General features: G+C 41.6%; 22 protein-coding genes across 36 annotated transcripts; 15 read left to right on the top strand and 7 right to left on the bottom strand.

Annotated features, from left to right (window-relative positions):
- Positions 1–15345: 15345 nt before the first annotated feature.
- Positions 15346–17835, top strand: LOC125893222 (transmembrane protein 158). The gene has a single exon (XM_049583783.1). It carries the CDS (start codon positions 15858–15860, stop codon positions 16557–16559), a length of 702 nt encoding a protein of 233 aa, XP_049439740.1. The 5' UTR covers positions 15346–15857; the 3' UTR covers positions 16560–17835.
- Positions 17836–19883: 2048 nt separating this feature from the next.
- LOC125893198 (CUB domain-containing protein 1-like) lies at positions 19884–31070 on the top strand. The gene is made up of 9 exons (XM_049583750.1): positions 19884–20140; positions 20996–21205; positions 21297–21659; positions 21747–22115; positions 25094–25285; positions 26225–26593; positions 26688–27050; positions 28938–29025; positions 29290–31070. Exons 1-9 carry the CDS (start codon positions 20083–20085, stop codon positions 29723–29725), a joined length of 2448 nt encoding a protein of 815 aa, XP_049439707.1. The 5' UTR covers positions 19884–20082; the 3' UTR covers positions 29726–31070.
- A 1127-nt stretch (positions 31071–32197) lies between these two features.
- Positions 32198–33878, bottom strand: clec3ba (C-type lectin domain family 3, member Ba). Its single transcript, XM_049583756.1, has 3 exons — positions 33501–33878; positions 33288–33386; positions 32198–33071 (listed from the first exon to the last, which is right to left on the bottom strand). The coding sequence occupies exons 1-3, from the start codon at positions 33598–33600 to the stop codon at positions 32671–32673; spliced, it is 600 nt and encodes a 199-aa protein (XP_049439713.1). The 5' UTR covers positions 33601–33878; the 3' UTR covers positions 32198–32670.
- Positions 33879–34655: 777 nt separating this feature from the next.
- LOC125893200 (nuclear factor 7, brain-like) lies at positions 34656–40980 on the bottom strand. 2 transcript variants are annotated; one of them, XM_049583754.1, is made up of 2 exons: positions 38724–40980; positions 34656–35645 (listed from the first exon to the last, which is right to left on the bottom strand). In XM_049583754.1, the coding sequence occupies exon 1, from the start codon at positions 40827–40829 to the stop codon at positions 39405–39407; it is 1425 nt and encodes a 474-aa protein (XP_049439711.1). In that variant the 5' UTR covers positions 40830–40980; the 3' UTR covers positions 34656–35645; positions 38724–39404. The 2 variants fall into 2 exon arrangements, with proteins under 2 accessions (XP_049439711.1, XP_049439710.1); XM_049583753.1 differs by having other exon boundaries at positions 34656–36234; positions 39320–40980.
- Positions 36226–37891, bottom strand: LOC125893199 (zinc-binding protein A33-like). Its single transcript, XM_049583752.1, has one exon. It carries the CDS (start codon positions 37742–37744, stop codon positions 36320–36322), a length of 1425 nt encoding a protein of 474 aa, XP_049439709.1. The 5' UTR covers positions 37745–37891; the 3' UTR covers positions 36226–36319.
- A 1389-nt stretch (positions 40981–42369) lies between the features above and the next one.
- LOC125893201 (zinc-binding protein A33-like) lies at positions 42370–43981 on the bottom strand. Its single transcript, XM_049583755.1, has one exon. It carries the CDS (start codon positions 43979–43981, stop codon positions 42566–42568), a length of 1416 nt encoding a protein of 471 aa, XP_049439712.1. The 3' UTR covers positions 42370–42565.
- A 1991-nt stretch (positions 43982–45972) lies between these two features.
- fez2a (fasciculation and elongation protein zeta 2a) lies at positions 45973–56943 on the bottom strand. 2 transcript variants are annotated; one of them, XM_049584786.1, is made up of 9 exons: positions 56161–56943; positions 53214–53322; positions 52933–53049; positions 52611–52743; positions 50178–50443; positions 49902–49982; positions 49669–49744; positions 49517–49582; positions 45973–47061 (listed from the first exon to the last, which is right to left on the bottom strand). In XM_049584786.1, exons 1-9 carry the CDS (start codon positions 56496–56498, stop codon positions 47045–47047), a joined length of 1203 nt encoding a protein of 400 aa, XP_049440743.1. In that variant the 5' UTR covers positions 56499–56943; the 3' UTR covers positions 45973–47044. The 2 variants fall into 2 exon arrangements, with proteins under 2 accessions (XP_049440743.1, XP_049440744.1); XM_049584787.1 differs by lacking the exon at positions 49902–49982.
- Positions 56944–57767: 824 nt separating this feature from the next.
- Positions 57768–64770, top strand: ubxn11 (UBX domain protein 11). Of its 2 annotated transcripts, none has more exons than XM_049583908.1 (14): positions 57768–57910; positions 57993–58033; positions 59570–59686; positions 59815–59915; positions 60000–60051; positions 60143–60222; positions 60307–60403; positions 60518–60735; positions 60819–60896; positions 60969–61092; positions 61188–61291; positions 61475–61548; positions 63328–63477; positions 63564–64770. In XM_049583908.1, exons 1-14 carry the CDS (start codon positions 57840–57842, stop codon positions 63730–63732), a joined length of 1476 nt encoding a protein of 491 aa, XP_049439865.1. In that variant the 5' UTR covers positions 57768–57839; the 3' UTR covers positions 63733–64770. The 2 variants fall into 2 exon arrangements, with proteins under 2 accessions (XP_049439865.1, XP_049439866.1); XM_049583909.1 differs by having other exon boundaries at positions 57785–57896.
- A 145-nt stretch (positions 64771–64915) lies between these two features.
- cep85 (centrosomal protein 85) lies at positions 64916–77805 on the bottom strand. Of its 2 annotated transcripts, XM_049583906.1 has the most exons (14): positions 77640–77805; positions 76586–76645; positions 76363–76494; positions 72440–73230; positions 70929–71059; positions 70570–70687; positions 70253–70438; positions 69633–69785; positions 69374–69528; positions 69148–69265; positions 67944–67994; positions 67741–67848; positions 67371–67614; positions 64916–66851 (listed from the first exon to the last, which is right to left on the bottom strand). In XM_049583906.1, the coding sequence occupies exons 2-14, from the start codon at positions 76623–76625 to the stop codon at positions 66688–66690; spliced, it is 2391 nt and encodes a 796-aa protein (XP_049439863.1). In that variant the 5' UTR covers positions 76626–76645; positions 77640–77805; the 3' UTR covers positions 64916–66687. The 2 variants fall into 2 exon arrangements, with proteins under 2 accessions (XP_049439863.1, XP_049439864.1); XM_049583907.1 differs by lacking the exons at positions 76363–76494; positions 76586–76645; positions 77640–77805 and adding an exon at positions 73895–74168.
- A 2482-nt stretch (positions 77806–80287) lies between these two features.
- Positions 80288–91109, top strand: wdtc1 (WD and tetratricopeptide repeats 1). 5 transcript variants are annotated; one of them, XM_049584051.1, is made up of 16 exons: positions 80288–80343; positions 80987–81126; positions 81313–81396; positions 81544–81590; positions 82787–82898; positions 83739–83926; positions 85113–85295; positions 85451–85545; positions 85696–85811; positions 85902–85977; positions 86091–86187; positions 86906–87076; positions 87170–87405; positions 87741–87909; positions 88188–88380; positions 89527–91109. In XM_049584051.1, the coding sequence occupies exons 2-16, from the start codon at positions 81061–81063 to the stop codon at positions 89722–89724; spliced, it is 2031 nt and encodes a 676-aa protein (XP_049440008.1). In that variant the 5' UTR covers positions 80288–80343; positions 80987–81060; the 3' UTR covers positions 89725–91109. The 5 variants fall into 5 exon arrangements, with proteins under 5 accessions (XP_049440008.1, XP_049440006.1, XP_049440009.1 ...); XM_049584049.1 differs by having other exon boundaries at positions 80300–80533; XM_049584050.1 differs by having other exon boundaries at positions 80306–80445.
- A 1237-nt stretch (positions 91110–92346) lies between these two features.
- Positions 92347–98213, top strand: LOC125893561 (transmembrane protein 222-like). Its single transcript, XM_049584295.1, has 6 exons — positions 92347–92503; positions 92733–92817; positions 93078–93109; positions 93205–93301; positions 93395–93525; positions 95721–98213. The coding sequence occupies exons 1-6, from the start codon at positions 92367–92369 to the stop codon at positions 95806–95808; spliced, it is 570 nt and encodes a 189-aa protein (XP_049440252.1). The 5' UTR covers positions 92347–92366; the 3' UTR covers positions 95809–98213.
- A 15-nt stretch (positions 98214–98228) lies between these two features.
- On the top strand, positions 98229–99868 carry LOC125893560 (trophoblast glycoprotein-like). The gene is made up of 2 exons (XM_049584294.1): positions 98229–98490; positions 98718–99868. The coding sequence occupies exons 1-2, from the start codon at positions 98231–98233 to the stop codon at positions 99685–99687; spliced, it is 1230 nt and encodes a 409-aa protein (XP_049440251.1). The 5' UTR covers positions 98229–98230; the 3' UTR covers positions 99688–99868.
- Positions 99869–101434: 1566 nt separating this feature from the next.
- kdf1a (keratinocyte differentiation factor 1a) lies at positions 101435–105664 on the top strand. The gene is made up of 4 exons (XM_049584575.1): positions 101435–101758; positions 102099–103159; positions 103542–103616; positions 105461–105664. Exons 2-4 carry the CDS (start codon positions 102118–102120, stop codon positions 105547–105549), a joined length of 1206 nt encoding a protein of 401 aa, XP_049440532.1. The 5' UTR covers positions 101435–101758; positions 102099–102117; the 3' UTR covers positions 105550–105664.
- Positions 105665–109393: 3729 nt separating this feature from the next.
- nr0b2a (nuclear receptor subfamily 0, group B, member 2a) lies at positions 109394–110725 on the bottom strand. The gene is made up of 2 exons (XM_049584826.1): positions 110134–110725; positions 109394–110000 (listed from the first exon to the last, which is right to left on the bottom strand). The coding sequence occupies exons 1-2, from the start codon at positions 110723–110725 to the stop codon at positions 109759–109761; spliced, it is 834 nt and encodes a 277-aa protein (XP_049440783.1). The 3' UTR covers positions 109394–109758.
- Positions 110726–117929: 7204 nt separating this feature from the next.
- gpatch3 (G patch domain containing 3) lies at positions 117930–120951 on the top strand. The gene is made up of 7 exons (XM_049583733.1): positions 117930–118367; positions 119038–119492; positions 119621–119795; positions 120113–120172; positions 120277–120398; positions 120482–120609; positions 120697–120951. The coding sequence occupies exons 1-7, from the start codon at positions 117953–117955 to the stop codon at positions 120878–120880; spliced, it is 1539 nt and encodes a 512-aa protein (XP_049439690.1). The 5' UTR covers positions 117930–117952; the 3' UTR covers positions 120881–120951.
- A 258-nt stretch (positions 120952–121209) lies between these two features.
- On the top strand, positions 121210–126562 carry gpn2 (GPN-loop GTPase 2). Its single transcript, XM_049584547.1, has 6 exons — positions 121210–121274; positions 121677–122212; positions 122367–122523; positions 122719–122879; positions 125690–125820; positions 126000–126562. The coding sequence occupies exons 2-6, from the start codon at positions 121793–121795 to the stop codon at positions 126070–126072; spliced, it is 942 nt and encodes a 313-aa protein (XP_049440504.1). The 5' UTR covers positions 121210–121274; positions 121677–121792; the 3' UTR covers positions 126073–126562.
- Positions 126563–129135: 2573 nt separating this feature from the next.
- On the top strand, positions 129136–146590 carry arid1aa (AT rich interactive domain 1Aa (SWI-like)). Of its 3 annotated transcripts, none has more exons than XM_049583362.1 (20): positions 129136–130365; positions 132876–133094; positions 133182–133808; positions 133933–134028; positions 134803–135043; positions 136379–136468; positions 136571–136738; positions 137345–137678; positions 138279–138424; positions 138518–138603; positions 138732–138941; positions 139042–139246; positions 139399–139552; positions 139706–139869; positions 139981–140170; positions 140936–141061; positions 141902–141998; positions 142200–143043; positions 143168–143298; positions 143400–146590. In XM_049583362.1, exons 1-20 carry the CDS (start codon positions 129445–129447, stop codon positions 145293–145295), a joined length of 6945 nt encoding a protein of 2314 aa, XP_049439319.1. In that variant the 5' UTR covers positions 129136–129444; the 3' UTR covers positions 145296–146590. The 3 variants fall into 3 exon arrangements, with proteins under 3 accessions (XP_049439319.1, XP_049439320.1, XP_049439318.1); XM_049583361.1 differs by having other exon boundaries at positions 129137–130365; positions 139700–139869; positions 143400–146589; XM_049583363.1 differs by lacking the exon at positions 133933–134028 and having other exon boundaries at positions 139700–139869.
- A 1277-nt stretch (positions 146591–147867) lies between these two features.
- pigv (phosphatidylinositol glycan anchor biosynthesis, class V) lies at positions 147868–150834 on the top strand. Its single transcript, XM_049584783.1, has 3 exons — positions 147868–148233; positions 148524–149690; positions 149781–150834. Exons 1-3 carry the CDS (start codon positions 148165–148167, stop codon positions 150066–150068), a joined length of 1524 nt encoding a protein of 507 aa, XP_049440740.1. The 5' UTR covers positions 147868–148164; the 3' UTR covers positions 150069–150834.
- Positions 150835–153348: 2514 nt separating this feature from the next.
- Positions 153349–163629, top strand: zdhhc18a (zinc finger DHHC-type palmitoyltransferase 18a). 2 transcript variants are annotated; one of them, XM_049583869.1, is made up of 10 exons: positions 153349–153974; positions 154183–154343; positions 154613–154762; positions 156888–157025; positions 157139–157190; positions 159250–159352; positions 159441–159553; positions 159655–159760; positions 160998–161068; positions 161768–161909. In XM_049583869.1, the coding sequence occupies exons 1-9, from the start codon at positions 153739–153741 to the stop codon at positions 161037–161039; spliced, it is 1101 nt and encodes a 366-aa protein (XP_049439826.1). In that variant the 5' UTR covers positions 153349–153738; the 3' UTR covers positions 161040–161068; positions 161768–161909. The 2 variants fall into 2 exon arrangements, with proteins under 2 accessions (XP_049439826.1, XP_049439825.1); XM_049583868.1 differs by lacking the exon at positions 160998–161068 and having other exon boundaries at positions 161768–163629.
- Positions 163630–183447: 19818 nt separating this feature from the next.
- Positions 183448–188525, top strand: tent5ba (terminal nucleotidyltransferase 5ba). The gene is made up of 2 exons (XM_049584850.1): positions 183448–183842; positions 186971–188525. The coding sequence occupies exons 1-2, from the start codon at positions 183687–183689 to the stop codon at positions 187997–187999; spliced, it is 1185 nt and encodes a 394-aa protein (XP_049440807.1). The 5' UTR covers positions 183448–183686; the 3' UTR covers positions 188000–188525.
- A 24467-nt stretch (positions 188526–212992) lies between these two features.
- On the top strand, positions 212993–225047 carry tcea3 (transcription elongation factor A (SII), 3). Of its 4 annotated transcripts, XM_049584844.1 has the most exons (21): positions 212993–213378; positions 214155–214217; positions 214356–214461; positions 214577–214658; positions 217442–217972; positions 218054–218167; positions 218430–218525; positions 218617–218682; positions 218790–218894; positions 219032–219097; positions 220123–220182; positions 220355–220426; positions 220547–220615; positions 220725–220787; positions 220867–220941; positions 223040–223200; positions 223381–223442; positions 223558–223707; positions 223832–223978; positions 224493–224564; positions 224654–225047. In XM_049584844.1, exons 1-21 carry the CDS (start codon positions 213310–213312, stop codon positions 224660–224662), a joined length of 2238 nt encoding a protein of 745 aa, XP_049440801.1. In that variant the 5' UTR covers positions 212993–213309; the 3' UTR covers positions 224663–225047. The 4 variants fall into 4 exon arrangements, with proteins under 4 accessions (XP_049440801.1, XP_049440802.1, XP_049440805.1 ...); XM_049584845.1 differs by lacking the exons at positions 217442–217972; positions 218054–218167 and having other exon boundaries at positions 212997–213378; XM_049584846.1 differs by lacking the exons at positions 217442–217972; positions 218054–218167; positions 218430–218525; ... (1 more) ...; positions 218790–218894; positions 219032–219097 and having other exon boundaries at positions 213005–213378.
- A 29265-nt stretch (positions 225048–254312) lies between these two features.
- Positions 254313–262054, top strand: oprd1b (opioid receptor, delta 1b). Its single transcript, XM_049584851.1, has 3 exons — positions 254313–254636; positions 256635–256990; positions 257167–262054. Exons 1-3 carry the CDS (start codon positions 254401–254403, stop codon positions 257694–257696), a joined length of 1122 nt encoding a protein of 373 aa, XP_049440808.1. The 5' UTR covers positions 254313–254400; the 3' UTR covers positions 257697–262054.
- Positions 262055–275389: the final 13335 nt, after the last annotated feature.

Genomic DNA, 275389 nt, shown 5'->3' with positions numbered 1-275389 from the left:
TAAAACCACTTAGAGCAACCAAAGACCATTGAAAACATGTACGTCTTAAGATTTGTCTTTAAAATGTCAGTGGAGGGGGAGCATGATTGACATTGCATGTCACTTTGCAAGCCATGTAACACTATTGTGTCTGTTTTGTGTGTTTGTGTGAATGTCAGTCTACCAGCGCCTCATTGTTGAGTGATTTCAGTGAGTGATGGCTCTGCTTGTTACCTCACCACCTCCTAATCCCCTTCTGTTGTTTTTATGTTTGTTTTTTTAATTCAAAACCATTCAATCTAATTTTTATGCCAGTAAAAGTACTCCCACCAGATACAGAAAATTGTTTTTTACAGCTGAAATAACCTGTATATGTAAATTTGACGGAACATATTATGTTTACTGTCAAGGGTCTCTTTGTGTGTTTCTGTTTAATGGTGCGTCTTTAAAGAGCCATTTCAAAAGGCTGATAAGTTTTAACTATTGCCTTTATTAAAGATAGATTTTTATGCTATCTTTCTCAAAGCCAGAAAGCAGAGATGTAGGGGCCTGTGTCTACATAGCGTTTTTTTTTCTTAGCGCCAGCACCTCCTTTCAATTGTTCTTATGAAGTAGAGCCTAGAGAAAAAGCTCCACGCCCAGCGTCTTTTTTCAGAGCACTCTGCCTTTTTGTGCATCTGCTCTGAGCGCTTTAAATTCAAAATCTCTGAACTTTTCAGAAAGGCGCCATTGACGTCACTGCTGCTTCTTTAGGTAGACTACTGCCCCGTTCAAAACAAACACAGAAAAGCCAATTTTTTGGGAGCAGATCGGCCGGCAGACACTGAATGTTGCTGGTGAGTGTTCTGCTTTTATCACTGTTCGCTTTGTAAGCTTGATGTTGACTGTGTTTTCAGCCCTCTGTTCATGTAGCATCATGTTAGCTACCTGGCTAATGTCAGTGTCAAGATATTGCTGACATAGAAATAAAACCCACGCACAGCATGTAATTGAAAAAAGCACCACTAGGACTTCTTAACTGAAGCGCTGAGATGAAGTGTTACCCAGCACCCTGCTATCCCTTTTCCGCTGAAAATAAAAAAGATGTGAACTAACGCCCTTAGTCTCAAACTTGTGACGTCATAGGGTACAAAGTCTGGCGCTGCTCCACAGACAGTGACTGTAAGACAGACTTTTTGGACCCACAGAATGTTTTTTATTCCCAGATGAGTTTTATTCTGTTGTAGTGTTCTCGGTCCTGAAACAGAAAATGTACCCATATACTCAGAGCATTCCCCTTGGTGCTCTCCTTGTCATCTAGAACATCTGTCACCTTTCTTTATTTGTGGAGCAGCTCCAGACTTTATGCCCTGTGACATCATATGTTTGAGTTTTAGCACTCTAGTTTTTGGATCTGGGAGAGAGTTGTTCATGTTTACTAATAGTTTTGTATTGTCTTAGACCATAGGAACAATATATATGAATTTTAACATTGGGTGTAGTTCCCCTTTAATAGCGTTTGGGTTGCCAGGTTGTGAAGAATCTATTAGATGGAGTCTATCAGGTGTGAGACATGTTTGTAATACATTTATAGATGCTTGTAGGCCTTTTGCTTTCTAATGAGTCATCAAGACTGCAATTATGAACATCATTAAGATGTTAATAAAGGCATATTTGTCCTGAAGCTCTTTTGCAGATGTGGTAAAATAGTTAGTTTGAAGGGCCTAGGTGTAGATTTTCTCAATATTTACAACATATACATTTGTCCTCTCCCCCAAAACATGAATGTAGCAGTATTTGGCTTTGACTTTTGACAAAATTAATCACATTGACACCATTAAATTGATGCAGAAAACACAAATCAGTGCATAAAAATTCACCAAAATGAAGAAATTACGGGGTTTTCTTGATGTACTACGGATCTTTAGCTAGAAATACAGTGTCATTTGTGAGAAGAGATTTTTTTTCACAATCTGAGAGCCAAAATGTTGTTCTTATTTGTGACTTATTTATTACCTTTGAAGCATAATAAATGATTTATTAACCATACATAAAGTGATTTGTTTACACTAATAGCCCACTCATATAGTATGCCCTATATCTTTCATCAATGGCCACAGTGAGAATAGATTTAAACAGTTTTGTACATGTAACTTTTGTTGGTTTGTTGGCTTAAAGTTTCTTTTCATCTCCTGGGGTCAAGTGTACATCTTTTATTTTTGTATTTACGAAAGTAAATCAATTCAAATTATCATCCCACATAAAAAAATTACCATAAAACATGACTGAAATAATTCCATGATACAAATTCACTGCCAGCAGCACTGCAGGGACTTTTATTAGGCTATACGTGATTTCTGAGAGGAGCACTTTTTCTTTGATGCCAACTTTCAGTGTAAAGTGATTGCTGACTGAGAGAGCACCTCATCTTCATAAGATAGCAGAGAGGCTCTGAGGAGGAAGATGAGGAGGAGGAGGAGGAGGAGGAGGAGGAGGAAGTGTCTCATCAGAGCCTCTTTTCCACGAGCTCTCCCTGTGGTTCTCACCTTTGATCTGACGTGCAGACAGAAGTAGTGGAGGAGAGAAGAAGCCCGGGCTGTTGAGGGAGGAGAAAAAGGAGGGCGGGGTATCATTAGCAGGAGATAGAGTTCCTCAGCCTGACGTCAGAGAGCTAAACCTGGGGCTCTGCTCCAGCCCGCTGTCGTATATCAGAGTTAAGTGGGCGCCTCTGCTGAGGGCACAACAGGATATAGCTGAAGAGGAGGAATGAGAGAGGGAAATGGGTTTTTGACACAGTTGAGACTCTAACTCTCCCCATACAACCACAGATACAGAGGGAGGCTCCCTGATGAATGAATCTGATACTCACTCCCTCATCATTACAGTATTTCACAGAAGACTGCTGGTGCTCTGCTCAATGGGCTTTTATCATTTGTTCAGAACTGAAATTCCTGCTGAAATCCTGCACAGACTTGAGAAATATGCTCCTCCACCTCTGCTTTGTTTTGATGCTCCATTCTACAAAATTCCTCTGGTACAGTGTCCACATGCTGGATGAAAAAGGTGAACTACAGATGACAGAAGGTTTGCTTGAAGGTCACTTTTTCTAGTTAGACTTGATTGAGGTACTTTCATGTTTAGAGTCAATAACTGTTTGATCTCACGCAGTGAATATGACAGATGATACCTTTACTTCCTGGGTCTTCAACAGGGGGTCTGGCCAATTATTGTTTGATAATTAAATTAAAGGGTTTTTTTCTTTTTAAATATTAAAATGCTTTATAATGAATCCATGGACATAAGAAAACCTTTATTTTAGCCTGCAATACACAACATTAATGGAAGGCTAACTGTTACCCATTAATCCTTGTGCAATGCTGTGAGCAAGCTAATGCTAAATCCTGCAGCACCTGTTCATAACGTAACACCAGTTAGAGTTAAATTTCTCCTTGAGGTGTCCTGTTCTACATATCTACCAAGTTTAGTAGAAATCGATATGGCAGTTAAGCCTAGATAAGGAATTAGCTCTCTAGCGCCCCTATTCTGTTTGATCGGGTTAATAATGGAGGGGTCTCCTCAGATTATATGTGGTCATATTCATTCACATTCATTGCTTTATAGAAGCTCAGTTTTAGTAAGTTTTCCAACTTTTGCCAAGAGGTAACTTTAGATATTGCTCCATAGATTATGTTCACCGAGTTTCATGCAGATCGGTCAAACTTCCTAGGAAGAGATCGATTTTAAGTGTTTTTCAAAAAATTCAAAATGGCGGAAAATCTATATAACTGGAAGTGATGAGTTCTTGAGGCAAATGTGTTCCTCGTGAGGAGAGGCATCTCTGTGCAAAGTTTCATGTCTCTACGACATACGAAGCATGAGATATGCCTATTCAAAGTTTGCAATTTAAATTGGTTGCTATAGCGCCCCCCTTTGGCCAATTGATGTAATATTGCTTCATTCCCATGACCCTCTACCACTGTGCCCAATTTTACATGGATTGACCAAGTCAGTGAGGAGAAAAACGTGGAACAAAGACACACAGACAGAGTTTTCGCCATTATATAGTAAAATTGTTCATCTTTATTCATCAGTCAACACAAGGCAATTCTACATCTGGCTGTTAACATTCATCGCTTTGCATATCTCCACTTTTACACACACCACAAACATGCATTATTTTGTTATATGTTAATAAAGGTCTTTATTGGAAGGATCTCCATCTGCGGTTGTTGTTTCTCCACCACAGTGTTGAGCAGGGCATGTCCTCTGCGCCTCCCTGAAATCTTTACCTATGTGTGACCCAGCAGAAGCCATCGCTTGACTGCCATAGGCCGGTACAACCAGTGTCAAAAACTGTACTGTCTCTCTATTGTAATACTTTTAAATGTATTAAAATGTGGAAAAATAGAGTGTCATATGAGCGTTATGTCGGTTGTATTACTGTCAGTTGTATGACGTAATAGTGTTAGTATGACGTAAAAAAGTCATTGTGTGCACTCTTCCTGTGTGGCCCTCAATTATATGATGACTCCCAATAATGGCACTCAGTCATGAAAATGTTTAGAATCTAAGATGTTTGTTTAAAAATCTCTAAAATGGTCAGCTTTTGAAAAATTCTCCCAGATCCCCTTAGACTGTCGGGTCGCAGAAGGTTCCCACTAACATGTTTCTACCATTACACTAGTGACAACACCCCTGATATCACCTGTTTCCGTATAAGCCTAAGGAGGAAAAAAACAGAAAAATAACCACAACAGTTTAGCAGAGCGAGGTTTAGCAGGTTTATTTAAGACCCATCACTGCACAAAGAAGCTGATGATAATCAACATAAACATTAAGAAGTTCTCACCTCATCAGGTGCTGTGAGGTCTGAACTCTGAAATTTGGGTCAGGTCAATATTCTCTTCAAAATAATGGTCCTCTAACAACATGACATTTAAGGAAAAATGATAGGCATCATATAACTGGAGCAGATGGAGGCTCGATGTCCTCAGGGAGCGTCTGAGTGGGCAAAGCCAATTTATTGCTGGAAATCTGTGCAGAAAGAACACACTGAAATAAAACATGGAATCAGTTCTGTGAAAGTCTCGTCCTCTTTCCAGTTGCCAGCTTTGTCTCAGCGTTCCACCTCTTTTATATTTCACTTTAATTAACAGTAAACAAAACCTGCATGGCATCGCTCCTCAGTTTAATGGTTTTAAGTCTTTTAATCATTTATTTTTGGTCGCATTAAAGTTGTGCATTTTTGGACCGCTACCTTGCCTCTCAGGTACAAGCAGCCTCTGTTGTTTTTCAAACAAATCACTTTTGAAAGCAACCAATCATCCTCCTTCTCCACCGGCATCCGCCTCGCCGTTCCCACCATGACAAACAACCCATGGTAATCACCCCCTCTCTCCCTGTTTCAGAGGACGATTGCATTTCACTAGCAGAGAACCAGATGACAAACGACCATAGAGAGCGACCGCAGCAGCAATGCGTTAGGTAGAAAGCAGATGAGGAGTGGGGGGGGGGGGGGGGCTTACTTGTCTTCACCTGTCCAAGATGACCTTTCGTGGATGGGTGTGTGATTCACAATCCACATCCGCTTCAATGAGAAGTAGTCCGGTGGTGCCACAGAGAAGCAATCTCACACCATCGGAGCTCCCTGAGACCGACGAGGAGCTGATGGGTCTGTGCACGCCTCTGGCTGTGGTTCAGAGAGCTTGAGATGTGTGATGTTATTTCCAGGGCCTGTTTCACATTGGGAGCCCCTTGTGTCCTTCACTTATCTGTTCTCATGGAGGACAAAAGGCCTCAGACAGAAACATGTTGGTACAGAGGAGATGAGGAGGTTTGGATCTGGAACAAGATCTTAAAGAATCCGTTAATAAGTGTCTAGCAGCATCACTCTCTGTCCCGATGTGTCCTGTTCTCATTTTCTTTCACTGCTGCACGACTTTCTCTCACTGAACATGAAAAATGCAGATTCTTCAACAGACAAGCTGTTGTACAAAACATTTGTTATGTCTTCTGTTTCACTCCCACTCCACTTTGCCTGATTTCAGAGCTGCTCTCTGGCAATTAATGGAGCTAATTAGTTTACAACTCCTCAGATCCCTCTGCACTCTCCTGGATGCACTCAAATCGGCTGTAATGGAGGCTCGGGTGGCAGTCTTAGTGAGATACGAACACACTGAGTTTTAAACGAATTTCTGTATGTCTTCAGAAGCATTTTAAATCCCCTCACTACAGGTTAACAGTGAGACAGAGAGGCTGACTTGTAAGTATAGGAGTAGGATATGTTGAATTATATTGGGACAAAACAGTGTATAGTTTAAGCAGAAGGCGTGATTGAAAATTACATAACTTGAGTAGAGCACACAATTTTTAGGTACTGGAGTATTTCCAGTTTGTTCTTAATTTTATATTTCTTCTCTGTTAGAGAAAGCCAGTACTACACTTTCTTTAAATATTATTTTTTTATTAAAGTGCAGCTGAAGAGTGACAGGAAAGGTAAGAGAGAGGGACAACATGCAGGACGGGGTGGAACTGAACCCAGGCTGCTGCATAGGACTCAGCCTGTGTAGGGCGCATACTCTACAGGTGAGCTAGAGGTCACCCCAACACTATACATTTCAATCCACTACTTTTATTGACAGCTAGTTCAATTTCATACAATTTACTTTATTCACAAGAATAATCCACACAGTATTAGCACTACTTTTTACAACTTATAAAATCAAGGAACATTGTGCTGATAATACTTCTGTGTTTTCTGTGTTGTCAAGTATGGTGGTGGATAGCAGTGTTAAGCCCAGTTTCCACCACAAACATCTCTCTTTCATGTGGGTGGGGTTGTTGTCACTCACTGCTATGTCCAGCACTCACTGTATTTCCTCATTACCGCTGACACAGATGGAAATTTGAACCGTGCTTATCGTCCACAGAGCAGGGCTGCACACAGACATTTTCAGAACAAAATAAAACAGGCTGCAGTGAGGGACTTTCTAGATGGGATATTTAAAGATAACAGGTATAGCATGTATGTATGTATGTATGTATGTATGTATGTATGTATGTATAAACACTTGAATATCCACTCATTACTTAAAGTGTATGTCAAATCAAAACTAATGGAATGGTCAAAGTTATCATATGAAGTATTTAAGGTGTGCTGGTGGATTCACGTCGTCAGCTCATACATTGAGTGACATTATGAGTTAATATTACACCTTAAAAGTTGCCAGCAGTCACCCACTGAATTATTCTTTTCTCAGACTACAGCTGCTGCAAGAGGCAGCAAAACATCTTGATATTTCATAGTTACCATCTACTAATAATACTCCTCATAGTATGAACAGTGGTTACATGAGCTTAAAAACCAGCCACACCTCAGTCCTGAGCAGAGTGACCGTTCGCTACTGACCAATCAATGGACTGCAGCATTCACAGCTCCACCTTTTAGTGCCAGATCTGTGTGCTAGGTACACCAACAGAGTGGGGACCAAAATGGGTACGGTACGTAACGGTTCCATTGGTACCATCCACAACTTTTCACAGTGGAAATGGAAAAAAAGCATACCGAACTGAACTATACACATCCATTAACATGCATGCACAGCCAAACCAGCTACCAAAACAAAGACGGACACCATTACAACACTATGTTTTTACATTGCAAACGGTCGTTTGCTCCCATAACATTCCTAATGTCATATATAGAACCTTTAAATGGGTACGACGGGGATTTAGCACTGCACTTCCACAAAAGTGTGACTTAAAAGAGACATCAGCATTGCAGCAGCAGGGGCCAATCCTGCCTTTCTCCACAGTACGGGTCAAGCTGCAAAAATGTTGGATCCTACAATTCCCATAATGCAACTCAGTAGCACCTTTTGTTAGACCTTGCCTGGTACATGACTGTGTGGATAGAAAATTCTTTCTTAGGCCAGGTGCATTAGATCTTTACTCACACTAGTGCCTTTTCCATTAGAGACACTGCAGTCAACTCAGGAGTTCAAAGTGAAATAGGTTCAAAGTGAGCCTTCAGACGTTACACACATAAAAAAAAGGGAGCTGATCCAGGGAGCAGAATGAAGTGTTTCAATATAACATTCACTTTTATGCTATTCACATACCCCACCCGTTGTGGGCCGTTGCTGGCAGAGCCCTTCTGTCTTTCCACCCTCTGATCACTACTCCCTAATTCTGCCACCATTGATTCTTGAACTAAGAACACACTCTGTGTATCACCCTGTCCCTGACACCAGTGTTCTTCATCCTCTGAGAATGATGACACTACCAGATGCAAATACACCAACTTGAGTACCTGCTACAAAGGCATACACCATTCACCATCAGATATACTCTGTTAAGTAAGAAATGAGTTTCCCACAACAGCATATTTCAGACTCCATGTGCTAAGTCCGTAACACAGGCTCTCTGTTAAAGTAGTGAAGTAGTAATCCTCCTGATGAGTAACTACACTTCATGTGTAAAACAGGTGAGATAAAGGATGTATACTTCATCCATCAGTGTTTGTAAGTGATTTGATTTGATTGGCAGGTGTTGATGAGGCCATTTTGAAAATGCTTTATACACTGGCCTCAAGGCTTGAATTTAATCACGTCCGCTTCTGTGTATTATGATCACTGTGCGCTACAGTGCTGCCCAGTCTTAACAGTTTGTCTCCAGCTGTTTTCCAGCTGAACAGGTCATACTCTGACTTATATTGTTTCTTCAGGAGAGAAACCTCCCTGCTGTAGCTGTGTGATACACTCTGAGAGACAGAGAGGTAGCCCTTTGTTTTTTGTGTTTTTGACAGACAGGACCTGAACACAGTGTTGTTATGAATATTTGTGCCTGCAATATTCTCAGCACTGACTCCGAACATGACAATAACAGCGATGGTGATGTTATTAGTTTTATGATTGTTATCAGCTAAACAGAATATTTCCTCGACACCCCACTGCTCCTCCGCTTCTAGGGAAACCGCCTGTTTTGTTGCCGTGGTGATGAGTCCTGGCAGTGATTGGTGGTATGACAGGGCGACTGGAGACAGACAGGAGATCCACCAGGCTCAGATGTAAAAAGAGGAGCTTGAACACTGTGTCTATAAGGATGCACGTATCCGAATCCTCAACTTCTAATTAAGTGAGTTGTCCGTGTGAGCCGGTGGGTCAGACTAATGGTGTCTGATCCGGCACAGAGTCAGCCAGGAGCCACTAACAGGTCCTCCTTTTAGTTTCCTGAATAAAGAGCCACATTTTGAGAAAATGAATCTTTCATAAATTCTCCTTTGGCACAAGAGACTTTTATCTTAGTCCCATTTGCATTTTTGTCACCAAAGTGATTTACATTTTTATAGCATAATTAATAGACAAGAAAGTCATTTACATTTTCATGCTCTGTTCGCCAGCACATTGTCTAGAGCATATCTGATGCGGAGGGACCGGCATTTGGGAATGTGTGGGAGTGTTTGTGAGCACCAGAGAGACGTCTGAGTGTGCAGAAAGACAACCAAACAACATGATTGTTTTAGAGCAAAAAATGTGGAGTAGAAAACACATTGCCGTAATCAAAGGGAGACCAGGGGACGAGGGCTTTCAGGTGCAAATCGACACCAAAGCGTCTTTCACTTCAGCTGGCCCTCACATCAAATACACGGAGGCAGGCCTCTGGAGCAAATTACACCATTTAAACAGCACAGAAGAAAACAATTCAGACAAGTGGCATTCATGTTTCCCAGCCTGAAAAGATGAAAGAGAATAATTCATCACGATTTTGCCTCTGGTCAATGACCCAATTCTGTTAATAGCTTATTATCTTTCCTGATGCATTATGTATACATTGTTAGGAAGCGTATACTGGTAAAAGGCATAACTGTTTCCTCATTAAAAGCTCAACCTTTAAAAAGTGGTTACCAGAGGCAAGATGCATGGTCAGTTAAGTGATTGACATCTCTGACACTATGAGAGAAATGCACATAACATACAAAATGCGTATCATAGACTTAATGTTGTTTAATAAATTCAGAGAACTGTTGATTTGGCATACCTAATATTTTGCATATGGTCATGAGGACATTTTGTACAAACATTTCAAACATTTGTACGCATGAAAAAGGCAATAAAAAGTGAAATATCAGCTCTGACACTGCAGAACAAACAACCACACACTCATTACAGCAAATATATAACACATATTACAAATTGTATGTTATGTAACGCAGTGGTTCCCAACTGGTCCAGCCATGGGTGCCACATTTCTCCATTAGTTCAAGGTCTACGCAGTTTAATCTATTCAGCATCCTTGCGTTTGGCCATGTCGTTGAGCTAGTTTGCTGTCTCTGTTAAGGAGCTGTCCAATAGTCAGTCACTCAGCAGGAAACAGCACTTCAGAACAAACGCTCTGTTCAGGAAATTCCCTGTATCCCAAAATAAGGTGTGTTTTTTGTAAAATTTCGGTCACATTCAGGAGTCACTAGCCCTTTTTAAACAGGAATTGTGCAAATTTGCAGGAAAGCCCAATCAGTCTTCTTTCAGCATTTGCAGTATAAAAGCAAAATCGGGGAGTGCGGCAAAATGCCGCCTACCTACTTTTGTTCATTCAGAATGCGCCTTTTTCGGGGCATGGGGGGCATGAGCAAGTAACAAAACATGTAGCTCAGTGTGTGACGTAAACAGTGACGTGGGAGGGAAGCCACGGCTAGTCCTTCACCTCATTTTTACAGTGTCTGTCAGGTTTGCGTTTCCCTCTTGCTACTAGCTGCTCACTAATTCCTGCTATCAGCTGTTTCCTGTTTATCCACCGCCAGTGGGTCGCACGTGCGGCGTCATCAACAGCTCCTCCCACAAGTCATCAACAGCCCCTCCCGTGGCAGAAGGGCGCCTTGTTCTTTTTAAACCAAAGAGGTTCCGCCAATATGACTACCCTGCGAGGCGGAAAATTGGGCACCTTGGATCAACTCGCCAATCCGGCTCTGTGTGTCTAAATGCTCGCAGCGTGCCGGCAAATCAGCCCAACATTCGCAGAAAATCTGGCAGTGTAAAAGGGGCTACTGGCTGTCCATTCAGATTGGACCCACAACCCACTTTTTAAACTGCAACCCACCAGTTTGGAACCACGGATTTAAAGATTGAATCTTATCATAAAATTGACACTGCGTACAGTCCTGTCAGGGTTAGGTCTGTCCTGGCAGCTGAGTCATTTCTCTTTCATTTGGGGCCCAAAACCTTGCCACGCCTTCTTCGGCAAAATGTCATTCAAATTATCAAATCCTTCAGAGACACAACACGACTACATAGAAACATAAAAGTGCTGGGAAAAAAAAGACACAAATTACTTTAAAGAGACACACAATGACCAAAATAAGACATAAAACAACAGCTAGATATGTAATGACTTCAAAGAGATGAGAAAAACAACAACAAAAAGTGGCTTAACAGTTATAAAGTCTGTGTGTCTTCTCCTACGTAAGTGAGGTGGTGTGGCCTTTTGCATATCTGTGCCCAGGAGCGACTTGTCTCATAGTGCACCCATGATCATCAGGTTCGGTCTAGTTAAACTCCAAGTTGCATAAAAGTAGATTTTTGGGAGCCATGTTTGACTCTGAGCTCAGTGTGACTCCGGCCAAAGCTGGCTCATATAGTGACCGCAGCTTGAGACCCTCCTCGCCAGAATGGACCAGGTGTTCAACCACTAGTCCTAATATTTAAACTTTTATTACAACTCCACAAAATTGAGATTAACTGCAGCTGTGTCCCCAGCTGTATATGTAATCAGATTTGCTGTTTGTGATGAAGTGTTGGATCCAAAACACAAAGAGCGTAAGGGACGGGAGGGGTGGTGGTGGCGGTGGCGGTGAGTGTGTCCTCCTCTTCAGCATCAGATGCAGCAGCCAGGTGATACACACTGTGTACAAAACCCCTGCTGCGACACCACAGTGGAGGCACATGTTTATTGATGTGTCTGGCTGCCCCTGAGTGCACAATATGGCTGAGAGAAACAAACACCAACGTACAGAAAGCTCTCAGAGCAGAGAACAGATGAACAAACAAGCAGACGGATTACTGACTGTTGGTTTTATCTCTCAGAGATGTTTTCATATACACCAGCTACAAACATACATACATACATACATACATAACACAAGGGTTTTTTTTGTATTATTGTTGATATTTGTGTTTTATTTATTGCATTATATATACAAGTGATATAATAGCAATAATGATAAGCAATAGTACTGATGGGTAAAACCCAATAATTGGTATTGGGTAAAGTATTGCACTGATGTTAAATTGACCCATGCTGGTTTAGTATAGAGAAAAGAAAACAATGCTGTGAGTTGTCAGTCATGAATATAACATTTTGAATCCATCACAAAAGCAGCAAGACTTTTTGTTCTGGACCTTGAGTGTATTGAATTGCATGCTCTGACATCGAATGATGCTATAAAATAAAAGTTAAAGAACAAATCTAAAACAGTCTGTTTATCTCCAGTGCATCAGCAGGTAACCATAGTAACTCACAGTGTGCGCATGCAGGGAAAAGATGATTTCATGACTGAATAAAAAATGTGATCGACCTTTTTTTTTTCTTATTTTAAATAAGAAAGGAAATAATTTGTATGAAATATTTCCTTGTATTCTCAACCCAATCACCAACAGTTACGTTGGCCCTGAACATTTCTGAAAACCACTGCTATGTTACATTTGTTATATTCTAGCAGATATGTTAAAACGTTGTGTTTCTCAGCAACTCAATGATGAAGGTGTGGTTGGGTTTAGGCTCATAAAAACACTTGGTTATGGTTAGAAAAAGATCATGTTTTGGCTTATGACACCCACGTTTGGTGGCACAAAAGCTGCTGGAAATGCAGGGATGGGTTGGTGAAAAACACCCAGGTTTGGTGGCTCAAATGCAGCTTGGAAACACTGTGACGTGCCACAAACACTGGTGGAAACACCATGAAGGGTTGCCTCAAGACAACTGCTAGTTTTGAACCATGGTCTGCACATACATCACTTAGAAATGTTGATATGAGACATATGTAACATGCAAATGTAACATATTTGGGCTGATATTCTCGCAATATTGCAGTTTTATCACTGAATGGAGGGATATACATGCTTGCAGTGTGTTATACAGAGTATAGATTAGTACGACAAATCTTGATGGTAAAATGAGCTCATCACCGCTGCTGACGTGCTCTTGAGCAAGGCAGTTAAGGTCCTGCTGGTCCGGTGGGGCTGCTTCCTCATGCTGTGCTCAGTGACTGTGGCACTCTGGTGCTTACATAAAGGTTTTAAAGTTAATCTTTCCTGCCCGTAGATTAACGTCTGATCTTTCAGCACAGTCACAACAGTGAAAGTCACTGATGTGACCTTTGTCACTTGAAATCCCGTCATGTTTCTCAGCTTATCGTGGCCTAGGTGTATCAAAGCCTAATTACATTCTAAAAAAATTACAGAAATACAAAAACAAGTTAAGCTTTGCTTTCAGCATGAGAATACTTTCTTTCCTCATGGCTCACATCCAGGGCTGTAAAGCACCCACTGCGGACACTGAGCTCACGTCCTCTGCAGAACATTGGGAATTTCAACAACCTGGAGGTGTTTTGCGGATAAGAAAGTACACATAGTGAGCATTTAATTGGGTGATTCCAAAATTTTTTGCGTTACATATTCAAATTTGACTCAAGGTAACAAAATGAATACGCAGATAAAGGATTCACTGCTTAATCACCAGACTTCTGAGACATTTAGCCTAGGGCTGTCAAAGTTAACGTGTCAATAACAAGTCAACGCAAATTCCTTTTAATGCCACTCACTTTTTTTATTTACGATTAATGCACCTATGTTCTGTAATTATGACCTGTAGTTTAGGAAATCAGGAAGCAATGCAGCAGTAACATTGTGGAGAGCACAGTCTCACTCTGAAGTCGTCAAAATGCAGTGACTTGTCAGAAACCAATGAAAAAAGGTGTCCATTATAGTTTAATGGCACCCGGTGGCATCAGGAGGAAATGCAGGGGGACAAGGACGAAAGATAAGCCAGCGAAAGTCCAAGTGGGGCGGGCAGAAGGGGTACTGGATGGGTCCAACAAACACCAACTTTCAGATTCTAAAGCCAGACTCTGTTCTTTTTTTCCGAAACCTAACTAAGTGCTTTTGTTGCCTAAACCTAACCATGAGTGGTAGTTGTTGAAGGGAAAAAAATGTCAATTTGTGGTGGTACGTTTACTTTAAAAGAGACTGTATGTAAATGTTAAATTTCCTGTGAAAATGGAAGTGTATTTTGAAAGATGACAATGCATGTAACAGGCAGAACTTGACACAGTGTTCCAGAACATCAACAACCAACACACCCAGGGTGCCTTGCACGTCCATGACACAAACGTCAATATGTGACGAGGTCGGAGTGAGAATGTGTTGTCGTAGATGGCAAGAAGAAACAAACCTCAGTGAGCAGAAATGGATAAAGAATGACAAGTTCAGCCTCAGAGCTCTGCTGATGGTTCTCTCGACAAGACCAAAGTTATTTGCGTTTACTGCTGAATTGAAATGAGTTACCACCAGAGTACAAGCTGCTTATAAAACAGGGGATGTTTAGTTAACATTTACAAGTGTAAAGTTGGGCACTACATGATGTGAGCAATGTTACATTCAGGTCATTATGTCCATGTGTTGTTGCTTATTGGGCTTGAGTTTGCCATGATATGCGCAGAACCTTTGAGATTATTCTGGAGAAAATTCTGGACAGTCTTTGTCATTTTTTTGGATTGTTGTAATAATAATTAACAAACATTTGCATAAAGCAAGAAATGTGTCCACTCCCATGTTGATAAGAATATTAAAAACTACTGGCTTGCAGGAAGTTCACTGTATTCCAAAGTGTGCTTTTTACAAACTTAACACGTTCACTTGGTGTACCCACCAACTGGGAACCACTGATTTAAAGATTGTATCTCGTCATAAATTTGACACTGCCTGCAGTCCTGTCAGGGTCCTGCACAGGACTCACCCAAATTAACATGTGCTAAACAGGAAGAGACTCACAAGGACCACGGAGTATAAAACGATAGTGATTTGAAATCACTGATATTGAGAAATATCCCTTTGAGGTACATTTACAACAGATAAAAAATATGTGATTAATTTGCGATTAATCGTGAGTTAACTGTGGACAATCATGCCATTAATCGCGATTAAATAATTTAATCGACTTACAGCCCTAATTTAGACCTTTACAAAGATAGAATTTATTTACAGCAAATAAAGCAGATCAGTTAAATAGGCTACATAAATATGACAAATTCAAATGAACATTATCACAAACGTGACCAGGCTGGTGCCACAGATACAGTGCACCACTTATCTTTATTTACGTATTATCCAAAGTATTTTCTCAACAGGTCGACAACCGTTTTTAAGTCATTTCATTGAGAAAGTTGTATTGAGCATGTGTGTGTGAGGACTGCTGATTGGAAGATGTGTGTTGAACTTGGCGCTTCTGTCCCTGCGCACTGGAGGCTCTCCCCTCACCGCTCCTCTGTGTTTTCGAGCTGAGCGCTCACACCTGAAGTGACAGGGAGGGAGTGAGGCACGGAGAGGCTCCGAGCTGTGATGACGGCAGCCCACGGAGCTGCCCAGCCTGCTTCTACTGTAAAGCGACTGCAGGGCACATTTGGAGAACTAGTCAGCAGGGAAATATCCAAAGGGAGGGGGACGCGCGCATGTGACAGGCTTTGGACGTTTCCATTTATACCAGTCGGGCAGGGAATTGAATCTCTCCATCGGGAGGTGCGTTATTATTAAAATCACTGGCGACTGGTATTTTTCAAACATTGCACGCCTGCGTCCGTCGCCTGCGGATCGTCACAGCACCATGCGAGCAGGAGAGACGCGCCCTGTGCCATGCTGAACGACTCTCCGACTCTCCTGCTGGCTCTCACAGCGGTGGCCGGACTTCTCCAGCGATGCCAAGGCTGGAGCGACGAAGACCTCCTCCTGCCGCCCATCAACTCCTCCAACAGGTTCCTGGCCAACCTGGAGGTGGACGTGCGCTTCTCCAAGAGGTCCGTGGAGGAGAGCGAAGCCTCGCCCGACGCCTCCTCCCTGCAGACTCTGTCCCAGTGCAACGTGAGCGTCCAGAGACTCCAGCCCACCTCGCTGGTGGCCCGCTGGGACAGCAGCTTCGGCTTCCAGTGTGATGTGCTCATCTACACCACCAACAACCACGGAAGGGCTTTTTTCTCCGCGTCTTTCAACAGGGCGATCTCGCCTGTCGTCATCGAGCATCTCGGGGTCACCGGGGGTCAGCAGGAGTTGAGGCTGTGCGTGGGCTGCGGGATGTCCCGGTACCGGAGGTTTGGGCAGGGCAGGTCGAGGGGCCAGCAGACCGGGGATCAGATCACTTTCTGCTGCGTGGATTTCAGCCTCGACGAGCTGAAGGGGGACAAAAGTTGGAGGCTGAACAGAAAGCCCATCGAGTCGACACTTGTGGCTTGTTTCATGACTTTGGTCATCATTGTGTGGAGTGTTGCTGCTCTCATATGGCCAGTCCCGATCATTGCAGGATTTCTGCCTAATGGGATGGAGCAGAGGAGACCGAGATAATTAAAATAATCTTTATTATAATTAGCCTGTGCTGCCTATACTATAACTGTAGCCATTCAACTGTTCACCTGAATGAATGATTCAGCCGAATGCTGAGCTTTGGAGAACTTTTTGATGAGATGCTTTAGTTTTGGGGGTCTTCTTTAACAGTTATTAAAGCTCCTGCTCATTAGGACAACCAAGGTAAAGTATGATGGATTATACTAGCCAATAGTAATCTATACTGGGACCAATGTGTTTTGTATACCCTTGTAGGCCTTCCTATAGATTATGTCAGCGTAAACTGTGCAAACTTTTCTCTTTAAACAGTGTTTGTATAGTTTTTAATCTTTCTAGAAAGTTTTTGCCTTATCCCATGTGTAGGACTTTTGCACTGAAAACTGAACTTTGAGGTGTGCCGTCACATATATATAACCTATAGTCATGTTCAAAGTAAGTGTAATAGTTTTTTCCAATGCGTTCTGAGAAATAGATGTTGTTTATGATTGACATAGAGAGGGTTTCAATAATTATATTGTTAGATTTATAATGTCAAGTTCAATATGCGTGCTTATTTGTATTCATGTTCCAACGGTTTCAATGAAAATAAAATTGATTATAGGCTATATCTCAGATTCTCTCTGACCTGCTCTCTGTAGCCTAAATCAGTTTACTTCAGGCTTATGTCAAGTGGACACAGCATGTGATCAGAAGATGAAAGCCAACACTGTCAAAGCCTGTGGAAAATATGCACTCAGGTGCCAGTTTATTAGGTACACTAAGCTAAAACTAGTCTAACTTCATGAGGTTATATTATTCAGTTTCATTTTCATAGAGAGGTGTTGATTCAGCAGTGTGATCATTTTTGAGGATGTAGTTAGTGTTACTGAGTAGATTCTGTTATGTACACTACCCTCATTGATGTAAAAGGGACGGACAAAGTCATAGAAACACCCAGCACAATACAATTCAACAGCACCACAAACTGCTCCTCCAAAATGATAATTAAGTTATTTTAACATGGATGAGGTGCACAAATGCACAGATGGACACTGATTTTTTTATCATCTCATACACTGTATGAATGCCTGGCTGTATGACCTAATGCAGCTTTAGTTATACATTTAGCTCACTTCAGATTTTTTGATCTAAGGTGTAGATGTGGAATTATTATGTAGTCTACTTCAGTGTCAAAGTCAAAGTACTCTCTTTGACAATGGCCTATTTCAGAGTGTTAAATTATTGATGCAAAATGAGCATCAGTAGCTGGTTCATCTTAATTTCCAGCAGTTCTCAAAGGGCTCATGATCACACTGCAAACTGTGTAAAATCTGTATTAGTATAATCTGTCAGGGTGCGGTCAGCTCCGTGCTTCCTCTCTTTTTCATGGTTAGTGTATAAATATTCGGAGAGTTGCTCATCATCTGTTAAAAAGGGTTGTGTTAGTGGTGTTATGTTAATATTTCCAAACATGTGGGTTGCTTTGCTTCTCAGAACTAAAAGTTTCACCACATACAACCTGCCTTTTTTTAAAAAAAATTCATAGGAGGAGTGTAGATGTGCTGCTGTCATGAGACTTTATCATCAACAAAACTGTGTGTGACTTGCTGAGCTGCCCGACCAGTTTATAATGATGACAAATTCGGAGTGGATGTTTATCAGTAAGAATTAGCTTTGAACAGAAAGCACATAGATCATTTAATTTCCCATGACAAATACACTCAGCTGGCAGGTTATTAGGTAGGCCTACATCTAATAAGTAATGTCGTCTAAAACAACAGCCCTTCAATAAATCCCACCTTTCATTAGAGCTGTAAGTGGGGTGGACAAAATAACAGGAACACCTCTCAGTGTATTTCAATGCAGTTCAACAGATGAATGAACTGTAAAACATGGTATATTTTGTCGGCTACATCTGTTTTTATTTAGGACACCTTAGTGGACCTTTGTGTCCTCAATAGAATCATTGTCATTATTATTATTATTGTTATTTTTTAAACTGTGTTTACTGGGTTTTTCGAAAGACCATAGTTAAAGAAAGGAGCATATTGTACAGATGCACATACATGTATAGTCTGTCAGTTATAGTTGTTGTACAATAAAAATTTGAAAAGGTGAAGAGTCAACAATTTAACTGAAATACCTCAACAACAGGAGAAAAAAACAAACAAAACCACACACACACACACACACACACACACACACAAACACACAAACAAAAAACCCCAAAACATCAGTCAGTGGAAAAAAAGTACATGTCAGGACCCGCAGTACCAAACCCACCTGACACTGGTTACACAACCCTCACTGTCAAATATGTAGGTCACTCTGAGAGAACTTAATCCTTTTAACATATTGAAAAAGGGGACCCCAAGTATTGTTAAATTTATTGTATAAACCAAAAGCTGAGTGCCACATCTTTTCCAGTCTGATAAAATATAGGATGTCCCTTATCCAGCGAGTATGAGAGAGAGGTGTAGTTGATTTCCAGGTGATCAGTATTTGCCATCTGACCAATAGGGTTGTAAAGGCTATAACATCCTTTTGGGGCTTGTGAAGGAAAGATGGTGTTATCATTATTATTATTATTATTATTATTAATATTATTAGTATAATTAATAACAATAATAACAATAAATAATAATAATAATAATAATATGGTACCTCTGGGTTATTTGTAGTCTGTATTTATAGACTGGCTAATTAAAATAATAGTATATAGGCTTTTCTGTGTGGACTTTTCAAACTTTAATAATATTTTTAATTGTAATCAAGTAGCTGTCAATTTGTAGAAATCAATTAACTATAGAGATAATAGTTTATTTTTATTTTATTTTATTTTATTTTATATCACGGATATTATTAATAAAAATAATAATAATAAATCAGTTTCAGCAATGCATTTGAAGGAATTATTGCAGGACTGTTGTATTTTTATTTTTTTATTTTTTGAATATGTGAACCTCATAATCTGGCAGGTAAAGAAACATAACATTACTTAAAAAAATCTGTAATGGGTATCTATTCGAGTTTATGTTGAGTTTGAGGCACTATAATTTCTCATATGGTACCTCTGGGTTATTTGTAGTCTGTATTTACAGATTGGCTAATTAAAAAATTAGTATACTGTATAGGCTTTTTTGTGTGGACTTTTCAAATTGTAATAATATTCTTAATTGTAATCAAGTAGCTGTGAATTTGAAGAAATCACTTAACTATGGAGATAACAGTTTATTTTTTATTTTATTTTATATCATATCACGGATATTATAAAGCGCATGAACTCTGTACCTGCCAAAATGGCGGACCCGGCCACGCCTTTACATTACCTGGAGCGTGAACGCTCCCTTGGCCGCTGACACAGTCACACTTACAGGAAGTGGTGGAGTCATGTCTCATCAACTCCAAGCTGAGCTTCACGCAAACCAGAAGAAAATGTGGCGCATGAAGGTTACAGCTGTGGACGAGAAGAAATGAAATACACGCAGATCTGCACTGATTTCCCTCCGGATCAAATAAGAGTATCGTTACACTGTGGGACAGCATGTCAAGAGTCACGCGTCTGATTTTCCTTCTTAGGCTCATCGCCTTCACTGTATCAGGTACGTTTTAACTTAATCATTAACCAGCAGAGTCGACTGACTCTGAAATGCTGATGAGGTCTGCTGTTTAAATATGGACACTGATTATTCCTCAAATTACAGGACAATGATTGCAGGAACTAACATGGAGGTCTCATCAGACATCATTAGGCTGTGAAGTATTTCTAAGCTGTTGTTATTGTGCTGATTACTGCTAAATATGGCTGTTGATGAATTGCAGGGATCTGGATGGCTGTAATGAGCACATTGATTAGTTATGGCAGAGTAAATGATGTTCAAGCTCAGGATCAGGACAAAACTGAAACAAGGGCCCTGTGGTGTCAGTGTGGAGCTTTTGTTGTTGACTGGCCTGAGCGGTTTTCTGTTGTTTGCTCAACTCAAACCTCATCACCCAAAAGGCTGGCAGAGCTAATGTGATGTGTCATGTGTCAGATGATAGGTTAGGTGTCTGTTTTGTCCACTTTGGATATACGCATATATATATATAGAAAGAGAAATAATACAGTGTAAACCAGGATATGTGAGACAATAGAGTTGACTCCAGCAGCTCATCAGGTGCTGGTGTGTGTGTGTGTGTGTGTGTGTGTGTGTGTGTGTGTGTGTGTGTGTGTGAACATAGCTCTGTTTGCTCAGTACAGGCTTGGTTAGTCATAGAGGGAGTGAAGCCAAGCTGTCTGCCTGAACACATTAGTCACTCTGACTTTTGTTAACAGTGAATAAAAGCATGTATTTAATATTCAACTTCTTCATACTCTGATTTTCAAGTGGTGATTTCATGGTGTTATTCAGCACTGGCCATCTGGTGTTTTTCTTACCAATGTTTCTCTCTTTTCTCTTAATCACTTTCCATTTCAGGGGTCCAAAAGCTGAACGTCACCCCTGAGAGAGGCACCACCTTCAACATCAGCAGTAGTCAGGTCAAAGGTTGCAAAGTGTGCACCGTAGCAGAAAGCTCACGACAATGTCACCCATCCCTTCTGCTAGAAGACAACACTCCTGTCTCACTGGAGTTTGAATGCTCCAAACCTCAAGATGTATTCAGCGTGGAAATTGTGCGAAATATAGGTAAATATATAATCACTGAAGGGAAATCTAATCAACTTGCTGAATTACTGCAGTATTGGTGGATTTATTTGTCTCTAATATCTCTTTGCAGATTGTAACACAAAGTCTTGCAACGGCCGCATCGTCCAGGCTGACTCTGGCTCACTTCCCTTCCTGGATTTTAACCGCAAGTTCACCTGGAACCTGAAGGCCTTTGCACAGGAAGCATTCAAAATAGACTTCGGTAACACTGGTCTAAGACAGATTAAGCCATCTGAGAGATGTCCAGACAAACACAGCTACACCCTCCAGGCCTTCCAGGCAACAGGGAACGTGACCGTAGGGAAATACTGCAGAACGGGGCCTGTCAGTAGCGCTCAGATACTGAATACAGGCAGCTTTTCTCTGGATGTCCCAGCAGGGCAGAAGCTGCAAAATGGCCAGTTTGATGTGTCTGTCGGGGAGGAGATCAAATGTGAGTTTAAAATGTCTGAATAATCTCTCATGTCTCGTATGTTAGACATCATTTTCTGACTGTTGTGTGTCTTCTTTTCGCTCACAGCCCTTGCCAAAATTACGCTGACGTTACCAAAAGGGACCTCGACGTCAGAGCTGCTTTCTCCGAACTACCCAGAAAGTTTTCCCGATGATGATGTGATGGAGTGGTACTTTCAGGTTCCGGACAAACACAGGATATCCGTTCAGTTCCCAAATCTCGAACAGCCGCATTGTCTGAAGAAGCAGATAGCGGTGGAGTACCACAGCAAAGTGAGAGGGGCGTCGGTGTTGAGACTAATGGACCCCCAGCCAGTCCAGGAGCACGGAGACTTTGCCCTGAAACTGAGGAACTGCGAGATGGACAGAGGACATAGTGGCTCTCCTGTACTGTCGCTAAGCCTCAAGGTGTCGTCCACATTTACAGGATTGCCAGGTTTGTGCATCAGTTTTAACTTTTTATGTCTGCCAAGGTAGTTATGTATCCATCCCTGTTAAAATCATATGTTATACATCTCAAATATTTAAGCAGTAGATGGAGCCAGGGAAAAGATATGATTTTCTGAATGCTCCACATAAACCTGAACTAACTGAGATGTAGGCTTATTTCTAAGGATTATTTAAAGTGTCAAATGTTTATTCAACTGAAATTTAAAGCTGCTATAATCAATATTCTTATTTCAACAATGGATCAAATGACTGTGTAAGGTGAAAGATATTGCTTGCAGTGATAAACCCACCGAGAATTACCACCTGACGCCTCATCTCATCTCATCTAGTGAGCATTTTAGCATCTGTTAGCTTATTTTGGTTTTTCTTGTCAAGCCTATCTGTACTGTGTTGGTTCACTCTCACTGCTCTCATAGCATTGTTTTTGGTTGCAGCAGGCAGCTGTTGTCAGCACACAGGTTAGGTTGTCACAAGTTAGTGACAAGCTGGTGAACATAGTGGAGCATTTAGCGGCTAAAGAGCCAGATATCTCACTCAGGAGTTGGTAGAGACCGAAAAAAAATTAGATAGAAGAGTGTGTATATTGACTAGAATCCTGTTTACATTTGGTCTTAAAATGCGGCTTGGTAAGCTGAATGCAAGTGGACATCCGAGACATGTCACCGTTCACACCTGGGTCGATCATGTGTGTCCAGCTTACCATCTGTGTTCAGATTGTGTTACTGCCTAGTCACTTACGCTAGAAGATCAAAGGTCCCCACACAGTTAATATGTCAACTGTCTCATTCAAAGGGCAAAACGATGGACTTTCATGGGACACTTTGTCCAACTTGTTGTAAAATGAACACGTTATAAAGTGTTAGCGTGATGTCACAAAAACAACCACCACATCCTGCATTGTGACTAACTTTTTGTTACATCCTTGTCAAGGACGCAAGGGCGTAGGCTTCATTTCAATACTGGGGGGACACATATGAAACGAGTGGTTCGGGGTGCCTCTGCCAGAAAAATTTGAGTATCAAACAATTAATTTCCTGCATTCCGGTATATTTGTATGCACCAGTTTGTGGCTTTTGTGCATCCGTTTATGGGGGAAATGTTTTTAATTGTCAAAATCAAAGTCCTCTGCTACTTTCATGTTTGTATTGGGGTGGACAAATGCACACATTCTAACTATTGAGGGGAATGTGTCCCCTCAACACATTCTCACTCCAGCTTTGTCATATATCGATGTTTGGTCATGGACTTTCCACGTCCAGATACAATGTGCAAGGTACCCCGGGTGCGTTGGTTGTTGATGTTCTGGGATGTTGTGTCCAGTTTTGCCTGTTACATGCGTTGTCTTCTTTCAAAATACACTTCTGTTTTCACAGGAAACTTACCGTTTACATACAGTCTCTTTCAAAATAAATGCATATGTCGGTACAACATTGCAAATTGACACTGTTTTTTTTTCCTAAAACTACTCACACACCTGGTTGGGTTTAGGAAAAAATAATAGGGTTTGGCTTTATAATCTTACAGGACGTGAACACTGCTCTCCTGAGTGAAGGTTTGTGGTTGATGGACCCATCCACCACCCCTCCCACCCTAGCCCGACTTTTGCTGCCTTAATTCTCGTTCTTGTCCCGTCACATTTCCCCGACACCGTTGAGCGTCGTTAAACTACAACGGCAGTCAGCCACCTATCATGCCAACATAAAAGACAGCTTTTTTTGTTGGTGTCTGATGCCACAAATCACTGCCCAAATGCCAGATTTCAGCAACTACAGTGTGAGACTGGGTTCGTCTCCTGCGTTCACCCTCAGAATCTACACAGATGTGTCCTGTCACAGCATCAGGACGCATTAGTGTTTACACTACAGAAGATACGTGGTCAAATGTGTCCTTGGCAAGTGGTTTGAGTGATGGGATCACAGTATGTCCTCTGGTTGTTTACACTTGTGTTTAGCGCTGTCTGCTTGTGATATGATCACCTTTTTAAAACCAAGTGCAAACAGGTCTTACACTCCCCAGGTGGACAGAAACTCGACTCCAAATGGATACTAATATTGCTTTGTGTCTCTTGGGTGTATGTTTGCTAACATGTTCGCCACGTCAGTTTTTACAGCTTGCTCTGCTGTCGCCAAGTGGTCAAAAAATTTTAATATTGCTGCTTCAAATTAATACTTGAAATAATTATTAGTTAACAACAAATCCGTTTCCGAAACAGTTAAGTCTATTAGTCCATTTGTGCCAAATTCTTTATTTGACAAAGATATTAAATGGTTTTAGGAGAGTTCAAAAGGCTGTTGTCCCTACATATTAAAGAAGGCTAATCTTATCATTTTTAAAGCTGCAAATGTCCAGCAAATGTATCAGGTTTCAAAGTATAACAGAAAAATATCTGTGCCCAGTTTTATCCTGTTTATAAATGAAAGTAGTTTTTGGGCACAGGGGTAACATAAAGAATGGTTCAGTGCTGGTGAAGGCTTTGCTGCTCATAAAATAGTTAAGAGGATAATGGATGTCTCCTCTGCATGTTGTAGCAGGCATGTGCTTACTGAATATAAATAATCTTCATTTTATGTTATTGTGTCATGCTACAACGAGGGTGCAGTTTTATTCGTCAGGTGTTTGATAGAATTTCCCACTTTTCTGAGACAACTTTAGTGTGAGTGAGTAATAGACCAGTGACGTGGGACTCGCAGCGTTTATCTGAGCCCTCCGGTCTCAGGTAAGGGGAGCTCTGAGATTGCCTCACCACTGAGTCATGAATGACAGCAGCAGCACACTATTAGGAAACACTTCCTGTAACCATCGGGAAATCTCATTCATCTCTATCATTCAAATCAAATTCAAATTCCTGTTCGACATGGTTGTGATTTGAAACGCACGTGCCCACACATTTGCATGTGTGTGCTTGTGTGTGAGAGAAGAGCAAACAGAAGAAATGCTGATGTCTTATTGTGCTGTATTCTGTAGTGACTTGTACAGTGGATCTGAGGAAAATAAAGGGCCTCTCTCTGCACATCGAGAAGTTGAGACCGAAATCTGACTGCAGGATGAAAATGAACTCGACGCTGAAGGAGACAATCACGGTCACATCGAAGAGTGTGCTGACTTTCCAGAACTGCTTTCCTGAAGATGTAAAAGTCACCGCCACGAGAGTCATAGGTAAATTCAGATTTAACTATTTAGTGGAGGCCTGGAAAATAAGCCTTGAATCATTTTCATTTCACTCTCCATACTTGGGTTAATATATCATATATCCTAACAAATATGACTGAAAACATCTGTGGCTGAATAACATCGCATCTTACTCCAGACATTTTTTGTTGTTAGACAAAATAAGACCTTGAAAGTCATTGAAAAGTCTTTGGAGCTGACATCCAAGTGAAATTCGGAACCCTGACTTACACTATGTAGCCTAAAATAGTTAACCTCATACTGCTGGATGCCAGTTTTGTCACTCCACAAGTTTTATTGTATGTTTCCATGGATTTCTGCATCACCTAATCAACATCACATTCCCTCTTTGTATTTTGTATTGTGGCTTAAAGGGTCAGTTCATCCAAATCACAATTAAAAATATATATTTTTTCTCCCTTAGATTGAATGCTATTCAAATAGTTTGATTTATTTTTGTCATGGTTTTGAGATCTGTCCCTGACATTTCTGCTTCCACCCCAAAACAGTGGAATGAATGGAATTATGCTGTCACCATTTCTTTAAAGAAACGGTGTCCCTGTTTATCCGGATAGTTCAGTGTAAACAGTTCTCATGGAGACAGTTTTTAAGACAGGGCCTGACCTAGCTCATTCAGCACCCTAGGCAGCCTTTCCTGCCCCTAACATCTTTATTATTATCATTGTTTTTATTATTATTATTATTTAAGTGCCCCCTCTGGGTGGCCCCCTGCCTATGTCAACTATAAGAAGATCTGCCACTGCTCTAGGCCGAATTTAGTTTCAGTTCAGTTTCTATTACTAGAAGTGCAAAAGTGGTTTTTTTGTAGTTTTGGGAAGCAGACCCTGTCATTGCTGTAGCCCTATAAGCAGAAATTCAGTTTGATTTCCAAACCTCTCTTGATTTAATCCTGTACTTTCATGTCAGAGTGTCGTCAACTCAAAGATTGCTCCAAGACTCCGACCCGTCTGTCGGTGCCTGCCCTGCCGACCTGCCTTCCCGTCCCTCTAAGCAATGTGACCTGGACTCTCCGTCCTAGTCAGCACGGGACCGTGGAGCTGACCTCTCCCACTGGGCCCCTCAAGCAGTGCCTACCTGGGAACCGATGCAACGACAGCATCATTATCAAAGTGGCCGAAGATGACGGCACTACTGTGGGACACTTCTGCCCGCAGGGAGCCATACAGAAGATCCAACTCCACACCAATGTATCTGTCACTCTTTCCGGCACGAGGGGTAAAGCACTAACAACAAGCAAGTATGTGCTGAACGCCATTTTGAAAGAGGAGATTTCAGGTAATGAGAAACTTCATTTGAATTAAGAAAGTATAAAAATAAATGCATGCATTTCAGTGATATTTAATAATCTTCTGTTTCTAATCATCTGCAGAAAGATACATATTCACTATATCTCCAAAGAGGGACACTCCTGTCCTCTTGGCTTCTCCTGGTTGGCCAGTAGGAATGAAGTCTTACTCCACCGTCTCCTGGATCATCTCCGTTCCCCCGAAGATGGAGGCTCACCTGATGTTTGCAAACCTCAGCCAGCCCAAGTGCAGCAACCGCCACACCAACATCAGGGTGCAGAGAGTCGGCTCCCCGGAGGAGGAATACAGCCGCAGGGAGGACGAGGAGGCCGAGAGTGAGATCACAGTCTCCGACAACTTCTACCTCAACATGTCCAACTGTATGCCCGAGAGTGGAGGGGGACACTTCAGCGTCATCATACAGATCACCCTGCAGAAGAGCATAAGTAAGAGGACATTCTGCAGTGTTTCCTCAGTCTACATTATAGCTTTGTGTTAACTGGAAGAACAGATGTGGGAACAGACTTGATGCTTTAATGAATCACACTGGCATCTCCAAGACTATTGTATGTGGTATGTAGAGCCATGCTAACAGCTGAGCTTGGTAGTCAGCAGTGTCGGCCATTTTGGCCCACACAGAAATATCTGAACTATTAGATTAATTGCCGTAAATTTTGTGCAGATATCATAGTCCCAATATGCTAAAATTTCAAAGCCTCCAAGACTTTAGTTGATGACCAAATTGAGTCCAAAATCCAGGAAATGAGTTAACATTTAAGCGCTTCCATTTCCCTCATTTCAATGTAAATGGGTTTGCCATATGCGTTTTTGGTTAGATGCCTGAGATAAGGTCTGTGGTTAACACGAGCTTAAGAGACTTTAATGTTTTATTCTATGATATAGAATACGTCTGTAAATACCGCATTTCTGAATCCTGAAGCTTTTACGTGTCTTAAAAAAGGAAGATGCTCTGTACTCCAAACATGGCTTTTTTTTTCTTTTTTTTTACTGTCTCATTGTGGTGGTGATGCAGTTATACAACTGTGGTGTTTACAGGCTCGTTTATAGCCCGCAAAGTCTAAGGGCTGCTGTGAAACTTAGGGCAACAAAAAAAAAAAAGTTTATCTTGGGTGCATCTGTGCAATGGACTTCTAAGACAGGACAGCAGGGGAGATACCCGCACGCTAATGCAACTGGGCTGGACAGCCACAAAAAAAGGTTCACAGGCTGAAATTAATGCAAAAAAAAAAGTCAGTTTGCTACTGAGTAGCACTGATGATCGTTCAGAACTGATGGATATCCTAATTTAAATTGACTTTTTTTTTTTTTTTTTTTTTTGCATTGATCTTAGCCTGGGAACATCAACAGCTTTCCAGGATTAAGCAGAGGAAATCTCTGCTCGTAGCTAGGCTAATTTATACAATGTAAAATGCCATAGGCTGGCGCTAATAACGTTAGCATGTTGTATTTGTTTGGAAAACGTGTTTAGTGTGATGGTTGTGGTGAATGGTGTGAGTTGTAATGGAGCCAAATTATGTGCTGTTACTGTTGTTACATGTTGCTGTCGCCCCTGACTTTATATAAGACAAAGGAATTATCGCTAGACGCTAGGCTAATTTATACAATGTAAAACGCGATAGACTTGTGCTAATAATGTTAGCATGTTTTATTGGTGGGGGAAATGTGTCCAGATAAAGACACGTGTTTGTCTGTCAATGCTGCGATTTATAGTGAAGCTGATTTGTGTTCTTGTGTTTGAATTTGTCTCTATTAAGCCATATTTAATGTGTGTTTTGAATCAACTAAACTTTACAGCACTTAACACAGTCCTCCACCGCCAACTAGCATTTTGGATGTGTAACTGCAGAGTGACACAGACACACCACCGTAAAAATAATGTGCAGATTGTTCCCCCCTCCTCCCCCCCATGACTAATCGATTAGTTGTAGATTATATACGACTTTAGGTGACCAAGATTTTCCTGGGTTGATTACAGCCCTAGTGATTCCCAACAGGTCCGGCCACAGGGTCCAGATTTTTCCTTCGTCATTAGTTTAAGTCCCACTCCGTTTAATATATTCAGTGTCATACTTGTGGTTTGCCATGTCCTCAAATAGCTGTGCATGAGTCACTCACTCTACATCTTTTTTTTTGTTGTTGTTTTTTTTTTCTTTTTTCTTTTTTTTTTTTTACAAATTTTACATGCAGATCACTTGCGGCCCATTCAGAATGAACTCGGGGCCCACTTTTGGACCATGACCCCCCAGTTGGGAATGACTGTGATAGAGATTGTTAATTAAAGGTTGTATCTATTGGTGTTTTCTCTCATTCAGACCTTCTGCTGACTATTATCCTGAGTGTGGTGGCCGCTCTGCTGGTCATTTTTGTCATCGTGCTGGTAGCGGTCTGTGTGGTGATTAGGTGAGTGCATCTGCGTTATGTTTTACTCTTTAGATTTTATGTGTGTACTTTATGGGCAGGTATTTTTGTCTTTTCAAATAGAGCATTTGTGGGGGAAAAAACAAGTTATTCAGTAAGTAAAGAAGTAGTCTCTCAAAAAATGTCATGTCTGCCTCAATCTGCTAGAGATTTCCTCCTTCATTTAAATTTTTTGTAGTTATAATGTAAAAGTTTGATGCTGTATTTAACTCGAGCTGTCATCGTCATGTCTCTCCTGCCAAACAGGAAGAAGAAGAAAAAGCTAAATCATGAAGTGTCCATCTACAATCCAAATGGCATCAGCTTCCTGCCAGGACAAAACGGCTTCCCAAAAACAGATGAGGATGAGTACCATGTGTATGAGTCCATTGAGGACACGCTGGTCTACACAGACCTGCTGAGAAAGGGGGCAGAGATGGGCATCTACAGGGAGTTTGACAGATGCCAACCCGTCTCAGGGCACAAAGACTCACAAAAACCACTGATCTCTAAAAACACAGACGAAGACGACATGCCAGTCGGGTCTTACCAGCAGTTTCAGGGTCCTCCGCTTCCCGTCAGGCCCCCGAGCCACGTCCAGTCCCTGGTGGACAATGTGATTTACCAGACTGGGGACCAAAGTGAGGAAGAGGAAGAATCTCCGAATCTGGGGCCCCGGCTGGAGCCAGAGGGAGGAAACTGAGGAGAAGATTGGATTCAGCTTTTTGCTTTTCTCTCGACCTACTTGAACTTTGAGATATTCATTCCCTGGCATCTTTGTGATTACCTGCCTTGCAAGAAAGCGTTTTTCTCTTGAGTGTAGTTTTGCACCAAAGCCAGGAACACAAAACAACCCTGCTAAAACCTGCCTGCAGCTGTTACCTTGTTTTATCTCAGATGAAGGCAGTACATAACCATCGTCTTTATGCCGGTTTTGCCACAATGAAAAGATTTTGTGTTACATTAAGGCAGAGAATATTCTTCATTTGGAGAGATTTTATACATATCGTGGTTGTTTTAATAGGAGCAAACGTGTGTGCTGTTTACGTGTTGAGGTTTTCTCTTTTTTTAACATAAACTGGAGAAAAGAGAGGACTCCATTGCTGTTGAAAAACACTGCGCTTTTATAGCATCATCAAAACATGATGGTCTGATGATGGTCTGTATTGCAGCAGATTGCAGCAGCAGTGTATGTGCGGGGAGAAATATGTTTCTATTGTTTATCACCTGATATGGAGACTTCAAGATACAGTGCCATTACACCATAAACATGCCATACAGAGAGGACAATACACTCCTGTTAATACATTTTAGGATCTTTGAGTTGTTGCTTTTATTCCTTTTTGGACCCACACTTTTGGGAATCTTAAGACTGATCTGCTGCTAGCTGAATGATGTGTTTCTCTGGTCATTCAGGGGCTTTTTAGTTTTTTTCATTATCATGTTTTCATTAGAAATGAGAATCAGGAGTGAAAGCCCATATTTTAGGATGATTTTTTTTTTTTTTTTTTTGAAGACCACAGACCCTTTCTGACCTGAAGCTACAATCCTTGTACACACTTAATTTCTGTCAGTCAGCAGAAAGTTACTCGCAAAGCAATGTCAGTATCATTGTTGGTTAAATGAATTGTGTTATTAATAGCAGATAGCTTTTAAAAGAGAGACTGTGTGAGTCATATAATTTAATGTAAGTGTGATGAGTGCTCGTGTGTTGAAAGGTCACGATACAAACCAAGTCTTAACTAAGTTACAGTCAAGTACAGGTGATGTGTTCTGTTTTACATTAACTGGAATAGAAAACAATAACAGTTTATTAGAATCGTTATGTAGGTTATTGATTTCAATATTAGGTTGAACAAGAAAGTCACAGAATATTAACTTATCTCATCTGAGTAAAACTGGGATTTAAGTTTTATAATCAAATGTGTGAAAAGACTGAATAAATCCTGTTGTTTATCTTATAAAGCCATGTCGCCTCCTGCAGTTCAGAAAATGAACGGCAGAGGGAAGCAAAGTCAAAGGAAATAAAGTGCGTCCTGTAAAACAATGCCAGAACTCTCTGAATGTGAAGTTACTTTTGTTTACAGCCATGTAAACTATGAGCATGAATACTTCACAGTGACTGACACTGAGTGTTAGAGAGACTGAGATGAGGACATAATCTCTATAAATGCCCTGCTGCTGACATCAGTGGATGTCCATGGAGACGTCCAAACATGTTGATCTGATGTAACCCTTATTTGAGTGAGTAAACTATTAAGAGTGCCAACACAGAAACTGGATTTTCTTGATGGAAAACGTGTGGGTAGGGTGGAGACACAACAAGTTATTTGACTCATGAAACAGGGACTCTCCCACACAGATGTTTTTAGAAAAGTAGGACCAGGAAGCCTCGGGAAGGTTCGATCGTACGTTCCTTGGAAATTCAAAAATGTTTTGTGTTTTTAGTGAAAGAATTGTTCACCCTTGCCATTTCATCCTTTGCATGCCCCTTACTGCCTGTGATGTATATTTCATGACTTAGTCTGTGGAGTATGTAAAGTAGTGACGCTTGAGAAAGGAAAAAATGCCATTCTCATTGTACAGGCTATCATAGTCCTGGCCTTTCTGTTTTAAGTTTACCATTTCCTTGGTCCAGTATTATTGAGTCTTATTTTGAAAGGAAAATTTTGGCACCTTGTGAACTTTTACCCCACACTGTCTCTGTGAAAAGAACTAGGAAAAAACAGCAACCTAACACCAGGGAAGTCTGTTTTGTGACTATTATCATGGGTGTAGATTTTGATGGGGATGAAGGGGACACATCCCCCTTAGTATTTAGAACATGTGCATTTGTTAAAGTAGCAGAGGACTTTTATTTTGATAGAATTAAAGACATTTACACCGTGAAATGATGCAAAAAAAAAAAACACCATTGCATAAAAATTCACCAGAATGGAGGAAAATAGATGTTTGATGCTCAGAATTTTCTGGCAGAGGATTCCCAAACCCACTGTTTCATACATATCCCCCCTCCCATGTTGGAACAAAATCTACACCTTTGATTATTATTATTATTAGCTGCAGCAGCCTAGTTCTTTTTTTATGACTTGTTATATAAGGATTTCTTTCATCTAATGAGCACAAGACTTCCATCACATCTACTGAATCTGTGAGCAAGACGACAATAACAAGATTACAGCTGAGGAGACATATGTTTATTAACATTATATAATGTAATACAAGCAGCATAACTTGACATCAGAAGTAAAGAAAGTGCCTCAGAAAAGGCGCTTGTGATTTATGCTCTTCAGTAAAAAAAAAATGTTTTATTGCATTGATAAGCAGATGACATAAAATGCATATAACAAAGACAAGCCATCCAGTGGTGTTTACCTTCATGTAATATGCTATAAGATATGCTGAAATGTTTGAGATCACAAGTTAATTGGACAAAAGTTTAGCTTATACAATGACATACTGTATCCCAGACCACTGCGTGAAGTCAATGCACCGCATCTGAATGGCTTGGTCAAGAAAATGAGAGCTGAAGAGAAAATGCAGCACGTTATTTTCCAATGCATTGCATAAATGTACCTGATACTCTACATGTTTCATGCCCAAGTTCACAAGCATTCATCTGCGCAGAGTGATGTGAATGTCAGACACTCACACGATGTTGAACTCGCACACAGAAGCCTTTTCAGCTCGACAGCTCTCGTCAAACCACTTCCCGTTGGCTGTGGTGGAGAGGATGGCACAGTTCTGGCTGCGCCCTCCGTCTGGCTGCAGGGTGATCTCTGTCTCCCAGTTCTTGAAGCGCACGTTGGAGCCCGATTGGTCCACCCACTGGCCGTCGGTCACCATGTCATTGATGCCCAGCCAGATGTGCTCCTCCGGGCCGATGCTCTGACGTACGTAGCTGTAGAGCTGGTCATTCTCGTCGCCTGTCAGAGGAGTGCTCAGACTGCCCCCCTTGGCGATGCAGTCATCACTGGCTGCGTGGAAGGTCTTTTTCACAGGGTCAGCCAGGAAACACTTACCGAGGATCTTGGTGCCTCGTAGACAAACTGAGGGGGGAATTAGGAGGAAGTCAGTGTGGTTCAGGTGTCAGTGTTTGGGCTCTCCATCACTGGAAAGCTGTTAAAGCCTATTTGAAATATACTTCAGTGGATTATAGGCTGTGGGACATTTCCTTTATGTGATCCATAAACTGAGCTACACATTCTTTTTCAAAAAAAGTAATTGAGTAGTATTTATGACACACATTTTTGCAGGACAAATACCTGTCTGCAAAGCTTGCTGCTCCTTCAGCAAATTCAGTTCTTGAACAATGTCAGCAATCTGTTTCTTCAGCTCCTCAATTGCAGCACTGTTTGCAGAGTCTGTTGAAGGAGCAAAAAAAAAACCAAGCAAGAATATATTCTGAACTCTCACATGGTACTTCAGTGTTGTTATTCTGTAAAAGCTATTTATAGAGTGTCAAGTTAGTCTCCTACCTTTCTTGCCATTTCTTTTCTTTGAGGAGGCGGTCTGCTGGAACGTGCAGCGTGCCAGCAGGAGAAAGCAAAACATCAACCAGACCCCTCGAGCATCCATGATACTTGGAAAAATACTTCAAATCCACTGCAAAGAAACTGTTTTGGTGCAGCAGCACAAAAAAGTTCCTCGCTGTTCTGAGCGCTGGCCGGACACAGGCTGTTGTGTTTTACACGCCCGGGGTGGCGGCACAGAGTTGAATGAGGAAATCTTATCTGAGAGGGAACAAATGTTTTACAGATGTTTAACAGACGTTTGTGTTGCTTTTGAAATGCTGAGGGGAGATGGATGGTGAGCAGGAATATGCAGAGTTGAACAGCATTCAGACAAGCGTGACTCAGGCTCCATATGTTTGTGGGTTACCTATAAATTACAGCAGAGCCTTGTCTGCCTGTGTGTTTGTGTGTGGTGTCACGTCTATTACATAAACAGAATTTGAATCATTCATGTCTTTATCAGTTATCTGCATCTGTCTGTGCCTTAATAAGAGCAACACGCTGTAAGCTACAAACAGTTTTTATAGTTGCTATAACTGAACTGTGGGTCTGTTGTGTTTTTTTTTCTTCTGAGGGCTCCTGTTTTGGGGGTTCTTTCGTAGCACTACATCTGGATCTCCTCAGCGAGCTGGACGAGGTGCAGCTGACACGTGGCAGAGACTTACATAATAAAGAAATACTGTTATGAATTTAATCTTTGTTTATGTTTCAGATCTTTTCAGTAAGACTTGTCCTCACTGGAGAGTTTCAGTGATCTCTGCCTGCAATGAGAGAGCTGCCCGCCTATGTCTCCAGATGTTCAGTGATCCCACATTTCACTTTCTGAATGCACAAACACCTCACAGCCAAATAATACATTAAAGTGCCACTTCCAAACATGAGCAAATAAACTCAGCATAGCTTAACTGTTGTTTGCAGATCATTGATATAAAAACTGGATAATAATATGTGTCTCACCTTATTGTATTCACAGACAAACAGCTTGATTTTGTCTGAGAATTCTCCTCAGTATTTATTACTGAATACGTCTGAATTGAAATTTAGTTGGTGCCTCCTACTGTTAGCATATAACATGATAAAATATTTGGAATCCTTTCTTTCTTTTGTTTATTTATTTACACTGAATAGAAATGTGTTCCCATGTTTCACAGGTTTAAGTTCAAGATCTAAGACTTTTTTAATCTCACAAAATACTTAATTCTGTCAAATTTTGGTTGCAAATTTGTTAAAAAATCCATGTTAGTGAGCACTTCTCCTTTTCCAAGATAATACATCCACCAGACAGGTTTGGCATATCAACATGGTGATTAAACAGCATCATTACTGCACAGCTGTGCCTTGGGATGGTCACAATAAAAGTGCAATTTGATCACACAGCACAGTGCCACAGATGTCACAAGTTTTTAGGGAGTGTCTCACTGGCATGCTGACTGCAGGAATGTCAACAGGCCTGCTGCCCATGAATTAAATGCTCATTACACTTTCATAAACCATCTATGGTATCATTTATATGAATTTGGCACTGCATCCAACCAGCAACACAACCGCTGACCACATTTTACCACACGAGCCCAGGACCTCCACATCCAGCTTCTTCAACTGCAAGATTGCTTTAGACCAGTCATCAGAGCAGCTGATGCAACAATTAGTTTGCACAACCAAAGTGTTTCTGCACGAACAATCAGAAACTGTCTCAGGGAAGCTCATCTGCACGCTCATCATCCTCACCAGGGTTTTAACTGACAGCAGTTTGTTGTTCCATGTGACATAATGTGTGTTAACGAGTCTTTGATAGCAAACTTTGCACATTCAAACTAAAGACAACTTTCTGCCTTTTGAAAGTATTTCCTATTGTTCTAAAGAATTTGCTGTTTTAAATATAAAAAAAGATGGAGATTTACCCAGCAATGGATTGTTTAGTATATTCTTTGTGATTTACACAAATTGACAGATGTACATAAAGAAACCAGACACAACCTCACACAAACAATTCTGAGAAAAACAAACTACTGCCGATTTAGTTTCACACTAACAGGTACACTGGTCATTGATACTACTATACAATGTGTTTTTACTGAACACTAGATGCTGATAACCAGGATAATTCACCTGATAATGTGATTCAGTTTCAGCATTTTGTCTTCACAAAACAATGTGAGCAAATATTCAGTTGATCCATTAACAAGTCAGCAGAATATCAAAAGTAGGAGTTACCATCTTTATATGTGTTGGCTCAACAAAATATAACTAAATATTTAATGGGTCGTGATCTTTCAAAGGATTTTCAGCTCTAAACAATGACTTGGGTGCAAACATTTTTGCAGCAAGTTTCCATGAAAACAATCAAACAAGATAAAACACGCTTTGCATAATTAATTACAGACAGTAATTATCAAGTGTGCTAAAGAACAAAATCACAAACGATCAATCAGAGCCACTGAACCACTGAGACTTCAGGTGTAAAGTGTAAAACACTGAAATTAAAACATTAACAAAACTGATAAAACTCATTAAAAGATCCAGAAATCTTACAAACTAAAATTAATGTTTGACAACGATAAAAGTTACAGAATTACACAACTGCAAACAAAGAATCAGGTCTAGGTGTTATATTGTGGTCTGATTACAACAAGATAACCAGGCTAATAAGCTATCATTTGAAATTTAATTGATTTGTACCTGTATGAAAGTTTATAACCTGATGATGTAATGCAGACTGAGTACTGAGTACATTATTACACACAGTGAAGTCACAGTAAAGTCTACACTAACATTCCTGAACATCACAGAGAAACATCACTATGAGAGATTTTAACAGTAGCAGTTTTGGCATCACCAGCATTTCCAACACTGAAAAATGGGAGGAGTTTCTCAGTGAAAGTGTCTCTGTGAGTGTAGATGAGAGCGTTGTCTTCAGGGTTGAAGAAGGACACCTCCCCCCTGTCATAGTCCAGCTGGACTCTGATCCTTGGGAGACTCTTCTTCACTGTGACAGTCTTACTAATACCATTATAGTACTTTCCATCACGATGCATAATACACCAGATTCCATAATCTGGTGCCACACATATCTCTCCCTTCTTGTCAACTGATTCTTTGGCCACACCCAAACACCAGTTAGGATGGTCTCCCACCTCCACCTCCCAGCTGTGTTTCCCTGAGCTGAAGCCCTCAGAGCCCAGAACCATGTTATATCTAGTGTGTCTCTCTGGATTGTCAGGAAGCTGCTGCTTTGTGTCATTTCTCACACTGGTCAGATCATCAGACAGATGGAGCCAGGGGGCAGCAGTGTTTGGGTCCAGAATGACGGGACTGAAGTGGACCTCCTCCTTCATCTTCTCCCAGACACTGAAGGACAGGTTGCCCAGATGTTTGGCCACATCTACCAGTGCTCCTGAGACCAGCTGTGGATCTGACAGTGAGCTCTGGACTCTGGCTCTGCTCTGAGTGGCTTTATAACTGCTGAGGAATGACATGTTGTGTTTCTGCAGCTCTTCTTCAACAGCAGAGATGCAGTCTGACAGAGAGGAGATCTGCTGCTGAATCCTCTTCATCTCTCTGCTGATAGGCTTTGCCTTCTGCTCCTCTTCCTCCCTCAGAGCAGCCAGTCTGGACTCCTCTTCCTCTCTCAGGAACTGGTGGAGCTTGTTGAACTCTGCTGTGATCTGCCTCTCTGTGGACAACACCTGTTTCTTGGAGTGTTGAATCACCTCATCATATGTATTCTTCACTTTCTCATGTTTGTCCCTCTTGTCCTGTAGAGACTTTAAGTCAGATCTCAGCTGGTCCTTCAGGTCACTGACTGCTTGTTCAATAGGAACCACCTTGTGACTGTGGTGGAGAGAAAACTCACAGACAGTACACACAACTCTATCTTCATCCTTACAGAACAATTTAGGCTCTTCTTGATGTTTACTACACACCACCTCTACCTTCCTGTCTCCTTTCTCTGTCTCACATGATCCAGCTTTCTGTCTCCCAGCAAAGGAGTCAGCCAGTTCCTTCAGTGCAAAGTCCACTGTCAGGTTATCTCTTGAGGATTTTCTCTTACAGATGGGACAGTTTTTGTTTTTAGCTTGTTCCCAGAATTTTTGCAGGCAGCTTGAACAGAATCTGTGGTTGCAGCTCAGAGACACGGGATCTCTGAAAGTCTCTGAACACACGTGGCAGTTCAGGAAACTTTCTAAGAGTGTGATTTTCTCAGCCATTTGTCTTGGTATCTGAATTGTCTTTTAAAAGCAAGACTCACCAAGTTATACTGTCCTTCCTTTGACTCCTTCAATACTCCAAATGTGTGTTTTCCAGCAGAGATTTCACACCCTGTAATGGTGCCACAGCTCTGTTACACAGTGTCAAATTCTACTTTCATTTTCACTTACTTCTATCACTAGGTGGATTATCAACAGCAGGAAATGCTGCCATGTCATTTTCTGTCCAGCAGATGGAGGTGTGACAGAGTTATTCAGTACGACTCCAGTGATGTCATCACACTATTGCTGGTGTCTGTCATGATGATGTCACTGACTTGCATTACAACCTAACAGTGAGATGTTTGTGGTATAAAGTGTTTGGTGTCAGGACAGATAAACTGCACTAACACAGATACTTATGTTGCCCTGTAGGTACTTGTGTTATGTATTTTACTGAGCAGTTGTTTTTCTCCAACACCAGCAGAGAAGGAAAGAGTAGGAATGAAAGTTGCACACAATGAAACCTGTTTAAGTCTTCTTCAACAATGTTGCCTTCTTAGAAATGCTGATTAAATCATTTCAGACACCCATAACTACAACCCTCAGCGGCCCTTAATGAGGCTGTCTAGTCATCTAGTCATGCTCTGACCAGTCATCAGAGCAGCTGATGCAACAATTAGTTTGCACAACCAAAGAATTTCTGCACGAACAATCAGAAACTGTCTCAGGGAAGCTCATCTGCACGCTCCTCATCCTCACCAGGGTTTTAACTGACAGCAGTTTGTTGTTCAGTGTGATATAATGTGAGTTAACAAGTCTTTGATAGCAAACTTTGCACATTCAAACTAAACACAACTTTCTGCCTTTTGCATTCAAAAAGTAAACAAAGTATTTTCTATTCTTTTCAGGAATTTGTTGTTTTAGAATTTATATTCTTTGTCTTTTGCATAAATTGTAAAGTCACATGGCCAGGATAATTCACAATTTTATTCTTCACCTGATAATGTGATTCAGTTTCAGCATTTGGTCTTCACAAAACAATGTGAGCAAATATTCAGTTGATCCATTAACAAGTCAGCAGAATATCAAAAGTAGGAGTTACCATCTTTATATGTGTTGGCTCAACAAAATATAACTAAATATTTAATGGGTTGTGACCTTTCAAAGGATTTTCAGCTCTAAACAATGACTTGGGTGCAAACATTTTTGCAGCAAGTTTCCATGAAAACAATAAAACAAGATAAAAAACACTTTGCATAATTAGTTTCAGACAGTTCTTGACAACAAATTGCTTTCTGAAGAACAAAATCACAAACGATCAATCAGAGCCACTGAACCACTGAGACTTCAGGTATAAAATGTAAAACACTGAAATTAAAACATTAACAAAACTGATAAAACTCATTAACAGATCCAGAAATCTTACAAACTAAAATTAATGTTTGACAATGATAAAAGTTACAGAATTACACAACTGCAAACAAAGAATCAGGTCTAGGTGTTATATTGTGGTCTGATTACAACAAGATAACCAGGCTAATAAGCTATCATTTAACATTTAAATTGATTTGTACCTGTATGAAAGTTTATAACCTGATGATGTAATGCAGACTGAGTACTGAGTACATTATTACACAAAGTGAAGTCACAGTAAAGTCTACACTAACATTCCTGAACATCACAGAGAAACATCACTTTGACAGATTTTAACAGTAGCAGTTTTGGCATCACCAGTTCTTCCAATACTGAAAAATGGGAGGAGTTTCTCAGTGAAAGTGTCTCTGTGAGTGTAGATGAGAGCGTTGTCTTCAGGGTTGAAGAAGCACACCTTCCCCCTGTCATAGTCCAGCTGGACTCTGATCCTTGGGAGACTCTTCTTCACTGTGACAGTCTGACCGAGACCATTATAGTACTTTCCATCATTATGCATAATACACCAGATTCCATGTTTTGGTGACACATGTAACTCTCCCTTCCTGTCAACTGACTCTTTGGCCACACCCAAACACCAACTAGGATGGTCTCCCACCTCCACCTCCCAGCTGTGTTTCCCTGAGCTGAAGCCCTCAGAGCCCAGAACCATGTTATATCTAGTGTTCCTCTCTGGATTGTCAGGAAGCTGCTGCTTTGTGTCATTTCTCACACTGGTCAGATCATCAGACAGATGGAGACAGCGGTATGCAGTGTTTGGGTCCAGAATGACAGGACTGAAGTGGACCTCCTCCTTCATCTTCTCCCAGACACTGAAGGACAGGTTGCCCAGATGTTTGGCCACATCTACCAGCGCTCCTGAGACCAGCTGTGGATCTGACAGTGAGCTCTGGACTCTGGCTCTGCTCTGAGTGGCTTTATAACTGCTGAGGAATGACATGTTATGTTTCTGCAGCTCTTCTTCAACAGCAGAGATGCAGTCTGACAGAGAGGAGATCTGCTGCTGAATCATCTTCATCTCTCTGCTGATAGGCTTTGCCTTCTGCTCCTCTTCCTCCCTCAGAGCAGCCAGTCTGGACTCCTCTTCCTCTCTCAGGAACTGGTGGAGCTTGTTGAACTCTGCTGTGATCTGCCTCTCTGTGGACAACACCTGTTTCTTGGAGTGTTGAATCACCTCATCATATGTATTCTTCACTTTCTCATGTTTGTCCCTCTTGTCCTGTAGAGACTTTAAGTCAGATCTCAGCTGGTCCTTCAGGTCACTGACTGCTTGTTCAATAGGAACCACCTTGTGACTGTGGTGGAGAGAAAACTCACAGACAGTACACACAACTCTATCTTCATCCTTACAGAACAATTTAGGCTCTTCTTGATGTTTACTACACACCACCTCTACCTTCCTGTCTCCTTTCTCTGTCTCACATGATCCAGCTTTCTGTCTCCCAGCAAAGGAGTCAGCCAGTTCCTTCAGTGCAAAGTCCACTGTCAGGTTATCTTTTGAGGATTTTCTCTTACAGATGGGACAGTTTTTGTTTTTAGCTTGTTCCCAGAATTTTTGCAGGCAGCTTGAACAGAATCTGTGGTTGCAGCTCAGAGACACGGGATCTCTGAAAGTCTCTGAACACACGTGGCAGTTCAGGAAACTTTCTAAGAGTGTGATTTTCTCAGCCATTTGTCTTGGTATCTGAATTGTCTTTTAAAAGCAAGACTCACCAAGTTATACTGTCCTTCCTTTGACTCCTTCAATACTCCAAATGTGTGTTTTCCAGCAGAGATTTCACACCCTGTAATGGTCCCACAGCTCTGTTACACAGTGTCAAATTCTACTTTCATTTTCACTTACTTCTATCACTAGGTGGATTATCAACAGCAGGAAATGCTGCCATGTCATTTTCTGTCCAGCAGATGGAGGTGTGACAGAGTTATTCAGTACGACTCCAGTGATGTCATCACACTATTGCTGGTGTCGGTCATGATAATGTCACTGACTTGCATTACAACCTAACAGTGAGATGTTTGTGGTATAAAGTGTTTGGTGTGAGGACAGATAAACTGCACTAATACAGATACTTATGTTGCCCTGTAGGTACTTGTGTTATGTATTTTACTGAGCAGTTGTTTTTCTCCAACACCAGCAGAGAAGGAAAGAGTAGGAATGAAAGTTGCACACAATGAAACCTGTTTAAGTCTTCTTCAACAATGTTGCCTTCTTAGAAATGCTGATTAAATCATTTCAGACACCCATAACTACAACCCTCAGCGGCCCTTAATGAGGCTGTCTAGTCATCTAGTCATGCTCTGACCAGTCATCAGAGCAGCTGATGCAACAATTAGTTTGTACAACCAAAGAATTTCTGCACGAACAATCAGAAACTGTCTCAGAGAAGCTCATCTGCACGCTCCTCATCCTCACCAGGGTTTTAACTGACAGCAGTTTGTTGTTCAGTGTGATATAATGTCTGTTATCGAGTCTTTGATAGCAAACTTTGCACATTCAAACTAAAGACAACTTTCTGCCTTTTGCATTCAAAAAGTAAACAAAGTATTTTCTATTCTTTTCAGGAATTTGTTGTTTTAGAATTTATATTCTTTGTCTTTTGCATAAATTGTAAAGTCACATGGCCAGGATAATTCACAATTTTATTCTTCACCTGATAATGTGATTCAGTTTCAGCATTTTGTCTTCACAAAACAATGTGAGCAAATATTCAGTTGATCCATTAACAAGTCAGCAGAATATCAAAAGTAGGAGTTACCATCTTTATATGTGTTGGCTCAACAAAATATAACTAAATATTTAATGGGTCGTGATCTTTCAAAGGATTTTCAGCTCTAAACAATGACTTGGGTGCAAACATTTTTTGCAGCAAGTTTCCATGAAAACAATAAAACAAGATAAAAAACACTTTGCATAATTAGTTTCAGACAGTTCTTGACAACAAATCGACTGCTGAAGAACAAAATAACAAACGATCAATCAGAGCCACTGAACCACTGAGACTTCAGGTGTAAAATGTAAAACACTGAAATTAAAACATTATTCAGATTCAGATTCAGATTCAGAATACTTTATTAATCCCCGGGGGGGAATTGTTTAAACAAACAAACAGTTTTAACAAAACTGATAAAACTCATTAAAAAATCCAGAAATCTTACAAACTAAAATTAATGTTTGACAACGATAAAAGTTACAGAATTACACAACTGCAAACAAAGAATCAGGTCTAGGTGTTATATTGTGGTCTGATTACAACAAGATAACCAGGCTAATAAGCTATCATTTAACATTTAAATTGATTTGTACCTGTATGAAAGTTTATAACCTGATGATGTAATGCAGACTGAGTACTGAGTACATTATTACACACAGTGAAGTCACAGTAAAGTCTACACTAACATTCCTGAACATCACAGAGAAACATCACTATGAGAGATTTTAACAGTAGCAGTTTTGGCATCACCAGCATTTCCAACACTGAAAAATGGGAGGAGTTTCTCAGTGAAAGTGTCTCTGTGAGTGTAGATGAGAGCGTTGTCTTCAGGGTTGAAGAAGGGCACCTTCCCCCTGTCATAGTCCAGCTGGACTCTGATCCTCGAGAGATTCTTCTTCACTGTGACAGTCTGACCGAGACCATTATAGTACTTTCCATCATCATGCGTAATACACCAGATTCCATGTTTTGGTGACCCACATATCTCTCCCTTCCTGTCAACTGACTCTTTGGCCACACCCAAACGCCACACAGGATGGTCTCCCACCTCCACCTCCCAGCTGTGTTTCCCTGAGCTGAAGCCCTCAGAGCCCAGAACCATGTTATATCTAGTGTTCCTCTCTGGATTGTCAGGAAGCTGCTGCATTGTGTCATTTCTCACACTGGTCAGATCATCAGACAGATGGAGCCAGGGGGCAGCAGTGTTTGGGTCCAGAATGACTGGACTGAAGTGGACCTCCTCCTTCATCTTCTCCCAGACACTGAAGGACAGGTTGCCCAGATGTTTGGCCACATCTACCAGTGCTCCTGAGACCAGCTGTGGATCTGACAGTGAGCTCTGGACTCTGGCTCTGCTCTGAGTGGCCTTATAACTGCTGAGGAATGACATGTTGTGTTTCTGCAGCTCTTCTTCAACAGCAGAGATGCAGTCTGACAGAGAGGAGATCTGCTGCTGAATCACCTTCATCTCTCTGCTGATAGGCTTTGCCTTCTGCTCCTCTTCCTCCCTCAGAGCAGCCAGTCTGGACTCCTCTTCCTCTCTCAGGAACTGGTGGAGCTTGTTGAACTCTGCTGTGATCTGCCTCTCTGTGGACAACACCTGTTTCTTGGAGTGTTGAATCACCTCATCATATGTATTCTTCACTTTCTCATGTTTGTCCCTCTTGTCCTGTAGAGACTTTAAGTCAGATCTCAGCTGGTCCTTCAGGTCACTGACTGCTTGTTCAATAGGAACCACCTTGTGACTGTGGTGGAGAGAAAACTCACAGACAGGACACACAACTCTATCTTCATCCCTACAGAATGATTTACGCTCTACTTGATGTTTACTACACACCACCTCCACCTTCCTGTCTCCTTTCTCTGTCTCACATGATCCAGCTTTCTGTCTCCCAGCAAAGGAGTCAGCCAGTTCCTTCAGTGCAAAGTCCACTGTCAGGTTATCTTTTGAGGATTTTCTCTTACAGATGGGACAGTTTTTGTTTTTAGCTTGTTCCCAGAATTTTTGCAGGCAGCTTGAACAGAATCTGTGGTTGCAGCTCAGAGACACGGGATCTCTGAAAGTCTCATGGCAGTTCAGGAAACTTTCTAAGAGTGTGATTTTCTCAGCCATTTGTCTTGGTATCTGAATTGTCTTTTAAAAGCAAGACTCACCAAGTTATACTGTCCTTCCTTTGACTCCTTCAATACTCCAAATGTGTGTTTTCTAGCAGAGATCTTACACCCTGTAATGGTGCTGCAGCTCTGGTAAATGATGTCAAATTCAACTCAATTTCCTCTTATTTTGTAATTATAATGTTGAAAAAGTCCCCTCAAAACTATCCAACTTTCATAAACAGATGCTTCTGTCTTGGTCATTGATATATATATATATATATATATATATATATATATATATATATATATAACATAATTTTCCCCCGCATAGATACATATGGAACAATAAAGACATCATAGAAACAAATCCTTATTTTACCCATATTGGTTCGTCAGTTGTTTAATTCAAATGGATCATTAATGACAAATCAAGAATTTCATTCATTCATGTTCTAACCGCTTCATCCTCTTGAGGGTCGCGGGGGGGCTGGAGCCTATCCCAGCTGACATCGGGCGAGAGGCTGGACAGGTCGCCAGACTATCGCAGGGCTGACACATAGAGACAAACAACCATTCACGCTCACATTCACACCTACGGACAATTTAGAGTTATCAATTAACCTAGTCCCCAATCTGCATGTCTTTGGACTGTGGGAGGAAGCCGGAGTGCCCGGAGAGAACCCACGCTGACACGGGGAGAACATGCAAACTCCGCACAGAAGGGCTCCCATGCCCGGGATCGAACCGGCAACCCTCTTGCTGTGAGGCGAGAGTGCTAACCACCACACCACCGTGCCGCCCATATCAAGAATTTATGTTAAAATATAGTATCGTAATCCCTATTAGTGAATTTAATGTTGTTATAAGTGCAATCCCTGCTGGAGTAATTATGTCATTTAAAAGTACAGCAGGACAGAATCCAACAGTATTATCCATTGATCCAGCCAAACTTGAAACTGGTCAAATTTGTTTCTCTTCAACACGCAATAGTAATCGTCGTATATGTTCATTATTTCATATTGGAACAACTTTGTCAGTAACCTTGACTGGAAAAAGATTTGGAACTTACCTGCTAGATATTTGATAAATACTAAAGTAAAAGAAGTATCTTTTAAAATAATTCACAGATTTTACTCATCTAAAGTTTTCTTACAACGATTCAAAAAAGATATAGGTGTCAATTGCTCTTTCTGTGAAAGAGACTCTGAAGATGTTTTTCATTTATTTTGGTCTTGCCCTTTCTTGACCAAATTACGGGAAGATATTTGCAACTTGAGTTCTACTGATATAGAACCACATTTTTCTTTTTGCTTTGGCTTCATTGACTATCCATCTGCAAAAAAAAAACCAAAACAATTTTATATCATTAACCTTATTATACTATTAGCCAAATGGCATATCCATTAATGTCGATACACCAACCAAAAACCACTCCTTTCCATTTTGTAAATGAGGTCAAACAATATATTAAAACTATCAGACATTCTACTGACATGAATGCCATTAAGACTTTTGATTTATGTGTTCTTTTTAATGTATTTATGTAATACGATATTCTAGGATGTTGCCTCATAATGTATGTAACCCCCTGGTGGTTGTCATTGCATTTTATGTTTGTTGATAAAGATTTAAAATATATATATATATATATATATATATATATATATATATATATATATATATATAAATACTCTCTTTGACATTTTTACCTACCTCAGTGACCTCATAGCTGGCTACGGCCATGCCTATGCACCTGGAAATTAAGTTATATATTTTATTACTATTTTCAGATTTATTTATCTATATAAACAGGCTTTATTTTTTTTACAGCCACTTCACTTCTTATTTTGCACATTACGTACGTATTTGCTGATTCTTCATTATTGTGTTTATTGTTCGCTTGTATATTATTAAATGAATAAAACAGTGAGACAAAGAGGGTGCAATTTTATCAATATATTTGAAACAAAAGATTTACAAAATAAATTAACAATGAAGCAGGTCCTGTAAGTATAGTCCAGCAATTTGACATTCATTGAAAATAAGTAATTTATAATGTACAAAAGTTCAGGCAAAGGCAAAGGCAGTCTGTAAATACACGAGAATACATACAGAATAACAAGCTGCCCTGTGCGCAGCAGGCACGTCGACGCTCCAGCCTCTGATTCAGAGTTCCAGTCAGCGTCACCAAAGTACAGACAGTGCATGGGTCACAATTCAGTACTCACTTAAATGCATAGTTAGTTAATTAGTTCATTTCAGTCCAGACTACATCAACACTTTCTCTCTCATCCAATAATAATAATGATAATACATGTGGTGTTCTGCTGAGATGAAAGCAGGTGACACACATTTGCTGCAACGTGTTGAATTATATAATGGTTTTACATTATACAGGTTTGAGGTAACTAACTCATTTATTTGTTATTATTACATTATTGTCTATGTATCCTGTTTCTTCCTCCCTCTCTGATCTGTCTCATGTGCTGCTGTAATACTTATTAATTTCCTCTTGGGGATCGTCAAACAAAATACTCTTATTTACTGTTTATACTTTACAGTTTTGATGCATCAAAGCTCTTTTCACATAATTCTCTATTACTGCAACTTCAACGTGCTTGGTGCATTTGTTCATTGCTCGGTGAATAGTTCAGCTCTTCAGATAAATACAAAGCCCCTTGCATTCTGCTTTTGCGCTTACTTATAGCTCAGTTTCCAAACAGTGCAGCCTCGACGCTGGTATACATCTACCTGGGTACTTTTCTTGTACAATTTATATTTTTTAAGATACTCTTTCACAGTGCAAGAAAACAAACAAAAAAAAAACACTGAAAAGGAGTCAAAATTCACAGGAACACACAAGGTTTGCAAAATCACAATGTCCAACACAAAATATATACAACTAAATGAAGAACAGAACCCAAAAAAAACACATCTTGAGGTAAAAACATGCAAGAATAAATTAAGTTTACTTCATGTCTGCTAAAAAGAAAAAGAAAAATACAATGCGTCCTCTTCATCTTCTTGTTGTTAAACTATCTGAAGCCTCTGCAGGGTGTGGGGCACAGTCCCTCTGGTCTTACGTTGGGCAAAGCACTGTAACAACAGAGAATGAGATGAATATTACCAGAGCTATGAGTGACCAAGAGATGAAGCTTCACAGTGAGGGGATCAGTACAAATTACAAAGTAGGAGAAGTTAACAGGAAAAGCAAAAGGACAATTCTAAACTGTAGCACACCAGTTAGTGCCGTTGACAAACCTATTTCTGAAGTAGGGTGGGTGAGGATAAACTCTTTTATCAGATGACTTATGATCATAAAACTGTGTCTTGAATATTAACTGAGGGGTGAATAGAGGTTTAATATGTGTGACAGTGAGTCACTCCCAGTGAGTCTTGACAAAAAGAGGGCTTGATCATGCTGAAGCCAGTCACTGTGTGGGAGAGGGGGTGTAAGGTGAAAAGGAAAACGTCAGGGTCAGACTGCACTACAGTTCAGTGGTAGAGAGGGGGCGCTCTCCCAATGTGAGCAGCAACAACCACAACAGTGCACATCAACGTGTGAAACAAACCTCTCAGTCCCTTGCTCACACCAGAGCTAGTGAGCGTAAGGCAGCGATAAATTAGATTTAAAGAAGTAGAGAAAGAAAACATGAAAGAATGAAAACAGAACATGTGAAAGGATGGGCATGAAAGATATAAAAGATAGAGGTACATTAATAGCAGTTATTTTCTGAAGCACTAGTGTTTTTCTTGCCTTCAGGCAGCTGTTGACTCCAGCTGATTTCAGTACAGTGTGGAAGTCAAATTTGAGTTGCATGACATGGTCTTTTTTTTTTTTTGTCCAAATTGCATTTATTGCTGCAGGCCTAAAAGAAAGGAGTTAGCTTGTTTGCACTTCCAGTTTGTCGCAAAGTCAATGGTTTTTGGATAGATGCCTAAAATAAGCTCCTAAAAGGTGGTTTACATGCCGAAAACAGCTGGTAGCAAGTGGCTGAATGAGGCTAAAGACAATCATCACGCCAAGCACGGCTTTATAGTCTCATTGTGGTGATGACGGTGAAGTTGTGAGATCATGGTGTAGCCTACTTCTTTTGTAGCCTAACGTTAGCTTTTTACTTCTGCAGATTGCATTTATGCCTAAAAAATCAACATAAAAATGGTCCTCATTTTCTGCTATTATCGAAAAAAACAACAACTGAACAATCCCATTGGCTTTACGTTATATATGTTTATGTTTATAACCAGGACAAAGCTAACATCTGGGTTAACCTAAAGAAAATGTACAATGGCTAGACAACACGTCTCCACTTACCCCCCACTGTACAAAAATGAAGCCAAAATATCCTGGATACCGCTGCTGCCATCTTGCGCTGGTGAAGTCATTTGGAGCCAGAGTCTGCGCAGCAGAGTTATTGATCACGAGCACACGGATTGGCACACACAGCTGTCAATCATAATGTCAAATCCCCTTTTCATGACATTAAATGACTACTTAAAGCCAAACATATCAGAAAAAACACACAACAGTGTGATAGAACTACTTTAAATGACAGAAACCATTTTTGGGAAAATGTTTTTAATGTGTATTTTGATTTTTTACATTAGCCAATGTCCCATCAGCTTACATGGAGGGTTCATGACCTATACTGCAGCCATCTCAATCGCCCGCTGGTGGCTGGCTGTGGTATAGGTCAGAAACCCCGCCCCCTCCATGTTAACAGATGGGACATGGGCCAAACTAAAAAAAATCAAAAAACACATTAAATAATTTTTTTCTAAAGATGTTTCTGCTATTTTAGGTAGATCTTGTCATGCTGATGTATGTTCAACTATCCGTTTAATATATACATATAGCGTGATTGACCTGTGATTGAGTCAGGCGGGTGTATGTGCAGGGCCTTAATACAGTGGCTTCATTCCCCAATTACTACTGTGCAGACCCTGGCACCAAATGACATCACCAGAACAAAATGTCAGCGCCTGTATCCAGGACATTTTGGCTTCAGTGGAGACGCGTCGGCCATTTTTATGTACAGTCTGCAGCTCATACTCATCGAGCACTGTGTCTGAGTCAGCTACCAGACTTTTTAAGCACCAGATTTAAATCATGCTTTTAAGACTATGAATATTTTCTTGTTGTATTTAATCTACAAATGACTGAAAAAGTGATGGCTTATGGCTGCCAACTGTCAAATTTCACATTTTGTTGTGTCTTTCAGTGCATCAACATGAATTGCTTTCAAAGTAATACCTGCTCCCAACTGCAATATCAAGTAATAGTGATGTAACATCATCTAACTTTACTTGATTGCTGATATCAAGCATTTTACAATGTACTGAAATTGTGGGAAATAAAATCTATCTGTGATATTATGGCCAAAAGTAATGTGGAGTATAAATGATTCACAGTAAATTTCGTAACATGCAAAATTGCTGTGGTGGTTCCTTAAGGTCACGTCACCAGCACCAGTCCCTGTGGAACACCACTGACAGTGCAGACACACTGCCAGCTACAGTGAGTAAACAAAATCAACAGAGAGCAGCTCACCTTTGAGGATATAGTCTGTTAAGAGACTGGGCACTTTGTCACTGTCGTCTCTCATAGCTTGTAGAACTGCAGGGCAGCAGAAACAGAGGAGTGAGTGAATCAGTCGCACCTGCTAAAACTCAAGTTCTGCTGGTACAGATGAAGAAACTCACTCTTAGTTAGGATCTGGAGGTCCTCAAGTGACGGAGGGTTTCCCTTTTTCTCGTAAGGGATGACTGTGGTCAAATACTGTAAACCAGAGACACAGACAGAGACAGAGAACAATGGCTGAGATGAAGGTGCTGTAGTGGATGTTTCTGAGGGATCGCATTTCTATCAGAGTATATTTTCAGCGCAGAAATCAGGAAGATAAAGTTCAGCAGCTGAGAGAGAAATACAAAGTAACCTGTCTTTCACTGCACCCGCTCCCAAAAGTTTGCCGAAAGCTGTTCTGAATGACAGAGGAGATTCCCTCCACGCTGAAGCGCTGAGGAGGAAGGAAGAAAAGCAGCGAAACATGAGACGAAGAGTGAGCACAGATGGGAGATTTCAGGAAAATACAGTTTGTTGGAAAACAAATGCAGGAAGAAATGCAAGCAAACAGTGGAAAAACATGACTACAACATCATCAGACACCCGGCTGGTGATGTTTGAAACAGAAGTGAGAGGATAAAGCGCTCACTGATCCGAGCGTCTTCTCCGCGTGGCCCTGCGACGTCCCGGCTCCACTTCTGAGCTTCTTCTTTTTCTTCAGCAGCTCCCGGTGCTCCTTCTGTCGGTTTTGTACATCGATGAGCGCTGAAATGAAGCTGTTCTTCACCTCTTTCTCAAAGTCCAGCTCGTCTCTGAGAGCCAACTGCTGCACCAGTTCCTCTGAGAATCTCCTGATGTTTGTCTCCATCTCCTCCAGACGCTCATTCAGCTCTGCAACACTCAGGGTCCTCACCCCTGGAACACACAAAACACAGCTGTTGATTTTTTTGATCCTTCATTCATCAGTTATTTCACATAGACTGGGGGTGGCAATATTTTAGAATTATCGACTGTCAATAAATCCCATGAAAAGACCAAAACCAATGACGTGTTATGAGTGGGCCACACTGCCTACGTGAGCAGCACATCGCTGAACTGCGGCAGCTCGTTTGCGTGTGGTGTTCACACAGACAGCGTTCCTGCTGCTGCACTGCCCACTGCTATAACCACTGTATTTCTACAATTTAAAGTCAGTACTTGGTAGTCAGTTCATTCATGGATGTGTGCAAGCCAATGCATTTTCAACAACATGACCCTGCAAATATTTCATAATAAAATGCCCTGTGTTAACAAATGAGGGGATTCTGTCCACAGTATCGTTAACAGAGGGGTTTTATTTTGAAATGGGAATAGGAAGTGTTGACATATAGACATTAAAAGTGAAGTGAAAGGTAGTATGATATCAAAAATCTCTTGTTTTTCCACAGCTGAGCAGCAGCCATGCCGCCCCTGAGCCGTGGTGCTCACACGGGCAGTGTGGCTGCTCTAACCTGTTAACACAGGCACAGAAACACCACAAGGTTTACGCAGGCAGTGTTAGCGCGTTAGTCTGTGTTTGGTAAATGGATGGACCTGCACTTGTATAGCGCCTTTCTAGTCATCCGACCACTCAAAGCGCTTTTTACACTACACACATTCACCCATTCACACACACATTCATACACTGGTGGCCACCTGCTACTCAGTTTTAACACACTCACACACTGATGGAACAGCCATCGGGAGCAATTTGGGGTTCAGTATCTTGCTCAAGGATACTTCGACATGCAGAATGGAGGAGCCCGGGATCAAACCGCGATCTTTCGATTGGTGGACGACCCGCTCTACCTCGGACCCACAGCCACCCACTGTTTCAGTTATTTTCCTGCCTTGTCCATGGCTCTCAGCTCTAAGTCCATTTATTCCTGCTGAAGACATAAATCTTTGAACACCTGTCATGAATATTTAGTTTAATTTTAAAGAAAAAGCTGAGTCATTTTATCAAACAGCTGGGCACTGTAGTTTTTAGCAAACATTACTCAAACAGTAATAAATAGCACATTCGTTGTGGACTATTTTCAGCCGTGGATTTATGCACACTTAGTGCTCTTGTGAGTATTTATGGCAGCAGGAGGGTGTATTTGGGGTTGATTTTATAATGAAGGAACATGTTACTCCGTGCCATAATGTGGTTCACTGATGTTTTTGGGAGCAACAATAGAAGCTCCGCTGCAGCAATTCACTGGGGTTTTTTTTTACGGGATTTGTTGACAGTGCGAAAACTCAGAGTATCACCAGAGTTAAAGGCCTTCAAAACCAAGAACTGCAACTTTATGATAACTTTACATACTTTTTATATGTTTTAAAAATCGTTCTAACTCAAGTGTCCACACCACAGCTAGAATGAGACGAACAGAGGTGAACAATGTCACTTTCAGAGCAATTTGATAAATGATAGAAATACTGACAGCCAAATTGACAGGGCGTCATGTTCAACATGGAAGATGACATTACAGAAATACTTAATAATTGAGGTTAAAAAAAACCACACTTGTTTGATGTAACAGTCTTCATAAAGACGCTATCAAGAAGGACATGTGGGATGCAATCAGGCTCACCCGTACAATTGATGGTAAGTGTTTTGTTATTATTATTAATGCAGATGCAGAGTTGATCATGAAAAGCTACAGGTCATCAATATCCATTGTCATAAGCTGCTGACACAGCTGGAGGGTTAGCGTTGATCAGTGTGGATGCTAACATCATTATTGTTGTCGTTATCCATCTTGGGGTGGACGGCCATTTATCCTTAAGTTTTGGTAAACTTGTACTGAAGCTCACACTGGTCAGTACCTCACATGTGCATTCTCAGAGTTATAAAAATACTTTTATCAAGATCATATTGTCAGAGAATGCGTCATGATGTTAATGCCCACTGTATTAATAACAAATCACAAGATGATCCTTCACAAGCAAAGAACCACAAGTGAATGTATCATGGGACCGATAGTGTTCAGTCAGCACCGCAAGAAAACTCCACAACAAAGCTTCCTTTGTTGCTGATTATTTGTAACACCACATGTCCTGGCTAGTGGACACTCACTCAATTCGTAGGTGGGGCTCCTGGTGGACCGCTGGACGTCCAAGGAGAGCATCGAGAGGTCCGACTGAGATGGATTGTGCCCTGCCTCCATGTCAGGAGAGTCCTGCATCATCTCCTCTATCTCCTCGATGACCTGCACAGAGCGCCAACACACACATCAGAGAGGCAGCGCCCAAAATAACCCAGCACACATCAGTTATTAAATCTGTGTGGGAAACACAGAAGGATTTCAGCCATGTTAAGCTGCTGCTTTGCATTAATAGGCCTGACACGATGTGGCTGCATCTTGGATACAGGAAGTTGATGTTTACATGTAACTTACCTGCTCTGCTGTGAAAAGGGGCTCGTCGGCGAGGCTGGAGACGATGATGGAGTGCATGTCCAGCTGCTCCCTCAGCTCCTCATCGTCTGACAGCTCTGCTGTGACATCAGTCTTTCTCTAACCACGAACAGAGCAGGGGGAGGGAATTTAATCAAAGCGCTAAACCCTGACACGATAAATATTTGCGATGAATAGAAAAGAGATTTTGGGACGGAGGGAGGGGGGCTGAGGCTTGGAGGAAAGTGGGACAGAGATGGGATGGGAGGGGTAAGGTCACTCACAGGCTTCTCCTCCAGGTTGTTGGTGGGAATGTGCAGGGAGCATGTCCGCGACTGTTTCCAGTCCACAGGCATCACACGCCCGTAGTTACTGGTCAAAGACTTCCAGATTCTGCAAAGGAGCAAACAACATTTTAGTCCAAAATACTAAATTATTCTGATAATGTTTGGTTTACCTCCCACAGACAGCCTGTAAAAAAAGTCTGGGGAGAGCTTTCTTAATTCAGACTTCAGAAACAAACTGGGGCATGGAGTTTGAGGAACACGGACATTTACCAGGCAGAGGTAGTCTAACAAAAGGAGCTGCTGAATGGTTTACGGGAAATGTAGGATCCAGTGTTATTGCAGTTTTAGTCATACGAGTGGGGTACAATAATCACTGGTGTACCCCTTTAATAAATGAATTTATGAAAAACATATACCTACATTTCTAGCAAGGGCACTGGTATTGATTTAATGCGCAAAGACACCAAAGAAATACTTTTAGACATCGCATCTACAAGTCACAATCAGATTAAACAGTTTTGATTCGGCGGTTGAAAGTATAATCCTCAACTGAATTTATCAAGTTGAAAATACTACAGATGATGACATTAGAAGGCATCACAGAAGCCCAAAGCTGCAGCTTGGTGCCTCCTGATGAAACACTGAAGTCATGTTTAGCGCCTCCGACAAAGTTTTAAAGTGTTTTGTCACTCTGCATCATAAGAAGAGGAAGTATTAAGATCCTTTACTAAAAGGTCCACTGTGTAGCAGGGCTGGGAATCACTGGAGGATACGATATAATCATATGCTGCGATATGCTGAGTATTGTGATAAAATATGTTGCGATATATTACCTTTTTAGCTACATATATACAAAGCTACATACAGAGTGGGCCCTCTGTCACTGAGTCTACCATGTTGTTCTACAGTAGCCCAGAACGAGAACACAACACTGGCTCCAGAGAGGGCCATTTGTGTTTTTGCTTCAGCCAATAACAGAATCCAATGCAAAGTTCTGAACAGTTTAGCAGAACCAAATTGTACAAAGTTAAGCAATATGTCATTTTAAAGCTCTTTTGGTGTTCTTTATGATGGAACTATCTATAGGCGCATCAGATCAATATGAAGTTGGTTATTTACGGAGGCATTTAGAAATCACCCTAGGGCAGCGTTAGAGGTCAAAGGTCAAATTCTGCTGTCCCCAGTGTCATGAAAATGTGACCAGTAGATAGATGTTAGTCTAAGCTTTACAATGATATATGACTTAATGATATTCTGTGAAGGTTATCCTCTGTTATAATGGCTCAATTTGTAAAATGGTGAAAAACATGGAAAAATTGTAATGATGGAACCATGTAAAAATGATCTGCTATCATGCATATTCCAACACGAGGGACATATATCTTTTAAAAGCGAATCACTATGAGAAATGGTCCCTCCAAATTGGCATGACCAACCCCCTAGTTCCTGGACTAAAAGTACAATCAGGAAATTTTATTTTAGTATTAAAAGTAAAAGTACTCAGTGCAGAAAATATTACATCAATTCAGGCCTAATAAATCAAAACTAATAAAATGATTAAAAAGGAAAAATGACAAGTCCTTAGATTTGAGATATTGAAACATTTTGTGAATGAAAACTTGCCTAAATGATTATTACATTAGTTGCAAAATCAATTGTCAAATCAAACAGCTGATTGTTTAGCTGCACTTGTATATTTTGATGTGGTTTTTGTGTAAAAATTGGAAAGTAACTAGTGTAATAGTGTTGCAATAAAGGTCAACTCATCGTACCTAAAATCAAGTCTCATTCAGCTCATGGTGCTTTCAGTCATTATGGTCCTACTCTCTGGAATACTCTTCCACATGAACCAACCAGTGTTCTCTTCAAAAAGCAAACTAAAACCTTATCTTTTTTCGTAACATATCTATTAGTATTATCATTGCTATTATCTCACTTTCATTATGAATAATGATAATAATAGTAGCCTCTTATTTTGTTTGTTTTTATCATGTCCCGCTTGTTTTTATATATGTAATATTTTATTATCGTATACGCTACATTATGTTTGTCATGTATGATGCATCTTAAGCACATTGAGTTTACGCTTGTGATATGAAATGTGTTACATAATTAAAATTGTCTTGACTAGTGACTAAAGTTATCAAGTAATTGTAGTGGAGTAAAAAGTACAATATGTCCCTCTGAAGTGTAGCAGAGCAGAAAGACAGTGGCATGAGAGTAAAATACTCAAGTAAAGTAAAAGTACCTCTAACATAATAAACTGATGTGAATGTCTGAAATACCATTATATTTAAATTTCCCAGCAGGTTGTAAATGATCAAAATAGTTGCAGATGATTCCCTGACTATAAACTACTCTATTAATATAGACTCTAAATCATCATATAGGATATTTTGCAGTAACAATATTCATGATGCTAATATGGAATATAAAAAATAAATAAGGGTCAGCAATAAAAGTAATCCTAGAAACAGAAATCATGTGCTAATTTTAAATAATTATCGGCTGTAAAACCACAAATATGACTCATCGGTCCGCTCATATCGGCCAATATCTGTTTCACTTAGGGACAGATACCGATAGTACGCCAATATCAGTGCACCTGTTTGGTTGTATGTGTAATAATGGCTGTATCTTACATTTGCAGACTCTTATTACAGAGGTATAACACATCTCTGTTGTCAGTTTGATGGCTTAGCAGAAGGTAGAGAGGATGGAGGAAGCGTTGCTGACATTATAGCCCCACCACATCCTTAACAGACGATTTAGGATCACTGTTGTTAAGAAATGTTCCTGATGTATGAAATAAACTGTCCCACAGCAGATATCATATCTTTACATGATTTTGAAAATACATCCTGCAGCAGAGAGTTAAAGTCTCCATATGCACACACCATAAACAACATGCAGCCTGCGGACAGGCCCTAAACACAACACTCACTCGTCTTTCTCCAGCAGCGACTCCTCCGTTATCTCACTCACAGGAGCGATGCTGTCCGTCCTGGCGTCTAAATTACGGAAGCAAACCGACAACTTCTCGTCAAAATCGTTCACCAGGTCCTCCATGGACCTGAAAGTACCGCTTTCCCCCGGGGAGAAGCTGCTGTCGTGAAGCTCCGGGAAGTCATCCTCATCTAGGAGGAGCTGCGGTGCCGCTTCCCCCGCGGCGGCGGCGGCGGCTGCGCGGCCTTTCTGCGGCAGCAGCCTCTGGTCTGAAACCATGCTCAGATCACCTACGATCGGCCAGTCGTCGTCGAAATGTGCGATAGGTGCAGCCATAGCCCGGACCAACCTAATAGCCCCGGGTTACTGATGGATGAGTCGCGGGACTGGCAGGCCTCAGCATCCTCTCTGAATGCCCGCTCACTTCCCACAGAGAGCAGGGCTGAGCCGGACACGATGGCTGCACCGCACCGGGCCCACTAGTGGCTACAAGTAACCACACCACAAGACCATGAAGGCACTCAGCTGACAGCTACTGAGGCTCAATGAGAGTTTGGATATCAGTATATATTTTCAAAAGCATTAAAAACACACTGCTTTATTTTCATTTTCATCTGTAGGTCCCAGTGAAATATAATTGTTCTGTTATTGTTTTTTGTTTAATGCAAAATAAAAATCAGTCACAACAAGGCAGTTGTATAAACAAAAACAGCATAAGTGTATACGTAAATGTGTGTGTGTGTGTGTGTGTGTGTGTGTGTGTGTGTGTGTGTGTGACAGACAGACAAAACAAAAACTAAACCAACTTAAATATCCATACAGTAGACAGTAACATAAAGGTTGGAGTTCATCTCTTCACAGCTCACAGACCTTTTTATTTACTCCTCTACTCTATGGTTGTTTATTGTTTGGTTTTGCACTTTGTTTTTTTCACCCACACAAACACACAACGTGTTTATGGGTAAACATGTAGGCTATGAGATATATGTGTATGGCTTTATATGTATTGTATGAAAATTATTCTATTTTGTTTACATCAGTTGTTGATCTCATTCACTGTCCTTTAATTGTAATTGTGCTTTGGCAACACATCTCAAATGTCCTGCAAATGTCTTAATTTTGTCATTATCTTTGCCAAATTCTATATCCATGAAACAAAACATGTCAGATCCAGATGTATACCTTAAAACAATTTCAAACTTAAGAATGTGTCATAAAAAGCTGACCAAAACAATTGATTTATGCATATTTTACAACGTTATAACAATTAAGTAAACCCTTGTGTGTGTTTTCATACTCGACTTTTTCTTTTTTTTTTTGTATGCTTACACTTAATACTGAAGTTTGTGCTCATGGTTTATGACCATTGCTTTCTACTTTGTATGCATCTGAATGCACTGTATCTGAATGTATTAACCACCGGATGCATTGTGTGGAAACTTAATACAAAAGTTAAAATAAAATAAAAAAAAGTCCTGCCAATAAAGCCTATGGAGCTGGATTGATTGATAGACAGAGTGAGTGATGGTTACAGCGACCTCCTGTGGATGAAACAGGCATCACGTCAGCTGTTCGCCCTGCGTTGCTAACGGCAACGGACTCCAAACAAACTGGAAAACACACACAGTGCCCCCACAGTGAAGTTACTCGTATTAGGAGTTTCCTGTCTCAGGTAAAATGAGCTCACCTTTGTCGATGCTGAAGAAAACGAGGCGCGCGCCACTACAGGGCCCTGTGAGTGATCAAGGGTAGGTTATATCCATGTGAAAACGTTAGTGAACTTTAGTGTGCAGCTGTGAGCATACATGCTAAACTGTCTTTGACCTGCAGGGGCAGACCTAAAGTGCCTTTCAGGAGGAATCTGCTAAAAGGTAGGGTTTAAAGCTTGGAGCCTACTAAACATAAAGGCATGAGACTGCACTGACTAAAACAACACTCATCACCAGTGGCTGAGAAAGTTATAGCACACTATAAAAACACTAAACACTAAGTAAAAGTCCTGCATTAAGCAGGCTAAAAGTCTGTAAGTATAACTGGAAAAATGATTCATTATTTATATGCATGCAACCTCCTCCACTTTACATAGCCTTGATTCAGTGTACCATGCATCTCAATGTCTTATTACAAATGCAAAGTCACTCACTCATCCCTGCATCTTTATGATTTGGTGGGTTGGACATCATTGACCACTAGCAGACAACAGCACTGGTATATTTCTATCTATAAAGCAATACTGGGCAAACTTCCGGCTGACTTCTGCTCCCTGCTGTGTGTCAGCTCTGGTAGTTACCAGCTTCACTCCTCCAGGTGGTTGCTTTTTAATTTAACCTGGGTTTTAACTGCATCCTTCTACTCTGCACCTTGGACATGGAACAATCTTCAGAAATATCTAAATTAGACACATTTATATCCATTACGAGCATCATAAAGAATATGGTGATAGAGATGTGCTTGTATTTCTTGAGAGGCCACTATGTTTGAATAGTTGTTGTTTTATTGTGGATTTTTGTTTTATATGTTGAGGTTGTTGCATTTTAAATGTGTTTTGATTGGCTGCTTAAATCTCAATGGGACTTCCTGGTTAAATAAATAAATATGATTTTTACATTTATATGGAACAGGCATCTTACTGTCAGAGGTGGGTAGAGTAGCCAAATATTGTACTCAAGTAAGACTATTGTTGCTTTAAAACAATATAACTCAAGTAAAAGTAAAAAGTATTTTGCATTAAAACTACTCTGAAAAGTACAATTTATCCAAAAAGTTAGTCAAGTAAATGTAACTGAGTAAATGTAACTAGTTACTACCCACCTCTGCTTACTGTTGTAGTTGGTTGAGGTTGAGCTCATTTTTAACTATTTTTTAAAAGGATGCAACTAATGATTTTTTTCATTATGGCCCATATGGGCTGATTATTGTTTAATTTGTAAAAAAAAAAAAAAAAAAAAGAAAAATTGAGAAAATAGGAATGCCCATTGCAATTACCCAGAATCCACAGTGACACCGTCACATTGCTTCACACAAATGAGAAATTACAATGACAAGGAGGAAGCAGCTGGTGACGAGAAGTTTGGTATTTTTGGATGGAAATTTAATCAATCAATTTTCTTTTAACTAATTGACTAATCAAATAAGTATTTCAGCTCTAACACTGCATACTGTTGGAGAGTTTAATCTGTAACAAAGCATCATGTTTGATAAGCTCTAAATGTGTTTTGTGTGTAAATCAAACAGCTGTACAACAAACTATGTCCTTCTAAAGTGTAGTGGAGTATAAAGTAGCATGAAAAAATAATGTACTTAACTAAACGTACTTAGTTACATTCCATCACTAGTTATTACACCATTACACTACTCTGACAAACAGATTTTTGACTTTTATGTATTTTTATGTTTGGGTTTTCTAGAGGTTCAGTCATCATTGGCTGATGATGATAAATCCTCTGATCTAAATCCTCCCCCGACCTCTCACACTCCAGCAGATGATGCCTCCACTTCAAAGTCAAAAGCACCATTAAAGAAAGGTATAAGCTCATACTAAGGTTTTTATTACAAAGTCTGTCTTTCTTTATTTATTTTCAAACAAACTGAATATATATACTTTAAAAAGTACAAAGGATGCTTTTACGTACTCTAAGACCCTGATATTCAGGTGCTGCACCGAGCGACTTTGAGCTGATGTCTGCTGCGCTGCAGCGTGTGTGCCTGCTGGAGAAAAAAGTGAGAAGCCAAGCAGAAGAGATCAAGAGCAAGGTGAGAACACACACACCTCCTCCAAAATACAAAACAGACATCTTTTAAACATGTCTAACTCTCACTTTCAATTTCCTCTGGAAGGATAAAAGGATTTCCATGTTGGAGAAAAAACAGAAGCTTCTGAAACAATTGGGTAACAGCTACACACCTGAGTTTGATTCACCCTAAATTTCTAAATGAAAGTATTTGATTTTGGCTCCATCTTCCCTTCTTTGTGGATTTAGAGAGCACGCATGATCAGAGCAGCACAGACCATCTCAAAAGAAGGTGCCAGCAGCTGCAGAATCAAGTGTGTGAGATGGAGGTGAGTCGATTTAATAAAACATTTTGTTGCTATGTTTATTTTGCGATGACACCATGTTGAACTCTGCTGATCTCTATCTTGCAGAGCTTCTTAAATGACTATGGTTTGATCTGGGTGGGAGATGAGGAAGGCAGTGACTCAGCTGAAAGTGAGCAGCCAGAGAGAGGCGTCTGGCAGCCAGGTAGTTTTCATACTGTCATCTTTACAGGCTTCCGAAACATTTACTTAACACAGATAATCACTGTATTATCTACTTAAAATCATTCTTAACATGCTGTGTATCTTTATTTTGCAGACACCTCCGTGGTCAGAAACTTCCACATGAACTTTGACCTCGTGCTGCAGAGGATCAAGGAGCTGAACATCCTGGCAGGGGATGGAGAGAGCTTTGTACAGTCGACAGCCACGGGGGCACAGCTGGCAAAGAAGGATCCTATTCAGCTGAGCCTCTACAGCAACGGCATTGTCATGTTTGATGGTCCTTTCCGCTCTTATCAGGAGCACAGCACCCAGGTTTGCTTACGAACTAAGGTTACACAGGAAATTATTTAAAACTTTAAACTGTATTCATTAACCTTTCTCTTTGGTTTTTGCAGCGATGCATGCAAGACCTGATGGACGGGTATTTTCCATCTGAGCTTCAAGAAAGGTTTCCAGATGGTGTGCCTTTTGAGGTTTGTTGCTATTTGTGAGAAAATGTGTATATCATGTGCGGTTTCGCTACATCTTTTAAATTTTATGTGCAGGTTCATGACAGGCGAGATGAGGATTTTATCTCCAGGCTACCATGGAGTAAGTTTCCTGGCGAGGGTCAGGCTGTTCGTGGGAAGAAAGATGAGCCATCGAACGCCGGCAGTTCTCAGTTACCAGGTCTGTCTGCAAACACCACACAGACACTCCCCTAAGTCAAATTTGAGTTAAAACTCCTCAGTCTTTGTTATTCTCATGTTTTCTTCTACTCACAGGCAAGAAGTTGAGCATGCATCAGTTCCTGAACAAGTTACCAAAGGTGGTCGTGAAGGCTGGTCATGTGATTGATATCAGGGGCTCAGTGAAGGCCGCCCTGCAGGTGAGCAGCAACCATAGAAGATCCACCTTGTTATTAAGGATTCTTACAACAGTGTTTGCACCCATGGGTCTTGTGTGTTCAGCCGATGATCACTACAGTTCACTTTCTCGCCTGTTTGTGCTTGTGCTGAACATACACTCACTCCAGTGTGCTCATTATCTATCTATTGAGTACTTTCACTAGGGTTCATCTGATGCCCAGAGCAGCAACTCAGTGATCCTTGTAGACACGCCGGCACTGCAAGCAATCAATGAAAGGTATAAAAAAATCATCTATAATGTAAGCACACTGATTTTTTTCCATGTAAGACAATGTTGTTGCCTTGAAGGAATACTTCATCAGCAAAATGACCATTGGTGTAACAATTATTCAGTGTGTGTTGCCTTTAATTTGTGAAGAAAAACCGAGCATGGTGTTCGTTCAGGCAGGACACAATGTCAAGTTCAGCTCACGCCCCAGCTACATCAGTTGATCGCAAACAGAACTGATAATCTGATGGAGTCAGCTGATAGATCACAAGATTCCTTTCTCTGCAACCAATTGGCAAATCTCATTCAGGGCGCACTATTTAAACTGCTCTGGCCTGGCTTCAGCTGCTGCTTCCTCTGCAAGCCGCTTTGCAACCCACCTCCACCCCAACTCCTCTTTTTCATGCTGTGTCTGACTTATTGATGTCATTTCTCTTTGTTATTGATGCTGCTCTGTTCTGTTCCCGGGGTGTCTTTGCTGCTGCTAACCCTGCCTTAGGCTTTCCATGTAGATGCGTGGAAGAGGCTTTCTGCGTAGCCCGAGGAAAGGCAGAGAGGCCCCAGAACAGAGCCATACCACCAAATATGATACTGCAAATGGGAATAAAGTTGTATTTGACTAAGGTGGTCCTGACTGAACTTAGTTTTGTAATGAATTCATGTTTTGAAACACTTTTGATTGAATTGATTGATTGAATTGATTTTGCTGCTCTTGAAGAATGTTCACCTTTTTTTGGATTATTATTTCATTGTGGAGGCAAGGAAAAAAAATCTCTTCACAAATTCAAGGTGACACGCTGTGAGTAATTAAAATACAAATGGTCATTTTGCTGGTGACGAATTCCTTTAGGATGTGGTGATGGTGCAGCCAAAGGAAATATTTATATTACATGGACACTATTTTGACATTTTTCTTTTATGGACTGTGAGTGGACGCTTAATGGTTGGAATCTGACAAGTTTACTTACATGTTGTGTTTTTTTTGTCACTAAGGTTTATTTGCTTCGATTTTATGTATTATATCAATCCTTACCTATTCCATTTACTTCTTTTACTTATTTATTTATTTATTCTGTCTTCTGTCTGGTGATGTTCTGTCTTCTGTCTGGTGATGTTCAGGGAGCTTGTTATTGTGTTGTTATTGTGTTGGGGGGGGGGGTCCTTTTGAGGTGGTTTGGTGTGTTGAAAAATCTGAAATTCAATCAACTTTAAGTCATAAAAAAGAATTCTTTAACTGGGAGAGAATACTCCAATGTTTTTAAGATACAAAACAGGTCAGGGTGGATATGGGATAAACTAAAAAATGATACACAGATCTGGAATATTTCCATTTGACCTAAAGCTATAGTCATGAAAAATATTGCATCTTGGGTTTAATTAGCCACTCCATGTAAGATACAGGACATACTGTATATATGATGTTGTAAGCAGCGTTAAAATCATTATCTATCTCTACAATCATGTCGAAGGAAAAACAGGGTTCATGGGGTTAAAGGAATTACTTGATCCAAGAACACGCTACATGATTTAAAGGCTGATTGAAATGCTCATCTGGTCGCAGGGGCTGATTGTCAAGACTGTGGAGATTAGTGTAGGCACTGGTCTGAAAAATAGGGCGGGTCACAATGGACAGCCAGCACTGGTTAGATTGTGATTGGGATCTGTGACCTCCTGAAGGAGTCCCAGACCAGTCTGAGCCATTAATATATCATCAAGCATGTTTTGAAATGTATGTCTGTACACTGCAGCTGGTAATGACTATTACATTTGTTTTTTTACTGTCACTAGACTACAGACGTCCAGCCCTGACCGGCCTTCATCCGCCCGTGATGTCATCACGCTCAAGGTGAAGTCAGAAGATGGGAATCATACTTACATGCTGAAAATGTGCTTCTCAGAAACAATCGGCCACCTGCGGCAGCATCTGGACAAACACAGGTGAGACCTCGTCCTCCTGCACGGACAAAGCATCTTCTTCTCTTTACAACACGTGACACTGGTTGCTTGTGTTGCTTGCATTACAGAGGGAGTGGTCTCCTTGATTATGACATCATCAGTGCATACCCACAGTGCTGCTACAACGATGACCACCAGACGCTCCAATCGTGCGGTCTGATGTCTAATGCTACTCTGCTGCTGCGAAAGAAGCAACGCTCTCATTCATTGACTGAAGGGAATAAAATAAACCTATAGGTTACATCTCAGCCGTCTGCACAGCACAGGTGTTTGTATTAACATTAACTATGTGCTCTATTCAAGTGTCCCATTAAAGCTACAGTTGGTAACTTATATGAATTAACTGTCCTATTTGCTGAAACTGTCACTATATTCTGGAAGTACGAGACAGTCTGCTTAAAACAATCAAGTCCGCCTTACTCTTCCTACTGCCTCTCATGGCATTTATTTAAAAATAACCAACCAGAGCTGAGATGTCTCCAACATCAATTATGTCATCACTTTTTGTGAACCACAGTCGGATTCAGCAGCACTGATCAATCAACATTCTGTTACTGCATCGCCTATTTCTCACCTCAAATGTTTCCAGAAACATCTTTTAGTGTACTGTTTAGCTGTAAAATGAGAATGTTCGTGTCTCATTTAGGGCTGTGTGAGTATAGTGACAGTCACCAACAAGTCACCAACTTCAGCTTCAGGTCATGACAGTGTGACAGTGAAGCAGCATGCACAATTACCAGGACTCTGACCCCTGCCTGGGATCATTTTTATGTTGCGTAACATGAGGACAGGGACTGCTGTGATTCTAAAAACTAGGTTGTTGATCCACTGAGACTGAATCAATGTAACCACTGGTGGAAACATGACATTTTATAACAGTTGAAAGAGCAATCAGGTCAATACCCGATCTGCTTAATAAGATTCACAGCTGATACCGATCTGGCATAACACATAAGTTTTAGAAAGCTGGTACTTGTGGCTTTCTCCACAGAAGGGATGAAAATACTGTAGTTAAATTTATACTATGCAAGAATTGTGGGCAATATTGACAGTGAAAGTGAACGTCAACCCCAGCTCTGTCCACTTGTTGTTTTGCCTCACTATATTTGGGGTTTTTCAGCGTTGTGTGCATGATTTTTGTAGCTTTCTCTTGGATGCGTGCTGCTTGTAGTCTGGCACCTGGTCGCTACTTTTCCAGACCTCAACTTCCCACTGTCACCAAGAACATCTGAACTCAATGAGATAATAACAAAGTACAGGCAAGAGGGCAGAGTCTCTGCAGATAAAATACACTGCTACACACTTCTAGTGGGTCATAAGTGATGACTAAGAGGACTGTGTGAGTCCGTACATTGTTTTTTTAAGGAAAATTGTAGTATAAATTTAAAAATAAGTTAAAATAAATTCAATTTGAAACAAATTAAAACAAAACAAAATGTTGAAAATCTTTATTTCTAAAATATGCAAATACAAATAAGGACAAAAGTATGAAAATATAAACATCTTTTTCCCTTTTGCAAAACATTTGAGATGTTAAGGCATGCGGAGCCTGACTTTCCAAAGATAAATCTTGTGCTAGAGATTTTAAAGGTCCCATGAAATGAAAAATGGCTTGTGTGTCCCTGGGTGTGTTGTTCTCTATATTCTTCTGACAAAAAGTCATTGTTGCATATATTTATATTAAAATCCCTTTCTCTTCCTGTAAAGTGTCAAGTTTTATTTTTTTTAAATGGCTTCTCCTGCACACGATATAAAACTCCATCCAGTACAGTGTGATTGGTGATTTCGGGGTGATCCAGCCAACCCCTCACCACGTGGGATTAAAACATGACATGAAGAAGGTGAAGGACCCTCAGTGACGGCTGCCAGTCTTTAAAACTCTATCACTTCCCATCAGCCTCAACATCTTACTATGAAATACGTCAAACCACAGGAGAAAATTACAATCAAAAAGCCACTTCATGGGACCTTTACAAAAGTTTTGCAAACACATTAGCACATTGTTACAGCAACACATTAGGAGGCTTTCACACTGAGTTGTCAATGCAAACAATACAAAATAAATAATACTGAAGATTAATACTGTTTCTCAGTCATACGTTTATCAAACAGTTTCTGTCGAATGCGCGTCAGCCATTATCAACCTGAAATGTACAGTAAACTAAAGTTAGAGCAGAGTCTGCAAAGCTCACCCAGACTGAAGAGTTTCAACTCACTTCATTTGTCTACCAGGAACAAAAACAGTGTATAGGGCCGCCACAAGCTGTGTGATGAGGCCCAGAGTTATCTGCTACATTCAGAGTCAGGGAATGTATTGACTATCCTACTGGTTGATACACTGAGAGAAAGGTCATATTCGAGGAGTCAGCTGCAAACAGCCCTTTGTGGTTGTTCTAAAAATGAATTAGCATTGTGGTTGCAAACGTGACAGAAAGGCACATTTTGGTATTCATTCAGAACGAGGCCTGCAGCAGAGAGAAGCGTTCACAAACATTCACAGACTTGCACAACTGCTTCGCCCAGTTTCTTTGGTAATAAAACTGTTGTAGGCCTGTTGGTGTGAGAAGCTGATTTGGTATTAAACCCTTCAGTATCAAGTCTTATACCTCACAGCAGAGTCTTATGTTACAGTGTTCACCATTTTAAATAATGGCATGTTAGTAACACTTCCTTGTGAATTCAGTTAAAAGCACAGGTTATGATATTTTCAGTTGATTGTCAACCACTTCTTGGATAATTCCCCTCAAGAGGGAAATTAAGGTTTAAATAAATTATATTTGTGGGACTTCTACACAAATAGTTATCCACTAGAGTGGAACAAAAAGGATAAGACTGTTTGGTAACTGACAGTATTCATGTCATCATTAATAAAAAAACACACTCACAATGCTTAAGGATCAAGTATTAGAGGTAAGTTATTTTCCGTTAGCCCTTGGACTGAAATAGATGAACTCACCGGGGGGATGGGAGGGTTCTGAGCTACAGGCAGGCTTGAGAATCAACGTACAGTCAGTCCAGAGAAGAAGAAGAAGAAGCTAAACCATTTGGGCTTTCCTCTGTCCTCATTTTAAGAAAATTGAAATCCAGTCCTCTTTCTGACATTCAGTAACTAGTCATGAAAGACAAGCCCGTTTTAGATGCTTCAGAGGTGAAGTGGGGCAAGTTTCCTCCATCGCCACTTGGGTGGCGATGTTATTGGGTGATGCAGTTTTCTCCCATGTCCTGCGCATACCGGTCCAGTATTACGTTGCGTAGTTCCTCGACATCACGACGCAGCTGTTGAGCTTCAACCAGCTTCTTCTGCAGCACCTCGGGACTCATCCAGTCTTCGTCCTGCTCTGCCACTGGTGGGGGCGCTGGGAAAACAAAACATGACTCTGATTCATGCTGTACAATCCTCCAGACTTCAAAGGGGATTTTATTTACAGGTTCATACTTGTATTTTCGGTTTCTACTTGATCATGTTTAACTTACAAGCTTTATTGTTCCAAATAATATATTATTTTCATCACACTGTCCGTGGTGAAACACTATTTTAGTCTTTTTAAGCCCACTCCCCAAGACGCCCAAGTCTTCCACATCCGCACCCTGGTGTCTGTGCACTGTCACTGCAGCCGGGGAATGATTGTAATGCAGTATGGTGCTCTTTTTACCATGAAAAATCACCACTAAAAGCTCCTTAACCAAAATCTTAACAATCTAACATGTTTCAGCAGGAATATGATCTGAAATCGGGCAGAAATTTAAAGCATCCCCAACCAAGATCACGTTTTCCTGATGTTAGCATGTAGCTACATGTAGCAGCATTTCACAACACTGACTCTTCCCTGAAAATATCTATTGCACTGACAGAGTAAAATTTAAGTAGTGCTTACATGTGAGACCGAGCAGCAGTGAGAGGTTGGGGTCTTGTCCATGAGCTCTCTGGGTGAGAATGCTGCACAGGGAGCGCAGGTCACTGAGACAGGACGCGATCTCTACATGAAGCCTTTGAGTGAGACGAGCCCCAGCTGGCTGCAGGGCAGAGGAGGCCTGGTTAGTGCCCCTCTGCTCTGGATCACTCATTTGCTCCTGCAGGGTCAGATTCTGCTCCATCAGCTCCTGGTTCTGGGCCGACAGCTGAAACACAGCAGTCAGGATCAATATTATCCAGTGAAAGAGTTGTGCAGTTTGTGAACAGGTTTTTTTTAAAGACTCACAGGTTCTCTGTAAACAACACCACACTTTGTTATTAGTCTATCTCACCTCCTTCATGGCCGCGTGGAGCTCCAACACATTCTGTTCTTTGGCCAACACATCTTCTCGGAGAGCTTGAGAGCTGCTCTCCTCCTGAGATATCTGCTCCTCCAAAGCCTGCAGACACAAACAGTAACTCACAAATGTTAAAGGACTATAAACTGAACAGTAACCACACCAATAATTTAGACTCATTGTGAAGAGACAGTCACCTGGATCTGAGAGCCAAGCTGTTCCATCATTCGGTGCTGCTTCTCAATGACCTGCAAAGAGAAGACAACATAATGCAACAGTCATCTCCTAATCCTTTCATTTCTATTATCAAATTACATCATTCTTTAACCTCCCTGTTCTGTCGTACTGGGAGGTCATGACCTGAGCTTTGTGGAAATTGTGTATGTGCTTACGGACAGAAGCGTGTTCTTCGCAGCACACAGCAGCACAGACAGCACGGTTAACATTACAAAGGAGATTTAAGAAGACAAACCAGACCAACAAATATGACTTAAAAATGATTAACAGATGATGGACAGCTTGCTGCCACAAGCCTTTAACCACAATATACAGAAACATGCTTCCAGAAAACTGATCACTTCTTGTTTCTAACACATAGTTCCTCTCACCTTACTCAGCTAGATCAACTTTTTGTTGCTGAAGTCATTTGGGTCAAGCATATGAACAGTAACACTACAATTACATGGCACAGAGTGAACAGTTCATGAAGTCTAATTTGAAAGAGGTCAATTTAAAATAGTCTATAGTAGTCTAGTTTATCAAATTTCCTTTAATACCCACTGTACTTCAAGAACAGTAGCAGTCCAATGAGCATTTAAAATAAAGCTGTCGCAAGTAGTGACAGCAATAGTACCTGAGTACTCTTGAAACATCAGTTTTCAGTCAATGTATAAAGTACTCACAGCTGCCCCTCCCACATGTGAACATGACTTTTATATATAATTTTTACTATTTAAAATGGGTGAAATCTTATTTTAATGTAGAGCTGGGTGCGGTGTATTGCTTCCCTCAGCAGCTCTCTTTATCTGCTTATCACAAGACTACTGCTGCAGGAGTGTGACCTCTGCTGATAGGGCTTACAGTTAACATCACGCGGTTTAAATAACCTAAAAGTTATTAACAGGTTTAACAGCAGAGTCAAGCTGTTTTGGTGCTGGTGATGGTTTGTTGGTTTTGGGATGTTAACCACTGCTGCTGTGTGAGCTTGTACTACTGGGCAGACAGTGAGATGTCTTGGGGAAGAGCGGCTCGGGAAACACTCCTTCAGTGCAGTGACAGAAAATACTTGAATATGGAAGTTAATTAAAATGCTCATCCCTGGTCACAAAAGTATTTCAAGTATCAGGTGTACCCACAAGATCTTTTTATAGAGGAAATGCACAAAACAGACAAACAACAGACCTTTTTGTGTCTCTGCTGCTCCTCCCTCAAAGCATTATTCTCTCCTATGAGCTTCTCCATATCCAGGGAAGGCAGTCTGGCTCCATCCTCGAGGCCCTGCTGTACCCGCTGCTGCATACTGATGAGGACAAAAACAAAAACACACATCAGGCAGAGTTATTACTTTCTGAGTTAACATGCACACTGAGAAGATGATATTATTGTTGATGTGTGTGTGTGTACATACTCAGTAATGGTGGTCAGCAGGTCTCTTTCCCTGCGTTTCTGATCTTCCAGCTGTGTGTCTTTTTCCCGTAGTTGTGAGCGCGTCGTCTCCAGACAGACCTCCAGTTCTCGTACCTTCTCTTGTAGCTGAGCCGCCTGCTGTTCAGCCTCTACAAGCTGACAAAATAACATATAAAAGACATATCCAGGTTTAATGGTTTACACACCTTGACCCATGTATATCAAAACAAACCCAGTAAGAAAGGTGAAACTGTGCTGACCTGCTTATTCTGACTCTGGTAGTCCTCCAAGGTGGGCAGGTCAGCTAGATAGCGCTCCAGAGTCTCAATACGCTGCTGGTTCTCCCTCTTCAGCTCCGCCTCCTTCTGACACTTCTTTTTTAAGTTGTTGATGTGCTTGTCTCGACTGCGGATCTGCACAAATAGGCAAATGTGGTAAGCAGGATGATATGCTCAAGAAGTAATAGGCGTGAGACTCATTCATAACTCTACGTGTGACTAACTGTTCCTACAAACAGTTAGTCACACATGTTGGCCTCAGGGAAGCCGCTTTAGCACCATTGATCTTTCTGTATGAAAATGATAAACTGAACTTGTTAGGCCTGCAGTTAAACACAACATCTATTCATCTATTTATGTACTAAGTTTAACAGTGATCTTATAAATAGCATCTCAGCTCCTGTGGAGAGTTAAAGGGTTCCTGTGTGTTTTGTTTCCATTTCTTGTAATATTAGCTCTTTGGTACTGTTGTGGCAGGAAGTTTGGCAGGAACTTCTCTTCATTACTGACGTCACCAAAGCCGAGATTTAAATGCAGTTCTCAACCAATAAATGGCACTAAAACAGACGTATGTTAGGAGGATGTGTTAGGCAAGCACAAACCCTCTCTTCCTGTTTCTTCATCTCCTCTGCGTGTCTCTCACAGGTCTCTTTCAGGCTGTCAGTTAGTCGGCGTGTCTCGGCCTCAACGGCCCCCAGTCTGCGCTCTGCCTCCGCTTTCTCCAGGGCAACACAGTCGGTACGCTCAGTAAACTGCGCCCTCAGAAAGGCGTTCTCCCTCTGAGCCTCCTGTAAAGCCACCATGTCATACTTAAGTTTCAATAAAGGTTCTTGAGGGTTAACAGTTTGTAAAGACGATAACAATACGGCACAGGGCTCTCAGTGTTTGTTTTTAGGAGCTGGTACATGTTTTCTCTCACCTGTAGCCGCAGCATACACATATCCCCATAAGAAGCTCCTCGACCCAGGAGGGCTCCGTGAACCTGCAGCTCGCTTTCCCTCAGACGCTGCTCCAACTGGGACATGTGCTGCTTTTGTCTGCATCATTACCGGGTCCAACCATTGTTAACACAAGAGAAACAATAAAGTCAGCAACATTGTGGAAAAACAATCTGTTAAAGCACCCTACAGTTAAAAGACAAACATAAAGACTATATTTCACAGTATCAAGGCAATATGAACTGTATCACAAAGCATTAAGAAATGTATTATTATCAAGTAGCAATAAGAAGATTCCCTTGCCCTCCACAGGAGAAGTAAAATGATCAGAAGCACTTGCCTCTCGATGATAAGCTCCTTCTCCTTCAGCAGACTCTCACTGGCTTTGACCAGAGCGTCCCACTTGCCAGACTCCGAGTGAACAGGCGTCGAGTACAGAGATGGGTACTGACCCACTCCAGCACTCATCAACTGTAACGAAAAGACAAACACCATGTGACAGTTAAACCTGCATTGTGTGGAGAAATCACACAATGGAGATTAAAGCAAAGATTTAAAAATCCGGTTTACCTTATCAAAAACTTTGTCTACCACTGACACTTTCAGCACAGTATAGTATAGCAATACAGGTGTTAAAACCTAACTCTAAAAATAGTAACAAAACATAATGCAAACAGCTCAGGAATTAGTGCTAGCCTTTCGTAGCCTGACACCTGATCAAATTATTCTTATACCACAGCAGTCATCTGACAACTGACTCATAGACACTTTGTCAATAACAACATGATCAGTTTCTAACAGTTATCATAAGAGAAAATAAGAGAAATAAGACTCGATGAGTATCAAGCGGTGCAGATCTCTCTTCTAGAATAGAATGTAATTCCACCTCCGAGACTATTTAAAGGCTTTCTTCCAACACACACTAGAAGCTCTGCCAAATGCTGCTGTATTCTGGTGCCCCGAAGAATACATTTAGCACCATGAATGAATGCTCCTCTCAAAGCTTAAAGAGATATCATTTAGTTTATGAGGCAATGTTTGAATGATTATCAGGAGTATGACTCACAGGAAGGTCAACAGTTTCTTCAAACAGTAAAAACCCCTTCTACCCAATTTACGTTTAAATATTTCTTCCAGTATTTCAGATGAGTAAAAAGTACTTAAAAACTGTGTAAAAATGATAATGTCAGTTAATGCGTCAGTACACAGTACGAGGAAGTCACTCCATTGTGGCACTTTGTCAGCATCTGGCATAGGGGAAAAAAATTAGTGGTAAAAAGCTGTTGCGCAAAACACTTTTCATTATTTCAACAGCTTTTTACACACTGCAAATGAGAAGCTGTAATCAGCTGTCTGGCATTGATCAACTATAGGATTATATGAATGAAACATGTGATAAGATGCAACTTTTCTAACCCGACAGCAGACAACAGAGACCCCTTTGAAGTGCTTCTGATTTTGATTTTGCTGACTGACGTGACAAATCCTGCCATAAAATAGGACAAGCCGTCTGTATGGCTTCGGGCTTTATTTGATGGGACGTTATTTTCCCAGTGTTGACCTATATATGTGTCAGGATCTAAATTTCTGGACAGATTTCAATGTCCACGAACAAAGCGACTACCCCACAAGTCTGCTCCGTTGGCCTGTAAGTTATCAAGGTGTTTCCCTACAACAAGTTTGTTTTGTCACCCAGCAGCAGAGTTGTAAGACAAAGTGACACGATGTCTGCCCCCTACTATGATCCAAAAGAAACGCTGACAGTTATGACATAAATAAACAAACACTCTGAAGTGTGTCTAATGTGTTTCTTTTCCTCTAGTGAAGTATAATTTCAGGATAAATGCTTACCTGCATTTGCTCCACTTGCAGGCGTAAACTCTCCAGTTGCTGCTTATGTTGCTGTTGTTGCTGCCAGCTGGACAGTTCACCACATCTGTCCTGCCGCAATGGCTCATAACCTTTGGAGCCTGCGTGCTCCCTCAGCAGAGCCTGTGTCTGCAGGCTGAGAGGGTTTGCATAAACTCCAGCAGATCCGGCCGCACCAGGCTGACTGCCCCTCTGATTAGAGGTTTCCGCTGTGCCGGGAACCCCAGGCCTAGCTTCAGGCAAAACCTTATAGCTGTGCTCCATGCTGCCTCTGTAGGCCTCAGACACACAGTCTGGGGTGTCTCTAATCCCGGTCGCCTGTAATCGGAGTCTGACATCAGGGCATAACCCCCCCAACAGGGCTGACTGATTTAGCGTAGGCTCCACAGCAGGAGTGTCAAACCTCTGGCCCTCATCCATCCGCGTGTGATCCGAGGGGAAAAGCGAGTGGTCCAGCCCATTGACAAGGCTGCGGTAGCGGCTCAGGCAGTCTGGCTTTGGCCCCACATGATCGCTTCCCACACCAGCCTGAGCATCCAGGTTAGGTGAAGATGCTGATTTGGAGAGAGAGGAAGACTTTGAGGTGGAGCCACTTGGGGTTCTGGAACTTGAGGAAGACCTGTGACCCTCGGAGGACAGGGAATCCTCCTGGACACATGAACGGGGCTTAGAGGCCGGGGCTCCGGCCGTGGATGGCATGACATGTGCAGTAGGTATTGGGATCTGACTGCGGATGGGCTGGAAAGGGGGGCTGCTGCTGGAACTGCAGAAATCTTTGAAAAGGAAAAGAAGAAAGAGTTATTCGAAATTACATTAACTGGTATTCTCTCACTATAGACCTTGTTAAACCAGTGCAGAATATCTAGAGCAATACTGCAGGCCATTTTCTCTATTTTCAGTCGGTGATGTAAAGTAGATGCAGCAGGGTTTATGGGTGGCCTACTTTGATGATGAGGTGTCACCACTGAAAGAATTAACTGGCTCTGACTGACTCAACCCAGGGAATAGGCTTATAATAGACTTAAACCAATGCGCAGAATAAAAGCTCCATATTACATGATTAACAGAAACATATGTTGCTGTATAGCACTGATAAAGCTTGTGTTAGTTGCCACATTGCTGAGTGTACATATCAACAAATTATAATCCACTGTTACAATAGAACTGCTGACTAAACTGTCTTCTTTTTCTTGCAATTATTCCCTCAACAACATGCAAAGAGAAACACCCTCAGACTTCAGAGTATACACCCAATCCGCTCCATTAAGCACACACAAAAATGTTAACTGTCTTCATTTGAAAACCTCAGCGATCACATTATGCATACAAGGATCTTCAAGAACATAGCTAAGATCACGACAAACAGCCCACAGATATCTCCACAAGCCTGGACACAATTCAAAGTTACATAACTCTGATTTCAGCAGCATTACAAACCTGAGAGACCTGTTGAAGTCTGGAAACCTGGCGTTCACTCCAGCGCAACAAACATGTTATTAGCTGTGGCATGTTTTTTTACAGCTGAACTGAGGTCAGCTTAGCCACTGAATGCCTTAAATCAAAACAAAAGTCCGTCCTCTGCATTTCTCAACGGTACCAAATCAACCTATGAAGCCAAGACTGACAGCGACGCAGCAGGCAGGCCCTGTGCCCAAAACTGTATTGTCCTCGAACAGCCAAACCAGCTTGTACCAAGCTCGAAGCAAACACACACAAACAGGCACACACAGGAAAGGTTAGGGGTATTTATAGCCCACCTCTCATGTTACAGAGTGATCTGTGGGTGCCGCTTATTTAAGCACCTTGCCTCCTCCCACTGTAACATCACACACGTGTACATTCAAAGTCAAAGCCTGAATGGGATACGTTTGTCCTGTCCAGCTTAAAACCACGACTTTGTTAAACTAGAAACTTCTCTGTCACAGGGAAAAATAATACTTAGTACAAAGGCAAGAATATTATGGAAACAACATCAGGCTTTCGGTAAGGTAAAACTTCACATATAAAAGAAGCCTTCAGGCACCACTGATTCAACATGTCTGGCTAGAACAAGTCTAAACTACTTTGTAAGAGGAATAATCGGTAGATGTTTGCTGAACAGACATTCCTGCCTTTGGAAAGTATAAAACATAATACGAATTACCTGCAGCTGTAAAACAGAAGGTTTTAAAAACATAGCAACTAAAATGAAAAAACAATGGTCCTTTCTTTAAAAAAAGTAAAGTATTCTGAAGCGGTTTAATTTAGACACCAAGTATGCTATGTGGTATTGTCTCCAACGGGTCATTATTGTGCCTAAATGTGGGGCTAATTGTCACGTTGCTAGGCACGGCTGTTGGTTTAAGTGCCAGGACAAAGCTGTACAAGCACCGATAGCATGCTCAACAGTTGTAACCAAACAATCAAGTCTGTCAGTAGTAGATTAAGCTCAAATGTAGACAACCGATATAAAGAAATGTATCTAAAAAACAAGCACATGCACAGGGTTGGAAAAAATATCATGCAAACTGGACAACTAATGAATATTAACAGTCTAATAAGGAGCTGGGCCACGCTTTTCTTGAATGTAGCTTCAATCCCTCCAGGAACATTGTCTTACAAGCTGAATGAACAGCGTGCTCAGGGCTTGTAAAATAACACTGGACACCTCAACACTAAGCCTATTCAGTTATTTGGAAGATGTAGAAGATATGCATCTGCTAACATTACTAACTGTTCTCTTCACTTTCCCTTTCAGGTTTAGTGATGTGCAGATCTTGTGACTGTTGCAGTAACAAGTGGTGTTCAGAGATCTTTTAATTCACTGTGTTGATCGGGGAAGCACTCAATCAATTTAAGTAGAAGTGTGCATAAAATAGTCTAATTACAAAAGTGACAAAAATCTGACACATTTTAGCCACACCACCAAAAATCCACTACAATGTTTAACAAATGGCCAAAGACATTGTGTGTTAAATGTAGCCTTGTGTCCTTAAGACTACCTCAGGAAAGCCAACACACAGAGGCAAGTTTATGCCAGGACACCATTGACCTGTTTGCAGTTGTTATGAACAGTTTCCAAAAGGCAGCCCTGTCATGAATGCCAGCTTTGTACAGTCCAGACCCTACAGTGTTCATACACTTCTCATGTTTTTTCAGTCTATTATTTTGTAGTGTTTCCTGTTGTCCCCAGCAGGTCAGTCACTACACAGAACCTTTCTGATAATGTGAGTCTGTTATTTTTTCCACTCAGCGGACATACTTGTATAAATATAGTACATGCACGCACGTCCCATCTCCACTGAGAGTTCACATTTTCTCCAGTGGGATATTCCCATTTAAAAACATAATATTCAAAAAAACCTTGTTGACTTTGACATTTCACACCTAAGGCAAGGTCCAGTTTCCATTTAGCCGTCCAGCCCTGGCATCCCAACACCCCATCCTCCCAATTAACCACAACACCGGAGTAGTGCAGCAGAGCCTTGGGGCATTTTTGGCTGGGACTCTAATCTACCTCTGCAAATCTCCCAAGCACCCACAGTGGATCACAAACATTTTCTCACTCCATAAATAGCCTAAGAAACACCGACACAAACGTGAAGATGAAGTCTTTTCAGCCTCAGCACAAAAAAAAGGGGTTGCGGTTGAGTCTGGGGGCCATGTGCGGCTTCTTGATACATGATATGACTGTTCTTAACTTTCAAGCTAACACTGATTTCAAAGTATATAAGTTTAAATGGTAAACAGCCCTGCTACAGAACACAGATACCCTGTAAAGACCACATATATGCAGCTGACAAAAAGCACCCACCTCTGGCTGTATGGAGTTAAAACCGGAGCACCATCGCTGACACACATACTTCACAACAATGTTACACAATACACACTATAGGGAGGGGCGAAGAACAAGCAAAAGTGATCACCTTCTGTGCTGTCAGATGCTGAGGTGCCAAGACCAGTGTCCCCACTGTCCGATGTTCCAGGCCGGCGGCCAAAACGGCTTTGGAACTTCTCTGACACAGCTGGTGTCTGCCACTCCATGTCAGCAAAGCGAGCTAATGTAAAATTGTGAAACAGGACAATGGCACATCAACACAGGGTGAACTGACACACAGTATTAACTCTGACTGCAGAGTGACAACTTACCCGCTAGCTTGGATTCAATATATCGGTGTGAGGTTGTCATTCCATACAAGGCAATGTCACCTGATTGAGAGGAGGAAACCATACATTATCAAACTGTGCAGACACACTGAAAAGATATTTGGCGGTTGTTTACTTTAAAGCACATAAGCAACTTGACAACTGGCTAAATTCATGGACTATCTTAATGTAGGTTAGTTAAGTTTGCTTCTTGGTCACTTCAGCAAATAAGCAAACATCTGATGATTTATTCATAAGAATTAGTTAACTGGGAAAACAGAGACAGGGAGCATTAACTAGAGCTTTGTGATGAACCACAGACTAAGATGTCCTCTGAACAAAAGCTCCTTTCTTGCATCCTGCATGTCATGAACTAAACGTCCACAGCCTTGGACTCCACAGCTGTTAGCCACTGACTGATCTGCTCACCTATCAAACTCATCTGCCCCTCAACAACCTCCACAGGCTGTTTTGGGCAGCAACAAAAATAACAACATGAACACATGTCTTAGTTACATAATGTGTTACACAAACATTAATACCCCTTTGAGGCTACAGGAAGTTGTACACCAAGTGTGGCAAGCAAATATAATGGTTGCTGATGGCTACAAGCAGTCTGAGGCAGCCTGGTTGTGACTGACTAATCCTCTTAACGAGCTAATTCATAAAGGAACTGACTGCTAACACCAAACCAGCCAAGGCAAGCTATCAGCTAAACGTGACTAATCGCTAAATTGCATTTTAATGTAAAGACACTGGCTAAATGCGACAATGATAGCTAAATAAATCTGGGCTACTTTAAAGCAATAACTTCTGTAAGATTTCCTCGCCATAACGTTCAGTTTTATTGTGCTGCGATGCTCTGCACCGTTAACCATTTTAGCTAATCCATGACAAATCCGTTTCCGTTTCATAAGCTAGCTAACAGCTAACAGCTAACACAACGTTGCCGTTTGCTACTTCAGTTAACACTAACGTTACAAATCTCTGTTAGCTTTCCGTGCTTGTGTTGCTAAAGCTGGGCTAGCTGTACGCGCCGGCAAAACGGGTACTTTACCTTTAGTTTCACATAAACAGAATGCAGTAACAAATCTCGGTTTGAGGCTGGTAACCGAAGCTGAATCTGTACCATCCGCTGCTGCTGCTGCTGCTGTTGTTCCGCTAGCCAACTGAACTGAGCTCCTCTGATGGCAGACGACCCGTCAAAGACACAAAGGCCGCTTGTTTAGTCTCACAGCGCCGCCCGTTGAACAGTGACGCTTTGTGTTGTTTAAGAAACCGTTTGCGGGTTTCCTGCCTGCAAGGTACATCCGTCCGCCGTGGTTACATTTGCAGACTACAACCCCAAAACTAGGGCAGCAGTGTTAGTAAGACTCATCTTAAAAATACTGCTGCTGATGAAACAAAAGGCATGACAACGGCAATTCCGCCATATGACCAAAAATCACTATAGTGACACAAAACTAACACACCTAACAAAGGTGCGTTGAGTTGGCTGGAAAAACCTAGAAAATAAAGTTCACGCGATGTTTCAAAGGTGTTAAAATCCATTAATATACTATTGTACAATATATTTAATCAGACTGCAAAGTGGTAATTGGTATTGGGGTAAATAATATGTGGTTAAATGCAAAATATGTGTAATTTTTATTGCAGTGGCGGCATATTACCTTAACCAGACCAGAGCAGGAAATACACATTACCTATTTTTCATTGGCGATAGTATGTGGTAAAACATTAATGAATAAATACAACTAACAATATAATAATACATTGTAAAATTAATATAAAATTTCACCAACAGTACGGTAATTAAAACACTTCTGCTTTTTACTCTGGATAAAGTTTAAATAAAAGAGAACAGCTTTGGATGACAAAGAAGTGAAAATACCGTAAATGCTGACACCAGTTTGTTGCAGGAAGTTGGGACATCTCTGATAACATTTGAAACACCTAACCTCTACCATACAGTGACACATACTGTAGGCTGCCAGCCAGGATGTTTTGCCGTGGATGAAATGCAACTACTTGCAGCATATGTCCTTTCTTGGTCCAATATTAATAAACTATGCACAACAATTAAAAATAAAATTGCATATACTTGCAAAAACGTGCTGTCTGATGTATAATAAAAACACCTAGAGTAAAGCATATCTTTATAATGACGTGTGTAAGATCACATTCTTTTTTCTGTCATCACCAACAGGAGTTGCTGGAGTTCTACGACTACATCTCCACTAATGCAGGACACACAAGTTGTGAAATATCATGGGAAGTCCAAGATGTTTGCCTCATCGATGAAGGCACACCCAAGAACATGTGTTTCTGCCTTGGCCTTCAGTGAAAATAACACTGCTGAAAAGAGCTGAAACAGGCTGTATGAAGAATTAGATACATCTCTTTTGTGTTCAGCGTTCACCTGGTGACCTGCAATGTTGTAAGATGTCTCCTGCTAAAATATAAATATGTCATACATCCAGTCATAGGCCTAAGTGTCTCTTATGAGGTGGCAATTCTTATCTGATGCAACACTAGTTGTTGTTTTCAAGCATAGTCTACTAGGCAAGACATTATAATAGATTAAAAGAATCTATTCACAAAAGGAGATATACACTCACTTTTACATTTTTTTGTTCAAAACTGCCATGTGGACTTTTCTCACATGCAAAAAAATACATCAAAAACATAATTACCAAAGCAAAGCAAAGGAGAATATGAACATATGCCTAATCCTCCACCTTTGCCTTCATCACCCTCCATGTTTTAAGAGGCAAGTCCAGCTTCTTCTGCTTTTACAGTCAAGCAAAGAGGCCCTAAAGACACCTGCATAATGCTCTTTGCATCCATGGATGTCAGTACACCTGGCAGTCTCACTGGTTGAATTCTGCCTGTTCTTAAGATACACCTTTTCATCTGCCAAATCATTTACAATGCTCCATCAGTGCAGCGGCTATGCTCAGATATAATAAACTGCTCTTGTGTTTTAATCTGACCCATCCTATTCAATTCATCTTTACATAACACTGCCATTGTACGGTCATCCACCCTACCAATCAGACCTGCCCCCACCACTGACTCTTTTAAGTCCAGACTCAAAACCTACTTTTATTCATTAGCATTTGAGTCCCCCTGATGTGGCTTTCCCTGGTGTGTGTGTGTGTGTGTGTGTGTGTGTGTGTATTGTGTCTCTAAATGTGTGAGCTGTGTTCCTGACAGCTATGTTGCCTCTCATGCATTTGTTTTTAGCATATGAGTCCTTGTACAGCCCTTTGGTCAACATGAATTGTTTTTAAATGTGCTTCATGATGTGCAAATGTGCTATTAAAGTATTTCTTCTGTCATTCTCTTTGACTAGTGCTGACTGACTCACTTATTCCCTGATTTACATTACTTTCCTCATACTGCTTGGATATGCTGTAAAATGACATGTCAGTAAAAACATCTGCTAATCAGCAGGTTTTGATATAGATGATAAAATGATTATTTATTATGACATTTAACACTGTATTCACAGTATAATAATATTAATTAAAATAATAATACCGTTAATATTATCATTATCATTATTGCAACTTAATTTAGTTTATTTTGTTTTTTATTTAATAGAATTACATTGTTGACTACTGTAAGCCTTTACGTGTAGGGTGAAAGCTTTTATTCTGAAATGCAAACGCACCGGAAATGATTGGTGTGTTGTCGCTATCAGAACAAAGTTGCGTGATATGCTCAGTGGGAGGAGGGTTGTGTTCAAGTCAGAGAAGGTATTAGCGAGAACCCTGTCAACAAACTCACATAGAGTGTGATTTATCACGTTTATTAAATGGACATTTCTTGACAGGAGCCTTTTTAGTTCAAGGAAAGCGGTGAGATTTCTCCAGCAGTCGTGGATTACAATCAAAGCGTTGCAAATGTTACCGTTACACGCAGTGGACGTTTTGTTTAGCTAGCAAGGTAACGCAAAATACGCTAACGGCAGCTACTTGGTAAACGACAGGTCTCTTAAAGGCCCGATGCATAGGTGGCTAACGATTGTTGAAGACTAACAGCGCCTGAACGGTTAAACAATTGACGGTATTTAGCGAAACAGTGTGCCGATGGTGATATTGACAGGTCTGCACAGCTAACTTTTGCTAGTTAGCTAATTGGTGCTTGTTGGTGTTCGTTGACGGGAGCAAAGCCACTGTGTTTGGCACTGGAGTGAGCAAAGTCTGCAGAGCAGCTAACGTTAAATGACATGCTTATGTTTCAGCTGTTTTTAAATAACCAATATGGAGCGGGCAACTCAAATATCTGTCCTTACTTTTGCTCTACGACTGACATTAAATCAACATTAAATCCCTGCCTTGTGATAAATGTCCGTCCTGTGTTATCTACATAATCTGAATGTTTTCAACGTCTTCGCAGTTTATTCTCAAGGAAAACAGTGTAAATGTCATCTGAGCTTTGACCCCTGGATCTTCCAGCCCAAACTCTAATTTATGTTTTGTGGTGAGGCCATGACTACTGTCAACATCACCAGAGACATCCTGCACAGGCAGATCAGAGTGAGTAAACAAATGGTAGAGCATCCTGTGAGCTCAACCCTGACAATTTGTTCCTCAAATACAGAAATGATCTTGACGGGGCTGACCCCAAAATACTCTCTGTCTGACTATAAAGTGTTGTTTACATTTTATACTGATCCTGTCTTGTGTACAGGAGTCTGATGGAAACTTGGATTTTTGTTTTAGGACAAGAGAGCAGCAGGCTTTCAAAGGTTTTATCATGTGACTGACCCTTTCATCAAGAGACTTGGACTGGAGGCTGAGCTTCAGGTTAGTGACAGCAAGCAAGTGTGTGTGTGTATGTGTGTGTGTTAGTGTGTGTATGTGCACATAGAGAGCTGTGAAAAGAGAGGGAGAGAGAAAAAATGTGTCTGTATATCATCATATCTTCTTACATTTGACTGTCTGTTTCCACAGGGCCACACTGGCTGTGTGAATTGTTTGGAGTGGAATGAACGAGGAGAGTAAGTCTTATATATTTCATGTTATGCCTACTATACACTAGCACATTTTGAGAATACTTTTTAAAGACGAAAGCTTGACACCCTCTCACATCTTAAGATAATGTGATTCCTTTTGAGATTATTTCTATATATCTGCAAAAACACGTATTTATAGAAACACAAGATAAAAGGCGTCATTTGTCAACAGTATTATTGTCAATTCAGAATCAATATAATCCATAAATATAATCTGTAATTGTGCACAAACTTTACAGTTTGGATTTTGTCACCTCGATTCAACACCAGCCTCTGTTGGTTAGCTGCATGATTTTAGTGGGAGGAGAGCACGGGAATGAAACGCGAACCCTTTTTGAATATGTAACTAAAATAAGTGCTGGTTGGTGGATCAGATACACACTGCATTAAACACAGACTCTTGTTCACTACACAAGTCTCTCCTCCTTTTACATAGTCCAAAAGAACCGAGACTTGTTCACGTTCTTGCGCCTCCTCGGATGCCCCTCCATGTTTACTTTTTCTACTCAGTATGTTGCTTCCTGTTTGGTGCTGGAGAGAGTGCGTCATTGATCTTCACTATTTAAACGAGCCAAGACTAAAAACTTAAGATAATATTAGAAATGTTTGATTTTGTTCCAACGTCAAAACGAGAAAAAGACTTAAGACAGCTTGGATTGAGTTTTACATACACCTTACACCACACGATCGCTATCACAGCAGCGCGCACCAACTGAAGTAAAACCCTCATGATTTTATTCCAACACTGGAATTTTGTGAAATCATTTGAAAAGTCGTTTTGCCGGCATTATGCACAATTATAGTCTCTGACCTGGGATCCCTGGCTGCCTTACATCATCATCATGTTATTGCAGTCTTTTTCTTGGGTACATTGTGCACACTGTATGCACTGTGAAGGCCTATTATGGATGGGTTATATGTCCAAGTATGTCCTTATATGCTGTTGCTCTCATGTTTCATTTCTAAATGTTGCTGCTGCACTGCTTATTGCCAAAAATGATACACAGGCCCACCATGTCTCACTGGTCTGTTGTTGGATCCAAAAATTGCTCTATAAGCAGTTAAATATTTGCTTCACATCTGATACCTTTGGGCACCTTAACATTTTTTCACAATATATGATTTCAAAGAGCCTATGCAAAAGTTGCTTGACTTGTCTTGGTGATTCTTTTTGTTTTCAGTTTACTGGCCTCGGGCTCAGATGATCAGCATGCTATCATCTGGGATCCATTCAGACACAAGAAGCTTACAACTATGCACACTGGCCATGCAGCAAATATATTCTCCGTGAAGGTAAGGGGGACTGGTTGCAGGATGGGTGCATTCAGTGGCAGCAGGGAAAGTGGGCTGAAATCATTTACACAGGTTGCATTTACAGACATGTTGATAATCGAGTCATAATGTGATTTAAGTGTAAAATTCTTGATGTCTTTTGCAAAAAGGCTTTGCTGTTAAGACACTTTGCTCTGACTCACCTCACCTGACTCTTTCCTCAAGTCTGTAACAACTGCTGTCTGTGATACAAGTTTACTTCCTGTACATTAGGTGGTGCTGTTGGCCATTTTATGAGTGGGTCGTTGTTTGATTGAAAACCATCTCTGTACAAGTTCGACCGTGGTGAAGCTGTTCAAGGCACCATTTTATTGCTGTTACCACACAAAAATCACCACAGGGGCACACCAATATTATACCAAAATGAGCTTTATTCTGTTGTAGTGTTCTCAGCTCTGAAACAGAAAATGTACCAATATATTCAGAACATTCCCCTGGGTTCCCTCAATGTCATCTGTATCATCTGCCACCATTAATGACCAAATTTGTGTTTCAGCACTCTAGTTTTTGGATTTGGGAGCGTTGTTCCTGTTTTATAATATTTTTAGACTGTTTTAGAACATAGGAATAACATGTACGAATTTTAAAATGGGCGTAGTTCCCTTTTAAAGCCATTAATCATACTATGATCCATAGCAAAGAAATGGGAGTATCAATGGATTGGTTGTTTAAGTACTTAGTAATGCCTTAATCTGTGGTTTACTGGCAAGAATGGGATCACTATGTGCTTGGAAGAGGAGCTGTTGTGAAACACTGTGTCTGTACTTCAATTCACTCTGGTGTTTTTGTATGCCCACACAGTTCCTCCCTCACTCCGGGGACAGAATTCTGGTAACGGGCGCAGCCGACACGAAGGTCCACGTGCATGACCTGACAGTGAAGGAAACCATCCATATGTTTTCTGATCATACCAACAGAGTCAAACGCATCGCCACGGCACCCATGTGGCCCAACACCTTCTGGAGCGCTGCGGAGGACGGCATCATCAGGTTAGAATTAAATCACCTTGTATTGTTTAGAGTGGAAATTTTTTTCTCTAATTTATCATTATTAAGTAAATGTCAATTGCACAATGTAAAGGCTGTAAAAAAAGTAAAAAAAAAAAAATCTTTTAGATTTGTTCCCTATAAAGTCTGATTCCCACTGACAAAATTCCCATGAACACCAACTCATATCTGGCTTTTGTCTTTAGTGGGTAAGGTTACAGTTTGCTTTTTTTCTTAGGACAAACAGTTACACAGTAGTCATGGGTATTTCTCGGCTCCAGCTCCAATCGTCAGGAATGGAAATATGACAGCGGGGAGGATGCGCTAACTTTCACATCTTTTGTTGCTCAACCGTCAGTAACTTCTGTAACTCTTTGTCAGCCACAAATTCTGTCCATCTCTGTCCAAGTAGCGCTTGAACATCTTGCCAAATGAGTTGCCACTGAGTTTGAGAGAGACTGAAGAAGTAATAGATACAAGAAAGAAGTAACCATTTCAACATTTTCCCTGGCATCCATTCTGCCTTCTATTGTTTACTAACCCTGTTTCTGGCGCCTTTGCAACGTCAAACGTGACACACTAGAAAAAAACTAGAAAGGCATTTTTGTCCACTGGTAATGGGAAAGGAGTTTGTAGCCTATTTTTAGCAGGTTTTCCCACGTCTAAAAAAACCCCACGCATATAGGTGCTAATTTTGGTGGGAGAAAGGTGTAAGCCTTGCCTTCACTATGCTGTTCTGTCTGTTGCTTGGTGTGACCTCCTTGGAAAATTATGGCTTCATTTACAGCACAAAAGAAGCGCATCAATCATTGCACAACAAAAAGATGAAGAGGATAGTGCTTTTGTTTTTCCTAGTAGCTATCTGCAGCTAACCATGTTACCAAAGAGCATCAGTGTAAGTTCTTTGCAGTTTCTAGCCCCAGTAGCAGAAATGGGGGACAGTCAAAATACAACCAAAGTAACTGCAGAAAGTACCCGCAAAAAGAAATAGAGCCCTGTCGTGAGGCTCTGAGGAACAAGGAAAGTGATTTAGCTGTCTTTGCAACAGTGCCGCTAACAGTAATACCACTTGAGAATGCTAGTATGGAAAGTTGAAAAGTAGTCTGTTTCACTTTGTCAAAGTCAAAAGACATGCCACGACGTAATTTTTCTACAGGTAATGTGTTTACTTTCTCCCTGCTCACTGTAGACAATATGACTTGAGGGAGAGCAGTAAGCGCTCGGAGGTGCTGATTGACCTGACAGAGTTCTGTGGTCAGCTGGTTGAAGCCAAGTGTTTAGCTGTCAACCCACGGGACAACAACTACCTGGCAGTGGGAGCCAATGGGCCGTTTGTTCGCCTTTATGACATCAGGATGATTAACAACTACAGGTGAGTTTCTTATGTCATTCACTGGTAATGATTATTCAGCAACCACTCAAATATGGTACACTCCCCAGTGTAGGTTTTGACAGACACGTGCACAACTGGGTGTTAACCAAGCTTTTTATTCCTTTCTTTCTTTCTTTTTTTTTTATGTTTCTCAGGAAATCTATGAGTCAGAGCACGTCAGCGTCTGTGCATTCATTCTGTGAAAGGCAGAAGCCCATCCCAGACGGAGCTGGGCAGTATTATGTTGCAGGTGCATATTTGGTTGAATTGTCTGGTATCAAATTTATTTAATGGGCTCATTTGTTTTCTAATTATATGGTAACGACACGAGGAAATGTGCAGGTTGAAAGTGAGTATAGGATGAGGTTGGATAACATTACCTTCTGTTTGAATGCTCCAGGGCACCTGCCAGTGAAACTACCAGACTACAATAATCGCCTGAGGGTCCTGGTGGCCACCTACGTCACCTTCAGTCCTGATGGCACTGAGCTACTAGTTAACATGGGTGGGGAACAGGTAATGATTCTTACGACAACTGAGAATAGTTAGGAATTCTGTTTTTCTGTGTTTGATCATTTGCCTTGTTTGCTTTTATGGTTCTTCTAGGTGTATCTGTTTGACTTGACATTTAAACAGAGGCCATACACTTTCTTGCTTCCCAAAAAGTGCCAATCATCAACAGGTAGGTCTGTGCCATATGTATTAACAAAAGATCTTGAATGGTGTCTAAAAGAGGTACAAAAAGTACTGTACCTTTTAGATGTATTAGTGATTTCTGAAACTTTGTCTTTCCAGGAGATGTCCAGAATGGAAAGACGACCAATGGTGTCTCCAATGGACTTCATTTGCCAGCCAGCCATATTCGTTTTGCCGGAAACAAGATGCACTCTAGGTTTGTCTTTTCACCCTGTCGCCCCTTTTCCACCAAATTAGCTCTGGATGTTGAACCATTTCCATTCAGGATTCACTGAGCCTCGGTGATATCTATGCTCGAACCAGCACGCTTTTTCACCATATTTGAACAGAACCATTGTACTGAAGGATGTGTCATTAACAAAGGGCATTACACAATGCCCAACGGAAGTGAACAATAGTAGCCAGATGGCGAATCATATTCATTACCTGCAAGCTTTTGGTCTGTTATTACAGATATTTATTTAGATCTAAAAATCAAACATGAACCAACTATTAATGAGATCACTGCTTTCTCTGTTTTTCAATAATTTCTTACTTGACTTCTCCATAGTTGTTGCCTGATATCAAACAGAACTGTCAACTCGTTACACTCAGTTACCATCTTCAGTCTGACGTTGCATCAACTGTAGAATACGACATGGCCACTGATGTTGTCACAGATCTCACTTGAGGTCAAGGAGAAGCTGCTAATTTAGGGTTCCAGCTGCAAACCAACTCTACGGACTCCAAAGCATTTTTTTTTTTGGCAAGAATGCTCCAAACAGTGAAAAATTAGGTGTGCAAAGCAAAACAGAACCTTTTCCATGTTGGTGGAAGAGGGATATCACTGATTGGTTTTTATTCACAGACTGTCCTTTTAAATGTCTGAGCATGCACACACTTGAGTTATGCTTCTTATGCTCTCTTTGTTTCAGTTCTACTGAGATCCCTGCTCACCTGGAGAAGATAAAGCAACAAGCTAATGATGCATTTGCGAGGCAGCAGTGGACGCAGGCCATCCAGCTGTACAGTTTAGGCATCCATCAGGCCAGCTGCAACGCCATGTTGTATGGGAACCGGGCAGCAGCATACATGAAGCGCAAGTGGTAGGCCTCATTGTAGCACTGCGCAGAGATGATCATCTTCCTGAAGGCTTTAAAAACAGCTATCAAGTGTTTGTTTGCATCTGTGGTTCACAGGGACGGAGATCATTACGATGCCCTCAGGGACTGTTTGAAGGCTCTGTCTCTAAACCCCGGTCATCTGAAGGCTCATTTCAGGCTGGCACGGTGTCTGTTTGAGCTGAAGTATGTGTCTGAAGCTTTGGAGTGTCTGGATGATTTCAAAGGAAAGTTTCCAGAGCAGGCACACAGCAGTGCCTGTGACTCCCTGGATAAAGATATCAAGGCTGCTCTCTTCACCAAGACAGAATCAGGTAGAGAAGAGTGAACTATTACTTGGCTGATTTGCAGTGGCACACCTTTGTTAAACTAGTCTTTGATGTTTAAATGAACACATGAGCCACGTTGCCACTGCAGACTTCCTTCACTTACAGAGGCTAGATATGCAGCTGGGAGAGTGAAACGGAAAATTTCATGCAAGCCAAAACAAACATTTTTCTGGCTCAGACACTGGTACCTTAAATAAAGAGCTGTGTTGTATTTGTGTGTTAGTCTTCCTCTTCAAGGGTGACAGACAGCCTTTGTTTATTTGTGAATGTGTCTGAAAGAGTCTGTGTTAATAAGAATGTTGTTTTTATTCCTTCACCAGCAGAAGATAAGAAGTCCAACAGCTCCATTCGATTCCACTCGTTCAGTCGGAAGGAGTCCATCCCTGAAGACGAGTTGGTGCTGAGAGAGCGAAGCTTTGACTACAAGCACAGATACTGTGGTCACTGTAATACCACCACAGATATCAAAGAGGCCAACTTCTTTGGAAGGTCAGTAGAGCTTCCTCCAGTCTGCTGAGAACACACTAGGGGGCAGCCTCGAGCTCTGTAGCCCAAGACAGAGACCAGTAAATCTATACTGGAGAATTAGCAGTGTAAAAACCTAGAGTCAAAAGAAGCTTTTACTCATGAATATAGGATAAGGTACTCTATCTAGATTATAATTTGTTCTGCACAAGAGGCTCACTGTGAAACAGTTGCACAATTTTGTGATTACTAGTAAATATGACACGTCCTAAGAGCATGGTTTCATTTTCTCCTCCTTACAGCAAAGGCCAGTACATCGTCAGCGGCTCAGACGACGGCTCCTTCTTTATCTGGGAAAAGGAGACAACTAATCTGGTGAGGATCCTGCAGGGGGATGAGTCCATAGTCAACTGCCTGCAGCCCCACCCCAGCTACTGCTTCCTGGCTACTAGTGGTATTGACCCCGTGGTTCGATTATGGAACCCTAGACCAGAGGTAAAGCACTCAAACTGAAGGGTATTTATATATGCATGTTGCTGGATTTTGACAAAATCTTGGGCACAGTGTGTGCCATGGTTTCATTACATCATTCCAAAATCATTTTACAATTGTACTGATTTGTCATATTGAGACAGTGATATATTTGTTTTATTTTAACCAAGCAACTGTCATTTAAAATGTTTTAGTTCATTTAATGTACAAAAAGCAAGATACAAAACTATTTAAACGCCTATAAGTCCCCCTCCAGACACATTTTAAAGCATGTACATATACTAATACTAAAATTATCATATAGTTTAAAAAACTCTGAAAATGGGCTAGAAGCACATGTACCCTTCTCCCTCGCTAACCACTTTCTCCAGCGCTGACAGGGTGTTATTAGTGCTAGGTTGACTGCTGAAAGAGCTGTGTGCATCAAGATGGCTAGAGTTAGCATTAAAGGAAACACCAGAGAGATTCAGCCAAACATGTTTGAGCCTCAGTCAGACCCAGACTAAGATAAGGAGTCTTGTGTACAACAAAATCACCAACTAGCAGACAGATCAGAATGCTTATTTGTTAGCTTGTAGACTAACTGGCAGCGACTGCCACAGCGTTTGTGGTTGTGAAACATAGAATAACATCTGCTATGATGGGGTTTTTGGTAGATAGTGAAAGTGGGCTTCAGGGTCCAGTTTACACCCAAAAATTGCTCACTCCTCATGCTGTCAAAACTTTCGCTATGCTAATTAAACTCTGCTCTCTGTTCTGACAAGTCCACTCTGTGCTGGAGGTTTCAGGTTCTTTGCCGGTATGTGGAAGGCTGGTTCCCCCTGCGATATGTGTTTCCTGTAGTAGACAGCGATTGGCTTTTGTATTAGTGACGTCCCTAATCTAGCTTGCCTGTGGTACATTAAATGTTAGATTTTAGGGGAATGCACAGACACTGCCCCCTTTAGTGAAGGAATATAAAAACACCCCTCTACTGACAAACTTTACACAGACACAATACAGTATAGTCAAGGTCTGACAACATTTTAGAGGACATAAACATAAGAAAAACACGTTTTTGAGTGGAGGGGGACTTTAACCAGAGCAGCTGATCTGTGTCTCTTCCTCACCATGACCCTTTCTCCTCCCCTCTACATTCTCATAACACAGACAGAGACTGAGAACGGGCGAGTGGTGGAGGACATGGAGAGCGCTGCTCAGGCGAACCAGCGGCGTATGAATGCCGATCCGTTGGAGGTTATGCTGCTCAACATGGGCTACCGCATCACAGGCCTGCGTGGTGTTGGCCCAGATGGCTCAGATGACGAAGACAGCTCAGAGGGACAAGTGCAGTGTCGGCCAAGCTAAACAAACTGCTCACTCTAGAGAATGGATGTAGGAAGCAAAGCACTCTCCCAGCTCCTGTTTGAATCTTAATTTCCCCCCTCAGTCTGACAGAAACATTGAGTGAATGTCATGTCACATCTCTGCACTATGCATCGCCCTCCCCTGTCCAAAGAGAGGACCGGCGGAGACCACTTTGGGGAGAGGAATTCATGGAGGGTGGAGAAGACGCCCATCTCGCCCCCTTTCAAAGCACCAACAACACCTCAGCCTTTCCCTCCACCCAGCAGTGGCAGGGGGACACCTTTTGAGCAGAGCACCTTCCACGTCACTCCCCCAGTTTCTCACGAAGAAGGAGGAGTTCAGCACTTATCCCTCCTCAGGTTTATGTTGGAGAGACACACAACACGTAGAAGGAGAAGCCTGCGCACGGGCGACCTATTTTCAGGTCAGTGTGGCCACACAGTGTCCTCCATGGAGGATCGGATCACAGACCAGAATACGGTGCTTTGTTGCATCTCCTGTCCGCTCTGCAGTTGGAGCTAAGAGTCTTAGCGCCCGCTCATCTCAGAAAGGCTACACACCCAAGTCATTAATTGTGAGTTAGACTTGGTCATATTTTCAGTTGGAGTTTTGATCACAGGAAGCCTAGAATTAATCGTCACTCTCCAATATGTGAAAGTCGTATTGTTGCTCCGATGCAATGTATCCATAAGCTTTGTTTAGTTTATAACTGTCAGAAAAAAACAAGTGGTTTCTTCTGCCAGAGGTTGTCATCTAACATTTCAGTGGCCAAGGATTAATGTCTATTTTCTTTGTTTCATTGAAACATGAATTTTGGCATACTGTGCTCCTTTTAGTTGAGAGGTTTTACTACAAATAGATTGTTGACAAGCTCAACAAGATATCAGCTGAGAAGCATTTGTAAAAAAACAACTTTCTAATACAGTTTTTTGTTATAAATTAAGTCCCATCGATTGCAATTTTTGGCATGAAATGTCAGTGTGAAACTTCTGTTGAATGTGAGTGGGACACAGATGCTAATTTTTGGTATATGGCAAGTGGGCACTAAATATTTGGCGATAGGGTTCCTGCCTACTAAGCTGCGTGGCTCTAGCACTAGCCCTCTGCTGCAGTCAGGTGTTCAGTCCTGCTTGCATGAGGCTTCTCTGACCATATTTGTGGGCAAAAAAGCCATCCCATCTCTCTTGCTCAGAGAACAGTTCATTGGGTCTTCTTTGCCCCTGAATAGGGTAAGTATTAAGTTGTGGGTCCTCAACAACATGCAACACTAGGCTTCCATGTGTTTTACTTTGTTCATTAATTTGAGATACTCCATTTTTCTTTGAGGAATCCTGTAATAACCTTTGTTGCAAACAAAGAAACAAATAAAATTATTGAACACCTTGCCTGTGCTCTCTGGCGTTTGTTCTTTAAATGCTAACAATGATGATGAATTGCTTGTCCTTAAAGTGTAACACTTACACAACAGATACAGCAGTACTGACACATTACTAACTAGGCTGGGAAGATATACTGTAGGGGAGGCCACGGTATGAACTCTCTGCTCATTCATCAGTGTCTGCTCTACTCCCTGCTTTTGCTGACTATTGGGCAACACTTGTGAGGACAGTAAATCACAAGCATGAGTAGTTAGGGGAGCATTTCATGCCCCATATACTGTACAGTAATGAGGTGACCCAGCTTTGGGAGTAGTGGAGGTTACAGCGATAAAGCCTGCGGCTGAATGAGTCTGTGAGTTAAGGTGCCAAATAGGGCTAAAATGACACAGGGGCTCTATGGCTAAAAATAGAGCTAAACAGAGATGTTTGATAAATGTCTGGCAAAATAATGTTTGATTTAAACAACACAAGCACATTAAACAGCACAAGGTAGACACTTATTCTTTGAAATAAGACGCGCTCCATCCATTGGCGTTATGCCTGATTGCCTCTTGTCCTTGGAACAATTCAGAAGTGTCTTCATGAATAATAATAATGATCATGGTGTCTACAGCTATTAGGTGCTTAAATTTAATATTTTTTCAAGATCATTTTTAACCAAAATGTTGGACAAATCATCTTTTTCATGAAGCATAGCAGGTAAGTATACAGGTGTGGTCCTATGCAGAACTAAGTTTTATATAGGAATATGGTTATTAAAGTGACACGGGTTAATCTACATTTTCTTTCCAGCAGGTAAGTACAAAGTAAAAAGACAGTATTAGATTCAGTGGTAGGTTTAAATATGTATAACATTTTGACAAAATCAAAGTACTAGATGGATGAATTAGATCAAATGTTTGTAGCAATTAAGACCCCACAAGTTTAAATTTAAGACTATATAATGACTTTTAAGGCCTAATATTTATAAAATTAAATTTAAGACTTTTCAAGATATTGAGGGACCTTCAGAAACCCTGAATAATACAACAAATAACAATAAATATTCAAAAATAAAAAAATATATATTGTTGTTTTGCTAAAGACTGACGACTGGAAGCCCCTAGTTCTCATCAAACCTGATTAAATTGCGGTAAGCAAACGCCGCAGTCCAAGTACAAATGAACGGTGTTGCGTTCACTGACCGACAGTTGGTTCAACCGCTGTGGCGACGACTCCGCGCTTCCGCTTCCGCGCCGCCTGCCGTCGGCCGTGCGTCATCTCATGTCATTCCAGGCAGTGATGGCGGAGGTGGACGAAACCGACATAATGATGAGCTACCACGGTGATTTCATCAAAAGCGACAGAAAGAGCACCCGCTACCCGTTCTGCATTGTCTGGACGCCTATTCCTATTTTATCGTAAGAAGCTAACACGTTGTTTTGCTAGCGTTAGCTTAGCATGTCATGTTACAGCAGGTTGTTGTTTTGCTAACGTCACATGAAATGAAGCAGTCTTACGTCAGCTGTTGGTTAAATCTCATGTTATCTATTTCCTTTTAGTAATTGACTGCATTAAATGTACTCTACTGTGTTTATTCTGTTACACAATCAGTGTGTCGATGTAATGTGTGCTGGCTGCATCCTGCAGGTGGGTGCTCCCCTTCATTGGTCACATGGGTATATGCACCTCTTCTGGAGTCATACGAGATTTTGCAGGATCATACTTTGTCTCAGTGAGTATTGCTTAAAAGTCTAACTATCTGCATTTATCAGCTATAATAGTGTGATGTCATGTAACTGTTCACGTCTGTGTAATGGCCCAGCAGAGTGCAGTGAGACAGAGATGAATCTGAGATGTCATGGTGACGTGCAGAGTGCAGCTGTTGAATTGTTGATAAATGGGAGTCACAGGCAGAGCTGAATCCCATAATAATTGAAAGCATGCACACTAGTATGATTCATAAAATGTTTTAAAATGTGACTTTCTCTCCAGGAGGACAACATGGGTTTTGGCAGACCAACAAAGTAAGTGTGATAATGAAAATATTGTGTATTAATAGTTTAATGGTATTTCAACAAATAGGTCAAATGAACTCATTGACTGTTCACTAATATTGCAGGTACTGGAAGCTTGATGTGGACAAAGTGTGTGGCAACGGTGTTGCTACATGGGACAAAGCAGTGCATGATGCATCTGAGGAATACAAATGTAGGCCGGTAAGATGATATTTAGGATTTCTAATGCACATATTTCCACATTATTGTCATTATTCATGTAGTAATAACTGTTTTTTTTCTGTTTTATTGAAGCATAATCTGTGCTTAGATAACTGCCATTCCCACGTTGCCATGGCCCTCAACCTTATGCACTACGACAACAGCTCGTCTTGGAACATGGTGAACCTGTGTGTGCTGTCTTTTATTCGTGGGAAACATGTGAGGTGAGTATTTTAGCCCCATTCTGCCATTTGTTTTACGATTAAGAACTGTTAACATCTTGTTCATGGGTTTTCAGTGCATGTTGCTATGTCTGAACACCTTATCTAATCTGATAAAACAGCAATCACCTTGTTAACATTTGACAGATTTAGCTCCCATAACATTGTAATTACACTACAATGATTTGACGGACTCTTATGGTGTTAAATGCCTTTGTCAGAGACACTTGTACATGTGGACTGAAGCAGCCTAGGACTGAACCACCAACCTTGATGGCTTAACCCTCTCTACCATCTGAGTCACGGCTGAAACACCTCTATGATAAACTATCTCTTTGCTTTTGTTTGCGCTGTTTGTGACATAACACGGCTTTGGTTTGTCAAATCAAGTCAATATTTATTTAAACAGCCCAAAATTACGTAACACAAATTTGCATCAAACTGCTTTTCAACCTGTACAACACATACACGCTGCAACAGCAGATACCCTCTATCCTCAGATCCCAGATTTGGGTAAGGAGAAACTTGGAGACATTTTTTTAAAAATGGGAAATGGGGAAAAAAGATAGCGACGCAGGCAGGTTTCCTCTTCCAGGACAGACAGACATGCAGTAGTAGTAGCAGCAGTCATATATACAGACAAGACAAGAGAAGCAGTAGCCCAACCACAAGTTAGCTAACATGTACACAGCCGTTCCAAATTGCTCTGCTGATGGATGCTTGTGAGCATTAAAGGGATAGTTAAGATTTTTGAAGTGGGGTTGTACAAAGCCCCGTTTCCTCCAAACACTTTCACTATGGTCCATTTAGCATGTCCACAGCAAGCAGTACTCTTAAATGTGGGCGAGGTTGTTGTCTCTCACTGCTTTGTCCAGCGCTCACTGTATTTCCTCCTTGATCAGTCTGCATCTCGTTTATTGTCCACAGAATGGGGTGGCATACCGACATTTTCAGAACAAAATAAACAGGCTGCAGTGAGAGTCTCTCTTGAGTGGATATTTAAAAATAGCAGGTTCGTGCATTTAGTCCTCCTTGGGCAAGCCCAAGAGTTTTGCCGAAGCCCACGGGAACGATGCTCCGCAACACTTTTTTTTCCTCCAAGAGAGGCTTGAGATATAATGCTGTTCACATAATCTGGTCAAAATTAATGTATTGGTGTAAACGTTTAAAGATAAGGATGTACTGCTCGGTGGAAATGGGGCTTAAGATACTTATCTATAATCAGTGTATTACATACTGGAGTACCACCATGGAAGCTAAGCAAAGTACTGCTGTGGACAAGGGGAGGCAAAAAGTATTTTACCATCTAGAAAAAGGCCCACCTTAACAAAATCAATGTCTGTTTAAATGTACACTATATTCAGAATATTTTCACCACTTAGCCTTGCTGTCAGGCTGCCCTCTCTCACGGGGAAGCCGTTATCTATGCTCTCCTCATAGTCAGACTCCCTTCAGAAAAATAGTATTTTTACCTTGCAAAACACAGGAGTTGCTGGTCTACAGCTGCCTCAGTTGGTTTGTTAGTTTGTGTTGTGCATCTTTGGTGTTCTAAAGAGTTAGTACGGATTCACCAAAGTCACACAATAACACAAACAAACTAAGGTGGGCCTTTTTTGGGTGGCTAAAACATATTTTACACACAAATTGCTGCTGCCCTCATCCAAAGCATTGTGTTACTCAGCTTTTGTGCCTGTACTCCAGCCTGTTTGTTTGTCATAGACTGTAGGTAATACACTGACTGTGAATAAGTACCTCACACAACCCCACCCAAAGATATCCAAACTATCCCTTTAAGAGACATATGGCACAGAGAACCCCCCTCATTATTCTCTACTGACCCACATAGAGACGTCACAGTTTGTGCTGCCTTTGCACATACACTCCCATGGCACAGGAGTCTTTTAAACAGAAGGGGAGTTGTGTAATTCATCACTGACAGCAGCGCTCCCCTCTGTGTCACCACTGAAGGTCACCCCTCCGGTGGGGCTCCCTGTGCCGGCTGGGTTGAAAGGACAGTAGGACGGAAGCTGGACTGCACTCAGGGGGAGTGAGGGGAGCTGTGGGCCTGTGGGAGTAAAGACAATGCACCATGTGATACTTCAACACACCTCACACGTCCTTGTCTGTCCAAAACACACTCAGAATATCCAGGTGTTGGTGATACCTCTAACACACATTACCCTCTCTGTCTCCTTCAGCTGGGCAGCTTTCCTCAAGACCTGGCTACCCTTCTTCATGCTCTGCGGAGTCCTCGGCACATTCATCCTAACATTTAACCTGCAGTAGTGGAGCGAGCAGTCCAACAGGATGACTCAAAGACTTTGGTTATACTTAATACATTGTCACCGGCTGTTGACTTGAATGATGATGATGATGTTTTGACAGGACGTTTGTTTGTACAAAAAATTCCAAATGAAGGATTTCCTTGTGTGTTGGTGATGTAGTCTCTAGGAGGCTATTTAAAGGAATGCTTCACCCACAAAATGACCATTTGTATATCAGTTACCCACCCAGTGTTAAGTTGAATTAATGAAGAAAACTTTGTTTTTCTTGCATGCCTCCACGGTGAACGAAGAATCCAAAAATGGTGAACATTCTTGAGGAATTAAAGTAAAGTGGGGCTGCTTTTAACAACAGCCAAATTATATCAAATCATCCATTTACAAACTCTCACACAGCTTGTGCAGTTTCATCCATCCAAGTCCAAGTTTATTCAGTTGTAATACTTTAATAATCCACATAAACAGTCTCATGCACAAACAAGTTGCACACCTCTGCAACTGAATGAAATACTTGAGCAGAATGCAAACACAAAGCTTGTCCATGCACGCTACTCTTAGCCAGAAGTGCTTTAAAGTCCCCGCGAAAGAGAAGTTAGAGTTTTTTAGCTTCTGTAGTGTGTTGTATGTCACAGTCAAACGGAAAATTTAAGCAGCATACAGTTGCAAGATGGATTTAAGTCAAATATTTCGAATTGTATTGGACTGCTAAAAAGTGGGCAGGCTTAGAGTTTAGCACGTTAGGGAGCTGCAGCGGAGTCCGCTATTGAGTGAACTGTTGACTCCACACAAAGACTTCCCTCACTGTTAGATCAGGAAGGGGACGAGTGAATGGATGAATCAGCCATATTGCTTTGGAAATGAAAACAAAGGTTTTGCCCACTGATATCCCAACACACATCTCTTTCTATCTCTCTCCATATTGCTCTGTTAGCTACTGCAACCCACAAACATTGATGTACGGTATAGCGTGGTTAGCTAGTTGCTCAAAATTTCATTGGACTGGTTGAACTTTTGTAAACGCCCTTGAATGCAGGATGAGTCATTAAACTGTTTTACCTGGTTGTTCATAAGATAAAAAACAGGGATTTTGATTTAAAAACACTGATAATGATTTTTACACATATTTGGCATATGAGAAAAATGATCATTTAACACTGAGACACAGGATTAAAACTGGGAAAATGTTTTTTCCATTTCATGGGGACTTTAAATAGAAATGTTTCAGCAAAAATACATGTTTTAGAAGTACAGCACAAATTGCGTGAAAGTTTGTTTTTGGATTCTACGCCTACTGTACAAGAAAAGATACATTTTTTCCACAAATTCAAGGTAACACAGGGCGAGTAAGGGATATACAAATGACCATTTTGTGGGCAAAGTGTTCCTGTAAAGGCAAAGCCTATCTGCTGGTGTGTAGTTAGTTTTGAAATCAATACTGTAGAAGCTGTCAAGAATTTTTATTTCTTTACTATTTATGATTTAGTCAGCTGAGTAAGTTATGGTATCTTCAAAGTTCACCATTACTGTTTTTCACACAGTGGGTTCTGAGCTTGTGTTTTGCTTATTGAGAGTACTACAAGAGTATTGCACCACAGTAGAGCAATACTGTTGAATTCGGGGATGTACTTTTTCTAAGAATGGCAGTGATGAATGTGTTCCCGCAATGGCTAATGTACATTTCAGTGATGAATCACTACAGAATGGATCATGGAATCTTAATGGTGAAAGTATTCATCAATTATTTGTCTAGAGATATGAGCCGCTACCAAAGATAGGAAAGATCAAGGACCCACATGTGAAAAATAGTGTTATTGTGCTGTAAAAACGCCTTCCTCCCCTCAGTCCTCTTTGCTCGGGTGTGTAAGTCAAACCTGTGAAGTGTTTTCTTTGACATGAGTGTATTGTTTGCATTTCTTCAGACAGAATTTGAATGCTTACTAACTGTGCATCCTCATGCTGGAACATTACTATAACTCTAGTGATGAGCAATACGACGTTACATTATGAATTGATTAGTTTTTGATTCTATGTACCTAAAAGAGTATTATTTATTATTGTATATCTTGTTCAGTTTGATGTTTGTGTAACTTTATTTTGGTCTGTGCTTTATACAAAGCCTTTTCAGTCTCCCCTGGCAGACTGTGGTGTAGGTCACCTGCTGTGGATGCCCTAATCGTCCTCTGTACCTTTAAGGGAACCACGTACCTTTTTCATCCAGCAGATTCTACTTGTGATATGAACTACCATCAGTTCACAGGAACCTTTATTCCCAGACTAGAGCAGATGTTGAGGGGCTGATCTCGGAGTGCTCTTTGCCGCCTCGGCAGCATTCGATAAGCTGTGTTTAGAATTTGACTCCCTATTTTTTTCTGCTGTATTTCAAGTCATTTTTTGTATCTTTATTTTTAACTGACTGTTATTTAGCGATGTGTGTTTTTGCAGTCTGGGTGTTTCTGGGAATCCTTCTCTGTGCACCGTACCAGTGTTTGGAGTGTCCTTTTGTCTGTGAGTGTTTTGCCGTCACTCGCACAGTGAAATGTGTTTCTAAGGATCTGCTCACGGTGCCACAGAGTATCCCAGGATATGCAAAGACTGTCATCATCACAGGGAATAATATACATCACATTGGACCTGATTCGTTTACAGAGCTGGAGAATGTCAGCAACATCATTTTAAGCAATAATAGGTGAGAATGTCAGTGTTTGTTTTGTTGTTTCATTCATGTATTTTGAGCTATATTTGAATAATATGACTAACTTTCTTGATGTGTATCTAATAAATATGTAAAATTTATTTCTCTGAATGTGTTTTCTTTTTATTTGTTTACTTTGACAGGACAGTGCGTTGCATCCGAGCATGAAATTAATACTAAATGTCTAAGTACATATGTGACAGTGTTAGTCGTCTTCACAGGATTACAGAGATGGCGTCTCACAGCTTCTCTTCCCTCATCAACTTGCGCTTCCTGGACCTCAGTGAGAACCACCTGGCCCTCATTCATCCAGAAGCTCTCAGCATACCTGGCAGTCCCCTCCAGGAGCTCAACCTGAGCCGCTCGCTGTACAACTTCACAGCCCTGACGGACCTCACCACAGCTCTACGCTGGGGCGGCCTCAGGGGGCTCCTCCGCCTAGACCTCTCTGGGAACCACCTCGCCCTCCTGCCCCCGGGGATGTTCTCTCACCTTCCCAACCTGCAGCAGCTCTTCCTCACTAACAACTCTCTGATGGCTGTCTACAGTGGAACCTTCTCTGGAATGAGCCACCTGGAGGTGCTGGACCTTACTCGCAACGCCTTCATGACCTTCAGGGCTGATGCTCTACAAGAGCTGGAGAAGCTTGGGAACATCCGAATCTTTCTTGGTGACAATCCCTACACCTGCTCCTGTGAGATCAGAAATTTTGTGGCCTGGCTGAATGAATCAAGAGCCCAGGTGGATGTGGACGCTGTGAGGTGTGCCTCGCCGAGAGGGTTAAGCAACACCCGACTGCGAGGACTAAGCATCCAGGCTATTGGATGTGTTGTTCCAGTCCAAGCAGAGGTGACGGACCTCACCCTGCAGACATCATATGTCTTCCTAGGGCTGGTGCTGGGCTTTGTGGGCATGGTCTTTCTCTTTGTTCTCTACCTGAACCGCAAGGGTATGAAGAAATGGATCACTGATATGAGAGATGCGTGTCAGGACGTTCTGGAGGGGTATCACTACCGATATGAGATTGACTCAGACCCTCGGCTGGGGCACATCGCCGCAAATAATGGTGGCAGCGGGGCACGAGGGCACTTAGGATTACCTTTGTCACAGCAGCTGCCAAGTGACACCTGTATTGTTCCTCCAGAAAAACATGTCAAACAGCTGAAAACATCTCCACCTTTGAACCTATGATCCTTTAATGAAGCTAGAATCATTTGAAAACGATGTAGATGTGTATAGTTTATGCCGGTAGATTTCCAAGTCATGTTTTTGAGCCTCCTGTACATAATGCAGTTACAACCTACAAATCTCACTTTAAAAGTGCCTTTGTGTTGTTGAGGCACTTGTGTTTATAAATTTACCTTAGAAGAACACTCCATCTCTAAAATGACCATTTGTATATTAATGACTCACCTCATGTTAGGTTGGATTGCCTCCATGGTAAACGAAGAATCCAAAAACAGAAAAGTCTTAGGGGTTTCGTAACAGCAAAACTACATCAAAGCATCCATTTACAAACTCTCAACACAACTCGTGCAGTATAATCCAAGTCATATTTATTCAGTTGTATGCTCAGGACTTCCCAAACGTGTGCATTTTTACCAAAACCTTACAATTAAAAACACTTCAGCATAAACAGCACAGGTGGGCTCTTCATCCGTGCATGAGACTTTGTAAGTGTTTTGAATAATAAGGTTTTAGTAAAAGTGTACATGTTTGGGAAGTACCAAGCATATGAGTGGAAAAATGAGACTTACGTTATACTGCAGGAGTTGCGTTAGAGTTTGTAAACACACGTTTTGATATAGTTTTGCTGTTGTTTAACATGGCCCCCTATGATGTCAGTTCATCAAGAATTAATGCTGTTTTTGGATTCTTCGTTCACTGTAGAGGCATGCGAGAAAAGTTTTCTTCACAAATTCAACATTACACGGGGTGAGTAATTGATACATAGATTATCATATGGGGGGTGAAGTATTCCTGTAATAATAATGTATGTTTATTATACATTTTATAGGAATATAAATCATGATAGGTTAGACTGAAAACGGACTAGACAGCCTGCATCTCATTTCCTGTCAGTTGTGGTTTGTTTGCCTTTTGCTATTAGTATCTTGACTTAAAATATCTTAACATACTGCAGAAGACTGCCAGAAAGATAAGTGACATATAGTTCAATGGCTTGAAAAAATGCATGTTGACACCCAGTAAATTTTATATTAGGTACTCAATCTTTAATTCAATTATTAATGTATCTTTATTGTGCTAGAATCCATAATATGATCTGTATTACAATATTCAAATGAATAGATACTAGAGCTCCTGTGTGATGTGAAATCTGTATTTACATTCATTATGAATATAATAAACTTTTATTATCGTGCCCCTGTTTTGTTGTGACGTCAGTGAAACCACAAGACACCACGCTGCACACGCAGACACATATTTTCTCTCCAGGTGAGGTGGCCCTACTATTTCAATCCAAAGAGTGGGTGATTAAGTGTTTCCATGGAGAGAAAAATAGGGCAGAATGAAAGATATTGCTTGGAAAACACCTGCTGGCTCTGCAGCTGCAGTGCACCTTTGTGTGCATTGTGTGTGTGTGTGTGTGTGTGTGTGTGTGTGTGTGTTTTCACAGCATGTGTGTGCACAAATGAAGAACTTGTAACAATGTAAAGTGCAGGATTTAACAGTTTATTAGTCGTGTTGCATCACCTAGTGGCAAATTATAATCTGACAGATGATCAGAGGTGTCACTTTTCCTTTTTTTCTTATTCTATTACACATTTTATTTTTCATTTTTTAAATTTCAGGTCTTCTTTTATTTATTTATTTATTTTTTGCGTCTTTTCCTCCTCTCTCCTTTTTTCTCTTTCCTTCTTCTGTGCTTTTATATCCGCCTCGCGTGACGTCACCACTCACCTGTGGGTGGGTGTAGGATTCTGGGATTAGCTGTAGCCGCAGGTAATAGCCAAACATTGGGAGACTCACGGCAACAGAAGACTGCGTTTTACGGACACAAGAAAAAAGAGAGACGACACGAATGAGCCGAGCTGTGCTGGTCGGTCGAGGCAGCCGACTTTAGGTTTGCAAAGTTTGACGTTACGTGGAAGTAAAGTCACCTGGGAATCTGTGGGCGGACAAAATCCGTCTTTCTTTCTCTGTTTGAAGCGCTAGCAGAAGTTTTCTGTGAGAGACTTCCGCGGTTTGCTCGCCAAGCAAGTTCTCTGGGATAACAATCACAAGTGTTTCCTCATATGCGGTGAGTAAAGGTTTTGTAGGTGAAATTAAAAACGGGTAAAAGTTGAATGAGTTTTGGTGAGAGGTGTTTTCTGCACTGTAGGCCAAACAAGCTTTAAGGGCGCGAGCGAAATGGGCCAAATTATTATCAGGCCAACAATCAATGCACTCAGTTTTATTTACATTCTCAGAATTTCCGGGGAGGTTGCCTTACTGGCAGCAAAGTGTTTACCTCTTGACTCTTTAATGCGGGCTACTTTTAATGTGTCATGGTGAGTTTCGTGCTGCAAGCCTGTGTGGCAACACAAAAAGGGGAGGTTTCCACCTGGTTATTATTTCTAAATATGCTTCTCCTACTCCAGGTCCCAGGTATTCTGAGCCATGCCTGGCCACAGCACAGGGGCTCCCCAGACGTCCCGCCACCACAAACACCACAGCTCCAGCTCCAGGGCTGAAAAGCACAGAGCGACCCGGACTATATCCAGGGAGAGCACGGCCAGCCAAGACTCCTACAAGGATCCTCATGGGGAGCATCATGAGCACCACACTGACCACTCCCGGTATTCAGAGAACAAGTATGGTCGCAGCAGGGGCCACCCGCGAAATGGCACGGGTAGGGGCTCAGAGACTATAGGATTTATTCCTGGGTCAGCAGACAGCACGCCCACCAGCAGACATGCCTGTGGCTCCTGTGCCTCCATGGGCTGGAGTGGCTGTAAGGCTCTTATCTGCTGTGTACTGACCTGTGGATTTTATGGCAGCCGGGAGCCCTGCCTGCCTGTTAACGAGAGCTCCACAGACCATCACCCTAAAACAGGCAGCGAGCCTCACCCTCCTAATGGCATGGCTATAACCAACCCCACTTGTAACATCCCTGTGGAGTCAAACAAGTCCACCAAAACCTCCAAGCTGCCCATGAGTGACAGCTTCCGCTACCCAGATGTGCGCATCGCAGGTAAGACAGTAAGGTATCCAGTTGCTGCCCCCAGACGAACCCGCACGCCTGGCAAGGGGGAAAGCGAGCGGCCTGTCAGTAACACCAGCCTGATATCCCGTGAGGACTATGACTTAGATGAGGTGAGTGACACGGGCACAGACATTGACTCTCTTATCACCAAGAAGCTGCTGGAGCTCTACGCCCTGCACCAGATTGACCAGCTGGCCAAGTGCACCTCCGACTCCTCGTTCTCCCGCAAGACCAACGAGATCAGCGAGCTCATCTACAGCATCGCTCAGGACTACAACCTGGAGGAGCAGGAGGCCGAGTGCAAGCTGGTGCACGGGGTCATCCGCATCAGCACGCGCAAGGGAAAGAGAAAAGCGGGCCATCAGTCAACAGGACAGCGAGCCAACGGGAGGAACGATGGGACGCTCCCTGACAGTGGCAACGAGACCATGACCCACACTTTAATGAGCAGTGACTGTAAGAATGCCATGTAACATTAATAATTACTGCTGTATAAATATTTAAATGATACCACATGACAACTTTTTTTCTCCATCTGGCTGCAGCATACCAAATATACCAATCACCTCACCTGTCTTCCCTGAATGACTCATAGTGTCTGTTGGAACGCTGCTTTTGTTTGGCTCATAGTTTGTAAGCCCTAATAAGCCAGACATTTCACAGGCAATGACCTAACAATAATTGGCTAATCTGAGGCAAGTTGACACAAGTACACACCGTCTTGTAAAACACACATAGCCGAGATGACTGGATTAATTCTGAAAGGAGAGTTTATTAATGTCTGTTGACGCTTTTTGTCTGCTGGTGCTCATTTTGTCTTTTTCCTCCCCGGCAACAGTTCCAGAGGTGAAAGTGTCAGAGCAGACGCCTTCAGACGAGCTGGCAAGAAAAATGAGACATTACAGCGGGAGAAGTGAGTACATGTGGGAATTTTCCATAACTGATGCACAGATACACTGTGTTTTCATTCAGGTGGATGTAAATGCCCATATTATGAGTTAATGAAGGGTTAGGATTCCCTCTGTTGTCATTGTTTAGGAAGTTTTTACTGGGAGCCGAGTTATCCACAGATGTGTCGTCCTCTCCAAAACAAACAGGCCTGGTGAATTAAATCGGTAAAAACTAGGGGTGGGGGGAAAAATTGATACAGCATAGTATCGCAATATTTTTGTGTGACAATATCGTATCAATACACATATTATACAAATTATTATTGACAGTACAAATGACACTTCTGGTAGCCTACTAGAATAATAAAATCAATTGAATCATCTTGCAGTTGAAATGAACGAAGTGAGATTAACAGACTGGAACCTTTATTTTACTGCATTTGGAAAAGGTAATAAATCACAGTATATGTTATTGGGTATCATACATGTTAAAATCACAGTAATATTGTATCGTGACTTAAGTATTGTGATAATATTGTATCGTGGGGCTGCTGGTGATTCCCACCCCTAATAAAAACGCTTAAAAGCAGCTGCATGTTACAAATCAGTATTTCTCCGACACTGTTTGGTCTGTCGCAGACGGTGCGCTAGCCAAGCACTTGTTAAGTTGTGCTCACCTTTCTTCTCTGATAACTCAAGATCCAGATGTTCATGAGGTTTTTAACAGGAGCCGAATTATCCACGGAGGTCTCCTCCTCTCCAAAACAGACGGACCAGGTGATTAAAACTGGTAAAACACTGAAAAAAGCAGTTAAACGTTAAAAATCAGTGTTTTTCCTATGCTGTTTGGCTTGTGGCAGAGGGGCTGCTAACTACGGTGGCCAATGTAAAAACGCAAATGGCCCTATGTAGAGCTAGTTTTGTTTCAGGCTACAGTACAAACATGGCAGTGCAACATGACGGACTCAGTGGACAAGGACAACAGCTCATTCTAAGTTAATAAAAACACAATGATTCTTATTTACAGGTGATCATGCACAAAGAAAATACACTTATTTTATTTAATTTCTGCCAATATATCCCACTAAATCCTACACACTGAACCTTAAGAGTTGGATAAAATCCAAAAACAGTCAGCACCAGAGTGTACATGCATGTGATTGGTTGTTACAGATATTGCACATTTATTATTAATTGTACATTTCGTGCTGATGGAGACACAGTCTGTATTTTCCCTGGTCATTGAAGTGTAATTACTGCCCCTGTGAATCAGTGTGCGGGGCTCAGGTCTTTGCAGTCCATTGTACCTGCTGCAGCTGCAGGCATGTTCTCACCTCCTCTCTACTTTCCAGTAACATACCACTTTTCAACCAGTGAAAGCCCTGCATTCCTGCCCCTTTCTCTGCATATTACAATTCCCTGCTCATTAGCTGCCTCCTCCCTCCTCATCTGCCACCTTACACCCACCCATCAATCTGCCTCATTCTCCCCTCCAGCTCAGTGGTCATGCTACACCACCTGCCACAGCAGCGGATCGAGTCGCATTAAATATATGCCACATAATGTCCCCTGGTTTATTATGTAATTTTAGAGAACAACTTGGGTTACAGATGAATTACCGTGCAGCAGCGTTTTTTTTTTGTTTTTTTTTGGTGTTGTCGTTGTTCTGCGGAGAGGCGGTTACAAGGACGGAGTGTCCTGTTACATGTCTTTGAATGAGGGTACACCACATTGTGTTTCCACAACTTTCACATCGCGGCCTGGGAATGTGTCAGCGTCCTGGGTTAAACTTTTGTGCATGAAATGTAACATCTACCATGATGGCTTTTTGTTTTCAGCACGTTAAATAAATCTCTTTCTCTCACAGCGTACTCCTCCAGCACCGCCACAGCCTACTCGCCCTACCATCACGACACCGAAACAGACTCTTCAGGCGCTCCTCTTCTTCTTCTCTGAAGGGTGATATAAAAGTACCTGTGCTAACAAGTGAGGTAGCCAACTAGATGGACAATGTTATTCGTCTGCTATTATTTGTTGTTGTCGCTGTTACTGAGTGGAGCACCTTTTTACCCTGGGCGGTGGTACTTCAGCTTTTAGTGGTCCGCTTAATGTTTGCTATTGGAGTGTCATTTAAATTGGTGGACCTTTTTATCTCTCCAGCAGATGACCTACTGACGAAACAATGTTTTTTTACACAGGGAAAGACAATGTAGGTTCTTTTATGTATTTGCGTACGCAGTGTTTAAAGTTGTTTTCAGAAAAAGAAACACTCCATGCAATCTTAGCAGTCAGGCCAGAGGATAGAGACTGATGGTAGAACGTAACCTCCCTCATTCTTGTCTGTGATTGTTTATGCAAGCCATTGTGCATGTGCATGTGTATGTTTGGGCTTATTGACTCCTGCCATTTAGACTCTTTGAAAGCATGTGTTGACCTGAAAACTGCATTGTTAAGCCATATTTTGATGCACATATTGATATGTTGATGTTACTCTCTGGGTTTTTAAACCGTTTGTGGCATTTGGCCGCAGTTTTTTTGTTTTTAATGTACAGATAAGCCCTGTTTTTAACAAAATAAAAATCTCCATGCTTGTTTATGCCTTTTTATGTGCATTCAGTAAGGAGATATCTTTATGTATGTAATGATGATGTGTCAGTCATCTGTTTCTCATTTTACAGGGTTTACACAGATTCTTAAAAGTTGTAGAAGGCATTGAAATAATTAACAATAATAATCTAACAATAAGGCCTTAACTGGCATTAAAATATCTCAAACCAATCTTTTTAAAATCCTAAATATGGTAGAATTTTGCCAGTACAAGGCACTGCATATGAGGCGCTGTGTATCTCATACAAAAACTGTTTCAAACTTGGCACAATGGCGATCGAGGGAGTGTAATCCAATATGCAGAGTGAAAAATCACCAACAAACACCAGCTGTTTACCATTTTTGTTCCACCCTTGTTTCCGACATGAGACAAAAAAGTCATGTTTTATGCTACAAGAAACATTCTGCAAAAAAATTGTCGGCTCAGGTTTCTTTTCCTTGACTTTTGTTACTGTAAATTTGGTCTTAAATGTCATTCCAAGTGGCATTAAAAAGTCTTAAATATTAGTTGCCTTATGCTATAGGGCCCTGTTTCAGCTCACAGAAAACTGAACTTTTTTGTTCTGTGTTCACACAGGCCAAAATGATATTACACAGTTTGAATATAAGCGGCCCAATTTGTTTTGCAACAGATAGTTTTCTCTCATACATCAATACGTCTCTCCTTTGCAAGGTTTTCTAACGCTGTCTCTTTAGCCTACTTTTCCTCTTTATCTCTTTGGGTTATTGTTGTCAAGCTCATCTCCCCGAGGTCACTGTGCTGTAGCAGGCAGGCTTTTTCCGCCCTCAGCGAAAAAAAGAACTCGTTTGGCTGGTTCTGACAAAAAGGAAATAAAATCCTGGGGTTTGTCTTTGTCATTTATTGCAGAGGGAAGAAGCAGTGCACAAAATCAGGAATGTATCCTGGACTTTGCGTCAAAGTAATTGTACTGTACGAACCAACGATGTGTATTTTAAGATATGCATTAGCCATTAAAGTAGTTTGCAGTTTGGATGACAGTTCTGTTGTTGCAGCTGTCACTAAAAGACATGATGATACACATAATGAGCACCAAAGACAGGGCAAATGTGACTATTTCAAAAATGTGTTGACACCTTTAAACATCAAAGAATAAAGCAGATAGCTGACCTTAAGAATGGTTTTAAAACGTTCTTAAACCAACATGATTTGTACTGAAAGTAGGTGACTTTTTATGTATATGTAGAAAATAAGATTAAGCCCAGAGAACCACTAAAGAGCAGTCAATCTGAATTCTTTCAGCTCTCACTGTGGTGTGTTGCAGTTGCCCTGTGTAACCCCATTTCCTCTGGCTCTCTGCCCCCGCCAGCACATTCCTGTTTTACCTGTATGAGGTGTCATGCATAAACTCACTGTTTCACAACTAGCATACCACAGGCCAGGCTGAATCAAGAGGGCTTGTTCTGTATCAAATCCAGCCTACAGACTGTAAACACTCAGCTCAGATTTTTGTTGGACACTTGATTTAGCATTTAGATACTTATTCCACTTTTGTGCATGAAAAATGTTTTATTTGTTTTGTGTAGAGCTTTTATTTTGTTAAATCTTAATGTATGCAACAAAAACGCCAAGACTCAATTTAAGTCCATTTTAATGCATCTGTCTGACAATAGTTTCTCAGAGTAAACATGTGACCTCCACTATTTTCCATCAGAGGGAGACAAAGTACACACTGTGCTGCTTCAACATCCGTAGTCATATAGAAACAAATGAAAGAGGGGTTACTTCTCTTTCCCTCAGTCACTGTCTTGGTGTGAAGTGGTTCAACTTTCACATGATCATGAAGTGTAGAGGGAAAAATACTCACCACTGATACGTAACACTGACAGTTAACTTTCAACACAATCCGGTAAAACCAAGAACACAGCCTGCATGAATCAGACGTGGTTTCTTAATATTTTTATGCAATAATAAATATGACACATTGGGCACTTACTGGTTTGAAACCAGTTTGCCTTGATTTTTTTAAGCTACCTCAGAGATAAAGAAAAAACTGTGAGATTGTATTACAATGTGTTTGTATGCTTCATTGAAGCTTCAACATATATTATTGAAGTTTTTGAACCCATAACCACCCATATTTTTAGTATGTTTAGAGCTGTCTCTGGTGTCATTTTTATCTTACACGCTTCCAGGGAACTCACTCACATTTGCTATCTTTGAAAACCCTGGCGTCTTGACAGGAACTTAAAATAAAGAGGTTTGAGCAATACTTGGCTGCGTAACATGTCAACAGTGATGGACCTGCCAAATGAACTGTAGGGATGAACATGTTCAGAACAGAGTGTCTGTATCATGTGCAATGCCTCGTACAGTACAAGCTAATTCGGAAGCATCCCACTGAGCAAGCAACGTCTGTGGACGTCCAAGTCTAGTTGATATCACGTCGGACATGATATCAACTAGACTTGGACGTCCACAGAAGTTGCTTGCTCAGTGGGATGGCTTTGCAAGTGACCAGTTACTTTACACTGGACGAAGTTAAAATACAGCAAATTTTTAAAGAAATAAATAAAATAAAATGAGCTACCACAAGGAGAAATCTAGTTAGGTTAACTGCTTAAAAAAGTGGCGTAAAAAAGTAATAAAATATAACACAAAACAGTCACATGCCAGCAAAAAAACAATGTCACTGGTCATAAATACACTAAAAAATAAAACACCCCACTATTCATGGGAAAGTTATGGAAGGGCAGCTTTGGTTTTATACAATGTCCATCACTCAGGCAGCTGCCTCCAGAAACTAGAGTCTAGTTGGGGGTGTTTCACCATGCAGGATTACTCAGTTCTAAAATTTCTAAAATACATAGCAACAATCACCTCTGATTCGTTGTGGTGAAAGGGGGTCCAATTATGTTAGAGAAGTCAATGGTAAAATGAAAATGAAAAAAATATTCCTTCACTTTTATGGCCTTAAGTTGATTGTAGCTTCAGTAGTTAGCTACACAAAAAATGCCAAATACTAACTTAGCTACTTGAATCACTATATGAGTATGAATGTAGTTGAAAAATCAGCAAGCTACTGTAAACATAGCTAAACTACTTTAATTAGTTGCATGTTGTTGTAGTTCACTGCTCCCAATGTTTTGGCTTGCTGTGAGTCTTTTTAAAAGATTGAGACAAAACTCCACTGTTACGTTCATGTACAAAAATATATTTATTTGAAATGTTCTGAAAATGCAGACTTATTTACAACATCGAAGCAAACAAGATCTTCAACATAAGATACAGTATATTCTCAGTGGGTACAGTCTGTCTTCTTCTTCAGCAGCTAAAAGATTTCCAGACTGGGCTAAAGTGACCTCAGCTTCAATGTAAGTTTAGTCATTTATAGTTTCGTGTTCACCAATACACAAGTTTTTTTTCTGTTGGCTATCATCAGTTGTTTTCTGAGCTGTCCACTGTGAGGCGTTCCTTCATTTCATGAGGAAACATTGCTTGGGTTGGTCAGCGAAAAAAGTTCTGTATCACCACTGTTAAAAACATCGGATTCAACTTTCTCCAGGACAGTTTATTATATGAAGCCCCGCTGTCCTCTTCTATCTGCAGAAGAGCATGTCGACCAGCAGCTCCAGCAGATCAGCCTGACCTATCACGGGCCGGAAGAAGAGTTCAGTGATGAGGCTGGGTGTGATGCTCTGCAGCGTAGAGGCTGTGAGGAGGATTCGAGCAAAGCGCTCCTGGTGCCCTGGGTGAAGGAGCTGGACCACCTCACTGAGGGCGTGCTGAGCTTCCTGTTGCAAGCCTTCAACAAACAGAGCTGCCTTTAGATCTGGGACATCTGTTGAATGTAAAGACAAGGAATTAGATGCTGTGACACACATGCAGTATAATGCAGCAGTGACTGAAATTTTGCCCCTGAGACCCAAGTGTTTTATGTCTTTTATAATGGACAACATCAGATGAATACACACCTGGATTAAATATCGTGGTCCCTTTGAGGTATGCATACTCCTTTGGACTCAAGTCCAAACTCCAAAACTTTTTGAGGCAGGATTTGAGTTTGCTGACACCTGCCATGGTGGGCTGCTCCCTCTCCATCTCAGGGCTCTCCTGACGGTTTAGGAGAATTTTCTTCAGCATGCTGTCAGCAGGTGTGTCCGTCACCTCAAAATCCACACGCTCCTGGGCCAGACCCAAGATGAAGAGCGGTGCCCAGCTGCTCTTAAGAAGTGCGAACTGGTCATTTGGTGGCATCTGGTTAAAGGCTGGCAAGTTTTTCATGAAATGGACAGTTTTAACCAGAACTGCTGACGCTTCTTTGCAGATCTCAGATGGCCTTTTCAAGCACACTGTCTGTCGCAGCTCACAGTTGCATCTATGAGGTATTGAATTGAAGCAGTTTTGGCTCGGTTTGCTGTTATCCATTTGGCTGAGGATGTTGAAGAGGATAGGATTCGATAGCCTGTCGCTGCTGGCTGCACAATGACACCTGTTATCCATTTTTACAGGCTGTAGAGGTCTACAGTGAAATGCAAGTGGCCTCTCACAGGATGGGCTCTTCATGAGCGTGTAAGTAGTGCTGCTGCTTCCTCCAGTGTCCCTGTATTTATAAGGCTAACCCACCCCTGCTAAGTGGACCTTGACTTGTCAATACACTCTCTGTGAAAAACAACCATGTGCTCTGCCAGATGACTGATGGAATAACCCTGGGAAGCTGATAAGCTTTTCTCAATGAAAAGAAGCTGGTGGAGTAACGCCTGGATATCAAGAGGGTTGGGCCTTATCTTGTGGCCGATGTCATTAACCCAGGCAGTACCAAGCTACCAAGGACTGCAGAGGTAATCAGCTCCATGCTGTGTTCCTGCACACTGCCAGCTCACACCTGGATAGCTGGACAGATGCCAATCAAGTTTTTTGGTTGTTATTTGTAGTTCATTATCATACTAACAATTGCTTAACATTTTTATTTAGTTTCTCATAAAATGTTAACATATGACTCTGATGAATTTATCACCATGCTAGCAGCTATAAGGCTGTACTAAGATACAGTGCTGCTTTGAGCAAAATGCTAATGTCATCATGCTAACATGTTTACACTGATAATGTTAACATATGCTAAGTAGGTGTACTTTTTTTAACCATCAAGAAATTTTAGTTTAGCATGTTAGCATACTAATCTTTGCTAATTAGCACTAACGGCAACATTTTATTTAGCTAGTCTAACAAGTTTACCACCATGCTAGCAGATGTGAGGCTGTAGCTACTGCGACAGCGCTGCTTTGAGTTAAATGCTAACAGTGTCATGCTAACATGCTTAGAATAATAATGCTAACATACTGATACTAAACGGGTGTTTTTGTTTTTTTTTAAAATTATAATTATTATTTGTATTTTTAGTTCAGTTACCATGCTAACAATTGCTAATTAGCAGTAATGACAAAATGTAATCTAACTACTCATAAAATGTTAACATATGAATCTGACAGGTTTACCACCATGCTAGCAGCTGTAAAGCTGTACTTAGACATTGCTGCTTTGAGCAAACAACCTTACAACATATGCCAAGCAGGTGTAATTTATGGTCATCATCCTAGTTTAGCATGTTAGTGTACTAATCTTTGCTAATTAGCACTAAAGACAAAATTTTATTTAGCTATATGTCAACACAAATGTGAGGCTGTATAGCCATTCAGACAGTGCTGCTTTGACTTAAATGCTAGCACCATCATGCTAACATATTAATAATAATGTTAACATACTGATGCTAAGTAGGTTTTTTTTTAAAAAAAACATTTTTTTAGTTCGGTTAGCATACTCAAAACTTTAGTCATTTTAACAGATGTGAGACTGCTTTTAGTTCGGTTAGCATAATCAAAAGTTTAGTCATTTTAACAGATGTGAGACTGCTTGGACACAGTGCTGCTTTGAGCAAAATGCTAACGTCATCATACTAACATGTTAACAATGATAACGTTAACATGCTAAGCAGGTGTAACACACTAGTCTTTAATAATTGGCACTAAAGACAAAATTCTGTTTAGCTACTCATAAAATATCAAAATATGAGTCTAACTAAAAAAAGGTGAATAAAAATAAGGATAATTAATGTGACAGACTAGCTCGCATCGTATTGTGTATCGTATTGTATCTCGCATTGTATCGTATCTTGTATTGTCTTCTGAGTTTATCACCATGCTAACAGCTGTGAGGCTGTAGTTAGATGCAGTTCAATTATAATGTCGTGATGCTAACATGCTCACAATGTTAGCCTGATATTCTGATGCTACGCAGGTATTATGTTTGTCATTTTAGTTTCGCATATTAGCATGCTAACATTTGTAAGTAGTACTAAACACAAAGTAGGCCTACAGTTAAGGCTGATAGGAATGTCATTAGTCATAATTCAAAGATTGGAAGTTAAAACTGAAGATTTGAGATTAATGACGACACTAAAATAAAATCATTTAGTGTCAAGATTACAAGGATATACGTTCCAAATTGAATGGCAAGTCATCCATCAGTGTTTAAAACATTTCACAGCCATAACAACAACAACAAAAACTCAACAAAAACCACCTACTTGAAGTGCATTTTCCTTCAGCAGGTCCTCAGTTGCATTTATGCGTCATCTCTTACAGTAGTATTGTTAGATGGATAAAACTGTTTTTATTCTGAAACAATCAAAGTTGGCCAAGGAAATTCAGGAAATTCCAGTTTATGGCCTCTGTAACAGGCAGTACAATGTTCCACTTGTCATTTAAATGAATTTACCCTAATTTGTTATCTTCCCCGTGCCTGGCACAGAGGCTCAAGACTGATAAGCTAATTGCTTTATTGCTGTCACAAATAAACAAACTTCTAATATTCAATGACAAGTTCCCTTGGTTTGGACATTTAGGGCCATGGCCCAACTAAAGTGTTTACCACACTGTAGTGACAGGTGACACAATATATAACCTATTATGCTCTTCTTTATTTTTGTGGGGACACTGGCTGCACAAGCCAAGAAGCCTGAAAGCATCATTATGGAAGTTCCAGAGGAAGATGTGAACCACAGAGCAGTGGAGTCAAGGTCAGCTCATAAAGTGAATGACTACAATAAAGAGATTACAAGCCAGACACAAATGGCAGCACCAGTCACCGCATGTTTGTTTTACTTCATCAGTGTCTTACTCATCCCTTCAAAGAATGCTCTAGAAGAGGTTCACAGCCTCATTTTCTTTCCTGGAATGATCTCATTACGATACACTACAGTGATTATTCATGTAAGACGTGACATGTCTAAATCATAACGGACCTCCGCTACGAAATGCATGATAACACACATTACGCTATCTTTGAGAATGTGATCCTTTCAGTGAAGTGACCTGTAATGCACTCAGGAGGAACTCGGGCACCATGAAGCAGGCTGACAGTTGTAAATGCTTGCGATAAGACTTGTGTTTATAGAGGTTAGGAGCAGGCAGAGACGGACACGGAGGACGACCGCTTATCTCCGGCAAGACAGTAAAATAAAATGTCCTTCATTCTATAAGTGGAACAACTGCTGTATTCTGAGATCAAGCAGGCGAAACAGTCCAGGTCTGACGAAGCATGATGTAATGGGTGACACCTAAAGAATGTCCAAGCCTTTTTGATTATAAATATATCATTAAAATACAAAACAAAAATCTATGATGGCACTTGACAGTGATAGCATTATTAAATTGTTAAAAACAATAGGACAATTACTGAAATATTTTCAAGGGAATTGTGTCCCCATATCTACTGAAACACAGTTTGCCCTTCTGGTGAGATTTTCCTCTAAATATTGACTTTTTTGTTTCCTCAGGTTTTAGTCTACCAGGTCATTGCACTCTCCATGGACGCTGTGGCTGGTACATGACACTTGACCTTGGCCTACTGCTAATACAGCCGAGGGTTATTTGCCTGGCTCCCTTTTCACAAGGTCATCAACCCAGAGGCGATAGTTATTCTTACACTGTGGGGTCATCTCAACCCTCAAAAAAAAAAAAAAAAGCCATATGTTACCAACTTGCAAGACACCACAAATTCATACAAACCAGAACAACAATGCCAAACATATGTTTTCAAACAATAAAATTTGTATATAATTTCCCAATCAAATGTTCTTGTCTAAAACAAAAGATTCATTTTTCAGGCTTTTGAGATAAAGTTACTAACTTCACCTCATCAAAATAAAATGACCATTCCAAAATATAGATCATCTGTACACCAGGATATGTCAGGGTTTTGAAATGCACAAGTGATACGGATTTTCATTTTCTTCTTTATGCTATGACATACTGTAGCACAAGACCCTAGTGGCACCTGCATACATACTAAACTAACATAATGCTAACATATTGCTAAGCTTTAATACCTTTAGATACTGACAAAGGGTAGCTAAGAATATCAAAAACAAACTACTGAAAGCTGGCATCAAATACTTGTTCATATTTAAAGTCTGCTTAGTTATCATTAGATTAGATATTTCCTGATTTAAGTTACATTTTTGTGCTGTATTTTATTTAGAAGTCCCTCTATGGATGAACTTCGTTAGGACACACTGAGGCATTTGAGAAGTTCTTTTTCTTTTGTTAAAAAAAGGCTTTTGAAATATATTTTTTAAAATATTCTCCAAGTATCAATAAAAGTATTGTTGCTGGCACAGATACAAAAAATGTAAACAATACTGAGTCCCGCACTTTAATTTTGAAGATTTATCTACAGATTATGAAACTACTAAAGGCCACTCCAGTGCAATGACCCATGATTGGTGTCTTTTGTGACAAGGTAGCATATCTTGTATAGCTTCTGTTCCGGGCTCACAATTATATATATTTTGATTTTATTTTCCAGCACAGATAAATATTTGGTGCATCTATTTGTGAGACTCTAAGTGCCCCCCTGTATGCAGCGGGGCTCTTCCTTGTGTGATATATGTGTTAGAAAGTTTTATTCTTTCAGTACCTTACTTGTAAGTTTTGACCTAAGATCGAACTTCTGACTCACCTTTATGTTGTTAATAATTCATTTGTAAGTTCAAATGTACGTGACATGTTTGAGTTTTAACATGGGCTTTTTAACATGGGCTTACACAGGACAGGATGGCTATGATGACTCATGAAACTACGTGTGTAACATGTATAAGTGATGTCAGAGTCCAGACACCCGGCTCTAGTTTTACTGCCTATTACTATCAAAACACAGTGATAAAAGTTGAGGTGAAGGCCAGAGGAAGGGTTAGCCGCTGGGATAATGACCTGTGACTTGTTTTCTCTCTGAAAGAGGTTAAAAATGTAGTGACGTGAAAGACGTCACATTTTGTAATTTCCATCCCTTCAGTGAGCTTCAATGGTATTTTACTAGACTTGGTTCCTTTTTGTCTAAATCAAAAGCAGATATGTGAATAAAAAATCAAGCCGGGGTGCTGTGTCTTTCAATAGTTATTTAAGTCTCACAGTTTCCTTTCTAGTTTTAACATTTTAACTTTGAATGTTATCAGAGATGCAGTATTGATTACTATCAGTGTAGTGCTCTATGAGTTTATTTTTTATTACTTTATACTGATTTTTTAAAAAATAAATTCCTCTAGTTATCCAAGAAGAAGGATTTCTCTTAAAAATGCCTCTTCTATGGTATCACCTATCTCTCCCCTTTATACAAAGGGTTTTTTGTTTGTTTGTTTTCCCTGTGTTAGAGAGCTGTGGTTGAGTCTACACCACTGATGTGGCCTGTAAAGCCTAGTGAGACACAGTAGGGGCTAAACTGCTGTTAATCTATTTAATTACGTCACTGTCAAAATAAAAAATCCTGGATATCAGGGAAATTTAACCTTGGATAAGATACGCAGCAATTTCATGGTGAAGATATAGAAACAACAATCAGGGGGGCTCTTGAAAACGCCTGGAATGAAATATCTGGTTTTGTTGGCAGTTTGTTTTTATTTCTAAGTAATACGTGCCATGACTAAATTAAAATTGGCTAATAAATCAGTTGAAAGACTGAACTTTGCATAAAAAAAGTGGAAGCTCTCTGAGGCCCCTCTCACACTTCAAAAACGCTAAATGGTATAGTCTGTCCCCAAAAAAGGGAAATTGGAGATCCAAAACAAGGGAATAAAGACAAAGAAAGAAAGGCAGAAAAGGGAAAGGAAGCAGATCGACTAAAAAAATCATGGTGCATGAGAGAGACATCGATCAAGAGAGACTGCTTATGCAAAGGGCCCAGAATTTGGTGCTACGCATTTGACAATGCATGTAGATACAGTAAACCTTCAAAGATTATATTCATAGTTGATTATTTAGGCCAAGTTATTTAGTACAAGAGATTATGATAGAGCTATGAAAACAAAATCATGCTAGTATCCTTGAGCATGGAGATAATGTATCTTGTATATGTATAACTTTTATGTAGAACCCCATACTTAATGATCTTTATAACTTATAAGGGCCACTCTTCAACTATAAAAAACATATACATATTTACTGAGATGTATTGTTACATTGGGGCGGCACGGTGGTGTGGTGGTTAGCGCTGTCGCCTCACAGCAAGACGGTTCCTGGTTCGATCCCTTCTGTGCGGAGTTTGCATGTTCTCCCCGTATCAGCGTGGGTTCTCTCCAGGCACTCCGGCTTCCTCCCACAGTCCAAAGACATGCAGATTGGGGACTAGGTTAATTGATAACTCTAAATTGTCCGTAGGTGTGTCTCTATGTGTCAGTCAGGTGTGTCTCTATGTGTCAGCCCTGCGACAGTCTGGCGACCTGTCCAGGGTGTACCCTGCCTCTCGCCCAATGTCAGCTGGGATAGGCTCCAGCCCCCCTGCGACCCTCAAGAGGATGAAGCAGTTAGAAGATGAATATTGATACATTATTTTCAGTAATACAACACTGGCACTGTCATTTCTATTACCATATGTCTTTTCCATCACAATAAACAAGGTGATAAAAAATGATTGTTGTGGAAATTATATTTTGTCACAGTTTTACAAACTCATGATATGTTAGCTTGCTAATGACAGTTTATACACAAAATACACATTATAAATTTTTGTTTTTCCTGTTATTTGTTTTTCTTTAAAGAAAATATGAGCAGTTTGGAAATGATAGCTACTAAACATATTCTTAACTGGACAAAATTTCACCTTGATTTGGTATTTTATTTCCCTCCATGGAGTTGAGTGTCCTCCATCCATGTGCTCTCCTGTTACATGACTATTGCACTCGTCACTACCTATAAAACAAAACCTAAACTAAATAATTTTTTTTTAAAAAAGAAGAAAAAAAATCACTGGATTTACATTTTGTACAGTGTGGTGAAAATGACCATAACCCCTTGGGGACATATTTCATATTTCATATAATATTTCATACAACATATTATATATTTAATTATAATATTTGTATCATTTGTACTTGAAGTTAATATTAGATCAATGTCAAATTAAAACGTGGTTGAAAATCAAAAATCAGGCTCAAGGACAGAGGAAATATAACAAAAACCAGACATAAAAGGGCACTTTTTATAGATTAAAAATCATGACTGAGCTATCTTTTTTTTTGTATGTTCGTCTTGGTCTCAAGAGACTGTGAAAAAAATAAGAAATAAGTGAATTGTTTTTTTCCACTTAGTTCTGACAGGGACGAAAAAAATATAATAGTTGAACAATAACCCAAAAATATAAATTAGTGGAGTAGCTTTTTCTAACGTCTTTAGGAAGCGGAACTAACGTCATTTCTGAAAGCCGTTGCGATGACGTTTTTAGTCTAGAAGAAAAAAAACAAACATGGCGGACTCCGAAGCCCTAGCTCCTGTGTATTTGGCAGTTAGCAACATTCCCGTCGCTTTTCGCTCCGCGGACCTGAGAAATTATTTCAGTCAGTTCATAGAAAGCGGCGGTTTTCAGTGTTTTCACTTCCGACACCGACCTGAGGTCCTCAGGGAGTCCGAGGGGCCCGAAAACACCGTGTGTGGTGAAAGTGAAGAGGGCAGCTCAAGATGTCAGGAGACCGACCAAGTGACAGAAAACAGCTTCGGGAAGAAGCAGACGGTGAAGTCGTGCTGTTGTATCGTCTCAGTTAATGCTAAAGACGCTGACAGATGTATCAGGATGTATTCGGGGAATCACTGGATTGACTCAAAGGGCAGTTGGCTGTCCAGACGCTGTGTTATTAAAAGAATAAAGGTTTCACATGACAAAGGTGAGTGAAAGTTTGCTTCTTAAAATGTGCTTTGTAGTTAGCCTAACGGCGATAGGGGGACAGAGAGATCACTACCATTTTTGTCCGGACTTGACTAGATTTCTGTTGTGCCATATTAAAGGGCCACTCTGCATATTTTGTAAGCTATGGGGAGCACTACTCGGCCTGATATGACAGCTTTATAATGGTCAATTTGCTGTGGCTCTGCATGAGGCTTTGGGGACTATAAATCTATAACATAAAAGCTTTACACAGGAGACATGACGTTGGTTTCATCATGGGATCCAGTGTTATGTGAGCGCGACCTAATGGAGGCAACAGTAAGGACAATTTGACCTCTGTTGCTTTGATTTTAACCATTCATTTTAAATATATAATTCTTGTGAGTCATTCACCACTATTGAATATGCTTAGTGCAAGTTATGAGAGTCCAAATTGATACCTTAAATCTCCCTCATTAGGCTAGTAATGAAGAAAACAGGAAACAATCAGGGAACTTACTAATTGTAAGGTACAAATTTTACTAAACACCAGTTAGATAAACAGTGTAGGAACTATATAAATGGCCCCATTATGTGGGTGTGACTGTTAATTACTTGCAATTAATTGTCTTTTTCTGTGAAGTGTTATTGCTGTCTGTATATCTAACTTTTTTAATATTATTCTTCAGATGATGGGTCATTCCCCTATAAATCGAAGCATGAGCAGCGGTACCGGGTGTCCCTAACAGAGCGCTTCACAGAGGCTGACCTCAAAAGTTTACCCGAACTGAATCCACCTGCTCTGATGCAGAATGGGAATGTGGGCACGCCAGTGAAAGTGTTCCTACAGCTCATCCAGTCCTGCCGATTGCCTCCGCGCCTCATCCGGAAGTTGGGCCTCACTTTTCCCAAGACCAGTTCAAACCGTCGCTACGGCAACGTACCTTTCCAGTATCAGGACACTTTGACGCTTCCAGCCACAGAGGAGACTGTGTTAACAGCTGCTGGACATGAAATAACAGGACCAGGCACTTTGGCTGCTCCACCCTCAGGACGGAGGCAGCGAGCTGATCGCACAGAAACAACAGAGACTGATGAGCCACAGGAAGAAGAGGAGGAGGATACAAAGTCAAATGCAGATGATGTGGGTTTAAATTCATTCATATATAGTGTGTTAAATATTATGCACTGTTGATAATAGCAACTGTAGGCTGACTTGTCATCGTCATCCCTTCACTGTGGTTTGACAATTATTCATATGGTTGGTTGTAGGATGATGACTGCTGTGAGGAGTGGGAGCGCCATGAGGCTTTGCACGATGATGTAACGAGCCAGGAGCGAAGCAAAGAGAGGCTGTTCGAAGAGGAGATCGAGTTGAAGTGGGAGAAGGGCGGCTCGGGCCTGGTGTTCTACACTGACGCTCAGTACTGGCAGGAGGAAGAAGGAGGTAAGCAACAAAAACATGAATCATATAGTTTTCCATATTAAAGCTGTATACTTCTAGAGGTATGTATTAATGTATATTTAGAACAGAAAAATCACATATTGATGGTTATTGTGTATTGTTAAATTAGACAGCTTAAGTCCACTCTGTGATTACAATAATAGACATTAAAAGATAAATGTTGATGTGTGTGCTATTTTGTTTTGATTCAAAGCACATTTATATATTTTTAATCATAACTGCTTTGAATGAAGTGTATTTGTTTGATGAAATATTAATTATATTTAATGTCTCCTTCTGTCCTTTTTTTTTTTTTTAAGATTTTGATGAACAAACGGCAGACGACTGGGATGTTGACATGAGTGTTTACTATGATAAAGGTATGTCAAGTTTGTCTTGCATCTGTGATTACCCTAATAGATGAAGGGGACCAAATTATCTCTGCAGGACCAGTTTTTCTATAACCCAGCTCTCGTTCTCACAGATGGAGGTGACATGGATGCCCGTGACTATGTCCGAATGCGGTATGAAAAAAGGCTGAGGGACGGTCTTGAAGATAGGTCTGGACACAGGCAGTCTATTGGCAGCTTTGAGAGGTTCACTAAGGTAAGAGGGTGGCCTTTAATTTGATTGCCATCTTTTCTACCCAAGCCTATATAAGCAATTTCCTAATGTTTTTTTCTTTATAGGGCTTTGGCCGTCGTTTGATGGAGAGGCAGGGCTGGAAGGATGGTGAAGGGTTGGGACACAGTCAGATTGGGATTCCTGACGCTCTTGAGAATGACGGCCAACATCCCAATTGCAAGAGAGGCTTTGGGTGCGTATGACAGGCAAACAAGATCAACAAATTAAATGCTTGTAATTTTTTTGTATACTAGTGAGTAATCCTTGTATTTTTCTGCAGGTATCATGGAGAGAAACTGCTCTTGCATCCTGTAAAAAAGGCCAAAACAGATTTTCATATAACCACAGTGTATGACAAACCCAAAGACATAGATGGAGGCGACACTTTGCTGAGACGGCAACCAAACACGAGTATGAAGTACAGAGGCTGGCAGCCAGGTGGCAGCATTGGACCAAGAAGATGACGTTAATTTAAATATTGTTTTTCTGTAGTATTTTTACTCACATATTTGTCAGTATTATTAAAACATTTTCAAACCTCATATTCCACTTGTGCTCATTTTTGTATTTTTCTACAATTATGTAATGTCTCAAATTGCTGACTCACTATTACACGAAAACGTCTTCCTGTGTCACATGTATGGGATTTTATGAAAATATATTAATGATGTAACATAAGGAGCTGGGCTTAAATTATACACGAGGCACTGTCACAGAGGTCAGGGTGGTGCACTTTTGTCGAATGAAAAACTCTGCTCTTATTTTGATATCTCGGCACGTAACCCGGAAGTACTTAAGACTAGCGTAGCCATTTAGCTAGCAATAGTTGTACGCATGCAAACATAACGGCGGCAGACGGTAAATATTTACCACATGCTTATTACATTTACAAATGAATGTCCATAAAGTACCAGATAATGTAACTAACATTAGTTAGACTTACCTCTGGTGACATAAACTTTTAATAAACCACAGTTAGGAAGTTTTGTTTATTAATGTACCTGAGTGTATTGACGTTCAACTATGTATTCACTCCTGCTTTAGTTAAGTGTTCGTACATTCAACCTTTATTTGACCAAGCTAGTCATTAAAAACAAATTATTATAGACAGTGAAAGCCTGGTAAAAGGCAACCCCTCCTCAGGGACGAGGGTGTACTATATTAATATTTTACTTAACTAAAATAAATGTTGGAAAGCCTGCACTTGACTCGAGCCTCTCACATGCTAATTTCTGACACTGATTGATGTGACCCTGTCAGGTGACAACAACCTGGATGCTGACACCCTGCAGAGGGCATCACATGTGGCCCCTCTCACATCCTGCTCCCATCTAATGTGACCTTCTCCAGCTCACCAGTCGAGTGGCACTGACACCATGTCCACCCAGACAGGAGTACCGCCCTCCCTGCGCTTCGGGCAGGTGGTCATTGGACCCCCAGGCTCAGGAAAAACCACCTACTGCCAGGGAATGCAGGAGTTCCTTACTAACCTGGGACGCAAGGTGGTTGTGGTGAACATGGACCCCGCCAATGAAGGGCTACCGTATACCTGTGCAGTAGATATCTCAGAGCTGGTCACCCTGGACGATGTCATGGAGGGTTTGAAGCTTGGCCCCAACGGTGGGCTGCTCTACTGTATGGAGTATGTTGAGGCAAATCTAGACTGGTTAGAGAACAAGCTGAAACAGCACAGTGACTGTTACTTCTTGTTTGACTGTCCTGGGCAGGTGGAGCTCTATACCCACCAGAGTTCAGTCAAGAATATATTCTCACAGCTGAGCAAGTGGAATTTTAGGGTGAGCTTCTTAAACATACTGGGATGGGAATGATGTTCCCTGACCCCTAAACCTATGCTTTAGTTATTCACTCATCAGGTACATACAGTATTAACATAATGCAGATTATAAATCTTATGACTGTCGTTCTCCCACACTTTATCGCTTCTTTAAGCTCACAGCAGTGCACCTGGTGGACTCACACTACTGCGCCGACCCAGCTAAGTTCATCTCTGTGCTGTGTACCTCGCTGTCCACCATGCTGCACGTAGAGCTTCCACATGTCAATATCCTCTCCAAGATGGACTTGATTGAACAGTATGGCAAACTGGGTATGTTAAGGGTTGTTGGCTCTAACAAAATTAATGTTAACACACAGAAAATATTACAGATGAGGACTGATGCTTCTTACTTAGATTTCTGAGGAATACATCAGTAACTGTATAACTTATTCAGAAACTGAGTTACGTGCGCATTTTGATTGTAATATTAATTGTAACATTTTTTCTGCCTTGATTCTTGTACAGCCTTCAACCTTGACTTCTACACAGAGGTCATGGACCTGACCTATCTTCTCGACCACCTGGCTGCAGATCCCTTCTTTAAAAAATTCCGTCATCTAAATGAGAAGTTGGCAGAGGTCATACAAGATTACAGCCTTGTCTCCTTTGTGCCTCTCAATGTACAGGTATCACTCTTTGCTGTTTATGAATAACTTCTTGTTTTACATTTCAAAGAACGACCCTCAGGCTCAATGTATTTTATACTGCTGGTGGTACATTCTAGCGTACTCTTCTGGGACCTAATACTGCTACAATTCCACTGAAATATGCTTTAGTAAATTAAAAGTACAATCACAAAGGGTTTCCTGATTCGGAAAGGGCTTAGGTGGCTTAAGATAATATTGACGCTAAATTTACATCTTGCATGTTGCACTCCTTACACACAAAGATTATTTGAAATAACAAACAAACCAAAACAAAGGTTATTACTCGGAGAGTACCAAATGTCAAGTCTGCTTTGAGGTAAATCTGAAACGAGCAGATGTAGGGCTCTTCTCTCTGCACTGTATTGTGCCTCCTCATCTCCTCCATCCTCCTGCCTGTGATCTGGAAATTGATCTCAGTGCACCATTTTTAAAGATGTAAAAATTCCTAAAATGCATCTCAAGGAGAGAGAAGGCTTGCCAGAGGAGCAATGAGCAAGGATGCACTTGTGCAAGAGTTTGCACAAGTCTTATCAGCACCAAACCCATGACATATAAAAGAGGTGTGACACACAGCTGTTGCCTTGTCTCCTCTCTCCTTGCGTGTCGTCTTTGCCTCCTCTGCTCACATCTTGGGTGGGAGGGACCAAGACGCGAGGAAAGGATTGAAAAAATGAGAAGAGTGGCTAATTTAGTCTCGCCAGCCATAACAAGCACGGCATATACGTATACACAAATGAAGCCTTGAGGGCTCAGTGTCTGTGTGTGGCACAGAATATCCGACAAAAAGATAAGTGTGTGTTTTTTGACTTAATACAATTTATTAAGACTCATTTCATGTTTTGACTGAAAGCAAATTGGACACCAAATATTAATTTATTTTTATCTCATATTTATTTTCTGTTAAATGATGCGAGGCCACTGAGAGATATTGAGTGGACAGTGTAATAAGACTTCCCTCATTATATTTTTGTAAATGGGTCATGAAGGAGTTCAGTACCTGAGTATAACTGGCCCGAACATGTTAAACTTGTACATTAATTCGCCAATGCCAAAATGGCTCTCCTCCAAGAAATTCCTCAAAATCACTCATGGCATGTTTCATCTTTTCAGCAGGTAAATCATAAATCATTTTCAGCATTTGAAATTGAGCACTGGATCAATTTCCTGCAGATGGATTGGACTGTTAAAAGGGAGTGGGCTGTCTGCACACTGTATTTGTTCCCTGGCATTATTTCTTTATGGAGACTGATATGATCCTGTGTGTGCACCCAGAGACGGGAGTCTAGACCACTCTGCCATTACTGCATATGGGGCTGGTAATATATACAAATGGCAGGTTGGCACTATTGTTTCCATCATTGTGAAAACTCAGCCTTGATGCATTTGTGTGTTTGTTTTTTTTTGTTTAACTCCTTTAAGTTAAACAGCTGTTACCGTGGTTACAAAAGGTGCTTAAACACAGCAAATTTAAAAGAGCAAAAACACGACACTTTTGACCTTGAGAAGGACAAGAAGTACAACTCTCAACATTGGAGGGAGTTTGGGATTTTATAGCTTTGTATACATGTGTAGCTTATCCCAAAATACTAGACCATGGTAAACACTATCCAAGGCCAAACAGGCTGCACTGCCATATTTCCAAGAGAGTTTCATACTCCTTTAAAGGGAAAAGTCTGCCTGTATGCTGCTCATGCAGTAAATCTACCAGGTAAAAAATCAATATGAAAAAAGAGTGAGGATTTATGAAACCAGTTAAATCTAACATTGTCTTGTGACATAGAAATGATAAAAAAAAGAAATACAATTAAAGCACATTATCAAAGTTTCAGTGAGTTTCTCCAGCATATCTTTAAAGGGTAGCCTCTGTGTTTTTCCCCGGTTTAGTGTCTAAGCAACTAATGCGAACAACAGTTTTTGAAACTAGTCCAGTATTGAGTGTAGAGCTGCAGCAGGCAGCTGTGAAAGAGGCGGCAAGGGAACCACTTGGGGCATTTATGCATCCACATTTTACGTCCACTGAAGGTGCTTATTTTTGCCACTGATAGGCTCATAATGTTATTAAAAGTATCTGACAGCATTATGGAAGGGATCACTACAGAAATAGACCTTTTTGTTTAACAAGAAACTGCCCTAGAATCGCTATCGCCAAGCCCACCAGACTCCATTTAAATAACCAGTAATTTAAGCATGTATAGAGACAGCATATTTTCACATCTGCCTGGGTGAATCAAGGGTTTATTTCAACCAAACCATAACTGGTGATTGTTGGAGCAGTGTTAAGATGAACCAAAATGTTTTTTAGGAGTTTTGTTTTGTGTCTGTCGACTTAAAATAAAGCGTGTTTAACAATGATTAAATTACTGTTTATTTAAATGGAGCCCGGTGGGTTTGTCGATAGCGATTTGGAGGCTGTTTCTCAATAAACAAAAAGGATCTTACTCATTAACAAAATGGCCTCTTTCTGTAGTGATCCTTTCCATAATATTGTCAAATGATTGGAAGAATAATCTGAGCCTTTCAGTGGCAAAAACGAGCACTTTAAATGGTCGTAAAGTGACGGTGCACAAATGCCCTAAGTGGTTACATTGCCACCTCTGTCACAGCTGCTGACTGCACCCCCCTCACTTAATACTGGACAACTAAAAAAATATTGTCTCCATTAGTCTCTTGGACACAAAAACATGGGAAAATAGGTTACCCTGGGTCATCCTCTAACCATAAGTAAGTTGCAGTGAATCTCAACAGGGAAAACCCCCTGATCTCATATGCTTCTCTTTTCCTCTCCACAGGATAGAGAGAGCATGATTCAGGTCTTACGAGCAGTGGACAAAGCCAATGGCTACTGCTTTGGAGACCTGGAGGAGAGGAATCTGCAGGCCATGATGTCAGCTGCTGTGGGGGCAGACTTCCAGTTCGACTCGTATCCTTTCCTAATCACTATGGTGACTCACTGTGACTCATCTGGTTGGAAATGAAACCTTGAGATTCACGGGAGGTGGCTGAAAGACTGAATACTCTGCTAAAAAGTAACCTGAATCTGACAATATACATTCTAAAAAATGTGTTACTTTTGTTATGTTCTCCTTAACAGCACTCCAGTACTCTCGGAGTACAAGAGCGGTATCTTGGAACCAGTGGAAAGACTGTGGAGGAAGAAATGATGGATCTGTAAATTGAGAAGCCCAAATAAAAGGACAAAACTGGTTGCCTTTTTAGCATCAGTATACCAGGGGAGTCTTGGCAACATCCATCTCACTTGGCCTGAATTCTGAGCCTCTCTACAAAAGCGGTGGAGAGATAGGAACTAAATTTGGGTGCTGTAGATGCTTCAAGGTTGCACCACACCTCATAAAAATCACAATGAGGACGGCTGAAGGGAGTGGATGCAGAGCTTCACTTGCCATCAATAAGAGTGGTGTGATTTATTGTATTTTTCACAAGGAAATCATCAAAAAATTCTGTTACAGTATCTTAAAATACATCAAATGTAAAGACGCTCAGTTTTGTTTTATTAGATGTTTACGGTCCCCATATTTTTTGTGAAAATACATCATGGGTAAGTTGTATCCACTCTGAAACAATGAAGTGACTGTAATATAAACACTGTTTTGGGCCTTCTTTATGAGAATGAATTAACTGAAAATAAAAAATCATGCACATACTGCTTGCTGCTTCTTTTAGGTTATTGGTGCATAAGTGAAATCACTAAAGAGTGCTGTGTTTTGTGTGTTTGTTTTAGAATTGGAGAAGTATGGCAAAGATTATACAGAGGAGTTTCCTCATGCGTGCCTTCCTGCCATGTCTGTATATTACTTAGGAGTACATGTGACAGTAAGATACAGAGAACAGACAGCGTATTTCCCTTGATATGCAGCGGAATATAATGGAAGTTGATGCTCGGCAGTGCCTCAGAGATGCAAGTGCAATTTGAATGTGTGTGTGTGTGTGCAGTGGATGGGTAAATATTAACATGATCTGTACATATTCTATGTTTATGGAACAAACTGTAATATTCCTATCTGCAGGTGAAGATTCAGTCAATTTGATTTCTAAGTTTTAAGATGTACTTGGGTGTCTGAACAAATGTAATACCAAATATTGTAATATTATGTGTATTTAAGTGCTGTGTTTCTCTATAAGAACAGTGATACAATTGCAGGGCTTCCTGGGTATTGTGCAACATGCTGGGTAAAATCTAGTACATCTAAATAAGTCATGGGATTCTTAGTAACAGCATGACTGCATAATGTCCACGAAGCAGTTTTTAACAAAGACGAGGTGAATCAAAAACATCATCAGAAGCAGTAATGACTTTGGCCAAGAGCGAGTCCTTGTGTGTTTGGAGCCCATCTTTTGTCCAGCAGATGGCACATGAGCTTGCAAATCCTCCTCCCAGATCCCCAAAAGTCTGCCCCGACTTTTGCCAGCAGCCAGAGCAGAAAAATTAAGTCAGGCGGGGAGAGGAAGCTACATTAAATCTGTTTCTGCACAACTGGCCCTGTGTCTGGTCTCTGGGATGGAAGACCCTCTGTCGTTTTAAAAAGCAACTAAAACTCTTGTTTTAACTTGGAGTAGATGACTTTTCCCACTGCTGCTGTTGTGCATGTGAAACCCTGTTTTATAAACCCAACATCCGCAGTATAAATGTTCCTCCAACATTAAAACTCAAAGTCTAGACGCCCCTCACACACGCATATTAAACACGAGGCTTCGTGTGAGCGCTCCTTCTTCTCATGCCTCGCTGTAGTCAGTCTAAAATAAAGCGTGATCCACTTTGCGAGCTCGCACTGATGTGGGAAATCGCATTAACCCTGTGTGGTATGATGTGGCTGTGAAATTATATGTGCCTGCAAAGCTGTGCTCTCCGTGCATTAGGGGGGTGTGTCAGGCAGAATGTTAAATTGTGTTCCGATGTTTGTACATGTGATCAAGTATGCCTTCTCACTGCTGCTACTTCCTGCCTTTTTTTCCTCTACAAGCCCCCTAGAGGTAGATGTGTGTGCGCGTGTGTACGTGTGCATGCGTGTGTGTGTGTGGGAGAGAGCGAGAGAGACGGTTTGTGTGTGCGTGTGTGTGTGTGTGTGTGTGTGTGTGTGTGCGCGCGCGTGTGTCGAGAGTGAGAAAAAAACCTCGTCCCACTTACACCCCAAAATCTGAATTTTTCTCAACACCCAATCCAACCACTAAACGCCTCACACACCATAACATTCATTTGCATTTCATTCTTTCAAATAAAAACTCACTCAGCCCCAGCACACACACACACACGCACACACACTTCTCATTACCACCCCTGCTTCAATGCCGTGCACACACCCTGTGCGTTTTTGTGGATGCCAAAAATGTCTGCTTCATTTGACTGAGGAGAGGAGGGGGACAAATGCTCCATTTTTCTAATTGTTGGGGAGACTTTGAAACTGTTCATGCATCCTCTGTCTGGTAGATAAGGCCCAGGGTTTTTTTTTTCTTCTCTCTGTACGGCGCAGTTCAATGTTAGTAGGGTGAGAGAGAGCTGGAGCCTGCGCACCCATCCCCCCACACTCAGCAGAGGAGTGTTTCTGCTGGAGTGAGAGACAGACAGAGTGGAGAGGAGAGGGGGTGGTAGAGGAGAGCAGAGCAGGCAGGCAGGCAGGGGAGGGAATAAGAGGGAATGTGCATTGGTAGTCTCGTTTGCTGCAAGGCTTCCTCCTTCTACTCTGGAAAAACCTGTGTGTGTTGCCTTTGCTTGCCTAAATACCAGTCAGAAACACTAGTGGGGATTAACTACAGTGTGGGAAGGCAGATCACTGAGCTAGATATGTATATAATTTCAAGTCAGACTTGTAAGTGTGTGTGTTTGCAAGCCTGGGTAAATGAACTCGTTTCATTTAATACCCTGCAGTGTGTGCAGCACACATCTCCACGCTTGCATCTGTGGCATCCACATCATGCACTTGAAAAATCATATATATCATGAATAAATTAGTTCCCCCTGCACTGATCACTCATGATATTTAGCATGCACGTTAATATTTTTGTCATGCACAGCCTCCTGAACAGTTGGTTTAAAGCACATAGTTTTTTATATGTTGGCAACACAACGTTGTTGAGTTGTGTGAACATTAGTCTCTCTTCATGTGGAGAAAATATTCCACCTATGGGGGGAAGACAATGTGGTTGTAAGAGGGGAAAAAAAAGTTCAATCCGCAGTGGAGCGGATCCAGTCCGTGTTTTGCAGCCATCCGTGCGGCTCAGTAAAATGGCTGTATCTAGCGGAGCCTCGTGTTGGTTGGGTTTGCTCCCTGCCTCTACCCGGGCTCAGTAACACAACTCCCACAACAATTTCTGTCGCTTTTTTACGCATTGTATGGAGCCTCCATCATATTTCTAACCCATTTACGGAACCGGAACCGGGATGGCAGCCGGATTCGGTCCGGTGTGAGGGGTGGGAATGAATCGGCTCAAGGATAAATGGTTATAAACAATTATTTATATTCAATGCTAGCTTTTGATTGTGACTGACTCGCCGAGAGAGTGAGAGAGAGGTGGGGTGGGGGGGTATATCATGGCCGCTCAGGTCGCCAGCGCCGCCACTCTTAACACTAGCCCGCCTTCCGAACTCAAAAAGCCGGATCGAGACCCCAAAGAGGAGTCGGTACCGGGGGAGAAGCAGTCAGACAAAAAGCAGCCGGGCTTGGACAGCGGATCGCCGGGCCGGGGGGATCTGCAGGACGGGGCCGACGGTGGAAATGCAGGGGGAGGAGGGGAACCTGAGATGAAGAACGGGAATGGGAACCCGCCCAGGGCTAACAATAATAACCAGAATGACTCTGTCGGACCGGAGGGAAATAACCACCCCGGCATGGTGCATCACCACGGCACCGCGTTTCCCCCACCTTCGTACGGATACAGTCAGCACTACGGTCGGGCCCCTTTTCATCAACATGGCGGACAACAAAGCCCTGGCATGGCAGCTGCTGCGGGTCCGGTCGTGCAGTCGAGCAACATGATGGACCCGTATCAACCTAATTCACACGAGCATGGCTTTTCCAACCACCAGTTTAACAATTACAACCCATTCCCGAACAGGACTCCATATCCCGGCCAAGCATACGCCATGAACTCCCCTCGCAGTACCCAGGCGCCGACAGCTGGGGGGCAGCCAGCTAACGTTAAGCAGCAGCCACCAGCGGGAGGACCCACGGCGATGGCTGGATCTTACAGTAACCAGAGATATAACATTGGAAACCCGCAACCTACATCCACACCGACACTCAACAAGCTCCTAACCTCCCCCAGCTCCACGCGGGGATATCCAAACTACCCGTCTAATGACTACAGTAGCCAAGAAGGAGCTAGTAAGGGACCAGCAGACATGGGCAGTAGCGGTCTGTATGGAGGGAGCAATCCGGGTTGGCAACAAAGAAGCCATCACCCGTCGCCTATGAGCCCGGGAAGTGCCGGGCAGCCGCTAGTTAGAAACCAGGTAAAGTCACATTATTACAGGAACACGCTGTGGGCTTTAGCACGTCTCCTTCCCTCCTCCTAGCTAGTTCACAACGTAGCAGGCCAGCCATTGTCTGCTACTAGTTCGCAAAGACTCTAAAATGGCTGCCTCTCGTGTGTGTTTTTTTCCTTTACACCAGACCGTTAAATAATTGTTGTTTTAATATATCGATGAAGGTATGTAGCAGTGAAGGGGTGCCGCTTGAAGCAGATATAAGTTGTTGAAACGATGTAAGGACGTTCAGGGAGCCAAGAAGGCCCGACTTTGAAAAGGGACGAAAATACTCACCGAGGAGCAACGGCTCATTTTTTGTCTGTTAGCTTCTTTAGGCGTATTATTCTCTGAATCTACCGTGTTATTCATGTGTTTATGTTACACGGGTATGTTAGGGGTAACATGTTCACACTCATATTAGTTTGTTGCTTACACAGTCACGTTTAAATCGTTTTCCTGCCCGATAGGCTGTAATTTTGTGGCTACGACGGAAAGAATGTGTTGCATGCCGAATCAGCCTCTCACGGTTAGTTAAATGGCTCGTGTATGTTCACTTTAAATCACTTAAATACCCCGTGAGATGTCAGAGAAGGATGTAAATCATTGCGTTTAAATTTCAAATACATTAAAAGACTTCCCATGTGCTGTAAAGCTGCTGGGCTCCCCATGCATGTTGCCTGTAAACAGTGAGCTCAGCCCCTATGAGTGAGTGACTGCAGCCTGCAGATTGCAGTTTGCACTGGGATTTGAATTGTGGAGGTAAAATCCTGCTGTCAAAGCCAGGAGATAGTTGGTCTTTGGTTGACATGCTAGCTGAAATCTGATTGGCTCCTCATCCGCTGCTCATGGCCATTTCTAATTACATGTGATGCAAGGCAACAGTTGCTGATAAGAGCACACAGCATTTAATTCATCACAGGGTCACCAGAGGTACTGCTGTTTCACTCCTCTACTCTGCACCACTTTTTCACTTTCAGCAAATCATGTAGCCTAGTGTTGGAGAAACTGGGGCATGGATGATGTGTGGTTTCATTTCATTTTTAATTTTACTTCTTGGCAAACATCCCCAAATGAGGAAAAAAACCTCAAGTATTAACTGTTTGTTCTTGCATGGATGCAGCATGGCTTTAATAGTCCCACTGGAACCAGTCCTATCACATACTTTGTAGCGTGATGCCTTACATGTCAAGCACACTCTGCACCATTACACATGATAGTATTTGTTTGTATGAAACCCAAATAAAAACCACACAACAGCATTACTACAGACATTTAATGTATACAACATAATGCCTAAAGACAACACATGCAGTTTTGTTGTTATAAATAATTGGCTTTCGTGTTATCAATTTACATACCGTCGTATTTGTTATCTTTGATGGTCCTCAGATAAACAAATTACAGACTGACAGCCATCTTTGTTACACACTATAACTTGTTTCACAGAAGCAAAAGGCAAATATGACCTCCGCTTGTGCGTGTGTGTGTGTGTTTCCGCTGTGTCTGGCATGCCACACCAGTTTGACTGCAAAGAATTTCCCCCCAATCCTCCCCCCAAGCCAATCAGAAGGCAGTCCACCATCTTTCACTGGCCAAGGGAGTTTCCTCTCTGTCTTATGCAGATTAGCCATGTGCTGCTCTTATTTATTTCACTTCATTATCTTGGATCTGCAAAATGTCATGTAAGGCTTTTTGCATACTATTTGTTAAGGGCTGTTGTTAGGCGGAGGATGCTGTTCTCAGCAAAGTGCACATGTGGGAATTCACTCGATGTAATGCAAGGGAATACTTTCAGTTTCAAGTAGATGTTCTCTTGTTGAAATCATCTTAAAATACCCAACATTTTAAGTGCAAAGTGATTTTGGTAGGGGCTAGGGAATAATTGGATCCTAAATGTAAGGCACTAACAGCACAACACTACGCCGACAACATTGATGATTTAGTAACACCTAGTTTTTACCTGAGTGCGAATGTCTATGCTAGCTTTTGGGTTATAGACGGGGTATGCTGCTGTGCATTTTCACCCTCTCCTGCTGTTGTGAAAGTGCCTCGTTCATTCCTGGTGTCATTCATCCAGAGCCAAACTGCTTTCTCTGGGGGAAAAAAAAGCAACTTGGACCAGGCTCAAAACAGGAGCACAGCTGGGATATGTTTAAGATTGGGCAGACTGCCCTCCATTTGAAAGTAGAGATATATATAGCTCTCTTGACTTCCGAAACTATGGCAAAGTGAGGTGAAAAAAAATCAGGGTAATGACCGTGGGAAATAAGGTGGGGGAAAAAAAACACAATTTCCTCATTCACTGGAGTTTGTTTTTACACTTCTAGTCCCCGCGATAGTTACACACTGCAGCCACGTATTTTATGATCAGAGTGTAATGACATAATTAAGTTTTATAAGAACGAGGAGGTCTGCACGTAGTTGAAGCATCAGCTGCTTAGGTTACCCCTATGCTGTATGGTTGTTGACTTAATGTATTTTCTCACCATGTCCAGCCACCTGGTCCTATGGACCCAATGGGAAAAATGAGAGGTCAACCATATGGAGCAGGCAGTCCATACAGTCAGCAGTCACAGCAGGGGCCTCCCACAGGTCCACAACAGGGGCCTGGTTATCCTGGCCAGGGTTATGGCCCTCCGGGTCCTCAGCGATTCTCAGTGGGAATGCAAGGACGAACCCCTGGAGGCATGGGTAGCATGCCGTATGGTCCACAGGTATTTCACATGATTAATCTTAATTTGATCACTGTCAGTGTTTTTTCAGTGAGTTTGAAGTCTTATATGTTTGTGTATTCTTTGCAGATGGGATCTTATGGACAGCAGGGACCAGGAGGCTATGGCTCTCAGGGCCAGGCACCATATTACGGCCAGCCCGGCCAGGCTCCTCACCCAAGCCAGCAGCAAACCCCTTACCCCCAGCCCCCACCAGGACAACCGGGTGGCCAGACACCTTACCCAGGACAGTCCCACCCTCCACCATCTTCTGCTCCACACACCCAGGGAGGACAACCCTATCAGCAGCCCCACATGCCCCCACAGTCCCAGGGGCCACTGCCAGGCCCATCCCAAGGGCCCCCACAGTCTCAGCCCCCGTATTCCCAAACCTCAGCCCCACAGTCTGGCCAGTCTCTCTACGCTCAGCAGCAGGGTCCTCCCAGCCAGGCCCAGCAGCAGCCAAGTTCCCAGGAACCCCCCGGATCACAGGGACAGTCCAGCTACCCAGGATCCACACCAGGGCCTCAGCAGCCCCCCTCTCAACAACAGCAGGCACAGTCCCAGCCTCCACAGCAGCCACCGGGACACAGCCAACACCCACAGGGCCAGCCTGCAGCGTACCCGCAGAACCCTCAGCAGCAGCAGCAGCAGCAGCAGCAGCAGCAGCAAGCACAACAGTCACCTTATCAGCGCTTTCCTCCTCCACAACAGCAGGTACGACCCCCGGTCTGGGATCATATTCATCATACTTAATTATCTTTCTCCGCGTGTGTGTTCACATGCATGCTTTCCTGTAATTCTGGCAGTATACTTAGGCACGTGTTCTGATGTGTTTTAGGAGGTATCCCAGGACTCATTTCAGTCCAATGCCCCTCCATCCAGTCAGCCTAAATCTGGCCCAGAGGACAGTCAAGGCCGCCCCTCCAGCCTTCCGGTTAGTTGCTTGTTATATCACTGCTGGAACATAAAAATCCTCTTCAAATTGTGTTTTTGCTTTTTCACCGTCATGTAACATGGCTAGTCACTCTTCGTGTCTTGTAGTTTTTATTACACAGGACATATTAATTAGATTATTTCTATGCCAGTATGAGGTGTATTACATTTAAAATTCCCCTTAAAATGTCAGGGACCTATTTCTTAAAAGCTTCCATTTTGCTGCGTGTTTGTGTTGTGGCTGCTGTGCTTTCTGTCACTCGATGATTTAAGACTTTGTGTGCTGCTGCATGTTAGTGGTTGTTGAGGGTCAGCCGTATGGAAAAGAAGCCGTGTAGATGGCTAAATCTAAGACGAATGCAAGAGAGTTTGTTTGTATATTGAAATCACATGGCAGGGCTGCTGCTATATGCTGACTCAGCTCACATCCTACAAACCTTGGTAACCATGACAACCCCGGCACTAATGCGCTCTCATTTTTTCTTTGAAGAAGATAAATAAGGACAAAGGCCTCTGGGTCTGTGTGTGTGTAGTATTTGTATGTGTGCCACTCGTGTCTAAACAACAGAGAAGGAATTGCAACATGTTAATACTACAGCCTGTGTGTGAAATACACAATGCAGTGCTATAAAACGTTGTGAAAAAAAAAATAGTGTGTGTCAGAATGCACTTAATCTGAATCTTCTGAAGCCATAAATTGTCCCTTTTCTTTAATAAACCATGTTTGTTGACTCTACTTCTGCTTTTCCCTTTTTCTGCATGTGTGTTTTTTTAGGACCTGTCAGGGTCCATCGATGACCTGCCTACAGGTACAGAGGGTGCCCTGAGTCCCGGCGTGAGCACGTCAGGTGTGTCGAGCAGCCAGGGTGAGCAGAGTAACCAGGCTCAATCACCCTTTTCTCCTCACACGTCTCCCCACCTGCCAGGCATCCGTGGGCCTTCACCCTCGCCAGCTGGCTCCCCTGCCAGCGCCAGCACACCCCGCACAGGACCGCTGTCACCCGCCAACATGCCAGGTGGGCTGATCCCTCACACATTTAAATGAGACATATGATCAGTAGCATAATTCTAACATTTGTGATCTAGGCACCAAATGACTTGGTTTAAGGTTGTTACAAATTTATGTGTTGATTTTGCCTAAACTTAGATCCAGTTATAAAAGTATTGTGTTTGGTCGACATATTTTATTGAGAACACTAACAAGAGCTAAACTATACTATTATAATCGATTTGTAATTTCCTGATGTAGAATTCCCCCTTCAGTAGTTTCAGACCTTGAAAAAACAGTTCCACAAACTGTGATGACATTGTTCTCCATCTTCTTTTTTTAAACTTCACTGAAGCTATAATCTCTATATAAAGCTCTGCTTTTATGGCTGCCTCACCCTACAGCCATTGGTAACATTAAAGACGTTCTCTATTCAGTTTTCTTCAAAACTCAGCCTGATATATTTGGTATCCTCTATCACCTCGAGGTCTCAGCTACACTTAAAAATATTAACATTCTGTTTGTTGGACAGTGTTTATTCACAAAACGTGCATTCGTAAGGATTGAGCTAATGGGTCCGGCAGTAATAAAGATGTTTAATATGACTTTGAAAATGGCGGGAGGTTAACAACTTGGACTTGTTTAAGAAAAGTCTGACCAAACAACTGAGCCAAATACTAACCAAAACCATATTTGTGTTGAAGAAGAAATGGTGAGAGCTGCAGTGGGTCAAGAAACAAGGCGATGATGATGATAGGAAAAAAAAATCAGGCTCTTTGTAAGGATAGAGCAAGCAGTCAAATAAGGATAAAAACAATGACTGTCCAGCTTACTTAATGCAGGAGTCCAGGGTATAGGTAGTCTGAAAAGAACCCGTTGAAATGCATGGGTCATCCATGTATTAATGGAGGACTTTTACCATTGACCATGAAGAAAGCTGGACAGTCATTGTTTTTTATACTTTTGGATCATATTTGGGTTAATTCCATGGTTTGCTTGTTGGCGCAAATGAATTTTTTAAAATGGCATCTTGCAAAGGGTTGAAATTGTAACATCCTTTCATGTTGGGCAGAAAAACATGTTTGTCCACTGACAAAATGGAGCCAAATACATATTTAGAAAAGAGAAATTCTACTTAACTTCCTACTCAGAATTTGGTACTTGGCAAGGAGCTAACTGGATACACATTCTTAAGAAACATATTCTGGTTTCAGTTTGGTTAAATGCTTAATATTAAAAATCAGACTTGTCCTTATTGTGAGTAACCATCGAAGCTATATTATAACCAAAATAGCTTGTAACTCAGTGCTTATATTGTGCCTTTTTGAGCTCACACTAACTCGACTTAAATATTTTTATCTAGGGACCCAGATGCCTCCCAGACCATCAAGTGTGCAGTCAGATGGGAGTCTACACCCTGCAATGAGCCAGTCTCCAATGGCCCAGGACAGAGGTATGCTGCAGACACTTAAGTATTCAAAGAAATTACCATGCCAGTAGTACTTGCTGTAGCATCTGAGTCTGAGCACTGTCTCCCTTACTTGCCTTCTTTCAGGGTTTATGCAGAGAAACCCTCAGATGCCCCCCTATGGCTCCCCTCAGTCAGCCTCTGCACTGTCGCCGCGCCAGTCCTCAGGGGGACAGATGCACCCCGGGATGGGCCCATATCAGCAGAACAACTCCATGGGCTATGGACAGCAGGGAGGACAATATGGCCCCCAAGGTGTGTGCCTATAAAATTGTCTTTGTCATGGTTTTACTTGAAGTGAGTGGTTCATCTAGTTTTGAAATTCTATTCTGTGAAAAGATAAGTTTTGTTTGTGAAAAGATAAATTGTGAAATGGATTCTAGACCGGGAGTTTATGAGGCATATGTTTTGATTTCTTGAGGTTTTCCACTTAATTTACTGTCTATTCATGAAGTTTTATCATGTGCATTTCCCATTAGACAAACCTATGGAATATATCTCCCCTGCCTCATAGGAATACCATGCTATCGTTAGTCCCTCCCTCTGACTCTGTTGCATCTATTTATAGCTGTGAAGCAGAGAGTCAGCTGACGTAGCAGAGCCTCCTGTCAGTAGAGCTGAGACTGTGACGAAGGCTTGTTGCTCAGGGTGCATAGCTCTCTCTGCTAGCACACTGTAGGGAAAAAAGTCTGCCTCACACAGCTCTTAGGGAAAAGACTCTGTCATAGTTACAACAATCCAACTTTAATGTTGAACACAAATGAACTTCTGGTTAGTGCTGTGAATTTTTTCCCCTCACCACTATACAGTTACAGCCAAGTGACTTAACGTGATCATTTATTGCTATAATGTCATCCATAGGTTATCCTCGACAACCCGGCTATGGCAACATGCCCAACGCAAACTACACCGGGCCGGGCATGGGCCCAATGAACTCCATGGCAGGGCAGGGTGGGGGGCCGCCATATGCTGGCATGCCCCCAGGAAGGATGCCTCATAATCAAATGGGTGCACGCCCCTATGGCCCCAGTATGGGTCCAAATATGGGCCCCAACATGGGTCCAAACATGCCGCCTAACATGGGCAACATGCCACCCCAGGTAGGCTCAGGAATGTGTCCTCCTCCAGGCATGAACAGAAAGCCCCAGGACCCTGCAGCCATGCAGCACCCCGCCACCAACTCAATGCACAACAGGTTGGTTTATGATCCTCAAGTGCCAGCCTTTATTTGCCCCACACAGGACCTCTGACTTCTCACATGCTTAAATATCAGAGACCCAGGGTGTCTGCAGGTCATTAAAAAGTCTTAAATTCACTTTTATAAATATTAGACTTGACAAGTCTTTAAATAGTCTTAAATTTAAATTTGTGAGCTCTTAATTGTCACTGATATTATCTAATTTCATTTATCCATCTTCTCTTTGTCAAAATGAGTTAAGGTCTTATAATGTTACAGATCTTTAAAAACTACCATTGGACCTAACACTTTCTTTTTACTTTTTACTTGCACTTACCTGTTGGCAAAATGAAGACTAACTTAACTCATTAATAACCATGGTCCTACACAAAACCTACCTCTGCACAGAACCACATATATACCACTTATCATTTAATTCACCTGGCTTTAGCAAGGCTTTAAAAAAGAAAGAGATTAGAGAGATCGCCCAAAAATCTGTCTTAAATTGTGTTAAAAATATCTTGAAAATGTTAAATTTAGCTGTCTTATATTAGTAGACACCCTGGATACCACACTTATGTCAGTACCAGATGCTCATTTGTTTTCTCCTCCGTCCAGGATGCCTGGTTACCCCAACATGTCTCCAGGCATGATGGGCTCTGGCCCACCCTATGGCCCTCCCATGAACAACATGCCTGGAATGATGAACACTCAAGGTGGATCACCTTATCCTATGGGGCCAAACATGGCCAATAACTCAAGTGGTAAGTCCTACAAATACAACCACATCTAGAGTTACTCTCTTTTTAATAATGTGGCCATTCACAACTGATTCCAATCCCTATCACTGTGTGCAGGTATGGCCTCCAGTCCAGAGGTGAACAATAAGATGAATAACAAAGTAGATGGGAGTGTAACACCCAAGCCAGAGCCCAAAGCTAAGGTAACCTGTCTACTATATGTTGTAACATCAGTAATTTTAAAAATGTTTGAAAGTTTGAACATATGAAATGTCTGCTGTTGGTGCATCCGTTTTGAAACTGGTTTCTGATTAATCTTGCACAAAAACAGAAGCCCAACTCCTCCACCACAACCAATGAGAAGATAACACGTCTGTATGAGTTGGGACCAGAGCCGGACAGGAAGATGTGGGTGGACCGTTTTTTGGCCTTCATGGAGGAGAAAGCCATGGGCATGACCAACCTGCCTGCTGTGGGACGCAAACCCCTCGACCTCTTCCGGCTGTATATGTCAGTCAAAGAGATCGGAGGCATGACACAAGTTAGTGCGGCATTTATAAGCAATAATAACACCTAAAATAGATTTATTGCGCACCAGCTATTGCAGTCTTTATTCAAAATATATCTTGTGTGTCTCCCAGGTGAGTAAGAATAAGAAATGGCGTGATCTGGCCACTTCCCTGAATGTGGGTACATCCAGCAGTGCTGCCAGCTCGCTGAAGAAACAGTACATCCAGTGTCTGTATGCCTTCGAGTGCAAAATTGAGCGTGGTGAAGACCCTCCTCCGGAGATTTTTACGGACAACAAAAAGAACCAAGCTGCTAAGGTCCAGCCACCCTCTCCAGGTTAGAGCTGCACTTCTGCCTTCGTTTTAACTGAACATGTGTTTCAATTCAGTTTTCAATTCATTAATTTAAACAGAAATACATAACTTGCTGTGATTGAGTGTCATTAAAGTACCCCTATCTGTCTTCTTCTCCCTTACTTGGAACTTAAGCGTCCCTCTGCTCTACAGCTGGGTCAGGCTCTCTGCAGGGTCCTCAGACACCCCAGTCCACCAGCAGCTCCATGGCTGAGGGTGGAGACCTAAAACCTCCCACCCCAGCCTCCACTCCTCATACCCAGATGCCCCCCATGCCACCCGGGTCCAGGTGACTCACATTAAACACCTCTTATTTCTACCATTTCTAGCTTCTAAAAGACATTTTAATGAGAGAAGCTAATTTCTTTCTGTCTTTTCCTCCGTCTCTCCCACGAATCCCCTCATCTCTCCTCCCCCTCACCCCTGCTTTGTGTAGGAGCAGTGTTAACCTGCAGGACCCCTTCTCTGAAGGAAGTGACCCAGCTTTTCCCAGGAAGAACATGACGCCCAACTCTGCCTATCAGTCCGGCATGAACACACCAGACATGCAAGGGCGCATGGGCACCTACGAACCCAACAAGGACCCCTTTGGTAACATGCGGAAAGGTGGGCAAGCAAGCTGAATGGATCATGTCATCCCAGAAACTAAACTGCTCGCTTAATTGCCCGTTCAGTAAATCCGTTCTTAATGGGCTGTAATTCTGAATGCATTTCCAGTTGGGGAGCAGTTTCTGCCCGCTAACCAGGGCCCGAACAGCGGGGTGGGTGACCAACAGCAGCAGCAACCGCCACAACAGCAGCCGCAACAGCAACAGCCTCCATTCAACAGAGGACCGCCCGGGGCCATGGGCACGATGCCAATGGGGCCCAGACAGCAGTACCCCTATGGACCAGGTTACGACAGGAGGTAATAATCATTGAACAGAATAAGGCATTTTCAAGGTCACTGAACACTGCTGATTACAACCAGCAGCTATTTTTATGATCAATCACATCTTAAAGCTCCCCTGCAGGTCAGGAAAAGAATCAGTAAGGCTGATTTGTTTTATATTTGATTCAATTTCAAGAATAACATGGCAGTCGTCTGGTTTCTTAAACATGCTTTGAGCTGATATGTACTCCCAGGGAGTGACATGATTTTGTTATGGAAACCAGAAGCAAATATAATCTTCAAATTCAGTCAAACACATCTGAAAAAACGCTGCAATTTTAGATAAGAAAAGATGAGGTTGGACTGGGGTGCATGTGTCATGTTACTGTCACGTCTCTGCCCATCGAGGGAGTCAAATTTACTGTGTTGTTAATTTATTCATCATCATTTCATTTGTAATGCTGTAATAGTTACTGATATGTTATCTGTGTGATAGAAGAAGGCTCACGCACTGGATTTGTGCTGCACTGAACAATAAATCAACAGAATTAATAAGCTGCAAAATGACCGATTGCCGAGTTGTACCTGACAGGCAACAGCCAGATAAAAAAAAAATTAAACAATGACTGTTGGCTAGCAGGTGATATTAAAATGCAACCTAAGTATTCATGTTGATGGTGTCATCATAACCTTTTGAATCCTTTTGGGTTTTTTTCTTAATGAGCTCGAGCATAATTTGTATGTCTGTGTGTAGCAGAATATGGTCAAACAAACAAATGTGTATTGTTGTGGTTTTCCCAGATCGGAGCAAGGAATGGGCCCAGAGGGCAACATGGGATCCGGTGCTCCTCAGCCAAACCCTATGATGCCTGCCAACGCCGACACAGGGATGTATTCGCCAAATCGCTTCCCACCACAGCAGCCACGGTCAGTTCACACAGCTCTTATTTGCCAAGCTTGACTGGTTTAAAGCTACTCTCAGTGAAAGCTGTTTGTTCTTTATATAAAACAACAGTATTAGTTTTATGAGTCCTGATGTAATAGAAGGTCTCATGAATGCTTGAAATGTATGACGGTTTGTCAGTATTGTTACAAGACATCCTATTTTATCCTGTGTAGTTAGAGGCAATGTAATTTCACATTATCTCGATATTTATTATCTTGACAAATTAACATTAACATTCATTAATACTAAAATTTTGTTGCCATCCTTCATGGATAAAATATTTACTCCAAATCTTACTTAACCTTCACAGCTCTTTGGTTTGGGCTCGTTGTATGTGGGTGTGGTGATGTAAGCACAGTTATATCGGTTTGAAATGCACTTTCAGTTTCAGATGTGTGAATCCCATTTACATTGTCTGGATGCCGATATGATTTACCAACTAGTAAGCTGTACAATTAGCAAAAAGAGTTGGTTATTTATATTAAGCACTTACATTTAGCCTTTATATTTAATGATAATATTAGAGATTGAGGACAAAATAATGAAACTGTTTAAACTGAGATGGGTATAATGGAGATTTATGATGATGTAATTGAGTGTAAAGCTGGAAAAAAAGAAACCCTGAATATTTTTTTGACAGGTTCATCACTATAAAGCATACTGTTGGCTGTGTGCGTGTGTGTGTGTGTGTGTGTGTGTGTGTGTGTGTGTGTGTGTGTGTGAGTGACTGTACATGTGTAACAGCGGGCCATGACTTCATCCAGTGTGTTAGAGATGCATAATATTTTCGTGATCAAACTAACGAGGCATAATGTTTGCAGGCATGATTCCTATGGTAATCAGTATCCTGGACAGGGAACGCCCCCTACAGGCTCCTACCCAAATCAGCAGCCTGGAATGTACCCACAACAACAACAGGTCAATGATCCATCTGCACCACACTAACTTCACTGCTGAATACATTGTGTTGGTTCATTATATCGTTTTCTCTTTAGCTGAGCTACTCTCATATATTAGATTTTGTTTTCAGCGGGAAATTGTGTTTTGAACCCATGTGATTACATTGCTGTTGAAATAGTTTGAATTAATTGTGTCTCTCTGAACCTTTTTGATATGTAGAGTTACAAGCGCCCTGTGGAAGGGGGTTATCCTCCATCGAAACGTCATGAGGCAGAGTACAGTGGGCCTTTCCATGGTGGACAACAACCGCCGCAGCAGCAACAGCAAGGAGGTGCCTCTGCACCCTCTTCAGGACAGCAGGAGTCGTACAATCAGTACAGCGGAAGTGGACCCTACCCTGGCTCTGATCGCCGTCCACCCGGCCCAGGCAATCAGTTCCCCTTTCCCTTTGGTCGTGAACGTATGCAGGGAGCGACGGGGCCCAATGCTCAGCCCAACATGCCCCCTCAAATGATGCAGTCAGGCCCTGAGGGTCCTCAGGGAGGCATGTGGCAGGGACCGCGAGACATGAACTATCAGAACTACCCCAGCAGGCAGGGTGGCCCTGGGGGCCCACCCCAGGGACCCGGTTACCCTGGCATGAACCGCTCAGAGGAGATGATGTCATCAGAACAGCGCATGAATCACGATGGCCAGTGGGGGGGTCAGATGGGCCCGCGGCAGCCTCCTTACGGTCCAGCGGGACCTGGCCAACCTATGCCTCGTTCAGTACAGTCCAACTACCCCCAGCCCCCTCAGGGTGTGCAGAACCACATTCCACAGGTGTCCAGCCCGGCCTCCATGCCCCGCCCCATGGATAGCAGGACATCACCTAGTAAATCTCCCTATATGCACGGAGTAATGAAAATGCAGAAGGCTGGCCCTCCAGTGCCTGCGTCTCACATAGTGCCCCCTCCGGTGCAGTCGCCTCTAATAAGGCGAGACATGCCTTTTCCCCCGGGCTCCATAGAAGCTTCCCATCCTGTCCTAAAACCACGTCGGAGACTCACCATGAAAGATATCGGTATGACTTAAGTTAAGATCATAAATATTTAACTCCTTTATTATGCCTAATGCTGCTTAGTCCAGCCATGTTGTTTTATGTTGCTTAGAGGGTACCAATTGTGTTCTTTGTCTTGACCACTCAGGAACCCCAGAAGCCTGGAGAGTCATGATGTCATTAAAGTCTGGTTTATTGGCTGAGAGTACGTGGGCCTTGGATACCATCAACATTCTCCTCTATGATGACAACAGTATTTCCACCTTTGATCTCAACACGGTGAGACTTGACATTGAGCTTTTACTGATGGTTAATCACGTGTACTATGCGTAGTGAATGATGATGTCTAATTATTTTCTTTATCAATGTTCTTCCTTTAGTTGCCTGGCCTACTGGAGTTGGTGGTTGAGTATTTCAGACGCTGCCTCATTGAAATCTTCGGCATTCTTCGCGAGTATGAGGTGGGAGATCCTGGCCAGAGGACACTACTTGATCCTGATGCCTTGAAAGGAGACTGGGACAGCACAGAAGAGGAGGAGCCACGGGCCGAGGACATGGAACAAGAGGAAGGAGAGGATGATGAAGAAGAAGAGGAGGAGGAAGCAGAAACGGAGGGGCCAGCTCGTGTGAAGGAGGAGGAGGAGGAGCAACAGCAGTGCTCTGAGTCTCGGGGTCGAGATGAGAAGACAGAAGATGAGGAGAGGAAGAGCAAGGGTCCTTCATCTGAACAGACGGCCCCGTCGCAATCCTTAGCTGCCCATGAGAGACCCAAACAGGCCAGCAAGTTTGACAAGTTTCCTCTAAAGGTGGTACGAAAGAAAGAACCATTTACGGCTGGCCAGACCAATAATCATGGCAAAGTGCAAGAATTTGATAGCGGGTTAATTCATTGGAGTGCCGGAGGGGGAGACTCAACAGAACACATCCAGACTCACTTTGAACCACGCAAAGACTTCTTGGAACCACGAGAACGAATATCAGTGCCCTCAAGTTTGCTGAAGCGACGAGTCCCAGAAGACGTGTTGCTGGAAAACTGTTTGCCAATCGAGGAAGAGAAAAGGAAGAATCAGGATGAAGAAGAAAGGCCAAAAGACACATCTTCCTCAGAGAAAGCAGAAGTCTCAGAGAAGGCCAGCCCCTTGCTCAGCAGTGAGGAGGAGAGGAAAACAGACTCTGAGACAAAGACAGTTGAAAAAGTTGGTAAAAGTCACCAGGAGAATAATAGACCCATTCCTCCCTCTGACAGTGTTTTAACCCAGCAGCCACAGCAGACTGCCACCATCCTGGAGGACGAGCCTCACAGTAAAGACGAGGGGCCGCTCATTGCACTGGCTAACTGGCAGGATTCTTTAGCCCGCCGCTGCATTTGTATCTCCAATATTGTCCGCAGCCTTTCATTTGTGCCAGGCAATGACCACGAGATGTCCAAACATCCAGGGCTGCTACTGCTCCTGGGACGCCTGATCCTGCTCCACCACAGGCACCCAGAGCGCAAACAGGCCCCGCTCACCTACGAGAAAGATGAGGATTCAGACGAGGGAATGGGCCAGAGGGATGAATGGTGGTGGGACTGCTTGGAGCTCCTGCGGGAGAACACACTGGTCACTTTGGCGAACATCTCAGGCCAACTGGACCTCTCCATCTACCCTGAGAGCATCTGCTTGCCTCTGTTGGATGGGCTTCTCCACTGGGCTGTCTGCCCATCAGCAGAGGCCCAGGACCCTTTCCCCACCCTCGGCCCCCACAGTGCTTTGTCACCTCAGAGACTGGTCCTGGAGACGCTAAGCAAACTAAGCATCCAAGACAACAATGTGGACCTCATCTTGGCCACTCCACCATTCAGTCGGTTGGAGAAGCTATACGGGAACCTGGTGCGGTTAATCGGAGACAGGAAGGTTGCGGTGTGCAGGGAGATGGCCGTGGTCCTACTGGCCAACCTGGCGCAGGGTGATACTGTGGCGGCCCGAGCAATCGCTGTTCAGAAAGGCAGCGTGGGCAACTTGCTGGGCTTCCTGGAGGATAGTCTGGCTGCCACACAGCTTCAGCAGAGCCAGAGCTCTCTGCTACACCTACAGGGGATGCACTTCGAGCCCACAAGCCCGGACATGATGCGGCGAGCTGCCCGGGCTCTGCACGCCTTAGCCAAGGTGGAGGAGAACCACTCAGAGTTCACACTACACGAGTCCCGACTCCTCGACCTTTCAGTGTCCCCCCTAATGAACTCGCTGGTTTCTCATGTTATCTGTGATGTACTCTTTTTGATTGGCCAGTCATGACAGCTGTAGGGAGCCGTGGCTCCACTTTCTGGGGGTTTTATCCCCGATCCCCACTTCCCTGGAAACCTGGCTTGTGTGTGTAACAGGGCAAGGAAAGTTCAAGTGACAGTCTTTAATTTATGAAAATCCTTCAGACTCCGTTCTCTGAGCCCTCCCCAGGCCGTCCTTGCTCGAGGAGGGTAATCACAGAGCTGTGGTGGATTACAAACCAGAGAGATGCCCACAAAGTGACACTACTTGCAACATGAATGCCAACTGGATGACACGGAGCAGAGCACCACAGTTGGGAGACTGTTCTGCACTTGGGGAAAAAGTACTTTTTAACAAAGATAAATAAATGAATAAATAAATAAATAGCTGAAAAACAAAAACTGTAACCAAAGTTGCTGTCTCGTTTACAGTGAGTTTGGGAGACACAGTGTGCCCTAGCTCTCCCCTCGAGGGCACAATGAGTCTGTAAGTGGTTGACGTTCAGAGGTGAAGCAGACTGACAAGTGGCCTACTGGTTATAGTTGCTGTAGTTGGATTCTCACCAGTCAGCCCGACAGTAGACTAAGTGCTGTCAATAGACACCTTCACCGGGGAGGCCTGTGCAGTGTGCAGTAGATTGTAGGACATTTTCTGTACCGTACTGCTCTTGAGTGTAAGCATTCTGTAACACACGTTTCACACAGAAGCAGAAGATGCAGCTCCTCTAGAGTTTTGAGGTCATTTTAGTTTGGTGTTAAACAGAAAATGGCTTTCTTCCCCAAAGTATCAAGAACCTACAACACCCTTACCTCCTCTTATCCCTTGATTGTATGAATACCCTTATGAAAAGAAATCACCTCTTAGGACTGGTTTTCAACTTCAAATACAGCTTTGCTGTGGTGTATATATAATGTTGTACATTACACTTCCTTTCTCTGTGTCTGTCTCTGTCTGTGTCACTATTCTCACACTTGTTATTGGTGAGGGATTGAGGCTGACATGTGAGTTTGGTCCGTGACCTCCAGTCCCTGCTGATTAGACCCACACCTCTGGTCTCTCCACAGCTCCGTAGTGCGGCAGACACGGCTCAAACCTGTTATCTCCTGGTACAACAAAAATAAACTAGATGAAGTACACATTTGACAATTTTTCTTCAGTCATGGATTCTGCATATTTGTATTTCAGACTATGTAGCTAAGACAACATGTAAATTCCTCCCTTTCCCTTTTTTGGCTCAATGAATATCATTTATTCAGTATGAAATCTTTATACTATATGTTCCACGTGGTAAGAATAAATGTACATTAAATCTTCGTAAGCTGTTTGATGGTTTTGTTTTTCTGGAATAGTGGCCTCTTCTGGACAAACAATTCAAACTAGTGTATGAATTCACATAAAATTGGGTTACAAAATTTATGAAATTGACTCATGAATTCACCGCAGGAAACTTGTAGGAAATATGGTCCTACTCAGTAGACGCAACTGTTGACATGGAAATTACTGTTTGCATTAGCTCTAGTACTGTTAAAATGGCTCAGCAAATTAACTGCAGACATGTAAGGAGAAGAACTACAGCTGAGTTGCTCCACTAATGTTAATATGCTGCATGACCATGGTTGGATTACTGAACAGGCCTTTTGGGCACAGGCCCCGGGGCCCAGAGTGTCAACCCCCCCCTGGTCTTAACCTGCAGAAGGTCACACAAATTAACACATACTGCCCACAAAAAGAAACAAAACAACCACAAGGAGAAACAAAATTACCTCAAAGAGACACACAAAGAAAACCCCTCGACTAAGCCACACAAAATTACCACAAACAGGAAACCACAGAAAGGTAAACAACAACAACTACAAAGAGATGCAGAGCAACAACAAAAAAGAGGCAAACCACCACTAAGTCTATGTCTCCTATGTATGAGGGGTGGTGGGGCCTTTTGCAAATCTGTATCCAGTGGCCAATAGTCACATAATCTGCCTATGAACATATCATAAAGCTTAAAGGACTGTACATAGGTGTTCTCTCTCTACCAATTAAATATGTATGCAAAAAAAGCTTTATGCTCCATTGAAGTTGAACATTTCAGTCTATTTTTTAATCAGGGGCCAAACAGAAACAATGAGTAAAAAAACACCTCATGCTTATTTTAATATAAATCAGTTATTATGGAAACACAAAAAAATCACCCTTTTAAATCAACCGTCAAGAGAGATCTTAAAAAGGCATGTGTAAAAATATGAATTAAATCAAGCAAATTTCATTTAAGTCTAAAAGATGAGCAAACACGATGTTCTCACATTTTGAAGGAAGATAAACATACTTGAGCCACTTGATCAACCCCTTTCAAAAAGATAGTGTGGAGCTCCGCCTGCTGGACGGAAGTAAATATTTCAGCCGTCTCGTGACCAAAAGACTCAAAACACAGGATGTGACTATGTCAAATCAAAGCTGATGTTAAGCCGTTGAACTTAAGTCAATAAAAGCTAAACTGTCGTTGATAATATTTTAATGCTATTAAAAATAATTCAGTGAAACTACACTTGGGTTCCTCTCATTTGGACTTTTATTTTGAAGGGAGCTGTGTTGCACCGGAAGTGAAACTTGTCATTCGAAACGAAGCAGAGCTGCTGCGGGATGCGGATATGAGGACAAAGATTGCACCTGAAATCAAACGCTATGTGACGACGGCTAGCTTTCTGATAAAATTAATGTTTACATTCTCCTAAATTTGTCAAAACAATGAAACTACGCAACTTCCGGAATCTCATTCGCCGAGTAGTTTTCCCCAGCTAGCTATGCTTCATAGAAAATATGACGAAGTCAGCAGTGACTGTCTCGTAGCAGCGACAATGCTCAGGCCTGTCATAACCGGCTCTTTCAGATTTTCTCCGTCACATCAATGACTATGGATGTCAGAGCAGTTCTGGAGTTCGCCACAGTCACCAGGGGTCTGTCACTGTTTTTACAGGTAAGTTTTTAGCCAAGTTGGATGTTGTGAATGTTGGCAATATGTTAACCTAGCTTCCCCATCTCTTAGCTACAAGACTTGTGATTAACCCTCATTCCCCCTGATGTTTAAGTCACCTTGGCAATTATATGTTTCTGTGTGGTAGCTAATGAATAGTGCTCAGGGGAATGCATACTGTATGTGGTAAGTAGGTCACAGGCAGTGACTACATGCTTGTGTGCTTTCCTCGCAGTGCAAAAGTGTTTATGATGGCAGGATGTGTTTTAATATTGTTTAATATTTCTCCACAGGCTGTTTTAAATGCTCTCATCCCTGACCATGATGCTGATGCGTTCAGGCCCCCACGGACAGAGGAGCATCTGTACTTGGACTCTGCAGTGGAGTGGTTATTAGGTGGCCTCTCTCACTGGGATGCTGAGCATTTCCTCTTCATCGCTGAGAGAGGATACCTCTATGAGCACAACTTTGCTTTTTTCCCCCTCTTCCCTGTCATCCTGCGAGGCCTGGCAGAGACGCTGCTGTGGCCCCTGAGCAGCTGGCTGAGTGTGCGTGGGCGTCTGCTGGTGGCTGTTGCTCTGGGGAACAGTGCCCTCTTCCTGTTGAGCGTGGTCGCCCTGTATGCGCTCAGCAGGATAGTTCTCCAGGACAGACGTCTCGCTCTGCTCTCCACCCTGCTCTACTGCATCACACCCGCCAATGTTTTTATGATGGCTGCATACTCAGAGAGCCTGTTTGCTGCGCTCACATTCGGTGGTCTGTTCCTCCTGGAGAAAGGATTCACCTTCCGAGCCTGCCTGGCTCTCAGTATAGCCACTGCAGCACGATCTAACGGACTTGTTAACATAGGGTTTCTACTGTATCTTCCATCACTGCACGCCATTTCCCAAATCCGTGTATACCGAGCAACGACAAAAGGCCACAGTAAAGTCTTCCACTATATTTGGGCCATCATCCGTCTCCTGCTCACCTCCCTCTTGGGAACTGCAATTATTGCCCTTCCCTTCTGTGCTTTCCAGTACTATGGGTACAGGACGTTTTGCACGCCGTCTGTCTCCTTAGAACGCATCTCCCCTGCTCTTCTCTCTCTGGGTGAACTGAAGGGCTACCGGGTTCCAGATGAAAATGGTCCACCGCCCCTCTGGTGCATGAGACCTCTCCCCCTGCTGTATTCTCATATCCAGGATGTTTATTGGGATGTGGGATTCCTCCGCTACTTTGAGCTAAAGCAGATACCAAACTTCATTCTGGCTCTACCTATGGCTACCCTCGGCATAATGGCAGCTTACGCATATTTCCAAGCCAATCCAGAACTGTGTCTGAGACTCGGACTTTGGGAGACAGGCGCAAATAAAGGGCTTGACAAACCCTTACCGGGAATGTTCAACCCCAGAGTGTTTGTGTATGTTGTACATTCAACAGTGCTCCTGGTGTTTGGGACCTTGTGTATGCATGTACAGGTAAGTAAATGACATAATCATGTTCTTGTGAAACATCTTACTCTTTACTGTTGATTTCCTCTAATCTCCATTTTTAATCTGCATCTCTAGGTCCTGACCAGATTCATGGCCTCCTCGTCTCCCGTGCCCTTCTGGATAAGTGCTCACCTGCTCCTTCTTAATGAACCACTCCTTCATCGAAGGAAAACATCAAATCCCAATGTACAGCTACAGACGCATTCCAGGAACGGATGCAAGCACACACCTCAAAACCCCATCATTGCACTGCTGCCACATTTTAAAGCCTGTTCTTCGACTACACAGAGCATCCTGGGATACTTCCTGTCTTACTGGGTGCTTGGCCTGGCTCTGCATTGTAACTTCTTGCCATGGACATGACTTAAGACATTACTCTGAGCTTTAAATGCAATATTTCCATGTAGGACTGGGCTATATACCTTACTTTAAAACATATTAACACAAGTGTTTTACAGTACATCATCAGTATTCAGTTTTTGCAACACTTTGTCAATGTTACATTTATTAAAAAGATAAAATCATTTACTTTTATTTGGGTGAATTAATCCAATGCAAAGAAAGGGAAAACACAATTATATGGCCCAGTCCTACATACAAGTTACAGACATGGTTACATTTTTTATGCTGGTTTATTCATGCAATAGTAATTAGTCAACAAATTTGATTTGAGCATCTCTGTTAAATGTATTTATAACAGTTTGAGAACAAACTCAAATGTACAATATTCCTGAAACTGTATCGAACACTGTTCAGTTGTAAATATTGGAAAGACTATGGTTCTACTTGAAATGGAAATATTTTTATTTCTTGCTGCGGTTTTGCTGAAGCAAAACATTTGATTTTCTCCTTAATTTAATATTGCACTGCATGTTTGGGAAGGTTAATCCAATTTATAGTTTGAGATTTTTTTTGAATGTGAATGAAAAAAAAATAAAGCTTTTGTTGCTGTTAAAGGATCCTCAGTCTAGTTTCATGTAAAGGAAATCCTTTTACTTGAGGCATTTAATGTAAAACTGCTGTATTGTGTTTCGATGTAAATAACTTTGGCTGCTGAAGTTGCACTGGCAAGTTTAGCCTTGAATTTAATATTAAACTAAATGTGATAAAGCTAAACAACATATGTGTATGTATGGAAACTGTGTGTGTGTGTCTTCCTTTGTGGTTTACTTAATTGTACTGCACTGTAATTTGCAAAGACATATGCTTGCAGTCATTTCTTTAAAACCACCAGAGGATGCTATTAAAACAATTTAATTCCCCACCTAACCCCCTACTAAAAAACAAACAAAAAATAACAATTTAACCAGACCCTTGGCTATTTGAACACAGTTTCTAACATTACGTTCTTTGGCCTGTATAAAATGAATATTGTGGAAAAGAACAATTGCCCATAGGCTAAATGTTAAAGAATCAAGAGCCCATAATTAATTAAAAAGATCCAATAAATTCTTGGGCTATAACAAACACAAATTAAACAGATGAACACCTCTTGCCCTTCTGTGCTCATGAGTTACAAAAGTAGCATGAACTTCAATCTCCCTGGCTGAGCAAGATTGGAGACACACTGAATAATGCCTCACCTGACCTGCACATAAAACAGTGGCCTCTGAGTCAAACAGTGAGACTACTATCTGTTATGCATCACAGACCCAGAAAGCACTCAACATGGTAACAAGGACATTGTTGCCCCTTCAGTCGTCATTCTCAGCAGCCGGTGGTTGGTAGGTAGAAAGCCAGACCTCAGTGGCGTAGTGGTAGTTGATGAGGTGAGTGTACTACTGGGTAGGAGGGTAGGTTACTGGGAAGGGAGTGGGCATATTCTCCTATATATACAAATAGATTAGATGGGCCAGAAAAAGAAATGGGTACACCCCGAAAATCTGCATATACCCTCCACTACCTCTACTGCTCTTATTAAATGCTCTGGAGAATCAGTCCATGCATACACATGGCACCAGACAGACTATAGATCTCACTATACAGAGCTATGCACAAAAGATGACAGGAGCATTGAGACAGACCTGATACAATACAGTGGTATACGTCTGCAGAGATCTCTGCCTATGTGCCAGTTTTTAGAAGCACTGTGCTAACCTGAGCAGCACTTCAGAGTCCTGTCGGTGGTGGACTGTCTAAGGGGCAGGGGCGGGAAAATAAAAAGTGCACCAACTGTAGTGCAGAAAGTTTTCTAGCATGTAATGCTAGCTGTGTGTAGCTTTCTTAATTTCAAGGTCACCCTAGAGGGCAATTTATCATGTTATGTCTCTGATGCACTGTCTCTCAGAGCAAATGAATGATTCATAATTGATATATAATCTGAAGCCTAATTTTTAAGCAGTATCCATACTGGTTTAAATAAACAATTTGATTGTTTTTCCTGATCTTTGCTGAGCAACAGTTGTGTGTGACAGGAGTTAAAGGCCTGTCCCAAGTATAAGACTATTGATCTCAGTGACTTAAGCAAATAATAGCCCAGGCTACTAATTGAAATTGTACGCTAACCAGGGGACCTCCTGACATTTTTTTTCTTTCTTTCTTTTTTAAATAAATGTACTCTATTTTGGTGCTTATCATGCTTTGTGACACTTTATTTACATCCAGTAGGTACAACAAAAATCTTAGTTTGAAGCATTGATTTTCGTTGTGAATTAGAAAATGGTCAGCGTGCCACCTGGCTCCCACATTTGGCCCATGAGCCGTGAGTTGAGAATCACTGCCATTGACGATACTTTGTCATGTTTTGTCTACTACCCCACCACCACTGGTTCTCGTGTCTTGCCCAAGGACGCTTTGATATGTGGACAGGAGCTGAGATGAACCTCCTCTGCCTGATCCATCTCATATGTCATATAGTTTATTATATATGATAAAACCTTAACTTCATTTCTTCACATTAGACCTGAACAATACTAATAATACTGACAATGCTAATACTACTAATAATAATACCACTGTTGTTTATTTATCTATATTAATGGTTGTAAATAAGTTTGGGATAGTTGTTGACAATTTCCTTTTTAAATGGGAGATGAATACTGAGTAGGATTGCTGTTTTCTTTGTTTTGTTTTTATCTTTTATTTTGCTAAAATTAAGTCATTCATTCATTCATTCATTTATTCAATAATAACAATGACAATAATAATAATAATAATAATAATAATAATAATAATAATAATAATACCAGTGAACTTAATTATGCCCTCATGATAATGATTTTCTCCAGTGATTCACCCAGTGTGTTTCAGATCTGCTCTGAATGATGATGATGATGATGATGATGATGATGATGATGATATATAGATTAAACAAATAACCACACATTAATTGTAAAATATAAAATAAAATACCGCAGCCCTGAGCAACAGAAACAAACAATAGCAAGGTTTTATACTGTTTAGCCCTTGTGAAATACATTTCTATATTCTCTATGTGGGATTTAATTAATCCATGTGGGAGAAACAGCACCAGAGCCGCCTCTGCCAATCCACACAGATAACGCTAATCATGCTGCAGCCGCTGCTGTCTGCCACTGATCTACAAGTCATCGCCGCGCATACCTGACGTGCTTGCGCCTTTACAAATCAGCGGTGAGTACGTCAACATCCTCCTCGTGACGTACCTTGGCTGATTGTAAAAAAAAGGAAATGTTAACTGCCGCAAGAAGCCCGAGCCGAAGCCCGTCTGTTTGTGTTGAGTTTCTGATAAACGGCGACTGAACACAACCAAATGAGTGTGAATATTTACCAATGGCTTTAATTTAACTACCAAAGATGGTAGTTAACCTTGAGTCAACTCGGGAACTGGTTCAGCTCGGAAAACTCTGCTACGGAGAGGAATGCCTATGCTGGTTTACTAGCTAGCTAAGTTAGCGTTAGCTTTCAGGATGGGCAACTGAACGCTAACAGAACAGGGGAAATATCAACCTACAATGATTGAATCCTGAGAGTACACTTTCTGGAAAACGCGACGGAGACAGGAGAGTTTTGTGTGTGCCTTGAGCTACCTCCGAACAGTGCCGATACTGTTTACATGATGAAGAACTGCGAGTACCAGCAGATCGATCCGCGGGCGCTGTCGGTGTCCCCCTCGTCCGCACAGAACCACACCGAGAAGAAGGAGCAGCGGACGAGGAGGAAATGGGAGGTGTTCCCGGGGAAGAACAGGTTTTTCTGCGATGGACGGATCATCCTGGCCAGACAGAGCGGTGTCCTTCCTCTGACAATGGGCCTTATTGTTGTCACGTGTGGCCTTTTCTTTGCATTCGAGTGAGTAACCATTAATGTCCTTATGTACGTGTATTTCCAGTGAGCCCTGAATGCATCATCAAAGGTCTTACCTAATGTGCATGAGGAAGTTGTGAATTCCGTTTGCTTCATGTCTTGTTTTGCAATGTGTTTCGTGATAATACACTCAGGGATTAAAGATGCTTTTGACTCCAGACGACTGAAGCCAACTCATATTTTCCTGTTACAGTTGCCCATTCCTGGTGACGCATCTCACCGTCTTTATACCTGTGATTGGTGGGGTGCTCTTTGTGTTTGTGGTCACCTCCCTGCTGAGGACCAGCTTTACAGACCCAGGCATCTTACCCAGGGCCACCCCAGATGAAGCAGCAGACATAGAGAAGCAGATAGGTAAGACGCTCCCTGAAATTGCACACTCACTGTGGGACAGATGGGGCAAAAGAGCTTTGCCATATGGGGGATCTCTGAGGGACGTGTTTGTTGATGAACTGCCTACCAACACCTAAGCAGCTTATTCTCTAACCGAGAGCGCAAAAGCCAGACATACTGTCATTTTCATTCATTTCTTATTATATCATTTGAGTGCTAATCGGATGAGCTGTTTTGATTGAACATGCAGGTCTCAGTGAGTCTCTTTCCTTGTGCCTCTCTATTTTAAGATACCTCAGGATCCTCTACGTATCGCCCCCCTCCGCGAACTAAGGAGATCCTCATCAACCAGCAGGTGGTAAAGCTCAAATACTGCTTCACTTGTAAAATGTTCCGCCCTCCTCGGACCTCCCACTGCAGCCTGTGTGACAACTGTGTGGGTAAGGATGTGATGGGAAGTTACCATTTATTCTAGCTGCACTAATTAAACTTAACAACTTGATATCATCGCCAAGAGGAACATACCATGCTGCGTGGCTGGCAGGTCTCCATTAGTTTGCGTCATGCACCGCACCTTCCTATGTTAATCCACTGATCTGTGTCTTGAATATAAAACCATATTTTTACCTCAGACTTCAAATTAGTTTACTGCCTGACAACTTTTACCAAAGCTTAAATTATGCTTAAATTCCTATAAAATGTATTACTGGCATTTTTTGTAAGTAAGTAATTCTGCTAGTTTGTCATAAAGTCAGTGCCCTTAAAAGCATTAGGTCATCATTTGGCAAGACAGGCCAAACAGCTCTTTGTACACTCAGACTTCGGAGAGCCTATTTTCCTGGCTTGAAAGGTCTGTCCTAAAGAATAGGTGCACATTTTTGTCTCTAAACATTCCTCACATGTCCATATGTGCATGTTTGTGCTTGCTGTCATCAGTCCTCCTCTTTATGTTAGCTGTTAAGAGATCCCTTCCTAAGCTCCTCCCAGTGGGACAAATGGGGGACATAATCAGACCTGGTTCAATGCAAAGTTCAGCTGAAGCCAGTATGATGCTTCAGCAGTCTGAGTTAATCAACTGGAGTGTGTTTCTTATAAAGTGACTCTATTTTTAGTACAACATCACCTCTTTGTGTTTACCCTGACAGTGTTTACTTGCTGGGCTGCGGTGGAGGGATAATAACACAAAGATCGTATTTCATACTAAAAGTGTTTAACTGTGGAAGACGCCCACTTGATTAATTTAACTCTCACGCCTGAAGCAGCCTCACATTAATATTAGCTTAACTTTAGAACTTGATTTTGCACAGAATGAGGATTGTGGATGTGTCCCCATGTGACTTACACTGGAAATGCATCAGGCAGGGTTCCCATAGGTCCTAAAAATCCTTGAAGGTTTTCAAATTTAAGAAAAAAATCAAGGCTTTAAAGGTTTTTGAAAATGGGCATAAATAGAGTCATAGGGTGGGTCATTGAAAGTGCAGCTTACACAATTTGGATTTATGTTTATTGATATCAGATTTACAAAGCGATTTACAATAAAAACAATAATAAAGCTAAAAAACATGTACAAGATATAAAACAAAATGATTTAGTATAAAGAGTAACAACTGTCTGCATCACTGTAACACAGCACCATTGAGAAGTGCTCACACTGTCAAGCCTCTTTCTCTTTGTAATTGTCTGTGAGCTTCTTTAAGCCTGCTAATTCTTATTGTGTTAAAGTTGTCAGTGTTGTAACCGTAATTAATCTTGATTTGTGTCTCTGAATATACTAGGTTGGGTCCTTGAATTTGAGGGTATTGGGCATGGAAAGTCATTGAAAATTAATTGAATTCAGGGTTTTCCCTGGGTTTTTTCGAGACCAAGGTGGCAAAGGCCTGCAGCGGGGGGCATCTTGACAGCTGTACTTTTAGATACCCCCCCCTCCCTCTATTAAATATGAAAGGAGGCCCCCACATGCTTGAGCTTTACACTGCTGACTTGTATAATCAGAGCAGATATATCCTGTGATTTTCAGCCCTCTGTGATTATATTTACCCTTTACAGCAGGCACATCCTGACAGCTGAGAATATTACTGTCAGGTATTGTCCCCCTTCTATTAAATATGAAAGGAGGCTGAAAATCACAGGACATGTCTGTTCTGATGATACAAGTCAGCAGTCCTGAAATGTGTGTTTCTCTTCTATAATAAACAATCTACATCTCGCGCTTCCTTTGCCTTTCAAAGGCGGGCAGGGAACACCCTGGAATTTGTTGTTTAAGAAGGCGTGGGAACCCTGATTAGGAAGGGATCTTGTCAGGGCCAATATGAACTGGAGGAACGATCACAGGAAGGAAAAACTGTTTCCATAATGGACCCCTGAGTGTTGTTTTAAGACAGAACTGAAACCTTTACTGAAACAGGAAAATCATGATTTGATTAAAACATCATACTAATACCAGGGTAGGATTGATTGATTGTGTTTTGCAGTGTTTTACATGTTGTAAGCCTTTCTACTATTATACTTTACAACTACTGTGTATGTGTCTCTAATCTGTGTGTATGCTGTTTTTTTCACCCTCAGAACGATTTGACCACCACTGCCCGTGGGTGGGGAACTGTGTGGGCAAACGCAATTACCGTTTTTTCTACAGCTTCATCATCTCTCTGTCTTTCCTGACATCTTTCATATTTGGCTGTGTCGTCACACACCTTACGCTGCGTAAGTATTTCACAACAAACAGAAGTGCACTCAGTACTCATATGATGTTCCTGTCATGCTATGAAGAGCAACTTTAAGATTACTTTGTCTCTGATTTGTCCTTTACTCTCCAGGTTCTCAGGCAGGTAAAAGCCTTGTTCAAGCCATTCAGGAGAGCCCTGCCAGATATCCTTTGTACACACCACATTTTCACATAATCAACCTGTTAATGAGATGGATGAGATTTGCTACTTTTTTTGCCAAGTAATAACTCAAGTCACACTGTTGACAAGGCATTTGTCAGCTTAAGCCCACGCTTAATAGGATCAGAGAGTTAGCATCCAGTAAAGCAGTGCTTTTAAGCAGATGGCTTCCCAGTAGAAGGCTTGCTGCCTCATGTTCTCATGAGATAGGGCGGCACGGAGGTGGAGTGGTTAGCTGTTTAATGTGGCCTCACACCAAAAGGCTTCCTGGCTGGCCCTTTTGTGTGGAGTTTGCGTGTCCTCCTCATGTAAGCATGGGTTTTCTCAGGCTTTCTCCCACAATCCAAAGACATGTAGGTTAAGTTAAGGTTAAGGTTGAGGTTAAGGTTAATTACTCTTAAGTGTTAATGTAAGTGGAATTGTGTCTGTTGCTATGTGTCAGCCATGTGATAGTCTGGTGACCTGTCCAGGTTGTTGTTGTCCACCCAACGTTAGCTGGGATTGGCTGCAGACCCCCTGCGACCCTGAGTAGGATAAGTGGTTACAGATAAAGGATGTTCTCGTGTTAGTGGCTAGACAAATATAGACTGCATGACTACAGAGTGTTTCAATTTTGTTATTCACAGACACGCTGTAGTTTAATTTCCTCATGGAATGCATGATATACATGACATTACGCCATGTTTTTGGAGTCTGTGTGTGAGTGTCTTTCCGAAAACAATTTCAAACATTGTTTTGATGTTAATTTTGTGTCCAAAAATGATCCCAGTCGATCCAGAAACTGCAACATGGTTATGAGACAGACAGCCAGATGGAGACTTTGTGTCCATGTCCAATAACAGTCGAGTCAGACCCTCTCTGCCAAACCAGTAACTTACTATTACTCGGCACCCATTTTTCAAATATAAAAAAAACTTGTTTCTGCCATTTATGTATATCTACATGTACATTGCATTCCTGTCTCCATTTTAAGCTTGTGGTGTTTGTGAGAGCCAAAAATCTTCATCCAAGCTGTCTTTGATGGCACATGGGAGAAGTTTGGCCTTCAGTGCTTTCTGTCAGGAAGTCAGATGATGTAGTAAAAAGAGCGGCGAAGTCCACATTGGGAGGAAGTTGTGGTGGATGAATGGATCAAGCATGGGACTTTAACTCAGATGGCCAGGGTTCATGACCTGTGTGAGTCGACATTGGCTTATTATTTTTAGACTTAGTAGACTTATTATGTCCAGATTTAGGGTATAAAGCTGCTGAATGCACACTGTGTACATAAACTTTAGTCGAGTAGCAGAATATACCTGTTCGTGTTAATATCATATTTCAACGAAAGATGTCCAGCTGATGGCTAGGTAGTCTGAGTGGGCGGAAGTTCGCTGCATAGATCAGCCTCTCATTGGGCGGAACGAGCCACCCACTGAAGTCCCGCCCTACCACCTCTTGCAGTTTTCAACACGTCCTTTACTAACTTTTGCGGTGTTTGATCTTGCGGGGATGTAGCCATTTTTCTGCCATGGTTCGCGTCCTGTAGGCGATTTTTTTTTTTCTGTGGGTGTGTTACACCAAAACCTGTTTCCCCCGGCAATATTTTTGCAAGCGCACCGTTGCTGTGGCACCGCCAAGAACAATTGTGATTGGTTGAAAGAAATACAAGCAGCCGGGCGTTTTTTTTCTCCAATCTTAAAGTGAGAGTCAGCCCAGCCAGACCTTTCTTTTCTTGAGAAAGGTCTGGTGAGCGAGACTAATGGCTAGGTAACACTGCAGATGTTGGCACAACTTTCATTGTGGAACATGTCCACTGTGATAGATGACATATCTTAAAACAAATGTAAACCAGTGAGTTCTTGGCCCAGAAGATGCCTGGAAAGGAAGATACATTATTCTAAGTAGCAACAATATGATGGTGGTCGTGACATTGAGATAAGATAGCTGAAGTGCCTACACACATTAAGCCCTCACAGATTTTAATCATTAGCTTTAATTGCCATCTATCTTAAGTGATCATTAGTAATTGTTATATTATCATGCCTTGACTCGTCCTTGTTCACTGTGGTGGAGTTGGTGATTTGCTTCTTCTCCATTTGGTCTATTCTGGGCCTCTCAGGCTTCCATACATACTTAGTAGCCTCCAACCTCACAACAAATGAAGATGTAAGTACCCGTGAACCTGAATGATATAGTTCATGACTGTTTAAAAAAGACTGCATCCACTAACTTGCTTTATTTATTCACTGTGCAGATAAAGGGCTCCTGGTCGAGTAAAAGGTGTGCGGAGGAGTCTGGCAACCCGTACAGTTACAACAGTATTATAACCAACTGCTGTGCGACATTATGTGGCCCCATGCCACCGAGGTGAGTGAAAATGTCGCCATCCCGTAAATGCCTCACAAACATTTTCTTGATGATAGCATCAGTTACATGTGCAGCCTGTAATTCTCTGCTCTGTTCTTCAGTCTGATCGACAGAAGAGGTTTCCTGCCTTTTGACGAGGCGATCCCTGCTGCCTCGGCCTCGGAGATAGAGCTGCCTCCCTTCTCCGCCAAGAACGACGCACACATGGTAGGATGAACCAGCCTGTGGTCCCCTCCCAAGTCTTGACTGTCCCATAGCTCCTGTGTTGTTGTTAGGCCGGCCCCCGTGTGCCTTCTCCACTCTGTGTGTCCACTCCTTCATCCTCCAGACTCCCAGCTTCAGTCCCTCCAGTAGAGCTGTCGACATGCAGTATTTTTGAGTCTGTGCCCAGTGTTATAAAGTTGTGCATGTTATAGTATTCTTCATGGAAACAGAAAGCATTGATTTTCAGTTGTGAATGGCGGATCAGATAGTCTGTGACTGGAATGGAACAACATTACTCAGGCTCAGCTTACAATGGCTTGGAACTGACACACAATATAAAACCAAATATCAACAGTAGACATGATTAAGTTTGCTAATTAGCGTCCCTGAAGAGGTCATTTATCACCATGCAGTGTGCTGAAATAACACTGCTGTGTCATTTGTTTCAGCGTCAGAACAAAATGTCTTGGAAACCATGTGTAACACTGTTTGGCATCATTGAGCAGTTAAAAACGCAGGAAAGTGGGCAGAGAGTTTTAAGAGTTTCTACAGCCAGAGATTTAACCATTTGCTCAGGTGACTGTCGAGGTGCTGAGTCACGCTGTCAGACTGCTGCAGATATATTCTGGTCAGTTTGTGCTGTGGGGCAGTAAACATGTTCATGTTGCACCTTTTATGATACTTGTATTATGTTTGCTTATACTAAGAAATCAACATGTTGCTGTATCTACCTCCTTGTTACTGTACTACTGGGTTTGCTTGTGTGTTGTGGTGAAGGGACTTAATTACTGCTTTTATAGAAGGACATGCAGATTATTTCAGATCATGTTTTGTATTTGATTTATCAGCACTTTATCACGGTTCATTTGTCACATGAATGCATTTGTCATTCAATATAATCAGCATATCAGTGTCTTACATATATTATCAGTTATATTGCTTTATTTTCTTAAATCCACTTCTTCTATTTTTACGTGCGTATTTTTATTGACCTAAAAGTGTTCTTTTATTTGTTAAATAAACATTATTTTTGTATTTTGAGATTTTGGTCTGCCTTTTACTTTGCCTCTCGATGTTTCGAAGTCTTCACGTGCCTGACTGCAGACTCTAATTGTATTTTCTGTGGTTTCCTTTTTTCATTAGTTAGTATGATGAAGATTTGTTTCATATGCCTGTAACGTCATTGCTAGATGAACGATCTGACCCTCAGTGTTGTACTGTATCCATTCCACCCTGCTAGGAGGAGAACTGTCAGGATTTTGCTTTGTCCTGCACAGCCTGAAGGGCACTGCTGCATGTAGACGGTTGATGGTAAGAGTAGGGTTCAACGTGAAACCAATCACAACATCTCTTCACTTGCCATTCACTGTCGTTTTTTTCCCATAACATAGTTTGTGCTCAGGTTTGAAATCTCTGTCATCTGAACTGGTTTCTTTTCTAAGATATTTTTTGCATAAACGCAGTTGGGGCAGATCTTGTGATTGGTGTGCAGTGCACTGATGGTGCCTCATTTGTGACTGTGCATGCTTCACTACCATTCATTCTCGTCTCATTAACAATCACTCGCTCGGTGTGGGATGGAGCTCATGTTTGAAGGCTGATCTTACTCTCGTCCTCTTTGTAGTTAGGTGTTTTTTCACTCATGTATCTGGGGTGTGATTGTGCATGCATGGTGACACAAGCAAAGTCTGCATAAACTGTGTCTCCCTTTCAGCTTTTATCAGAGCCAGAGGAAACACAGGAAGAAGCAGCTTCTCTTCACACACTTCAGTCTTTACCTGTGTTGCACTGTCTGCATCTAACTCACTTCTTCCATGCTTTTCCATTTTAAACTCACTGCCATCAGTAGTGTCATCGCTTCCACTGTGCTTATGAGTTCTAAACTAATCATTTTAATCACACTGCAGAAGTTTCTATTCATGTTTGTGCTGGTCATTGCAGCTCGGCCTTTTATAACACACATTCATGCTGCCCGTTTCTTGACATCTCTATTTCTTCCTCTCCCCACAGTGCACTCAGAGCACCAAGGACGTGCTGGAGAGGATGGTCCACTCCTACGACTCTCATGCCCTGTGCCCTCCTGGCACCCCAAAGACCACCCCTCTGGACTTGGAGGTTTCCAGCACGGCAGCACCTTCCACAGAACCTTCACCCTCTGCTGGTTGCTCAGGGCAGCGCGTCCGCCAGCCCGTGGCTGCTCCCTGCCCGCCATTCAACAGAAGCAGCAAGAGGAGGGATTCTCTGCACTCCATCAACCCAGCCTTCCGCCTGGCTTCTCCCTCTCCGTCGCTGAGCCGCACCACCTTGATTCTGGGCGATGCACCCGACATTGGCTTCATCCCGCTGCCCTGAGTGCACCCAGTAACCATAAGAGAACAGAACACTGGACTGGCAGTGTTTTTGGCGACAAAGGAACTTTTTCATGGGTGTTGTCATGCCGTGTGTTCCCGTTTTGGTATCTCAAGATGTCAGTCTGATGAGTTAATGAAGCATCACCTGGAGGGTTTTTATGTTCTGAGTTTTATCAACTATGTCCTACTATATGTGTCCTACAGGACAAAGTTAAATCTTAGTAATACTTGGAAGCACAATAGAGAGATATATTTTTAACACCTTTTTATTAAGACACCCAGAACATGCCTCCACACCTTCCACAGAACCTCAAGCCATACGTCACATCCGCAGTGTTTATGTTCTTGCTGATATATTATGCAAACAGGTCTTTAAATCTGGGAATACTTACAGTAAGAGTGTGGATGCAAGAAGTACAAAGGCAGATATTGAAATTTACTGAACTGGCATGCACTGCATAGTAAGCCCTTTCAGGATTATCAGCTCAAAAGTTGGCCTTACGTCATGTCTCATCATTTCCAGTCATCTAGATCTACACGGTCCCAGTGTCATGAGGTGGATCCAGCTTGACGGTTTTCACATGTTCGAGCAATCAGAGTTTAAAGAGGGAGCACAAGATTTTATTTTCAGTGTTTGCATATCAATGTCTTTGCTGTATTTTGTAATCAATTCTGCATGTCCTTATCAGATGCTCTTAGGCTAATTAGTAAACATATTTTTGTGAGGTGTATCACTGAAAGAGGGTAATTAATTAATTTTACAGGTTACAGGTTTACAGGTTATTTTCCACGTATGACTGGATATTACTGATAAAATATTCCTCCATATATTTTAATGAGTCCACATTGCTTTATCTGATTTGTTGGCTGTCAAAAGTTTTTGATTTAAAATGTGTTGCTTGGATTGCAGTATTAATCTCTGACACACTGTTTACTGTTAATGTGAGCTACTGGGATGCTTCAGTACGTGCAAGCATGTTTTTTTTTTTTTTGCCTCGGGGCACATTGATCGTACGCCAGCTGTAATGAGCGTGTTGGTGGTTACAGGCTCGACGTATGGACTTCAACCAGACTTGATGTTTCAGGAATGTTGATGAGGCCTCTTTACATGCTCATTTTCGTGGCTGTGACCTTTTGCTCTTATATCTTGAAACTTAACCCTGTGATGGTGGAGTACAGTAACAGTAAATAGCAGGAGTTAGATTGTGCCACTAGGGGGCAGCATGTGATTTAAGATCGCAGCCTAAGCAGAGGACAGTGTAGTAACATGAAAAACATTTAGAAGAAAGGCCTTTTGATGTTTTGGGGGTTTTTTGTAATCGAGCGCTGAAGCTGTACATAGGTTGTGAGTTTGTGAAGAACCATGTTGCCATAGTCAGTGGGTCGTTCATTTATCAGTCTGCATCACGACCCATAGGTTGTGTAGACATGTACAAGCAGTGCTTGTATGAACAAATTTGTTTGTATTTTGTAGGATGTAACAGTGGAACTGTAAAATTTGGTCAATAAAAATGATTGGTTTTGTCGATTTGAGCCTTTTTTGGCTTTGTTTCCTTCCTTTTAAAATTGACTAACCATGCAGTGCCAGACTAATTGCACGGCAAACCTCTGTGTTCACTTTATTTAAACGACACTGACTTTAAACAGACCAGTGTCAAACTATAATGTAGTGCATACAGTAAATCAGCAAAAGTTGGGTTCATCCATTCTGACAGTGCTCTCATGGAAACAATGAAGAGATGCGTGTTGACCACATGTGTTCAGACAGGCAAAGATCCGGCAATGAAAAGGGCCTGCAGTGTGGACAACAGCTGAGACAAACCTGCAGGAGAGGATATGAATATATATACATATATGAATTTGGCTATGATAGAGTTACAGTCAGGGTCATAAAACTCAGGTCATGTGCAGTATATTATCACCAAGGAGAAAATAATGCCCAGAGAACCCGTCTAATAAGAGTCTTTTGGACTGCGGCTCAAAGATTTCCCCCTTTTTTTTAAAAAAAAATCAGAGTGTGGTGAATTGTTTCCTTGGCATTGCGTATGCTGTGTTTATTCTGTGCCCAGGGTTATACTTTTTAAGAAGCCGCTTTGCCTGTAATTATTGAAATTGAAAAGTGGAGAAAAATAGCCTGAAGGCCAGTGATCACAGCGGATGGACCGTAGCAGCTGAGGTTGGACTCTGCCTGCACTCGGCTGTCACTTCTGTGTGCAGAAAAGTGAGAATGTTGCTTTAAGGTCCAAGCAGAGTCACTGTGTTTTTGGAGCTGGTGTCTGCATGTGACAGCTGGTGTCTTCTGTGTACTGATGTTATTCACGGTGTATGCATTGTCTAATATCTTATGTAGAAATTACATTAAAAAAATAACCATTTAAATACACACTGGCGAAATAATCTCAGTACAGTTCTGACTGTTTGTAGGCATGTTGACAGATGAAAAAAGTAGGAAACACAGGATAAAGAAGATGTTTGAAACTCGTGCTAAAGCTCCGGCTGGACTCAGACAAAGGATGTCATGCACAGACCTCGCACAACAGAACAACGCATTTGATGTGAAATATGATATCCTTAATGGATTTCTTAAGATTTATATGTATCTATTACCTCATATGACTTCAAAAGGCTGCTTGCTGAGGCATGTCAGTATAGCAACCTGTATATCTTAAGCTAACGTAGAACAGATGGTCAGACTTTTGGCTCAGTGTCTTGCAGGAGGAAAAAGCCAAAGCATCACTGCCTCAGCAGCTGTGTTGCATTTTGACCACAGCCCTCCATCGCCTGGAAGATTTAAAAATTGTTTGCAGAGAAAAGAGAAATCTGAGGATGAGTTTAAAGGGACAGTTCACCCCCAAATCCAAAATATATATTTTTCCTCATACCTATTGTGCTATTTATCAATCCAGATTGTTCTGGTGTGAGTTGCTGGGTGTTGGAGATAACAGCAGTAGAGGTGTCTGCCTTCTCTCAAGTATAATGGAACTAGAAGGCACTCGGCATGTGTTGCTCAAAGTGCCAAAAAAACACATTTGAAAAACTCTGCAGCAATGTCTCTCTCCAGAAATCATGACCCAGTTACTCAAGATAATCCACAGACCTCGTTGTGAGCGGTTTTGTCGGAACTATTTTCTTTCTACCAAACCACACCTGCCAACCGTGCAGAAGGAAGCGTGCCTCTAGTGCTTGCTCACCTAGCACCACTGAGCCAGCCAACGTTACAGCTCAGCCAATGAGGACGCCATTAAAATGACTTCTCGTGCTGTCGTGTGCATGAGCCTCTCGTCCATGAGTCAATGCATGCTTCCTTCTGCGCAGTGATATGGTTCGTGAGAGTAGTTTCAGCACTCATCCCAGGTTGTCAAATGCTGACAAACTGTCATGCCTCTCTGTGTTTCATAGCGACGTGTAGGTCATACAGCTGAAACACACTGTAACACGTGGTTAATGTTGTAAAACAGTAGTGGTTAGGTTTCGGCAACAAAGCTACTTGGTTAGGTTTAGTAAAAAGATTATGTTTAGGGTTACAATAAGTATGTAATGTGACATATACCTATGGCTATGAGCTCTGGGTAGTGACCGAAAGAATGAGATCATGGAAACAAGTGGTCGAAATGAGTTTCCTCAGAAGGGTGGCTGGGCTCAGCCTTAAGATGCAGACACAGCAAACCGACATCAGAGAACTAGCGGCGACGAAAGCCAACTGTTGTGTCGTCTGCGTCGCCTCACGTTGCCCTGTGTCAGTTACATTTGAACACACTACACGGACTACATCTGATGGCCAAGTAGCACATACGTTCTGCACCTGCGTGAGAGAGAGTGGAGTGAGAGAGGTCTACATCCTGTCAGCCGAAGGGTTTCCTATCTGTTCAGCCCAGCACTGCAGCACCTCCACGGACTATTACATCCGGACAGTCCCGGTGTTTCCTCCGCAGGCTTCACTTCACTCAGCTGCTCGATAAACCTGCTGTTTCCTCCCCCTTTAACCTGAATAACAAACCAGGGCTCGGTGCTCCGGTTGGATCCAAACGGAGAGCCAGGGCTAGCTGGGAAGCTAGCGGAGGCTAACTGGCTGTGCTTCCCTCCGGTCATGCTGCGGCTAACCCTCCGCTAGCTGCTCCCAGCTAGCTCCGGTTTGTTATTCAGGTTAAAGTGGGAAGAGGCAGTGCATCTGTTGGGCAGCTAAGTGAAGTGGAGCCTGAGGAGGAAGCACCAGTTAGCCCTGGTTTCACTACAGGCAGATTCGCTCACTACAGGGGCGAGGGAATAAAACCTGAACAGCCAATCAGAGTGATCTCTTTCACCGACAAGCTCTGCTGCCGATTCAACATGCTCAATCGGCCGAAAAGCTGCCAACGGTGCGGGACACACCGCAAAAACTAGGGCAACAGCTGATCACTGACGGCCCAACTTTGGTCGACGGCCGACTGTCGGCTTGGTGTGTCAGAGCCTTTAGAGATAGGGTAAGGACCTCGGACATCGGGAGGGAGCTCGGAGTAGAGCCACTGCTCCTTCACGAGGTTCCATCTGATCAGGATGCCTGCTGGGCACCTCCCATTAGAGGTGTTCCAAGCACGTCCCGCTGGTAGGAGGCCCTGGGGCAGACCCAGAACACGCTGGAGGGATTACCTATCTCATCTGGCCTGAGAACGCCTTGGGGTCCCCCAGGAGGAGCTGGAATATGCTGGGGAGAGGGACATCTGGGGTGCTTTGCTTGGCCTGCTGCCCCCGCAACCCAGCACTCGATAAGCGGATGAAAAAGGATGGATGGATGGATGTGACATGTATAACGTCACATGAGGGACTGACATTACGTGATGACCAACGTAAATTACCTAACGTTACATTTTAAACAAAGCTAACTTCATACTGGACACAAACTATAGTCTCCTGGCTGATAGCTAGGTTTTGTCTAACATATGCATCTCCCCTCCTGCCCACCCCATGCAGACTTTCTCACTCTTCATACTACATCAGTTGCTCTCAGCGTCAAGTATGCCACAGATGGGTTTACACTGGAGTTAGCTAAAAGCCTGGTGCGTATTATGAAGATGCTAAAGGCTGCCTTCGGTGTCAGTATGACATGTTGAGGGGCGTAACAAATGGCAGTGTTTGACGCACTGGGAATGAGAGCGGGCTGGTAGTTCAGTTAAAAGCAAATAGTTTCTTCATGAAACTGCTCACAACACGGTCTGTGGATCATCTTGATTAACTGAGTCATGATTTCGGGAAAGAGACATTGCTGTTGAGTGTTTGAAATGTGTTTTTTGGCGCTTTGAGCACCACAAATCGAGCACTCTCGAGTTCCAATATTTGAGAGAAGGCAGACATCTCTAAGGCCGATATCTCCAATACTTGGCAACTCGCACCAAACAATCTAGATTGATAAATAGCACTGCAGGGAGGAGGATGACTATTTCAGATTTGGGGATTTCCTGTCCCTTTAAGTTAACAACACCAGCAAAGGTACCAGCTCATCAGTGTGTGGTTTGTGGATTATTTGAGTCCTCGCTGGCTGCAGGGGATTACTGGAGTGTATCATGCTCTTTAACCCCAACTGGTGTGGCACAGAGACAGAGGAGGCCACCCAGTCAGCAGGGCTGAGTGACCTGCTTTACTGCTGGATTTCAGAACAAGCAAAAGGCAAAAGGGGTTAGATTTCCAGATTATTTAACATCAGTGGACTGCATGGACAAGGGCTGAGCTTCTACTTTTTTCAGTGGAGAAGTGGTCATTTTAGAAACAAAACTTTATTCTCTAATGTGACACTTTTACTTGGTTGATTCCTTCTCTTTTCTTAAAACGCATGAGCAACACGCAGTAACCGAACAGTCGGGAAAGCCACCTCTTTCACTTAAAACTAATAAATTCCAGCTCCTCCACAAAATAATCCACTTCCAATTTACCCCCATCCACTCAGTGATTCATCGTGCTCGTTCCTCTTCAGCGAGCCACGTTTGGCACTGCTGTCATGTGTGCAGCTGTGTGTCACACTCTCACAAGTCTTTTCCTCATCGCTCGCTGGCTAGTCTGACCAGAGCACAAGTGGAGCACCTCAGTGAACAAAACAGGTGACTCACAGTCAGGGGCTGCTGTCAACATCACTGGCTGCTGTGAGTTCAAGAGCTAAAAGTGTGTCTCTGTGCTGGCCAGTGAAGCTGGATATAATTAACCCTGCACTGAGCAGAGAACCAACCGGTTGCCAGGAGGCTGCAGCTGCCAGCAGGCATAGTTTGTTGCCACTGCCGGTGAAACATGAAACGAGTGAATCCTGTGGGCAACTTGCACTTGGTGGTTAAAATTTCTCAATCCTGGATGTTGAACTGTAACATAGCTAAATGCTATTCTTGCATACTTGTGTGTTCCTAAAAATGGATGCATGCAACAAAACTAGGAGGTCTTTGACCTCCTAAAAACGGTCAAAGCAGTACACAGTTTGCAACTCATGCATCCAAGACAACGTTAAAGCCAATAAAGATTTCTTCATAGAAATATCCATGGCAACATGTGCACGCCTGTGTGTGGAGTTTGGTCAGTACTTAACCATATGTTTGTGTACTGCTTTTCCAGGGATGTGTCTGGGTGTAACACGGGTGGCTTGTGGCAGTGTACGTGTGAACACTTAAAAGCCTTTTTGCACACAGAGCTCATGACAGATCAGTTCAGTTATTCTTTGGCTGGTTGCTGTATTAGTTTTGTTGACCGATGCAGTTTGTTGAAAGATTAGAGAAGAGTCGGTGCAGGGTTACAGATCTGACCGTACACCTCACTGTGCACAGATTATCTTTGGCTGCAAGGACAGCAAGATTATTTTATGCACTGCTGTTCTACAATACAAGTCTTGATCTTGATATGTAGGTCTTGATTGTGACCTAATATCTCCCAAATAATCATAATAACAATTTCCACTTTTCCAAGATAACATATCTACAACATTTTGTATTTGAGTTTTTCTTCAGTGTGCAGATTAGATAACTGAATAAGTAAAAAGACGTAAGATATCCTCTCGTTCTTGCAGTGGAAAAAAGTCGGCTGTGCTTGGTGAAGTGGAAAGAGCTCCCCATGGAAACCTGAATATGTGCCATGGAGCTGGATTAGTGTACCAGGGTACCACAGGGTCAGACGTTATCACAACAGCCACTATCATACAGACTGTTTGATAAGGCCTCAATCAATCTGCTGAAAAATGCTTTGGTTGCTGACGTATTATTTTTTATAATGTTACGGGTCGAGTGCCAACAGATAACTCATCGCTGTTTATTTTAAAGCAGTAATGTTTTGTGGCCAGGGTAATTTTCAAAATAAATAATTGGACAATCTGTTTTCATTTCTTCCACTGTAGTACATTAAAAAAAGCGTTTTAACCTCTGCAACAGACAGAAATGCAGCAATGTGCACGTTTCTTCTGTGAGACAAACCATGTCAGCATTAATCAGTGAGCTTCTATCACACATAGGAATCATATTAACCACAATGTTATCATTTTTAATAATGGTAGTGTGCTCTATGGTAGAATTGTAAGGAAAAAGAACACAAGAGTCAGTGGAAAAAAAGAATAGCTAAATACTACTTTAAATAACTTTTTATTAAAATGTAAAAAGAAATATAATACACAGAAATCTGGAGAAGCCCAGAGAGCTCCGCCGCAGCCATTCGGTCAGCCCCTTCTTGCCCGTTCTCTCTCTGTTTATCAGACCACAAATGAGACAAGAATTTGCTACCCCACGGTCCTTTCGCCTCGCTCCCCACCACTATGGACTGCTTCCCTGAGAGGAGAGCGGGCACCAGCTTGGAAGTCGGACCTTGTTTAGTGGCTGTATCGGCTTTTATTTCTTCAGCCCAAACCCCCCTGTGCCAGGTTTCACAGCGAGCTGGTAGCCAGCGGTAGCGTCAGGTCTAAACTGTGTAACAGCAGCAACAGAGAGTTGTGCGGCAGACCCTACGCTGTAGCCCACGCATAGGCCTATGCCATTGTGAGCATTTATACTAGTGTATTGGTGTATCTGTGTCACTCTGCAGTTACACCTCCGAAACACTAGTCGGCGGCGGAGGTTTCTGTGAAGTGCTGTAAACTTTAGCTGATTCAAAACACACCCAAAACACACATTAAACATTGCATAATAGAGACAATTTCAAACACAAGTACACAAATTGGCGTCACTATAAATCTTAACACTCACAGACAAAGCACTTGTCTTTTGCCAGACACATTTTTCCCACAAATACAACATGCTAATGTTTTTAGCACAAGCCTATGGCATTATACATCATATGAATTAGCTTAGAGGATAGCAGACTTTTCCTCTACTCATATGAAGCCAGGGACAGCAGCATCATTTAACAAAGATACCGTTACAAAATTCGGCTCCATTACAGCTCACAAGGTTTACCAACAGAACAACTATCTTATACTAAACATGTTTTCCAAACAAATGTAACATGCTAACGTTATTAGCACAAGCCTATGGCATTTTACATTGTATGTATTAGCCTAGCGACAAGTGGGGATTTCCTCTGCTCACATGAAGCCAGGATAAATCACAAAGTATAAATCCCCTAAGGATAAATCACACACAAGTTATTGTTTCTTATCCGTGAAAATAAAATAAAAGCTTCCTTTCCACTGAGGGAAATGGTTTCAGCTAGCAAAAACAGATGCAAGGTCAGCGTCGCTGCAACATGTAGTTACATTTCTAGGGAGGTGCATGTCAGGCTATGGTGTAGGTATGGCGTTGATTCAATGCAGAAGTATAAATCCCATATTAGCTGGGAATCAGGACTGGCTATACTTATGCTGCTGCAGCCATTAACTGGGGGTCTGTCTCCAGAACAGCTGCCCAGTCTTTACCCGGCGGGGTTGTCTGTAGTGGCGGGGAGTGAGGCGGAGGACATGCTGTGATGCGAGGCTTGAATGTCAGCTAACATTAGCTACATAAACATGAACTTGAAGCTGCAGCCGCAAACCTTTGGCTCCAGTTAGCAGAAGGCTACATTATTAGGAACATTTTCTCTACATCTCCAAAACCTTTCGCTGTTATTGATTCATGTTTTGTTTCGTTCCTTTTTTTGATGAGTCTGCCTTTTTTTGGGGTTATTTTGCAGTGTAGGCAGTTGTTGCAAATGCTAGAATAGCAATTTTCTCAGCAGGATTCTCTGACACTGAATCAGGCTTTCACCGAAGGAACATACACATGCATTTGCTGAGCAGCTGATAGGAACTCACTCTCTCTAAACTGACCCGTGATTGGCCAAAGTCTCCCGTCAAGGCCTAGGTGCAAAAGTCTCGTTTTGGTCTCAGACCACTAGAATTACAATGTGCTCATGGTCAGAGTTTATAATGGGATTTTTGCCCGATGGTGCCAAAATTAAACTGCCTACCCCAGCTTTAGGTATTGCTCTTGTACAGTTCTGACAAACCTGATTCTACTTAACTACATTTCAGAGGGAAATATTGTATTGTTTGCACAGCACAATGAGCACATAAGATACATTCATTCATCTTCTAACCGCTTCATCCTCTTGAGGGTCGCGGGGGGGCTGGAGCCTATCCCAGCTGACATCGGGCGAGAGGCAGGATACACCCTGGACAGTTCGCCAGACTATCACAGGGCTGACACATAGAGACAAACAACCATTCACGCTCACATTCACACCTATGGACAATTTAGAGTTACCAATTAACCTAGTCCCCAATCTGCATGTCTTTGGACTGTGGGAGGAAGCCGGAGTGCCCGGAGAGAACCCACACTGACACGGGAGGCGAGAGTGCTAACACCACCGTGCCACCCACATAAGATACAATACATTGTTATATGATAAATTAAACCACCCATAATAAAAGTGTGAAATTAGCTCTACTGCAGCTAGTACACCTACATTTTGCAGATGATACTTATACTTTTGCTAAAAAGCTATTACTTGAAATGCTAAAAGTGTAGTATGGCTACTTCTACTTCAGTAAAAGATCAGAATACTTCTTCCACTACTGTATTAGGTGTCATATTAGTGACAGCCATACTGTAGAAAAACATACAGCTTATAGAACTGTGGTTATGTATAGATGATGGTTGTGCAATAAGCTATAAAGGCCACTGAACTTTACGCCCAGGTTTATGAAGCAATGACAGTAAAGAGAGAGAAAAAGAGGTGGTACAAGGTGACAGACACACAGATAGTGGTTGCTGAGTCACTGTAAGGGCAAGACCGGACATATTCCCGGCATGTTTGACTTATAGCAAAGGCCACAGTGCAGCTTAACAAGGAAGGAATGGGTTAAATGCTCCATATTGCTTATCAGGTTTAGCTCAAAGGAGGTTATGTAAAGGGGAGAAAGGTAGAAATGACACACAGGGAGATGAGTTGGATAGTACAACACAAGGTTTTTTAACTGTACAGTAAAATGTTTGAAACTGTGGGGTGCATGTCGAGTCTGTCTGACTGTTGAGCCCCCGTGGCTGCCAATATCTCTTCAGTATGTAACCAAGAGCAGCTTTGGGCCATGTGTGCAACATGCCTGCCTCGTGCCTGCTTTTAGTTACAGCTCGACATAAATCTCAACCCTTCACCAGAAAACCTCGCGTGAAACTCTCAGAAGTGTTGAAAATGAGCCAAGTTTGTTTTTGTTCAACAGCTTGTTTTGTTATCAAGGTTTACAAACTCCTGCCATGAGTTTGGAAGTGCCCGCAAATCCTGATCACAAATATATTAATCCAATAAGTGTACTTTGTTGCTATGATATCATAAAGTTTTCTTTATAGCTGTTGGAACATCCAGCTGGCTCTGTCTGACCCGCTGCATGATGGGATACACTTTTGACCGATCCCATAATCCTTCCAGGGGGAGGATTTAAGAAATCTGGATGATGATCTGAGAAACATGTTCCTGACATATTTTTTATCAGTGGTGCATTTGGGCAGAGGTTTTGACCTGACTGCTGTTTTCAGAGCGGTATCAGTTACACGAGTCAAGCTGCGCTGGTATGATCATGACCTTAACAGACATCGTCTCTTGGGGCTGCTCCATATCGCCGCTGTTCTTCGCCCCCAAAGGTGTCCAGTGAATCGACACAATTGCTCTCCAACGTTTTCCACTCTTTATCGCCCCTCAGGCTGAGTTATTCTCTCAGCTACTGAATGGGGGGGCGCCGAGCAGGATTTCTGGGAATGAAATCAGAGCTTGCTGCTAAATAGGGGTTCCCTCTCACTTCTGGTAAATGCACCAGAGAGGGGGGAAAGAGCCAGTTCTCTTCTCTGGTAGCTTTTAATATGCAATGTCCACACCAGGCCCATGTGTTGAGAAAATTACAGAACATGTTTATTTTATAAGCTTTTATGGTCACATTTTGTTGACTCGGCGGTATCTGCACATTGAAGGCAGCTGTCAACTTGCTCCTCTAGGTCCCTGTAGTGCAGTTGGTAGTATTTGATCAGGGGAGAATAATACCAGAGTGAGAACCCACAGGGAACCATTCATCTACCAACACCAAAGCTGAAAAGTTAGGAAAACTGGGGGGCTATTTTCTTTTTGTGCAGTATTTGACATGGTAATATGCAACAGGGACCCTAAATAATGTGGGCGGGTGTGGGGCTGTCGCACAACATGATTTAAGCTCCAGTTAAGGAGCTCATCCAAGTTAGGATGTCCCACCCGTACAGAAGGAGGTGAGGGTGTTTTATTACCAGGGACATACCTTCGTCTCTTCTGCATGTGCTCCTCTATGAGCTGGAATGGGTCACATGTTAGATGTGCATGTGCCTAGCTGAGAGTTTTAAGAAAAGAAAGAAAAAATGTTAAGTACTGTATAGATACAGGAGAAAATGTGTGCATCACATAAGCTGAGACTTTGTTGGAGGAATAAAGATTGAACGCACCCTCTAAAGGGATTTCTTATCTCTTGTTGTGTACCTTTGTACAGATCAATTTTTTTCTAAACACTCAGCCACCATTTGACATTTTGTCTTTCTGTAATGTCGTTGACATTCCACACAACTTCAGCCTCAACCCTTTTTTTTCCCTTTCCACCCCTGCAGGGAGTAAAGTGAGCTGAGTCTTACATAATACCTAACACTATATTTGACCGTTGAGCTTCAGAGTGTTTCAACTATGCAATAACTTCTCTTATGCAAAGGTACTACCACAGTGATGGCATAACTGTGGACCTGCAGGGCCTGAAGAAAATGTTGAAAATAATGCCGCAGCTGTCATAAAAAGATCAGAAAACAAATCTCATCCTGTAACGTGAAACTATTTCCAAAACGACTTGTTGGATCAAGTTTTTTAACTAACCATTCTTGAAGGGACAGTTCAACCCAAAGTCAAAAATACATATTTATCCTCTTACCTGTAGTACTGTTTATCAATCTAGATTTTTTTGGTGTGAGTTGCCGAGTGTTTGATATATCAGCTGTAGAGGTGTCTGCCTTCTCTCTAATATAATGGAACTAGAAGGCACTCAAGCCTGTGGTGCTCAAAGTGCCGAAAAATCAATTTGAAAAACTCTCTTTCCAGAAATCATGACCCAGTTACTCAAGATAATCCACAGACCTTGTTGTGAGCAGTTTCACGTAGGAACTACTTTCTTTCTACTGAACTACATGCACCAACCATATCACTATGCAGAAGGAAGCGTGCATCTACTCATGAACGACCAGTTTGTGCTTGTGAAAGCTTGAGATGTAAACATTAATAGCGTGCTTCTCCGCTGGGCTGTAATGTTAGCTAGCTAAGTGGTGCTAGGTGAGCTAGCAGTAGACAGACTGTTCTCGTGTAATATTCATACGTATACCTACAAAAAGCTATGCACCCCATTTTATATGTATCCCACATAATCATGAGCAAGCGATTGCGTGACCAATGTGCTGACAGGAGCAAACAGGGAAGTATTTCCTGTAAGGAGGTAGACTGGGGAAGTGGATGAGTCACAGAACACATAACTTTTCAACACAAGATCATGTGAACCCAAGTCAGTGACATCACCATCTTTCATTTCCTAAACCTAACCTACATAAATTAACTTGCCTAAACCTGACCTTGAACTTAACGTTAAGTACATTATGTAATTCATGGATCACTGTTTTAGATATTAAAGGGCCAGTGTGTAAAATGAGTTGAAAACAGTGACATCAGTGGTCAAATTCTAGATTGCAGGGCTCACTCGCTCACCCCTCCCATCGGGTAAATGACGGTGGCCTCGTAGGGACAAAAAGCCTTGCGCACGAGTTTTTCAGGAGTAGGTCTATCTAGCAACGAGGTGAATGTTTATTTAGAAATCTAAACCATGTTACAATATTGTAATGAATCCCTCACGAGCAGGAGACCAGAGGAGCGTTCGGGAAAAAGGCCAGTTTATTTGAGCACTCCAAAAACCCCGGTAACACTCCAGGGGGTAAAAGACTCTGTCCCAAACGCTGACTCTTCTAGCGTAACAGACACACTTCATACACACATACTCGTTTACCATACTTAGTGGGGACCCCCCTCCCCTCTCTGCTCCGCCAATCTCCAGCCCGCACACTGACTGACAGCGTAGCCGGTAAACAGAGCTCAGCTGTTTATTTAGCCTAACAATATCTCCGGACTATAGTAGCTGCAATGGACGACTTTGAACGCGATTTTGAAGAGTTTCTTGTAGCGGACACAGACCCAGAGCCATACCTGTTTGAACCGGAGCATACAGATGAGGAACTCCATGTGTTTGATGCTGAGTGGGTGAGAAGAGAGGCTGAATGCACAGAATGGGATTCGGTGCTACTGCTGCCATTGTTGGGGAGATATATCATCAGGAGGAAAAGCACCACAGAGAGTGCATCACAAGGAGTGAAGTTACGTCTTCTTTTCCTCGCAGATGACGGTTTGGGTTCATTCTCTCCTGTTGCGTGGTAAGTGTGGTCCATTCGCAAACTTTATAACTAAAAAAACTTTTCACTACTCTCTATCGACAAACTACTAACACTCTGCTGTTTCCTCCTCCTTCTTCCTTCCTTCCGCTGTCTTCGTTGGTTTATTTATACACGTGAAACACGTTCTCTGGCTGGCTGGATTGTCCACTCGGTCTGCCATACATACATGGCGGCGCAAGATGGCGACCTCTCTAAAGCAAGGCCCTTGCTATGTATATATATAAGCATAATTATAAGGCTACGAAAACCAAACAAATTTTATTTTATAGTGATTATACACTTATGTAAGGGATAATGTATAATGAGCCGGTGAATACTGGGAAAATAAGTCCCGACAGGGGAATAGAACCACGACGCGCAGCGGAGGGGTTTCATTCCCCTGAAGGGAGTTATTTTCCCAGTATTCACCGGCTCATTATACATTATCCCGCTTATTACACGGCTAATTATCAGTTAAATAAATAATGTTGTCTGCCTCTGCGAAGTGCATTAAAACCGACCGGATTCGACAACTTTTGGTGAAAGTTTTGTACTCACCCAGGCTTAGTGGACTGAACAAAACTCGCGTAAAATGTCATTAAGCATGACTGCCGAGTGTGTATTCAAATCCGTCTTCTTTTGTTTTTGGCAGAGAAAGTCCGTAGGTATTCTTTTTCTTCAGCGGCATCCGTTAAAATCAGCCACTTCTGTTTGTTTTTTCCCTCGGAAGTTGTTTGACAGCTGCAGTGTTGCAGGGCAGCATCCCTAGCAACGCTGGGCTACATAGCAACTGTGTGTAATGACCGTTGCTACTAGCAGCGGTCATTACACAGTAATATCAGACCGCAGAATGCCGCTACTGACCAATCAGAATACAGCATTTAATAGAGCCGTGTAATAAATAAACATATTAATGGGTAGAATGTTCAGATTCAGATTCAGATTGACAATAAACCATGCCAAATATTACACACTGGCCCTTTAAATGAACCATTAGAATGAGGATGCACTGCAGTAGATGCACACTTCCTTCTGCATAATCATACAGTTGGCGAGAAGAAAATATTTCCTACACGAAACTGCTCACAACAAGGTCTCCGGATTATCTTGACTAGCCAGATCATGATTTCTGGAAAGAGACATTGCTGCTGAGTTTTTCAACAGGCAATTGGCAATTTGAGCACCACAAGCTGAGTGCCGTCTAACTCCACTATATTGGAAAGAAGGAAGACATTTCTAAGGCTGATATCTCCAATACTTGGCAACTCGCACCAAAACAAAGGCTGATAAATAGCACAACAAGTAAAGGTAAAAATCTGTAGTTGTGATTTTGGGGTTGAACTGTCCCTTTAACAGCGTTGGGAAATACTATATAATCAGTAGCCACGCTTCTAAAATCAGGGTTTGGTAACAGCAACACAACAAAAGTAATGATTTGATTTCAGTCCGACAACAGGATAAAGGTTACAACAGATCAACTCAGGATTAATGTGTGATTGCTTTTCACAACTAAGTATTTTTCCATTTCAGTGTGCAGGTGTGGAAAGAGCGGAGAGCTTACGTATAATGCCACTTGAGTCTTTAGTGTATTTTGGTGTGTGTCTGGTGTGCTCTGCCAAGCACTATACTATAATCAATCAAGCAGGCAGTGGAGGGAGTCTGACGTCAGAAGCGCGGCTGCTTGCGTAACCTTGCTCCACTGTCCCATAGATTTGTCATCCGGAGCAATCTGAAGAAAAGTAAACTCTCTTATCACACACTGGCTCTATCGCAGGTATAGGCCCCCAGGGTCCAGTCTGACAGGTCAGCTCAACCTGGTTGTATGCAGTGAGCCTGAAAAGCAACTCTGATACAATCATCATTCACAAAATCAAAGTGGACTTTTTAAAATTAAACATGCAGTGTAATGTCAGCCATGCAATGTAATAGCAGCAGCTGCATTGCTATTTTAGCTATGGCAACACTGTCCTCAGTTACACATGATGCACGCTCTAATAATAGCAAACACTTGGTCTTCTAGTATAACACGTCCTCTGTGACAGACGAGGGAAGTCTTCTTGTGGAAATAATTCACTTAGATTGTAGTGGGCCCTGACAGACTGGTAAGAAAAGAGCTTCACAACTCATCCTGTGCGACAGACGGAGCGTTATCTGTCTTCGCACAATTGATCATTGTGACACTTCGCTGCTTGTTGTTTGGCAACATCGATTTTCAGCCAAGCTTTTACAACGCGCTGTGACGTCCAATCATGTCCCCGCACTTGAGAGAAAAACCCTTTCCCCGCATTGTTCCTCTTCCTGTCGCTGCCCATGAGGCAAAGACAGATAGAGATATTTGACAAAAAAAAAAAAAAATACAGTCTGACATGTTTTATCTGCCGCTGAGCACAAAAGCAGAGAAAAGGAGTCTTCAACAGACTTTCACTGATGGTCTTTAATAGTATGTACACAAGACTACCAGATTATTTCATAATGTTTAAACATGGTCAGGACTGGAACATACGCCTGTCTAATGCATCATTTGTTAAAGGTGTGTTTAAATACTGGCTATCTCACCGCACCTACTAGACTCACAGTCTCAGTTGTCATGGCTCCAGCAGGATGTTAACTCAGGGATAAACAGTGGATCCAGAGGGGAGGACAAGACTTAGAGGGAAAATTTGCCACATTTTCTGTAGATGTCCAATCAGTAGTGATAAATGTATACTGAAGCAATAAATTCCTCACTGTGCGCTATGTTGACCGAGAAAGCTGAGCTCCAAAATCTGTTGTTCTTCCTGCATCCGGCGCCATCATTTGTGATGTACAACGTTTTAAGTGGAAGAGGTGACGCAAAACAGTGACACGGTTGGAGGCAGGAAGCTCTGCAGGCTGGGTTTCGTCTCCAGGTGGCCACGGGTGGAGCTGTAGATGCCGCTCAAACACAGAACTTCCCTTTTCTCCTTGCTTGTATTGCAAACTAGCTACATTATCAATAGCAAAAATGGCATCCCAAAGTATGAAGGCAGAAAATGTTATGGACTAATGTAGCATATCAGTGGTTTGCAGAAACACACAATGCCAACTTTTATTCTTGTGATAAGGTTGGTTGATACATTCATTAGGATTTCGAAGCTAAACTGAAGAAGTCAACCAAGACCAGTAGGCCAAGATGGCAGATGATCAAGCATGAAGCTTGCATGCAATGCATCCTGGTACATGTAGGCACTGCCAGCATGGCTTTTCACTCCGACCTTGTCACATCTTGACACTTTGGTCATGGACTTTCCATGTGCAAGGTACCCTGGGTGCATTGGTTCTTGATGTTCTGGGACACCATGGCAAGTTCTGCCTGTCATATGTCTTCTTTCAAGACACACTTCTTTTTTCACAGGAAATTTACGTCAGTACAACACTGCAAATTTAAGTTTTTTTCCTTCAGCAACAAACACGCATGGTTGGGTTTAAGAGAGAAGAAGTGGATTCGGCTAAAATGTGGCGGGTAATGTTGACCCTCAGTAACACCCCTAGTAGAGTGTGCACCCCATGTAGGCTGAGTCTATAGCAGCAGCTTGGGGTCTATTGTGACTTATGGTCCTTTGCTGCATGTCGTCCCCCATTCATGTCAATACTAGCGAATTTTTCCTTTAACAGAAGGTGAAAAGGTGAATTAAACACAAACACAGTGAACAAATTTCAGGAGTTGTCTCTTGTCTAAGTTGTGTTAACTGTTTTTCATCCACCGCATGAGTTAAGTGACTTCCCATCCGACCGACTCTCTCTGACATGAGGCTGTGAGGGAACCCGAGAATGTCAAGTGGCCTGACATTTACCTCCCGTCATTGTTCTCTCGCTCCCGAGTGTTTCACATTCAGGTAAATGCTGGTTCTCCTCTCAGGATGCACAGCTGCCACACGGAGGGTTATTTATAGTCAGATGACGCAGATGTCTCACATCGGCACCTGGCAGGACCCTCAGCTGGAGACGCTTCTGCCCAGCTGCTCGACAACCGCGGATGCTGTTGCCATGGCAAACAGGATTATGTTGACATCACAGGATTGGAAGTGATCTTCCATGGAGACCAAATCCACGGTACGCCCACGACCCGACCTCTCGGAGGCTTTTCAGACTATTATTGTCGACCTCCTGCTGTGTGTTGTGGACAACAGTGTGAACTTAACACACATGCATCTGCTTAGGGAGGATGATGCCTGAGTGCGTAAGAGTGTGTGTCCGCTGGCCTGTGTTTTATTGCGGCATCACTAAAAACCCACAAAGACCAATCATAAAATGAACTTCACGCTCTTGTAAACATTTTACAGGTGCGCTAACATGCTGTGTGGACGTGTATGAGTTGTTAGGGATTCTATAAATGATGACATATATTTGGTTGAAAAAGGAAATTACTAAAGTTTTCACCTGCATTGTCCACTGGCAAATTACATACTGTTCTCACCACTAAAAGAGTCATGTCTGCTATTGTGAGTAACGTCTGCCATTGTGCGAGGTCCATCATTAGGGGATATCAAGTGCATTTAAACACATAACAGACTGCACGCAGGACAGGATGAGATGTAAAGACAGTGACGATGTGACCACAGTCCACTCCTGTGAGAAGTAAAGCAGAGAAACTTATAGACAATGAATGCATCTCAAAGCAGCTAAATAAACCAGTCTGTGTGTGTTATCCTCTCACTGTAATTATTTTGTTATGCCTCAGATGGACCATTAGGCTACACACAGTAGGCATGAAAAAGCTGACACGCATTCTGCACAGAGCAGAGGAATGTCTCTATATCTGCACCAACACAAATAAAAAACTACTCTGCGCCACAGATAAGGAGGCACAGTGGAAAGAAGTGGCAGTGAGGTATCTGAAAACGTAAATGGAAACCTGAAAGGGCATCATGGGTTATCGGAGCCTTTTCATAAACCCCTGCACAATCATGAGCGAATTGAATGAAAGATTGTTCGTGTGGTTGAAGCCTTGAATTTTCCATCGGCTAAACAAACAAATAACTCAAAGGTAAGGCCATTCCACTTCACATCCACTAAAAATGATAAGAGACTATAAAAATGTGCGATCAGCAAGCAACATTTTAAAGGTTTAATAGCCTGCTATCACAGTTTAAATACTCTGAAGTTGACAAACAGCTGCTGGATCTCGCTGAAATACATGATGGATTTGCAGGAAGTTTTATGGTCTATTTTATGTATGATAGGCTACTGTAAGACTGGATAGGCTGTACATGAAGAGTGGAGATAGAAAACCACATGCATTTGTACTGTCTAGTGTATTTACAGTATTTTTTTTGGGCATAATAGAGTGCACCATGGATGACGTTTCTTTGGTAGGCTGACGTAGAAGTGGTTCCCTTGACAAAAAAGCCAATGGGATTTTTCTGTTGGATAATGGATTATTGTGGAAAATAAGCAAACAAACATTTATGATTTTTACATGTTTTGTTCAGCAAGATAATCTTCACAAATGGACACCATTTTTTAAGTGTATTTTCAAGTGTGAAAAAAAGGGCTAGAAGTAAAATGCTAACATTAAACTATAAACAAACTACAGTCGCATGATTTAACATCCCTGCCATAAAGAGGCTGTAAAGCCATGTTTGATGTGATGACATTCTGCAAGTCTCATTTTAGAACTTGTTAGCAGCCAGCTTTTTTAGGACATGTAATGGCTTAAAATTCATGAGTGGGGTATTTATTTTTGTATTTTATGTCATAGAACAAAATGTGAAAGTCTCTTCAGCTTGCGTTAACCACAGACCTTATTTCAGGCATCTAACCAAAAACCCATTAAAAAACCCTGCTGACTTTGAGATGAGGGAAGTGCCAAAATGCTAACTCACTTCCAAGTTTCAGGCAGAGATTTATAATAATATTTATAATAATACCTGGATACCAGAAACAAAACCATGGATCAAAAAATTAATAATAGAGTCGTAACTTTGAGGTGTCAACAGTTTTACAGACGTCTCTTTTATAATGGTGGTCTATAGGAAAAATAATTTTTTGTGCTGCAGGGGATTTTTTCACTGTAATACTGCGAGTGGCCACTGGAAAAAAAAACTGAGAGCAAGGCTGAGCTGCTCTCCTGTAGGTCTGCCTCTGACTCAAGCGGGAACCTTGTTGGCTGAAAAATGAAGCCAACACGGAAGTGCCAAAAACTGCAGTTCTTTAAATGGCCACTTGAGGCTGACGCCAGAAGCCAGTCAATCCTGATGGACTCCCATGTTAAAATGCCCAACGATGCGGCAGAAATAAACATGTTTACAGCCTGGTACAGACAATGGTGTTGGTTTCTATAGCTAATTTCAACATTCATGACAGCTGTAAGGGCGGTGATTATTATTTTTTTTTATATGACTCACTCATGTACATTTTATTTAGTCTTAAAGTTATACATAATTAAGGGTGGCCACTTTGAGTGACAGGCTGTCTGCTGATAGTGTCCTCACCTTGTTGTAAGATCCACCCCTCGCTCCTCCACAGCTCCAAATATGGTCACATTTGGCTCCAAAAACCAAGATAACCACACCTGTAGTGCTGCTGACCTCGAGGCTTCACAATGGGAGTTGCTATCACTGTAAATGGGCTGCTGCGTTTCCTCAATAGGGACTGCTAAGTAAAGGACCATATATTTTTGTTCAGATGTTTATGATGCTATATATTGTACAAAAGGGGAAAAAGAAAAGAAAAATCGGCTAAGTTGACACAAATAGGACAGGAAATAAGACAGAAAATGCAGAAAAACACACATCTGCTACACAAAAATATCATTTATTGGCTAATAATACCTGTTCAGCTCTCTTTACAGAAGGTTAAAAGGTCACAAAGATTAAAACACTGAACTAGAGGTCAGTAAACTTAGCTTGTGACTGGAAATTGACCAGGTGGAGTTTTCTGGATAATCTTGATTGGACTAACTAACATGTAACCAGCTGCTGCTGAAGTGCCCTCTGGCAAGGCCTTTCCTCTACTTTACTTACGTTCTTCTCTCTGTGATCCTATAGGTCTGCATGATCTTACAGTGTATGAATGTGAAGCAGGGCGTTGCTGGAAAAACATCCTGCATGCTCTGCAAACATTGCCTACGCAAATAAAGAAATGCATCATAGCAGGAAAAGTTTAGGTGGTGTTAGCACAGCTCTTGTCTCACCTCTGTCATTTGTACTTTTATTTATGATATGAATAACCAAAGAGTGGATTGATAAACGCTTCTTTCGGATACTGCTGCAGCTTCAGATCAAAAGATCATTAGATCATGAGGCTTGTTTGAGGGAAAACCCTGTCAGCATGCAGGGTGCACGGTGAGCAGGGCCGAGGGGAGGAGGCTGTCATATGCGTCACATGAAGGGTGTTCCCTGCAGACAGGGCGTCCATAATCAATGACCAAACACAGCAGCCAATCACAGCGCGCATGCTAATGAGGTGGCTTTAAACCCTCTGATGAATCGGTTCTTTGCAGACTGACCGGATTTTAGCGGCGGACACCGGAGGAAACAGCGGATCCCACTCTCACCTCCGACACCTTTGACTCAACTAACTTTTTCTACTCTTCACTCCAACCTTACTAACCGGACACAGGAATATCTCACTTGTGCTGAAGACAGAAGACACAGAGCTCGGGCTGAAGGGAAAGCGCTGATCACAATCTGCTGATTTTGTTTGTTTGTTTGATTTCTTTTTTATTTGCAAGTTAACATCGCCATGTCTTGCGGTGATGCGTCGGATCAGAGTCGGCGGTTCTGTGTGTTGTCTTGGGATCAGGTGCAGCGCTTGGACTCGATCCTGGGGGAGGCTGTCCCCATCCACGGCCGAGGAAACTTCCCCACTCTGTCCGTGCAGCCACGCCAGATTGTCCAGGTAACGTCACCAACCCACGCAAATATTTAAACTACTGTAATTTACGTGTTTATCTGTTGCAGATTCACCTCTGAGCACGAGGCTCCCTCCCCCCCTTTTTTTAAAGTTAGAATTACACAGGCTATTTAAATGCGTGGATATGAAACTGAATATTAGCTGACTATCTTTCAGTTGGGTGAAACCTGTGGATCAAAAAGTCACTCTTACATGTTATCTTACTGTGATTAAATATGAAAATGAAACTGTACTTTGTCTGGATCTCCTGTGGAAACCTCTCCAGGGCCCCTGGTGGTCTCCAAACCCCTAATTTGGGAGCCACTGACAAACCCAGGATAAAACCTATGTGGATTATTTGCACCCTTCCTCAGTTGTATTTCCATGCCACATTACATCAGCATTTTGTTGGGTCTGGTTCCTCTTTTTGGGGCTTTTTGACTCCTCATTTCCTCCCAGGACTGCTGTGTATTCCTTCAGTGATTATAGTCTTAGAAATATCTGCAGGCAAGCTGTGGCTCTTCTTTATATCTCGATGACACTAAATTTGTTAGTATTTCTTACACGTTTTATTGCAAACACCAGAATTAAAAAAGGAAAAGTTGTTTTTCATTCTGATTTGTCAAACAACAGACTGAAACACACACTGCCATTACAGCTCCCTCGCTTTGACTTAAAATGTATGAAACAAACTTGTGCCAAGGTCCCTCCACATTTCCAGCCACTTATACGCTGTGGCTGGATCACATTTCACTTCTCCTGCAGTGTCTCTAGATAGTTGGCTGTGTATTAAAGTGCAAGTTAAATGCCCATGATAGAATTTCAGAATGAACATACAGCGGAGAAAAGTCAGGTAATGTGTTGTGGAGTCATTTTTTCCCCATTTCATTTACACATTGACATATTCAAGATGAGCTCAACAAGCTCGTGAAGCCCCAGAGCTTCATGCTTGTGGTTGTGGAAAGATGAATGCTCCATTGAGCGTGCAGGAGGCTTAAATGCAGGTTTGAGCCCTAAATGTGGGGACTCTGTTTCCCCCGGATTTGTGGAAACCCCATATAATTTTATTTAGCTCAAATCTGCCATCTGCCACATAGATTTACTCAGCGGTTGGCAGAGCATCGATCAACAGTGGATCTGCTGTCGTGAAAGCCCAAAAGGAAGCTATTTAGCGTAAATGGGTTTTGATGATGTTATGAATCACGGGAGGCATGGCTGAGAGTGTGGACCTTTGTCCTGCTGCAGGTTTAGGGGGATAAACGTCCACTGCAGCATCACGCAGCTCGAGAGTCCAAGGAAGTTACAGGGCTGTAACTGTAGATCTGAGATAACAACATAGTGTTCTTAACTGCTTCACAGCTTATGAGTGAGACACTCTTTATTGCACAACCCCTTGGACTTTTTTTAGATTTAAGAATTTCTTTTTCCACAAAAAGAAGAGGCACAACATATCAAGAGCAAAGTTTTTGTTCCAATATTTGGAGGGCATACAGGAAATACATGTCTGGGGATCCTCCTTTAGAATATTTTGAGCATCAAACACTTAATTTCCTGCATTCTGGTATTTTTTTTTTGCACCAATTTGTGCCTTATCTGTATATTTATAGTGTAAATGTCTTTAAATCTGTCAAAATAAAGTCCTGCTTTCATGTTTTTTATTGAGAGGGAGCAGATGCGTATGCTCTGAATATCAAGGGAGACGCGATCCCTGTGTCCCCCTGAAATCCACACCTACTTTGTAGTCAAGTGCATATATGATTACCTATTGTCAGAGGGCGGAGGGAGGAAAGGTGTCAAGTCTAGGCCTGAGCCCGAATTTGTCTCTGACTGCGCTGACATATCAGACTGACCGCAAACACATCACAATATTATTGCTCCTGATTGGAGTTTGAACCCAATTGGCACCACTTTATGACTGAACAATTACAGCGCCGATTCTCTGCCAAGTTATCCGATTATGATTTTGTTCTTTCCCACACTCCTGCGCAAAGGGTTGACTTGCCTTCAAATGTTTGTTTGTCCGTAGCCTGACCCAGTATGTATAAATAGAGCCAGCTTGTTATCTGATCACCATGGGAGAGAGAGTTAACAGACACTAATCTGACAGGTCATTGCCAGTAGGGAGATTTAGGATTGGGTGCGAGTGTGTGACAACTAATTTGTGCTGCAGGTTTTGGGTTTTTTTACTGTTTGAATTATTATTTGCTCAATGGAAATGTTTGCGGGGAAATGTAGCTTACATGTACAGTGTGTCAGGCATTTATTTGTTTTTTTGTTCCACTCTGCTGCAAGTGTCAGTTGTGCATACACTGAATAAATAAGACAAACGTCTTAAAACAACTCCGCAGATCCAACAAGGATGCTACGGCTATTTGTTGATGTGTCATTATCTTTCAGATCTAAGTTTCCACTGAACTCTTTGATTGCTTCCAAATGTTCTGACAACAATAGGTTCGGTAAGATGAGTCTGAGTTTGATGTCTTATTTCAGACTTGTTTCCTCTTTGCGCTTGAGAGCAGTGATGTTGGCACACCCTGTCCAGCTGTAGATCATCCTCTCCCAGTGTGGCCGCATTGACGCGAGACAGTTTAAACATCTCACAGGTCACTGGGACACAGGAAGGGAAAAGTCGCTGACCCTTAATGACCTGAGATTGTGACGTTTAATCTAAAGCAAGAGTTTCTTTTTTTAAAAAAAAAAAAAAAAAAAATTGGACACCACTGGTCCTGCACGCTGGTGTGCACACTCCCTTGGTTGGAGTTCAGGATTATAAATCCTATCACTGTGTTTGTGATAAGATAAGACAATCTCACCCAGTGGGAGTTGGACCTGGACACTCACCAGCCCTGCTGCTCTATGTTTGGGCTATTCAGGTTTCATTCAGACTGAGGCTGATGGTGATGAAATGGACTTTAGTGAGCAGCAGTATTGATCTTGGCTCACAAAGTATTGATTTCCACTAGGCCCATGTGGAGCTTATTTGGACAGATTTCAAGAGTCTTATAGATGTGTGTATTTCTTCTATAATTTCTGCAACTACAAGGACATTTGTTCCATTTTTGTCCCTGTTTCTTTTTTAAGAGAATCTATATATGATTAATAACATGATGTGTCTCTGTCTTGTCCCTGTCCAGGTGGTGCGGGCAAGGCTGGAGGAGAGGGGTGTGTGCGTTAAGGACGTGAGGCTGAATGGCTCGGCTGCCAGCCATGTGCTCCATCAGGACACTGGACTGGGCTATAAGGATCTGGACCTGATCTTTGGTGTGTCACTGAAAGATGATCAGGCCTTCCGTCTGGTGAAGGACGTCGTGCTGGACTGCCTGTTTGACTTCTTGCCAGCCGGGGTCTCAAAGGAGCGCATCACAGCACTGACCCTCAAAGAGGCCTATGTACAGAAACTGGTTAAAGTCTGTAATGACACGGACCGCTGGAGCCTCATCTCGCTGTCCAACAACACGGGCAAGAATGTGGAGCTTAAATTTGTGGACTCGTTACGGCGGCAGTTTGAATTCAGTGTGGACTCTTTCCAGATTTGCCTCGACTCTCTGCTCTTATTTGATCGCTGCTCAGAGACACCCATGTCTGAGAGCTTTCACCCCACTGTGATTGGGGAGAGCATGTATGGGGACTTCAAGGAAGCCATGGACCATCTGTGTCAGAGGACCATAGCTACACGCAGCCCGGAAGAAATCAGAGGGGGCGGGTTATTGAAGTACTGCCACCTGCTCGTGCGAGGGTTCACACCCTCTTCGGAGGCGGACATGAAGCAGATGCAGCGCTACATGTGCTCACGCTTCTTCATTGACTTCTCTGACATAGGAGAGCAACAGAGGAAACTGGAGGCCTACCTGCAAAACCACTTTGCCGGGATGGAGCACAAACGGTACGAGTGCCTGATGACTCTGCACCACGTGGTGAACGAGAGCACCGTGTGTCTGATGGGCCATGAGCGGCGCCAGACACTCAGCCTCATCTCCATGTTGGCGCTGAAGGTGCTAGCTGAGCAGAACGCCATCCCCACTGTGACGAATGTGACGTGTTACTACCAGCCAGCTCCGTACGTGCAGGACATTAACTTCAGTAATTACTATATTGCACATGTGCAGCCACCACAGGTTTCGCCATGCAGTAATTCATATCAGACATGGCTGCCCTGTAGCTGAACTGACTCTATCGCTCTTTATCTTTGAAAGGAAGTGGACTGAAAATACACAAAAAAAAGACTTTTTTTGCCAAATGTGACTTCACTAAAACAATCCTGTACTGCTGTACATCTGATTGAGCCGACACATGAATTTTTCTCACTTGTACTCTCTTGCAAAACATCTGTAAGATTGCTGGTCATTTCTGAGATGTAGCGATGATATCTTGTTTAAGTATTAAAGTCTTTATGATACTTTATATATGTCAAAAAATACATTTTTGAGGAAACATTGAAGCTGGTATTATTTTTATACTCTGGCTTTATTTTTTTTAATTGCATACTGGACCAAAGATGTATTTGCTGTTCAGAAAGGGAATGTTGTTATGATTCCAAGTGCCTAAAATGAACCATGAAATGTTCTAAAAGGAAAAAAAAAAATCTGTAAAGTGAGAACTGTGCATTCAGTGTTTTCTAGATTACTCTGTCTCTCTTTTCAGGGACAGAAGCATTCAATTTTGTGAGATTAAAAAAAGGGAAAAACTACAGTTTTATTTGTATCGTGGTTATTTTATTTTAACCTTGGCCTATAATGATTGTTGACATTTTAATCTCCGGTTCTAAGGGCTGCACTTAGTTTAAACCGGTCATTATCTGAACTGCTTCGCCATTCACACAGTCAAGTTGTATATTCCTCACATGGCCATCGTAAACAGAAGCTTTTCATTGAAACTGGGAGTAGCTTTGACTCACACTTTTGTCCCGTCTTGCTCTGGATACATGGGATGAATTGGAGGTAGTTTATCCTATACTCGATAAGATGATGACAACAAGGCGGCTCATTTCCACTAACCAGGCCCATTGAAATGCATATACTGTTGGCTGGAGTGAGTTGCATTTGTTAAACCGGGGCTGAGGATCCATTACAATCTGAGGACATGAACCATAAGGAGGCTTTTCTAAAAGCACAATGGCTTCTCTCTCCTCTCTGATACTAAAGCTTTTTAACAAAGGCTGGCCTGTTCTCCCACCCATGTTACCACTGGAAACCCAGCCCCGTTTGCTTGACCAATTCCATATCCATGTCATTTTGTCTGAGTCCAAATCAAAAAATCTTTACACGCATAGCTAGAATCTAATAACTGATTAAATGTTCTTCTGTTGGCCTAATATTAAATTCAATGCAGTTTTGAAGACCACATTTACTTGGCATCGCTGTGGATCCTTGGTTTGCTGTCAGAGCAGCCCACATTATTATGGCATGGATTCAGATGTAGCAGATTTGTCAGCTAAACCTTCTCTGCTAACTCTACTCCAGCATCGTATAACAAGGGGGGGTTCAAGATTAATAATGCTGTTAAAACCAAATTTACCTGTTATGTAACTTAAAATGGCAACACCAGACATTGTTTTGCCTTTTTTGAGGTTGAATTAGGTTTAGCTGACATGTACATGGGTAAGGTGTATTTGAAAATGTGGCCTTTTCTATTTGTTTAGGCCTTTTTCCTTTGAGGTCACTGAAAATGGATCTTTTGTGAAACCTTACAGAGTACAGATTTTAAGGAGTTCGGTGGTGAAGTGCGGACAGGGAGAACAGAGTATTTGGCTTGTAATGTCAGAGTGTGCATCGTTATATCCTTTGGGATGCATCATTTTGTGCAATTGTGACCAAAAAAGTGCTGCTTCTAACCATTCTAATAGCATTTACGTGTCGACACATAAGTGTACAGTTACTCTCTGACCATACTGAGGAACAGAGGCATCAGAATGTGCTACGGAGGTCACTGCTCCATGGCTGCCTTCAGCCCTGAGAAAACGTATGGCAAAATGTTCATTTAAACAGTGATGCATTGAGCAGCCTGTTGTGCATGGCCTCTTAATATTGGCTTTACTTAAGTATAATTCAAATGGGCTTTATTGGCGTGGGAAACACCAGTTTACGTTGCCAAAGCCAGTGTAAATTATTAGCAAAAATTATACCTACAATATGTAAAGATCTATTATGCATGTATTTATATACATGTCGCTGCTGATTGGGTAGTTCCTCTAACACACCCACTAAATGAGAGAAAAAAAAAACCTATTAATATGTGTACTGGGTCTTTCCATCCTTAGCATTTGTCGTGTTATGCTTTCAGAATGTTGAAGAGAGTTGAAGAACAATCAGATACAGAATAGAATGTAGGCTCTACAGGATGATTTTTTTCTTGGCAACTTTCTTGTTTTCCAAAATGATGGACAGATGTTTAGGATTTTTAACATCTCAAAGGGCTTGTAAAATAGTGCATATAGCTGCTGTAAATGGGGAAAAAATCTCGCCGTGGGAGCGCACCCCCCTGACCCTCCTGTTTGGGATGAGCCCTAAATGTTCATGTCTGACTCCACCCCTGCCCGCAAGCCCTTGCTAGTCACATTCTGCCAATATTTACATCCGCCCGGCTAAGTAAAAACAAAAAATAGTTTATTTTACCATATGTGAGTCACACCCATTCATTCCTTCTTCACGTCGAACTCTAACTAGATTTTTAAGTTGAGTGTTGAAAGACAGCACTAGAAATGTGGTGTTACTGAAGCCTATATATACACTGCCTTATCTTTTGTATAAATCTGTTAAATACAGGGTTACTGGGAACAGTCAGACCTGGAGCCAGTATAAAGTAATGTAGGACTTTCTATTACCTCGCACACATGGCAAGACTAACCTGCAGGGCAAAGACTTGTTGCTGGAACTTCCCATCTGCTGCCTTCTATGCAATGTGTATACTCTCTGTAGCCTCCAAGTTACTGTTAAGTCTAGTGCAACCTCTGTGTCTGCTGGGTAATTTAATTAAACACAGCCTTATTAGGAGTATGCATGATGTGAGCACAGTATTAAATATTCATAATAATAATAAACTCCTACATTTTGACATTGTGTCTTTCAAAAACATTAGCTAATAACACAGGACACTCCTTTGTTGATGTTGCGCTGTACTGTTGTAAATTATTCTATCAATTTTGCAATTAAAGCCAACCAACTGTACATACAAAGATTAGTTCAGGGAGTTTAGGGAGTGCTACTCAGCCTATGAAAACAGCTGTGTGATGTCCTCTGTGGCTCTGAAGGAGGTTTCTAAAGTCTGAGAGAATGTATTTATTTTTATCTCTACTCGGCCTCGGAGATTACAAATTCTTAACAGAAAGCCTCTGTTACAAACTGAGGGCGGGAGGTGGATTCATCATTATTTGGTCCTCAACTTCGTGTAAGTACAATACTAGAAGCCGTTTCACTCCGAGCATGGATTTTCTTCTGGAAAATTTGCACGGAAATCTATAAAAATTGATTTAGTGGGTTCTTATAATGCTTACACATCCTTTTTGTAACATTCTTGCGGGGAAGAAATATACCGCCCTTGATTTTAGTGGATTTCCACCTGCGGAAATATGTCTTAGACCAATGAAATCCTTTGTTTCAACCAATGCCATACCCCCAGATCATAGCTTGTTTTTTGCCAATATGGGTTCGGTTCAGTTCGGTGTCCACTTCAGCTAGGATACAGTGACGATGCTAATGTAGCTGATATGCACTGACAATAAGTGCAGAAGCACATGGCGAATTATTTTGCAGATGAAGCTCATCGGACCACTGGGTGCTAGTCTGTTGGACCTTATTTACGCATTTTCACATTTTCACATCGCACCAGTGAGAAACGGCTATTAATTGGTGAAGTACCCCTTTAATCAGACAACAAAGTCACCTGATGTGCAGTGAACCTGAGGCTTTTAGAGCACCTCACGACCTCAGTGTCCACTTACACAGCTTGTTAACTATCACAAGTTGGAGCAGCTTTTTAATCCACAGTAGTCAGTGCTTCAAGATTCTGGTGTATAGAAAAATAACAAAAGTGCTCTTATGGCTCAGGGGAAGCCTTACAGAGTGGCGTTTTGGACTGGATGTTACAATCCCTTGATGCACATACTTGAGACTATGAGTGGGAGTAACAGTGCTGTCTGGAGGTTTCTAAGTGGGGGCCAAAGGGTTATGGTTAGATGGAGAGAAAAGTAGGAAAGAGCCTAGGTCGATAGAAATGTAAGAAGTAGCATAGGGAAGAATGTCTGTGCGGACTGAACTCTCCCTTGCTGGAGGGGGCGTACATTCTACCTCCCCCTACTCCCTCATTTTGATGACAGAAACAGGTTAACAGGTCAATTGTTGTTGCACATACTTGCAATTGTGTGTGAAAGTTGGGGAGTTTAGGGAGGGCAAAAACTTCATCGAGGTCATCAGGTGGGTACCCTCCTTCACTGGTGTTTCCATGATAGGCCCACAACACCTGGCGTCCCAGGTGTGTTCCCCTCTGCTTTGACTCCCTTGCACCCTGCTGCTGTGAGTGGAATTTCAGGGCCCAAGTGGTGTTTCTCCTCTTAATCCATAGCCACTGGCTTGCCTGTTCAGCTGCGCCAGAGAGGGCTTTGATGGCCTGACGTTGGGCTTGGCCTCGAATTCCCATTTCTTTAAGCAGCCTGGTGGTTGACTTGCCTATAAAGCCTCTGTAGTCCACTTCAAATGGGCAAACCTTCGCTTTCCAACTGCATTGCTCAGAGTGGAGACGATGCTGTCTCCTTTTGTGTAACTCTTTGAATGTAACTGGGGGGAGAATGGATTTAATAGTTCATTGGTGCAAACAGGAAACCTTTGCAGACAGGGGTTAACTACACAATGCCACATGTGTGCACAGTCATGACCTCCATATGCTACTCCATATTTTTGCAAATTACCTGCATGACAGTATGTTTCCTAATGGGCTTTTCCACTTTACCCGCCTCCACTGATAGTTCATGGAAACTTACAACGATTCTTATCTATTACCTGTTATTCATTTGTCTTCATCTGCGGTTATCCCTGAACATGATTATCCAGCCCATGATTAGAACGTGTTGGATTATCTTCTCTCCCACTTTATCCAGTAACAGCATGTTGCTTCAACAAAGGATAAACATGGTTGGAGAGCACTGAGATGTTATGAGCTGAAGGGCACAACACAGCAGTAAACACACTGGGAATGATTTCTTGCTGGTTTGAGGCCGACGTTTTGAATCTAACATCCTGGTAATCTGTCATGATCACTGGCTCTGCTTGTTTTGGCACAACGTAAGGTGGCACATAACAAAAGGTATACGTGCTGCCTGTCTGTGGGTTGTTCCTTTTGTGCTGTGTGTGTTTTTCAAGCAGCTGTGACTGTAATGCATCTCAGGGTGTGTTCTTGTTGCTTTCTTCTACTGTTTGCACATAAATTGAACTGAAGCATAATATTTTTATAGTCATAAAGGTCAATATTAATTCCTATGAGTGGTGCGTATAAGACATGTAAGATAGCTTCACTGTCACTGCTGATTGCAACTCTGATCTACTCATTAACACCAGTATGAATAAAGACATGGTGCACTTCTTTGCTGATTAATTCAAAGGTATACCACCCTGTAAAAACTCTGACCCATGGGTGGGTTTTGAGACGATGGTCCCCTCAACACACTCTCATTCTGACCTCGTCACATATCCATGTTTGTTCATGGACTTTCCACGTCCAGATACAACTTGAAAGGTACCCTGGGTGCGTTGGTTGTTGACGTTCTGGGATGCCATGTCAAGTTCTGCCTGTCACATGCATTGTCATCTTTCAAAATACACTTCTGTTTTCACAGGAAATTTACTATTTACATACAGTCTCTTTCAAAATAAATGCACTATGTCAGTACAAAACCTCGAGTTGACTTTTTTTTCCTTCAACAACTAACACATGTGGTTAGATTTAGGAAAAAAGAACAGGGTTTGGCTTTACAATCTTACGGGACATCCACGTCACTCTCCTGAGTGAAAGTCGGTGTTTGTTGGACCCCTCCTGCCCGCCCTACTTGGACTTTTGTTGCCTTAACTTTTGTTATTGTCCCACCATGTTTCCCCCGATGCTGCTGAGCGCCGTTATACTATAAAGGCAACTGGCCGCATATAATGCCGATGTTAAAGGACAGTTTTGTTCATCAGTGTCTGACACCACAATTCACTGTCCAAGCGCTGGATTTCGACGACATTGGTGTTAGACTGGGTTGCCTGGGCACAGATATGCAAAAGGCCCTACCGCCTCTCCTACATAGGAGCAAGACACACAGACTTTGTGGTGGTTTTGCGTAGCTTTGTAATCATTATGCATCCTTATGGATGTTTTATGTTGCTTTGTTGTCATTTTGTGTCTCTGTGCAGTTCCTTTGCATCCCTTTGTTGTCTTTTTGTGCCTTTTTGTGGTCATTTTGAGTCTTGTTCCGGTCAGTACGTGTTAATTTGAGTGACATTTTACAGATTAAGGCTGGGGGGCCCCTGACACGTTGGGCCCCTGGGCCTGTGCCTGGTAGGCCCTTTCTGTAATTTGTTCATGTGCTCATCAGCAAAAGTGAAAGTAAAAGCCATCCCCAGATTTACTCCTGTTTGATGTTTCGCCTCGCTTTATTTGCATTTATCTGGTGCTGCGTCTCTTGGATGCCTGTTTCTTACAGTCTGGCACTGTCTGACCCCACCTGAACGCTGTGGGGGCACACACCCATAAACGTCTCAAACAGAAAATAATAAGACAATTAGAAAATACAGGCATAAAGTGTCTGCAGAAAAACACACAGTCACACACTTCTAGTGGGTGGGGAAATCCTGCCTAGTATATCTTTAACAGAAATACAACTAGTAGCGGTTGAACTGATAAAGTTGATTGAAACAATTTTTATCAACTACCCTGTCTAGAAGACAGGTAGGATTTCATCCTAGGGACGACAGTGTAAGATTTCTCAGACATTTAATTTGGGCTTTAATTTAGAGAGTATGTGTGTGGGCTGAGGTTCTGTGCACACGTCTGTGTGAAAGGAGGGTGATGACAGGACAGAGACGCAGTAATGACAGAGATTTCACAATTTCTTGCCACAACACAAATCAAACTCACCCAGGCCCGGTATCTGTGCTATTACCTCTCCTGAAAAAGGGTTTATTCACCCAAGGGAGCGATTATAATGTCCCACTTACCCATTATCCACAGGGCGCTTCTCACTTTGTGACTCTGTTAGGTGCATACTTTCTATATTGTCTCCCCCGATGCAAGACAAACTTTTAAGACTCAATCTGGATTACACTGACCTGAGTCAGGAAACGGAGATGTTTTAAATTAAGATATACTTGGGGAGCACATGACTCTGTGGATGTGACATCATCCTGAGGGTGCAAAGGGGAAACACATGTCTTAGCTGAAGTGAATGATTGGAGCAAGCTGACATTGCAGCTTCAGCTGGAGGAGATGTGTGTGCCGTTGTCTGTGTGTTGCTGTGTTGCCGGGGTACGGCACTGAAAAATGTCTGCAAGTTCATCACAAGTTCTTCATGAGGGGAAAGAGTCCAAACAACTGTGGCATGGCTGTATTATAAAGAGGAAACCCACACTTTACAATAAGCTATGAAGCCTGCAGTCATGAATAATAGTGCTATAAAACATAAGCGGCTGCTGTCAGGTGGAAACCTCGTACCTCCAAATTTTGATCTTTTAGGCTTTTTTATTTCACATAGCACAGTGAGGTTTGAAAGGATGGTGAGCACAAGTGGTTGGGTAGATTTCTTATCTCACAGAAAAGCCTTTAACTCTTATCTGAAAATATGGAACACGAAAACTTGTCTGAAAACACAGAAACATGTCTGAAAACATGAAAACTTGGAGACCCAAAGCTTTCCCTGGATAGTAATGAAAACATGGAAATCTGGACAGAAACAAAATAATAAATGTCTTTTGGCCTGGACACACTAAAGCTTTCTTCCACTGACTAAGAGGTCATTCAGTCCATGAAAGGGCTCTTGGTTAGTTAAAAACAACAACTAAAAAACAATATAACCTTTAAACATGTACATCAACCAGCGTGGCATGCAACAAAGTATATTTACTCAAGTACTCTGCTTATTTTGAGGTTCTTGTTATGTAACTTATTCCTTATACTTCATTACATTTCAAAGGAAAATTGTATTTTTTTATTGTTCTGCACTCATTGTACAGCCATAGTTACTTTGCAGATGAAACTTCATGCTCACTGACACTGGTGTTTTCAGTTACTCTGGCTTATTACACTTCTAACCAGGTGTAAATTGGGCTGAGCTATGCTGAGTTTATGACAATTACACCAATCTATATCGTAAGACCGCAGCAATAAAATAAAATAAGATAAAATAAAATAAAATGAACAAATAAATAAATTAATTAATTAAAAAAAAACTGAAAACAGAGTAGTAATAATAACTTTATTAATATAGCACATTTCTAAAAAAATAATGTTTAAGTGCCTGAATACAATAAAACCCAAAAGGAGCATCAATAAAGACAAAAAAGAAGGGGATACAATTAAGAACAGATCAAAACTTTAAATACAAGTGTGTGCTGAAAAATTACAAAAGACAGGAGTAAGGAGTAATACATGAAACACAGGAAAAAAAAAAACAATAAACAACAACAAAAATAATAAAGACCCCTCAGTAGGGACTGATTACATAAAAGCTTGTTCATTAAAGTGTCTTAAGAAGGGATTTAAAGATGACACTGATTTTGCCAGCCAGGCAGGTCGTTCCAAAGTACAGGCACACAAATAGAGGAAGAGCAATCCCTTATCTGGAACAGCAGTGTAACTCGGGGCTAGACCTTTCTGTGCTTTAAAAGTAATCAATTAAGTCTTAAAAATCAATTCTGAATCTTACTGGTAGCCACTGCATATGTGCTAAGACTGAAATTTCAGGTAAGTAGTTTTCATAATATTTAAACTGTATTAAGGATAAGGATAAGGAACTGATGGGGTGGTTGAATGGCAATAAAATGGAGACAATGACAACAAAAAGGCACAGCAAGTGTTTTATTTTTTATTTTTTTTTGCTTATGCCATTATAAAATAAATAAAAAGCAGTGTGGTGCACCTCATATTTTTTGCAAATGCTTTCTGTGTGATCAGGGCCTTATATAAGTTTGTTTTAGTCTCCTTCCCTTTTGAATTTAGCTCTTTGTTTAAATTTCTCACCCTGTTTCTCTTCTCGTGAGCTGAGCTGAACTGCCAATCAGAGTAATTTCATTCACCGACAGGCTCTGCAGTTGCCGATGTTGATTCAACATGCTGAATTGGCAGAAAAAAGCCAACTAGTGTTGACAAGGGCCCATTGTGCGGGACACACTGCACCGTCGAGTGTGACAGACACTCACCAACGGCCCACCATCTGTTTAGTGTGTCGGGGCCTTAAAGTAAATAATACTTCTTCTAACTTACATCAACTAAAGTAACATTTAGAGCATTAGGTAAACTGGCATGAATATTTTGGTACATAAGAGAGAGCCAGGCTAGCTTTTCCCCTGCCGTCCAGTCTTTATGCTAAACTAAGCTGGTGGTTTGACCTCAAACTGGGAGGATGGCACCAGGATTTTGAAGCTGGTAGCACATCTGCTGGATGATGTGTCCTCCACATCCACGTGTACTGCCGGGAACTCCTTAATAAGATAATCCCGGATGTGATCAGCTGTAATAGCCATGTCAAAGTCTGTCTGTTGTGGTGCTCTTGTTAATTTCAATCGCTGCAGACAATTTCCCCAAAATGTTGAACTATTCCTTTAAATTTGTGTCCACCTGGCAACCCACACAAGTTTGTTTCATTTATGCTGCAGAATAATTACTAATAACTAGTGAAGAATCATGTATTAACTACTGTTAACTACAACTTATAAACTTTATGCCTGAGTAAATGTGAAATATGAAGAAAACAGAGACGTTATATTTTCTCTTTGATCTCTTTGAAGATAAATGAAACAACATTAATCTCTATTAAAACCCCAAAACAGCAGAATTGGATCAGAGAGTTGAGCAAGACTCCAATGCAGCTGGACACTGGTTTGACTCAAGCTGTGAATCACCAGATCAACGTGTGTGTGTGTTCACATCCATGTGTCTGCTCATTTAGAAAGTGATGTCATGGTGGCCGGATGGAACATGCTAGCAAATGCCAGTGCAGAGCATAGACAGGACGGTCTCTACTGGGTCGGTGGGAGGCAGAGGGTGGGGTAATGTGAGGTGGTGGATGTGTGTGTGTGTGTGTGTATGTCGGGGTACCAAAATAGCCGTCAGAAGAGAAATAGAATCTGTTATTTCACTTCAGAGTTCAGGGAGCGTGGGGGTGTTACCACAGATCCAAACTGCTGCTGGAGAGGCAAAATAAAGTGTGAGAGACACTAACACACACACACACACACACACACACACACACACACACACACACAGGGGGAGCCAGCACTGAGCATTCCTGGCATTACAGCCCGCTGACAAACAATCCTAACTTTATCCAGTGAGCCGGGCCAACTGAATGGCGGCAGTGTGTAGAGTTTACCCACTGAGGGGGGCAGTGCCCAGCCCGATCCTCCACTCTGTCCCCATCCAAACACTGTAATGTCTGAGGTGCAACTGTCAACTCACTGTTGGCAATCTTATAATCTTTAGTACTTGCAGCGACACAAGTGATTCTTTTTGTATTTTTCATTTGATTGTTTTTCTTATTATTGAAGTACCAGATGGCTTTTTCTCCGTCCGAACATTTATACACCAAAACATGTTCATAAATTCTGCACATGTCTGCTTCTATAAATGAAAAAAGTTCTGTCAGCTGGGATTAAAAAGATTCGAAAGCAAAAAATAACATCCGCCTCCTTCGACTATAAAAGAGATTTTATGAGAACAAAACAGCTCAACACCCTCCATTCTGTAGCAAAGATCAAACTATTGCCTGTTATTTTACCATCGTACGCCCACACAGAGACATATGTGTAAACTCTACGTTACAGCCATGCCATATGATTCATATTGGTGTCTCATGTAAGGACAACAGTGATGTAGTGGAGATTAAGAGTTCATTTTTCTCAAGGCCCGTGGTTGTCCTGGAGTTTTCCACATGATCTGTGCAGATGGAGTCTCCCGTTGTCATGGAGTTAACAGTTTGCTACACCTTTCCCTGAACAATGACTGTCCAGTCATTGCTTAGCAACCATACATTTCAATTTGCGTTCTTCCATACTTACACTTGCTTTTTTAGTGTATAACTGTCCCAAATGGACAAGTAGCCTACGGGAAAATGATTGAGTAGTAGTTGGTGTAGCCTACTCATAACGGTCAAAAAGTTGAGTGTGAAACACTGGACACTCAATGTCACCCTTAATGATCGCTGTCTTGGCTACATAGCAGAAGGGAAGGGACCACAAAACTTGTGAAAACGGCGACCAAGGAAGCTGCAGCAGCTGCCGTTGTTCTGGCGCAATACTAAACAAGCAGCGGATATTTTGGCGGGCAACGGTTGCAGTCAGCTGTTGATGGTAAATGTACAACAGCCGTGTTTGATTTGAGACAGTGCTACCCTGTTGAAATTCTGTTCTACACTGTACGGTGTACCACATGTAAGTGTACTGACAGAGGTATGTGATTTGAATTTGTAGGGTTTTTTTCACCTTTCTGAAACCACAAGAGTGTACAAAATGATCATGGGGCAACATGTAAAGAATGTAGTCCAGTCTTTTTTTACCACGTGAGGAATATCTACAAATGTAGGTCACTTCTGTCCCTCAATAACACAGAGAAAATCATACATGCTCTTATATCCTCCCGCTTTGATTACTGTAATGCCTTGTTCACCTGCTGAAGCAATTGAGCTATGCATCAGCTCCAAATCATTCAAAATTCCGCAGCTAGACTTTTGACCAATACAAAACGATCCTCACACATCACACCTATTTTGGCTTCCTTGCATTAGATCTTTTAGAATCCATTTTAAATTTCTTTTAATTACATACAAGGCTCCCAGTGATCTGGCACTGGAGTATATAACTGAGGTTCTCACACCGTACCGTCCAAACAAGCCCCTCAGGTCTGCTAGTCCAGGTCTTCTAACTGTTCCAGAGTCCAGGTAAAAGACAAAAGGTGATCGAGCCTTTTCAGTTCTTGTCTTTCGGCTTTGGAACATCCTTCCACTGAGCATCAGGTCAGCTGACTCTGTTCACATCCTTAAATCTTGTCTGAAAACTTTGTCTAACTAGCTTAATGCCCACAAATGTAACAATGTGTTAAGGCTGCATTTCCTGACCTGGCATTATCAATCCACTCAACCAGGGAGGCTTAACCACAGGTGATTTCCCCATGGACGTTCATTTTCTGCCCTCATCTCACCTCTCGTTTTCCTGTTGTTTGAGTACACTACACAAGGTAAGCCCTGGAACACCATGTTTAGCTGCTGCATCTCACTAGGCCCGTTTCCACTGAAGAAGTTCCTGGTACTATTTGGGGGTCAGGAACTACTACAGGAATGTCCCCTCGCTCAGCCCTCTCAACCGCCATGTCTCCACTGAGAGCGGAGTAGGAGGAAGGTTCCTGTAAAGTTACCGGGCTCTGGATGTGATCGTTGCGCGACCATTTTGACCGGGGCGATGTAGTGGCATAGGGACGCTGACGCTGTTAGCTGATAGCTGATGTCTGTAATAACTCACTAAACTCACAAAGTGATCCGTGAAAAAAAATATTTTTTTCCAGCGGATGTCTTAGTTACAACATGTTTGAGCTACTTGGAGTAGTTTCATGACGTTTCCGACAACGGGAGGCTTTTAACAGATGACGTCCTGATGTTAGTTGTGCTGCTGCTGTTAGCTGTCCCTGTCAGCTGATGCTTTCTAGACATTGTGATTTCCCAAAACTGAATAAATACCACACATAGCAACACAAAACTGCTTTGCTAGCTCAATCATTGAGTTTGTTTACATGGCGGTGGAAGCTATGAACGAGCTAACCCTCGTCTGCTGAGTTTTAAAAATGCCGGCTATTTTGTTGCTTTCTGTTGATGTCACATTCCACCTTGAGTATATTACCAACGGTCCCGGCCCACATAAATGCTTTGCTAGCTCAATCATGCGGTGGAAACAGGCCTTTTGGCTTGTTTTTGGCAGCTTGAAAGCATAATATTTAAAAAGCCTTTGTAGGAATTATTCTATCCCAAGCTTTTTGATCCATATCAGCGGTTGATCACTGTAACCCTGATCACTATAAGCAGTTTCCATTATACAAACATGAAACATAAATCTGAAAACTGTGTAGCTTTGCCCTGTGCTAGCATGGGTTAGCTGAAAGCTCATGGTCTGCGATGGCTAAAAATGAGAACACTGCTTTTGTTTACTTCTTTGTGAAATTTAAGACTTATTGTTCCAAAAATTCCCGAGACGTTGCTGTGATAAATCTGCCACTGTTATCACTGTAAACAGCACTGTGTGCCTTGTCAGAACAGAAAACTCGACAGATGTAACAACAGTAGGCTAACTAAGGGGGTTGAGGTTTAGCTAACAAGCTAGTTAACATTTTTCTGAGCTTTTTAAAGACTTCTCGTGCATGTTGACATAAAAGCTGAGATTGAAAGTTCATTCTTGATCTTCTGTTTTTAGACGACAATTTGATCTTTTTTCCATGCCACTAAATGGACCATGTGGTGACACTGTTTTTGTCAAGCGTAGCCTTCCTGCCAGAATATATGCTGAAAAGTGATCTGCTTTTCAGAGGTGGGTAATGTCATGGCTGCCATGTGAAATCCTCCTCTGGATCCTTTCTTGCCAGTGGGACGTAATGTGGATCCCATCACCAAGGCCCTTCTCACTCAGGTCCCCCTCCCTGCATTCCTGAGCAGGACAGGAAGTGTAATGTTAAAAGAAGGGCTTGGTTGTGCTCTTCATTAACACTGGTGGAGAGAGGATTGTTGAAGGTTTACATGTGGGGTTCTCAAGAGACGGGGGATGGCGATGACTCATGCAGGAGGACTTGGGCCCAATCTGATGTGGGTTTGTTTACTCAGGGCCCAGTAAAAGTCACTGTTCCACATTTCAAGCTTTCCACATGTCTCAGGGCTGCTGTTTACCCCTGCCGCCGGCTGGCTGCTCAACCCCCCACAATCTGTCTCCTGCTGCGAGTGACTGGGGTTATTGGCTACCAATTCACTGAGCACATCGGCTCAATCTGGTTATAATAACGCCATGGCTTTGTGTTGATATTAATCTGAGCTAAATCATTAAACGCTCCATGTCTTGATGTTGCTCCAAGGTCATTGGAGAACTTTTGAGGATGGCAATTTCCCCATTCAAAACCAACAACTTCTGTCAAACTGCATTTCTTCTCTGTCTGCAGCTGCGATCAGACGGAAAATGAGGCCTCATCAAAACACATAAATCAGTGATTCGTTTTGCCGGTGTATGTTTCACTTCTGAAACCTATGCTTTTTGCTCCAAACCATGTCCCTGACATCAACTATCAGGGAACTGTCAAAATGGCAACCTCAAAAAAAAGTTTCACTTGTGTTTTTCCCTTCAGTGTCAGATCTAAACTGTAAATGAAACATCCAAGCGCTGTTATGAAATCTAAAGTTGCATGGCTGACAGATTTTGAAGCTTTATAGTATATGATGCTGACAGACTATCTTTGGTGCGTGAATTTAGCAGCATATTTTAATTAGAGTATAAAATGCATCCATGTTCACTACAGGCTGTAAATTTCATCACTGGCAGTGATCGTCACAAGAAGAATTGATTCCAGGTGTATTTCGAGAATCACATAATTCACTTGAATCAAATTTAATAATAAATAATAGCATAATTGAACCAAACCAAATGTTTAACCTTGGGAAATATCTCTGATGGCATACAAGAATAACTCACAGGATTAAAAAAATGTCTCTGGTTCCTAGCAGGAACACAATGGATTTTCCTATTAATTACTCAAATGCATTTCCAAGCATGCTTGTTAAACAGACAGAGGGAGTAAATTACGAGCACGTAATTACCATTGTGTGTTCCAGTTTCTTTTTTTTTGATAATTTTATATCTTGCACTGTCAGTCGGTTTTTATAGTCAGATATAAAACCGAGCAGTTTCCCTTTCTAATGAAATCATTTTGTCTGTCTACCAAAAGGTTTAAAGTTTATTGTTAAAAAACGTGGCGTATAGGCAGGAAGACCCCAGGAATAATAATAATAAACGAACTATTTTCTTTTATGTGATAGGCCCAGTAACTTATTATTAGCTGTTATTTCAAATATCCAGCTGGGGCGGTATTTTTTTATTAATAAAACAATTACATATCTCAATTCTCCAGCATGGTGTGTTGACTTTGGTCAGTCTGCTGTATGCTTTGGGCTCCATATTTTCCAGTCACTGGTTTTACCCCGACCGGCTGGAAGCATAGCACCAGAACGTGTGGATTTGGCACCATCAGCTGGGTCCAGTTGTGTCAACGTCAATATCGGATATGAACCTCTACTTTCCCCGAGGATAGCATAATCATATTTGGACATCTTACAGTAAGAATACTTGAGGCTTCAGTGCGCTCCAGCCTATAGCCAGCCAGCTCTAGTTTCTCTCTTGCAACATTTTCCCTTATAGTTGATCTGATTTTAATGAAAAATAACAGAATAAGTATGACGTTGTAGATTTTTGTCTGCCAGTTGCTCTAAAAGAAGAAGTAACCTCTTCAACAGTATCTAACTGCTACTGTCTCAAATGGTGTTCCCCAAGGCTCCGTCCTAGGCCCCATTTTGTAATATAATAACATATGCTTTCAGTGGCCTCTTTTTTCTGTTTTTCTTTTAGAAACTACCACATCACTCACTGTTGCTATGCAGCTGTACTTGACCTTTGGTCTGTTTAAAGCTGTGCTGGGGATGTTAAATGCTTGAATGCCAAAAGTTTTCTCCAGCTTAAAGACAGAGGTTCTGAAAATTCTCCTTTGTCTTTAAATTTGTGTACACATGCCAGAAATCTGGAATCTGGAAAGTCATTTTTGACTCAGCCTTAAAATCTGACAAACAAATAAATTCTTGATTAATGGGAGCTTTGTTCCACATTAGGGGGATAGTGAGAACAAACAAATGGATATCTAGAGGTCATCTTACTGTTGCTCTATAAATGAACTTGACTGGTTAAAATACACCCTATAAATGGGACTAAACACAAAATTTATAAGACAAGACAAGAGGAAACACCTTTACTTGTCCTCTGCTGTACATTTACACCAAAGAGGTATGGAGTAACATGTATTATGGCCCTCTTGAATTGTACTGTGGCAGCCAACTGTAACCTTTGGCATTCACCCAAGTGATGTAACGCAGTAACCTGATTTCCACTACTCTTTGAGCACAAAGACATTAACGATTTGATTAGATAACATTGCTTTTCCTCATCTTCATAATCTTTTTGTTTTCCCTCTGCCTGCCTATCTCCTGCCGAGACATCCTGACTGTCTGTTTTTTCATAATACAGGTTGAATATCCTCTCTTCAAGACTGCATAAACAAGCTGCAGATCAGCAGTCAATGATAAAATAAAGGAAATAAATAGACCATTATCTAAATGTAATAACAGCAGGAATGAAAATGTAGAGCATACATTGTTGTCATGTGATCTGCTCGCAGGAAGTCAGAGCAGATGAGTCAAGACAGCCCTCAGCGGAGACACCTCCTCTGCTCTGAGACTTTTTAACTTCCTGGACCCCACATAGACAGAGAGTATCTGTGTGCTGTCAGTGAACTGAACCAGAAACAAATACACATATCATCCTTTTCCCACCTCCCCTGCGAGACACACGAAACACACTCACAGCATGCGTTTGTGCTAACACACACACATGAACATGCATGATATATCCTTACATCATCACTGGAGTTCTCTTGGTCATGACATCACCCACGCATTAACAAGTCTGCTTGTGTCGACCTTGGGGTGACCTCCAAGGCCATCAGGAGGCCTTTTTTCACTGCAGCTCTTGGACAGAATTCCCTGTTTCCTTTGGGCTGTTGCAGTCTCATGTGGTAGTAATAAATCCTCCGCACACTTGAAACGAACACTGCAGAAAGATGTTTGGATAGACCCTCAAGCTTCTTTTTTAAAATTCTTTCTTCCCATAAGCTGATTTTCTCTCTTTTGGATGTTTATTTTTGTTTTGTGCCTGATTTCACTATTAACAGTTCCTCTCACATGGATCCAGTCAGGGCATGACATGCACAGTGAATCTTTCTTTTTTTGGCCAAGAACAGAGCTATAAAGGCAAAAAGAGCAACCTAGACATATACTGAAATGATGATGTGTGGGGGATTCCTACCCCAGTAGCTTGCCCGGTAGAGCCTATACCCCGTGAGCTGTGTCCTTATCACAGCGGCCTGGGTTCGATTCTGGCCTGGAGCCTTTTGCTGCATGTCATCCCAAGTCTCCCCCCCCTTTCCTGTCCAAAAAGGTAAAATAGTCTTGAAAACAAACAGACAAAAAAACAAAAAACATCTGCAACAGGTGATCACTCATACAGTTAAAGCCACTGGCTCCAGCTCAAGAAAACCGCATATGCATATTCAGTAAAAAAAAATGTGATCATCAGTCACAAGCGACAACAACTGGAGCAAAGCAAAAAGCATTATGTCTGTCAGACAAACCTTAAAGAGACAGAAAAAAAAAATGCACCGCCTGGAGCTACACATAAGCTGTCTAGTCTTCAGCATAATGTACATAACACAGCTGGAACCTAAAGCTACATTTGAGGGCAGATTCACATTCTTATAAAAAGGAAAGAGATTCTTCTCATCTCCTGAAAGTTGATCTTCAAACACAAACATTTTGTGAACTTTGTCCATATTCTGGTATAAAGAACATAAATATTTTAGTTATTCTCCCAGGGCAGCATAGGTAATGTTTCAATTCATCAACCCATTAAAAAGTATTTGCATTACTGGTATCAAAGTACATTAAAATACATTCTTAAACTATGTTTTCAGTCCTTGATTATATCTTGTTTGGATGGTTGGCAGAGTTGCAGAGTATTTGCAAAAACAGTGGTAAAATGTTGGGCGCTGGAACTTAAGAGAGTAATCCAATGATTAAGCATTGAGAGACTAACACTTGAGAGACGGATAAAAAAAAGTCCAAATTGATGCAGCAGAGACCGAGACACACTAAATTAAGTCCTGGATCCCACAGTTTCCATAATGCAACTCAGCTAGTGGTTTTTCTTGCAAAGCCCATGAGAGCTGACCCTGATGATATCACTCAGGTTATTTACTCAGATATGACAAAGTTCCTCATAGAACAGGAGAAGATCAAGATGGAAGATGGTATTGACAACTTAGTTTTAGGGTGCTTTCACACCTGCCCTGTTTGATTTGATTCAATCAAACTCAAGTCCGTTTGCCCCCTAAGCGCAGTCCGTTTGGGTAGGTGTGAACACATCAATCACAGAGTTGGTCTGTAACCGGACAGAGACCTTCTTTAAGAGGTGGTCTCGATCCAGATACAAGCGAACCAACTGCAGTTCCACGACACATTGTTTGAGTTAAACAAGCATGAGCATGTTACAGTCCTGGAGGATTATTAATGTGCTCCTCCTCCTGTACTGCCTTAATATGCACATTCAGCACATCCAGTGCATCAAAACATTCTTTTCTACTTGGAGCTGCGCCTCGTTTTCAAACTGTATGGTTTGCCCAAAATGAACACTGCAAGCAATATAGTCCACGATGACCAGCGCTAAAATCAACCTGCGTAGTTGTCCCTCCATTGTGACATTAGAAAGTGTCACATTTATCTTACAAGTGTACTCTTCTTCAATGTTTTGTTTACTTCATGGATTTTTCCCACATGGAAATTCTGACCAATCAAAAGCAGCTTTCTCGCACAAGGCATTTGATCTGGTCTGTTTGTAAATGCTGCCGTGAGAACATGAACCAACTCTAGGCAATTATCCAACTTTCTAACAAAATTAGTCCCTGATTCAGACCAAAGCAAGTGAACTCTAGGTCTGAAAGCACCCTTACTCTCAACTTATCAAAAACAGATGCTTGGTCTGTGGCCCTTGGCGAAAGATACTGAGGCACCTTATAGCTGAGGTATGAACGCAGCATTTTTTGACAGTCCGAGCAACTGCTATAGTGAAAAGAGTGAGAAACTCTGCATACACTGGGAAACTCTGGACTTTCACCTGCAGGACTGCTGTTTGTGTCCCATGTGAAACCAAAAATCTTAATTTTAATAACAACTTGGTGTGCCAGTAGTGTGACATATGTGACATATGTCACATGCCATTACATTATGTTAGTAACAAACATATTTATTCTAAAACAAACCATGATGTTCTTTCTAAAGCTAACCTCATGCTATAAGTAAACCTCGAAATGAAGTTTTAGGTATGTTCTAAGTTTATTTTGAAAAGAAACTCAATGGATTTAATTTAGTTTATCTAATTTATTTTATTTAGTTTAGATTATTTTGATAATTATTTTGACACGCCATCCCTGAGCGTCCAAATGTGACGCTGGACGGGTACCTGAAGCATCATAGTTTGATGTATAGAGCCACTGACCAAGTGTTTGTATTTGACAAGTTGGAAATGAGTGTGTTGGTTTTGAGTGTTAATCTTCATGATGAGGGGCAGCACGGTGGTGGTTAGCACTCTCACCTCACAGCAAGAGGGTTGCTGGTTTGATCCCGGGCATGGGAGCCCTTCTGTGTGGAGTTTGCATGTTCTCCCCGTGTCCTCCCCGGGTTCTCTCCGGGCACTCCGGCTTCCTCCCACAGTCCAAAGACATGCAGATTGGGGACTAGGTTAATTGATAACTCTAAATTGTCCGTAGGTGTGAATGTGAGCGTGAATGATTGTTTTTGTTTGTCTCTATGTGTCAGCCCTGCGATAGTCTGGCGACCTGTCCAGGGTGCACCCTGCCTCTCGCCCGATGTAGCTGGGATAGAGGATGAAGAGGATGAAGCGGTTAGAAGATGAATGAATGAATGAATCTTCATGATGAAACAGTAAACTGCTTTTACCAAAATTTCACTGAACTGATTTCAAACAATCAAAAAATAATTGGTGGAGTTCTACTTTAAAAAGGCACAGATGCATTAAATGTACCTGATATGTCATAAAGCCATATGGATTAAAATGAGATTGCCAGTCTAACATTAGAGGTCAGGGGAAGTGTTATGGTCCTGACAGCAGTGAATACACTCAGGTTATTGCTGAGGGACTTTTGCCTACTCACGTGGATCAGCTGGTAAAGCTGTACGCTCTCACAAGACATATGTGAATACGCTGCTTTATGGATGTTCGAAACCTATAAAAGTGCCTCTGTGCATGCCAGGAAGAGGCACTATAAATATTTTCACTCTTGTTACCCTGAGGTCAAATTTTCGATTTGGCTGTATGTACTTTACCATTTTCGACTGTGTTGTTGTCTGTAACTAGAACCATATTGGTTAGTGACATTTAAGAGCTCTCTGGTATTCAGGGACACACATCCACCAACAGAGCCCAAACAAAGTCTTAATTCAACATAAAACTAAGCTTTCAAATGTGTGAGTGGAGTTAGATGTTTTTGCACAGTGTCAACAACTAACTGGGTCATTTAGCAGTGAGTCCAATTCCTGCTTTTCCTAAATCACTGCAGTTCCTATATATAAACGTCTAACCTGCGCAGGACCCAGTTCAAACAGAAAGCAGTGCAAAAGCTGCTAATACAGAGAGGAAAGGTAGATGTTTCAAACTACGTTGCTCTAATTGGATTAGTGGGAAGTTGAAAAGGAAACGAGAGTAAGAGGGGATTTACACACTAACACAATCTGGGTTGTTGGTGGAGGAACTCCGCTTTATCAATTAGCACAGCTTGATGTGGAGGATTTGTGCAATGTGATGTTTGTAAACAGCTAGATTATGAAGCATTGAGCACAATTATTGAATCCTGTTTACAGTTTTTGATCAGTCGTCTGCCTCTGTGGTATCAAAGCACAGAATTGCAGCATTCTTTCAAGCTCCTCTCCCATTCACGACAGACTCATTTAGTTCTTTGACAGATTTTTTCAAAGGGGGTTATGCACTTGTTTGTCAGCATAAAGCCGAAGCTCAAGCACAAACGAAGAGAGCTCAGAGATCAAATCGCAGCCTTGGGAAGAACCACAGGATCTTTTTGCAGACACACTATACAAATGACTCAGTGTCTGTCCAGTGTGCCAATGTGTAATTGACGGTTGTGGATAAGTTATAGTACATATTTTACATATCCCTCTCCAGCTTTTTTTTCTGCCTTTAAATGCATCTTTGTGGGATTCACTGTGCAGCTATAGGGTGAATCATTCTCTCTGTCTCCTTTCTTCGTATCCTGCAGTTCAGGTGACTTACAGTAAAGGTTCTCTTTGTAGTCAGGAATTGGGTTAAACATCTCTTGCTCAGGGCATAATTCAGATTTAGTTTGGTTAGTCATTTAGTTATTTTGGTTGGATTGTGTCTAACGGTGGCACCACCAGTTATTTTGGTCAAAGGTAGCCTAAAATAGTGGCACCACCAAAACAGTTTTGGATATGGCAGATTTAGTGTGTGTGTGTGTGTGTGTGTGTGTGTGTGGCAGTAAATAGAGACTTAAAAGACAGCTGAAGACACAAGGATGTTCTTAAAGTCTTTGGGTGGTCCAACCTCTCTGGGAGATTCAGCCTACTTTTTGCAAGTGCCAACGCCGAACAGTGGTCATTATTAGCAGACAAACCAACCCCACCAGGCTGGGATTACCTTCCAGCCAACTGCAGATGTGAACGTCTAAACAATTCTCCCACTCTGTTTTGACATGCTCTATTACAGGTTCTGCATCCTGCACCAGATCCAGAAAAAAATTGACAGCTAAATGAAATCATTCATTTTCTGGTCTGATGTCATCCAAAAATTGCCATAATTGCCCAGGCCTGGCGTCTCTGGTCTGTGACTGGCAGAGACACCAGCGCTGGGCGAGGTGCACGGAGAGGAAAGTAGACTGGTGGATGTTTCCTCTTGGATCTGTGTTAACTCTTTGTCTGTGAAAGCATGTGGGATGTACTCTACAGTGCGGTAAGGGGCGCGGGACCACTTTCTTCTGTCTGCTTGGAAAGCTCGACCAGCACAGTAGGCCCTTTAACTTTCTACAGCACTCAAAGCAAAGACAAGATATGACTTGATGTGGTCAGACCCCAGAGGCTAATGATAGACTCTGAAACCCAGCAGCAGAGGCTCAGGGTACTTCAGTGCAGCGTATGGGAATGCACACAGATGCAGTTATGTAACCACGCAGAGCCACCAAGAATCCAGAGAGAGGGGAGATTCACCGACTGCACAACACACCAGGGATATATTCCTTTCAGCTGTCTCAGGGAAAACCAAGCTTTTATGTGTAGGGTTTTCTCCTTTGACATGGTGGAGGAATTATTCAGATTCTTTTACTCCAGCGAAAGTAGCAATGCAACAGTGTAAAAATACATACATATATAATATATATTATATTACATTATATAGTATATATTATATATACATAAGAGAAAAGAGGGGGCTTGATCAACTCACTCAGGGATCACGATCACAGTGAATGAATCATTGAACACGCATTGTTCCCTTGCAGTGAAAGGAGTAAGTCCCTGCACGTTTGCTTGCAACTGACTGAGAGCTCAAATTAACTGAGAAATGAGCATATTGTTTAAGTATGTGATTCAGTTCATTTGGTCAAAAAACTCATTCTTTTGAATGAAACATTCACAAACAACATGAGACAGCTCTGATATACCCACCCACCAGTGGCGTAAGGAAGTTATGAAGGGCCCAAGTGCATGCGATTGTGCATGTATTGTTTTGACACAAATACAGACTTGACATTGAACAACATCAACATACATATTACCCAGCAATCATCACTGCATATCTGACAAAAATATCATAGAAAATGGGAAATTAATCATTTAATTGAATGTTAAATTGAATGCCCCAGAGCTGCACTGCCTGTACACTCTCACACTGTCCACTGTACACCACCTGCTCAGCATCAAACAGCAGCTAGAAGTCACAGCTAGTGAATGTTTGGCAGCTAAGGAGCCAGAGTCCAAAGGCAGAGCTAAAAGAGAGCAAATATTTGACATATATTCATCAGATGGACACAAGCTCTAAACCTATTAATCGTACTTAAATGCAGTACTTGACTTAAAGTTCTTCTCCTTTATGACTAATATTGATGAAGGGAAAATGCAATATTTCCTAGTATTTTGTGCACTAGCCTGATTTGATGTTTAAGAACAGGGCTGGTAGGTACACGGCGCACTTTTCTTAAGAATGAAGAGATCAGACAGTTTATTTAGTCCGAGCGTCTGGGAAAGAGGTCACAGGTTGCAGAAGGGGGAGCAGCTCCTTTTCCTCATCCTCTGCCTCTTCTTTCCACAGCCTCAGAGCCGAAGGGTTTAGTACACGGAGTTTAAAGGATGTTGATCTTGATCACTGGTTCTTCCTCTTGGCCTGCTTCCTCTCTTACCTCACGGATAGCTGTCCCACTTCTCCAGTTGGCCCCGCACTACCTCTACCTGCCAGACACCTTGCCTGTCTTCAGGCAGAGGCAGGGGACGGGGTTATACGCTCAGCCTGTTGTGTAAGAGCGTTGTAAAGAGATAATACTCTTTGCTCAAGACGAGCTTTCAGACTGTACTTTCACCCACAGTCATTAACACAGTTATCTTCAAATCCCTGCGCCACAAACAACAGCGTCACGGTTCGCTCTTGGATTAATTATTGGAACATGCTTCATATTTCAGGGTTTTTAATTGAACACACTGTTGTATAAAGAAAAATCCACACACTTACACTTTACCTTTAGGGCAGACGTTTAAGTTTTCCAGCCAATACTGTTCTGTAATGATATACAATTATGTTAGAGAGCATTGCTGTCTACATAAACTGTCCATATAAACTGTTGGGTATGTTCTAGACAGAGAGATCCAAACCAATTAAAACCTCAAAACATTCATCCCACTGATATTTGATCCGACTTCAAAAACAAACTGTTGCGACTTGCATCTCTCATGTCCTCGCTTCCCACAACTGTGGAGACATCCAGCAGCAGGGACGTCTCTAAGATCTGAACTGTAGCGGGGCTCCGTTCCCAGTAGACTGTGGGAGTAAGTCTTCATGCCTTTCAGTACTGGGAGCGTGTTTCCCCTGGAAGAGATTTGCTATGAAAACAGTCTGTAAGTGATTGCTTCCAAGAAGTTGTCAGAGACGATATATAAACACATTTTCTTTTTTTTTTTACAAGGATACAAAGGACCTTGCAGAAATCATTTGCTCGAGTAATCTCGAGTAATTTCATTCTGTGAATGTTTGTTTAACTGACCTCAGCTAACTCACTGTGCACACCGCAAGACTCAAAAGAAAGACTGTGAGCTGCACAGACTCGTGCAATTACAGGCTCAAGTCACTTTAAATAATATAATTCCAGCTCAATATTAGGATCATTTAGCACCACTTCAAACGCTGGGTGTCTCCGCAAACAGCCCCATCTGTCTCAGCAGTCACACTAACAATAAATGCTTCTGCAAACAGGTTCATTAAAAAGAAGAAAAACACACTATTCAAAAGGCTCAATCTCTATACAGTGTCAGTGTGACATTGCAAAACATGCGTTGCAAAATATTTCATATTTGCAGGAAGTGAAAGGAAGCAAATGTGATAGCTAGTGCATAAAGATAAAGGTCAGAGTGTCCAGTTCAACGGGAAATATTAAAAGTAAATTCTTCTGAGAGGATCTGACCATTTGGCCTGTGAAGAGCTACACCACAGCGCCCTCTGGTGACAAACACGTATGAAGAAATATAATAATCCAAACAGGAACAGTTTTTTGTTTTTTAACAGCATAAACGAAAGTGAAAATGTTGCTTGACGTCCATTACAGATCTGTACACAGATTACAAACTCCAGTGGCTTAAAAAACCCTGATAAATCTGTGTTACCTCTTGTAAAAGTTGTGTGTGAGGTAATAACCATGTAGTGAACTGTGATCAAGTGTCAGGCTGAACTTTGGCACTTCAGCAGCAGCTGGCACTGCTGTGCAAATAACTGGTGATATCATGCAGCCAAAATACAGACGTACATGAGACAGAATGAAGAGCCAATGAGATTAAAGATCACAGATTTGCTGCTTCAACAGACAGTTTGACTCTTTGAGCGAACTTTAAACGAATCACCTTGAGAATTAGATATTTGCGTTGTGCCATGTGTCCATTTGAACGTCTATATTTAGTTGTTGTCATGTGTTGTGCAGCGGGTCAGCTGGGATCCTGCAGCAGGACACGCCTCTGGGCTGAATGGAGCACGCGCCGTGCGTAAAGTCCGACCTGCAGCGGATCCAAACTTTATTTTGGACCTAATTTCACGGTTTTTAAGAAGTATCTAATCGACATTATTGAGTTGTTTCTATTCGATTAAATGCAGCGATGACGCGGGAGGAAGATCTCATTCGGATTGCAAAAAAACTGGACAAGATGGTGTCTCGGAATAACACGGTGAGACCATATTTTGACACCCACAGGTGGCGCGTTGTCCTACCACCTCGTGCTGTACAGAAGGCCCGTGAATGTCTCTTTTGGAAATGGATTATTCCAGATTTACGTTGGCTATAAGTTTGATTTCATTTGAGCGGGTGTATTTGTAAAGTGTGCACATTTGTAACACGAGCCTGACTGTGCTGTAACAAATGATCAACAGGTGTTTGGCGCTGGTTTGCAGACTGTTTGCGCGCAGGACGTTTTGGTCCCTGAGTGTGTGGAGCGATACGGACCAAGTGTTGTGAATGCGTCGAGTAGTTTTTTGCAACTCTTTGCCTGTTGTATTAAACAGTGATTCATGCAAGATAAAGTAAACAAGGCGGCCTGTGGGCAAGGTCGTGTGTGTGTGTGTGTGTTTTGACTGGCTGCAAACAGGACGTTGTCAAATGGCGCTCTTTCACAGTGCACAGTGAGGGTAACGTTACAACAGTAAAAACTGGTTTCTAGAATAAAGTAAAAAAAAAAAAAGGCCATTTAACTTTCTGTTGTAATAGATTATTTAAATTTATGAAATCAGTATGTATTTTTTAAAAATACAGATGAAATCTTAAATACAGAAGTGAAAGTGTTGGTGCGCACTCATCAGTTTGTACTTTACTTTTTAAAATGGTCACATTTGCATGCAATCAAATCTGCATTTTACACTGTCATTACATATTTCTACATAAATACACTCAATATTTATAGGTTAAAACTGTAAATATGATTCTCTCTTGAATATTTTATGTGTGCAGGAGGGTGCCATGGACCTGCTGAGAGAACTGAAAGGTTTCAATATGACACTCAAACTTCTCCAGGTAGGCTGCAGTGTATTGTTTAGTAGAGCGCACTTTCCCCATTGCTTTCCAACTAGTTACCTACTTGTTACTCACGCACCAACATGAACTGCATTATTACTAAAGCTCTCAATGTATATTTATGTACGTCTGTTTTAGGAAACAAGGATCGGTATGTCTGTGAATGGCATCAGGAAGCACTGCACAGACGAGGAAGTCATTGCCTTGGCAAAAGTCCTCATTAAAGACTGGAAAAGACTTCTGGGTACTTGATTTTGATGCATGATTTACTGAGCAGTTGTTTGTGCAATAAATATGTCAATGGACTGATTGATTCGCTGATACGTGAACCCTCTTCCCCTCCCACAACACTCCCACAGACTCTGAGAAACCATCTGAAATGAAGAATGGATTGGACCCAGCGGTGTCTCCAAACAGCTCCCCCTCTGAGACACACAGCAGGTCAGTACTTTCACAGCTGCTGCTGCACAGAAACTCCACAGGCAACGTGATATTTAACACAGAAGCAGAGACAATAAAGTTCGGACCCACAGTGGTGAGTGCAACCTGACTGCTTTCATTTAATGTTGAAATGATGTGGGTTCATGACGGAAATGCCATACATGCCACAGTGCACCACACTACACTTTTACATGTACACAGACACCTGCTGTGAAAAATAGCTCAGCCCCAGCAGCTCTGTCAAAAAGCACTCAAGAAATTAAAAGCTGAAAGAAAGTGTCAGGAGTTAAACTATCCAGTAAATCAGTACGTAAAGACATCTGTTTGTGTCTTTGCCATGGAAGCTTTTAGATCACTGTTTTCTCAAGTGGACATGTGTCAGTAAAGTGTCCAAACGAAGACAATATACAGCACCAAGGACGGTGCTTTATGATTAGAATGTAAAGGAATCAAAAATAAAAATGATAAAAGAAGCCTCATTTCATGTCAGATTTTCCATTGACGCACCATCAACTGTATTCATGTGCTCTAACGGCTAAATTAATTATAATGAATGGTTTCGTAGTGTGTATGTGTTTGCTTGGGTATTACTGCGATCAGATAAGGACATCGGAAATTAACGTTGCAGTCTAGGCACACGTGATGATGGACGCTTCTGTTACGGAGGCTGTAAATTAGTTTTTTCAAGGTAGTCCTATTTGCAAATGAAAGTGTGGAGCCTTTCTAAAGAGGCTATGAAATGTGTGATGTCCTTCTGTTCGTTTTTGTATGAAATTTTCATCAGTGAATTCTCTTCTTGGACTGCGTTTATTGCAGTAGAGGGGATTTCAGTATTACCTGTGCTGGTCAGTACCACAGTATTAGAACCACAAAGAGCTGTGACACAGGTATAGGTTGAGTGTTGAGGGATCTATTAAGCCTAGTCCCAATTAAACGGCCAGTCTCTTTTACTAGCCTGGTGTGGCTCAACATTTTGACAAATAAATGCCTGTCTCAATTAGAGGCCTGATCTGGTTGCCAAACAGTTGATTTTTTTAATAAAGTTCTTCGGATGTATAAAACTGAGCTGTTGGCTACCTCAAATTATGTGTCCACTCCTCGATTACCCGGTAAATCATTCATACTCCTTCAGTCTGTAAGGGTCCTCAGATCAAAATAATCAAAAGGGTTTTTCATAAAAATTAATCCTAGTGGTGAGTATTGTTTTAACAAGATAAAGTGGTGTTGTGTTGGTATGCCAGGGGCCGTAATCCTTGAGTGCTGTAACTCTCTCTGATGCGCTGTCTGTTGGAGCTAGGTCAAATGAATGATTCATAACTGATATATTATCTGAAGCCTAATTTTTAAACAAGTAATATTCATACTGGTTCAAATAAACAATTTGATTGTATTTCTTGATCTTTGCTGAGCCCCCAGTTTCAGTATAATGTTACAAAGATGGCTGTTCAAATAATGAGAGAAAGATATGTGAAAGTAATCCCTCTGAGCAAAAACTTCAGGCTTCAGACTGTTCTGAATACTCTGTTTGTAGCAGTTCTTTCTACTTTATCTATGAGCTAATGTCAGCTTATGACAGATTTCTTTATATGGTCGTCTGCTCCAGGCACACTACACCAGTGCTGTGTCTCAAATGGCGTACTTCTGTATTTACACTTAATATGTTGAGTGCATAAGTGCGTTCACACTGAGAAGTATGGAAATATGCAGTGCACTATGAGTACCTGGATGATGCACTCAAAACGGTCAAGAAGTTGAGTGTCACTTCTCGCCCTCAATGGTCGCCATCTTGGCTGCATAGTGGAAGGGGAGGGACCACTTTTCAAACTGGTAATGGCAGCCGAGGACTGTGTGACCGTGAATGTCGCTGCATTGTACAAATTTAAGTTATGTGGTTTTTGCACTAAGCACCACTAAACTACTGTAACCAGCAGTATGTTTATTGGGTTAATACAGCAGTCTGTAATGATTTGGTACCACGAACGATAACGCGAATGTTAATGCTAGTTTGCTAACTAGCTAATTTGCGGTCGTCATTTCCGGTGAGTGCACACCGGCCGTGTTTGGTTTGAGACAACACTACCCTGTCGAAATTTGCGCACTATGCCAATAAGTACATAGTGTACATAGTATACTACATGGAAGTGTACTAAGGGAAGTATGTGATTTGAGACACACTACAAGTGTTACACCATTACATACACTGCTACATGTAGCTACATGCTAACGTCAGGGAAACATTGAAAACTTGAAACCAGTTCCTACTAGAACATGTCTGGTTGTGTTTAGAGGCTTAGAAAACTCTTTGTTACAGTTATTTCCCTGCTGCAGTGACGTTGCAGAGACGCTGAGATGCAGACGACCCGGAAATGCTGACCAATCAGAGCAGACTAAGTTTTTTATGGAGAGAGGCTTAAAGAGACAGACGCTGAAGACAGAGGGTGAATACAGGTGCTCCAGCACAGACAGTCTGATGAAAAAAAAAATCTAGTGCTTTTTGAACATTAAAGTATAAACATGTTGTTGGAGAAACTCAAAATACAAGTATGAACCTGAAAATGATCATAACAGGTCCCCTTTAACATCAGTCAAGTCATGCAATGAAGGGGAAAGTTAAGATAAACTTAATGACTGCCAATTCATTAAATGGGTTGTTGGATCTATTTAATTCCGTCCACATGGGACCTAAGATGCATTACAACAACAAACCTGACCTAAGTGAAACTGGTAAATGTTTGCAGGCTCTTAAACAGAGGTGAAGATGATACTTCCTTTGTTTCTCTTAGTCACAGGAGACTGGACGTTAAACCGAAACATGACTCAGATCCTGACAAAAACCACCCCGATAAAAACAGAAAAGAAAAACATAATGACGATCACAAAACCAAAAAGAGACAGACCGATGATGCCAGCGATGAAAAGCACCCGGAGGAGCCCCAAAATGAGAAACATCCCCAAGAAATCAGAAAGGAGAAGCATTTAGAAGAGCCCAAAAAACAAAGACATGCAGAGGATGCCCAGCACGAAACGGATAACAAGAAACAGAAGCATGTGCAAGACCTGCAGAGTGAGAAACACAAGCCAGAACCGAAGAAAGAAAGGCTGTTAGGAGAACCAAAGAAGATGAGACACGTAGAAGATGTCAAAAAGGAAAAACACCCAGAGGAGCCCAAGAAACACAGCTATACCGATGACCTGAAGAAGGAGAGAGACAGAGAAGAAAGCAGATATGAGAGGCCGATAAACTCACTGCATCGAGAAAGACCGCCGACTGAACAGAGAGAGAAACCTGCAGATTACAAACCACTGTTTGAAAGGTGAGATGGAGGTAGCTCAAAAGCTGATTAATACAAATCAAAAACATGCAGCAGAGGTTCAGATTGAGTTGTTTATTTCAGGAGAGGAGTGTTGGACAGCAGTATTCTGTATCCTTCCCGGTTCCCCTCTCCTCCTCGACCTGTTCGGCCTCCTCTCCCGATCAAACGCCCCTCTGTGGACCTGAAAAAAGACAGGTCAGGACTGTTACCTCGCCTGAGCTGAAGAGCATGAGGGACTGAAATATTACTGCATGACATAACCATTTCTGAGTCACTCATATGCACTGACATTTGTTCCTACACTTTAATAACCAGACTCGTGGCCTAACAGGATACTGGCTGTGCATGGTGCATGCTGGGAAGGGTCAGTCAGGTGTGTCTTTCATAAAAGGATTTTGTATTTAGCTGGAACAATTTCACCAACCCTTGAATTTGTACTGTTGTGACATTTCTTCAGGAAGGACAGTAAAGACTCCCGACATCCTCGTCCTCACGCTCCTCGACCCTCCTCTCCACCAGCTAAGCGACCTTCACTGGAAGTAAAGAAAGAGAGGTCAGGCATGCTTTGGTGCTTGTTTGAGTGTAGTGCACAGAAGTGTGAGATTTTTATGGAAACTCAAAACAAATGTTGATTTTCACATCAGGAAAGTTCCACCAGAACCAAACACTCCTCCGATTACTCCTCCTTACCTCCTTCCTCCTCCACCCAGGTCAGCGCCTGCATGCCCACTGCATTGACTTACATATATATTTACCATAATATCCACTCTCATCTTTAAGCAACTCAGATGAGCTCAAAGTTTGTTTCCCCATTTAGAAAGGAGCCTCCTGATCCCAACGCTCCTCTTCCTCCACTTCCTCTTCACCTCCACCCCCCACCTCCACCCCCGAAGCGTCCCTCACTGGAAGGAAAAAAGGAGAGGTCTGGATCAGATGAGTTCTCATTACAGACCACATGTAGTTGCCGCCTTGAAGTGTCTCGGAGGATTATTTCGGAAAAAACATGTAATTTGATTTGGAGTTCTCTGCATTGAATCTTTGTGTCGTTTGCCACGGCAGGAAGGAGTCGTCAGACTCTAAACCTCCACAGAAGAAGACGTCAGGAGATCACGTGAAGAAAGACAGGTCTGGGATCTGGGGATTATTCTGTCTCTCATTTATCCTTGAAAAAATACTTCGCTGTTGTCTCTGGAGGATCAGTAACTTTAGATTACAATCTGTTTTTTTGTTTGTTTTACTCGAAACATGGACACAATATAATACACGACAGCAGGTATGGAATTGAGTCACAGATTTGATGACTTAAAACTCCACTGGGCAAATTAAAAAAAAAAAGACTCGAAACTCCCCTTGGACTTTAACACCAACGACTCATGATTTCACTTGGACTTGAACTTGAAAATGCTTGATACCTTCCCCCAAACCCAAAGATTAAAAAGTATGTTATTTAAAAAGTGCGCCACAAATCAATTGATTTCCCTTCTTTTCCTGAATCAACTAACATTACCGCTGACCATTCCCAGCAAGTTGACATTTAATTCCTAAGATCCACTTTGTTTAAATCAATCTAACAACATCCAAGCAAGTTGCAGGTAAGAACAATGAAGAACTAAGGTTATACATAAATTACACTAAGATAATGTTTTGCCTACAAAAACTATGTGATGGTCAACAAAAAACAAATCGCAGTATGATAAAATGTTATTACGTTTGGTGAGGAGCGCAATAAGGATGGTTTAGAACTCGACACTCAAAGTTTAGGACTTGTCAGTCTTGGCTTGGGACTTCAATGCAAAGACTCGAGACTTACTTGTGACTTGCAAAACAATGACTTGGCCCCACCTCTGTATGACTGTAATGCAGTGTGTGATGCTGTTAAGAGAGTTGTATCAGCTTTTTCTTTGTGCATGACTATAAAGGGGACATCAAATAATAATATCTGATGTTTTTTGAACCCTTTTGTCTGATGGTATTTCGAAGGATTAATTTTAACACATTAAGGTTTATGATTTTCCACTGTTTAACTATTGTTCTCCCATTGCTTTAATACCCATATATGTTTGGAAATCATTCACATCTTCAAACTGGTGTAACTCACTGTAAAGAAAACAAAGAGCCTTGTTAGAACAAAGCCTGTTTTCTTTTTGCAGGAAAGACTCATCGGATAGCAAAGTGCCTAAAAAACACTCCGATGAAGCCAAGAGAGAAAGGTTGGCCAGTCATGAGTGTGAAAATGCTTGTTAAACTGTGAATCATGGTGGTTGTGTCGTTCAACTATGAGTTTCTTAAAGCAGCTCTTTGTTGCTTTTCAGTGCATGTGGAGCTTGTCTTTTTATACTTTTGGATTTGTTTGAGAATCAAACAAATGTTTCCTTTTGTCAGGAAAGATTCATCTGACTCTAAAGCGTCACCTCCCAAAAAGCCCAGTGTGGATGTCAAAAAAGAGAAACACAGGTGTGCACGAGCAGGAAAACTAAATTTCACTGTTCATTGCATTTTAATCTGCTGCTTTATGTCGGGCATAATGTGTATATTATTGGTGTCAGCGTCACAACTCTGTCTCCTTTGCTGCAGGAAGGACTCCTCAGACTCCAAGCCTGGCCAGCCTGTGAAACGTCAGTCAACTGACTCCAAACCTGACAGGTAGGACTGGTATGCACTACTTTAACTATTGTTCATTGTTGTAAATGAAATAGAAATAACATGGTCAGTAAAACCAGATTTTCTGAAAGTGTCTTGTTTCCGACTATAGGCGGGAATCCACTGATTCAAAGAAAAGTAGCTCACCACCAGCAAAGAAGCTAACAGGCGAAAGGTAAATCATCTTTATTAAAGTTTCACAGGTTTGTTTCAGTGGAAACCATGAAGATGATGATACTGACATTGTGTTACAGAAGAGAGTCTCACGGCTCCAAGACTTCTCAGCCTGGATCAATACTGAGGAAGCCCTCGACTGACAGCATGGAAAGGTATTTCAGTTAACTTTTAATAGTACTTAAGCTATTGTGGGTTTATCATCATTTATGCTAATGATACTCATATTTATTTTTATATTCAATTTAGCTAAAGTATCCTGCAATTTCCCTTCAGCTAGGCTGTGGAGCATTTAGCATCGTTCAGTTCTTTTTGGGGGATTTTACAGCCCCCAGCTTGACTGTTTGCCAAAAAGCCCACCCTAGGGCAGCAAACATTAAGACCTTGTATGACCTTTGTTTGAATGTCCAATTGAGACACCCTGTTATGGTTAAAAAAAAGTTCCAAAATTAAAGTTGTGCTGTCATTGGACATCAGCTGGATGTTCTTCCTGGGCATACTAGTAACATCCATTTTTTGCCAGGAAAGAATATTACTGTCCACACAGTGTTTACTGGGAGCAGCAGTAAACAACAGGCAAAGTTAGCAACTAGCTGCTGAACATACTCAAGCATCAATTTAGTTCAGTTCAGTTCAATCATTTATTTGTCACATGAAACTTTACAAAGTACAACTCCAATGAAATGTGCTCCCATCAGTTCCTTTAACTTGTGCACTGTAATTTAGTCCTTTATTGCCTCTCCTTACATCGTTGGCTGCTGCTTTATAATTGTCCATGTTTCTGGATGTTTTGGTAATCCATGGCGTCTGGTTGGGGAATGATTTAACTGTCAGCTCATCCCGACCTTAAAGGAATAGTGCACCCAAAAATGAAAATTCAGCCATTATCTACTCACCCATATACCGACGGAGGCCTTGGTGAAGTTATAGAGTCCTCACATCCCTTGCGGAGATCAGTGGGGGGAGTGGCTAGCACACCTAATGGCTGACAGCGCCCCAGACTAACGTCCAAGAACACAAAATTGAAACCATAAAATATCTCCAACATGCTCATCCATAGTGATCCAAGTGTCCTGAAACCCTGACATAAAAAGTTGTTTTGAAAAACGTCATTTGAACTCTGTTTTTAAGCCTCACTGTAGCCTGTAGCACTGACTGCTTCTCTGTGCTCTGCGCTCTAAAACTGGACTCTAAAACTTCACTAGGGCCTCCGTCGGCATATGGATGAGTAGATAATGGCTGAATTTTCATTTTTGGGTGCACTATCCCTTTAACAAGATGGCCGTATGGTTGCTTTTCCCAAGCGTGGGCAGCAGTGATCCACAGCAGGACGGAGACATTAGCTCAATCCAAATGACACACCAGTCCTCTTTCACTGTAAATCACATGCCTCCTCTCCTCTTGGCAGAGTCCTCTGCTCTGTCAGATCAGCATATAGAAAAAGAGTCACCTGGTCCTGTCCAGGGTTAGCCAAGTTTCTGTGAATCAAAGGATTAGAGTTCCTGTTATACCATTAGAAACTGATGCGGTGCAGGGGTCATCCAGATCATTTCAAATATCTGTACAACAGCTAGCAGGATGCTAGTTCAGCTGGTGCTCATTCTTCCCCATCTTTGCATGGTGTTTACTGATGTTTACATTTGAAACCTCAACCTGGCAAGCTAACCACTAGCTAGTAGAAGTCAGCAGAAAGAGTTTCCACCTGGTGAGTTGATGTCCTCATCCTGATGAGTGACTTGCAGATGCCGCTGTTGAAAGGCAACCACAAAAAGCACCACCAAGACTTGCAAAACAGACTTAAAAGCTGAAATTTAGCCCACATTTAGCAGAGCTGACAGAGAGGTGACTGGAGGCGTCTGCACCAACAATTCAGATATTTCTCTCAGGAGTTGGTGGAGACTGAAAAAACAGCTGAAACAGAGAGAACATTGGTCTTACATGCTGGTGGATTGGTCACAAATCCACAAATCCACAAATCCAAATCAATTCTTCTGTTTTGCCTGCTGGATGTATAATTGGCAATCGTTTGCTAACATGTTAGTCATCCTAAAAAGGTGCTAATATGTCAGTGTGTTCAGTGTGTTCTTAATAAGGTCTACCAAAAAATTCAGTGCCGCTCCAGAAAAAATAAACACCAGGCTCAGTTTAGAAAAGATAACGCCTCTCTTTCCTGAGGTCAGATCAGCCAAATACACCAGATGTGACGCTTCACACACTCTGCTCTGTCCTACTTTGATGTGTTCTTTTCTGCAGGAAGGGCAAAATTGATACTCCTAAAACTCCCACCACCCCGACCAGCCCCATGTCACCCAGCTTCAGTTCTGCCGGGGGTCCGCTGCCCCCTCACCTCACTACTGGAGACTCTGTCAGAGACAAGTGCATTGAGATGCTGGCGGCCGCTCTGCGCACAGACAGTAAGGCTCAGATAACACTTTATCAGTTGGAGCACACACTGCTGCAGCTAATGTTCTCTAAAGACACTGACAAAGTGACACACACAAAACAGACAAAAGAGTGGAACTATACCATACAAAGAACACACACATGTCACTGTTATGTGCAAGTTAATATGATCTTTTTTCTGGTCTTTACAGACGATTTCAAGGATTTTGGAACTAATTGTGAAAGCATGGCTGCAGAGATCGAAGATCATATCCTTGAATTTAGCTCATTATTTGCTGATGTGGTTGGTTTGACATTCTCCGATACAAATAGAAGTTATCCCATTTGACATTATCACTATTCCCCTTGACTGCATGGTCGCACATATCTATCAGGAGATAAAGGCCACTGATATGAAATATAAAAACCGAGTCCGCAGCCGCATCAGCAACCTGAAGGACCCAAAGAACCCTGGGCTTCGCAGAAACGTACTCGCAGGAAGCATTGACTTGGGCCGCATCGCCAGCATGTCTGCTGAGGTACAGAACGCTGCAACTACACACCAAACCACTGATGAACTCCTTTCATGACGCACAGATTTGTTTTCCTGCCATGCTTTTATGCCCCTGTGCTCCATTTTGTCACATCTTTGTCTTTATGTAGGAGATGGCCAGCGATGAGCTGAAACAGCTGAGGAACGTTCTCACACAGGAGGCCATCAGGGAGCACCAAATGGCCAAAACTGGTGGCACCACCACCGACCTGCTGCAGTGCGGCAAGTGCAAGAAGAAGAACTGCACCTACAACCAGGTAAACACACACCGTGCATGAAAATGCAAACAAACATACATCACAAACCTTCTTTTTTCTGTGGTGTGGAGTTTCAACAAAGCAAAACAAATCATTAGAAAAAAAGAAAGTGTGGGTGCGAGGTTACATTATGGGTTAATAAAATGTGTATTTATTTTAGATTTACTTTGTAAAACTGTGTGCTATAATTTAAGAGTTTTTTTGACAGTGATATTTTGTTAGTATGTGCTGTCATGAGAAGTCAGTGTTGTTTCTCTGAGGGCAAAAGCAAAACAAAAAAAGCTGCTTTTATAAATGTTGTGGTATCATCTATCCAAGGAAAAGGCAGCTGGTAAGCCGTCTGTATTGTTGAGGTCTTACTCCATTAAGAGTGGAGTAATACTCCTAAATTAGGCAGTTAGGAGTACGTGATTGTGTTTCAGCTTTATTCTGCTCCAGCCCGTCTCTGCACTGTGATCTATGTGTTGTTTACAGCTTACAAAACCTCCTGTGTTTGTGTGTGTGTGTGTTTTAGGTGCAGACACGCAGTGCTGATGAGCCAATGACCACATTTGTTCTGTGTAATGAGTGTGGAAACCGCTGGAAGGTAAGCTTTCCCCAGCTTTTGTTTCAATAACTCATATTTTATGTACTGATGAATTAAAAAATACATTTTTTTTCCCTCCCACATTTCAGTTCTGCTGATGCCTTCCGGATGAAACTCAGCATATTGAACTGCATTATTTTCTATAATGGGAGGGGAGGGAGTTTATAAATTATTGCAGCTAGTGATTCAAACAGATTAAAGTGTTACAATTTTTACTTGAAATTTTGAGATTTGTAAGCATGTGCTAATATAATAATAATAATCAGGGTTTGCTTTCTGTGGAATTGAAGACTGAGCATGAACATCAGTTTGATGACTGTTAACACATTGGTAATGATAATGGTGCTGTCATGATGGAACGACCAGTTAATATGCGGTGTCATATTAGAGCTGTTCACTTTGTATATATATCTAATAAAACGGCATAAATAATCTGTATGATGGCTTTTTAAACTCACGTTTAATAAAAAACTTTGACAATCAGTCTCACTCAGAGTCATTTCCCACATCATCGTCATCATCATCCTCATCATCATCATCATCATCATCAGTATTTGTGGCACACGAAATATACTGTTTGCTTTTAAGTATGGTTAAGATAAAATAATACTCAGTTTACGGCCTGCGGGTCAAATCTGGCCCAGGATAGGCCATTTTACTGCATTTTGTTTTTGTGTGTGTTTTGAATGCAGAAAAGGTGCCAGAGTGCATTAAAACCATCAAAATCCAGCTTGTTTATTACGAAGAAATGGCATGATAGGATCCCCCAGACCCCCCGACAGAGGTCCGGGCTAAACCCTGAATGATCCTGGAGCCTATCCCAGCTGACATAGCGCGAGAGGCAGATGGATGGGTGGGCAGGTCGCCAGACTATCACAGGGCTGACACATAGAGACAGACAACTATTCACGTGCACATTTACACCTACAGACAATGTAGAGTCACCTGTTAACCTGAATGTCTTTGGACTGTGGGAGGAAGCTGGAGTACCTGGAGAAAACTCTCGCTGAAAAACATGCAAACTCCATATGGAAGGGCCCCTCCACCCTGGGTTTGAACCAGGAACCCTCTTGCTGTGAGGCAACAATGGTGACCACTGCATCACTGTGCCGCCCTATATGCTTATCATTTCATTTTATTTGGGCATAATAACTGAAGTTTACTACAGTTCTTTACACTCTTATTAGTATCTAGTTTGATGAAGAAAGTGAACTAAAGACAGAAATAAAAATCTTCAATACAATGCACTATTATTCCAAGGGATCCAAGTTTAGTTATATAATTGATGTGCTCATAATTGTGAAAAAAAAATCCATAATTCATTGCACAGAAAAATATTCAGTCAAAGACAGGTGTTTTTAATAAAAAATGGTGCAACGGTGGTTTGAAGTGTTTCTGCTGCACCACTAAAAACAATCAGTAGATGGCAACAATTCATCATAACAAACACAAGCAACATCAGTTTCCCACAGTTGAATAGTTCTCTCTTCAGGTTACCGACCACAAATAAATGATACTGTTTCTTGTTAGTGCCGGTCCAGCTGGCTGGTAAAGCCAGAGGGAGGTGCTGCTGAAGACTAACGTGACAGTATTAAAGCCATTCCACAAAACAAACCTCTTTCCTGAATATTACTGAATTTGATATACTTATGTGAAATATATTAGCGCCTTGAGCAATGTGCAAATGATACTCCCATCAATGCTGTGTTTTTTTGTTTGTTTTTTTAAAGACATCACATTGCATGCAGGGCATTCAGTATATAAATATAATGTTTGGTGGTAATGTGAGACTGTGAATGTGATGGAAAGGAAAAGCTTCCCAGCCGCCCTCTGGCTGAGTATCCACCATCTGGTTTCCTGTGAGCTGAAATCACATTCATTTGCTTCTTCTGCATCATTTCCACCATTATACGTCCTCTGTTGATGTGCATGCAGAGCTCAGAAAGCATCAGCACCAACTGTGTTATTCTACACTGGTGCATTGGTGTTACAGTCATCATTGCTCTTTCAGCCTAGAATCTAAACAGAAAAATATCACCTGAAATTCAACTTTCCGGCTACACGTAAACAGGAATATACAAAATAAAGCCACAAAGTTAAATTCAGTTGTTTGGAACTTCAAAATTCTGACACAAGCAAACAAAAATAAATATATTTCTCACCCTAATAATTTGCTAATGGATTCTGCGACATAAGTCCCCATATTTTTTCACTTGGTAGCAGCTGCTCTGCTCTGTGACCTCCGTGTCCCCAACAGTTGGTGAGAAGTGATGTGGGAAAATAAAAGCTGTCGAAACAATTACACTCTCCATAATATACTCCGACTGAATAATGCTCTCAAATAATGTCAACATGCATATTTAAAATAATTAACACAGAAATTTGTCTTTTAAGAGAAGATAATTTGAAAAGATAGGGTTTTTTTTTTCACCTTTCTAGATTTATTATATAGCTTTATTAGCTTTCCCCAACAGTGATAATACACCACACGTGCACTGATGTATTACTGAACAGGCCTATTGTGCACAAGCCAAGATGCCCCAGCGTCAGGGCCCCCCCCTCACCAAAATAACCACAAAGAGACGCAAGGGAACTCCATAAAGGGGCAAAACAACCACAGAAAGACACAAAGCAGCTACAAAGACACACAACACAACTACTAGACACACACAACAGTCTCAAGAAGAAGACACAAATGACCACACACAAAATTGACCAAAAAGAGATGCAAAACAGCTGCAGACAAAATCACAGTGGTGGGGCCCTTTTTGCATATCTGTGCCCAGGGGCCCAATGTTTTATAATCCGCCCATACATGTGTCTGCTTTTATGCCAGGGTTGGACTTCGTAGCTCGGAGGCAATTAAATCAATCTGATGGGGTCACAGCAATGAGAGATGACATTTAGAAGACCCTCAACCTTTAATTTACAACCAGTTATAGAACAAAATACAAGTCTGCATATCTATTAAACCGGCATTAAAATGCACTCCAGACTGATAAAAATCCATGTTTGCAGATGGCCTGTTCATTTTTGTTTTTGCCAAATTCCATTTTTACCGAACACATTTTAAAAGATGTCAGCAAAGTGTTGGAATTTGGAAAAGACTTTCCAATGAAATAGTGTTCTTTATTCTTGACACCGTACTTTGAGCTGATGTATTGAATGTGCAAAGGGATGTCTAACATTTACGTGCACTGCGTTCAGACTGAGACATTGACAGGCTGGCTTTTCTGACAAGCCCAATGACTCTATAGAGTACATGCACGTTGTGGCATGCCATGTCAAGTAAATCAAAGGCACACTGTGATGTAAACTCAGTATAGACGTTACAACCTCTCTCCTGAGAATGCGTGTGCCAATCCGTCACTGACAGCCACATACAGGCATCATCCAATCACATAGCTTCGTCTGCTTCAGAACAATCAGACCTCAGGAGCTGAAGTGACTGTCAGTCAGGATGAATTTATTTCACGACATGGCAGAATATTTGGACATAATTACATCTCTGTCAGACCAAAAAGGGCATTGCTGGAATTTTTCAACATTAACACTGCACTCAGTCGTGTGTTGAAGACAGGTTAAATGCTGCTTCAACACAGTAGAGTTGACTTTGTCTTGACAAGCTTTAAACTAAGTCTTACGCAGGCGAGAATCTTTGAATATATTCATATTAAAATGTGGCTTGTTGAGTTGTTGACTTGCAGAAGTCTGCTTTGTCTGAAATGTTTCTTTGCAGTATTATGAGTCACTAACCTCTCTACAGCCTCCTGTTGTTGCTGCATGCAGCCGCACCATAAATGGAAATGGAAATAAATGAAACTAGGTAGGCATGCAGTGTCCCTGACATAACAAAATCAGTCAGGCAATTAAAAGTACGAAACACTTCAACTGTAACAGTGCTCTGAACAGCATCAACTGTTTTATGTAGTTTTAAATCACTTCTCAGTCCTTTTTTAAAATCCATTATAAATGCAAGCATATAATTTTATTCCCTGTCTTTTAATGTTATTGCCTTCTTTTCTTATATTACATTGGGATATTTTTTTCCATTTTAACTTGTATTGCTGTAATTGTCTGTCCTGAAATGTTTTTTTAAATTCCTGTTTCAAACATGTACAGCACTTTGAAACTTCATAAAGTGCTGTATAAATAGAGTTTATGTTTATTATTGTCATTATTAATGTATGGCTAGACATATTCCTGTAATTTAATCCCTTTTGACAACAATGGTGTCTATAGCAGATCATTTCTCTGATATTTACTATGATAAAGTAAAAAAAAAAATAAATCAGTGTGACAAGATTATAGCTCTTTTCACACAGAGATTGTGCTACAGGGCCGCTACGATGTCCCATCTTTATGCTGCCTGTATATTTTCACACAGAACCAAACACCAGCAGCATTACGCTGCTCCAGTGTGTGATTTTAGACAGCATGCTAGCATTGCAGAAGCAAAAGAGGCGTGATGGATACACATGTAACACATCAGCGTCTACGTGTCATAGATGTCGGCAGCACTTTCTTAACAACAACAATGGCATTAACATGGCAAAAACAATACTTTACTGTCCCTGTTATATGGCGGCTGATCTTGCACTCTGCTCAGAGGGTGGACCTCTTACACATCATTATTTTCCCAACATGTGTACATTTTTGGCTGCTGTTCTTCTTTGAGTTAGCTGCTAACTGCTTCAAGCTACTTTTTAAATCTGTGTGGGTGTCCGGCTGACTGTCCCTTTTACACAGACATCAATTTCAGGCTATTAGCCTACTACCTCCACTGCCAACTTAAAGGTGAGACAACACTGCCCCCCATTCTGCCATTGCACCTTTTATACAGAACGGCAAAGCGGCATAACAACATGAAATTCCCACTTTAAAGAGCCAGTGTCTGATTTGTCCGTTCTGAGCTACTGTAGAAACAACGTGGCGGACTCCGTGGAAGAGGACCAGCTTTGTATTAGCTATAATGGCTCAATCTAAGATGACGACAAAACAAAAATTCATAGTTTCAGGTAATTTTAGCCTACACTAATGAAAACATGAAACCATTTTTTGTGAATAGATATCACTAAACTTACAAACGGGACCTTTAAGCGATATAATGTCTACCATTTCAGCATGTTAGCATGCTACCATTTCCTTATTATCATTGGACACAAACGCTATGTTCAGGCTGCAGGCAAAAGTGGCCCAACTCTTATGTTTTTCGCTCAAATAGGATTCAGTTTTTTTTCCATAACAGAATCTGATCTTTTCAGCTTGGACTTGAGTCACTTTCATATGTGGTCCTAAATCAGATACAGGTCAGGTTTTTATAACGTGACCTCAGTCTGAACAGTCATATTGGAATTCATGTGACTGTTACATCACGCTAGATTGACATTCATCTTGCTGCAAGTGTCTTGTGGAGAGGCACTGACAGATGTTTCTGTTGAAATCTGTTTCAGTGAGTCATTCATGTCACGATCCCACCACTCCTGGCTCTGACTCCGCAAACACACACACCTCCGTACAGAAGTAGCAGACATCCCTCTACAAAAGCCATTAATTAAAATTTTGGCTCTCTTTTCTCCTCGTCCTCATTATCATCTGCTCACAAATTTGCTGGCTTCCACTGCACATCAACTTATACATGAAACCATACGCATACACGCATGCTGCATGTGACATCTTTGTTATTGTTCTTTTGCAAGCGACATGCAGGTCAGCTCAGGAACATGGAAACTGGAATTTGATATTGGCCACTTTAAAAATAACGATGTGAACAGATAAACAAGAAATGCAATCAAGTAATAAATCTGAAGTGAGCACTAAGGCATACAGTGTGAATGTAGTCAAAGTGTAGACGGGAACGTCGGCATCTCTCGAGTCATGCTGTGGGCAAAAAGCCAAAAAGTTGTAGTGCAAACATTACTGAACACCATCATAACATCTCCACCCTGACAGCCCAGCATGTTCCACAGACTCACTGTGGGCTCAGATGAACCAATAGGGGCATTCTTAATCTGTAAAGGTCAAATGTCCCTACAGTGGTCCATACGTTTTATGCTGAAGTTTAGTGCAGGCCCTCCTTGTGTCATCTGTAAAGAAAGCGTGGTTACGGTGTGTGCCTGTGTGTGAAACCTTGGACACACAAAGAGACAAACACCATGAACTTGGACCAAAGTCATTTCATACTTGTTTCTTCCAGCTTGTAGAAATGACTTAATATAGCAAAGTGCTCACAGAGGCAAAGGCTCTGAGTTGGAGCCCTGTAATCTTAGTTTTGTGATTTTTTTTCCTGCCTCTGTGATGTACCTTAAAAGCAGGACTGTCATGCCAACCGGCTGCAAGGAGACATTATCTCTCCGCGAAACTTTTCAATTTAGAACATCTGCAGCCTCGAAAGCATCCAAACTGTTTTAAACCTTTTAAATCAAGCCATCTCTGCACTACAGGAACCTGCTGCCTTTCAAACTGAATCTGAAAAGCTTGTGATGCTCTAAAATATAACTGCATGAACTAGCAGACGAATACTCTTAAAGGTCCAGTATTGAGGATTTAGGGGGATATATTGGCAGAAATAGAATATGATACAATGAGTATATCCTCTTTAGTTTAAACTTGTTGTGTTTTCATTACCTTAGAATGAGCCGTTTATATCTACATAGGGAGTGGGTCATTGTTTATGGAGATCGCCATGTTCACTGCCATGTTTCTACAGTGGCCCTGAACAGACAAACCAAACACTGGCTCTAGTCAGGGCCATTTGCTTTCTTGCTTTTTCACATTTTTGCATTTTCGTGTTGACTGCTGTCAGCATCAGAAAAACACTGAATTGTAATGTAAAACTGTTTTTACCAGTTTAAATAACCAGATCTGTTTGTTTTGGAGAGGAAGAGTCGTCTGCGGAGAATTTGATTCCTGGTGAAAAACTCCAGGGCCAGTTGCACAAAGCACCTTATGTTGCTTCTTAGTATGACACTTAAAGCTTAGAAAGAACACCGCAGAGCAATCATTAATTGTAAAGGGGCTGGAAGATTGCAGCTTTGGAAAGTTGAGTGATCCTATACCCCAAATAGTCACAATCAGAAATTGAGTTCTGGTAAAATTTAAAGTGCAAAATCAGTTGTTCTTCATTAAGCATGTCCATCGGGTTCTCCTGGTCGTGGAACACACTTCTTTGGAAAGCTTAATTTATCTTCATAAACTCGACCATGATGTGGTTAAGATGGATTCAGAGGTACTTCATGTTTTTGTCCTTACTGTGGTTAAGGTTCGTTGTGCAATGCTTTAACATACTTTAATCAATTCCTTAAATATAAGACCAAGATAAGGAGAAAAACTTAAATCCTTAAGACTTGATGATTTTTTTTGTGCATCTCATTTTGTACCTCTGGCTTTAAAGAATATTTTAACTTAAGGTGCTTTGAACAACCGTCCCCTGGCTCTTAAGTTATCAGATGAGAAGTTTTCAGAAAAAAAGGGAGAGCACACATTAGCATGTGGTGGGCAAGCCACCCATATTCAACATGCCAAACAGAGTCTGAGATTTAATTAATTAATTTATTCATGTTTTTATTTCTCAGGGACAGAGAATTTTAATAAACATTGCTGTAAATATGCCAGAATTAGCCCAGAGGCTAGTTTTCCCCGGCCAGGTGTGAGTGTGGCAGCCGAAATTAAGAACCAGGTTAAAGAACAATAATCATGATATAAAGCACATCAGCTCCGGTTAAAACAAAAACAGGCATAAGCTGAACACAGAAATGGGAAGCAATGAAATCAGAATAAACTACAGTTTAACAAAGCATAAAAACAAACAGTACAGAACATCTTAAATTACATTTAATTTCAGCTCCGCAGAAACTGACACAAGCAAAAGCAGATATGAGCAACAAGACAACAGCAGCACTAAGGTTAGTCAGGTAACAGACACTGATTTGCAACTGATTTGCAATCCTCACTGCCGTCTTAATTTTCCACACTAGACCTTAAGATGACAATGGCATTGCATCACTCACATCTTCAGCTTTGCACTTTGAAAAACCAAAACAAAATCTTCAGCGGTCTTAGTCAAAGGGGGATATATTTCATCATGTCTCAATCAGTATTTTATCATAGCAGCAGATGTCTGAGCATTTTAGTCATTCTGATGCTCAGAGGCCTCTTCAATAATCCTGTGGGTGGGAGTGAAATTTTAAATATTAACCTTTAGTGCCTAGGTGTCTGATAAAAGTGTCACAGTTGAGACTTTCTAAATTGCGGGAAAATGGGCTAAGGACAAGCAGGGAATGGATGATCTACAACTCTGTGGACTCCCGGTGAGCCGACCGCCACCCTCCTAGTCTCCTGACTTTCGCTCTCTAAGAAGCAAATGTCGTTTCGCTGCTCACAAGTGGCGGGATGACACACATTTGATGTTGAGAACTGTCAGACTGTGGAGGAATATTACCATCCTGGATATACACCTGTCTCTTTGCTTTAGAATTTATTCATTTACGAAATGCAAAGTCCCAAAGCCAAGCATTTCTGTTTTGATCTGCTGTACAGAGGGTAAATAATCCTGTAGAGGGAAACCGTAGTGGTTATTTGCCAGGAGCTGTGACTGAGGACTGACTTTTTAATGTGACATGGCAGCTGTTTGACATACGTATATCCTCACAGTAATGTTTTCTAGAAATAAACAGTTGGTGGACTGAAGATATGTGACCAGCAGAAAGTCTCTGACAGTTTGAGGAAAGCTTTGAGGGCCTGTAAGTTGTCAGATGTTTGGAGCAAGCCATGTTTGTCAGGAAAGGGCGCCAGGGGAGTGGCGTTCAGGTTGAACAGGATATAATATGCATGGTTGCATAATGTTGGGTGAAATGACCTGGACCAGACAGGGGCACAGCGGTCTGCTGGAGATCATTTGAGGACAAGCTGCGGTACTTCCTTTGGATTCTGCAAGGTTGTTTCTGGACTTGAACTGAGTTGGCTTTTATTTCAGGGCTGCCTTACATGATCGGGTCCTATAAAGACTCGCTTCTAAGTACTGCCAAACAGTTGATAATGCCATCATATGAGGCAGCGCACATTGTGCTTTTTATTGCTACTTTTAAACACTGAACCCATTGAGACACGCTGGTTTAAATGAGATCTCTTTGCAGCTTACAAAACACATTAGGTATCTGTCTGCTTTCTCTGCTGTGCAGGTGGGATGCAGGAAAAACTAATTTCCACCTCATCAAAAAAGATCCAAGCTTCAGGCGAGCTGTCTGTAGTTGTGCCAGATGGAAATGTAAAAACTGCAGAGTTTAAAATTGTTAATACAGAGATAGCTGAAGACTTAGAGCAGAGAGATAATCAGTCACCATCTGAGAGGAACATATAAAGAAGTAAAACATTCTGCAGACTGCTTTAAAACATTTATCTCACTAAGAAATCAATAAACTGTGAAGAGTGTAACAGGATACTTTGAGATGGACAACACAGTTTGTCTGTAGACATGTGGGTTAGTTAAACAAGTAAAGCTGGACATGAACAACCAGAGTCTACAGCCATGCCTGTGGCTCTGTGAGGCTAATTTAAAACTATTAAAAAAACAAACTAAAAGCTATAGTAAAGCTATAGTATGCTGGATTGTCAGTTACTGTACACGGGAAAGTTAAAAGCGAACCCCAGACTTTTTCTGTGGTTTCTCCTCGCTATAGTTGCTTTTTCTTTTGGGTGCTGTGTCTCTTGGATGTCTGCTGCTTATGGTCTGGCACCTGGTTGCTACTACTTTATAAAGCCCTGACCTCAGCTGAGTCGTAAACATCACGATCACAAAAAATAAGAGGAAAATACAGGCAAGAATCTCTGCAGAAAAATACATCGTCACAGTGAGTCTTAAGTGATGATTGCAATTGATTACTTTCGTATGAACATACCGGTATACATAATTTTTTGTTTAGAATGCTGTTTGATGCTGTTTGACATGTTGAACACGGGCCGCCAACTTAGCACCTGACATGTGCTCACCGTTTTTCTCTGATAACTTCAGATCTAGATGTTCAGGAGTTATCCACAGAGGTCTCTTCCTCTCCAAAACAAACAGACTCTGTGATTTAAACTGGTAGAAACACTGAATAAAGCAGCTTCACGTTAAAAAAAAAGTGTTACCCCGACACTGAACCCATGCAGAGGGGCTGCTAACTATGGTGGCAAAAATCTGAATGGCTTCATCTAGAGTCAGTGCTTGGTTTGTCCAGTGTGAGCTACTGTAGAAAGATGCACAGTGACCATTATTTTTAGGTGAATACACATTAAAGAAAACATACTTATTATATTATATTCCATTACTGCTAATATATTCCTGTAAATCCTACACACTGAACCTTGAAGACAGAACGTCAGGTGCAGATGGTTCAAGTCTTGGATCAGACAACAATAAATAAAACATCCTTGAGATATGCAAATGCTTCTGAATAATGGCCAAAATGCCATGTCCATTTCATTGCTCTTATCAACACCATTATCATGTGTAATAAGGCTGATGCCTTTCTCATGGAAATGTAGCTTCCCTCTCATCTTCTGCTGGAAATGATTCAATGAGCCCTGTAGAGCTCTCAGAGGGTGAAAAACTGAGACAGCAGCAGTCTTCACCGGAGCTGGAGAGAGGATGCGATGTCACTGAAAAGCTGATGTTTTTATTATTTAAAAGTTTGCAGAAGTACATGAAGTTGTCTGAGGAACATCTTCAAACAACTTGCTAGTACTTCGGAACAAAAGGATAACTTACAATGATCTTTTTCTTTGTATTTCTTTCCTTTCATCAGAAAGTAATTGCAACAGTTTTTTAATTTGTCACACTGCTGTGGTGGACTTAACATGCTCTCATTCCCAACTTCTCAAAGCTTGGTTAGTGGCCTTGTGCTGCAAAGTATGATGCTCTAGGTACCCCACTACCGTCAATTTTGGATACTTGGATGACAGTGTCTCAATTTCTGCTCGTTACATGCATTGTGTCTTTTCAACTTCTGTGTTCACAGGAAATGTTAGGTTTGTTAGGTTTAGGCAACAAAACTACTTGTTTAAGTTTAGAAAAAGATCATGGTTTGGTTTAGAGAGTTTTCATATTAGGTATGATTGATTCGTACGGTGCTCAGGAACAATTGCCCCCCTCTCTATTCCCCTGCTGATTAGCTTTCATATTTGCATTGTTGTTCCCTACTCAAACACACTTGTGTCATCATCCAAGTGGCATTTTTGTTGTGCTACTTACTTACTCACTTACTCCTCTTCATCCCCTATGGGACGAAAGGCTTCAATGAGCTCTTTACCTTGCATTCGATCCTTGGCTGTATGTTGCCTCTCCCCATGACAAGTTCATCTTTCCAACTCCGGTGTCACAGTTCTGCGCCGGGTGGTTTTGGGCCTTCCGGGTTTTCTTTTGCCTGGTGGTTTCCATCTTAAGGCAACTGTCATGATCTGGTCTTGTTGCATTCCTAGCACATGGCCTAGCCATCTCAAACCTCAACCTCTCTCAACCTTTCACTTACTGGTTCATGTGTGTGGATATTCTCATGGCCTTACTGGAAGATGACAGATCCAACATGCAGCACTTGGCACCCGGAGCCAGTCCAGTGCCTTTCACTTATCCACAGGATGTTCAGGTGGTATCTCTTTATCTCACCCGGGACTTGCTGTCTTGGTGGTCTCGTACATGGTTTGGACATTCCATGTTCCAAGAAAGATCTTGGGTTTTGGCCCTAGTAGATCCTCTTTCACACTCCTGATTTCCTTTTGCCTTTCATCAGGAGTGGTCATCCTGCCACCATTTTGGTGGCTGGGGTCTACTAAGTGCCTGATGCCAATAGTTTTGCTCATTGTAGTTTCTGTAACAGCATGTTTTTTATGGGGTGGTGTTAGTGTTAGTGCCACTTTCTGTTCTGCTACAATGTAGAAAAAGGCGCCGCAGACGGACACTGCTGCCCCAGGGACCATCATATATGGGGACAAGCTGTTTCATAACCGGTTAAGACCTCCTTATAGTGGCGTCAAATGCATTTCACTTCTGTGCTTTGGATGGCTGGTGTTCACACCTGATGCATACTGTAAACCATACTCAGCCCACCTGTTAAAGGGAAATCGGGCATGGATTGGTGCACCGTGCCTGGGTATGGTATGCAGTGTTCATAATAACAAACTGGACTTTGGGGTCAGTTGTATTTGGATCTGGGCCTAGGTCCCTGATGTGAAAGCCCCCATAGGTAAGTTAATGACAAGCATCGTTAGAAAAAGTCAGTTTTACACAGGACACAAATACTGGTCTCCTAGGTTAAAGTCCTGTTTTTGTTTGACCCTCCCACCCTTTTCTAAATGTCTCGGTCTTTATACAATGTCACTGCAGCAGATGGGTTTACATTGGAGTTATCTGAGAGCCCAGTAGGTCTCATACAGACACTAAGGGGTTTCTAACCGTGCTGCTGCATTAGATGCCCTGGTAATGAAGATGAACCACTATCAGCAGTAAAACCACAGTAACATCAATAAAGTAAATGCCAGTAAGTAAATGTGGCTGGCATTATTATCATATCAGATTTCTTCAGATACTCAGGCCATCAATCCACAAATGTTCTTAACTATCTCCGTCCTCAAAAGTCCCATTTATCAGACACCTTGGGAAGTCCTTGTCTCGCCTGATTTTCACAGCCCACTGAGGACGAGAGGATCTCTAAATATAACGTGGTTTCTGATGATACAAGATATTATCATGTGTGAAGTGACAACATCACTATCTTAAGAGAATTCCACTTGGCAAAACAGTAGTGATACAACCTTGTTTACACCTCGATGCCTGCGATCAGATGATGAGTCTCGCCTGTATTGAGCCAGCAAAGCTGCGATCCATTTGAAGGTCAATTCTTATTGGCACCTGATTCCTCAATGTCCTCTGTTATTGCAGGGACCAGTAGGGAAACTACAGTCAGGGTGAGAAGAGGCAGCTGCACTGCTCATCCTCACCTCTGTTTTCTTGGCTGACTAATCTCAGTGCAGTGTGATTTCTGACTAACAACAATCTGTCTCCCAGAGAGGATCTAATGAGGCCTTTGGTTTGCAGCCGGCCTTCTCCCATTGAACGCTTTGCCTACAACATTAGTGTTTGAAGGAAAACAGGAAGCTTAGATTGCAATTAGCTGCTCTATTGCCTGCTTTTAAGTCTTGCCTCAGAGTCCCTCCCTCATTTGTCGATTTATTTCACTGTGTTGCTACAATGGTGGCTTTCTCCTGCCTTAATAACATGGATATGATACACATATATTTACTGATAACAACTGGTGCTTACCGCTGCTTCTCCACAATACAGCAATTATTTATATCTCTTTGATAATGCACACAATGTACTACTGACATTGTTGAAATAAAAAATGAATGTTCAGTTTCTCTGTAATGTCACTGTTTGATGCAAACCCCACCCACACCCACCCACACACCAACGCACACACACACACACATACAACCCAGTTTCTCCATGCTTATCATCAAAGTTTCATCTTATCATCTTGTGTTAAGAGCCCAGGGAGATTCTGTCAATCCTAGATTTGGAGAAACTCGATCATATAATCTCCTCTCTTCTCTCCAGAGTTTAACACAGCTATATGTCTCTCCGGTCCTGGGAATCGCTTTCTGCATCAGACAGTCATTAAATCTAATACCCCCTCCTGCCTTGCTGAGCCAGAAGACCCTTCAGTCATAATCCAACAGGCTCTCAGATTGAGAGACAGATGACTCTTCAACGAGAACTCTTCTTCTACAAATTGATCTTAAAAGCACTTAAGATGGAGACAGGGCTGACGGCAAACCTGTGCAACAGTACCCGTCAGTACACCACCTGCTGCATGGGCATGGAGCAAAGTAATATACCTTGAAGTGACTGCGTGGTCAGTCTTAATAGAGAGATGATGTCAAGGCTGAGTGGTGCCGTGTCCTGTAGAAGAGCTGCAAATGTCAGTGGCCATCAGGAGCTTGAACGCCATCATCCAGTGACAATCATAAATATGGAGGAACTGAAGTCTTCTGCATTAACAGTGGCCTGAATGGCATTTATATTCAATGAGAAATGTGAAAATAGATTTGTGATGTGCCGGCTTCAAACTTCACCCACCCTGTCTCCCTCTCCTTTATATTTTTCCACACTTCTGCCTGCTCGACCTCACTAGACACCCTTCTGTCTGGTTACAGTCACTGACTCCACTTCAGCTAATTAGCTTGAGTTCAGTCTGAGTGAGCGGGGACTCCGTTTCAGCAATGTCCTCCTCTTTTTTACACCTGCGAAGATTGTTAACACATAGATAGAGGAGCTGCTGAAACATCCTGTCAAGTCATCCTTCTGTCATTATGGATGCTACAGCGGCTCTCTGCTATCATTTATTGCCTTCACCAAGGAGGTCGTGTGTTTAGCCTGGTTTGTGCATTTGCCAGCAGGATTATGGAAGAACGGCCCAATTTTCATGACACTTGGTGGAAGGGTAGCATGGGCCAAAGAAGAAGCCATTAAACTATGGAGCAGATCCGAATCATGGGGCGGATACAGTAATTATTTTTCTCTTTGCAATACACGACATAGTCAAGCCCAGGATTGCACATGGCCCTCACCTCAGACCCTCAGATGTCACCAGCAAACATGGAGCCAAAATGGTCGCAAGCTTATGGCGCAGTGGCGACAATGACAGAGCTAATAATGTTAGCGGGGATTTGATTGCAGTCACCAAGGCGACCTGAGGGGTAACTGGAGAGTGGGCGTTATGCTTCCGTGACGAGGCTGGCCCACCGCCATGGGCCAGGATGGCATTATCAGCATTACTAACAGTTCCAACAACGGCAACAAGAGCTGACAGAACTAAGGCCCTACACCTCAAAGTATGACGCTCTAGGTACCTCTCTGGTGTCAGTTTGGGACGGTCAGGGCAGTGTTTCAAAATCTTCCCACTACAGTACATGCGTGGTTTCTTTTCAAAATAGGTTTCATCAAGAAAATGACTTCAGGTTTAGGCAACGAAAGTACTTGACTTCGGTTTTAAAATATTTTTTTCCAGATTTGGGGTTAAAATAAGTGTGTATAATATGTAAGATGTATGACACACAAACACACACACACACACACACACACACACACACACACACACACACACACACACACACACACACTCCCCCATCGCTTTACGTTCACATCATCTGCTTGTCATTTTTGTTGTACAACAGTGTAGTAAAAGGCACAGCAGACAGACACTGCTGCCCCAGGGACTGTCATCAAGACCGGCTGTTTCATAACCAACTACAACCTCCTTGTGGTCGCATTAAACAGCAGTCAGCTTAATGTTTTGGTACAGTTGGTGTTGACACCTGATGCGCAGCAGGCTGTAGTACTCATTAACCCGTACTCAAGATAATCTTTTCGAGTTGACTCGGGCACAGATCAGCATTTGGGCAGTAAACCTCAATGTTTCACACATGACATGAACACCAGTCTCTTATGTTAAAGTCCTGTGTTTGTTTTAACTTCTTACTCTACTCTGGCAACAGCAACAGAGCTAACAGTGTGAATGTCTCCTCGGCATGCCCAGCCTTCTCTTTTAGTTTTATTTTTTCAGTGAATCATGTGAAACTCAGTAGACCTTTTAATCACAAATTATGGCCTCCTGAGACCCTATTTTGTTTAGTATGCATTTTTAAGTTCTCCTAGCTACTTGGGATAAGTGGGACCTGATAAGCATTAAAAAACAAATCATTGCCTTTGAAAAGTAAGTTGTTTTTTGGGGAAAAAATGTCCTCATGTGGGGACGATGGGTTTATTTTTAATAGCCACAAATGTGTAATAAAGTATAAAATTGTTTATTTCAACACAGAATATGGCTGAAATCCAAAATTGCAAATGATGCAACATATTTAAAATCCTAATTTGTTCTTTGGAAATCTGTATGAATTACCCTTGCTCTATATTCTAAGTTAGGAATGTCCTTTTTTTTGGCCTGTGTGAAATGTTGCAATAATACAATAATAAAGTCCCAATGTCCTCTAATTGGTACTTCATAATAACAGTGCCTTTGCTTGTTACTATTGCTAAAATTGGTCTTTTTTTTTTTTTTGCAAATTTACATGTCAACCTGCAAACACTATTAAGCATAAATTCACAGGTTTCAACCGTAATATGTGATCAGGTTTTTTATGTTGTCTTGTTATGTTATTTTGGGATTGGCTGTTGACTGAATTGACAGATAACTGACATCTTGTTTTTGAATGGATTAGTGTAATGTGCTAATGCTGCCACTAGATGGCACAAAAAAGTGTCCACAAATGAGTGCAACAGGTCTATATAAGGCAAAATGAAGTGAATGGTTCAGCAAATCCAAAATGTAATTTCCCTATATGATAATGCAGCGTCTCAGGAGGATAGACACTGTGGCCACATCATTATCAATATAGTGATTTTCCTGTAGACACCAACATTAAAGTAACACCTTGTGCTTTTTAGTGTCTATTTAAACATTCCAGAATTTGTTAACACCAAGTGGCAACCTCTGGGGCTGAAAAATTAAACCAACCCATCATGCCAACAACTGCAGCTCCTCTAATGGCCACTTGAGGCTGGCTCCGAAAGCGAGTCAATCCCCATAAACCCCCATGTTCCTACCTTTACAGCAGAAACAAACATGTTTACAGCCTGGCTGGTCTCTATAGCTAATTTCACAATGTATGACAGTACAGCTCCACCCTGTCAACAAAATATTAGCTAGGACGGTGATGGCCAAAATACCAGACCAATCAGTTTGGCTGGAAAGCAGCCCAGTGGTCATTTTCAAAACTCAGATTATCCGAGAAACACAAATCAGCTTCAGTCCACTCACACACTGGCTTCTCCCACAAACAGATTGACGTCATCGCCCAAAAGCAGCCTCACTCAGTTTTCTCCCTTTAGTACATTGTTTTAAAAGCAAAGTGTCCTCCTGGGCCATTAACAGACTTTTTTATTTTGTTTCATCGTTTGGTTGAAAGAGCTCCCAGCTGGGTTTCCGCTGAACTGCAGTTTCCCTCATATTCATCATGCAGTGTCCTTGCTGTAATGTAAATATGTCAGTGTGGTGTGTGTCACTGTCCTGCGGTAGGTGTCACAGCGAGGGCAGCAGACCTCCCAGAGGATGGCAAAAGGCACAATTACAGGAATGGTCTCCTCTGCTCTCGCAGGGAGAATTCGTATGGAGATTAGGCGGCTGTTTCCTTGACAACCACATTTTACCAACTTAGAGTTTTGTTTTTTTGGTCACAGTGATCACAGAGGTCCTCTAACTCATACCTTCTATTCTCTTTTTTCCAAAAGGTGTAAATGTAATTTTCTCTCAGTCTTTTTTTAAAACATCTGCTCTCATTCATTCACGTTGCTGTTATTAATTTCTTCATAATGTTTTATCCTTTTTCTCTGTTTTTTTCATCCTGTTACTCATTCAGCCCATCTTTTTGTTATTTTTTTGCTGCCTTTATTTTCATGTCACTCTCCTCTCAATTCAGCAGCTCTTAGACTGGATGTTGTCATATTCATCTGTTCGCTGTAGGCACTCAGTCACCTACAGGTTCCGACAGTATCCTCAGACCTTGACCTTAGCTTGTGTCCTAACAGATTCCTGTATGCTTTGAATATAAAAATGTTTTAAGGTTGGTGCACTGGCGGCCAGGGGGGTTTACATATTGGAGTCAAATCCATTTTCACTTTTTTAGCAGGTTTCACAGGGAACACTGATCATCATCTGCCACTCCAGTGGTCATGTGTATAATTAGATGTGATCTGTGCCTCTTTGCAGTGTTACATAACCCCTCCCCCATCCCTCCTGTTTATTTCATGCAAGTATCATTTTTTTTAAACTCTCTGTTTGGGTAATAACCGTGTTTGTATATTTTTACGACTGTGTCTCTCTCTGCGTGTGCACACGCATGTGTCTGAGTATCGGCAGCCAACTCTGCTCCTCTCTGGTATGTGGTACTCACTTCCATCTCATTTCACACCTTTCTGACATCCACCCCCATGTTACACCTTCAGTGTAAATTAGCGTAGGGTATTCGGTGACCCTGAAGAAGATTGTGCAGTGGAAGAAACAAAAATAAGGACTGTTGCTATGTCAGTGAGATGAAAACGTGTGTCTCTGTGGTGGTCTTGTCAAGGACACGAACCACACTGGAAAAACATTTTATTCATTTACAAAGTGCAGGGGAAAGCTCTTATAAAAGATTTTCTGAGTCTGTGTTTCTGTATCTGCCCAAGAGGGCTTAAATGTATTTCATCTTGTCAAGAGATTGAAAAAGGCATGTACGGTCAGTTTATATCTACCATAATCAAGCCCCTGCAGCTTAGAGTATTGATTAAGGGCCTGAACAATGGACCAATTAAGCAGCCAGTTTAAACCAGTGCTGCTCTGTGGACACTCCAAAAGTAGATTGAGTCACAGCCACAGTTTTTCACTGTGTATTTACCGATACCGTCTCTAATTCAAATCAATACAAACACGACTGAATATGAATATTGACTTTCCTGTATCACAGCTGGGCTCTGCTCTGCACTGCACTTCTCCTCACAATAAATTATAACCAGCACCTTTGGCAGTACTAAGAGCATACAGTATGACAACATGGATCAGCACTGTGTGGGTCAAGGACAGACGCTCTGCCGTCACACATAACCCTCAGTGGATGATGGCGATGACTAACTCTGCTCTTAAAAGAGGAGCCTCAGACTTTGATGTGAAGAGGAACCCTTTAGAAAACCTTTCTTTAAAAAAAAAAGTAGCGTTCAGTCTCTTCTGTGCTTAGTTTTGATGCCTCATCATTTCATGACATCACTGCCACATACACAGAGACAATGAATTAGAAATCAGCCTCACATCCAAAGGCACTTTATTGTCTACAGAGCTCTCTGACTGACACAATGTCTGGTGCAGTTGCAAACATTTTCAATTAGTGCACACTGTCTCTGTCTTGTCATATCTGAACTGCGCTGGCTGCCTCCACCAGACGGAAATCGGGAAACGAATAAAGTACTAGACCCAGACTAATCACTGTTGCGTAACTAATTGTCAGCTGAAACTGCTGAACTTCCGCTCGTTATTCCTGAATACTGCTGTGAAAGGAAAAAAAAAAAAAAAAAACAGATGAAAATAATATCTTGAGAGGGGACTCTGAGATATTTATTTAGCAGCTATAGCCACCGAGCGTAAATATCTGTCAGTCACAGCTATCGTGCCTGAGGAGGTCTTGTGTTTAAAATCATAAGCACTGCAATCATCAGTTTCCATTAGAAATGATTTATTGCCCTGTTAATAACACTCAATGGATTTGGCAAGCATCAATAACTTTGCAATCAGAGGCCCTGATGCAATGAGTATCGTTTGAAGTGATAAACTATTAGTGTGACTAATTAGCTTCTTATAAACCATTCAACCAACTCTAAATTAATTCTATATTTACAATATATTTTTCTTCATATATTCCATGAGGTACTGTGGTTTGTGTGCAGCTGCGAAGAAAAACATCCCCAAGAAGCCCAAACCTCTCTGAGGACACTGCAGCATCTCACAAATAAAAATGTTCCAATTTCACTTTAAGTGACTGCCGAGATGTGCTGACAACTCGGTTGACTCATAAAAGCCTAAGTACCTAATTTTCGCAGGTTGCCAATTTAAAATTTTACACCCTCTATCCAACCCTTCCACTTTGCAATTACAATCTCGGAAACATTATGCAATGAAAAAAGGAAGAAAAGGTTGAGAAGTTAACAGAAAAACGTTAATTTACACTCAAATAAGGGACTGTCTGAAAAATGATTGTGGGGGACGGGGGTCAATCAAACATTTGATTTAATAGAAAACATAACACTGTCTCCTTGAAAATAAATGTTTAGAACTTTATACACAATATATATATATATATACAACTAATTTACAGAAAATATGTTTTGAAGGAAATAAGGGCTTAGTTTTACCTCAACACTGGTAGGAACACAACAACCCATCCCCCACCCCTCCACCTCCACATCTTAAATTAGCTCACGTTAGCAAAATGGTAGCTAACTAGCTAACTGATGTATAACTATATAAAGATGAGTTAGCATAATTTCAGATCATCAATGTCAGCCCAGTTTGCTTCCTCCTAACATTTGTGGCAATGTTAAAGAGATTTAGATGTTGAGGGGTTGGTTGCTGACATATTTTTAAGATGACATGATCATCGTTGGCCAGAAAAGATCAAGGATAACGTCCTTTTGTTTATATTATCTCTAAGCTATGTGACTAGAGATCACAGTGCAGTGCAGATCTGTCAGTAAAGATCTGGTCTATACTCTGGTCTAAAATTAGTAATAATTAGTAATAAAATTCATATAGAGCACGTCACTGATACCCAGAAGGGTAAAAGTTGACACACCCAGCAGTGGGTCATCCTCCATCTGTACACAAAGAATGTGTTGCGTCTTCCTTTTCACTTGAGACAGGAATGACTTAGCCTTAATTAGCATTTGCTGTTAGCTTCTTGAGGCAAAACCCAGCCAAACAGAACAAGCGTCTCTATGTGTCTCTTTGTCAAGCTTTGTCAAGTCCCACCTAGCAACAGTGATTAAGAGGGGCAGGACTTTGGATTGATTAACTGGTCATCATGGCGACTTAGCCTCTGGGAGGAAACATTGGAATGATCTAATATGACTTAAAAAATAATGCGAGTGAGTTCACTCAAATATTGGTAGGGCAAATTCTGCCCTCCCAATGGTAGGGACATGTCCCCACCATATAATGCAAACATACACCCTTGGAAGGAAATATAATGCTGACTGGATTAGATTTTATCAAATTTTATTTCTGGATCTAGATTTTCTAATGACAAAATGACAAGTTGTAAAAATTTTGATACTAAATGTTAAAAAGCAATTACGTTTGCCACCACAGCATTAGTGTGAAGAAAATTTTGTGCCATATAAACTGAATTTTTGGGAGCCCTGGATGACAAACATGCATAACAAAATAATGAAAATACAGTGACTAAATAAGTGAAAAGTGGCACAGGTACAAACTGTCTTGGTGCTGATGGACTTGAGCAAATGAATGAATGAAAAAAGAATACTTGTAGAATGAGAAAAAGTGTCAGATTACAGATTCAGATTTTGTAATTGTCATTGTACAAGGATAGGCCTACAACAAAATTCAGCCGACTCAAGGACTGGGCACATATAGAAATAAGTCATAAATAGTTATGAAACAAATAAAAATAAATGCCTTCATTCCACTCACATTCTACACAATTATTATATTATGTGCATATCATTGTACATAAAATACGTTATTCCACTTAAGAAAAGGAACTGTAATGTCTTTTAGTGGGTGTGCTTCAAAGTGGTAATGGCTTTAGGGCAGAGACTGTTTATGAAACTTTATGAGTCTGTAGCATTTTTTTGCCCTACTGGCATTTTTCCTGAAATTTCCTGACAAATATAGACCACCCCTTAAAAAACCCTCCCTTTTTTCTACCCCCACCCCCACTGTAATAATTTGCATACAGTCCCTACATCCTAAAATGTAAAAATATATAGCCAGCTCTTCATTGCAAACATCATGCCAGCAGTGTATTTATTATTCATACCCATGATGTAAACATGCTGCAGTTATCTGTCTCAAGCAGTAAGACGCTTTAAAATATTCTGTTTGGATGCTTGTTACTGTACGAGAGAGTAAATATTTTGGGTGTGAGACAGATTTAGACCACAGCATGGCTCGTTCTGTTCTGCACCAAAACTGCGTAACACCACAGCAGGGCATCTGTGACTTCTCCAGAAATTAATAACACATAACGTACATGCTGCCCCATCACATTTAATAAAGGAAATGTGCTTTTTTTTGCTGACAGATGTAAAAAAATAAAAATAAAAAATGAAAAAAAGCCAAAGCATCATGTTGTTTCAAGGCTTGTGCTCTTGTTCATCTCTATGTGGCTCTGTCACCACAGCGGTTAATGGCTGAGCTCTGTCGGCACTGCCCGCACACCCACACTTTGTATTTTTATTTGCCACATTAACAAAATTTTGACTTCATCACAGAGTCTAAAATTAATCAGGTTGCTGGCTGCACAATCTCTCCGTGCTGTGAAAGACAGCCTGCTGTTTTCTTCTGCTCCAGACTCTTTCTTTTGTACTCTGGCTTATTTTGCTGCTCATTCAGTCACAGGCATACCGTAACAAAATATTGATCCTACAAAGACATGCCTCTGTGCATTCATGAAGAATGTGACCTGTAAATGATACAGACGTCCTGTCTCCTGGGGATTACTGATGAAAGGTGTTGAGCATCAATATTAGTTAAAGATTTCCCTCACACAGCTGTTGCTCTAAAATCTGCTGCTGTGAGACGACATCTTGAATGTGGTAAAAATGGGTATGGCAAAACTACATGGATCACATAGAAATTGCTCTAATTTTAGTGTGTTTGTAGGAACTAATTATAGTCCCTGCCTATCCAGGAGTCAGAAGATAACACTAGTTCACACCTAAAGGTTGAACAGGTCAGGCTGATGTTCTGTACATGGCTCTGTGTGTGATTGTTAGATAGCGATGCAATGTGACAGCCAGCAGAGGCTCAGTCCTCCGCTGTCCTCCAGCTCTGACAGCTGCACAGCAAACAGGTAAAAAGTTAATGCCCCAGCATGCTCTAATACTGGATTTCCGGAAAGATGCCAGAAACGTGGAGAAATAAAATGTCAAGATATAATACAGCGTATATATCCCTTTATTCTCTGACCTTTCAGAAGTTATTAAGTACCCCAGCTCATATCAGAACTGCGACTGTGCAAGAGATATTGCAGCCTGATAGCAGATATAAAACACATCCATTCATTACAGCAGCAACATATAAAATATAAAATGACTGTGAGTGAAGCCAGTGCAGGTATGACGGCTCAATCGATGCAAGATGATATATAACTGCAGTGGTGCAGTGGTAGTTGATGTAATGGGTGTACTAGGTGGGTTGGTTACCGAGGAGGAAGTGGGTAAACTCTCCTATATGTCAATAGCTTTTGGGCTAGCTAACCCCTCCCATTCTTTCCAAACTCATGGGCCGGTAAAGCTCTTTGAGATGACACACTGTGATTCGAGGCTCTAGTTCACTACATAAACATAAACTTAGAAACCGTGATTGTTTGGCTTCTGTCAGCAGAAGGCTAAACGATTAGCGACCAACACATTCTCACTTCCAACCTGTAAAATATCGATGCTTGGTCACACAACACAACACATTCTCACTCCAATCTCGTCACATAGCCACATTTGGTCATGGACTTTCCACGTCCAGATACAATGTGCAAGGTACCCTGGGACACTGTGTCAAGTTCTGTCTGTTACACGCATTGTCTTCTTTCAAAATACACCTCCGTTTTCACACAAAATTTACCATTACCAAACGGACTATGTCTGCGTAACAGTGCAAATTAACTTGTTTTCCTTCAACAACAAACACACGTGGATGGGTTTAGGCAACAAAAGCATGTGGTTGGGTTTAGGTAAAAAGAACAGGGTTTGGCTTTATTATCTCACAGAACGCATACACCGCCCTCTTAGGTGAAAGTCAGTGCTTGTTGGACCTATCCACCCTCCCCACCTGGACTTTCGCCGCCTTATTTTTGTTCTTGTCCCACCATGTTTCCTCCTTACACCACCGAGTGCCGTTAAATTATAACTGCGCCTGGCTGCCGTTAAAGGACGCCTTTTTTCGTCAGTGTCTAACGCCGCAAGTCACTGCCCACGTGCCGGATTTCCACAACTTCTGAGTGAGACTGGGATGGACCCTACTCGTTTCATTTTTACGTTTACTTCCTTAAGTTTAGACAACAAAGGCAGGTGGTTAGGTTTAGAAAAAAACATAACAGTTTGGATTATTATATATATATTTTCCATTTAATCCATTTCTAACCAGGTAAATTCCATTGAATTTAACAATCTCTCACAAAGGAGACCTGACCAAGACAGCAGCATACAAAAAGTTACAGCCAAATACAATTTTAAAAAAATAAAAGATACACTGTAACATGAAGAAATCAAAACAACACCTGCACAAAATGACAAGAGCCATTTATCCTTGTACTTATGAGAGTTTTAAAATCAAGGGGAGAGACAAACTTTCAGCTTGTTTTGAGGGTTATTCTGAGTCAGAGGAGCAGAGCACATAAAAGCTTTCTTTCCAAGCTCAGTCCGTGCACTAGGAACAGACAACAAAACTAAGTCTTGAGATCTCAGACTGTAGCTACAGTCACATCTCTGTTCAATGAAAGTACAAATGCACAGAGCCTACGAAAGGTCAAAGGTATTTGTTCATTTATAAAGCCAGACTGGGTAAAATAAATATGCTTGTTACTAATGTAATACAATGTAAGTAAGTAAGTAAGTAAGTAAGCTTTATTTGTACAGCGCCTTTCACAGACCAGGGTCACAAAGTGCTTTACAATTACAACAAAACAATACACAACAATACAATGTCATGTAACATATGTCACTAGATGGTATGCTACATATACTAGCACATGGCACTGTTACTAAAACAAAATGGTTGACTTCTGGGTGATGAACAGCAAGCTCCAAGGTAAAAGTCCAGAGTTTGTTTGACTAATCCACCTCTCCTCCTGTCCACCTAGACAGACTTTCTCACTCTCTATACTACGGCAGTTGCAGTGGGCCAGTGACAGTGCGTCGGTATTTGACACAGTGGTAGTGAGACCTAGTTGTTACATTTTCTCTCTGTTTCTTTCATTTAGTATTGTCATACTGCTGAGATGTTTTTATGGGATTTTTGTCCGATGACACAAGGAAAAAAAATGACAACCCAAGCTTTAAAAAAGATTCATAAAGATTGAATCAACCACCAGCAGCTGATTAGACTCCTTCTTCTTCTCTTGTTTGATCACTTCTAAATCAAACACGCATCATCATCACTCCATCCTAATACAAAAACTCAATGTGAGCCCACTTTAAATTGTCTGCACTCTGTATTCCCTGCCATGAATGTGATGGGTTCGGGGAAGCAGCGTAATGCTTCCCAAGGTTTCCATTGGGCTGGTGAGTGATGCGAGTAATCATAGTGCCTGTGGACGAATCATGAGTGATTGTCCCTCAGGGGAGACCATAAACCCAACAACAGCTACAGACGCATTTTGTCTTGTGTCGTCCACGGTATTGTACGTCTGGACCCATTTCTCTCTCTTTTACAACACATTTCGACCACATCTCAACATTGTGTACAGAGACAGATAACCTATGGCTCATCATATACACTCAGTCTGCTGCCATTGCAGAGAGCACCTACTCTGCACTCATACATTGCAGTATTTTTAGTCCTCTTTATTAGGGGGATAGATAACCCTCTAATCTAACCCTGTATGTCATCATAGCTCCCGCAGCAGTAGCAGATGTCATATACTGTTCTCCCACACACCTGTAACTGAATTAAACTTAGTGAATTTCCTTCCTGAGTGGCTGTGTAACTCATTTCATGCTGGTGGCATGTGTCATAGTCTCACTTGAGCTATTGTTGCTGAAATGAAGTGTGATGATCAGGGCTTCAGTGTCAGGGTTGTGTAGCTATACAGGCGAGATAACTGCTGAGATCAGAATGTACTGCCAAGCCCTCTGGAGCTGTCATGGATGAACTCAATGAAACATGTAAAGGGAGGTGTCTGTTTGATAACCCATGCGACCTCTCCGCCCCCACTGCTTCCCTCCGCTCATCTCACACTCACTAAAAGGCACTCACCCTTTCATATCTTACTGTAACGACCTCAGACACGAAACTGATGGACTCAAATGCACAACTCGCAGTAGGTTTAACAAAAGTATTTTACTTGGCAAAATCAATTTAAACAAAAGGCACTCTCAAGGAGGATATTCAAAGTTCAAAACAAAACACTCACAATGAGGATCAAAAAATATCACAACTTAGAATCAAACCTGATAACATGAAAACCTGGCATCACACAGACAGAACAAGACGAACTGGCAACAAGACAAAGGGAGACAAGATCTATTTATTTAGAAGACCACAGGTGAAACCAATCAGGGGCGGGGTAGACAATCACAATGGCGGGAAAACCACACAAAGGGAGGAAGTAAGGGTCTGAAACGAGAGGGAAAAGGTGAGTAAAAAATAAAACAGGAAGTGCACAATGAGACTGGACATGAGTGACTTTAACTTAACATGAAGTGCTCATGACAACAAAGGACTAAACATGAAACTAAACTAAGGCATGACATAAAATATGAAACACTAAACATGAACATGAATAAAATTAACATACTTGACGAGACACAACACTTACCTGTTACATCAGATCTGTTTTTTATTGTTAACACCTCTTAGATTTTATGTAACAAAGCTTAAAGCTCTTTAATAGCTACATTTTTCACTTAAACATATGTACTGTCATGACTGACAGGACCTCGACTGAAATGAGTGTCTTGCTATTGTGTACTTTCTTTTTATCTGATTGCAATACACTGTCCTTCACTCCCTTACTTTGAGCTAAATGCTACAATATGACCACATGCTTACATTGTTCAGGGTGTTCTCATCCACTGTTAGTACATATTCCTACGAAAACTGATGCACCACAATTCACACACTGCCAGTATTCTGCTTATGACCAGCATAATGACCACACGACGGGAGTGAATAAGGAAGTAGTCCACAAAAGAATGCAGGATAGGGTGGTGGATAGGTCACTCAACACAGGCTTTTCCCTTGGAGACTGGTATTTGGAACCATGTGAAACCAAGGGATCCTCATGTCATTTTCAGGTAATCACCATATTTCTTTTTTCAACCTAACCAAAGTAACTTTACTTACCTAAAAGCAACCTATGTAACTTGTAACGTTGAGTACGTAACATCATTCGTGGGGCGTAAATTTGTTGGACATCATACGAACCGTTGTATGAGGATACGTTGCATTTGTAAGCAGGTATCATTTTACCTTACTCACCATATTAATTTAGCCTGCAAGCATGCTAACATAGGTTCATTTGCACTAATTGTACCTGGGAGTGTCATTCATTTTGCAAGTATTTTGTCATAAGCATAGTATGTAATAGTAATGTAGCATAGTATGCTATACATACTAGCACACTACATTGTTATTAAAACAAAATGGTTGACATTTGGGTTGACATGGGACACAAACGGCAACCTCCCAGGTAAAAGTCCAGAGTTTGTTTGACCAATCCACCCCTCCTCCTGTGCACCAAGTCAGACTTTCTCACTCTCTATCCTAAAAAGGCGCTGCCTGGTGGGTCTCATACCGCCACTAAAGTGCCTCTGTGCCTCAGTGTCTGATGCTGAGGGCCAGTGACCAACCATTGGTATCTGACGACTTGAGAGTGAGACCGGGTTGTTGCAACATTTTCTCTCTGTCTCTCTCTGTCTTTTTCATTTATTGTCAGACTGCTGAAATGTTTTTACAGGATTTTTGGCAACCCAAGCTTTAAAGAAGATTCATTAAGATTGAATCAATCACCAGCAGCTAATTAGATGCCTTCTTCCCTTGTTTGATCACTTGTAAGGCCTCTGGAGCTCTGGGTGATGCATGATAATGTTGCTAAATGAGAAGTTGGAGGAGCACAAAAGTCATTTAGATACATCAACTTGGAATGTAACAATGTTGTGCCAATCTATCTTGTATGTTATGTTGAGATATTTCCCAGATTAAGTGAACACTTTGTTCATCCTGTGGGATACATGAATATCTGCACAAATTTCACAGCAATGAATTCAATACTTGTTGAGCTATTTCAGTCTGGACAAAAGAGTGAACCAACTGAATGACAGAGTAAATGATCAACTGACATTGCCATCCGTTGATAGATTGCTCACATGGCTAAAAACTCAGTCTTCCACATTATGCTGAGAATTTTACCCACCTGTGGATGGTCCCAGATCTACAAAGGCGGTGCAAACAAACACCCCTCATTAATGCAAGATAAATGAGCTTGCTGAACTCCCAAAATGAGCCAGATCTTTTAATCACTGCTCCTCATCATAGGAAGATGCACATAATCTATCTTTAGAAGGAGCAGTAAAGAGGGAGGCGGCAGAGCTTTTGTTCAGCATGATGGCCCTGTTCTTCTGACTGTCCCTCCGATGGCGGCAGCTTAAAGGCTGATTTTGTAAAGGTCACTTTGCTGCAGTTATGAACACTACGAACACAGCCACAGGAGGACTTTGATCTGTCTGTGTTCAAATAAACAATCACCCCTGAGAAGCATTCTAAAACAGCCTGCACACATGCATGCTTTAATTTCAGCAGACGCGCATGATCACATGCAGCTGCATGTTCCTAATGGTTTCTGATGTTCTCGGTAATGGGTGACAGACAAAAGGCAGCCAGACAGACAAATGAGTGCTCTTATGAATATTATGAAAAGACTCACCTGCTTGGCATTAAAAGCCAAACATTTGTGTAAATAAGAATTTACGTAACATGGTGTCAGCTGCAGGCCGAGCAATGCATTCGACTGGAAATGAGCATTGATTATTTCAACTAATTTAATGCCCAAGATATATGCATGCATGTATTTTTTCACAAACCAACAGTGAATCTCTTTTATCCAGGGATGAGACATGTTCCACAGAGATGATGTTGTGGTGGGAACAGTGGTCTTGAAAAACCTGGAATGGAAAGTTTGGTTTTGTTTGCAGTTTTGCATTTATCTATTTTTATTTTATTTGAATTACTCATTAATTAGGGCCATAATCAAATGAATTGGCTGAAAGACTAAACTTTGTATAAAAGAAATAGTACAATAGAACTAGGAAGATAGGAAAGGAAAAGAAAGCAAACTGCCTGTGTAAAGGAAAAATCAAAAGATGTGGGGGAGAGACATGGATCATGGGGCCCACAGAGACTGTTCATGCACAGGACCCAGAATTTGAGGCTACACCCCTGCATTAAAAAAAATCAAGGACAAGTAAATCATTTTTCCTCTGGTTAAACATAAGGTGCATTAAATATTGACCCACAGCAAATACAGAGTTCTCAAATGTGCCTGCACGTTTGTTTGGCTGCATCTGTGTGTTTGCTCATTCAGCTGTAAATGATACCAACACAACAATCCAGAGAGCGAATGTGAACAGTAACGCAGGAATCCACGCATCTGTCTTGCTGCTATGGGCTGTCAAAACCATCTTAAATATCAGCCCTGCCACTGAGAGGTAATTGCATCACTCCTGTGGTTTAGTCAGGTAATTTCATGGAGGTGACTGCCTGCTGAGAAGAGTCAGTCCTCGGATACGGCTCCCTGCGCGCGGCCCACAGGCCACAGGCCACAGAGAGCGGGAGGAGTGGTACCCCGGGGTTGACGGCAGGCAGGCAGCAGTAAGAGGGATGGCTCAATAAAGACGCTTCTAATTGAGCTGCAACAATGAGAGATGTTCAAGTTGGCTTTGATTGACAGTGTTTGATTGGCTGCTGGATGGCAGGTGGAACAACGAGCTGTTATTTTGGATAACAGCCAGGAAGGAGAATAATAAAAAAATATGTGATGAAGCGTTATTGTATGCTCGAGCTAATTAAAGCACTTTGACGAATGGGATCCCTTTGGGCATGGTAAGATTTAGGCAGGAACGCACATCTTGCTTTGTGCGCCAGTGCGCTTTGCCAAAGGGAGCGCGCGCAGAGACGCACGGAGAGAGGGAGAGACAGAGAGAACAAACCTCCTCTGGGCGCCTCATTACTAATTTGCCGTCCACTTCGCGTGCGCTCCTGTGCACCTGCTTTTGGAAATCTTGCTCTCCGCGCGCAACGATCTCACCTGAATTCTTTCAGAGATGGCCTTTCCTTCCTCCTACTACGCTTTGGGTGATTTTAACGACTCGGTCTCAACAACTCCTTTCCATGTTACCGAGGATCCGCTGCGCGTGATTTCAAACGTCAAAGAGAGCAACACGACTGCAGCCAGGGACACTACGAGTCTCATCATCGCCGTTTGTATCACGGCTCTCTACTCTCTCATCTGTGTGGTGGGACTGCTCGGAAACGTGCTTGTCATGTATGGAGTGGTCAGGTAAGAAATACACGAGGAACAAAGTCCTGTCAACTATTTTGTAAAAGAGAAAAAAAAATTAAAAGGAAGAGAAAGAATGGGTTATGTGTGACAAAGTGGATATCGGATGGATATATATATATACAGTACATACTGATCAGTGAAATGTCACACACACACACGATTTGTTGTTGAACTAATGCAGCTTAAATGAGAAGTGTCTCCAGTGTCATCTATCTATCTATCTATCTATCTATCTATCTATCTATCTATCTATCTATCTATCCACACACACACACACACACACACACACACACACACACACACGATTTGTTGTTGAACTAATGCAGCTTAAATGAGAAGTGTCTCCAGTGTCATCTATCTATCTATCTATCTATCTATCTATCTATCTATCTATCTATCTATCCACACACACACACACACACACACACACACACACACACATATATACATATATATATATATATATATATATTGATATTGGCAGGGTTGTCAGGGGCTCTTGATCTCCTGTCCTCCCCCTCTTGTCTCTGTAGACAATATCCTTAAAAATGTTAAAAATGGACGCAATAATTCTTGAAGGACTATATGGAATGTTTTTATTGGGTTATTTTTATGGTACTGTTATCTATCTATCTATTTATTCATCCATTTATATGACTGTTTGCTTTTAATTGTGTGAGCTATTGGACATCCGGATTAAATCTACTCAATAAAGTATCTATCTATCTATCTATCTATCTATCTATCTATCTATCTATGTAATAAACTCACTTTTTATAAATATTTGATACTGTTATAGTGATTTTTAAGAATGGCATATGTAAAAAAAAACCAAACTGCTATATCCCCTCAGTTATGATGGTCCTTTGTAACTGCCCACAGTTTCATTTTGTCTGAGAGCCACTCTCTAACACACCCACACATAAACACACACACCACCAACACCTACACACCAGACGTGGGGAGAGGGAGGGCAGTGTGATCTACAGTTTAGCATTGAAATTACCTCATTGCACCAATTACTCCTGTCAGCAGTAATGTTGTAAACTCAGATAACTCATTTGCATGGGAAATAAGCAGCATGTTCAACTGTCACCTGCATATCAGAGTCATCTCTTTGTCTCTGTGGCACCGATTCACGCGCTAAAGATTCTGTGGGATTTATGTCATGTTGATGTGTTGTTGGTCTAATGCAGCTTAAATGAGAAAACAATGATGTGATTGTGGTACCTCCAGTGTCAGTCAGTCATCTCACTGAACTGCTTCCCGTATGGGAGATGAAGCACGAGTTTCTGTACTTCTGTTTTTCAATTTCAGAATAATCAAACAAAAGGGAATATAAAAGACAGCCCACTCTCTCTCTGGCAAAGCAATTACATTCAGGGTGAGATCACGTGTGTGTAATGTGATAAATCCCTTTACGTGGGGGATTAAGATAAGACGTCCCTTTGCATTCCTTATTCCTTGTAGAGCCTGTCGCTGCAGTTTAATTAAATGTGACCAACTACTGTATTATTGCGGACTCATTTGGAAGAATCCATCTTCTAACAGCCAGACGACTGCTCAGCTGGTATTCAGACAAAACTGGTCACTGGTAAAAGAAAAAACCTGAAATCAAGGAGGATTTTTAGAGGGTTTTGTCATCTGGAACTGACTCATTACGCTCTGCAGAAGTGCGGTTTAATGGAGGCTTACACTCACTTTGGCTCTCATGCATTTAGTGTAGTGCCCAAAAAAACATTATGCATCCTAAAAGCTCTTTTATTAGTTTGATATTACTCGAGAGGAAATAGGAGATCACTGGTTTGAGAGAGGAAATGGATTAGTTCAAACAATAAATCGGTTTCTAACCTTGAAACGTTTTAATAGAAATGGTGAGTCAGCCGCACTCGTGGTCTTCTTTTTGGCACAGCAGCAGGCAGACCTTGACAAAAAATTCAATCTCCACCAAGAATTTGTAAAAAGTACTTTGTGCTTTCCTTCCAAAAAAATCAGGTACACCAAGATGAAGACGGCCACCAACATCTACATCTTTAACCTGGCTCTCGCCGACGCACTCGCCACCAGCACCCTCCCCTTCCAGAGCGCCAAGTACCTGATGAACACGTGGCCCTTTGGAGAGGTGTTGTGTAAAGTGGTCATTGCCATCGACTACTACAACATGTTCACCAGCATCTTCACGCTCACCATGATGAGTGTGGACCGCTACATCGCCGTCTGTCATCCGGTGAGGGCCCTGGACTTCCGCACACCTGCCAAAGCAAAGCTCATCAACGTGGGCATCTGGATCCTCTCCTCTGCTGTCGGAGTCCCTGTAACGATCATAGCTGTTACCAAGGTTACAGATAAAGGTGAGAGATTTTTAGTGTTGAAAAAAAAAAGAAAAATTACAATCACTGTGTAAAAACTTTGAATATCAGCACAAGCTTTGTAGTGTCGTAAAAGAGAACATTTGCACTGTGTTATTAACCTGAATTAGCTTTTACACCTGGCCCTCTATTAACTTATAATTGTTTTAACTCCTCAGGAAACACCAGTTGTGAACTCAGATTCCCCAAACCTGAGTGGTACTGGGACACGGTGATGAAAATCTGTGTTTTCATCTTCGCCTTCGTCGTTCCCGTCCTGGTCATCACCATCTGCTATGGTCTGATGATCCTGCGGCTTAAGAGTGTCCGTCTGCTCTCCGGCTCCAAAGAGAAGGACAGGAATCTGCGCAGGATCACCCGCATGGTCCTGGTGGTCGTGGCAGCCTTCATCATCTGTTGGACTCCCATCCACATCTTCATCATCGTCAAGACCATGGTGGACATCAACCGCAAGAACCTCCTTGTGATGGCCTGCTGGCATCTGTGCATTGCGCTGGGCTACACCAACAGCAGTCTCAACCCTGTGCTGTACGCCTTCTTGGATGAGAACTTCAAAAGGTGCTTCAGGGATTTCTGCCTGCCCTATCGCTCCCGCCCGGATCAGAACAGCTTCTCCAGGGCACGCAATACCACGAGGGAGCCCATGTCTGTCTGTGCTCCTGCGACGACACAGAGACCGCCGGCCTGACTAGGCATGGATCAGCGGGGAGGAAGAACACTTCAGGACGACCTCCAGACTGAGGTCACACAGTTCTCCACCACAGGAGTGTGAGTCCGCAGGTGGAGGCTTATGACCTCCCATTTATTTAAATCATTGATTTACAATCTCATATAATGAAACCCCTGTGTCTCAGGAGGTTTGTGAGACACGGCTCTTCAAGATGATTGCAAACATGCCTGTGTGTGCCTGTGCATAAGGAGATGGATACAAATGTACATGCTTGGAGTGTGTATGAAGCACATGCATAATGCACCCATATGAACAAGGTCAATGTTAAAGGGACAGTTCGCCCCAAAGTCAAAAACACATATTTTTCCTCTTACCTACAGTTTTGTTTATTAACCCAATGGGCCCGAACGACACATAGTGCGTCCAAATTCACACCTGTTCTTCTCTGTGGATTTTCTCCACGACCTTGTGTCTTTCCGACAAGACCAAGCACTTGTCAGTAGTCCAATGTTTTCACAGCGAAAAAAATGATAAAATTACACTAAAATTATGTATAACAGAGCTTTCATACAGCTTTGCACACACATCACTCTTGGATGGATTACTCGCGAATGCAGGCTCGCACAGAAATGCCACGCATATCACATGAAAGCGCAGGACCACACACATCATTGTGCTGTCATCCCATCACGCTATAAATACAGATTGATTGTCTACAACATAAAAACTTGACGGATTTCTTTACAATCCATTATACAGATCACGTTATCAGTCACTTCATATAGTGAGGAATATCGTATCTTACCATGTCTTAGGCTTGCGTGTGTTTCTCCCTGTCTATCCACATTTGTAGTCCGGCTTTCAAGATGCAAATATCTCCATATTGTCCAGTTGACACTCCATCAAACTTTGTATGACAAGACCAGCCACTTCACCTTTGCGCACCCAGACAACTGCAGCCTAATTATGCATGCATGACAGGGCCGTAGTCACCATATACATTGAGGGGGACATGTGTGCCCCCCAATGCCCAAAATGCCCCCCCAGTATATAACTGAAACTGAAAAACAACAACAAACTTTGTTTACTGCAAACAAAGTGGCAAATATTATCTTGGAGGACATCATTGCACTTGGTTGACTATTTTTCTATTATCTTAGATGTAAATATTGCATGTTTCTTTCAGATAAAACACATTTTTGACTTGTGAATGAGTCAATGGAATTTCTTGCAATAATGAAAAAATACTGGCAATCATGTCTGCCTGGCACAAACCACATGTTTTGGACAGCTGTGAAGTGACAGAATGTCCCACCATCATGGTTCTTATATTGCCAGAATCCAGAGTGTCTCCCCTCTTCATATATGGCAGAATATGTCTTTTTCCAACTCGCTATGGTGAGATACATGTAAAAATGTAAGAATTTAGGCACACGGATTTGTTTTTTTCATTGATATAAAAATTAATATAAAATACAGGCACATAGAAGGACATGAAATGATGGCAAATCTGGTTAGCCCAGATTGTCCTGAAAAAAACAAGATATAGCATGTGTATGTAGCCTTTATAATGACTGTGATATGAGCTTAAAAGTAAAGGCAGTAAAAATACCCCCAAAACGCCTAGGGCCCATAGGGTTAATCTAGATTGTTTTGGTGTGAGTTGACGAGTGTTGGAGATAACAGCCATAGAGATGTCTGCCTTCTCTTAAATATAATGGAACTAGATGGCACTTGGCTTGTGGTGCTCAAGGATATACTGAAGATAATCCACAGACCTTGTTGTGAGCAGTTTCATGTAGGAACTATTTTCCACTGAACTACACCCACTCAACGTATCACGGCGCAAAAGGAAATGTGAATCGACTGCTAGCTCACCTAGCACTACTGAGCTAGTGAACGTTACAACTCAGCGAAGGAGGATGCCATTAATGTTTACATCTCACCAGAGGTGGGTAGAGTAGCCAAATATTGTACTCAAGTATTGTTGCTTTAAAACAATATAACTCAAGTAAAAGTAAAAAGTATTTTGCATCAAAACTACTCTGAAAAGTACAATTTATCCAAAAAGTTACTCAAGTAAATGTAACTGAGTAAATGTAACTAGTTACTACCCACCTCTACATCTCACACTTTCATGAGCCTCTTGTCCATGAGTAGATGCACTCTTCCTTTTTTGCAGTGATACAGTTGGCAGGTGTATCTCAGTAGAAAGAAAATCATTTGAACATGAAATTGCTGACAACAAGGTCTGTGGATTAGGTGGATATATTTACAGCTGATACCTGCAACACTCTGCAACTCACACAAAAAAATCTAGAATAACAAAAAGCACTACAGATAAGAGGAAACATATGTGTGTGATATTGGGGTGAACTGTCCCTTTAAGCACACACGGTGCAGTCAGGAAGCATTGTGATAGGGATGTGTTTTTATTGCTTTGGCTCTGCACAATAAAACAATAGGAGGTTAAAGCACTGACTCTAAGGTATAAAGGTGTCTGTAGGTCTTCACATCCATATTAGGTGAACAATGTTGGACTCTGTGTTTACACAGTCCCACAGTGATCAGACTGTTAAGCAGGACATAGATACTAAACACACAGACAAGGCCACCAGGAGATGTCTTTTTATGGCCAAACAGTGGCCGATGTTTGATTGGCCTGAGTCGGTCACGTGACCTCAATCCAACAGATCATGTTTTTCACTTGATGAAGAGCAGACGTACTCTGAAAATCCCCGGTAGCAGTGAGAAGTGAAGATGGCTGCAGCACTGGCAGAGGATCAACAGGGAAGACACTGTGGATGTCTGTGGGTCACAGACTTCATTTGTCTTCAGCTAAATGTTGCCTGTGATTACTTTATTTAGATTTATGTAAAATTACTTTCTATTCCCTAAAACTGGGGTAGCATTTGTACATTTGGTTGATGTAACACTTTCGAATTAAACCTACTTTTTCAGCCACTTGTAGGCTGAGGAAACAGCTGTAAACACAACACAACACTGACATATTTTTAGGTTGGTTATTTACACATTCAGCAGTCTTAAATTGGGTATTTGGCTACTTGACAAATGTAAGCTGAATATTAACCTTTCTTTTAGCTCCGTTTTTGTTCTCCACCAACTCCTAAAGGGAAATATGTGGTTCTTTAGCTGCTAAAGGCTCTACTGTGTTCACCAGCTAGTTGCTAACTGTGTCTGCCTGCTATTCATTGTTGGGAAGGTAATATAAAGTCAGTTTTTAGAACTGTTTTGCTGAAAACGATGCTATGAGAACAGTGAGAGTGAAATAGTAAAGTTGCGGCCCTGAAAACCAAAACAATAAGCTGAAAGACGCTATAATGCCTCATAAAGCTAATGGAAAATGTGGGTTTGTCATCATGATTGACCCCTTTTACATGACTCATTTCACCCATTGTTGCTTAAAAATGTTTTTCATAGAGGCTTTAAAGCTGAATTTACTTTAAGTTGGGATTTTAATGTCAAAGTGTTTAATTTCACGTCCAAAGGAGTACCGAGCCAATGCAATAAAAGATGTATCTCCATCTTTATGCTGTCTGACTGCACTGTCTGTCTCAACTGGTAATAGTATTGTCCTTGTCAGTCTCATTGGGGAGGCAATGAGAATCCAATAATGTGAATGTTTAGCTGAGACTATATTTTCCTTGTCTTTGTTATATTCAAATTAAAGGATGTATCCAATTTCATGCTCGTTGTGATAGTAAGTGGAGAAATAATTACAGATGACAGCCACATGCCTAATCAAGAACAATTTTAAAGGAGGGTAAACTCAATGTGGGCACAGCGCCACAGCGTGTCAGTGTCATTTTTTCCACTTTAATTCATCCGATCTGATCGTGACAGATCCTTGTGAAAGACACCTTCAATAACATTAAAAACACAGCCTTCGTGATTAAGCAGAAACGACTGACGCTTGCAGCATATATTCACCGTGAACATAAGTGTTCAGCTGACTCACTGTTTCCACTCCTCTGGCAGTTAGGATGCTCTGATTTATTTATTTTTTTTTCTGCACAACTGAAAAACATTCAGCTGACGGTAAATTGAGGAGCTGAAGGGGGAGAGTGGCGCTGCTGTTTCAGCTCATAGTTGTGACTGAATGATCTCAAACTGGCACAGACTCAGTCAGATGAGACACATTAGCAAGGAACCAGAAACTTCCTACACATATTACAGCTAATGGACAAGTTTCCAGTGATGATCTCTGGACACTTACAGGAGAAGATTAGGGTGGTGAGAAGACATTTTTGTTTTGCACATCTTGAGAGAAGAGCTGATGCGTCTCATTGTGCCACTGCAGCAGTACAGTCTTATTTAAAAAAGGCATCTATATATGAAGTGTAAAGATAATGTTTTGTAACAGCATTTTAAGTGATAATGTGATTCTTTTTTTAATGTGCTGTCAAGCTGTTGTACCATGACGCTTCACTTGTAACCAATTAGTAAAATCAAATGTTATAAAACTATGTATTTATACTAAGTGCTACAAATGTAAGTGAAGCATTCGAAATTTTCAAAAAATATTTATTGTTCCTGTCTGGATTATCTCTTTTTTTATTGCCATCACTGCAGGAGGAGCATTTGTAAATGTTATTTTCTGCAGCGTGGTCAACATGTTCAGCTGATTGAAAATATGTACCGTATTGCCTTATTCAGCATTATGGTTTTTGCAAAATGTGAATTGTTTTGTTGAGAAAAAGTGCTTGATCTTTAAATGTTTTTACATTCTTTCTTCAGCAGCTACAGTATATATAAAGTACCTTATTGTATAGGTGTAGTGATTGCTTTACTTTTGAAAACATTTATACAGATGTCATATGAAACAGCATAAGTTGTATCTTGTAAGTGCTTTTTTAGTCTGGAAATGTTGTTGTAAAGAATTTTCAGTTTTAATCCAGTATTTTGCTTTCTGTGGTTGTTAATGCAGATGTTGTTAACGTTGGTTGTGAATGCCAGTGAGGCCTCATGGGAGTCAGACATGTGATGTGTTTGTACAGTCCAGAACGGTTTATTGAATGGGGCTGATGGAGCCCAGGGGCCTTTGACCTGGAAGCCCCTGAAGGTCAGAGGCCACTGGTCATAAGACACATCTACAGCATGTGTGTGTGTATGAAAGCACAATATAATGCAATTCAGGGATGATACTGGGGTTTGGAGAATAAGCTAATTTTCCAGTGTATCCATTAAAGAATAAGGCTGGTCATATTATATATATATTTTATTGTCAATAAATCCTTTGACAACAACAAAAAATCTTTAGCATCTGTCTCTCAATACTCAATCCTTACCAAAAAACAAACAAACCAAAAAGCTGAGGTCATGAATATATACTTTTAATAAAAATACCTTGTATTCAAACAGAAGTAAACAGTGCGTTTGTTTGGGACTATTTTTAGTGGCAGAGTTGGAGCTTTAGTTCTTACAGCAGCAGGATAGTGTTTGTGGAATCTAAAAGTGCCCATGTTAATCATAATGAATCACATCAGTGTGACTCATACATGTGCTTTAAATATTTTTATTTTTTTATTTTTTGGGGTGGAGTGGGGTAATGAACCTGTATGGCAAAGATTAATTAGATACAGTAAATCAGGCTTTAGCTTGTCAAGAAAAACGGTCTGTATTTTTATTAATTAATTAATTAAAATGTTTAAAAATGAAATATAGATGTCATGTTAATTGTACATACATAATATGAGGCTAATACAGTGTAAACAATCCAGAACTATCTTTCATCTTTCTTTCCATTCTCGCTTTGTCTCCCTCCCCCAGCACCATCTGGTTGCCTTTTCACTAACCGTTAAATGCAATTGCTTTTGTTGTACACTTTTGTACAGTTAGGTTACAGACTCTCTCTCTACCTCCCTAAACCCATGATTTGAGTGTAATTCATTTGCCAGAAGAATAGACAAAAACACACAATAAACAACAAAGCTGCACTGGGTTAAGGCACTATGTAGTTAATTGTAAAAAAAATCCTGACACCCTGATGAAGACTCTCTAGTCGAACGTGTTGGTTTATCCATGTATTAATAAAGGATATTGTAATAACTACAGTCAGCCTGCCTGTACCATGGACTTTTACACTGAGTGAGCTGGCCAGTCGTTGTTTTTTTCATCTCTAAAGATGAATTTGACTGTATTATTTATTTTTTTTTGCGTGCGCTCTTTTGGCCACAACAATCATGGAGTGAAAATCCAATATTGTGCCAGCCCCAGTCTGTAAGCACTCAAACACAGATAAAATAATGAACAAAACACCAACAGGTTGAAGATTCTGCACAGTAAGAGTCACCTTTAACACCAAACCACCAATGCTCAGATATCTGAGGGAAAAGTCATGCCTCTGACGAGAGACAGACAGATAAGCATCTTTTCATGGTTTTCCAAAGAACAAGATCTGTCTGTCTGATAAACATGGGTTGCATGTCAGCCGGACAACATTTGACCTCCTCATATAGAAGGAAACCCCAAAACGGACAAGGTCTGTGTGGCAGAGCATGTGATCTGCATCTGACATGTTTTCCAGTCTTTACCAAACAACATGTAACTTCAATAATTATGGTAATTTACATCAACAATAACAAACAAGTTTATTTCACATTAAAATGATCACCTTGTTGCTTAATCTTTAGTTGCTTTTACTACACAGTATTTTTGGTAAGATTATTTCATTGTTGGTTTTTGTCTTTTTACACAACTTGCTGACAATAATACAATAACATGAATGTCACCAGCCTTATCCTTTGAACTGATGTTACAGTGACACACGCTCAGAGCTCTGATTGACACAAATTCAGACTACCACTTTCATCCCTTTTGTTTTCTCATCTTGGAGGAAAAACAGAATAAAATAAACCACTGTACTATCTTTGTCAATAAATTCAGATTGTCACTGAATTTAAATGTGTACGTGCAACTGCACGGGTCACACTGGAGTGCAGGTGGAGTTCAAACTGTCATGTATGGGCGATATCTATTGAGACAATATTACAGATGCAGTTAACACTTAAAGGAATACATCTCACAAAATGACCATATATATATCAATTAGACATGCTGTGTTATGTTAAATTTGAGAAGAAAACTTAACTTTTCTCTCATCTCCAGTGAATGAAGAGTCAAACATTGTTGATCAGTTAACCATGAATAACTAATATAAAAATGGTCACTTTGTAAGTGAATATTCCTTTAAATGATGCGTGCCAGTGAGGCCCACAGAAGATATGTTGAAACTGACAAATTCTTGTGCTTTTTTTTTTGCATCCTGGTCCATGGATTTTATGTTCAGCTGGTCTTTGATTTCACTTCTTGCACACATTAAAGGGCTGAAATCATTCTCTGCTGAAAGACTGATGGTGTCTCAGAGAATAGAAACCTTGATTAGGATGCTTCAGTCACCCTCATTTCTCTTTCACTCTCTTGTGGCTTTTGAAAGGCGTCCCTCAAATGATTGGAACGAGAGACGTTTGGTCTTAATATCTCAGAGGCTCCTTTATAACACATTACAGAGCTCCCACCAGGAGGCCAAACAGACAGTGACGATTCTCTCTGCGCTACAGAGCATACAGTATGTCCCCTATGAAATACACATGGCTCTGCCTATGTGCTCACTGTGCAGAAAGACAAATGAAACAGCAACAGAATTAATAATTTACCCAAACACCACGAGCTGGCTCTTGACTTGGCGAGACTGCATGTTGGCATTTTAATAATGTGAATACTAAAGTGATTCATTCAGCATTCAGAGCTACAGCGCTCACCGTCATGTTTGACAACTCAAGTGTGACTGTGATCTTTGGCCCCTACAGAAACAGTTTTGCTGTGAATTATAAGACCTATCCGGTGTTTTCTCTGAGAGCTTGTATGCATATGCAACAGGTGCTATTTTTGTGTACTTTACACAGAGATATGGTAGACCAGTTTCAAAATGACACTGAGATAATTAAATGATCTAATCTACTGACCTTGACTAATGGTTGCTCATGCACTTAAACAAATTAACGGAGAAAAACGAGAGCTGAGAGGGAGTCTTACTGGAGCAGCTCTCACTGTTACAAGGCCAGTATTTTTCTTGTTGTCATCAGATGCTCAGAGAATCCAACAGTTTGTTTTATGTTTTATCTTGATGATACTTCTTATGCGACTCCCCCTGTTTATCTGTCTGTGTAGGAGACTCTGTGAAGAAATCTACACTGAGTTCGAGAGGGAGATGTCTTGCTCCTCAGATCTGTTGCTTCGGCCTGATGAAATACAATTATCTTTGTTTGGCTGCTTGGAGAAAAGCAGAATTGGAGCTCCATTAAATCACAGTACTGTAGCCATGGAAATCTTTCAACATAGCAGACATTAAGGCATTTCAACAGCAGACATCGACGCGCTGTACGTGAGGCTTTTCACACATCTCAGCACCATGGCTGACTGTGCACGACCTGTCGGCGCTGAGTCAAAACCATATAACAAAAACAAAACAAGAAGAGGAAAAGACGCCCAATAGGAGTAGCTACTGAGATGATGATCATGCAGAGATTCTGGTAATGGATTTAGCAATTTGGCCCTGTTGTTTTGTGTGACAGATGCCTGCTGTAACACAGATAATCAGACCTCCTGGTGGCCTGAGGTGCTTACGAAATGCCAGAAGTGCAAAAGGCTCCGAAGCAGTTTTGCTGGATGTTTCACAAAGCAGCAAATATTCTGGTACTGCCTGCTGAGGAGCAGAGACAGGGATTCAAACTGGGTGCCATCTGCCAGTGGAGAGTCATATGACTGCATGGAAATTATCAGGGTGTTGAGGGGGAGTGTGGGGGCTGGCCCTTATATTTCCCTTCATAAAAACGTAAGACCCTCCCCAGGGTTGTGTTTTCTTTGAATCTTTGTCTTGACTTAAATTGGCTCAACTAGTTTAACTGTGTAAACAAGTTTAACATCTTAACATCAATGGATAGGTTAATTGGTGACTCTAAAAAGGTGACTCTCAGATTTTTAAAAATTCTGGTAACTTTTTATCTGTTTGGACATGTATCTGGAGCGTTTGGGAAACAATGATGTCATCTCCCCAGTTCACACATGTTGCTTTATATGCCAGGAGCAATAACAACAATGGTGGATCACTGGCTTGGTTTCGTTTTGATAGCACTGTTTGCTCTAATGGGCCCTTATTGCTGCACCACTCCCTGGACAAATGGAGCTGTGTTATTTGCTCCACCTCAACATCTGCGGTTTAAAGTCCACCAGAAACAACGGATTTGAATCAGAGCCAGTCGAACCCGGAGATGGTTGGACAATTTGAAGAGTGGGATTTTTGTTGATGAGGAGTGGAAGGAAAACTTTTGTATGTCCAGAGCATCACTCGTATCTTTTAGTGACCTCCTTCATCCTTATAGCAAAGGGAAATCAAGGATGAACTGATAAGTAGGTGTTAACGTTGGCCTGTGTACTTTACTACCCTTGCGATGAGGGGAGACTACTGAAGACAGCTAACGCCAGTAACTATTTGAATAATTCTTGTGTTCTAATGTGAACAGACACATTTTGTAAAACGAAGGTCTTATGGACAGAATTTCTTCTAAAAAAGGAGGGGAAAACATCAGGTTTTTAAAAAAAATATCTGTATACATGTACACAGGGCCTGAAGGAGAACTCAACTGAATTTACACATCAGATTCTTTGAGAATGAGACTACGTATGTGATTTTTTCTTACTAAAAGCCAGTTGTGGCTCCAATGGGAGCTGACTGAAATCTGATAAACTGCCTCAAGTGATGTCACTTGAGTCAGTGTCGGTTTAATCTAAAGACTGGAAGTTTCAAAAAGTCAGAAAAAAAGTGATGTTACCAGGCTTCTGTAGAGTGCTCCTGCTCAAGGTTACATTAGCAGCTGCTAGCATAACACACTCTAGTTTTCAGCAGTTGCATTGTGGGCAATGCAGGTACCAGGTTTTGACAAGGAAGATGAGTACATGGAATAGAAAAGACAACATCTCTGGCTCTGCTGCCTCAAATTTGATCTTGCTTTAACTGTTTTGTGTTTGTCAGTGTAACGGAAGCGCAATGCTAAATTAGTGGAAACCGGGATACTGAGACAGAATTTTTGTCCTCTGCACATGACAAAGTGCATATTTAGGTCAGGTAAAAAACATAAACGACCCTCTGCTGCTCTCAGCCCGGACACCAGATGTTTCATACACATTGTTTTAACATTTCCATAGTGACATACTTCACAGTACATGGATATGAGCTGAGTTTTTCATCAAGAGGAGGAGGGGATGGTGTATGGTGTGACACCAGCAGGTAACTGTTCGAGACACAACAAACACACAACAAACCAAAAACTCTGTATTTTTGACAAAAAGAGACATTTCCAGCTGCTTTTATTGCAACAAAAACATGTATTTTAAATGACACTTGGGGACATTTCCAGCCATGTTTATTGCAACAATACCAGGTGTTTTTAATGACATGATGGGACATTTCCTGTCCTGTTTGATAAGACAAAAGTGGGTCTTTTTGAGGAACCCATTGGGACATTGTAGCCATGTTCGTTGTGACAAAAGTGGGTATTTTCGATGACGTGTCGGGACATCTAGCTTTGTTTATTACAACAAAAAACTATTTTTAAGATAGTTCGGGACATTTCCAGCTGCAAAAGGTGTATTTTTTTAACTTCACATTTCCAGCCATGTATTTGGCAAACAAACTGGGTATTTTAAGCTGAAACGTGATCTTTTCTAAACCCAACCAAGTGGTTTTTGTGTTTAAACTTAACCACACATTAACCACAAAATTGTTACAGCATTTTTTAAAAAAATAAAACGTAAAGAAACATAAAGTTTTAACACATGAAAAGTACAAATGTAACAAATCCGTGGTTTGCAAAAATGTGTAATGCCAACATTTATTCTGGTGATTAGGTTGCTGCTCTTCTAAAAAGTCTCTGGCCAAAATAAAAACTATAATAATCGCCCCCTTTTCTGACCCCCTCTTATCCACTTTTATTATTTGTACAGTCCCTAAGAGCCCTTTGTATCAGACCATTCTACTCTTTTCCGCTCAGCTGTGAATCATGAAGGTGATTTATTTGATCACAGACTACTTTATGTGGACCTCTCTAAGTGATTAACACAGAATCAATATGACACGGTCCTCAAGTCAATTACAAGAGAAGTCCATTAAAAGAATGAGTCATAAACCATGGTGACCACATTAATGGGATTTGATAGGTTTGTTGTCGTCCGGTCAATGTAACAGACGTGTATTTGTGCTTTAGATCAAGAAATCGGCCCTGATTACAAGCCCCTGCACAGCTGTTGGTCCTCCACTTTGTGGCTCATGAGAAGCCTTCAGCCCACTGGACGAGGAGTCCAATCTATCAAGGCAATCTCCAGTAATTACAAATGTGGCCTGCAGGTGATCAAGCACCAGCAGTTTAACAGCAAGAGAGGTACTCATTTGCTAATACCCAATTTGGTTTCCTGCACACACATTTACAGAAATTTGTGTTTTTCTCATTGTAAACCATTCTCGTATTAGATGTCAAAACAACATCTACTCTGCCATGGAAACAGCTGAGTGTTTCATACATGTATATTACTTAATGCATCAGTAACAGCCAGGGGCCGCTGAGCAGCAGCGATTTCTTTAATATCACATGCACTCTCAGACACAGGCAGAGTGACGATATTGTTTTAGATAATGTGTTTGAAGAAAATCTTTTTCTGATATTCTTTGAAAGCACAGAGCATCATTACTTAGATGCAACAGATGAGTTTCCACATAGTGTATGTTATTTTCCTGAAAAGTGCAAGCTATTAATAATGGACAACATCTTCAAAGAGCTTTATAATCTGTGTGGTGGAAAAGAAGTGTGGGTTGAAGGCTTTTACGCACAATCTGTAATTTGAGGGCAACAGGGGAAAAAATGCAAATGGATATAAAGTGTTTTACGTGTGTGTGTGTGTGTGTTTCTTCTTTGAGTGTATGCTTATCTGACCATGGTGTTAAAATCCTAGTAAAAATTAAATACCTAATATTAAACAATAGCAGCATTAAACAGCTAGCAGCAGTTAGCAGCTAACTCAAAGAAGAAGAACAGCAGCCAAAAATGCCTGTAAACTGGGGTGACAATGAGATCCGGAAGCTTCTTCCCCAAACACAGAGGTTGAGATCTACTGCCACATAACAGGCACGTTAAATGCCATTAATGCCATTGTTATTTGTGAGAAAGCGCTGACGACGCTAATGTTACATGTTGCACTGGAGGCCGATGCTGTTGTGCTACACCTCATGCCTCTTTTCTTAAAAAGGGACTGTGTAGCTCCAACTCTGTGGACAAAGGGCGACACAACACATACAGACAGAGCAGAGACGCCAAGCAGGCAGGATGAAACACAACCTTCAGCTGAATTCACACAAAATCCAGCAATGCGGCACCTTCCTGCAGGGTTGTGCTGAGGTGTGGGTGTCTTAATTTGTGCTTTAGAGTGTACCGCTGTGAAACAATCAGAAAATAACATTTTATTTCTCTGATTCAGTGCACTGTATTTGTTAACGCCGCTTCCTTTTCTTCAATCACTTTCTATCTGCTTTGACCTTCACCACTCTCTAAGTCTCATTAAGCCCGTGACGAGGGGCCAAAATTGCATGTTGTGTTTACAAAGACTTAAGTGACAAATCCTGCATACTGTGCCTTTGAGTTATTTCATCCAATTTGTCTGTCTGTGTGAGAGGGAGAAAAAAATCTGGCATACAGTAACTGATTTGGCCCACAGGTTCCTGCTGCGCCGTATTCCCAATATGGACCACTTGATGAAAACAAGCAGGAGTAAAGCTCTCCACAGCATTCAAGTAATCACAGAACTTTGGATCTCTTGATTAAGTTGCTCTTGAGAAATAGAACTCAATACAATCTGACATGACAAGTTAATTACGAAAGCAGCAGGGTGACTCGATGGCTCCCACATCCCAATCAAGGCTGAGCTAAATGATGCAAAATGTGTTCTATTGTGAGATTATAATTTTATTAACATGATGCTGCTGCTCATGAATACACCATGCAGCCTGTTACAGATGTGCAGTGCCAAGCATGCACAAAAACAGTGTTACACAAACAAAAGGTTATAAAAGCCTCACATACAGCTCTGAGTGGAGCAGTCACTTGCTGTGATTAGTATACGTCTCCCTCCGTTATTAGGGTGAATGTGTGGCGATGCAGGTGCCTGAGACTCCTCAGTCTCCTCTGTGATTGGTTTAATGAGAGAAAGATTAGAGCCCACGTGTATTATGAAAAACCTTGTTATACTCTCTGTGAGCCAAAGGTATTAATCACAGGATGCAATTGCTGTATGAATGTTTCTCTTTGTGCTGTACCAGAAGGTTTCTGAGAAGGTTGATAACAGATGTCAAAGATGGATGCTTTCAAAAGCCTTTTTTTAACATCACAGCTTCAATCAGTCCCATTTTCCTACATCTGTGCTTTTCCTTTAAAATGTCTATTAAAAGATTCAGCTTTATTGCACCCGAAGGTGTAGAATTGAAGGACAAAGATAGATCATCTATATTCTAAGGGAAAAGATCACCTGAAAATCAATATTGAACATAACATTAGTTCAGGCAGGACACAATGTCAAACTGAGCACACATCCCAACTGGGCTGCTGATCTCAAGCAGCCCAGTGAACTGATGGAGCAGCTGATAGATCCCTGGATTACTTTCTATGCAACCAACTAGCAAATCTCATTCAGGGTGCCTGTATTTAAACTGCTCTGGCCTACCTACTGTTGCTGCTTCCTCTACAAGCTGCTTTGCAACCCACCTCCACCCCAGCTCCTCCTTTTTATGCTGTGTTTGACTCAGTGTCATTTCTCTTTGTCATTGATCCTGCTCTGTTTTGTTCCCGGGGGTCTAAGGCATAGTTGGTCCCCCTGTCTAAGGCTTTCCACGAAGGCGCATGCAAAAGGATTTCTGTGTAGACTTGAGGAAAGGCAGAGGGGCCCCAGAACAGAGCCATACCGCCAAATATAATACTGCAAATGGAAATTAAGTTTTCTTTGACTAAAATGGTCCTGACTGAAATATGTATTTTTCCTTTTACCTGTAGTGCTATCTATCAATCCAGATTGTTTTGATTGCTTTGTTGGAGATATTGGCCGTTGAGATGTCTGCCCTCTCTGGAATTTAATGGAACTAGATGGCACTCGGCTTGTGGGGCTCAAAGTGTCAAAATACAAAACTCAACGGCAATGTCACTTTCCAGAAATCATGACCTGGTTACTCAAGATAATCCACAGACCTTGTTGTGAGCAGTTTCATGAAGGAACTATTTTCTGTCTACCAAACGACATCCGCCAACTGTATCACTGCGCAGAAGGTTTTTAATTTTTTAATGTCACTGCTCAGCCAAGGAGGACGCCATTAATGTTTTTATGTTAAGCTGTCACAAGCACGAGCCCAACATTCATGAGTAGATGCACACTTCCTTCTGCGCAGTGATACGGTTGGCAGGTGTAGTCCGGTAGAAAGGAAATATAAAGATACATTTTATTTATAGGCGCCTTTCAATACACTCAAGGTCACCTTACAAAGATAGAGAAAATAACAGATAAAGTCGACAAGATAAGGAATAAAGTAACATACGGTAAATATAAATAAAAATAATAATAACATTACAAATAAATAATCTGCAAAAGTCAATGTGGTATTTAAAAGGGAGCCAGTGAAGCTGCTGAAGGACAGGAGTGATTTCACTGATGGAGGGGGTTCTAGCTCCTACATGAAACTGCTCACAACAAGGCCTGTGGATTATCTTGAGTAGCTGGGTCATGAGTTTTTAAAATGTATATTTTTGGCACTTTGAGCCCCACAAGCCGAGTGCCATCTAGTTCCATTGTATGTAAGAGAAGGTATATATCTCAACAGCTGATGTCTCCAACGCTCAACAACTCACAGCAAAACAATCTAGATTGGTAAATAGCACTACGGGTAAAAGGGGGAAAAAAGTGTTTTTAATTTTGTGGTGAAGCACCGTCCCTTTGATAGGTAATGTTCCGGAGGTTTCACAAAATTGTTCAAATGTTAATACTGCCAAAATTCAGGCACAGTGGGTGATGAGAAATAATGAGTGCATGTCTGAAGGTCACTTAATCAGTGTTATTATTTTCAAGAAATAGTGTGCGTAATAACATGAATATTTTCAGTCTTATTTGGTGTTTTAAATTGTACCCGCTCATTTCTAAATGAAGGCCAAATTGCAGGACAGAAAATGTTATATTAAGGGGTTGAACCATCAGAGAAAATTGTAGTCACACTAGAGTGAAATCTCAAGTGATCTTTTTAGTCATTGCCAGAACAGATTATATTCATCATAGTAGAAATGAACATTCTTACAGCAGTGTAGCATTGATATTTATCTGTTTTTTATTCATAAAAAGAAAACCTTAACAACTTATGCTCTTTGCAAAACATCTCTCAAAAACATTTGGTATCCATGTGAGGTTTGATGAAGAAAGCTGCTTTTGCTTTAATACTCATAACCACTTCAGATGTTTTCCACTACAAAACAAGAGTGAAGTGGCGGAGAAGAGCATTGGAAACGGTTAAGAACAATCATCACTCTTGCTCTTAAAAGACTCTTACAGCCACTGAACAACCATTACTAATGAACAGCGAACCTTTAAATGTATTCCTGACAAACAGCGGTGCAAAATAAACAAGGGAAGAGGTTCACTCTGATTAATTAACTGCTTATGAAAGATACTTTAGCATTTCAAAGCTGTTGGAGAAGCTTTCTGCCACGAGCGCTTGTCGAGGCCCTTGTTCTTCATCATTGGGCCTTTTGGTCAGATGAAAGTGAGATGAGACAAGTAAGGACCCTGTGTGTTTCACCCCAGATAAAACACAAAAGCATGTAGCTTTGATGTATACTTGTACCATCATTTGCATTCTTAAGTGTTCCGATTTACATTCATGACTCTGTATATGTGGAGTGTGTTGTTTGCATACATAATAGACATAAAGCAGCTATGGGCTGAGTGGCTGTGCTAGTATGCTAGAGAGCTATCTTCCTCTGTGCCTCCCTTTCACAATGATGTCCTCAGAACTAATGTTAATGTGCACAAGGGTGCAGCCTGACTAATTTAAATGCATAAGGTTGCCAAGACACAACAAGAAGGCCATGTTTTCTTCCTTCCCTGCAGTGAGGGTATACAAAAGGACAATGAGCCACACTGGGTGATATAACAATATTTTATCATGCTGATAATAAAGGTGTAAATAAAGCTGATGTAGGCGTGGGTGTTACCAGTTGTCTCTGTCAGCTCTGCTACATTTGTGCTGAATTCATGCTCCTATGTCTATTTTGCAAGTCTTCCGTGGTGCTTTTTGTGGTTGGATTTGGACAGTGGTGGCGTGTGGTTGCAAGTCACTTGTTTGGGATGAGGATATCAACTCACCAGTCTGTAAACTCTTCTTCTGCTACTTCTGCTAGCTAACCAGGTCGAGGTTTTCAGATGTAAACACCAGTAAGCATCAAGGAAAGATGAAAAGAATGGGCTCCAGCTGAGCTAGCATCCTGCTAGCCACTTTACAGGTGCTGTAAAATAAACTGGATGGCCGCGGTACCCCATCAGTTTCCAACAGGACATCAAGAACTGTAATATTCTTTCATTGACTGAAACTTGGCTAAATCCTGGACAGCACTTTCCAACCAGCAGGCTTTTTTTCTACATGCCAATACAATCTGACAGAGCAGAGGACTCTGACGAGAGAAGGAGAAGAGGTGTGTGATTTACCGTAGAATAAGGACTGGTGTGACAGTGGGAATGTGAGGTGTTGTCCTAGTCCTGCTGTAGATCACTGCCATATGGCGAGAGGAACGACCATGTGGCTGTCTTGTTGAGGTCAGGATGTGTGGACAGTTAGATCATTCCACTACAAGAAACCATGGATAACCAGAAACCTAAACAATAATAAAGCAGCAGCCAACGATAACAGATCAGGCAAAAAACAACAACAACAACAACAAAAAAACAGAGCACAAGTTAAAGGCGGATGATGGGATCACAATTCACTGGAGCTGCACCTTGTATGATTCCATGTGACAAATAAATGATTGATTTTTCACAAGTTATGGTGTTAAAGTTATAAACAACAAAATGTGGCCATATCCTCAACATCAGATGTATTAAAAATAAGCATGTCAAAATGTTTTCTTTTATTTGCTTGAATAAAAATCAAAATATTTTTGCTCATGTCATTTATAAACAAAATACTGACCAAAAACGCCAAGCCCTATTGGAATACTGTTGATTCTGTTTTACAGTTGATTTTCCCTTTCACAAGTGTGCCAAAATGTATAGCAGGGTCCCAAATACACATTCATTATCACCATTGTCTACCAGCTATTTTGTTGATTGATTAGTTGTTTGCTTTGTCTGCATGTCACAAAACTAATTAATTAATAATTAATTAATAATTCCCAACACAATATTCCCAAACCAAAAGTGACAATTTAAAATGTCTTGTTACAGCAAAGGTAGTGCATAAAGATGGACGACACATACGAAAATGAAGCCAAATTATCCTGATATGGGCAATGCCATCTTGCGCTGGTGACATCATTTGGAGCCAGAGTGTGTGCAGTAGCAATCGGGAGGTGAAGCCACAGTATTGAGTTCCAACCCATACACCCATCTGATGCTAT

Source organism: Epinephelus fuscoguttatus, linkage group LG8, assembly GCF_011397635.1.
Source record: "Epinephelus fuscoguttatus linkage group LG8, E.fuscoguttatus.final_Chr_v1".
NCBI lineage: Eukaryota > Metazoa > Chordata > Actinopteri > Perciformes > Serranidae > Epinephelus > Epinephelus fuscoguttatus.
The sequence above is the reverse complement of the archived record's forward strand: the minus strand, read 5'-3'. Positions and strand labels throughout refer to the sequence as shown.

What these genes read in the sequence shown, in the direction of transcription:
- oprd1b (XM_049584851.1), top strand. Translation starts at nt 254,401, where the DNA reads ATGGCCTTTCCTTCCTCCTACTACGCTTTGGGTGATTTTAACGACTCG. An exon ending in GTCATGTATGGAGTGGTCAG is followed by an intron (nt 254,637 to 256,634) that starts GTAAGAAATACA and finishes CAAAAAAATCAG; the next exon opens with GTACACCAAGATGAAGACGG. An exon ending in TACCAAGGTTACAGATAAAG is followed by an intron (nt 256,991 to 257,166) that starts GTGAGAGATTTT and finishes TTAACTCCTCAG; the next exon opens with GAAACACCAGTTGTGAACTC.
- LOC125893200 (XM_049583754.1), bottom strand. Translation starts at nt 40,829, where the DNA reads ATGGCTGAGAAAATCACACTCTTAGAAAGTTTCCTGAACTGCCACGTG.
- nr0b2a (XM_049584826.1), bottom strand. Translation starts at nt 110,725, where the DNA reads ATGAAGAGCCCATCCTGTGAGAGGCCACTTGCATTTCACTGTAGACCT. An exon ending in GACCACGATATTTAATCCAG is followed by an intron (nt 110,001 to 110,133) that starts GTGTGTATTCAT and finishes TACATTCAACAG; the next exon opens with ATGTCCCAGATCTAAAGGCA.
- gpn2 (XM_049584547.1), top strand. Translation starts at nt 121,793, where the DNA reads ATGTCCACCCAGACAGGAGTACCGCCCTCCCTGCGCTTCGGGCAGGTG. An exon ending in TTGTGCCTCTCAATGTACAG is followed by an intron (nt 122,880 to 125,689) that starts GTATCACTCTTT and finishes TCCTCTCCACAG; the next exon opens with GATAGAGAGAGCATGATTCA. An exon ending in GCAGACTTCCAGTTCGACTC is followed by an intron (nt 125,821 to 125,999) that starts GTATCCTTTCCT and finishes ACAGCACTCCAG; the next exon opens with TACTCTCGGAGTACAAGAGC.
- pigv (XM_049584783.1), top strand. Translation starts at nt 148,165, where the DNA reads ATGACTATGGATGTCAGAGCAGTTCTGGAGTTCGCCACAGTCACCAGG. An exon ending in GTCTGTCACTGTTTTTACAG is followed by an intron (nt 148,234 to 148,523) that starts GTAAGTTTTTAG and finishes ATTTCTCCACAG; the next exon opens with GCTGTTTTAAATGCTCTCAT. An exon ending in CCTTGTGTATGCATGTACAG is followed by an intron (nt 149,691 to 149,780) that starts GTAAGTAAATGA and finishes CTGCATCTCTAG; the next exon opens with GTCCTGACCAGATTCATGGC.
- LOC125893560 (XM_049584294.1), top strand. Translation starts at nt 98,231, where the DNA reads ATGTGTGTTTTTGCAGTCTGGGTGTTTCTGGGAATCCTTCTCTGTGCA. An exon ending in ATCATTTTAAGCAATAATAG is followed by an intron (nt 98,491 to 98,717) that starts GTGAGAATGTCA and finishes TCGTCTTCACAG; the next exon opens with GATTACAGAGATGGCGTCTC.
- tent5ba (XM_049584850.1), top strand. Translation starts at nt 183,687, where the DNA reads ATGTCTTGCGGTGATGCGTCGGATCAGAGTCGGCGGTTCTGTGTGTTG. An exon ending in AGCCACGCCAGATTGTCCAG is followed by an intron (nt 183,843 to 186,970) that starts GTAACGTCACCA and finishes GTCCCTGTCCAG; the next exon opens with GTGGTGCGGGCAAGGCTGGA.
- wdtc1 (XM_049584051.1), top strand. Translation starts at nt 81,061, where the DNA reads ATGTTTTGTGGTGAGGCCATGACTACTGTCAACATCACCAGAGACATC. An exon ending in AGGATGATTAACAACTACAG is followed by an intron (nt 85,296 to 85,450) that starts GTGAGTTTCTTA and finishes TATGTTTCTCAG; the next exon opens with GAAATCTATGAGTCAGAGCA. An exon ending in GGAAACAAGATGCACTCTAG is followed by an intron (nt 86,188 to 86,905) that starts GTTTGTCTTTTC and finishes TCTTTGTTTCAG; the next exon opens with TTCTACTGAGATCCCTGCTC.
- zdhhc18a (XM_049583868.1), top strand. Translation starts at nt 153,739, where the DNA reads ATGATGAAGAACTGCGAGTACCAGCAGATCGATCCGCGGGCGCTGTCG. An exon ending in GGCCTTTTCTTTGCATTCGA is followed by an intron (nt 153,975 to 154,182) that starts GTGAGTAACCAT and finishes TTCCTGTTACAG; the next exon opens with TTGCCCATTCCTGGTGACGC. An exon ending in CCTGTGTGACAACTGTGTGG is followed by an intron (nt 154,763 to 156,887) that starts GTAAGGATGTGA and finishes TTTCACCCTCAG; the next exon opens with AACGATTTGACCACCACTGC.
- tcea3 (XM_049584844.1), top strand. Translation starts at nt 213,310, where the DNA reads ATGACGCGGGAGGAAGATCTCATTCGGATTGCAAAAAAACTGGACAAG. An exon ending in TGACACTCAAACTTCTCCAG is followed by an intron (nt 214,218 to 214,355) that starts GTAGGCTGCAGT and finishes CGTCTGTTTTAG; the next exon opens with GAAACAAGGATCGGTATGTC. An exon ending in CCCTCTGAGACACACAGCAG is followed by an intron (nt 214,659 to 217,441) that starts GTCAGTACTTTC and finishes TGTTTCTCTTAG; the next exon opens with TCACAGGAGACTGGACGTTA.
- ubxn11 (XM_049583908.1), top strand. Translation starts at nt 57,840, where the DNA reads ATGAGCTCACCTTTGTCGATGCTGAAGAAAACGAGGCGCGCGCCACTA. An exon ending in GAAGCTTCTGAAACAATTGG is followed by an intron (nt 60,052 to 60,142) that starts GTAACAGCTACA and finishes TTGTGGATTTAG; the next exon opens with AGAGCACGCATGATCAGAGC. An exon ending in CGGCAGTTCTCAGTTACCAG is followed by an intron (nt 61,093 to 61,187) that starts GTCTGTCTGCAA and finishes TTCTACTCACAG; the next exon opens with GCAAGAAGTTGAGCATGCAT.
- LOC125893201 (XM_049583755.1), bottom strand. Translation starts at nt 43,981, where the DNA reads ATGGCTGAGAAAATCACACTCTTAGAAAGTTTCCTGAACTGCCATGAG.
- clec3ba (XM_049583756.1), bottom strand. Translation starts at nt 33,600, where the DNA reads ATGGATGCTCGAGGGGTCTGGTTGATGTTTTGCTTTCTCCTGCTGGCA. An exon ending in GAAAAGAAATGGCAAGAAAG is followed by an intron (nt 33,387 to 33,500) that starts GTAGGAGACTAA and finishes CTCCTTCAACAG; the next exon opens with ACTCTGCAAACAGTGCTGCA. An exon ending in GCAGCAAGCTTTGCAGACAG is followed by an intron (nt 33,072 to 33,287) that starts GTATTTGTCCTG and finishes TTCCCCCCTCAG; the next exon opens with TTTGTCTACGAGGCACCAAG.
- LOC125893561 (XM_049584295.1), top strand. Translation starts at nt 92,367, where the DNA reads ATGTCATTCCAGGCAGTGATGGCGGAGGTGGACGAAACCGACATAATG. An exon ending in CAGGATCATACTTTGTCTCA is followed by an intron (nt 92,818 to 93,077) that starts GTGAGTATTGCT and finishes CTTTCTCTCCAG; the next exon opens with GAGGACAACATGGGTTTTGG. An exon ending in ATTCGTGGGAAACATGTGAG is followed by an intron (nt 93,526 to 95,720) that starts GTGAGTATTTTA and finishes TGTCTCCTTCAG; the next exon opens with CTGGGCAGCTTTCCTCAAGA.
- kdf1a (XM_049584575.1), top strand. Translation starts at nt 102,118, where the DNA reads ATGCCTGGCCACAGCACAGGGGCTCCCCAGACGTCCCGCCACCACAAA. An exon ending in CACTTTAATGAGCAGTGACT is followed by an intron (nt 103,160 to 103,541) that starts GTAAGAATGCCA and finishes CCCCGGCAACAG; the next exon opens with TTCCAGAGGTGAAAGTGTCA. An exon ending in GAGACATTACAGCGGGAGAA is followed by an intron (nt 103,617 to 105,460) that starts GTGAGTACATGT and finishes TTTCTCTCACAG; the next exon opens with CGTACTCCTCCAGCACCGCC.
- arid1aa (XM_049583361.1), top strand. Translation starts at nt 129,445, where the DNA reads ATGGCCGCTCAGGTCGCCAGCGCCGCCACTCTTAACACTAGCCCGCCT. An exon ending in TTCCTCCTCCACAACAGCAG is followed by an intron (nt 133,809 to 133,932) that starts GTACGACCCCCG and finishes GATGTGTTTTAG; the next exon opens with GAGGTATCCCAGGACTCATT. An exon ending in TGTACCCACAACAACAACAG is followed by an intron (nt 141,999 to 142,199) that starts GTCAATGATCCA and finishes TTTGATATGTAG; the next exon opens with AGTTACAAGCGCCCTGTGGA.
- cep85 (XM_049583906.1), bottom strand. Translation starts at nt 76,625, where the DNA reads ATGACAACCTCACACCGATATATTGAATCCAAGCTAGCGG. An exon ending in AGCATCTGACAGCACAGAAG is followed by an intron (nt 73,231 to 76,362) that starts GTGATCACTTTT and finishes TCCTTTTCAAAG; the next exon opens with ATTTCTGCAGTTCCAGCAGC. An exon ending in TGAAGAAACAGGAAGAGAGG is followed by an intron (nt 69,786 to 70,252) that starts GTTTGTGCTTGC and finishes CTATTTGTGCAG; the next exon opens with ATCCGCAGTCGAGACAAGCA.
- LOC125893198 (XM_049583750.1), top strand. Translation starts at nt 20,083, where the DNA reads ATGTCAAGAGTCACGCGTCTGATTTTCCTTCTTAGGCTCATCGCCTTC. An exon ending in GGAAATTGTGCGAAATATAG is followed by an intron (nt 21,206 to 21,296) that starts GTAAATATATAA and finishes ATCTCTTTGCAG; the next exon opens with ATTGTAACACAAAGTCTTGC. An exon ending in TGTCGGGGAGGAGATCAAAT is followed by an intron (nt 21,660 to 21,746) that starts GTGAGTTTAAAA and finishes TTTCGCTCACAG; the next exon opens with CCCTTGCCAAAATTACGCTG.
- gpatch3 (XM_049583733.1), top strand. Translation starts at nt 117,953, where the DNA reads ATGGCGGACTCCGAAGCCCTAGCTCCTGTGTATTTGGCAGTTAGCAAC. An exon ending in AAAGGTTTCACATGACAAAG is followed by an intron (nt 118,368 to 119,037) that starts GTGAGTGAAAGT and finishes ATTATTCTTCAG; the next exon opens with ATGATGGGTCATTCCCCTAT. An exon ending in GCTTTGAGAGGTTCACTAAG is followed by an intron (nt 120,399 to 120,481) that starts GTAAGAGGGTGG and finishes TTTTCTTTATAG; the next exon opens with GGCTTTGGCCGTCGTTTGAT.
- LOC125893199 (XM_049583752.1), bottom strand. Translation starts at nt 37,744, where the DNA reads ATGGCTGAGAAAATCACACTCTTAGAAAGTTTCCTGAACTGCCACGTG.
- fez2a (XM_049584786.1), bottom strand. Translation starts at nt 56,498, where the DNA reads ATGGCTGCACCTATCGCACATTTCGACGACGACTGGCCGATCGTAGGT. An exon ending in GAGCCCCACCTACGAATTGA is followed by an intron (nt 50,444 to 52,610) that starts GTGAGTGTCCAC and finishes TGTGTGTTCCAG; the next exon opens with GGGTGAGGACCCTGAGTGTT. An exon ending in GCGGGTGCAGTGAAAGACAG is followed by an intron (nt 49,745 to 49,901) that starts GTTACTTTGTAT and finishes TCTGGTTTACAG; the next exon opens with TATTTGACCACAGTCATCCC.
- LOC125893222 (XM_049583783.1), top strand. Translation starts at nt 15,858, where the DNA reads ATGCTGAACGACTCTCCGACTCTCCTGCTGGCTCTCACAGCGGTGGCC.